The sequence below is a fragment of the Salmo salar genome, chromosome 12 (genome assembly GCF_965601325.2).
Source record: "Salmo salar chromosome 12, fSalSal1, whole genome shotgun sequence".
NCBI classification, from domain to species: domain Eukaryota; kingdom Metazoa; phylum Chordata; class Actinopteri; order Salmoniformes; family Salmonidae; genus Salmo; species Salmo salar.
In genome coordinates this window covers 36,459,504-36,747,861 of record NC_138302.1, presented here as the reverse complement: position 1 = coordinate 36,747,861, position 288,358 = coordinate 36,459,504, and the positions used below count along the sequence as shown (strand labels likewise).

At 42.2% G+C, this 288,358-nt stretch overlaps 6 protein-coding genes, 1 long non-coding RNA gene and 1 pseudogene across 8 annotated transcripts in view; 4 read left to right on the top strand and 4 right to left on the bottom strand.

Moving 5' to 3' along the window:
- LOC145859437 (uncharacterized) overlaps nucleotides 1-668 on the bottom strand; it is a 1,268-nt gene extending 600 nt beyond the window's left edge. Inside the window, exon 1 of the long non-coding RNA XR_014379684.1 lies at nucleotides 573-668. This is a non-coding gene — a long non-coding RNA (uncharacterized LOC145859437). The remainder of the gene's footprint in view (nucleotides 1-572) is intronic.
- Nucleotides 669-30,377: 29,709 nt separating this feature from the next.
- Nucleotides 30,378-35,871, top strand: LOC106564829 (mitochondrial import receptor subunit TOM20 homolog). Its single transcript, XM_014131264.3, has 5 exons — nucleotides 30,378-30,632; nucleotides 31,918-31,964; nucleotides 32,573-32,654; nucleotides 32,895-33,037; nucleotides 34,963-35,871. The coding sequence occupies exons 1-5, from the start codon at nucleotides 30,509-30,511 to the stop codon at nucleotides 35,008-35,010; spliced, it is 444 nt and encodes a 147-aa protein (XP_013986739.1). The 5' UTR covers nucleotides 30,378-30,508; the 3' UTR covers nucleotides 35,011-35,871.
- A 1-nt stretch (nucleotide 35,872) lies between these two features.
- Nucleotides 35,873-45,303, bottom strand: LOC106564828 (RNA-binding protein 34). 2 transcript variants are annotated; one of them, XM_014131263.3, is made up of 11 exons: nucleotides 45,047-45,303; nucleotides 40,532-40,694; nucleotides 40,114-40,232; nucleotides 39,806-40,022; nucleotides 39,578-39,637; nucleotides 39,351-39,394; nucleotides 39,140-39,223; nucleotides 37,179-37,242; nucleotides 36,945-36,987; nucleotides 36,720-36,838; nucleotides 35,873-36,506 (listed from the first exon to the last, which is right to left on the bottom strand). In XM_014131263.3, exons 1-11 carry the CDS (start codon nucleotides 45,070-45,072, stop codon nucleotides 36,096-36,098), a joined length of 1,350 nt encoding a protein of 449 aa, XP_013986738.3. In that variant the 5' UTR covers nucleotides 45,073-45,303; the 3' UTR covers nucleotides 35,873-36,095. The 2 variants fall into 2 exon arrangements, with proteins under 2 accessions (XP_013986738.3, XP_082815011.1); XM_082958885.1 differs by lacking the exon at nucleotides 45,047-45,303 and adding an exon at nucleotides 43,849-44,195.
- Nucleotides 45,304-45,446: 143 nt separating this feature from the next.
- Nucleotides 45,447-53,178, top strand: LOC106564827 (tubulin-specific chaperone E). Its single transcript, XM_014131262.3, has 17 exons — nucleotides 45,447-45,579; nucleotides 45,858-46,028; nucleotides 46,205-46,289; nucleotides 46,546-46,722; nucleotides 47,117-47,202; nucleotides 47,588-47,687; nucleotides 47,789-47,891; nucleotides 48,326-48,402; nucleotides 48,506-48,598; nucleotides 48,895-48,959; nucleotides 49,203-49,267; nucleotides 49,623-49,775; nucleotides 50,239-50,392; nucleotides 50,678-50,746; nucleotides 51,501-51,560; nucleotides 52,321-52,412; nucleotides 52,650-53,178. The coding sequence occupies exons 2-17, from the start codon at nucleotides 45,896-45,898 to the stop codon at nucleotides 52,743-52,745; spliced, it is 1,608 nt and encodes a 535-aa protein (XP_013986737.1). The 5' UTR covers nucleotides 45,447-45,579; nucleotides 45,858-45,895; the 3' UTR covers nucleotides 52,746-53,178.
- Nucleotides 53,179-89,464: 36,286 nt separating this feature from the next.
- Nucleotides 89,465-144,449, top strand: LOC106564830 (complement C3). The gene is made up of 41 exons (XM_014131265.3): nucleotides 89,465-89,623; nucleotides 92,028-92,223; nucleotides 93,076-93,244; nucleotides 93,853-93,923; nucleotides 95,908-95,996; nucleotides 96,086-96,168; nucleotides 99,905-99,992; nucleotides 100,150-100,252; nucleotides 100,418-100,538; nucleotides 100,639-100,754; nucleotides 100,948-101,100; nucleotides 101,193-101,402; nucleotides 102,644-102,838; nucleotides 103,074-103,229; nucleotides 108,056-108,185; nucleotides 114,223-114,291; nucleotides 114,672-114,866; nucleotides 115,049-115,166; nucleotides 115,285-115,367; nucleotides 115,456-115,595; nucleotides 115,825-116,037; nucleotides 117,967-118,027; nucleotides 118,261-118,347; nucleotides 119,599-119,802; nucleotides 120,492-120,567; nucleotides 124,945-125,104; nucleotides 126,367-126,468; nucleotides 126,803-126,953; nucleotides 127,135-127,298; nucleotides 130,672-130,830; nucleotides 131,135-131,194; nucleotides 131,340-131,430; nucleotides 131,656-131,704; nucleotides 131,868-131,955; nucleotides 135,551-135,640; nucleotides 135,763-135,868; nucleotides 136,196-136,285; nucleotides 136,649-136,732; nucleotides 138,372-138,455; nucleotides 139,578-139,713; nucleotides 144,124-144,449. Exons 1-41 carry the CDS (start codon nucleotides 89,550-89,552, stop codon nucleotides 144,266-144,268), a joined length of 4,959 nt encoding a protein of 1,652 aa, XP_013986740.3. The 5' UTR covers nucleotides 89,465-89,549; the 3' UTR covers nucleotides 144,269-144,449.
- Nucleotides 144,450-146,482: 2,033 nt separating this feature from the next.
- LOC106564832 (nidogen-1) lies at nucleotides 146,483-212,578 on the bottom strand. Its single transcript, XM_014131267.3, has 20 exons — nucleotides 212,235-212,578; nucleotides 192,543-192,845; nucleotides 191,891-192,123; nucleotides 191,051-191,598; nucleotides 185,087-185,227; nucleotides 184,609-184,860; nucleotides 182,689-182,889; nucleotides 180,886-181,119; nucleotides 172,663-172,800; nucleotides 171,660-171,788; nucleotides 171,169-171,312; nucleotides 158,204-158,332; nucleotides 155,350-155,586; nucleotides 154,736-154,908; nucleotides 153,144-153,270; nucleotides 151,139-151,310; nucleotides 150,717-150,874; nucleotides 150,222-150,345; nucleotides 149,227-149,339; nucleotides 146,483-147,013 (listed from the first exon to the last, which is right to left on the bottom strand). The coding sequence occupies exons 1-20, from the start codon at nucleotides 212,436-212,438 to the stop codon at nucleotides 146,895-146,897; spliced, it is 3,879 nt and encodes a 1,292-aa protein (XP_013986742.2). The 5' UTR covers nucleotides 212,439-212,578; the 3' UTR covers nucleotides 146,483-146,894.
- Nucleotides 212,579-218,191: 5,613 nt separating this feature from the next.
- On the top strand, nucleotides 218,192-222,148 carry LOC106564968 (vitamin D(3) 25-hydroxylase-like; annotated as a pseudogene).
- Nucleotides 222,149-226,245: 4,097 nt separating this feature from the next.
- On the bottom strand, nucleotides 226,246-252,377 carry LOC106564833 (uncharacterized). The gene is made up of 4 exons (XM_014131268.3): nucleotides 251,750-252,377; nucleotides 250,701-250,894; nucleotides 250,203-250,371; nucleotides 226,246-229,453 (listed from the first exon to the last, which is right to left on the bottom strand). The coding sequence occupies exons 1-4, from the start codon at nucleotides 252,126-252,128 to the stop codon at nucleotides 228,081-228,083; spliced, it is 2,115 nt and encodes a 704-aa protein (XP_013986743.3). The 5' UTR covers nucleotides 252,129-252,377; the 3' UTR covers nucleotides 226,246-228,080.
- Nucleotides 252,378-288,358: the final 35,981 nt, after the last annotated feature.

The following is a 288,358-nucleotide window of genomic DNA, read 5'->3' as shown; positions in this document are numbered from 1 at the left end:
CCCCCCCTTAACAAGACCCAATGAATAGGCCTATGGACCTATAGTATTTATTCACCTAATAATGGAGTCAGATTGATGAATGTAGTTTATTATAGTCAACATCATTTTCATTCAACTACAGTCGGAAATATTGGTTGTTTACATAAGAGGATGTAAAAAATAACACAACATCTCAATTTAAAGCCAAGAAACGGCAACATATTGTTAAAGTTGGTGTATGTTGTACTTGGCTCTTCCTGTGCTGTGGAGTTGTGGAGACCAGCACCTTAAGAGCGTTCAATGGCGCTTGTTAGAGACCTATATTGTTGGTGTGTCTATTTAGTGTTCGGGTAGGTTTAAAAACTCCCCAAAACAAGCTAAATGTAAACAAGAAGGGTCCCGACCCTTGTGATACACCACTCTAAACAAAGTCATGGGATAAAAGTGTCCCCTGTCGCCTCTTTACTGTCAACACTCTGATGTCACTTCCTTTTTCATAAATAACATTGTTTTGACCATGACTTTACAAAACAACCTCCAATGTCACATCTCCACACATTGGTCGATGTGATTTACTTTTAAATCTGACTCACCCCGGGGAATGATTGACTTTCCTTGCTTGTGTTAAGCTCTCTTTTTTCACCCTGTTAGCAATGTGTACTCCATGCTGCAAGCTGCAATTACTCACATTCCACCCCCCCCCCCCATCCCGACTAGAGTTAGTATATCCGGGTGTCTATGCTGCGCTAGGTTGCACTTTGGAGGGGGGGTGGTGTAGTTGATCTGGAGTATGGAATTCCCCTCCATCAGCAGACCACACAGTCAGACACACACACACACACACACACACACACACACACACACACACACACACACACACACACACACACACACACACACACACAGAGAGAGACAGAGAGTTCCTGTCCCTCCCTTCCTTTTACCTATCCGCCTCTCTTTTTGTTATTGTGTGTTTAGTGGACACAGTGAGCTGCATGATACCCTCTGATCAATGACTCACATTGACTCAAAGTGAATATTTTATCAATGGTTTGAAGAAATATAATTTTTTACGACCCGTGACCTCAGATGCCTTGAGGGCCACAATTATTTTGTCATCTGTCAAGGATGGAACTCTTTTTTGCTCTGGACTCCCAGTTTCCTGGACAAAGATTAAACCTATAGTCCTGGACTTAAAAGCACTTAAGAACCTCCAGTAGCCATCTTTTTAAGGAACATGGAATATGCTTATTTAACCAAGACTAGGTTTAATCTGTGTCCGGGAAAACAGCCCTCTGTGTGCAAATATACAATATTTTTGGCTGAGACGTCCAGTTGTAGGCCGGTCTGTCTGTGTTTGTAAAATCCAGTTTGAGTCTGTCCAGAGGCTCCCTCATGTGTACTTAATGGTCTGCCTGAGGGGTAGAGCGGGGTCTGCTCTGGTCAGCCAGTGTGAACACACACCAACCTGTTTTTCAAAGAGTGCCCTGTTCTCCCCTCAGCATTGCCTAGCAACACCAGAGGTCAAAGCCAGTTGAGATTTTACAGGGTTCCAGCGAATCAGAGGGCCGGTTGGCCAACACTCCCCCACAGACTGACAGAGGTGCTAACCATGATTCATGGAGGGGGGACTGAGTGAGTCAAAACATGGGGACTGTCTGACTGCTCGTTCTGTGCTTACATTGCATTGTCAAATGCATATGCACTACTTACGTTGCTTGTTTTGACAAAATGCTTTCATCTATATAATTCATTGTTTAACTTTTGTAGAGCCAGTTGACTTTCAACTTTCAAACGTTCAAATCAAATATTAGTGCAATGTGATGGTCTATGACTCTTACCTCAAATGATGGCTTTGCTGAAACGTGTATGCAAGTTGTCTGCAAATGTGCATTAATGTGTGTGTGTGTGTGTGTGTGTGTGTGTGTGTGTGTGTGTGTGTGTGTGTGTGTGTGTGTGTGTGTGTGTGTGTGTGTGTGTGTGTGTGAGTGTGTGTGTGAGTGTGCGTGTGCGCGTGTGTGTGTGTGAGTGTGCGTGTGCGCATGTGTGTGTTTGTGTGAGTGCGCGTGCATGCATGAATGCGTGTGTGCCAACAAATGCACGTAAGAGAGTTATAACATTCACTAAACTAAGCCTTAGGGCTTATGTCGTTTCCTGGTTTAATGGACGCTGATGTTGTTGTTGTTTTATCCTGAAAGGATGCTTTAGCGGGCGAAATATTCCAAGATTTCCAGTAACAGGAGCAAAGTGGTGCCTCCACCCCGGTAATTACTGAACGCTGGCTTGGCACAAGTACACTGGAGGTTATATGGAATGTTTCAACAGCAGTTATCATTACGATAATGCAACGGAATGTGACCCCCCACACCCTCACACACACACACACCCGCACACACGTGTATATGCACGCACAGGCACTAACGCACGCACACACACACACACACACACACACACACACACACACACACACACACACACACACACACACACACACACACACACACACACACACACACACACACACACACACAGAGAGACACACATATAGTTCTAAATATGCATGCACGCACACTCACACAAACATGCACTCACACATGCACGCATACACACACATATGTGCATGCGTGCACACACACACACACACACACACACACACACACACACACCCACACACACACACACACACCGCTATCTAGTGATGACCACAGAGGAAACTTAGATTTGGTTCCTACAGTAAATTGTCCATATTGGGTTGCAAGGAGCAGAGGAATGTGGCTTGGAAGTTAGAAGTAGATTGGAGATCTTGGCTTGGTGTCCCAAATGGCACCCTATTCCTTATATACTGTACATATGTTCTTATGTGAACTACACAGCACATTTCTAGTGTTGATTCAGGAGTTAAATTCACTCTGTAAGAGTGAAATTAACACTAAGTGGTGTAAAATATCCCTCAGTGTTGGTTTTAATAACCAGAGTTATTGTTTTACACTGTGGAGAGTAAAACAGTCCCATTAAAACGACATCCTTCATTCTTATATTTCCCAGCATGCTCTACTGCAGGTAGATTTTTTGGGATTCTTTTTAATATCTGTGTTTTTGCATGTGTACTTATGCTACACAAAGATAACTTACATTTGAACTATTCCACTCAGTTAGTTAGATTTATTGCACCCGTTACTGTAATGTTATTTTTTTCCAGTTTAAATGGTTTAGGTTGTTTTTTTTTAATCAAGTTTCCTAATCCTGATGGTCATTCTGAATGCAGGTTGTGGGTGAATAAAAATTCCAACTGTTGGATATCCTAACTCTGTCTGGATTCCAATAGGAATTACACATCACTTTGCAAGCCAGCATAATGTAACACCACTGTGTTATGGTAAAACTAGGCCATCACCTAGGCCAATATGTAAAGCCTTATGATATATGTAATATATTGTCATAACATTTCCATTGATAACATTCACTTAGGAACTCACTTGGTGAAAGCCACAGGCCTTTAAAAGGAAAAGAATTCAACAACCATGCCTCTGTCACAAACAAATACATTCATGGTGTAACGGCTGTCGTAGAGAGGGGACCAAAGGGCAGCGTGTTGAGTGCTCATGATGAAATTTATTATAACTCAAAAACGCTAAAGACAAAGTAACAAACAGAAATCGAAAGCGCACAGTTCTGTCATGTACCTACACTAAACAGAATACAACTACCCACAAACACAGGTGGAAAAAAAAAACTACTTAAATATGATCTCCAATTAGAGACAACGAGGACCAGCTGCCACTAATTGGAGATCATCCCCCCCAAAAAACATAGAAATAGAAAACTAGAACTAAACATAGATATAGAAAACATAGAAAAACACAAAACACCCCCTGTCACGCCCTGACCAACTCTACCATAGAAAATAACATCTTACTATGGTCAGGACGTGACACATGGGTGTTAACTGTAACACTTTACTCAAAAAGTAAAGGCACGCTGGGAAATAAGCAAATTAGGCTTTACACCATACAGTGTTAACACAATACCCCAAAATGATTTACAGTAAAACTACAAGTGTTAATTTCTTGCACTGAGAAAGTGTAACAGCTTACTGTAAATCAAGTGTTATGTTTTACACTGCATATTACTCTACATTAGAGCTATACAAACACCACAATCAAGTTCCTCGAGAGTTAAAAGGGGAACACTGCAACAGAGTTAAATCTTTAACACTTTAAACAGTGTTATTTTAACACCAGTACACTGGGACTCATATTTTCACTGTAAATAGTGTACATTTGACACTTTCAGAGTTAAATGTACACCATTTATATTGCTGTGTACTTTTGACCAGGGCCCATAGGTCAGTATGGATGACCTTCGTGTTACGGTTTTCACATTTTTCCCTTACTTTTTTCCCTCCGATTCATCAACAAAACATTTCTCTGTTACAGTAGTTTGTGTCACAATAATTAAAGGAATCCAGAGTAAGACAGAAATCTAGATGTTAGTTACAGAAACAGATCAAATCCTGTTTCGTTACAGCCATGCTGTACTTACTCAATAGCAACGCTATAGAATTAGATAACATGATAGTAAAAAGAGACAGAGAGCTGGAGAGAGAGAAATTAGGGGCCAAATTCAATCCAACGTTATGTCCGCTATGCATGTTTGAGGAAACTTTTTTTTAACTTTTTAGTCATTTTAGCAGACGCTCTTATCCAGAGCGACTTACAGTAGTGAATGCATACATTTCATACAATTTCATTTCATGCATTTACTTTTTTTTTTTTTTTACTGGCCCCCCGTGGGAAACCACATTCACGGTGAACACTGCAGATGACGGCTCAATCGAAAAATGATCTTTAAATATCAGTATCTTTCGTGGTCCCGATTGAATCTCGACCAAAGAGAGACTCTAGTTTGTTTACAGTTTGACCCCGGGGATACATGCCGACATCCTTGGGGTTTTCCCTTTCACGCAGTAGGGTATTGCAGATGTTTACACCCAACAAAGACAAGGGTTAGGGAGGAATGACTGTGCCATGTTATCTCTCATCACAATGTCTGTATGTGCATATGAACGTGTGTGTACGTGCATCTGTGCATATGCTGCCCCAGCAGCGTGTGGGGGGGGGGGGTCATTCAACGGCCAGTTCTGAAAGGAGAGAGGCCTGCCCAGCTGGGGCTGGCAGCCGCACAGTTCCACCCTTTTACGAAAGATTACTGCATTCTTCTGAACAAACGGGAACCCTCCACACACACACACACACACACACACACACACACACACACACACACACACACACACACACACACACACACGACACACACAGACACAGACATGCTGAGTAGAGTGGAATGCTTAGAGGAGAATGGGAGGCCTTTCCTCCTCCTCCCTCCTGAGTTTCTCCCTCCACTTTTCACTACTTTCTCACTCTGTTGTTCAAAATGGAGGATATTTGAATTGCACCCTTTACAACTTTTCATGTGTACCATATTTCACTGCAAGGTGCTGTTTACTTGATGTGTTTCGTTGTTTGGTTTGGTTATCGGTATTAGTAGATATAATGGAAAGGGTGGATGTACTGCAACATAAACCAAAACAACGATGGTCATCGATGGTGGTGATATAGTCATAAACTCAGCTAAAAAAGAAACGTCCCTTTTTCAGAACCCTGTCTTTCAAAGATAATTTGTAAAAATCCAAATAACTTCACAGATCTTCACTGTAAAGGGTTTAAACACTGTTTCCCATGCCTGTTCAATGAACCATAAACAATTAATAAACATGCACCTGTTGAACGTTCGTTAAGACACCAACAGCTTACAGACGGTAGGCAATTAATGTCACAGTTATGAAAACTTAGGACACTAAAGAGACCTTTCTACTGACTCTGAAAAACACCAAAAGAAAAATGCCCAGGGTCCCTGCTCATCTGCATGAACGTGCCTTAGGCATGCTGCAAGGAGGCATGAGGACTGCAGATGTGGCCAGGGCAATAAATTGCAATGTCCGTACTGTGAGACACATAAGACAGCGCTACAGGGAGACAAGACGGACAACCACGTGTAACAACACCGGCACAGGATTGGTACATCCAAACATCACACCTGCGGGACAGGTACAGGATGGCAACAACAACTGCCCGAGTTACACCAGGAACGCATAATCCCTCCATCAGTGCTCAGACTGTCCGCAATAGGCAGAGAGAGGTTGGACTGAGGGCTTGTAGGCATGTTGTAAGGCAGATCCTCACCAGACATCACCGGCAACAACTTCGCCTATGGGCACAAACCCACCATCGCTGGACCAGACAGGACTGGGAAAAAGTGCTCTTCACTGACGAGTCGTGGTTTAGTCTCACCAGGGGTGATGGTCAGATTCGCGTTTATCGTTGAAGGAATGAGCGTTACACTGAGGCCTGTACTCTGGAGCGGGATCGATTTGGAGGTGGAGGGTACATCATGATCTGGAGCGGTGTGTCACAGCATCATTGGACTGAGCTTGTTGTCATTGCAGGCAATCTCAACGCTGTGCGTTACAGGGAAGACATCCTCCTCCCGCATGTGGTACCCTTCCTGCAGGCTCATCCTGACATGACAATGCAACCAGCCATACTGCTTGTTCTGTGCGTGATTTCCTGCAAGACAGGAATGTCAGTGTCCTGCCATGGCCAGCGAAGAGCCCGGATCTCAATCCCATTGAGCACGTCTGGGACCTGTTGGATCGGAGGGTGAGGGCTAGGGCCATTCCCCCTAGAAATGTCCGGGAACTTGCAGGTGCCTTGGTGGAAGAGTGGGGTAACATCTCACAGCAATAACTGGCAAATCTGGTACAGTCCATGAGGAGGAGATGCACTGCAGTACTTAATGCAGCTGGTGGCCACACCAGATACTGACTGTTACTTTTGATTTTGACCCTCCCAGGGACATATTATTCCATTTCTGTTTGTCACATGTCTGTGGAACTTGTTCAGTTTATGTCTCAGTTGTTGAATCTTATGTTCATGCAAATATTTACACATGTTAAGTTTGCTGAAAATAAACGCATTTGACAGTGAGAGCACGTTTCTTTTTTTGCTGAGTTTAGATGCCAGTCATTGTAACTGAACCAGTTAGTTGTCTGAGACCAGGGGAGAGTTCATTAGGGCATGAAACGGAAAACATTTAAAAACCTTTTTCAGCTGAAAAGTGTTGAAGTGTTTCTTGTTGGACAAGTCCAGGTGGGTCCAAACCGCTGATGCCACTCTATCTCCACTGACCCCTGTTCTCTCTCTCTCTGTGTATGAATGGGACAGAGAGGGCTTTCCAGAGTCACCGACCGGTGGTGAAAGAGAAAGAGAGATGGAGGGAGGGAGAAAGAGATAGAGAGACTGATGACATGGCCTGTCTGTTGGCCCGGTCACAGTGGAGCCACTGTGGTGTGTAGCCCCCTGTTCATTTGCAGCAATCAGGGGAAAGGATAGACAGAGAAAGAAAGAGAGAGATAGAGAAAGCAAGAGAAAGATATTTTGTGTGTGTCAAGTCCAATAACATCAATGCACTCAGCCTCGCCGATATGAACTGTTCTATTTTTAAACCTACTGGATTTGCGTAGGGGGCTGGGGTCCACCCTTGACGCTAATGGCCCAACCCAGTGAACTCATACAACACACACACATCTCCCCCCCACATATGGCACCACTACGTGTCCTCGCTTATTGGGGTCCTATAAGTGGGGGGCAGGGGGTCATGTCCGCTTGCTTTAAACCCCCCCCCCCCCCCCAGTCATCAGAGCGAGAGAGGCTGGTGCTTTGGTCTCCCCCTATACAACACAAAGATCTTTGTCGGAGAACCAATACCTGAATTTTGTGAGACCCCACTTCATCCTCCCCCTTTAATTCCAGAGGGGGACTTTCAGCAGTATTGGGGGGGGGCTTTTGGGTGGTCTTCTCGAGTAAGAGGTCAAGGTGCCAGGAATAAGTTGGCAAAGCAACAAAAAAAAAACAGACACACATGGGGGCTTTTAACGACGAACATCAGAGGCTGTCTGTGTTCGCGGACTTTGGTATTTTCGAGGGAAAAAACCCTTATTGTTAAAGTGCAGTGGACTTGTGTGTCTGCAACTGTGAGCAATGAAGAGCTGCAGTTTAGATGGAGTGCATTTAGCTCACTCAGTAAAGGAACAGTAGACAGAAGCCCTTAGAATAGATCCTACCAGGCTTACGTAAACAGTGTTGTGAGGATTTGGGCTGTGTTTGATGTCTCTTCCTCTCCTCTCCTTCATTTATTTTCTGTTCACCCCCTCCTTTCAGAGAGGAGAGTTAGCAGGTTGTGTTTCCGTGGATACTAGGCCTCTGTGGATGTGTTGCAGGTAGTAACCTACCGATCGATGTGCTCTGGTGAGGAAATTCTGCTCGGTAACTCGTCGTCATGGCAGAGGCCCTGCGTGGTGATTGGAGGAGAGCTGTCGCCTGGGGGGCTCGCTCTATGATTGCAGTGCATTTTTTATTTTCTCCCCCCCCTCCCCTCCCCAGCCAGACCAAACAGAGCTAACGCTGTGGAGGGAGCCGCCGTTGCATAACAGCCCCAGTTTCATCTCTTCCTCAGTCTGTCTTTCTTTCTCCTCACCTCTCTCTCTACGCCTCGACTCTCATTTCTCTCTCCCGTCTTTCACTCTCCATTTCTCTCCTCCAGTCTCTGCCCTGTCTTTCTCTCTCTCTCTCTTCATCTCTCTCTCTCCTCTCTCTCCCGTCTTGCGGTGTCCTCAGGGGTCGTCCAGCGGAGACTTTATACAATTACTGGTAGTGGAGCGGTATAATTTAATCGGGAGAGGGGGAGGATGGAGGGAGGAAGGAGACGAAAGTAAAGGGGGCACGACAGCTCGAGAATACATAATGGATCAAAGGGAGAGGAGGATAAAAATAGACAGGGGTAGGTGGCGGAGGAGGGGAGGAGAGAGAAAGGGAGTGAGGGAGGCAGGGATAAAGATATGGGATGACAGGGAGACATAAAAAGGCAGAAATCCTTAGTTATGGCTAGGTTGTTGTGCCGGTTTATTTGAGTCTTATAAACCACCAGTCTGCCACAGAAGTGTTTTTGGATGGTGGTTGGTCCTGGTAGCCATTACTAAAAGCTTACTGTTGGCTACCTTATGAAAACATCACAGAGCTTAGAACCACTACCTCATGTTGAAACCAGATGTAGTTTGAAGACCTTTGCAGAGGCCAAATACACAATCAAGTTACCTCAACCCCTTCAACCAAAGTTGATACAGAATTAACTATGTCAACGTACTGTATAAATCGGGACACAGAATGTTCTTAGAAAGATGCTACTTAAAGTGCCGAAATTCAGTATGCTAGCTTGTAGGCTACATACTGGCCTTAAGCAGGAAGAGACACATTAGTCAGTGTCTGTAAAAATACAGTTTCAACTCAAACCGAATTAAAAATAGCCTCGAAAATAAAGATTTATTTCATTAACCTATAAGATTTGAACTAGTTTTCAGAGTTTTCACTTGAACTGGGATTGATTCTAACCCTGCACCGAATATCAATAATCAATTATTCTCTGTCCTCCAATGGTATTGTTAATAACAAAATTGCTCAGTAACAAAAGGAATATTTCTGAGTGATTTGGGTTTGCCCCACGTCCATATTTATTTATGCTATCATTTTCCAAAGTAACAGAAAAAAGGTGAGTTGATGGTACAGGATTATAGAATGGAGGCTTGTTGAAGAGTGGATGATGAGAGCTGGCAAGGAAATAGCTAACACCATTCTATTTTTGAACTGCCTCATTAGCGAGTGCTGGATTTCACGTCACAAATGACTAACTGTTAATGATGGTGAGATTTGAAGTGACACATTTCTAAAAGTAAAAGGTGGCCTATCTTTGTAAAATCTACAGTATATAGATTATACTATAGTAAAAAGCTTGCTATTGTCCTTTCTACCAGTTCACGAAGCTGCTTGAGTCTGATAGAAAGACAGTAGAGAAGCAGAGCTTTTCTCAAGTAGTTTTAATCCTCAAAGGGGGATTTTTGTACAAGACTGGAACTTGGCACATCCCACATTGACTGGAGCGGCCTCAACCATAAACCATAAACATTCTCATACGCCAACATAGCTCCCTGTCCAAATGCAAACTCTTTTCCCCCTTCTCTCTCATAAGTAACGGTTCACTTCTGGGTTTCATTTTTGTACGGCCTCCAGTTCTCCATCATTTGGAACATAACAAAACAGGACAGACTCTGTAACCAGAGAAATCTCAGTATCCGCTCTGGTCATTAAGCTCCCGGGCCAAATCAGAAACAAATGTTCCTTCTTAGCCATCTTTGGCCTGCTTCCCGGAGCCCTTGTCCTCCGGAGTCTGGCGTCCGTTCCCTTCAGAAAAAGTGCTCAGCATCAGCATAAAGGGAGCCGGTGAGAGCACTTCCGTTCATAACGTATCAGATGGCCCATCGGGCTTCATCGGGTAGGACCCATCTCCTTGACAGAGATCGCTTGCCAAAAAAAGACTGTAGAGTGCAAGGTTTAGCGGAAGGGGGGAAAGTGGGGATGTCTCAGGTATTTCATCTCCTTGTAGCCTTAGCCATTTGTTTAGTGGGCTAAGTTGAATCAGCGGTGCAGTGAGTTTCGTTTGTCGGGGTGTAGTGGTGGCGCTTTATCCAAAATGTTGAAAAAACCTGCAAGGGAGATATGTGGCCGAAAGCCTACAAGAGGGTGAACTTTGAATCAATTTGCAGTTCTGCAACAGTGAGATGAACTCAAACCGGTATACCAGATAAAGTTAAACAGTTATCAGTATTATCCAACGTTGGCCATTTTACACCGGGGTTGTGTTCAGGCACATTTCCCAAGTTCAAAACGCTTCACTCCCGTTTCAAAACATTTTTTCACTACAGAAGAACACAACTGTGATTTTTTCCTCTTGGCAAAGCGTTTTCAAACCTTTCCCAAGTTCAAATAGTACATTTCCTTGTTTCACACCATTTCTAAAAATGTTCACCATGCTGAACACAACCCTGATTTGTCTTGACTTATCTTGACTTGGCCACAACAGCCTCTTGACACGTACACCAGCCTCTGACTGACTGACAGTGAGATGGGATTGGAGTTTAAGATCATTCATCTTCTGATGGGCCATGGTTAACTGAACACTAAAGATGATTAGCCCGGGCTCCAGGTACCTTTGCTCTGATACATTGGGAAAGGTCACCAAAGGTCAATGGTCACAATGTGATACGGTCAGGTGAAGCTGGTAAATGGATTGTGATGTAGGGTTGTAAATGGTGCGTGTAGGTGGTAAATGAGGACTACAAGGCTGGAATCCGCCAGTCATGCAATCTAGAGTAGAGCCAAGACTTTAACAGGCAAACCCAGAGCACATGGCCCTTGGAATCAATTGCATACCCCATAGAAATAGAATGACTAGATTTACTATTTCTATGGGGAACATCCTAGATTCCAATTACATTTCTATGGGGAGCAACATGGATTCCAATGAAAGGGATGTTAATGGGTTGGCATGTTAGTCTTCCCAGCTAGCACATAATGTTCTGAGAACCATATGTTTCTTAGAGCTTGGTGAGAGTGTGGTTGTCCTATGTTTATTTTGCATACAACCTTACCACAAATTTCTAGGAATGGTGCAAGATAGTTGGTTGGCTTTGGAACATTCTCGGCACATTTAAGACACTAGACAAAAAAAACTAGATTTTCTTGGTATTTCATTACTTTAACTGAATGTTTCCTGAAAGTTCAAACATGATTACATTTCAATGTTGGTAATATTCTAGGAACGTTCTCCAACTGGTTTGACATTGGGAATGGTATCAAATAGTTTGGAAAACGTTAAGGAACAACATTCTCCTGTGGCTCAGTTGGTAGAGCATGGTGTGTGCAACGCCAGGGTTGTGGGTTCGATTCCCATGGGGGCCAGTACAAAAAAAGAAATGCATGAAATGAAATGTATGCATTCACTACTGTAAGTCTCTCTGGATAAGAGCGTCTGCTAAATGACTAAAATGTAAAAATGTAACGTCAGTACTTTACCATAACCTTTCATTCAGGTTTCTTTGTGGTTTTATTCAAAGTAAAATGCTCAAATTGTTCTGAGAATTTTAAAGAAACTTTCCATAAAAAAACTCTTGAAAACTTTAGTAACGTTCTAAGAATATTATATAAAAACATATACATTACGTTCTCAGCATTAACAAAACTCTCTCTATCCTCTATCTTGTTTAGTGTGTTCAGGTGTGTTGGCCACACCAACTAATTGGCCACACCGGATCTTAACGAGTGCTTGTTTCCTTTGAAATGAGGTCTGTTTGACTAGACTAAAATTAACAGGTTTGTATAATAAATAAATAAAACATGCCACGCTAGCTCCATCCTGGTGGCGCAGTGGAATAATTTCATGGATAGAGAACATAATATCAAATAAATGTGCTTTCATGATTAATGCCTAAACAAATTAATTTCCACGTGTTCTATCTGTGCTTGGAGTTCAAAACAATTAACCCAAACTAAGCTAGCAGTGCTATTAAAAGTCTTGTTGAAACATTTTCTCAGAACGTTATTTAATTACCTTTAACGTTAATAAAATCGTCAAGAAAAATGTTCAAGGAACCATTGTAAAACATTTTCAGAACCTCCCTGCAACTTTAAAATGAATGTTCCCAGAGCAAAATGTTCACTTCCGTTCTCAGAACGTTTAAAAAACGTTCAGTTTTATCAGTCAGGAAACTTAAGGCTTCATTCCCAGAACCAATGGGAAACCAAAAATATACATTCTCACAACTTCCAAGGAACCAAATATGCTAACTTGGTTTTCTCTCCTATAGTGCATGAAATACAATCCAGTGATTCTATATCTGTGACGTTCCCACCGTCAAGAAGTCTTTGTAGCGAAAACAAAAATATGATTTCATGACGCATTGTAAAGTCATTTGGGGCAGGAAACTGAACAAAAGACCTCAAGTAAGAGGAAGTGGGCTCTTCACGGGAGGCCCCACCTTTCTTCGGCCGACATGAGGTGAAAGTTCAACCGTCCTACTGTCCCTCGATATCAGCGAAAACTGGATTTGCTGTCTTAGTCTAATTCTGTTTCTCTAACCCCGAAACGAAAGGAAGTGTGCGATAAGCAAACCCAAGACTCTTTCATCTATTTGGGTCTGTGTTCGCCCCTACTGTGATCGCCTGGCAGCAGAACAGAGCCTTCACTACTCTCTCCTGGGAAATGGCTTCAGGAGGATTACTGGGAAATGGCTCTGCCCCGCCGTTTCCCAGTAATCTTCCTAGTGCAGTCAGTGGTGGCTGGTGGCTGGCTGGTCCATTTGCAATGGGCCACTGGGGTTTATCGATTCACAGTTTGCCACAGTGTATTACTATTACACAAGATTACGTAGTGGTCTATGGGCTACTTAGATGTGCATGTGGCCATTCATGTTGTTGACTGTTTGCAAAGGCAGGAAGAGGAGGAGGTTTGAACCATCCTGTTCTCTCTCTCTTTCTCTCTCTCTCTCTCTCTTATTAAGAGCTTAGCCTACCTATCCTGACCTTTGACCCCTAAACTTGGACAGTCCCTTGATGGCAGTCTGGTAAACATACTGTAGGTGTAAAGATGCTTACGGTCGCCACTTACGCTCATAACCGTATACGGGTTGAAAATGGCAGATTTAGGCACTAATAAGTGCCTAAATTAGAACGTAGTGGCTGTACATGATGTCAGAGCTCTGGCTCTGCACTTCTCAGCGCTGTATGGGTTTTGGCTGACAGCCGTTCTGAACTTGAGCACTAAGGATAACAAGAAGGTGCCTCCATCCCTCCAGGTAATTGGGGAACTTCAGCAAATGTTTTGTTGTCTGAGTGAGGGAAATGCTGTAAATTAAGATGACTCTATGTATTTGAAAGATGAGACATGAGGATTATAATCAATACCGCTTTGACATCATACAAGCAAGCCAAACACCCAAATGTGCACTTCACATCTCCAAATGATGTCCTATACAGTGTCAACATTTATGATCACTATGTTTGATGTACAGTTACAAGATGACATGTTGTCATATCACACACATACACACAGACCAACACATTTACAACTGCGACCTGGCCAAGATAAAGCAAAGCAGTGCGACACAAACAACAACACAGAGTTACACATGGAATAAACAAACATACAGTCAATAACACAATAGAAAAGTCTATGTACAGTGTGTGCAAGTGAGGTAAGATTAGGGAGGTAATGCAATAAATAGGCCATAGCGGCAAAATAAGTACAATTTAGCAATTAAACACTGGGGTGATAGATGTGCAGAAGATGAATGTGCAAGTAGAGATACTGGGCTGCAAAGGAGAAGAAAAAAAACAATATGGGGATGAGGTTGTTGGGTGAGCTATTTGCAGATGGGCTGTGTACAGGTGCAATGATCTGTAAGCTGCTCTGACAGCTGATGCCTAAAGTTAGTGAGGTTGATATGCGTCTCCAGCTTCAGTGATTTTTGCAATTTGTTCCAGTCATTGGCACCAGATAACTGGAAGGAAAGGCGGCCAAAGCAGGAATTGGCTTTGGGGGTGATCAGTGAAATATGCCTGCTGGAGCGCGTGCTACGGATGGGTGCTGCTATGGTGACCAGTGAGCTGAGATAAGGCGGGGCTTTACCTAGCAAAGACTTATAGATGACCTGGAGCCAGTGGGTTTGGCGATGAATATGAAGCGAGGGCCAGCCAACGAGGGCCAGCCAACGAGGGCATACAGGTCGCAGTGATGGGGCTTTGGTGACAAAACGGATGGCACTGTGATAGACTGCATCCAATTTGCTGAGTAGAGTGTTGGAGGCTATTCTGTAAATGACATCGCTGAAGTCAAGGATCAGTAGGATAGTCAGTTTTACGAGGGTATGTTTGACAGCATGATTGAAGGATGCTTTGTTGCGAAATAGGAAGCCGATTCAGGCCCACCGATTTGACACACTAAACTCTGTCTGAAAAGTAGTTGGTGAAACAGGCAAGGCAGTCATTTGAGAAACCAAGGCTGTTGAGTCTGCCGATAAGAATGCGATGATTGACAGAGTCGAAAGCCTTGGCCAGGTCGATGAATACGGCTGCACAGTATTGTCTTTTATCGAGGGCGGTTATGATATCGTTTAGGACCTTGAGCGTGGCTGAGGTGCACCCATGACCAGCTCGGAAACCAGATTGCATAGCAGAGAAGGTACGGTGGGATTCGAAATGGTTGGTGATCTGTTTGTTAACTTGAACAAGCTTAGAACAAACTTTCAAGTCATGCCCCACCTGACCCAGATTGGCATTTATAATGGACTGTTTTTTGATTGCGTAAACAACAATAATAATTGTGTGATGGTGGGGATGCAGGGTTGTGTTTCAAACAAAACAACTACAAGTGTGCTTGCTCTAGTTCCTCAACGGCACAGCTAGGAGAGCTCATAAAAGTACCTTATAGTTGAAGACTGTTCTTTGAGTCATAAAAGTGCATTGAAATTGCTTAGGAATTGTGCACACTTTAGAGAGGTGTGTGGCCACTTAAACACCAGTTAGTCCTCTCACTCAAACCCTTGTTTTTCTTATGTTGCACCTACCTCACATTTTCCAGGAATAGTCTTATCAAGTTACTCAATGTATCCATCAATGTATTTGCAGATATCGTTTTCAATAACTGCAGCGAAAAGTAAAGTAAATGTAAAATGCAGATAAAGTCAACAGTGTGAACAGATGAACTGTTATGTCCAAACTGTTCCCTTTCAATTGCTGCCATTATTATGCATATGCTTTCATATTTCTTCTGTATAAACATTTCATTTTAGCCCCGTCCATATAGGCCAATTCCCACGACTGTAAAGAGTTCAAGGGCCAGTTCACATATAATTACAGAATGACCTATACTGTATGTTTTCTTTAGTTGTCTATGGACCTGAGGAGATTGTTATTCACACTCTTTGAATTTGTACTTCATAACACAATGTCGCTATGTGCTAACATGCTAACATTAGCATCAAGCTAGCCTTAGCATTGACGACCAAAAAGCTATGGGAATGAATTAACCTAAGTTTAAATCACTTTAAAGAGTGTGTGCAGTTACTTAATGTAGCGAATGGAATCATTTACCATTTTTTTTTAGAAAGACAGACACTTCCAATATAGACTGATACTGATTCAAAATCATATTTTTTTTAACAATCTGCAAAAAGTGCCTGTCAAACATCACGAGTAAAAATCTGTTCAAACCTTTATTTTCACCACAAGGCTTGACCTCTGCTTGCTTGCGCAAAAGAAAACAACACTTTCCCAAGTAAGTCCCTCTCCATAAAAATGAAAATGCAGAATTTGTTCAGGTCCCAGATTATATTGACTGCAGGGGGCCCGGAGAGGTGAAGTAAAAGCAATAGTGTTTAGGTTGCACCCCAAATGGTACCCTATTCCCAACATAGTGCACTACTTTTGACCAGGGCCCATAGGGTGCACTATGTTGGGAATAGGGTGCCATTTGGAATGTACCCTCAGACTTAATCGCTGCTCTGGGTTTGCGGTCAGCCAAAGCCCTGAAGAAAATCTAGTGTGCGTGAGAAACATTACACGGGCCGATGTTGTGGCTTGTTTCTTAGCGTGACCCTCCATGCACCATGGATTAGCTCCAGTTACCATTAATGGAAAATAGAGCAGACTCCTGGCTAGGCTGTTTGTGTGATAGGCCTCTCTCTCTCTCTTGCTTTCTCTCTCTCCCTCTCTCTCTACTGAGTGTCCCCCCTTCTTCTCCTACCTCATGTACTGTGTGTGTGTGTGTGTGTGTGTGTGTGTGTGTGTGTGTGTGTGTGTGTGTGTGTGTGTGTGTGTGTGTGTGTGTGTGTGTGTGTGTGTGTGTGTGTGTGTGTGTGTGTGTGTGTGTGTGGGTCTGTGTGTACGTGTGTGATTGTGTGGGTCTGTGTGTGTGTGTGTGTGTGTGTGTTTCACTATTCTTGTAGAGACTCCGAGGGCTCCCGAGTGGCGCAGCGGTCTAAGGCACTGCATCTCAGTGCTAGAGGTGTCACTACAGACCCTGGTTTGATTCCAGGCTGTATCACAACTGTCCGTGATTGGGAATCCCATAGGGCGGCGCACAATTGGCCCACCGTCGTCTGGGTTTGACCGGGGTAGGCTGTCATTGTAAATAAGAATTTGTTCTTAACTGACTTGCCTAGTTTAAATAAATTATACATAAAAAAGAGGTCCCCACAAGAATAGTAAACAGACATTTTGTTAGTCCCCACAAGGTCAAATGCTATTTCTAGGGGGTTTAGGGTTAAGGTTAGGATTAGTGTTAGGGTTAGAATTACATTAAGGGTTAGGGTTAGAGTTAAGGTTAGGTTTTGGGTTAAGGTTAGGGTGAGGGTAAGAGTACGGGTTAGGGTTAGGGGTCAGGGAAAATACGATTTTGAATGGGACTGAATTGTATGTCCCCACAAGGTTAGCTGTACAAGATTGTGTGTGTGTGTGTGTGTGTGTGTGTGTGTGTGTGTGTGTGTGTGTGTGTGTGTGTGTGTGTGTGGTGTGTGTGTGTGTTGGGGGCTAGGGAGTGCATGTGTGTGTGTAGACCGTGTCCATGTCTGTGGCCCCCAGACAAAGTCCAAATGAAATACCAACACAGATCAGCAGGGAGAAAGGTAAATGTACAATTTCCTGGAAACACACATTCTCCAAATCCCCAAAAGCCTTAGCCGCAGACTGTGTGTGTGTGCTTGTGTGTGTTGTTGAAAAAGCAGTTATATCAGTGCAGCTGAAAAGGGCAGATATGCAGACACAGCCACACACACACATTAACCCCCTCCCCCCGCCCACACACACATACACACTAAATCCGTCTAACCCCACCCCCCGACAAACACAACGCATACCATGAGGCTTGTCTTTTGAACCAGGTCCTCAATTAATGCTATCCTGCCTCCAAGAAACTCCCTCTCAGCACCAGAAACCCAATGCCCTCAGGGATGGACGGATGTGGAGAATGTGTGTTTGTTGGGGAAGAAGGGAGAAGAGAGGTGTAGGGAAGGAGGGAAAGAGGGGTGGAGGAGTAAGGGAGGCCCATTGAGAAGTAGGCCCCAAACAAGGGCATCCTTTGTGCGAGCTGGAGGCTCATGTGATGAATTAGCACTAGCTCGCTGCTGCTGGAGAACATTTTTCTCCTCCCTCCCTCTCTCTCTCTCTCTCTCGCTCTTTCCCTATCTCTTTCTCTCCCACTCTCTTTCTCTCTCTCTTCCTCTCTCTCTAAACCGTGTGTATCTAATAACTAAGAGCTTGTGTTATGCTTTACGGTGAATGAATGTGGCCCCCCATTGCTGACTATGGGAAATTATGAGAGTACATTGTGTACACACACACACAGTACACACAAGGTACACACAGTACACACACACACAGTACACACAAGGTACACACAGTACACACACACTGTGTTTGGTAAACACACACACACTTATGAGTTGCTATCCTTGTGGGGACCAAATAATTTATTCCCATCCAAAATCCTATTTTCCCTAACCCTTTACCCTAAATCTAACCCTAACCCTTAACCTAACCATAACCCTAACCTTAACCCTAAGCCTAAAATAGCATTTATCCTTGTGGGGACCGGCTAAATGTCCCCACTTGTCCGAATTTTCATTGTTTTACTATCCTTGTGAGGACTTCTGGTACCCACAAGGATAGTTAAATAAATCACACACACACACACACACACACACACACACACACACACACACACACACACACACACACACACACACACACACACACACACACACACACACACACACACACACACACACACACCCACACACACACACAAGGTATACAAACTAATGCTGGTACAGGCACCCCAAACTTTTAGGCCAACAACTGACTTGTCAATTTGGCAACAAACATCCTGACTCGTGGGGCCTTGATTGGGTGGAGGGGGAAACACGAACTGTGACCTATATAAGGTATTTAGAAAAAGTCCTCCAATGACATTCCTGGAATATAGCATTTCCAACCATGTCGTTTTTCAGGGGATGCGTGCCAAATAGCACCCTATTCCCTAGTGCATTACTTTAGACCAGGGCTTTCCCTATATAGGGCCTATTGAACCTGGTCAAAAGTAGCTCATAGGGAAAATTGTGCCCTTTGGGATGCAACCAGGGCCTACATAGTCGAAACAAAGCCTTTCTGACACCCATGACACCGTCGACACTATGAATACGCGGTTTCATTTTGCGTCGTGATATGATAGACAAATACCACCGGGATTAGGCTTAAGCCTATATGGTTGACACATGCAGCTTTCTTTTATGTGTGTGAGTGTGTGCGTGTTTGTGTGTGTGTATGTGAAAAAAGTATGAAAATGGTCAGTCGCTCTGGATAAGTGACAAAATAATGGCTAAAATATAAATGTGTGTGGGTTTGCATGTGGACCCCTTTTGTTTGTGTGGGCGAATATTGCTTAGCTTTCCGTTGACATAGTCTCTTTGCCAAGCCCTTGGTGAAACCATTCCACAGTTTGGGATTCCACATAGAATGCCTTAGAGATGTTTCTTTTTCAGGCATCTGCCATGTATGTCTGATTAGATAATTATGGATATTTTGCATCATTGATGTGGGCCCCCGACCAGGGGAAGGGTACAGCTTGCTTTACTGTGTGCTGGCAGGGGTAACGGCTCTACTTTTGTTTGTGTGTACGTGCGTGTTAGAATTTTGACTTACCGATACCAGGTTTAGTATTACGATACTCGATACCATCACAATCAATTGATACCAAAACGATACCAGAATGATACCACAGCAAAAAATAAGACATATTAGTCAAAGTCACAGAATGGTACTTCACAGTGTGTGACAAAACTGCACATTCTGGAGTTGCCTTTTATTGTCCCCAGCACAAGGTGCACCTGTGTAATGATCATTCTGTTTAATCAGCTTCTTGATGTGCCACACATGTCAGGTGGATGGATTATCTTGGCAAATGAGAAATGCTCACTAACAGGGATGTAAACACATTTGTGCGCAACATTTTAGAGAAATAAGCTTTTTGTAGATATGGAACATTTCTATGTTTTATTTCAGCTCATAAAACATGGGACCAACACTTTACATGTTGCGTTTATATTTTGGTTCAGTATACAGGACATTCAGAAAGTATTCAGACCCCTTGAATTTTTCCACATTTTGTTACGTTACAGCCTTATTCAAAAATGTATTAAATCGTTTTTTCCCCTCATCAATCTACACACAAAACAAGCAAAAACTGTTTTTCAGAAATGTTTACAAATTCATACAAAATAAAAAACTGAAATATCACATTTATATAAGTATTCAGACCCTTTACTCAGTACTTTGTTGAAGCACATTTGGCAGTGATTGCAGCCTCAATTCTTCTTGGGTATGACACTACGAGCTTGGCATACCTGTATTTGGAGAGTTTCTCTCATTCTTCTCTGCAGATCCTCTCAAGCTCTGTCAGGTTGGATGGGGAGCGTCGCTGCAAAGCTATTTTCAGGTCTCTGCATAGATGTTCGATCAGGTTCAAGTCCGAGCTCTGGTTGGGCCACTCAAGGACATTCAGAGACTTGTCCTAAAGCCACTCATGCGTTGTCTTGGCTGTGTGCTTAGGGTCGTTGTCCTGTTGGAAGGTGAACCTTTGCCCCAGTCTGAGGTCCTGAGGGCTCGGGAGCAGGATTCATCAAGGATCGCTCTATACTTTGCTCCGTTCATCTTTACCTCGATCCTGACTAGTCTCCCAGTCCCTGCCGCTGAAAAACATCCCCACAGAATGATGCTGCCACTACCATGCTTCACCGTAGGGATGTTGCCAGGTTTGCTCCAGACGTGACGCTTGGCATTCAGGCCAAAGAGTTCAATCTTAGTTTCATCAGACCAGAGAATCTTGTTTCTCATGGTCTGAATCCTTTAGGTGCCTTTTGGCAAACTCCAAGCGGGCTGTCATATGCCTTTTACTGAGGAGTGGCTTCCGTCTGGCCATTCTACCGTAAAGGCCTGATTGGTGGAGGGCTGCAAAGATGGTTGTTCTTCTGGAAGGTTCTCCCATCTCCACAGAGGAACTCTGGAGCTCTGTCAGAGTGCCAATGGGGTTCTTGGTCTTCTCCCGGACCAAGGCCCTTCTTCCACGATTACTCAGTTTGGCAATCCACAGGTGGATTGCAATCAAGTTGTAGAAACATCTCAAGGATGATCAATGGAAACAGGATGCACCTGAGCTCAATTTTGAGTCTCATAGCACAGGGTCTGAATACTTATGCAAATAAGGTATCTCTGTTGTTTTTTATTGACACATTTGCTACATTTTCTAAAAACCTGTTTTTCGCTTTGTCATTAGGGGTATTGTTTGTAGATTGATGAGAATTCTTTTTTTTTTAATCAATTTTAGAATAAGGCTGTAACGTAACAAAATGTGGAAAAAGTCAAGGGGTAATACTTTCCAAATGCACTGTATATATGTAGGCTATGCCATATGTATTGGTTAATATGCTTATGCAGCTGTTGTTTTTAAACCTCCATTCTAGCGTACATGACACACACATCTTTCTATCTACTTGCTTTTATTTGGGTTTCTATGTGAATTATATGATTTCAGGTTTGTTTAAGCCTGTAGCTAGTTTACTTGAAATGAGACATATAATCATGCCAAAACATGATTAAAAAAAATGTCATTCACTGACAGAGAGATAGTTATTGAAACACAAATTTGCATTTACAGTAGCTGGCTAGGCTAGTCAAACTGTAACATTGGCTAGCTTTCAATAAATTGGCTAAATGGTCTCTCTTCATACGATCAAAACAATTCGTATTGCATGCTGCATATTTCAAGTGCACTCGAAAACAGATACAGTATGTATCTTATTTCAGTCTTTGGGAGCTATGTATATCTGCTCCTCCCTTGACAGGGATTGATCAACTTCACTATTTTCAGCTACGGCCCACCAACCTATCAAGCAAAGATGATCTTGACTGGGAGAGATGTGAGGCGTGGGAGATGAAGTCAATTAAGTTTTGGCTGACAATCAGCCATGTAATCAGCAATATTTTGCATAATGGTTTTCATATTGTCACAAACAAGGTACTCGGGCAGTGAATGGATGTCGGCTTGAGCTGTAGCTAGCAAGGAAAGTTAGCCTTCAAAGCTGGAAGCTACCGGTATCATCTTGCATTGTAGTGTTCTAGCCTGTACTGGAGATTATTTTGGAAACAGTAATTAGCCGTTTCAACATTTCTACATGCCTTGTTGCATTATTCAAGTGTGTTAACTTCTGTGGGGCGGGCGTAAGTGGTAATGCAGTCCGGACTCCCAGTGAGTTCAGTGGTTCCTCATGGCAGGCTAGAGCTAGCACTGAGTAAGTGGAGAAGTCATGGTGCTCTCGCTCTTTAAGGGGACATCGGCTGCGCTGATAGACAGACTTGATCCTCTCTTAATCAGTACATGTAAGACACATTTACCAAACTGTTTTTCATGTTCTAGTATCAAGAAAGTACAGAAGTTTTGGTATTCCGTGCAACACTAGTGTGTGTGTGTGTGTTGTTCTTGTGTGTGTTTGTGCATGTGTATATGTTTGTGTGTGCACGTGGGTGTGTATCAATGCATGCATCAGTGTGTACACGCCAGCAGGGCTATCATTTGGCCGTGGGGCGTGCCGGGCCTGGAGGATCATGGGAAGCATTGTGAACTCGGGATGATTCAATTAAACACTGTAAATAATTGAGCTAATGGAGAAACTCTAGCCGGCAACCGCATGGGAGAGCTGACATCATGAGGTAAAGTGAAACCATACACCTCCTCCAACTGGAGACATAGCTGTCTGTCTGTCTCCCGAACAAACCATCCGATCTGATTACTCACACACATGCACATGCGTGCACACACACACACACACACACACACACACACACACACACACACACACACACACACACACACACACACACACACACACACACACACACACACACACACACCCCCTATATACACACAGTGGTATATCCCCATCCCAAGTCAAAATTAAAGTAAAAGGACAATGTATGATCAGTACACTGACTGAAATAGTAGGGTTTATTTCGGGACGTAAACAGAGGACAGGTCAGGGATGGAACTCGCTGATCCTCACAAACAACATGAAACCCTAACATGAGTTCCATATCAATAAATTATCATTCACTTTATATAATCGCTATGAAAAGCTTGGTATTTTGAGTCTCTTCTCTCATCCAAATGATTTAAACTCATATAATATATGATACAATGTAATTATTAAATCAAAGAAATCTAAAAGTTTGGTTTGATGGAGGCATGGGCTAGAGTAGGGGTATCAAACAAATGTTGCCCTGGGCGCCACATTCGGTTTTCACTTGGGTCAGGAGAGCAGCATTTAAAATGTATTATATTTCCTTACCGTCAAAAATAATCATCTATCCATCACTTTTTGTATTTTTGATGCTCCCTGACTGTCTAGCTTTCGTTTTGATGACTGTTAGCAAACTGGACAGAGTGAAGAGGCTATAAAACGTAGGTCCATTAATATTTCTACCCAGTTTCAAATTGGGTTTAGTCATTTCAATGTCAATTGAGACTGCCCCAAAGTAAAAAAAGAAACAGAGTATTTTACTCAAACCAATCCCGGGACAGATTTCCAACATACATTCCATCTGAAATTCCCCGTCTTTTGATGAATGTTTCTCCTCCCCGGACGGCGCACATGTGATGTGGGAAGCGGTGGCCCGGTCATCTGGACTCCCCCGATCTCCCCTTTAAGTCTGGGGTGACCACCAGAGCCCTCCTTTAATGCGGTGGGTAATCATTGCCATGTGCTAACGGGAGGTCGGAGGGCACGGGGAATTTGAACACACTCGAGGCAGCCATGAGAAAAGAAAAGAGAGATGGTGATAGGGTGGGAGGGATAGGGTTGACTGTCTGAGAACAAGGTATTTTCTGTTTTGTGGAGGAGGGGATGTGAGTGGAAGGGGAATGTGGTTGGGGGGGGTTGGGCTTTGCTGGGATGTAGAAGTCAATCAATGACTTCGACAGAGACCACGAGACAGTCAAATGAAAGGTGTCAAGATCAAACGAGAGGCGGACCAGTCCAATTGTCTTCTTTCTTTCTTTTGTGCCCTCACTGGCTGGTGGTGCCCCTTTCAAAAAAGGTCACTGTCCCAACCTTTAAAGTAGGTCTACCTCCTCGGTATGTACTCTACACTTCTTAAGCGCTCTCTTCTTCTCTTCTCCCACTTTTTCAAAGGGGTGCCGTCATGCTCCCATAAAGCCTCCTTTCTTGACTTCGCCTATGATCCCGATAAATCCGGTTGGTTAACCCCTCTTTTCTACCCCCCCTCCCCCTACCACTTCATTGCTACATATCCCAAGCTGTGACTGGGCTATTACACATGTTAGACATATACATTCATTTCTATTGGCCACATATGTAGTCCGATGACCCATTTCTATCAGCCATAGGTGGACGCTATTGCTCACGTATCACTCTGAATCGAATCATGTCTACACTATTCTGAATCATACTTATGGGTACGGTCAAAATGACCTTGCATGCTGAAGGGGGGGATGATACTGGCTCTGCAATATCCTTTTGCAACCTTATACTACAAACCATTTCAAAGCTTTGCATTCCTGTCACCAGGAAATGAACACATGCCCATGACTAAGCTGAACAACATTATATGACCCCAAGCAATATGGCCGCCTCCTTAACTACACAGCCACAACCATGTTTACATTTTTCCCCTGCCAGAAAAAAAGAGCGAAAAACAGTTGCTGGGGAATCCAAACAACAGCTTGGCCTGTGTGTTGAGAAAGCCCTGGGCTCTGTCATAATTTCCTGAACACAGCACCTCTTTAACACCCCTCTAGCAATCCTCCCCCTCCTTTCTCCTGGTACAGCGAGCTAAACTAAAGGCAGGGTGTCTGCCTACATCCTTGACGACCGGAAACTCCGCTAAAAGCTCACAGACAACCTCATTAATCCCCCCAAAGACTTAACCCGAAGGAGTGCAGAGATTCGCTGCAAGTCACTGCATGGTGGGTATCCCACGACCACGCTAAGGCCCACTCTGGTTTTAAATAGTCATCTACTGATCAGTCTGCTTGTTTGTTTGGTTTACCCACCTCCAGGCAGGCTGGGACAAGCCACCTTTTCAACCAGACTGCTATCTGCCAAGCTTCCCGACACACTTCCTCCTCTTGTGCCCAAATTATTTCCTTTGTTTGATGCCTTCTCGACACAGAGAGAAGGAGAACATTTGTGGACAAAACATTTGTGGACGTCGACCTATACTCAGTCTTCTCACCGCAAAGCAAAGAGGCTGAATTCAAAGAAGATTCCCTCTATTCAACCCTTCCTTCCAAATCTGGTGATGACCAAACAACAACAAAAATAATATGTTCAATTGCTAAGACAAAAATAACACTATAGCTACATTACATAGTGACAACACGATAGCTATACTTCAAAGAAGAGTGAGACCTCCAAGGCCAATTGGTATGCTGAGAGAAGAGCCTCCATGTAAATGGATGTCTATCTCTTTCAAAGAGGGTCTAATCATCTGAGGCATCTAAGGCAGAGGCGTCACACTGAGCTGCCATCCCCGGCCATCTGCACAGACAGCGTCGCTGCCAAGGCCTTCCTACGGGCGTGCTTGGCTAGGCAGCCGTGATGGCAGAGAGACGATATAGCTAGCTAGCTTGCTAACCAGGCTACAGCAGACCGGGACGCTATAGCTAGCTAGCACTACTAACCAGGTGCCGCAGAATAGGGCTGGGGGTAGATGTATGTTGCCACCCAAAAACAGATCTAGGAACAGCTTACCAGGACCCAATCTTTGATCTGACCATAGGAGATGGTTCTCCTCAGCATAGATCAGTGCTTACGAGAACTGTCTCCCTATAGCTCCTGCAGCTGCAATAGGCTGTTATGGAATAGAGCCAAGAAAACAAACAAATACACAGATTGACACTGAAAGTAGCTTTACAGGTTAAGCTGTGCTAGATGGCAATTCCCCAAGTGTAAGAATCTGTATTTTGTACTAAACTACAGCAATGACAGAAAAGCATCTATTGTATACAAGGAATACAATCCTGTTCAGTTAGCAACACTAACTTCCAAGGTCTTGTTTTGTCCACTCTTAAACTTCCCACTTGGCAAAAACGGGTTGAATCAACGTTGTTTCCTTGTCATTACGTTGAATCAAGATGGAAAACCGATTGGATTTGAAAAAAGGCATCAATTTAAGGGAATTTTGTGTATTTATTCACCCAACTTTTAACCTAAATCCAATGACAAGGTGAAATGTTTTGTTGATTTCACGTTGAATTCATGTTAGTTGACTGGACGTTGAGCTGCTGACGTCTGTGCCCAGTGGGTTGTGTGTATTGATATAACCTACTCTAGACTACTACTTTTGTAGTGTCATTCACCCATTACTTCAGCTGAAAGTTATCTTGTTTTGGGAGAGTGTGTGTTTCTCTGAGTGTGGTTGTGTGTTAGTGTTTGAGTGAGCGAGTGTGTTTTTCTGTGTGTGTGTGGTGCTGTGAATGTTGTGCTGGAGCAGCAGCTACCCCTATTGAAAGCTGAAGGGTGGTGGGCTATCTGCCTTGGCTCAGCAGCCTCTTCTCTCTCACTGTGCCAAACAGCCCACTCCATCTTCCACTCTCTTATCAAATCCCTCTAGTCCTCCTTGGCTCCCTCACAGCTCAAACCCTAAACTATATCTCAAGCTCTACAACCAAATGATAATCCTAGAGCTAAATCAGAATATAGAGTTAATTCTAAAATGCTAAATAGCATGAAAGCTCACTCTTGGTCCTGGAGCTAATTCAGCTAACTTTTGGAGATAAAATGGTAGCCAACTCTCACTGGCCAGAACTCTGTTGCACTCATATCCGCCCAGAGATTCCACTCACCCAGAAGGGTGGAGGGAAAGGGAAGGAAACTGTCTGGAGCTGTAGCCAGCCTCCACCGCCGGCGCTTACTTTCCCCTTACTAACCCCAGAGGGAGGGAGTGGTGATTTAAACATGGAGGACTAGTTGGAGCACTGCAGAGAGGGAGACATGGTTCACTTACAGCTGCCAATAAAACCTCCACCGCCAATGCCGATGCCAAGAGCTGAAGAGAAAGCTAGCTAACGGGGTCCTGGAGCGCAACACCATGCTAACACAAGCGGTCCTCTTTACCTCTCGCTCTCCCTTCCCTCTCTCTCTCATTTTCCATTCCTTTTCAGTCAGCACTCTCTCCTCCATTCAGACAACCTAAACAGAAAAGTCTCTCTCTTTCTCCACTTGGCTCAGAGAGTTGGCAAGCCTGCCATCCTCTCTCCCTCCTCCCTCCATTCCTGGTTCCACTACGTGTTTCTCCCTTGAAAACACATCTAATGACATAGCCTTTGGAATGGGGAGAGCACAGGGTTCATGGAAAATACAGGGTAGGCCTGCCATTTCCAGTTTTATGGGACGTTCCTGGGCCGGGATTCAAAACGTTCTGTATTTTATTCCAATAGTAAGAGAGGGGGATTTTTTCAGTTCCTGTCTCCTGGCCTGTCTCTCTGCTGCTGGAGCCAGGGCTGCCAAGACAAACAGAAAAACAGCTGCAGCCAGGGTAAAAATAATTACTTCTCTGTTTGTCCCTGCAAGCTTTCCTTCACTGGAGCCCTTGTGCAAATCTCCACTCAAAAAACACTTTGTGTGTGTGTGTGTGTGTGTGTGTGTGTGTGTGTGTGTGTGTGTGTGTGTGTTGTGTGTTGTGTGTGTGTGTGTGTGTGTGTGTGTGTGTGTGTGTGTGTGTGTGTGTGTGTGTGTGTGTGTGTGTGTGTGTGTGTGTGTGTGTGTGTGTGTGTGTGTGTGTGTGTGTGTGTGTGTGTGTGTGTGTGTGTGTGTTTGTGTGTGTGTGTGTGTGTGTGTGTGTGTGTGTGTGTGTGTGTGTGTGTGTGTGTTGTGTGTGTGTGTGTGTGTGTGTGTGTGTGTGTGTGTGTGTGTGTGTGTGTGTGTGTGTGTGTGTGTGTGTGTGAGCGTGCATGTAAAGCATCAGTAGGAAAGACCTGTGGTTGTGTGTGCATATCTGACTTATTCAGCTGCTCTGAAATAACCGCTTTTAAAAAATCCTGTCATGTTTGAACAGCTTTCTCTCTCTCTCTCTAGCCCTCTCAACACCCCCCCCCCCCATCTTATCTCTCTCCACCGCTTTAGGGAATACCAACAGTGTTGCCATGGTTACCTCTCTGGTCCAAAACCATGGCAACGGAGGAGTGCGCGCACCATTCCAAGGAAGATGACAGTGCAGAAGAAGATAATTGCTTTTGCACTCGCAGACGCAAGTCGCCGTGCCAGGTTTTGCAGTAAATGTGCCGAGTCAGCATGGCTGCGAACATCATATAGCGATGAGCTCACCGTGCAGCATCATGCACACTGATTGGATTATGAGCCCAAGCATTCTAATTGCCTAGCCCTTATGGAGCATGCTTAATTAATTGAATACTATTATGTGCACAGCCAATAAAGGTACAGTGTGGCTCGTATACTGCACAATAAGCAACTGCAGGGTGTCTCCTGTCTTATTGCCAACCTTAGCACACCCAGGAGAACAGTACAGGTTATTCCCATATAAGTGGTTTTAAGAGAGATATGTAGGAATCAGTCGGTAAAGCATCCCCATTGGTTGGTTCTCTTCATAAACTCTAAAGTCTTACATAATTCTACTATCTGATTGAAAGATAGTTTTGCAACAACCATTATTTGTACAACATCCCTAAACAGTCTCTGATGTGTGTGTCAAAGTCTTTCTATCCAAACCTCCAGTCCCAGCTATTGACAAGAGTTCTGGTTTTCTAGGGAGTTGTTACAGACATGTATAATGTGGCCTGGGATGACAGCATGGATTAGGAGACCTCCGAACACACACGCACAGAGATCAAATACAGTAGGGCTTCCAAAGCAGCTTCCAGGAACGATTGAGTAATGGTAATAATAGCCCACCGCCGCGAGAAGACGAGCCTCTGGCTGAGCCGCCTCACGTCATGCCCAGGGACCTGGCGGAGCTAGATGTCCCTGAGGGGTGAATTCTTCGCCAACCCCCAGGCAGCTGCATGCCAGGTGCGAGCTGCTAAGCCGCTGGCGAGAGAGACGACAGGGCAGACGGATAATCCTCCTACCATGTAAACTGTCCATAGACAAGTGTACACACGTACGCACATACACATACATGCCAGTGGAGGCTGCTGAGGGGAGGACGGCTCACTTTATTTCCGGCCATTATTAATGAGTCGTCCTCCCCTCAGCAGCCTCCACTGATACATGCATGCACACACACACACACACACACACACACGCGCACACACACGTAGTATGAAGAAGTACACATGCAATGCATGCGCACATACACACACACATAGAGACACAAATAAGGGTGTGAAGGTGTACACACTCTTGTTCAAACACACACTTGTACACAACCACACACCCACAGCTTAACTGGAAACCCCCCAAAAGCACAGACGCCCTTCCAAAAACCCTGTCAACCGGCAACGTTTGGTCAATGACACCAATCTCTAAGGTTCAGTTATCCCTTTAATAAACTGTAACCACAACAACCGGCCACAGAAATTGTGCAAGGGTGCAGAACGGCTCGGTTGCCATTTAAAGGCAAAGGCGCACGTAATGCCAGACCCAGTATGGTGATGATGTAATCCATGCAAGGATGTGCATGCCTGATGGTTTGTATTAATGCAGGTCTGAGCATGTGCCCTCAGAAGCCTAATAGTCAAGGTGGTATATTTTTGCAGCAGTCTGGACTTGCACATGTATTGCAGCTGACCATCTGTTCTGTTGAGCAGCACTTCTAGGGATTTGCTATCATCTGGGAGATGAGAAGTGCCAACTAAGGCCAGACAGGCATATGAGCAACTGGCATCATTTTTCGTAAATGAATTGGTCATAGTGAAAGCAGAATTGTACATGTTTTCTTACTAGTCTTGATGATTGTGTCACTCACCATGTAGCCTAATGTTCAATATTTCACTTGGCCATTGTTTGCTGCTGTGTGGTCTACCCCAGACGTCAAAATACCTAGAATTGTAGCTAAATTGTTTCTATTTTTGTTACTCTGGGGAAAATAGTGTTAAATTGTATCAAATGTGATCATTAGCCTGCTGCTTCTTTTTTTCATGAATTACTACTGCCACCTTGTGGCTTACATTTCAATGCGACCGACTGCTACTTACATCGATTTGAAGAAATCCTAACGCATGTATTTTTTCCCATCTGAGTTCAACAACATCCAACACTTTATATGCACTCAAAATGCATACGTTATCGGAGATATCATGTGATTGGGAATTAACGTTGGATTATTTTTCATCAGGCGTTCAATGCGGACACCCTAGCTGTCAAATTAGTCAGTGGTCCTACTGGTCCTTTTTGCTGGGAACTTGCGCCTGTGTGAGGTCATGTACCGTCTCTGATATAAGCCAAAATTGAAATATTATCTTTGTTAACACAGAAATATAAACCATTTCGAAAGTGATGATGGGCGGTAAATCGAGCACGATAGCCGCCGGTGTTTGCGGGGCTCTGTTCGTCGGCTACTGCATCTACTTCGACAGGAAAAGACGGAGTGACCCCAACTTCAAGAACAGGCTGCGAGAACGTGAGTGTTGTCTGCATCCTGTACACCGGTCTCTGTTTGGGAGACCTGAGGTGCAACAAAATGCCTGAGCCAGGCCGAACTAGTTTAGTTTAACTATTCCCAATTAGCGAAGTATTGATTGGTAACGTTAATGATTTGTGCAATAGATCTGATTCATTAATTCATTGTCAGCGCACTACTAACCCCAAAAGCCCTGCACTTAACTAGCCAGTGCTAACGTTAGCTCCTAGCAGAGGAACGCTCAACTCTGTTCTCTTATAGAGGAGTTGAGCGTTTCTCAGCTAACTAGCTTCTATATCATGTATTAATGTACTTCCTACTCACTCACAAGCGTTCTGTTAGTTGAATTCAGACATGGACAGCTGCACCTACCCTGATTCATTCATTGATAGTGTTTTGAACTGTTATGTAACCTAAACCAACCATTCTAGGCTGCTAGCCATATCAGACAGAGCTTGCCAAGCAGGATTAAAAGCAACCTGGATATCCCTAATGTTACTCTATCCAGGCTTACCGTTCATGTAAGAACGTGGGTTGTTGGTATGAAGAAGCTGACAATGCGCCTTAAGTGCATTAGACTGCGAACTTTAATGATGAGACTGCATAACTCATAAGGGGATATAAAATAAATGAGGATTGCCCACACCTCCACACACTACATCATGGCATCTCTGCCTTGTCTTCTACCCAGAATCCCTCACTCTAATAGAGGAGTAAATTAGAATACAAATATGGATGCATGTATGTCACAAATCCTATACATATATCACATCCTCCCCCCAAAAAATATTAACATTCCAGTCCCACATTAACTAGACTACAATTCTAGCTGGACTACAGTATGAAAGCTGGACTTTGGCTGTCAGCTGGCCACAATGCTTTATACACCTGCTTTACTGCAATTGAATGAGCCATGTTCCTCTGTTTGCATTTTTGTCATTCACCTTCCACTGTGGTAGTTCATCACCTTATCAGAAAAAAAACTAGGATTGTTTGGCTAGTTGTCACTTGCTACTTAGCGGCTACGCTTATATTTCCTGATTCTGACCCGGGTAAACCACTTTATCAAGGGTTATCAGAAGGGGTGGGGATTATATTGGAGCTTTGTTCAAGACTGAAACTGTACTTCAGGGTGTCAATTTAGGATGTTAATGTGACTTCCTTATTGTTCCTAATCATAGTCTTGCATTGTAGGATTGCCAGAGAAACTAAGATGTCCAAGTACAAACAGGAACAATCCCCAAAGCTATTTATATTAACAGTGATTGTGTTACCTCTGCCCTAGGGAGGAGAAATCAGGCGGCTGCAAAACAAGGGACAGGACTGTCGAAGGTGAGTAAAATCCCCTCAAGGTCATTTTTAAATTCTTCCTCAATGAACACACAACAGAAGTCATGTCTAGTACGCATCAATGATACCATGTGGAAAATAATCTTCAATGATCTCCAGTGAAATAAACAAGAGACGATCTTCACTGGCATGTATTGGGACACGGCAAGGGGATGGCTGGGTAGGACTGATTTTTAGACTGGAATTAGTGCATTGACTAAACCTTTTGTCTGTACAGTGGTACCAAATTTCAGTCAACACAACTGTATAGCTCCCCAATAGAAACTGACCGACTTGACTACTCTTCCCTCAAATCTGTTACTTAAGGCCCATATACTTGACTCGCACAAGAACGGTTCTGTGGTGAACAAGCCATTGTTTTCCAATGGAGGAAGTGCAAACCCAGCAAGAACTGCTCTGCACTAAGAGTTCACTTAAATTGAACCTTGCACCTGACGAAGTGGCACGCCTCTGTGGATTACCCGACTCATTTGAATAGGCCTTTTATTCCTCCTGGAGCATAGGTCATCGACAACAGTTTTTCCACCAGTACATTGTTTTAGTTATTCCTTGACCTATGGAAAGTAGTGTGTGTTGTGGGACTCTTGCAGCTCCCAGACCTGAAGGATGCTGAGGCGGTCCAGAAGTTCTTTCTGGAGGAGATTCAGCTGGGAGAGGAGCTGTTGGCTCAGGGTAAACCAGTCTTACATTGACATCACTTGGGCTGTGTGTGTGACACACTATTCCCCATATAGGCCTTCTAGTGCACTTCTTTTTACCAAGCGATGACCCCCTATTCCCCATATAGTGCACTGTTCTCCATATAATGCACTACCTAATTTACTTGTGACCAGAGTAACAACACTGTTCTCCATGTGATGTACTACACATTTTGTCAATCTAAACCTCTTTGCACTTGGTGTTCCGGTATAGGAGACTACGAGAACGGCGTGGAGCACCTGACCAACGCCATCGCCGTGTGCGGCCAGCCCCAGCAGCTTCTCCAGGTGCTGCAGCAGACCCTCCCGCCACCTGTCTTCCAGATGCTACTCACCAAACTGCCCACCATCAGCCAGGTACAGTCCTTTTCTCCACTTCAAGGTAATTTAGCAGACACTCCTACCCTGGGCTGCGTACAGTAAGTGCATACAATCAAGGAAGCTAATGTATCTAATATGCAATGTATCTAATGATATTAGATATGCATAATATGTAGTCAGAACTGCAAGCCTATTCGACATTGAGCTTATGTAACAACACTAACCATCAGCCAGGTACAGTGCCTCTCGTACGTTTCAGGATAAAGTTGCTGCGCTATTAGCAGAACCATTGCCACAATGTGTGTGCAACACAGTGCTCTGTCGTCTCCTACTGTTTGTGACAAACTAACTTTTTAGTGCCCGGAACTGCAGCAGATCCGCTTCTATTCAGAGCAACTTGCAGTAAGTGTATTCAAGCAAGGAAGTGGAAACCAATTATGGATGGCTGATGAGGCGTAAAAATCACATCTTTATTTTTAAACATGGGCGATTCCCAATATACCTAGATTTCTCTCATAAGCCTTGTTGCAGTTAAAGGTCAACACACTGTATTTCAAACAATCAGCAATAATGAATTCAGGGCTTGTAAAATGATAACTCGGCTAAGTATAAGCCTTCCACAACCATAAGACTGACTAATTCAATTAAAATAGTTTTAACCTGCTTTTTAAAAATAATTGATTTGGCTTTCAAGTCCATGAAAATGCCATTTGTTACAAATTTAACCAGAAACATGCACAATGACCAACTTCTTGTAGCAGGCATTATAGAAAATTTAACAGGTCTCTTAAACAATTTCTCAAGCACAAACCCACGTGCTAGGGAGTAACCAGCTAACGTTTTATATTAAGTCTAACCAATGTGGATCTATTTGCTTGCCAACAAGGTAGAACACTTATGAACAGACCCTCCAAATCTGTCTCAAGCTGTTTGAACAACACAGCCTGTCCACTTTATTTAGATATCGAAATCAAGTGGCCTACCTGGATAAACCGATGCTTATTTCTCAGAATGAGAACGAGTTACCAATTCCTAATATAAATGCGTATTTTTATGCTCGTTGCATAAGGCTGTGGCTAAAATGCTGCTAGCTGTGCCGCAATCCCGCGCCCGACAAACTGAGCATTACTTTTCCACAATCATGTTCATTGATACTCGTTTTAGTACGGTTTGCTCTGTTCTACATGTTGAGACATAAAAAGGGTATCATCAGAAAGGTTAAGTCCTCGTCTATTACAGTAAAATAGTGTCTAAGCATTTGTCCATATAAACGATTCTACGTTTTTAAACTACTTGTCAGAGGAAGTTGTTGTGAGTGGCGGGGGGAGGGGCTTGTCTGTATGCTAGTGGGAAGGTGCACAGTGCACACAAGGAACAAAGGAGACGAGACCAAAGACAGAACGCCAATAAAAACAGATTCATGCGATACAGGCACTTGAACATTGTGCTAAAACAAATTAAAATTAATTAGATATCGCCCAGCCCTTAAACCATTTGTATAATATGCTAGACAGAAGTCAAATCTGATTTCAAGAATGAGTTTAGGTAACAAACATGTCAATAAGACAAACACAGCTCATGACTTTGGTAGAGCTATAGGTGCCTCCAAGTACAGTTCCAGCATTATTATTTTTTTACAAGGCTTGAAAGGTGAAAGCAGTATGGTGGTCTTTCAAACCTAATGAAAGGCACCCACCACACTGTTTAACCATCTTCAGGATATCTCAACCATAGAGTAGGAGTGCTGATTTTAGGATATGTTTTTACCTTGAGTAAGAACATGGACAGAGGGGACCTGAGCCCATATTCATATAGCATCTGAGTAGGAGAAGATGCTTTTTGAATACGGGGCCTGACCCCAGATCAGCTTTGATTATTGTCCCATATCAACAATGAAGAGGAAATGGGACACATTTCTTAAGCATGTTTATGGATTTAGAATTTCCCTGTCTTTCCTGCAGCGTATTGTGAGCGCACAAGGTAGCTTGAATGAAGATGACTTAGAATGAGGATCGTCGATGGAAGTTTCCCCTCGGAACGCTCTTCCTCTGGACCCTCCTATAACAGGAGTTGGGTGAAGTTGCCCCTAGATGCTGATCTTGGGTCAGTTTTGTATTTTCCCCACTAATGGTTAAGGTTAGGATTGGGGAGGGGAAGGTGATCCTAGATCGGTACTTAAGGGAAGTTCATCCCGGAGCTCCTATAACCCCTTATCCTGACTTGTATAGAAAATTGGTAAACTTTTTTTTTTACTCACCTGAGGGTATTCTTTTGCTTCTGTCCAAATGGAAAAACATGAACCCGTCCAATTACCACATGTTGTGTTACTATTGGTCGCATCAAATTACCATCTCTTGATTTGCAGCAATGGTAACCAATCAAATGCCTATCGGACCCATTTTATTCGATTCATATGCAGTTAGTGTTTTGCTTCTCTTACAGTTTGTCTCTGAAAGTTATAGCAAAACATTTCTCAGCATTTACAATACCATCCCTGCAACCGCTCCCACGTTTACACAGCTCTGGGACCATATGTATTAAGCTTCTTGAGTAGGAGTGCTGATCTAGGATCAGGTCCTGCCCATGCAGTCTTATTCATTGTGATCTAAAAGGAAAAACTGATCTTAAATAATTCCTACTCTGAGGCTTGATACATATAGCCCCTGTACTAAAACCTCTTTCTACAAACTTAGTCTTTCAATTTCCTTGTTCCTACATGTGATCTGTCTCAACGCTGTTGCTTCATTGTATAAGTTATTGTTTTGTTTTCAGTCCGACATGGATACTTTAAAGTGATTGAATGTTCTGTTACGTCATTAAGAGGTTGTTCCTCTTTGTAAGAAATCTAAATAAAAAGGTACATGACAACACTTTTGCTTCTTCAAATTTTATTTAGTCTGTTTAATGTCTAGAATAGTTCATGAATGTTTTCCTTACCATTAGATGGGATTGACATACATATTTGGTGGGACAGTCCCAACCAAAAACAACCATGTTTCAACTGGAAATGTGGCTAGGCCTGGATGTTACGTCAGGAACGTTTACACACCATGATAGTTGTACAACAAATGTTCTGCTTTAACGATACATCACATCAAATGTGTACAACCCGATTCCTTTTCCTCGGTTTGAGTTTCTTCTTCAGTGCTTTCGCCTTTGCTTTTTTGCTGTTTGGGTCTGCCATCTCACCTTTGAAGGAAGAGGGGCCTGTGGTGGCTTTCTGTGCCTCGCCTAGACTTTTCTTGAATGTCTTCCCCATCGATTTGATTTGAGGTCCCTTCCCCTGCGGCCTCCCGGAAGACTTGTTTTGGGGACCGCCCTGGCCCAGTCTCCCCTTAAATCCCCCTTTGATAGGTTCCTTCCCTGCACCCTTAGTCTCCCTTTCTTTCCCTCTAGGCCCTCTGTGCACTTCTTTCTCCTTCTTCACCGACCTCTTCACCCGGACCGTCCTCCCGAGGAGTTTGGAGCTGTCTAGTTTCAAGGCCAGCTGGACAGCATCGATGCTCTACAACAAAAACAGCCGTTAGAGATGATGCAGGGGTGTAGTTAGAAAAGAGGTTTCATAAGATATTAATTAGTAGTAGTCTAAACTTAAACTGTGTGCATGCAACGCATTGGCCGCAGTATGAGACTTGGCCAACTCAGTAGTGGGAAGCCTCCTGAAATGCATACATAATCTCTGAGCGGGTCTGGTGCATATGAAATGTTATTTCCTCACCTGGAATAAGATGTAGCCGAAGCCCTTGCCCATTCCGGAGTTCTTGTCCCGCACCAACCGCACCCCCTCCACCTTGCCACACTCCTCAAAGTGCTGTCGCAGTGGCAATTCGTTTATATCTGCAAGTTAATACAGTATGAAATATGAACCTAATAACCTGCATGTTATTGGTTTCCTTTTGACTGACAAGTTCACAGGAAAGTAAACCCTCTTATAGTTACTCACCGAATGGTAGATTGCCAATGAATATTGACCTCTTGTGATCGTGCTGAAAGACGCAACAATTCTATTCAATAGATGTGTCGCAGCATCCTTGCTCAAACAAGTTTATACAAAATCAAAAAGATTAAGCAAATGTATGACCTTTAACGGTCAAAGTGCATTCTATTGCCACCAAGTATACCGGTCTTAACGCTCGGCATGTTCTTTTTAAAATATCCACTGTCGTGGGACACTTACCGATGAACTTTTGGAGACCCTGTCCACCCGGATGTGAAAGTTTTTCTCAATCTCCATGCCGTTCCTGCGAGATTTAAAGTAGTGTAATACATATTAACCCACAAGGGCCTAAAGAGAACACTTGATATGTTAACCTCTCGGACAGATGCGCGTAATATGGTATATATACTGCTCAAAAAAATAAAGGGAACACTTAAACACATCCTAGATCTGAAGGAAAGAAATAATCTTATTAAATACTTTTTTCTTTACATAGTTGAATGTGCTGACAACAAAATCACACAAAAATAATCAATGGAAATCCAATTTATCAACCATGGAAGTCTGGATTTGGAGTCACACTCAAAATTAAAGTGGAAAACCACACTACAGGCTGATCCAACTTTGATGTAATGTCCTTAAAACAAGTCAAAATGAGGCTCAGTAGTGTGTGTGGCCTCCACGTGCCTGTATGACCTCCCTACAACGCCTGGGCATGCTCCTGATGAGGTGGCGATGGTCTCCTGAGGGATCTCCTCCCAGACCTGGACTAAAGCATCCGCCAACTCCTGGACAGTCTGTGGTGCAACGTGGCGTTGGTGGATGGAGCGAGACATGATGTCCCAGATGTGCTCAATTGGATTCAGGTCTGGGGAACGGGCGGGCCAGTCCATAGCATCAATGCCTTCCTCTTGCAGGAACTGCTGACACACTCCAGCCACATGAGGTCTAGCATTGTCTTGCATTAGGAGGAACCCAGGCCAACCGCACCAGCATATGGTCTCAAGGGGTCTGAGGATCTCATCTCGGTACTTAATGGCAGTCAGGCTACTTCTGGCGAGCACATGGAGGGCTGTGCGGCCCCCCAAAGAAATGCCACCCCACACCATGACTGACCCACCGCCAAACCGGTCATGCTGGAGGATGTTGCAGGCAGCAGAACATTCTCCACGGCGTCTCCAGACTCTGTCACGTCTGTCACGTGCTCAGTGTGAACCTGCTTTCATCTGTGAAGAGCACAGGGCGCCAGTGGCGAATTTGCCAATCTTGGTGTTCTCTGGCAAATGCCAAACGTCCTGCACGGTGTTGGGCTGTAAGCACAACCCCCACCTGTGGACGTCGGGCCCTCCATACCATCCTCATGGAGTCTGTTTCTGACCGTTTGAGCAGACACATGCACATTTGTGGCCTGCTGGAGGTCATTTTGCAGGGCTCTGGCAGTGCTTCTCCTGCTCCTCCTTGCACAAAGGCGGAGGTAGCGGTCCTGCTGCTGGGTTGTTGCCCTCCTACGGCCTCCTCCACGTCTCCCGATGTACTGGCCCGTCTCCTGGTAGCGCCTCCATGCTCTGGACACTACGCTGACAGACACAGCAAACCTTCTTGCCACAGCTCGCATTGATGTGCCATCCTGGATGAGCTGCACTACCTGAGCCACTTGTGTGGGTTGTAGACTCTGTCTCATGCTACCACTAGAGTGAAAGCACCGCCAGCATTCAAAAGTGACCAAAACATCAGCCAGGAAGCATAGGAACTGAGAAGTGGTCTGTGGTCACCCCCTGCAGAACCATTGGGGGTGTCTTGCTTATTGCCTATAATTTCCACCTGTTGTCTATTCCATTTGCCCAACAGCATGTGAAATTTATTGTCAATCAGTGTTGCTTCCTAAGTGGACAGTTTGATTTCACAGAAGTGTGATTGACTTGGAGTTACATTGTGTTGTTTAAGCGTTCCCTTTATTTTTTTGAGCAGTGTATATAGCGTCTCAACGGACTGTGGGATGTGACGACTAATGAGGAACTTTGTTCTAGTATGCAGATTTTGTTTTACATCACGATTTTGCAGGTGCTCACATCTTTCAAATTTCTTAAGGGGAATGTAATAGAGCATCTGACGCAATTAAGCAAGACTTTAGTTCTGGGTTTATGAGATTATGATAACTTAAGTCACGCTAAAATTCAAGTTGAATGCTTGTCAGTGACTACCTTTCCAATGCCTTCTCGGCTCCTTCCTCAGCTTCGAACACCACGTAGGCATTGATGCTCTGCTTCTTTGGGTGAACCTTACGTCTGGAGAGGGAAAGCAACAACAAAAAGTACTTGAGAATACATGCGTCATGTTACCACGGATAAACTCCCATTCAATCAGTGTTAGCATTTCTCATGGTAAAAATAAAAAAAATCAGGGGAAACTTACTGAATAGCTGCTACTTTGCGTGACATAGATGGATCCTCTCTTACCTGCAAGAAAAATGCCATGTTTTAGCTTCACCGATCAGGGTTGAGTCTTCAGAAAGCGTTGTAACACTAAGATCTTTCATCCGTTACTATTAAACATTCAAGAAGCTCAACCCTAGTGGAAATGAGCACTCGCATTGTCTGATGGGTATTAGGTTAATCTAACACAGTGAATGGAGTACTTACCACTGATCGAAATCGAACGCTTTCAATGGCTCCCTGACCCTTGAAGACAAGCTGTAGTGTCTGGAAAAACCAAACCGGGAAACAACACAAGGCATTTGTATTTTCACTTGATCACCATTTATTTGCTTTGATTTCACATGCTATTTGAACCCAGGTCTGCTTTTGACATACCTAATCAATGAGATTATGGTCACTGCTTATAACGACTAGGACTGGGGCTGCTGTTACCTTCTTTGTGCAGCTGGGAGGAAGGTTGCCGACAAACACCGTCCGTTTCTGCTTTACCCTCTCCTCCGCAATTTGGGGTCCAATCCTCTGTTTTTTTGTCTGCCTCTCCTCCTCCTCTGTCGCACCCCCTTCTCCCATCTCAACAGCTTTCCTTTTAGACTTCTTGGGCATCTTTGGGACCTGTTCATCTTCGTCAGCATTTTGTAACGGACTTTCTCTGAAAGCGAGAGAGAGAATGGGAGAGAGCTTTATCTATCAATCTACATCTCTTGCATATTATTTTGCATGTCATTTACTTTATCGCTCACCTGTTTTCTAGATTTAGGTCTGCAGCCGATTTGTCCTTTGCAGCTTTCTTCGTTTGTTTCTGGTTGTTCGGGACTTTTGTGACTGCGCCTTCCTTCACCTCCACGCTCCTCGGTTCAGGCTATGAAGGGAATAAAAAAGTAAATTAGAATTTCACTCAGTTGGCAAACAAAGAAGATTCTAGCAAGGGTACACGACTCAGGCCCTCAAGCTCTGTAGGCCTGTTGGTTTTCCAGATAATGGGGAGGTATGTCTCTACTGGACACTGATTATCATTTTGCAACGGAAAGCGAAAGTGTGTTTCTTAGTGGACAGGTAGAAACTCCGTTTCTCTACTGAACATGGCCTTGGTATCCTGGAAAACAAAAATTAGCTGGGCTGCAGCATTAAAAGACCTGTGCGTCCTTTCCTTGGCCTTACCTTGGGAGCAGGAACAAAGAACAGAGTGTCAACTACTGGTGCAGCTTGGAACAAGGCAGATAAAGATCCCGAACTGGATGCAGACTCCTTTGGAAACAAGCTGCCTGATACTGATCCCACTACATAGTCCATGGACTGTTTGTCCACAGATGGCCCCTCCTTACTAAGGAAAAACAAGTAACATTGTTAGACTCATGAGATACTGCAGCAGTTCACGACCACAGTGCTGTGTTAGGTAGCTAGATCTGCATGAATGCCAAGGTACGTGTAATATTTATTACTACAAAAGATGTCACATAAGGGCAGCAAGCTATCTTCATAAGCATTTCCCGAACATCCATAGAGGTAACACAATCAAAAGGTAGGCTATCCAGCGCCAATGAGCTGCCAAACGAATTGGTTGCTAACTAGAAGCAACTTACTGAAAAATATAAATGCAACATGAAACAATTTGAATGATTTTACTGAGTTACACTTCATATGATAGTCACCTGAAATAAATAAATTAGACCCTACTCTACGGATTTCACGACTGGGACTACAGATATGCATCTGTTGGTCACAGGTAGGGGCGTAGATCAGAATACCAGTCAGTATCTGGTGTGACCACCATTTGCCTCATGCAACGTGACATCTCCTTTGCATAGAGTTGATCAGGCTGTTGAATGTGGCCTGTGGAATGTTGTTGCACTCTTAAATGGCTGTGCGAAGTTGCTGAATATAGCGGGACCTGGAACACGCTGTCGTACACATAGATCCAGAGCATCCCAAACATGCACAACGGAACTAGACATTTTCTGCTTCCAGGAATTGTGTAGAGAGCCTTGGAGACATGGTGCCGCACATTATCATGCTGAAACATGGTGTTGGCGACAGATGAATGTCACCACGACGAGAGGCCAATTGTCGTATCTCTGTGCATTCAAATTACCATCGATAAAATGCAATTGTGTTCGTTGTCCGTAGTTTATGCCTGCCCATACAGTACCATAACCCCACCATGGGGCACTCTGTTCACAACGTTGACGTCAGCAAAATGCTCTCCCTCATGATGCCGTACACGTGGTCTGCAGTTGAGGGTGGTTGGACGTGCTACCAAATTCTGTAAAACGACGTTGAAGGCGGCTTATGATAGAGAAATTAACATTCAATTCTCTGGCAACAGCTCTGGAAATTCCTGCAGTCCGCATGCCAATTGTCTATAATAGAGTGGCCAGCACAGTCACCGGATCTCAACCCTATTGAGCTGTTGTGGGAGCAGCTTGACCGTATGGTACGCAAGAAGTGCCCATCAAGCCAATCCAACTTGTGGTAGGTGCTTCAGGAAGCATGGGGTGAAATCTCTTCAGATTACCTCAACAAATTGACAACTACAATGGCCTGCAAGGCTGTAATTGCTGCAAATGGAGGATTCTTTGACAATTATTATTTATAACCTTGTCAATGTCTTGACTATATTGCCTATTAATTTTGCAACTAATTTCATGTATGTTTTCATGGAAAACAAGGACATTTCTAAGTGACCCCAAACTTTTGAACGGTAGTGTATTTAACAGATGTTATTGCGGGAGTAGCGAAATGCTTGCATTCCTAGCTCCAACAGTGCAGTTGTTTAACAATTCACAACAATTTTTTTTTATTTCATTTAACTAGGCAAGTCAGTTAAATATTTTATTTACAATGACGGCCTACTAAAAGGCACACGACCTGTGGGGACGGGGGATCAAAGAAATTAAACAAAAATATAGGGCAACACATCACGACAAGAGAGACAACACTACATAAAGAGAGACCTAAGACAACAACATAGTATGGTAGCGACACATGATAGCAGCACAAAACATGGTACTAACATTATTGGGCACAGACAACAGCAGAAAGGGCAAGAAGGTAGAGACAACACATCATGCAAAGCCTCCACAACTGTCAGTAAGAGTGTCCATGATTGAGTCTTTGAATGAAGAGCTTGAGATAAAACTGTCCAGTTTGAGTGTTTTGTTGCAGCTCGTTCCAGTTGATAGCTGTAGCAAACTGAAAAGACGAGTGACCCAAGGATGTGTGTGCTTTGGGAACCTTTAACAAAATGTGACTGGCAGAACGGGTGTTGTATTTGAAGGAAGATGGGCTGCAGTAGAAATCTCAGATAGCGGGGAGTGAGGCCTAAGAGGGTTTTATAAATAAGCATCAACCAGTGGGTCTTGCGACGGGTATACAGTGATGACCAGTTTACAGGGGAGTATAGAGTGCAGTGATGTTCTTCACCAATGCTCCTTATAAGACACATCTAGCCGCTCGAGAGCACTCTTACCTGCCGATCTATAAATTACGTCTCCGTAATCTAGCATGGGTAGGATGGTCATCTGAATCAGGGTTAATTTGGCAGTTGGGCTGAGAGAGGAGCGATTACGATAGAGGAAACCAAGTCTAGATTTAACTCTAGCCTGCAGCTTTGATATGTGCTGAGAGAAGGACAGTGTACCATCTAGCCATACTCCCAAGTACTTGTATGAGGTGACTACATCAAGCTCTAAACCCTCAGATGAAGTAATCACACCTGTGGGGAGAGGGGCATTCTTCTTAGCAAACCACATTACCTTTGTTTTGGAGGTGTTCAGAACAAGGTTAAGGGCAGAGAAAGCTTGTTGGACACTAAGAAAGCTTTGTTGTAGAGCGTTTAAACACAAAATCCGGGGAGGGGCCAGATGAGAATAAGACTAATCTGCATATAAATGGATGAGAGGACTTCCTACTGCCTGAGCTATGTTGTTGATGTAAATTGAGAAGAGTGTGGGGCCTAGGATCGAGACTTGGGGTACACCCTTAGTGACAGGCAGGCAGTGGCTGAGACAACAGATGTTCTGACTTTATACACTGCACTCTTTGAGAGAGGTTGTTAGCAAACCAGGCCAAACACCCCTCAAAGACACCAATACTCCTTAGCCGGCCCACAAGAATGGACTATCGAATCAAAAGCTTTGGCCAACCAAACATCTAAAAGTAAAAGAAGAGAATTAAGAAATATTTAAATATTAGATTGAGCAATGTCGGAGTGACAGTGACTAAAATACAGTAGACTAGAATACAGTATATACATATGAGATGAGTAAAGCAGTATGTAAACATTAAAGTAACTAGTGTTCCATTATTAAAGTGGCCAGTGACTGCAAGTGTATGTATATAGGGCAGCAGCCTCTAAGAGGCATGATTGCATAACTGGGTGGAAGCCAGCTACTAATGGCTATTTAACATTCTGATGGCCCCGAGATTGAAAAATAGCTTCTGTCTCTCGGTCCCAGCTTTGATGCACCTGTACTGACCTCGCCTTGTGGATGATAGTGGGGTGAACAGGCCGTGGCTCGGGTGGTTGATGTCCTTCATGATCTTTTTGGTCTTCCTGTGACATTGGGTGCTGTAGGTGTCCTGGTGATGTGTTGGGCAGTTGCCGTACCAGGCGGTGATACAGCCCGACAGGATGCTTTCAATTGGGCATCTGTAAAAGCTTGAGGGTTTTAGGTGACAAGACAAATTTCTTCAGCCTCCTGATGTTAGAGGTGCTGTTGCACCTTCTTCACCACACTGTCTGTGTGGACCATTTCAGATCGTCAGTGATGTGTACGCCGAGGAACTTGAAGCTTTCCACCTTCTCCACTGCGGTCCCGTCGATGTGGATATGGGCATGCTCCCTCTGCTGTTTCCTGAAGTCCACAATCAGCTCCTTTGTTTTGTTGACGTTGAGTGAGAGGTTATTTTCCTGGCACCACTCTCCCAGGGCCCTCACTTCCTCCCTGTAGGCTGTCTCATCATTGTTAGTAATCAGGCCTACTACTGTTGTGTTGTCTGCAAACTTGATGATTGAGTTGGAGGTGTGCGTGGGCATGCAGTCATGGGTGAACAGGGAGTACAGGAGGGGGCTGAGCACACACCCTTGTTGGGCCCATGTGTTGAGGATCAGCGTCTGGGCTGGCAGCCTTGCGAGGGTTAATACGATTAAATGTCTTACTCATGTCTGTCGGGAGAGCCCACAGTCCTTCGTAGCGGGCGGAGTCAGTTGCACTCTGTTAACCTCAAAGCGGGCAAAGGTGTTTAGCTTGTCGGGAAGCAAGACATCCGTGACCGCAACGTGGCTGGTTTTCCTTTTGTAGTCCGTGATTGTCTGTATACCTTGCCACATATGTCTGTGTAATGATCATGCTGTTTAATTGTCTTCTTGATATGCCACACCTGTCAGGTGGATGTATTATTTTGGCAAAGGAGAAATGCTCACTAACAGGGATGTAAACAAATTTGTGCACACTATTTGAGAGAAATATGTTGTTTGTGCATATGGAACATTTCTGCGATCTTATTTTAGTTCATGAAACATGGGACCAACACTTTACATGTTGCGATAAAATGTTAGTTCAGTGTAATACACAGTGTGAGTTTCACCAACTACCTTGTATTTCCAACAATGTACAAATTGAACATAATTATTAACGTTAGTTACATGCGGACACTCGTGGAATGGCGACTAACCTCTCTCCACAAAGTTTATTTTTCATGGTCAGTTCACTTCAATGTTCTCGATGGTCGATCCCAGCTGGTTTGAATGAGACAATCTTATAAAAACGTGCTTTTTATCATGGAAATAATTAATCAAATAAGTTGGACGGAAAGTTCTAATGAACACATCTCATTAGAACTATTTGTTGATGCCAAAAAGAACTGTAGCTATTTACTCACGCACGTAGTCAACGAAGGCCTGTCCTTCACCTAATTATATCCTACCATGCACAACGCAATTGTAAATGGTTCCTAGCTGTAACATACTGGTGGGCTTTCATCCAGTGATCTAAATATTGATGCATTGATTACCTGATTATAACGATGATAGCTATTTAAATAATGATACTAAAATAACGTTTATTGCCGATAACTTAATCATTAATAATCCATCAAACTTGAACGACAAACGTGTGCATCATCATATTCAGTTACTTCCTGTCGGGATGTTGTGAGCTGTGATTATTTATGCTGCTGCAAAATATGACCAACACTCTCTGATTAAGGTAACTATCAAACAAATATTTGGAAATAACAGCATATCGATTCTGTGGATAAGTAGTACTCGTGTTTCTTTGGCGTGAAGATATGTGTTGTAGCTAATCTAGCTAGCCAAGCAAATAAAGCTAAACAACGTCGCAGTTTCCTGGGAGTTGACATGACAGCAAGTATTTTAGCTAGCTACTATAACGTTATTACCTAACTCTTTCTTAAACAGCGCTGTCAAAGTACAGTAAGTACAGAAGGCTTTACCTGCTCATTCTTTTTCATTGTACATATATAGGTAGAATTATACCCAACGTTATAAATACAGTGAGTACAATGAGAGTCCCTGACCAGACACAACCCACCACCATGCACGAGGGCCTTCCATCAGACGCAGTGGGCAGACGTGTGGCTTGTGACGGGGAGCGTGGCACGGTGCGGTTTGTTGGCACTGTACCGCCAACTGCAGGTAAGCTAACTAGCTACAGACTGCTTGGGATATGGTTATAATAGGCAAAATAACATAAGCGTTATCGACGGTGGGTGTGGCAGCACTGTTTGAGAGAAATTTTCCATTATTCTTGGTCATATACTATAACCAAGTACTTATTAAATGCCTGTGCTTACCAATGCCTCTGTGCTTAGGGTTGTGGCTTGGTGTGGAGTGGGACAACCCTGATCGAGGCAAACACGATGGCAGCCATGAAGGTGTCCACTACTTCACTTGCAGGTAAAGTAAACCCTATCTAGTATAGGTGTCATCCTAATCTCTGTTAACCCGTAAGTCAAATATTGCGTAATTTGGTCAGCTGCTTGATTCATTTCTGTGTTCATACGTGTTAGAAATTGAGAGTTCCGGCAAAAATGAAGTCTCCACCCTCAAAAAAAGGAAACGGGAAACATAATTTTTGGGGGTTTGGAATGTGGCCATTATGTGTTTTGCTGCTCTCAGACAAAGGTTCTCTCCCCCCTCCACCCCACTTAAGGCACCCGAAGGGAGGCTCTTTCGTCCGGCCCAAGAAGGCCAGCTTCGGGGTGGACTACCTGACGGCCATCAGGCGGCGTTACGAGATGGAGGTCCAGCAGGTCTTGGGAGAGGAGATCCAGATCTCCACGAGGACGGTGGAGATGGTGGGCTTCGAGGCCATCACAGAGAAACAGAAGTAAGGTGACAACAAGGCTTTGGAGTCTGAGAGTGAGAGTGCATTTTAGTCCAGGGCTAGGCTTAATCTGACTCAGGGAATCTGTCCCTAAGTGTGCTTATTTGTACGGTCAACTCTGTATGTACTGTTTGGAATATTGTTAAAGCATGCAACCTATACCAGAGGATGCCAGTATCAGGCCCCCCTCGCAAAATAGGTTTCTAACCTAAAGGGTATTCCCTGGCTAAATAAAGGTTAAATAAATATTAAGTAAAGAATGGTTACAAAAAGTAGGCTAATGCACTTGAGTTGGGACTGTTGAACTGCACCACACTCCAACAGAGTTTCACTTATCTGATCTGCAGTCATCTGTACTTATTCAGTGAAATGCGTTGTCATCTGTGCTCCTCCGCAGGGTGGAAAACCTGACCGATGTTGCACTGAGGTTGTGCGAGGTTTCCAGCCCAGGCCCTGCAAATGAAATCCGAAACACCACTCCCCGTATCCTTTCATTTAGTAGCTTTTAATTAGTTAAATAAGTGCTCATGTCCAAAAAGTTACAACTATCAGTCATATGAAATTGTTCATGTTAATAATACTTGAGTGCACTTCTCTGACCTGGACTTACTGTGATATGTAGCTACTTGACACCATGTTTGTGTCCCAAATGGCACCCCTTTTCCCTATATAGTGCACTACTTTTGACTAGGGCTCTGGTCAAAAGTAGTGCACTTTAGCGAATATGTGTGTCATTTGGGACGCAGCCCCATGTGTCTTGTTAGTAAATGTACGGTCCACCCACCCAATTGAATTAGCTTGGGGGAAGCGTTGATTGGACATTTAGCTGATGGTGCACTACAACTACATCCTTAATGGTCCCTGTCAGACGTGCTGATGTTAGACCTGTGTGGGAACCTCTTGTGCTGCTGGGACGATGTGATGGCCGTCACGGAGCAGATGGAGGAACTCAAAGAGCTTCAGCTCAGGTAGATCACGCTGAATAATGATGTGTGTGTGTTTTTGTGCCTCACTTTTCTCAAACTCTGATCCCCTCACTGACTCTCTCTCTTGTCCTCTTTCCCCTCAGCCACAACAGACTGCGTGTGCCCTCCAACCCTACGGTGCGACCCCGGGCCTTCTCCTGCCTCAGGGTCCTCTCCCTCACCAACTGTGCCCTCACGTGGCCTCAGGTGACAGCCACCACCCTGTACCTTTCCCTTAGGCATTATGGGTCTTTTTCTCAATTCATCTTTCCTCAATTCCTCACATCCTCTATGCTTACATCCTTCTCAAAACCCATTGGAGAAGAAGGCTGGAGGGGAAGAACCTTGGATTTTATCCACCAATATGGTTGAGAAGGAGGCGAGGAGATGGGATGTGAGGAATTGATGAAAGATTAATTCGGATCGATCCCATGTGAAGGAAATACAATATTTTAGGCTGATTTTATTTTTAAAGGTGTTTTTGTACCAGTTAATACGGTAATAGATAATTAAGTTGCAGTGCACAATATGTTAATTAACAAGCTGGTGCAAACATGTGAAGGCCAAATGAAATGAGAAGAACTGATCTATATGCTGTCTCTTTACATTTACCCCATCTCCCTTTGGTGTTGGTCTGTTAGCTGCTTGAGTGTGCCCCCATGTGGCCACTGCTGGAAGAGCTCTACGTCTCTGAGAATGACATCACTGAACTACAGAAGTAAGGTTTTAGCCGTCTGTTTTGGGTCTCCGTTCAGATGTAGTTTTTTTTATTTCTAAAGCAACATATAGGACTGACTTGTATTTCCGCCTCTTTCGCGCAGGCCAAACAATGTCTTACAGTCTTTGACAGTTTTGGATCTCTCAACAAACCCTTTGGTTGATGGAACCGTACTGAGTATTGGCGAACTGCCTAGGTAAGAGCGGGCAAAACCGTACCAACACAGACACTTCTCATAACTGTTCGCTACACCTTATGACAAATGACATAGCCCTGTTGTTAGCTTCGACTTGTGCATTTATAGTTCTTGGGAGTACTTTACTGAGCGTTATCATCAACAACAACAACAAAATGTATACTATTATCCTAATAAATGTCATTATTTGTAAACATTAGCATTTCAATGAATAAGCATTTGTAACATTTATAATAACTTATGTAGCATTTATAATGTAATTTACCTTTTACATCCATGCTTTTCATGAATTTCAGACTGGAGAATCTAAATATGTCTAAGACTGGTTTGTCAACCTTGCGGTTTGAGGACGCACTGCCTGGTAAAGTTTACGTCGGACATTGTTTGAAAAACGTGACACTTTTTTTTGACGTGTTTGTTAATGGAAGTCAAGTTTAATTAGCATAGCAGTAGAGGTAGTTGAACAAGATCCCAGAAGATGCATGTGGATATGTGTTTCGATGACACAGGCATTTGACAATGTGAAGAACTGTAAGGGCGAAAGATCGACGTTGAGTATACTGGTAAGACTCTGTAAATGATTATTTTATCACGTCTTCTGAAGGTTGCAAAACAGCTATGTTTCCTGCCCTGAAAACTCTGTCAGTTAACAGCAACAACATTTCAGAGGTGAGTGTTGTCTGTCTTCTAAGAAAGATTTGATCGTAGTGAAATATATCCGGAGATATAAATGATTAATTACTAAACAAATTTGATGAATGTCACTAAGTCTGCAAAAAGTTAATACTTGTTTTGTGAAGATGGATAGTAAGAGAGAATATGTGAAATCCTTCTTCTAACTCAACCCTTTATCTCCTTTCTCTCTCGCTCTCTCTAAACCCTGCACATACACTCGCTTGTGCTTACACACTGACACGGCAATACGTACAACAATAAAAAAAAAATCGCACACAAACACACACTCACCAACACATTCTTACAATCTCATTCACTCGCTGACACATTCATTGACACACACACACAGTGGTCGGTAATAAACGAGCTAGAGAAGCTGCAGAGCCTGGTCCGGTTGTCGTGTCGGCAGAACCCCCTGCTGAGCCAGGAAAGGAACCCCGGCACGGCCATGCAGCTGCTTATTGCCAGGGTGGGCCGGCTGGAGGCCCTCAACAGGTGGACGGTGAGGCCCCGTCCTCTGTTTTAACGCTACCGCCAAACCTGGGGGTGTTCATTAAGCTCCATTTTAATATACCCGGTTCTGAACGACAGACCCAGCTTCTTACAGTTGATCTCCACATGGCCGACATGCAATTTATACTCGTGCGATTAATGGTCAGCCACTGCGCACGCAAACCTAAAGTAATCGCAGTGATAGATCCAGCTCTATGCCTCCGTCCCAAATGAATGGAAAAGATATGCACTGAAGAAAACCAGGAAATTAGACAGTGCTTACTATATCTTCATTCGAGATTGAGGCATAATGTCTTGGAACTTCACAACTTTTATCTAGACATTGTGAAATGTTCCTTTTAAAGCTTATATATGTTTCCTTCTCGCATCTCCCACTATGAATACATCAGTGTTTGCAGATGCGCTTGCTGAAATCCTCCATTCTCTTTCCCTGTTACCGTGGTTACCTGTAGGTCCTGCCTGAGGACAGGAGGGGGGCGGAGCTGGACTACTGCAAGATGTTCGGGCTAGAGTGGCTGGCATCCGGGGGACACCGAGACCCCCAGCAGAACCGCCCCAGTGCTGAATTCACCGCACAGCACCCCCGCTATCAGAGTCTCATACAGAGTGAGTCAAGAGTGGTACATTCCTCCCAAGGTTTCCCCGGCACTCGGCTGCTACACCCTATTTCACACTGAGAAGTGGTACAGCCCATCCTATATCTACTCCACTATAGGCATTTCTGAAGAAAAAAACCATCTGCCGTACTGCTACCCATATCCCGAGAAAGAAGTGATACAACGCAACCCATGTCACTCTTACAAAGAGACAATGGTGATCCTAATTCCCGCCCTGTAGTCATTATGAATTCAACGAATTGACAGAGAGGCTCGATTTTCTTTTGTTTTTCAGAATACGGAGCTCCAGAAGACAGCGAACTGAAGAAGCAGGAGCCATTTGCACTGAAAAACCAGCTCTTAAGTGAGTCCTCCTCACTTCTCTTAAGTCTAATTTATACTGTACACAACGCATGAACGCAATTAGCTATGCAAAATGGCGATCCTGTGTAAGTGCGTCAAGTTACAAATTCCGGGGCTGCACACATTTTTGTAAAGCAGTGTTACTTAATCCTGGTCCTGGGATTTTTGCCCTAGCACTACACACCGGATTCCACTAATCAACTCATTATCAAATATTTAATAAGTGTAATCGGCTGTCTAGGGCAAAAACAAAAGTGTGGCCCCCAAGAGCAGGATTATGAAACAGTTCTGGAATTAATAATATTTTTTTAATGATTTGCTAATAACTGTAATAATCTCTTTCCCAGAACTGCATGTGCTGTGACCCAATAAACACATCTAAATATTTACTCAGGAGATGAGTCAGAGTATCTAAATTGCATTATAAACTGGGTGGTTCAAACCCTGAATGCTGATTTGGCTGAAAGCCGTGGTACTGTATAGCAGACCGTATATACCACGGGTATGACAAAACATTTATTTTTACTGCTCTAATTATGTTGGTAACCAGTTTATAATAGCAATAAGGCACCTCGTGGTTTTGTGATATATGGCAAATATACCACGGCTAATGTCTGTGTCCAGGCACTCCGCGTTGCGTCATGCGTAAGAACAGCCCTTAGCCATGGTATATTGGCCATATACCACATCCCCTCGGGCCTTCTTGCTTAATTAGTTCTTAAGAGTAATATAGCTTTTCAAACCTCCCCCACCAGGCATAACATTTGTTTGTCCAGATGAGACGGACCGAAAATCTGTGGTGAAGAAACTCCCAGGTAAAGGCTCCCACCTGTCTTCATCAGCTAGTTAGATGGCATTTAATGTTATTATTATCATATTATGTTTGGTAGCTAAACAAATGAATTGAGATGTGCATGGATGTTAAAGGACTTTTCACATGTGCCAGACTCAGACTCACATATAGCCCCTGGTAAATGTCTGTTCCTCTTAATGTTTCTCCTTCTGTCATTTCTGACTGTGCTTTCAAATAACAGTACAAAACATGCAAGGAGGTCGGGACCCCGATTTTTTTTATTTTATTTTTTTATTTAATTTATTTTTTATTTTTTCCCCATAAACTGAACCGAGCTGAGCCCAATGAAAGTACATCTATTTGACACCCTCGATACCTGTGTAGAATTATAGTAAGAGACACTTTACTAGGCAATAGGAAAGGTGTTGGACGTTTTTGTATTGTGGTCAACATCCAACAACTGCAGACTTTGGAATGTTTGCAGTTGTCAGGCAATGTTTTGGGCAGTGTGCACAATGCATAAAGTTGTCCTCTCTTGACCATAGACCCACGTGAAAATGGCACGCCAAATCATAAATAGTTGCACTTATCCACTGTTTTCATACTCTTCAATCTCTTTGTGCCAATGGGAGATCATGTGTGTAAGATCCTAATGAAATGGCACCTTCAGTGTAAGAGCAATTGTGTGCGACCTTCAGTGTAAGAGCAATTGAAGTGACGGTAACCTATTGCATTTTAATAAAGATATTCAGGGGTCACTCCACTCTTTTGATGTGTTTTAGATTCCATGATCGTTCAGAAAGTGAAGGGGCTGCTCTACAGACTGCTAAAGATACCGGGTGCTGAGTTGAAACTCTCCTACACTAGCTCAAAGGTAAAGAGGTTTACTGACAACAGAAACTGCCCTATACTACCTCAAAGGTAAAGGGGTCTAAATAGACTAGGTGAAATGGTCTTACTCACCTAGACTAGCCCACAGTCTAGTTTTATTTCTGTGTTGGTGTAACCATACTCGCCACTCATAAGTGAATCTGTTTAATAGACCAATGGTGCAGTCCCACTTTCTTAGCAGTGGAATGGGCTCCCTAAAACGACATTTGTCTTTCCTCAGATGGAGGGCAAAGAGATTGAGATCGACAATGACCTGAAACCGCTGCAGTTCTACTCCATCGAAGACGGAGACAAGGTCCTTGTCCGCTGGTTGTGATCCGCAAAGGTCCGGATTGGCTGCCTGATGACTCAAACTGAGTTCTTCCATGGCATAACGTTTGGCCGGAGCAAGGAGTTTGGGTAGCCAGGCAACCGGATTTGAAGTTTAAGCGATATTCCGAAATCCACGAGGAAAAATGTACAGCACTAAACCTTGGACGAAAACACAGCGCAGCTCCTATTCAGCCAGAGGAGACCAATCAATGTAGGAGAAAGAAACACAGGGTCATGTTCATTTGGCACAAAATGGAAGATAACTGTCCAAAAAGGAGTAAAACAGGAAGGGAACATCTGAACTTGTCCAATAAGAGTTGTCCTAATGAACACAACCCAAGTGTGAACAATGTGTATTTGTATTTATTAGGATCGTATCAACAGCTTACATCATAAATAAAACAATTCATCATCCAATAAATAATTTTAAAAAATGACTTTTATTACTCTCACTCAATGAGGCACCAGGCAAAAGAGAATTAGAAGACATTTAGTCCCTTGAGTGGTGGATTTCCCATCCCTGAGCTATGGTAGCTGTCATAGCTTGGCCTTTAGTGACTTAGCAGCAGTTAAGGTATTCTTTACTTAACCTTTTATTTAACTAGGCAAGTCAGTTAAGAACTATTTCTTATTTACAATGACGGCCTACCAAAAGGCTTCCTGCGGGGACGGGGCCTGGGATTAAAAATATTTAAAAAAATACTATAAATGTTGGACAAAACACATCACAACAAGAGAGACAACACTACATAAAGAGAGACCTAAGATGACAACATACCAACACTGCATGGTAGTAACACAACATAACAACATGGTAGCAACACAACATGGTACAAACATTATTGGGCACAGACAACAGCACAAAGGGCAAGAAGGTAGAGACAACAATACATCATGCAAAGCAGCCACAACTGTCAGTAAGAGTGTCCGTGATTGAGGCTTTGAATGAAGAGATTGAGATTAGGCTGTCCAGTATCATCATGTGGTGTCAAATTAACCTAAAACTTTCAATCAAATATAGCTCTGAATATGTGGTCGATAGGCTGTTGGTCGACCAATATGTTTAGTTGTAGCAAATAGATTTTTTTCATGCCACATGAGACACCTGTGTGATTTGCGCCTGTCTCAGTGTACTAATCCATTGAGGAGGCCACAGGGATGCCACGGTCCAAGAAGAAAAGGAGCGTGGCTAAGATGCACAAGGCACATCTCTCTCTAGAATGCGCTCTCCAAACATTTTGTGCACATTCACTGTTTCATAACTTCATTGTGTTAATTGTTTGCCCTTTGATGTTAGTGTTTATCAATTCCCCATTACATGTCACCAGTAGTAGCCTACATTTACTGTTAATTCCCATCATTTCTAATCTACAATGTTTCTTTGGTTACTGTAATTTCTGCTAATGCATTCAATATATTCTTTTTTATAGTCATTTACCATTCTCTTTGTCGGAGTGGACACATTGTTTGCAGAGCTCACAACCTGTATGACACTTGTAAGAAACACGTTTTGGTTTATTTCATTCCATTTACGAGTTTTGTCAATTTTATTCATTGTCTTTTGTTTGGAGCGCTCCTGTCAATGTTGAGTAAAGACGCGCACCTGATTACAGATATAGAGGTACACCCACTCTAAAATAAAAAGGTTCATGGAGACACCTTTATGACTTCCTCAGATTGCCACACCGGTGGAACCACCAAAGGTACTTCCAGGAACCTTTCCCTGAGGAACCTTTTAAACAGGTTCCTCAAATAACCTTTTTAGGGTGTTAGAACCTTTTTATGTCCCATGTATTCTATTATTAATAATAACAATACAAATAACATTGAGTGGAAAACTTGTAAGTCACAAATCACACATTGTATTGACTTTAAAAAGTCACAGAAATCTCACTTGCAGACATCACAGGAATATCTGCTCTCTATCTCGCTCTACAGCAAAAAGTTTGCCATTCATACAATATTTGTTGGTAATTTATCCCCTTATCAATTCCCTGAAGACATTTCTGAATGAACAGCATTGTGCTTTTCACTGATGCTGCTTTTTAAAGTAACTTTTAATACGGCTGGAAATTCTGGAAGCCTAAACACAGACGGCAAAACTCTCTGGTTGATTGATGTGTCCTGTTGCTGGCCAGTTGATATGTCACGCTAAAGGCCAATTGGTGTCTCATTTTGCTGGTCTGTTTGCTGTAGCTGTGAGCTAACAATAATATACATTCTTTCACTTTCAGGCTCAAAAAGCAAAAAAAAGAGCAGAGAATTGGAGTAGGATCAATGATGCAGATGACGTCATAGATTGACTTATGCGTGGTGATGGCTGTTGAAACTGCCTGGTAGTAGTACTTTACCACACAAGCACCAAGGAAACTGTATATTCCACACACTTCCATGAACACAGAGATCTCTTCTGAATGGACAGTGTTGATGACCAGATAGTCTTTTACATTGTATTGCACGTTGTTCACTGCAATGGACTTTGTCTTGGTGACACTTTTTTTTTCTCTGATGGCTTCTCCGAATCTGGCACTTAATACTCCACGGTAGAGTTTAGAAGTGCATGCAGTGGGACGTCTCTTGTGTCCGCACAGTGTGTTGTTGTGTTGCCAAGGCAGTTGTTGTTGGTTTGCTCCCAGCATTGTCTGAGCTAATGTATTTTTGCAAGGGTCTTCTTCGTTCTATTTTGTAAGTTTCCCACAACTGCTGAGAGCCTCTTGAAATATTGGTTGTTCTGCTTCAAATCGCATGGTGGACTGGTGGATCAAAGTTCCAAAGGCAAGTGGCAGGCTAGGGTAGTGGACAAAGTAGTGCGTCTTTGGGATTGTCTTCCCCGGAAACAGGTCCTGGAAGAGCGCTTGAAATTCAGTGATTATTTTTTTCCTGACAGATATGGGATCCAGGATCTTCTTAAAACTGGGGCCAAGATGATGTTGGATATCTCTCGGAGCAGGAAGTAGAGATCCCGAGCACTGCCGTTTTGCCTTTCATGAACTGAAAAGTGTACATTTTTCTGATGCACTTCCGGGTAGATGGCCATTCTTCCTTAGGACTCTCTCGGATAGTGGCACAGATTTAGAAGACATATCTCGTTTGCCATAAAAACAAGTTCTCAATATCATAGTTGATCTGTACAAGAGTAATGTGCCTCTCTTGAACCAGTTATTGCAGCACTAGTCTGAGCACTGTGGGTATGATGCCGTCATGAAGGTCATGTCTGGTGGAAACAGATAGGTAATTGGAGATGGCACATGATTCAGCTGAGAGAAGCAACAGGCTTTTTTGATGCCATACATCAATGCATTGTCTGGATTTTCTTCCACAGCCTGATGGTACTTGTAGTTGTCTAGGTCGCGCATGGTGATTTCTCTTCAGCATTTCTCTTCAGTGATTTTTTTTTAACAAATGAAGGCAAAAAATAAATTTCCCTGCCTAAAAAAACAGCTGGAAGGAATCAAGGCAAGACAAACCACACTGAGCAACAACAAAAAACTGTCCTGCCTAAGAAAAAAGCCAAAACAAAGCACATTGAACTAGAATGTTCAGATTCCTCCAATGATGAAAACTTCTGCATTGTGTGCAAGGAGCACTTTAACAATTCCAAGTCCAAGGAGGTCTGGGTGAATTGCTGGGAATGCAAATTATGGGCCCAAAAGCCTGTACCCCAGGACAACCATACCAGTGTCACAACTGTGACTCTGATTAAGTGAACATTCAGTCACACACACACACACACACACACACACAGAGACACACACAGCACAAACGTTCAGGTGTTTAGTTTAGCCTAGTTGTTGTTTGGTTGAGAAATACTATTTAGTGGAGAGTAAAATAAACATTTTATTATTTATATTTATTATTATTTCTGCCCAACAAAATGTTAAATATCGCAATGTTGCTCTCATGGTCTCAATAAAGGAGTTCAATAATTAGTTGCATGTCATGAGTTATGCACTTTTTCATTCTGTTACAATTCACTGTTATAACTAACCCAGATCATGGGGTAAATTGTAACACTTCACTCCTTGTATTTAAGACAACACCATGATTTGCACTTTGATTTACATATACTGTATAACAAACCACACCAATTTGTAAAGGACAGATGTAGGTTGTTTGTATCACGTTTGGAATACATTACCATAAACGATCACTGAGAAACTGACAAAAAGGTGAAGAGTGTAACAACCATCCCGGTCTCCCCTATACTGTTTACAGGAAACTCACTCTACATCTTTAGATGAAGTTTCGTGGAAAAAGGAATGGGGCGGTGGAATAATTTTCTCTCATGGACAAAGAAACTCAAAAGGTGTAATGATAATAATAATGAACAAAAATGTAGATCTGAAAGTGCAAACAGTCAGGAATGATCCGCAAGGAAGGTGGACCCGTTTGAGTATGAAAGTCGATGAAAAACAGATTTGGCTCATTAATCTATATGGTCCAAACTATATGGTCGAGGATTATCCACACTTCTTCGAAAATATTTACACCAACCTATTGAATTTACAGGCAACAAACGATCAAATCATTATGGTAGGAGACTATAACACAGTGTTTAGTACCTCAATGGACCGTAAAGGAAATCACTCTACAAACTATCATCACTGTGCCCTTAAGGAAATTACAAATATTATGGACACATTATAAATAGTGGATATTTGGAGATTAAAAAACCCAGAACTGGTGAGATATACATGGTGGAGACTTAATCAAGCTAGTCGTCTTGACTACTTTCTTGTTTCTTTCTCTCTTGCATCAAAGGTAAAGAAATATATATATATATTGATAGGAGACCGAATGAGATTGGACCATCATCTAATTAGCCTTCACATAACTCTTAACCTGTTTGGGATAGGGGGCAGTATTTTCACGGCCGGATAAAAAACGTACCCGATTTAATCTGGTTACTACTCCTGCCCAGAAACTAGAATATGCATATAATTAGTAGATTTGGATAAAAAACACTGTAAAGTTTCTAAAACTGTTTGAATGGTGTCTGTGAGTATAACAGAACTCATATGGCAGGCCAAAACCTGAGAAGATTCTATACAGGAAGTGCCCTGTCTGACAATTTGTTCTCCTTCTAGGGCATCTCTATCAAAAATACAGCATCTCTGCTGTAACGTGACATTTTCTAAGGCTTCCATTGGCTCTGGGAAGGCGCCAGAAAGTGGAACGAGAGCTTTCCAGTCTCTGGGCGAAAAACAGCAGGGGTTTTTGTGAGTGGTCCTTCTGAAAACAATGACCCTGAGGCGCGTGTGCACGAGACGACTAAATTTTTTTCTTTCAGTGTTTGAATGAACACAACGTCGCCCGGTTGGAATATTATCGCTATTTTACGAGAAAAATAGCATAAAAATTGATTTTAAACAGCGTTTGACATGCTTCGAAGTACGGTAATGGAATATTTAGCAATTTTTTGTCACGAAATGCGCCGGCGCGTCACCCTTCGGATAGTGACTTCAATGCACGAACAAAACGGAGCTATTTGGATATAACTATGGATTATTTCGAACCAAAACAACATTTGTTGTTGAAGTAGAAGTCCTGGGAGTGCATTCTGACGAAGAACAGCAAAGGTAATCCAATTTTTCTTATAGTAAATCTGAGTTTGGTGAGGGCCAAACTTGGTGGGTGTCAAATTAGCTAGCCGTGATGGCCGGGCTATGTACTCAGAATATTGCAAAATGTGCTTTCACCGAAAAGCTATTTTAAAATCTGACACCGGAGTTCTGTATCTGTAATTCTTAAAATAATTATGTTTTTTGTGAACGTTTATCGTGAGTAATTTAGTAAATTCACCGGAAGTTTGCCGTGGGTATGCTAGTTCTGAACATCACATGCTAATGTAAAAAGCAGTTTTTTGATATAAATATGAACTTGATTGAACATGCATGTATTGTATAACATAATGTCCTAGGAGTGTCATCTGATGAAGATCATCAAAGGTTTGTGCTGCATTTAGCTGTGGTTTTGGTTTTTGTGACATATATGCTTGCTTTGAAAACGGCTGTGTGATTATTTTTGGGAGGATACTCTCCTGACATAATCTAATGTTTTGCTTTCGTTGTAAAGCCTTTTTGAATTCGGACAATGTGGTTAGATAAAGGACAGTCTTGTCTTTAAAATGGTGTAAAATAGTCATATGTTTGAGAAATTGAAGTTTTTGCATTTTTTAGGTATTTGTAATTCGCGCCACTCTATACCATTGGATATTGGTCGTCTGTCCCTAACGTCTGTCCCTAACAAGTTTTAATGAATATTGGAAATGTAATCAAAGTCTACTGGGGGACAATTTGTTCTTAACTAAGTCAAAATTATTTATCAAAAAATGTCCAGTACAATTTACAGTACCAGTCAAAAGTTTGTTCACACCTACTCATTCCATGTTTTTTATATATCTTAACGATGAAATAACACATATGGGATCATGTAGTAAGCAAAAAGGTGTTAAACAAATCAAAATATATTTTATATTTGTGATTCTTCAAAGTAGCCACACTTTGCCTTGATGACAGCTTTGCACACTATTGGCTTTCTCTCAACCAGCTTCATGAGGTAGTCGCCTGGAATGCATTTCAATTAACAGCTGTGCATTATAAAAAGTCAATTTGTTGAATTTCGTCCCTTCTTAATGCATTTGAGCCAATCAGTTGTGTTGTGACAAGGTAGGGGTGGAATACAGATAGCCCTATTTGAAAAGACCAAGTCCACATTATGGCAAGAACAGCTCAAATAAGCAAAGAGAAACGACAGTCCATCATTACTTTAAGACATGAATGTCAGTCAATATGGAACATTTCCAGAACTTTGAAAGTTTCTCCCAGTGCAGTAGCAAAAACCATCAAGCGCTATCATGAAACTGGCTTTCATGAGGACTGCCACAGGAATAAAAGACGTTACCTCTGCTGCAGAGGATAAGTTCATTAGAGTTACCAGCCTCAGAAATCGCAGCCCAAATAACTGCTTCACGGAGTTCAAGTAACAGACACATCTCAACATCAACTGTTCAGAGGAGACTGTGTGAATCAGGCCTTCATGGTTGAATTGCTGCAAAGAAACCACTAATAAAGGACACCAATAAGAAGAAGATACCTGTTGGGCCAAGAAACACGAGCAATGGACATTAGACCGGTGGAAATCTGTCGTTTGGTCTGATGAGTCCAAATTTGAGATTTTTGGTTCCAACTGCTGTGTCTTTGAGACACAGAGTAGGTGAACAGATGATCTCCACATGTGTGGTTCCCACGGTGAAGCATGGAGAAGGATGTGTGATGGTGTGGGGGTGCTTTGCTGGTGACAATGTATGTGATCTATTTAGAATTCAAGGCACACTTAACCAGCATGGCTATCACAGCATTCTGCAGCGATACGTCATCCCATCTGGTTTGCGCTTAGTGGGACTATCATTTGTTTTTCAACAGGACAGTGACCCAACACACCTCCAGGCTGTGTAAGGGCTATTTGACCAAGAAGGAGAGTGATGGAGTGCTGCATCAGATGACCTGGCCTCCACAATCACCTGACCTCAACCCAATTGAAATGGTTTGGGATGAGATGGACCGCAGAGTGAAGGAAAAGCAGCATATGCTCAGCATATGTGGGAACTCCTTCAAGACTGTTGGAAAAGCAATCACTGTCAGAGCAGCTCACTGATCACTGCACCTGTACACAGTCCATCTGTAAATAGCCCATCCAACTACCTCATCCCCATACTGCATTTATTTATTTATCTTGCTCCTTTGCACCCCAGTATTTCTACTTGCACATTCATCTTCTGCACATCTACCATTCCAGCGCTTAATTGCTATATTGTAATTACTTCGCCACCATGGCCTATTTATTGCCTGACCTCCCTTATCTTACCTCATTTGCACACAATATATATAGACTTTTTTTTCTACTGTATTATTGACTGTATGTTTGTTTATTCCATGTGTAACTCTGTGTTGTTGTATGTGTCTACCTACTTTGCTTTATCTTGGCCAGGTCGCCGTTGTAAATGAGAACTTGTTCTCAACTAGCCTACCTGGTTAAATAAAGGTGAAATAAAATAAAGCAATTCAATTCCAGGTGAAGCTGGTTGAGAGAATGCCAAGCGTGTGCAAAGCTGTCATCAAAGCAAAGGGTGGCTACTTTGAAGAATCTAAAATATATTTTGATTTGTTTAACACTTGTTTGGTTACTACATGTTTCCATGTGTGGCATTTCATAGTTTTGATGTCTTCACTATCATTATACAATGTAGAAATAGTAAAAATTAAGAAAACCCCTTGAATGAGTAGGTGTATCCAAACTTTTGACTGGTACTGTAGGTTCAGAAAATCCCCTTATTGTTTGTGGTACATTTAAATGTAGCTTCAGAGGTCATTGAATTCAATATTCATCGGTAAAGAAAAAGCAGTTTCTGTCCAAAGAGACAAGACTAACAAGGGAAATACAGGAACTAACAGTACAGGTAGATAGCAATAAATACGTTACTACAGAGATACGAAAAGAACTGGAGGAACTTATTCAAGAACGATATAATGTATTTTAATTTCAGCCCCCAGAAAAGATAGAACAAATATATTACAATAAATATTATGGTTGATCTCAAATGTGCTGGTTGATAAAATACCTGTATTTATAGAAAATATGTTTGAAAAGGGAATGTTGTTTTTAAATGATACTGTAAATTGGAATGGTAGAGTTATCTTTTTCATGGCGCTGTCAGAATTGTATGGAAAGGTCTGCTCAATCCAAGTTTACAACCAATTGATTAAAGCATTACCTCAAAAATGGAGGAGGCAGGTGGCAGCGGGAGGAGGTAGGGAATTGGTCTGTCTGCCCAATATAAAGGATCAAAACTGGCGGAGGAACAAAAATAGCATAAATAGGAAAATATACCAGTTTCATTTGAGGACCAGGATGTTGACAGCTGTGCCATCCAGACTGCAAAATAGCTGGGAAGAGATTTTTGATGTTCCAATTCTAAGGCACAGGATGTATGAGTTGATATATAAAACGACGCAAAAATTCAAGACTATTTGGGGCATACAATCATCGCAGCTCTGCAGAAATTGTTGCGAGGACACAGAATCAATAGACCATTTGTTCTGGTATTGCCCTCAGGTAGCCTGTCTCTGGTCTCAGGTTCAGGAATGGTTGAAAAAGCATAACATGACTCTAAAATTGACCCTAGAAATAGCATTGTCGGGAGATTTAGAGAGACCTGGTCAGTCAATGGTTGTTTTGGTTGGGATAAGATGATGCTCCAAATGGGGCATTAAATTCTTCTTCTTTGTCAACCCAAATTGGCCTATTAGAGTTCTCAATAAAGAGAGAGCCTATTTGGACAGTTATAAAGGCTTCTTGATACAGTGCTGTGAAAAAATATTCTCCCCCTTTCTAATTTATCTGGTGTGACCATCATTTGCATCATGCAGCGTGACACATCTCCTTCACATTGAGTTGATCAGGCTGTTGATTGTGGCCTGTGAAATGGCACACTCCTCTTCAATGGCTGTGTAAAGTTGCTGGATATTGGCGGAATTGGAACACGCTGTCGTGCATGTCGATCCAGAGCATCCCACACGTGCTCAATGGGTGACGTATGGTGAGTATGCAGGCCATGAAAGAACTGGGACATTTTCAGCTTCCAGGAGTTGTGTACAGATCCTTGAAACATGAGGCTGTGCATTATCATGCTGAAACATGAGGTGATGGTGGAAGAATAGCATGACAATGGGCCTCAGGATCTCATCAAGGTATCTCTGTGCATTCAAATTACCTTTGATAAAATGCAATTGTGTTCGTTGTCTGTAGCTTATGCCTGCCCATACCATAAACTCACAACCACCATGGGGCCCTCTGTTCACAATGTTGACATCAGCAAACCGCTCGCACACACGACGCCATGCACGCTGTTGGCCATCTGCCCAGTACAGTTGAAACCGGGATTCATCCGCGAAGAGCACATTTCTTCAGTGTGCCAGTGGCCATCAAAGGTGAGCATTTGCCCCTGAAGTATTTATTATTATTATTATATATACACAGTTGAAGTCAGAAGTTTACATACACTTAGGTTGGAGTCAAAAACTTGTTTTCAACCACTCCACAAACTTCTTGTAAACAAACTATAGTTTTGGCAAGTCGGTTAGGACATCTACTTTGTGCATGACACAAGTCATTTTTCCAACAATTGTTTACAGACAGATTATTTCACTTATAATTTACTGTATCACAATTCCAGTGGGTCAGAAATGTACATACACTAAGTTGATTGTGCCTTTTAAACAGCTTGGAAAATTCCAGAACATGATGTCATGGCTTTAGAAGCTTCTGATAGGCTAATTGACATCATTTGAGTCAATTGGAGGTGTACTGGGGATGTATTTCAAGGCCTGCCTTCAAACTCAGTGCCTCTTTGCTTGACATCATGGGAAAATCAAAAGAAATCAGCTAAGACTTCAGAAAAAACTTTGCAGACCTCCACAATTCTGGTTCATCCTTGGGAGCAATTTCCAGACGCCTGATGGTACCACGTTCATCTGTACAAACAATAGTACGCAAGTATAAACACCATGGGACCACACCGCCGTCATACCGCTCAGGAATGAGACGCGTTCTGTCTCCTAGAGATGCAAAAAGTGCAACTCAATCCCAGAACAACACCAAAGGACCTTGTGAAGATGCTGGAGAAAATAGGTACAAAGTATCTATATCCACAGTAAAACGAGTCCTTTTTTTACATAATCTGAAAGGCCGCTCAGCAAGGACGAAGCCACTGCTCCAAAACTGGCATTCAAAAAACCAGACTATGGTTTGCAACTGCACATGTGGACAAAGATCGTACTTTTTGGAGAAATGTCCTCTGGTCTGATGAAACAAAAAAATAACTGTTTGGCCGTATAACCATAGTTATGTTTGGAGGAAAAAGGGGGAGGCTTGCAAGCCGAAGAACACCATCCCAACCATGAAGCACAGGGGTGGCAGCATCATGTTGTGGGGGTGCTTTGCTGCAGGAGGGACTGGTGCACTTCACAAAATAGATGGCATCATGAGGATGGAAAATTATGTGGATATATTGAAGCAACATCTCAAGACATCAGTCAGGAAGTTAAAGCTTGGTTGGAAATGGGTCTTCCAAATGGACAATGACCCCAAGCATACTTCCAAAGTTGTGGCAAAATGGCTTAAGGACAACAAAGTCAAGGTATTGGAGTGACCATCACAAAGCCCTGACCTCAATCTTATATTAAATTTGTGGACAGAACTGAAAAAGCGTGTGCGAGCAAGGAAGCCTACAAACCTGACTCAGTTATAGCAGCTCTGTCAGGTGGAAGTTACAGCAGCTCTGTCAGCAGCTTGTGGAAGGCTACCCAAAACGTTTGACCCAAGTTAAACAATTTAAAGGCAATGCCACCAATTACTAATTTAGTGTATGTAAACTTCTGACCCACTGGGAATGTGATGAAAGAAGTAAAAGCTGAAATAAATAATTCTCTCTACTATTATTCTGACATTTCACATTCTTAAAATAAAGTGGTGATCCTAACTGACCTAAGAGGGAATTTTTACTAGGATTAAATGTCAGGCATTGTGAAAAACTGAGTTTAAATGTACTTGGCTAAGGTGTATGTAAACTTCCGACTTCAACTATATATATTTTTTTACTCCCCAATTTTGTGGTATCCAATTGGTAGTTACAGTCTTGTCTCATCGCTGCGACCCCCGTACGGACTCGGGAGAGGCGAAGGTCGAGAGCCGTGAGTCCTCTGAAACACAACCCAACCAAGCCACACTTCTTCTTGACACAATGCCCACTTAACCCGGAAGCCAGCCTCACCAATGTGTTGGAGGAAACACTGTACACTTGGCAACCGTGTCAGTGTGCACTGCGCCCAGCCCACCACAGGAATCGCTAGTGCGTGATGGGACAAGGACGTCCCTGCCGGCCAAACCTTCCCCTAACCCAGACGACACTGGGACAATTGTGCACCACCCCAGGGGTCTCCTGGTCGCGGCCGGCTGTGACAGAGTCTGGACTCAAACCAAGAATCTCTAGTGGCACAGCTAGCACTGCGATGCAGTGCCTTAGACCAATGCACCACTTCGGAGGCTGACCTGAAGTTAGTTACGGCACCAAACTGCAGTCAGGTCAAGACCCTGGTGAGGATGACGAGCACGCAGATGAGCTTCCCTGAGATGGTTTCTGACAGTTTGTGCAGACATTGTTCAGTTGTGCAAACCCACAGTTTCATCAGCTGTCCAGGTGGCTGGTCTTAGACAATCTCTATGGTAGAGAAATGAACATTCAATTCTCTGGCAAAAGCTCTGGTGGAGATTCCTGCAGTCAGCATTCCCAATTGCACGCTCCAAAAAAACTTGAGACATCTGTGGCATTGTGATGTGACAAAACTGCACATTTTAGAGTGCCTTTTATTGTCCCCAGCGCAAGTTGCACCTGTGTAATGATGATGCTGTTTAATCAGCTTCTTAATATGCCACACCTGTCAGGTGGATATTCCATAATGATATTCAATAGGCTACATCTGTTGGTACATTGAGAAATGATGAAGTAATTTAAATTAGTATTGCTCTCCGGCACCTAAAAAATGTGCACTACACCATGAATGGGAGGGGGATTGTTGTGTGTGTGGGTCCCGCAAAATCATCCTGTTGTCCCGCATTTGAGTATTTTAAATGTGGTCACTCAACTGCCATCAACCAATAATATTAGTATTTTCTGTGCAGCCATGTTGTATCTGGCACGTGTCACATATAACGTTCCACCTGAGAACAGGGATCAATCTCTGCTTCCAACCTTGTCACTGTTTCTCCCATTTGCCTGTCTCCCTGTCTCTTTTCATTACTGTCTGAATAAAGTGTCAAACCACCTAAAAAAGATGTTTAACAAAATTATCAGCATACTTAAAATTTCCTCCCCCAAAAACTCAAAGTAACAAAGTTGTAAAATGTGTTCATTTAATGTTCAAATCATCCTGAATAGACCTGACCTGTGTTTTTTTTTGTTATTGTCCACCCTGGTCATAGGCCTAATACGTAGAATTCCAGGAAATGTGCTTTAAAAACAGTAAAATGTTCCTGGCAGAGGACCCCCAGTCCCCCCGTCTAGGGGTTGTGCAAGGAGATAATGAAATTCACAGCAAATCGACCTCAAGCTTTCTACATAAGTTGGCAGCCCTGATTTGGGTAGCCTTGTGAAACCAGACTGACCGCTGCTCTCATGTTTTGTAACAGTTCATGTGAGATCAGGCTGGTTTAATGATGCTAACATTTTGCCGATGTTCATTGGCATTCACACAACTCTGTTAAAAATGTATATTGAAGAAACCAGTTGATTGGTTTGGTCCCCTGGTTAAACACTCCAACATGTAAGCTTCCCCAACACTGTCCCTTCCTACCTGGCAATACATCCCAATTCTTTTCCCACGGGGGACCAGCACAGAATTTTTTTTAAATGAAATTGTATGAAATGTATGCATTCACTACTGTAAGTCGCTCTGGATAAGAGCGTCTGCTAAATGACTAAAATGTAAATGTAAAATGCTTAACCTGTTTACTGAAGATCTGGGTCAAATATGTATTTATTTTCTGTTGATTACGCAAGGTGTGTTTGATTTCGTTGACTCCAGTGTGCTGAGCAAGCAAAATTACCTAAACAAACACTGATGTTTGCAGAGAGATAAGAGCTGCTGGGAATTCTGGTTTAAATGATCGATCAGTAGTTATAACACAACACACACACACACACACACATGCTTACAAACCAGCTAAATCGCAAAACATTCCCCAGGTATTGGTGGGTAGAAAGGACTCAATCTTCTGTTTGGTCCAAGTTGATCTAAGAGGTCATATTACAAACAGACATTTTGTAGCTATCAAAAACTTACAGTGCATTAGGAAAGTATTCAGAACCCTTCCCTGTTTCCACATTTTATTACGTTACAACCTTATCCTAAAATTGATTCGATTTTTCCTCATCAATCTACACACAATACCTCATAATGACAAAGCGAATACAGGTATTTAGAAATATTTGCAAATGTAATAAATATAAAAAACAGAAATACCTTATTTACATATGTATTCAGACCCTTTGCTATGAGACTCGAAATTTAGCTCAGGTGCATCCTGTTTCCATTGATCATCCTTGAGATGTCTCTACAACTTGATAGGAGTCCAACTGTGGTCAATTCAATTGATTGGACAAGATTTGGAAAGGCACACATATGTCTATATAAGGTTAAACAGTTGACAGTGCATGTCAGAGAAAAAACAAAGCCCTGAGGTCAACGGATTTGTCCGTAGAGCTCAGAGACAGGATTGTATCAAGGCAAAGATCTGGGGAAGGGTACCAAAACATTTCTGCAGCATTTAAGGTCCCCAAGAACACAGTGGAGCTGGACGCCTGGCCAAACTGAACAATCGGGGGAGAAGGGCCTTGGTCAGTGAGGTGACAAAGAACCCGATGGTCACTCTGACAGTGCTCCAGAGTTCCTCTGTGGAGATGGGAGAACCTTCGAGAAGGACAACCATCTCTGCAGCACAACCCTAAGCACACAGTCAAGACAATGCAGGAGGGGCTTCGGGACAAGTCTCTGAATGTCCTTGAGGGGCCCAGCTGAATGGGAGGGGGATTGTTGTGTGTGTGGGTCCCGCAAAATCATCCTGTTGTCCCGCATTTGAGTATTTTAAATGTGGTCACTCAACTGCCATCAACCAATAATATTAGTATTTTCTGTGCAGCCATGTTGTATCTGGCACGTGTCACATATAACGTTCCACCTGAGAACAGGGATCAATCTCTGCTTCCAACCTTGTCACTGTTTCTCCCATTTGCCTGTCTCCCTGTCTCTTTTCATTACTGTCTGAATAAAGTGTCAAACCACCTAAAAAAGATGTTTAACAAAATTATCAGCATACTTAAAATTTCATCCCCCAAAAACTCAAAGTAACAAAGTTGTAAAATGTGTTCATTTAATGTTCAAATCATCCTGAATAGACCTGACCTGTGTTTTGTTTTGTTATTGTCCACCCTGGTCATAGGCCTAATACGTAGAATTCCAGGAAATGTGCTTTAAAAACAGTAAAATGTTCCTGGCAGAGGACCCCCAGTCCCCCCGTCTAGGGGTTGTGCAAGGAGATAATGAAATTCACAGCAAATCGACCTCAAGCTTTCTACATAAGTTGGCAGCCCTGATTTGGGTAGCCTTGTGAAACCAGACTGACCGCTGCTCTCATGTTTTGTAACAGTTCATGTGAGATCAGGCTGGTTTAATGATGCTAACATTTTGCCGATGTTCATTGGCATTCACACAACTCTGTTAAAAATGTATATTGAAGAAACCAGTTGATTGGTTTGGTCCCCTGGTTAAACACTCCAACATGTAAGCTTCCCCAACACTGTCGCTTCCTACCTGGCAATACATCCCAATTCTGCTTAACCTGTTTACTGAAGATCTGGGTCAAATATGTATTTATTTTCTGTTGATTACGCAAGGTGTGTTTGATTTCGTTGACTCCAGTGTGCTGAGCAAGCAAAATTACCTAAACAAACACTGATGTTTGCAGAGAGATAAGAGCTGCTGGGAATTCTGGTTTAAATGATCGATCAGTAGTTATAACACAACACACACACACACACACATGCTTACAAACCAGCTAAATCGCAAAACATTCCCCAGGTATTGGTGGGTAGAAAGGACTCAATCTTCTGTTTGGTCCAAGTTGATCTAAGAGGTCATATTACAAACAGACATTTTGTAGCTATCAAAAACTTACAGTGCATTAGGAAAGTATTCAGAACCCTTCCCTGTTTCCACATTTTATTACGTTACAACCTTATCCTAAAATTGATTCGATTTTTCCTCATCAATCTACACACAATACCTCATAATGACAAAGTGAATACAGGTATTTAGAAATATTTGCAAATGTAATAAATATAAAAAACAGAAATACCTTATTTACATATGTATTCAGACCCTTTGCTATGAGACTCGAAATTTAGCTCAGGTGCATCCTGTTTCCATTGATCATCCTTGAGATGTCTCTACAACTTGATAGGAGTCCAACTGTGGTCAATTCAATTGATTGGACAAGATTTGGAAAGGCACACATATGTCTATATAAGGTTAAACAGTTGACAGTGCATGTCAGAGAAAAAACAAAGCCCTGAGGTCAACGGATTTGTCCGTAGAGCTCAGAGACAGGATTGTATCAAGGCAAAGATCTGGGGAAGGGTACCAAAACATTTCTGCAGCATTTAAGGTCCCCAAGAACACAGTGGAGCTGGCCGCCTGGCCAAACTGAACAATCGGGGGAGAAGGGCCTTGGTCAGTGAGGTGACAAAGAACCCGATGGTCACTCTGACAGTGCTCCAGAGTTCCTCTGTGGAGATGGGAGAACCTTCCAGAAGGACAACCATCTCTGCAGCACAACCCTAAGCACACAGCCAAGACAACGCAGGAGGGGCTTCGGGACAAGACTCTGAATGTCCTTGAGGGGCCCAGCCAGAGCCCGGACTTGAACTCGATCGAACATCTCTGAAGAATGGGAGAAAGTCCCCAAATACAGGTGTGCCAAGTTTGGAGCGTCATACCCAATAAGCCTCAAGGTTGTAATTGCTGCCAAAGATGCTTCAACAAAGTACTGAGTAAAGAGTCTAAAAACTTGTGTAAATGTGATATTTCCTTTTCGTTTTTGCACAAATTTCTAAAAAACTGTTTTTGTTTTGTCATTATGCGATATTGTGTGTAGATTGATGAGGGGGAAATTATTTTAGAATAAGGTTGTAATGTAACAAAATGTAGAAAAAGGGGTCTGATTACATCCCGAATGTACTGTATATACAAAAGTATGTGGACACACCTTGAAATTAGTGGATTCGGGCATTTCGGCCACACCCATTTTTCACAGGTGTATAAAATCAAGAACACAGCCATGCAATCTCCATAGACAAACATTGGCAAGGGAATGGCCTTACTGAAGAGCTCAGTGACTTTCAACATGGCACCGCCATAGAATGGCACCTTTCCAATAAGTCAATTCGTCAAATTTCTGCCCTGCTACAGCTGCCCTGGTCAACTGTAAGTGCTGTTATTGTGAAGTGGAAATGTCTAGGACAACAACGGCTCAGCCGCAAAGTGGTAGGCCACACAAGCTCACAGAAAGGGAACGCCGAGTGCTGAAGCGCGCAGCAAGTAAAAATTGGCTGTCCTCGGTTGCAACACTCACTAAGAGTTCCAAACTGCCTCTTGAAGTAATGTCAGCACAATAACTGTTAGTCGGGAGCTTCATGAAATGGGTTTCCATGGCCAAACAGCCGCACACAAGCCTATGATCACCATGCGCAATGCCAAAAACATCGACTGGAGAGGTGTAAAGCTCGCCGCCATTGGACTCTGGAGCAGTGGAAACGCGTTCTCTGGAGTGATGAATCACGCTTCACCATCTGGCAGTCCGACGAATTAATCTGGGTTTGGCAGATGCCAGGAGAACGCTACCTGCCCCAATGCATAGTGCCAACTGTAAAGTTTGGTGGAGGAGGAATAATGGTCTGGGGCTGTTTTCATGGTTCGAGCTAAGCCCATTAGTTGCAGTGAAGTGAAATCTTAACGCTACAGCATACAATGATGTTCTAGATGATTCTGTGCTTCCAACACAGGATTTTGGTGGCGCCTTAAAACCTCTCTTGGGCAGGTGGGACGCTACCCTCCCACCCACGGTTCACACTATTCAACAGCCAGTGAAAAATCAGAGCGCCAAATTCAAAACCACAAAATGTCATAATTCAAAGTTCTCAAATATATGACTATTTTACACCATTTTAAAGATACACGTCTCCTTAATGTAACCACATTGTCCGATTTCAAAAAGGCTTTACGGCGAAAGCATAAAGTTAGATTATGTTAGGACAGTTCCAACACAAGAAAAACCACACAGCCACACATACACACATACATTGGCGCGTGATGTTCCGAAAATATTTAGCCTCCAATACTACCGGTGAAGCAGCACAACAATTTACAAAAATACTCATCATAAACGTTGATAAAATATTAAACTGTTATTCAAAGAATTATAGATGAACATCTCCTTTATGCAACCGCTGTGACAGATTTCAAAAAAGCTTCACGGGGAAAGCACACTTTGCAATAATCTGAGTACTGCGCTCAGAAAAATACACTAGGCAATACAGATACCCGCCATTTTGTAGTCATCTAAAATCATAAATAGCATTAGAAATATTCACTTACCTTTGATGATCTTCATCAGAATGCACTTCCAGGGATCCCAGGTCCACTATAAATGTTGTTTTGTTCGATAAAGTCCATAATTTATGTCCAAATACCTCCGCGTTCAGTAAGCTACTCCAAGTGTAGGAAGCGCGGCCAAAATGTCACGACGAAAAGTTATATTTACGTTCGTTCAAACATGTCAAACGTTGTATAGCATCAATCTTTAGGACCTTTTTAACTTAGAACTTCAATAACATTCCAACCGGACGATTCCAATGTCTTGAAAAACGTTTTGGAACACAGCTAACTCTCACGTGAATGCGCGCCAATGAACTCTTGTGCTTTCCTGAGTCAACAACTTCCAACTTCCTCTGTTCGCTCTCTGTTCATCATAGACGCCTCAAACAACTTTCTAAAGACTGTTGACATCTAGTGGAAGCCTTAGGTAGTGCAAAATGAACCCTAAGTCACTGTGTGTTCGATAGGCAATGACTTGAAAGGACTACAAGCACCAGATTTCCCACTTCCTGGTTACATTTTTCTCAGGTTTTTGCCTGCCATATGAGTTCTGTTATACTCACAGACATCATTCAAACAGTTTTAGAAACTTCAGAGGGTTTTCAATCCAAATCTACTAATAATATGCATATTCTAGTTCCTGGGCCGAGTAGTAGGCCGTTTAATTTGGGTACGTTTTTCATCCGGCCGTGAAAATACTGCCCCCTACCCTAGAGAAGTTAATTGGGGGGGAACGGGCTTGTGGTAATGACTGGAGCGTAATAGGTGGAATGGTATGAAATACATCAAACACATAGTTTCCATTTGCGCCGTTCCAGATATTATTATTTGTTGTTCTCCACTCAGCAGCCTCCTGTGGCTTCCAACTTTGTGGCAACAGTTTGGTCAAGGCCCTTTCCTGTTCCAACATGACAATTCCCCCGTGCACAAAGCAAGGTCCATACAGACATGGTTTGTCGAGATCGGTAAGGAAGAACTTTACTGGCCTGCACAGAGCCCTGTCCTCAACCTCATTGAACACCCTTGGAACGAATTGGAACACGGACTGCGAGATTTTGGAATGGGATGTTCGATGAGCAGGTGTCCACATACTTTGTATATACCATGTAGTGTACATTTAAAGATGATCCCTGGGCTTTGATGGACAGTAAAGGGCTTGCAGAGGAGGTGGAGTTTGTCAAGCATGGAGCACAAAGGCCAAGATCTCACAGTCAATCCCCAGCCACCATACACAATGACATACAGCGTCTTTGTTTAAATTTGACCATCCTACGGAGTGTCTTGTTTGCCATAGATGGCATATGAATTTAAAGGGATGTTGGGATTATTGCAGTTTCCCAGAAAAATGCATGAGTCACCCCAACACGAGAGCTCATTCTTGGCATGCAAGTTCAGTTCAGGTATCACATGTGGTGGCCAGCCATTGGTGGTAGCAAAATACAGATGAAGTCAGAAGTTTACATACACCTTAGCCAAGTACATTTAAACTCAGTTCTTCACAATTCCTGACATTTAATCCTAGTAAAAATTCCCTGTTTTAGGTCAGTTAGGATCACCACTTTATTTTAAGAATGTGAAATGTCAGAATAATAGTAGAGATAATTATTTATTTCAGCTTTTATATCTTTCATCACATTCCCAGTGGGTCAGAAGTTTACACGCACTCAATTAGTATTTGGTAGCATTGTCTTTAAATTGTTTAACTTGGGTCAAAGTTTTTGGGTAGCCTTCCACAAGCTTCCCACAATAAGTTGGGTGAATTCTGGCCCATTCCTCCTGACCGAGCTGCTGTAACTGTGTCAGGTTTGTAGGCCTCCTTGCTCGCGCACAATTTTTCAGTTCTGCCCACAAATGTTCTATAGGATTGAGGTCAGGGCTTTGTGATGGCCACTCCAATACCTTGACTTTGTTGTCCTTAAGACATTTTGCCACAACTTTGGAAGTATGCTTGGGGTCATTGTCCATTTGGAAGACCCATTTCCAACCAAGCTTTAACTTCCTGACTGATGTCTTGAGATGTTGCTTCAATATATCCACATAATTGTCCATTCTCATGATGCCATCTATTTTGTGAAGTGCACCAGTCCCTCCTGCAGCAAAGCACCCTCACAACATGATGCTGCCACCCCCGTGCTTCACGGTTGGGATGGTGTTTTTCGGTTTGCAAGCCTCCCCCTTTTTCCTCCAAACATAATGATGGTCATTATGGACAAACAGTTCTATTTTTGTTTCATCAGACCAGAGGACATTTCTCCAAAAAGCACGATCTTTGTCCCCATGTGCAGATGCAAACCGTAGTCTGGCTTTTTTATGGCGTTTTGGAGCAGTGGCTTCTTCCTTGCTGAGCGGCCTTTCAGGTTATGTCGATATAGGACTTGTTTTACTGTGGATATAGATACTTTTGTTTCCTACAGCATCTTCACAAGGTCCTTTGCTGTTGTTCTGGGATTGATTTGCACTTTTCGCACCAAAGTAAATTCATCTGTAGGAGGCAGGACGCGTCTCCTTCCTGAGCGGTATGTACTATTGTTTGTACAGATGAACGTGGTACCTTCAGGCGTTTGGAAATTGCTCCCAAGGATGAACCAGACTTGTGGTAGTCTACAATTTTTTTCTGAGGTCTTGGCTGTTTTCTTTTGATTTTCCCATGATGTCAAGCAAAGAGGCACTGAGTTTGAAGGTAGGCCTTGTAATACATCCACAGGTACACCTCCAATTGACTCAAATGATGTCAATTAGCCGATCAGAAGCTTCTAAAGCCATGACATCATTTTCTGGAATTTTCCAAGCTGTTTAAAGGCACAGTCAACTTAGTGTATGTAAACTTCTGACTCACTGGAATTGTGATACAGTGAATTATAAGTGAAATAATCTGTCTGTAAACAATTGTTGGAAAAATGTACTTGTGTCATACACAAAGTAGATGTCCTAACCAACTTGCCAAAACTATAGTTTGTTTACAAGAAATTTGTGGATGTCACGTCCTGACCAGCAGATGGAGCTGTTGTTGTAGTTTTGGGGTCAGGACGTGGCAGTCTTGTGTGTGTGATTGTTCTGTGTTGGTCTTGTGACTCCTGATCAGGAACAGCTGGGGATCGTTGTTCCTGATTGGGAGTCATATATGTAGGAGTATGTTTGTCACTTGGTTTTGTGGGTGGTTGTTTTTGCACTGCGTGTTGTGTGCCTGCAAAACTGTTCCTGTCGTATATATTGTTTGAATTGTTAAGTGGATGCTCTACTCCTTTATTTTAATTAAAGATGAGTATTCACATACCTGCTGCGCCTTGGTCCATTTCTACAGAAGACAGCCGTTACAGAACTACCCACCAAAGGACCAAGCAGCAGAAGAGGAGGAAGCCACAGGAGAAGAAAATGGAAGAATGGACCTGGCAGGACGAAAGAAAATTCTGGGCGGACAAGTTAAGGGAGCTAAGGGAACCCGAGAGGCAGCCCCAAGATTTTTTTGGGGGGGGGCACACGGGTAGTTTGGCCAGGCCAGGGAAGAGCCGTAAGCCAGCTACCCGTGACTACAGGGAGGTGCGTACGAGGTGGAGGGCGTCATGTTACGCTGAGGTGCGCACCATCTCGCCTATACGGACGCACAGCCCACTTCGCCCAGTACCAGCGCCCCGCAGGTGCCAGGGCAAGGGGAGCATCGAGCCGGAAGGGGTGATGCCAACCCTGCACTCAAGACCGCCAGTGCGCCCTTTCGGTCCGGTGTTTCCCGCTAGACACACTAGCATGGAGGTGCGTGTCTCCAGGCTGGTACGTCCAATACCTGCCCCACGCATCAGGAGTCAACAGTCGTCATCAGAGCTGCCCGCCAGTCAACAGTCACCAGAGCTGCCCGCCAGTCAACAGTCACCAGAGTTGCCCGCCAGTCAACAGTCGTCAGAGCTGCCCGCCAGTCAACAGTCGTCGGAGCTGCCCGCCAGTCAACAGTCGTCGGAGCTGCCCGCCAGTCAACAGTCGTCGGAGCTGCCCGCCAGTCAACAGTCGTCGGAGCTGCCCGCCAGTCAACAGTCGTCGGAGCTGCCCGCCAGTCAACAGTCGTCGGAGCTGCCCGCCAGTCAACAGTCGTCGGAGCTGCCCGCCAGTCAACAGTCGTCGGAGCTGCCCGCCAGTCAACAGTCGTCGGAGCTGCCCGCCAGTCAACAGTCGTCGGAGCTGCCCGCCAGTCAACAGTCGCCGGAGTGGCCGGACTGCGCTGAACTGCCGGAGTGGCCGGACTGCGCTGAACTGCCGGAGTGGCCGGACTGCGCTGAACTGCCGGAGTGGCCGGACTGCGCTGAACTGCCGGAGTGGCCGGACTGCGCTGAACTGCCGGAGTGGCCGGACTGCCCTGAACTGCCGGAGTGGCCGGACTGCCCTGAACTGCCGGAGTGGCCGGACTGCCCTGAACTGCCGGAGTGGCCGGACTGCCCTGAACTGCCGGAGTGGCCGGACTGCCCTGAACTGCCGGAGTGGCCGGACTGCCCTGAACTGCCGGAGTGGCCGGACTGCCCTGAACTGCCGGAGTGGCCGGACTGCCCTGAACTGCCGGAGTGGCCGGACTGCCCTGAACTGCCGGAGTGGCCGGACTGCCCTGAACTGCCGGAGTGGCCGGACTGCCCTGAACTGCCGGAGTGGCCGGACTGCCCTGAACTGCCGGAGTGGCCGGACTGCCCTGTTCTGCCGGAGTGGCCGGACTGCCCTGTTCTGCCGGAGTGGCCGGACTGCCCTGTTCTGCCGGAGTGGCCGGACTGCCCTGTTCTGCCGGAGTGGCCGGACTGCCCTGTTCTGCCGGAGTGGCCGGACTGCCCTGTTCTGCCGGAGTGGCCGGACTGCCCTGTTCTGCCGGAGTGGCCGGACTGCCCTGTTCTGCCAGAGGTGCCCGCCTGCCCTGATCTGCCAGAGTGGCCAGACTGCCCGGTTCTGCCAGAGGTGCCCGCCTGCCCTGATCTGCCAGAGTGGTCCTCCTGCCCTCCGGTCCAGCCCGAGTGGTCCTCCTGCCCTCCGGTCCAGCCCGAGTGGTCCTCCTGCCCTCCGGTCCAGCCCGAGTGGTCCTCCTGCCCTCCGGTCCAGCCCGAGTGGCCCGCATGCCCTCCGGCCCAGCCCGAGTGGCCCGCATGCCTTCCGGCCCAGCCCGAGTGGCCCGCATGCCTTCCGGCCCAGCCCGAGTGGCCCGCATGCCTTCCGGCCCAGCCCGAGTGGCCCGCATGCCTTCCGGCCCAGCCCGAGTGGCCCGCATGCCTTCCGGCCCAGCCCGAGTGGCCCGCATGCCTTCCGGCCCAGCCCGAGTGGCCCGCATGCCTTCCGGCCCAGCCCGAGGGGCCCTCCTGCTCCCCGGCCCAGCCCGAGGGGCCCTCCTGCTCTCCGGCCCAGCCCGAGGGGCCCTCCTGCTCCCCGGCCCAGCCCGAGGGGCCCTCCTGTCCTCCGGCCCGGCTCGAGGGGTCCGTCTGCCTGGCGCAGCTATCGGCTCCACCGAAGTGGGCGACGCCGAGGGTGGAGCAGGGTCCACGTCCTGCACCGGAGCCACCTCCAGGATAGGTGGGTTGGGGAGGGAGGGTGTAGCACAGTGCCGTCGTTGACGGCAGCCACCCTCCCTTCCCTCCCTTATTGTTTAGGGGTTATTGTTTATGGGTTTTGTTGGGGATTTTGTTTGTTGGTGTTTTTTCGTTGTTAGGTGCATTCCGGGGTCTGCACCTTGAGGGGGGGGTACTGTCACGTCCTGACCAGCAGATGGAGCTGTTGTTGTAGTTTTGGGGTCAGGACGTGGCAGTCTTGTGTGTGTGATTGTTCTGTGTTGGTCTTGTGACTCCTGATCAGGAACAGCTGGGGATCGTTGTTCCTGATTGGGAGTCATATATGTAGGAGTATGTTTGTCACTTGGTTTTGTGGGTGGTTGTTTTTGCACTGCGTGTTGTGTGCCTGCAAAACTGTTCCTGTCGTATATATTGTTTGAATTGTTAAGTGGATGCTCTACTCCTTTATTTTAATTAAAGATGAGTATTCACATACCTGCTGCGCCTTGGTCCATTTCTACAGAAGACAGCCGTTACAGTGGAGTTGTTGAAAAATTAGTTTTAATGACTCCAACCTAAGTGTATGTAAACTTCCACTTAAACTGTTGGTACTATTGTGCGTAATGCAAGCCAGCTCTTTCCATGTGGCATTTTGGCTGTTGAATGGCCACCTGACATGTGGCAGTCCAGTTCTATGGCGTCTCTGTCTGTTGTAACCGCCAGAGGGGAGAGCTGATGGTGGAGTGGGCCTATCTAGGATTCAGGATGGCATTGACCTTGTAGAGGAGAAATTCCTATCATATGTGAAGGCCCAGTAAGAATGGCATTTCTTGACAATGAGTGTCAGGTAGTGTTGGTTCAATGTGGTAAACACCTGCCTTATGCGCTAGTCATGTGTGGTTGCATCCTCCCTATACACTACACTGGAAAGCCTTATTAGTTATCATTACTCAAGGGTTTTGTGGAAACCCACTGCACTAGTATACTAGAGTACAGTTACTTACAACGTTAGACCTGGCTTTACTAAAACTGTAAGTGTCACATGATCCCAACTAGGCCACAATTTAAAGTTGATTAAACACAAAACGTTTTAGTAGAGAAATCTTTTAAGAGAAGTAGAGAAGTCTTTTAAGTACATTGTACTCAACATAGTTTGCTAAATGAATTAGGTTAGTAGCATAACACACACTTAAATAAAATAAAAATCCACTAATAGTAATTTCAGAGTTACATAAACATAATAGTTTGAGTTAAATATTCTGAGTCTGGGCAACATGTTGAAGTATAATTTTTTGAGTGCAGAATAATTAAAAGATGTCTGTCCATTAACTTGCTTTTACTCCCTACAATAACTTTAGTTGTAAAGTTAGGTTTGTACTCAAAACATTAAAGCCATGGCAACTTGACACTTAACTTGGTTCTATCATGTCACTGTGAATTCAATTGTTATCCAAACTGTGTAACTTTTGAGCAACTTACTTACAATACCAATTAATATTACAATATTGTATACAGTATGTTAATATCACTTGATTAATAACTTAAATCATTCATGTTGTATCACTGTAAGTAATGACTTTAGTTACTGTATTCTTTGGAGTTCATTCAACAAATACCGAATCAACATGTTCAAGTTTGCATGCAACTTTTATTGAGTAAATTAAACATAAAACAGTTTAAAAAAATGGTATCACATTTTAGTCCTGTGTAACTTCATATTTTTTGTTACTTAACTCAAATAATTTGTGGAAACCAGCTGCACTTCAACATATTAAGTCAAAAACTACTCTTAAAATCCAAGTTCTTTCTTTCAGTCAACTACTGTTAACTTCTATGGGCTAGGTGGGACGTTAGCGTCCCACTCTATTCAACAGCCAGTGGAAGAGCGTGGCGCGAAATGCAAAAACCTCAAAAATGCTATAATTTCAATATTTCAAACATACGACTATTTTACACCATTTGAAAGATAAGACTCTCGTTAATCTAACCACATTGTCCGATTTCAAAAAGGCTTTACAGCGAAAGCAAAACATTAGATTATGTTAGGAGAGTACATAGACACAAATAACCACACAGCCATTTTCAAAGCAAGCATATATGTCACAAAAACCCAAAACACAGCTAAATGCAGCACTAACCTTTGATGATCTTCATCAGATGACACTCCTAGGACATTATGTTATACAATACATGCATGTTTTGTTCAATCAAGTTTATATTTATATAAAAAAACAGCTTTTTACATTAGCATGTGATGTTCAGAACTAGCACCCAAAACTTCTGGTGAATTTACTAAATTACTCATCATCTCAATCACTTTCTCTTTTTCTTTCTCTTTTAAATCCCCATTTTGGGTAACACGTTATAGTGTGTTGGCCCGTTATACTAAGTTCTAATCAATAGCCTAGACTGTGTTATTGTGTATGTGTATCTTTTATTATCATTTTAGTTTTCTAGTAAATAAATAATCAACAAAAATTGGTGTGATACGAACTCATTGGTGGGACACGAGTTTGTGCAGATTCCCGGATTATGCGATGTTCAGAATGAGACTGTAGAGGAAATCGATGAATTAGCGACTGTTGTAAAATCGATATTCTGATATTCTTTGAGTTAATTTGGGAAATAGAAACTCAATAAAACTAATTTTCCCATGGTGCCCCAGGTTAATGAGTTCACATAATGAGTTTAATCACGCAATTATAAACCTTTAATCATTCGATGAGCAGCAGTCGTCACATTAACTAATACAATGTCACAATACACCACACGCACTGACAGAGTACAATGTTATAGAGGGCCAGATTAGGGTCAGCACAGAAGTCATTGCAGAGGACAGTACATCAGCACAATTTACTCTGTCTGATGGGAGACTATAGGGAGGACAAATTGTGTAAGGCATAAAAAAATTGACAAAAGAGTAGAGGGCATGAGAAGACCTCACCAACCATTTCTCACACCCTTTCATTTCTTATCTGGCTGTATCCACATGATGTGGCTGGTGTGTGTTGTGGGAGGAGACAGTAGGAGACAAGTAAGATGACAAGGCATAAGAGGAGAACAAATGATAGGCAAGAAGAGACACTGACTTAGACCTCACTAGCCACCCCTTTCCTAAGCTTTCCATTTCCCTAGTTTCAAAATTATATGTATGGTGAGTCTTAGAAGTAGGGTCTACTAACAGTGATGTTCAGATGCACCAGTTAACCCTGCTGTGGAAAACAATTTTATGCTGTGCAACGAACAAGTAGGTGCCACCCAACATGCCAAAATCAATTCTCATTGGAGCACTGCTGTTAACACTGTGTGGTGAAATGATTGTACTCAAATGGAGAAACTTTTAGATTTCTTCAAAACAGTCAAACTTTATTATTTAATTACTGCAGTAATGGAGCTGGTCGGTAATCAACCATGGAGGTGATCACTGAGAACTCAAAGAGTGGATTTGAGCCACAGCATTTTATTGCAAAGTCCATCCTCCTGGATGTTCATGACAAACAACAGATGTATGGAATGGGTCACAAGGTTAAGATTTCTATGAAAGATACTCATAATTCACAGCAGACAGTAACTCATGCTCTGGAATGCGGTATCACCCAAAGACATTGTAAATCTTCTAGAGGCCCGTCCTCAGTAGAACACACACAGATGAGTGTTCTAACAACCTCTTATTCTGTTGCATAAAACAACCATTTGATGCAATAACAGCATTATAACATAATCTTGAAATTTCCACCATAATCCCCCATTTTGAGAATTCTCTCAATTTAAAAGAAAGTTACAAGATTTAAGAACATTAACTTACATGTAGAAAATGCATACATTCTTCATAAAACAAGAAGCATAAAAGCAATAACTAATTCCATGGGTTCCTGCACATGACCGGATGCTATAGCACTGGCTCAGCCTCCTCCCAAGAAACGTAGCACTGTCTCACATTTCAACCTCCTACACATATTCTAAGCATTCTAGCAATTTGTCTGGGGAGGTCTTGATTCCCAAAGACATCGTAAATCCTCAGTAGAACACACACAGATGAGCATTCTAACAACCCCTTAGTCTGTTGCATAAAACAACCATTTGATGCAATAACAGCATTATAACATAATCTTGTAATTTCCACCATAACTGCCTGAAGGAGCACCTGGAGACCATGAGCTCGCTCAACACCATAATATTATAACACAGACAGTTGACTGATTATCTTACTGTATAGACTGCTATATGAATTACTCTACGTACAGTATTAGTACTGTACGTAGAGGTTAGCATGATGGCATGTTCTCTCAAAGCAAACCAAGGAGCAAAGTTCAAAGCCAAGCCAACCCATTTAGCAGTTCATCATGTGTTGTTTTGTAAACGTCTAATGACTTCAAGTTAATTAATACGAGTATCGACGTCTGATAATTCAAGTAATGATTGTGAGTATTTGTTGGTCAAGCAATATAACCTAAAACAAACATAATAGCTGAAGTGAGTACTATTGTGTAAAACAAATGTAACCCTCTGGTTACACTTCAAGAGAACCCAAATGAGGGGAAATAACAAACAAGCATACACTCTGAAACTTTTTTTTGTTCCAACAATCACCAAGTTCTCTTTTCTAAGGTTGAAGAAAAACAAAACAAAAAGCATCTGTTGTTGTCTTACCACAGGCACATTTGACCTGAAAACAGGTTATAATTAGGTTATAGTTTATTTTTCAAGGCCAAAACTTTTGATTTGAGATTTATGGAATCAACATTAAGGAACACTTGCTGGATGAATAGAAATGAGCTGGACATGGGTTTTGGGTAATCCGGATGTAGAGCATAAACCAGGCCAAAAAGAACGAGAAAAGCATCTGGCCATGATTGGAAGCTGTGCATCACCACTCTATCTTTGAGGATGATGGAGACTTGGTGTGGCTGAAGGGAGACTGCATCTTCATCATCAGAGATGATAGCAAGTTTGCAGACTGGACCAATGAGGACACCATGATTTCTTGACTCACGTTCCTACAGTATGACAACCGGAAGAATGTGAAATACAAATCAACCAATGTGGAAGATGTGTTGTGATTTCTGGGCACGGCTAGTCAATATTAAAAGGAGCAGTCTTAAACTCTGTAATAACCGTGTAAGAACTAACCATCCTTGCAGGTTTTGAACACCTCAGGGTCGCTTTCACGAAGTAGTGCTGGGAGACAATGAAAGGCAGCAGTTCGACTGAAATTCACATCCCTTGATTGCTAAAAGGACACAGACAGAACATTCATAAATCAACTTGTAGAGGACAAATGGGAAAAGTATATAGGCACTGTGATTTTAAACCAATATGGCTATCCATTGGCTCAATCCCTAATCGAGACATAACACCCCTTTTACTACCATTTCACACCAAACCAATTTTATGTACTGTACACTACAGGTGGGGTTTGGAAAATTGTCAAAAATGTAATAAAATAATAAATAGGGGGAGTGCCCGCACAAACCAATGAAACCGACCAAATATGTAAATTAGAATGTAACAAACCATTTCATCATACGTCTTCAGAATGGCAGAGAGCCGAAAACCAAAGCTCCCCATCTGTCCCTGCACCTCCCGGGATAAAGCCAGCAAGCGTTCAGTGTGATGGTCTAGTGCAGCAAAGAACGATCGCTGCAGGTTCTGATTAGTTATGGGATGAAACTCAGCACATATCTGTAGATTAAATATATTTTTTAAAGACTCTAGAAATTGTGTCAGCCATCTATTCTCCACTGTCTGTATTTCAGGACTGCTGTTCAGAATCTCCTGTCTTCTCAGGGCAAATGTCTTTCCCATACAGCGATTGATTACAGCCGTCTTTGTGTGTCTTAATCTCAAGAGCAATAGCGGTCCTTAGTTTTTCCAGATCTGCTTCAACTTTTGATTGAGGGAACTGTGAGAGGTTGACTGGGCCACAGTAAACGGTGTGTTTTAGTGGTGGTTCTGGATCTTTCCTTTTTTTGGCACTTTTTTTTACCAACCTGGGACTCCTTTCTCTGCTGTGACGACCCTCCCACTCTGTGTGCCGAATTCTTTCTCTTTGCTCTTGTTTTCCTTAATAGGATGTCGGTGGGCGGAGCCGGGAGGGTCATCAGCGAAATGAGACACACCTGGGTTCGGGTGTGTCCCAGGATAAATGCACCTCTTCCCCATTCATTGAGGAGACTCTCCATGCAGACACCGATATATTTTGGTTGTGGCATTTTTGTTTGTTTGCGTTGGCACCTTTCAACACCCCCATTATCACATTTATGCATGCATCCACTCACTGACACGACTGATTACTGACTACACACACCATTGTTAATTGTCTTTAGTTTACTTTAGTTAATAAATATATTTTGTTATTCCTTATCTCCACGTTGTCTCCCTTTTTGTTACGATCTTTGAGCCGGTTCGTGACACTGCCTAGTTTTGTTCTGTATTTGCCTACTTTAAGGGGCTAGGGGGCAGTATTTTCACGGCCGGATGAAAAACGTACCCAATTTAAACAGGTTACTACTCTGGCCCAAAAATAGAATATGCATATTATTAGTAGATTTGGATAGAAAACACTCTGAAGTTTCTAAAACTGTTTGAATGGTGTCTGTGAGTATAACAGAACTCATATGGCAGGCAAAAAACCTGAGAAAAATTGAGTCAGGAAGTGGGAGAAATTCGAAATGTAGTTTTCTTTTGAATCCCTTGAAAAACTACAATGACATAGGATTTACGTTGCACCTCCTGACTCTTCCATTGGCTGTCAACAATCTTTAGGAACTGCTTTCATCCGTCATCTGTAACCAGGCAGAAAATTCTGGCTCGTTCAATCCCTGGCCAGTCTGAGAACAGGTGTCTTATGACGCGCATCCACGTGACTTCGCTGTTGTTTTATTTTTCTTGTATGACGAATACCTATAGCCCGGTTGTAAAATTATCGCAATTTTACGTAAAAAAAATACCCTAAAGGATTGATTGTAAACATCGTTTGACGTGTTTCTACAAACGGTAATGGAAATTTTGGCCATTTCGTCTACGGATTTGCGTCCACGCCACATGGTATTGTAAAGTGTTCTGGATAGGTCAACAAAACGGACGTATTTGAAAATAAATTATGGGCTTTGCAGAACAAATTAACATTTCTTGTGGAAGTGGGTGCCCATCCGAGTGCATTCTGCCGAAGATCAGCAAAGGTAAGTAAATATTTCGAACATATTTTTAGAGATTTGTCAACGTATACTGTATAGCTTAGCATTGAAGGCTAAGTTCTGTACTCAGAATATTGAACAATGTGCTTTTTCCGTAAAGTTACTTTGAAATCTGACAAAGTGGCTGCTTAAAGGAGTAGATTATCTCTAATTCTTTAAATAATTGTTAGAATTTTTTTTCAACGTTATGAGTTCTTCCGTAAATTAAATGTGCCTTTTCACCAGAAGTTATCGGGGGAGAACATTTTCTGAACGTAACGCGCCAATGTAAAAGTTGTGTTTTTGGATATAAATATAAACTTGATCGAACAAAAAATGCATGTATTGTCTAACATGATGTCCTAGGAGTGTCATCTGATGAAGATTGTCATAGGTTAGTGCTTAATTTTAGCTGTATATCTGGTTTTGTGATGGCTATCGTGCTTATTTTTTTTTTAAATTGGTGATGTGCTATGCTAAAATAATCTAATGTTTTGCTTTCACCATAAAGCCTTTTTGAAATCGGACAATGTGATTGGATTAACGAGTAGAGTATCTTTAAAATGCCGTGTAATACTTGAATTTTAATTTTGAGATTATTATTTTTTGAATTTCGCGCCGTGTTCTCTCACTGGTTGTTGCCCAACCAATCCCGTTAACGTGATTGTATCCCCAACAGGTTTAAGGCCATTCTTCCATCCCTCCCACCCTTTTGGTGACCCATTGTCAGCAAGACATTTATGTCGGTGGACTAAGGTTTCTGCAGCATCAAAGTCACACTCACCTGGATACTCATTCCTCTCATACATAGCTTTTGCCTCGCTGTCACAGATCCCTCCGGAACTGTCATTACGCACACCTGGTCCCCATTTTCCTTGATTAAATACTAAGTATGCCATTTGTTCACCATGGTCTTGTCGGTTATTGTTCCCATGTCTGTTGGTCGTGTGAGTACCTATGCGTTGGTGCAGCTGTTATGCTGCATGCTTTATATGTTGTGTTTTACGGGCATCGTCCTGTGTCGTTCAACGAGGTTTACCCTTGCTCTTTTGTTTGGGTATAGCCCATTGCATTGTATATGTGTTTGTTCGGTCTTCGTCCCCGTGCCTTACATGGTGCGCTGTAATTTGGGATTACGCATTCCTGCTCCTGTCTCCCGATCCCTTATACCAATGTGACAGAATAATTGACCATTAAGGGAGACAGCGGGAATGGTCCGTCCGACGGTCCTGCGACTGATCCGTCCAACGTCGCCGCAACTTTGGCAGCTGCAACTGGGCCGTCTGACGTTGCCACAACGGGTCAGTCCAACGACGCAACTTCAGCAGCTGCAACTGGCCCGTCCGACGCAACTTCGACAGCTGCATCGGATCCTGATCGACCCACACTGTGTTCCTGTGATCACCCTCGAGGCCGGTGTCGTTGTTCCATTTTCCTTGATTAGTATTGTATAAGTGTGCCCTTTGTTCACCATGGCCTTGTCGGTTATTGTTCCCATGTCCGTTGGTCGTGTGAGTACCTTTGTGTTGGTGCAGCTGTTATGCTGCGTGCTTTATATGTTGTGTATTACGGGTATCGTGTTGTTCAACGAGGTTTACCCTCGCTCTTTTGTTTGGGTACAGCCCAGTGTTTTGTATACGTGTTTTGCGTGTATTAAAAACCCCTATTATGTATTCCTGCACCTGTCTCCAAATCCTTTATACCAGCGTGGCACCAGCCATCCAAAATCTGTCTTTGGTTTCTGGTCAACACCAGTTGTCTTCCAAATTGGTAATACCCTTGATTTCCCTCTCTCAGTAACAATTCAAGATCATGTGAAAAGGTTGTCACTCAGTTTTCCTGGATGCTGTGAAGTTGATAAGTGTGGATTACTCAATGACACCCCAGAGCTAGTCATGGCATCCTCCAATATCAAAAGCTTAATTGTGCCCCTGTTTGGCAGATCATCAATGCAAGTCAGCTTACAAAACTGTGAATCATACTGAGTTTTGAAACTGAATGTCAATGACGTAAGGAATGTCAAATTGCTACCTCAGTAAAATGATAAGTTGGTCAATCGAGGCTGGACGTTATGGTAGTATCATCCTTTCAATTCCATCTTCCTCCAAGATCACTAAGTTTGAAGGGAGATGATACCATACCCATTTCTGCAAAACCAGAGAGAACATAATAACAATTACTTTAAGACGACTGATGTCAAGCCTGTAATTCAATAAGTAGTAACGGAATTAATATGCATATGCTCGAATTAAGCATATCCATAATATGTGAATGTGAAGCTGTTTTCAGTGATGTCAGTGGCCACACACAACAAAAAGTATGGTGCCACCACATGGAGGTGGGCACAAACTAAACCTTCAATTCCATCCAACAGAACGGCATACATAAAGTATAGGTTACACAAAACACATGCACTTTTCTTTAACTAGCTAAATACCTTTACTGTGGGGCAGCAGGTTAGCTGTATCTAGCTAGCCTGAACCTCGCATATCACATTTGCAAATATCAAACATGCAAACATGCAGTACAGCAAGTTAGCTTTCTACGTACCATTAGAACAAAAACGTCTCCAGTCCCGTGCGTTGTCGTTTGCTAGCAGTGGCAACATAATCGTAAATGAGCAAGTACAATGGAAGTAATCGCGACCCTGCAGCCGAACTCTGAAAATTCTTAGCAGGAAGCAAGTAACGTTGGCTAATGATCCTCTAGCCATTGCATGGCATGACATATCTAGGCTGGGAATTTCACTATGGAATTATATGTAAACAAAATTCTGTGAATTTCCAAGTAAAAAAATATTACTTAAATTAGGCAATTTTTTTATTGCAAAGTCAGCTGGACGAAAACCTGTAAGTCATATTAAATAAATAAGTTGTAAGTTGAAGACACACTATATTTAATATTGAAGTCAACACAAAGTTGCTCTAATTTCCACATACTTTTTTTATTGAAAGTAATGTAATACTGGAAATGTTTTTGTACACACCCATTGCAAGTTTTATGTTCACCTGACATGACACTTATAAATCAACAAAGTAGCCTACTTTACTATTCGAGTGCTACATAAGTACTTAATTTTAGCAAGGTAATAATACTTTTATTGCGAAGTCAGCTGAACAAAAATATGTAATTCAAGGTTGACAATTAAAATGTAATTGTAAACACAATATGTTTACCTGATTTGAACACAAAATTACAATGTTACAAATCCCAACTAAGTATCACATGTAACAAAAGAAAAATATATTTCTTACTTAAAAATCAGGTTTTGTTATGTTACAATTACTTTTAAGTTGCATCTACAAGCAAATGAATGTTCAATGTACAAGCTATCTTTTGTTACATGCACTTATACAACTAAGCTACTGTCACTTAAAAATAATATGTTACAAGTACTTAAAAGTGTTTAATTGTTTTGGTCAACTTACACATGTAAAGTTCACATGACTTCTCATCAAGTTTTGTGTCAGTACCACTTAAAGTGTTTGAGTGAGTGAAACATTTGGAAATATTTAAGTTCAGCCTACTCAATATATTTGTGCTAGTAAAGAATAAAGGTTTGCAGTGTATAATGTCACCAAGTCAACATTCACTTTCCTTTTGTTGGAGACTGAGTTGGCTCATTGAACCTCAAAGAGGCTTGTGACTTGGAATACATGGTGTTGCCATGACAAGCAGTCTGCTTGTAACGGCTATCGTAGAGAGGGGACCAAAGCGCAGCGTGTTGATTGCTCATGATGAATATTTATTATAACTCAGAACACAAAAGAAAAAAGAACAAAGAGAAAACGAAAGTGCACAGTTCTGTCAGGTACAGAAAACTAAACAGAAGACAACTACCCACACACACAGGTGGGAAAAGGCTGCCCAAGCATGATTCCCAATCAGAGACATCGACAGACAGCTGCCTCTGATTAGGAACCATACTCGGCCCAAAACAAAACATTGAATGCCCACCCCACACCCTGACCCAACAAAACAGAGAAATAAACCGTCTCTCTCAGGTCAGGGCGTGACACTGCTGCCTTTTCTATATCCAGAAAAAGATGATTAAGTGTAATTATGGCAGGCATATTGGATTCCCAACATAATTGAATTGCACAAAATAGTATTGAGTACAGGTCATAATAACTGTCACGTCCTGACCAGTAAAAGGGGTTATTTGTCATTGTAGTTTGGTCAGGGCGTGGCAGGGGGTGTTTGTTTTGTGTGTTTCGGTGTTTTTGGGTTTAGGTTCTATGTTCTCTATTTCTATGTTTGTATCTAGTTTTCTATTTCTATGTTGGGTTTTTGGCAATGACCTCCAATTAGAGGAAGCTGGTTGTCGTTGTCTCTAATTGGAGGCCATATTTAGTTGTGTTTGTTTCACTTGTGTTTTGTGGGTGGATATTTTCTGTATAGCCTGGGAGCCTTATGGAACTGTTATCGTCGTTTGTTTATTTTGTTTAAGTGTTTTCTTTAAATAAATTAAGAAGATGAGCACTTTACCCGCTGCGCCTTGGTCCAATCCTTACGACGCCTATGACAATAACAGTACACAAATTGGAATGTCTCTCATAAAACAGGTGATTAAACAGTAATTGAATGGTATTGTGGCAGCCATATTGGAGTTTTTTTTGCGGGGAGGGCTCTAACGTATTAGAGCCAGCTGGTTGTCATTGCCTCTAATTGGAGGCCATATTTAAGTGGGCTAGTTTTCTCTTGTGTTTGTGGGTGGTTGTTCCTAGTATAGTCTGTGCACCTTACTGGGCTGTTTTCGCCGTTTGTTTTGTTCAAGTGTTTTTCTTCAATAAATAAGAAGATGATTAATAAGAAGATGATTAATATACCTGCTGCATTTTGGTGTACCTACAACGACGCTTGTGACACTACCAAAAAGTAAAGCTTACATTCATTATAAATATTCATTGTAGATATTTATGCCTATTGTATCTCTGTGTTTCCAGGCATGTCCAAGATAAAATAAGATATCTTAATGTTATTTGTGTTATTTGTGTAAGAAGTGCATACGACTGACAACTTTTATTTCAAATTTAAGCAATATCAGAGCACGTGATATTGGGTTACATGAGTTATGTGGCCCATCACCACTCAAGCCAGGAATTATTCTGCACTTTTTGAGTTTAGGGGCAGGGGGTTGTCACAGTATCTATCAATTTAACCACTTTTGCATAACATATTTCTACACAACCATCCATTTCATAAATGGATTAGGGATGTGAAAAAACATTTGTATTTTGTTGTACCTTGGGTAGGGTTATCTGAAAAAGATTGGGGGCATTGCCACTTGCCTATTACACAGCAAACACTGTTTGCAGAGAGAGAGAAAAGCTGCCAGGAAATGTCGTTGAAATTATCAATCAGTAACCCACACACACATTAGCTAAATCATAAAAAATGTGCCAGTTATTGGTGGGCAAGAATGGCTCAAACATCTATTTGATCAACGTTAAGTAGAAACAGAAATGTTGCATCTATCAGAAACCCACTTAGCCTATTGTTTTTCTTTAAAGAGTCTCTCAGTTGAACTCCTTCACACATTCATTTAATTTATCTAGCCAACCGGTGTCCCAAGTTCTCGTTTTTTGAAGATACCCACATGCCATCTTACTGACATGCATAGGTAAAGTCTTAACAGCAATAAATAAACAATTACACACAGTGGGATTTAAGGGATGTCTTGTATCTCGCTGTCCTGGGAATTCCCAATTCTGCTAAGAACAAATACAGGGAGGGAGGGTGAGCGTGTTGTCTGGCACCCGTCCCAATGTGAAGGGTCAAGAGCAGTTACGGTCAGGAAAATGCAACGATAAAAGCTTGAGCCTGGGTGAAGCTATTTAATTTGGATTTTAATTTGACTCACATGATGCGGGTGGAGCTGGTGTTGCTGGCCGCTGTGGCTGTATCTCTCCCTATTCTCTCCAAGGGTGAAGTGCTGTGAGTACATCATAAATAAGATCGGTTTCAACGTGGTACAACATTTGGTTCCACAATTGTAAAGGCAATACATCAGCCATCATTCCAAGAATTGTCATGGTAAACGTATCATAGAAACATTGATAAATAATAAGTACTACTTCTAAAAATGGTGTATTAATAGCTAGGTTTCCATCCAATTGGCGACATTACGGATTTGTTCCGGATAAAATTGACTAGTTGTGGACACATATCTGTGTGTAATAACGTAGTGCATTACAATGGCGATAATAATAACAACAATAACAATAATGACGTAGTGCATTACACACAATATGTTTCCATCGCATTTTCAACTTGACTTAAATAGCAAATGTGCCTACTCTGGTCTTGGCAAATGCGCTCTATCCAACCGCTCGCAGATACAGTGAGGGTAGGCTAGTCTAGTTGATGAGATTATTATGGATAAGAGCGAGAGAGAATATTTGTATTTGACAAACGGCAGTCAAGCATCGATCATCATATCACCAGAATAAGACCCTCAATATTTATTGGAAAGAAGCATCAAGATCACTGTGCACTTTTAACCACCCTGTGAAGTTCATCATAACTTCATAACTTAATCTGTAGCCTAATAAACTGAATGGATAAACTGAAAACCACACACCATGTCATTGTGTGACTTACAAATTTAGCTCGATATGATGGTTATTATATCAATATTTGTGCATAAAGGAGTTTCCACCGCAATTTCTCGCATAATTAATTTTACAGACACAAAAAGATCACATCATGTCAAACAAACAAATTATTTGTCTGCATTTATAAAATTGTACCTGAAATGTATAGTTTCCATCACAGCTGTCGTGATTTTTTTTTAGACGATGACTTTACTCTATGGATGGAAACGTGGCTAGTGCCATACAATTGATTGTTTACCAGTTACTGTGCATGCATTGTGGATTTATTCATGTTTTGTTTGCATGGTCACTGCGGGTCCCATAATGTTATGACACACCAGTTGAATTTTTATCCCCTGTGATTACACCAAAATTTGCAATATATTACCAAAAAAAAGGGGGGGGGGGGATTGTTCACCTTTTAAGTCAAATAGGAAGATCGGATTTTACAACTTGATGTTAAGAAGTTCCTCGCCCTGAAAGTAGTCTATTGGCTGGGAGAAACTGTAATCTATGGTTTAGTTTTCTTTAAACAACCTCTACAAACATCAGTTTACTTTAGCCACCGTCTCGACCTCTACTGTCTCCACCTCTGAATGCTCGGCTATGAAAAGCCGACGGACATTTAGGGTACTAGGGGCTAACTAGCCCCTTCTAAGAACAATGTCGAATTGCTAACAACAAAAAAGCAACATTTGGGAAAAAAATGTGAAGGTCATGCTTAGGCAAATAAACTATAAAGGGAAATAAATGGGTACAGTTTACATTTAAACTCCATTTAATACGTTTTATATGGAAATGATTTAGTAAGTAAGAATTAAAAGCTAAGTCTAGTTGTCTTATTTTAATTATTTAAATCAAACATGGGGTGGAAATGGTGTTGCACATGTCACCATTAATATCCGCAGTATGAGGAGATTTATTGTAAAGTGCCTCTTTTTAATTCACCTGCACATTAATTTACTTTGTTCTTTCTTTGTTGTACAATTGCACTGAATATTATTTGAATAATGCAAGATTTTAAATCCCAGCAGTCAATAAAATTACATTTAGGAGCAAAAGGTTTTCAATAGTTGTTTTTAATTATTTTTAAAAAATGTAGTAATTTAAATATAATATTGGAATAGGAATACAACTAATAACATTAAATAACATTGGAATATAACATTTAATAACAATAACTTAACTAATTAACAAATTAATTCAGTGTAACATTGATCTCTTACGCTCTGTTATTGCACAATTCTCATTTGTACATACGCCTACTAGAACCTTGTTCAGGGGTAATACATTTGTAACACACAATGATGGTCTCTGCAGATTACAGCATTTTGCTATACTTTATGAATGGCGTGAGAAATGGGAACTAAAAAGGATTATTATGCTGCTCCAAACACAGCATGTTTCTGCAGACAGATGCCCAATAAACACATATGCAGACAGATGCAAGTACAAACACACTGATCAGATGTCAGTCATTCCATAACAAAAAGGTCTAGGCTGGGATTCAGTGCACTAGACAGCCAACAATATGCCTTTTTAAGGCATTTTCTCCAACATTCACAGAGATCACATTCATGGTAAATGCTGCACATGTCAGCTCAACTGTAAATTACCTTTAAAGTCTGTTATAGCGTGCTGTGCTATGACGTGCCTTGAATTAAATCCTGGCCTTAGTTAAGTACAAATCAATCTTCCACCCTCCATATTTTTCATCTTCCTTTCTCCTCTCTTAACCACTGCAGGTATGTCATGTCTGCTCCTAACCCTCTACGGGTGGGTAGCATGGAGAGGGTCTTTGTTGAAGCTCAAGATTACTCAGGCAATGATTTCAATGTCAAAATCACGGTGAAGAACTTCCCTGCAAAAGATAAACTGCTCGCATCTACAACGGTGTCCCTGAATTTAGTTAACAAATACCAGGCACTTATGGACGTTAACGTAAGTCTTTATATATGTTTCCTTACATAAATTAAATGTACAGTGGCTTCAGAAAGTATTCACACCCCTTGACTTTTTCCACATTTTGTTGTGTTACAGAGTGAATTAAAATGGATTACATTTCGATTTTTGTCACTGGCCTACACACAATACCCCATAATGTCAAAGTGTATTTATTTTTTATTTTTACAAATTCAAAACTGAAAGTTGAAATGTCCTGAGTCAATAAGTATTCAATCCCTTTGTTATGGCAAGCCTATATAAGTTCAGGAGTAAACGTACTTAACTACTCACATAATACGCTGTATGCACTCACTCTGTGTGCAATAAAACGGTTTAAAATGATTTTTGATGACTTCCTCATCTCTGTACCCCACACATACAATTATCTGTAAGGTCCTTCAGTCGAGCAGTGCATTTCAAACACAGAATTTTGAAATTAATAATGGACAAATGTCGCACAATCCAGGTGTGGAAAGCTCTTAGAGACTTACCCAGAAAGACTTACAGCTGTAATTGTTGCCAAATGTGCTACTGGAAAGTATTGACTCAAGATTGTCAATACTTATGTAAATGAGATATTTCTGCATTTAATTTTCAATACATTTGAAAAAATGTCTAAAAACATTTTTTCACTTTGTCATAACGGGGTACTGTGTGTAGATGGGTGATATTTTTTTGGTTAATCCATTTTGAGTTCAGGCTGTATTACAAAATGTGGAATAAGTCAAAGGGTATGAAGGCACTGTATCTGAGATCACTTCATATAAGATATTAATTTCAGTATTTTACCTGTGGTCGTGTACTTCGCACAAAAAATCCTCATCACCTGTGTTTTCTCAAACTTGTCAGATCTTGGAGGGACCTGACTTCTTTGATGAGGACTACACAGGGAACCAGTATGTGTACCTGCAAGCTGAGTTCCCAGGCCGCAGTCTTGAAAAAGTAGTCCTGGTCTCCTTTCAAACCGGCTACATATTTGTACAAACGGACAAAACCATTTACACGCCAGAAAGTAAAGGTATGGCTGAGCCCACTGACCTAAAGTCTTCGAATTAGCATTGCTCAGCAATCACCTCTGCTCAGGGGCGGACTGGAACCAGAAATCGACCCTATTATTTCTAATGAGCCGGACCATTTTTTTAACTTGAGGCCACCACACGGCCCATGTTTTTTTCTTGAGGCCACCAATATTAGCCAGATAAAAAAAAACTAGTTAGACAGGCCCACTGGGCTAAAAATGTGACCTACCCATCTGTCATTTGCCGGAAATGCTTTGCCCTGTGAATCAGTTTGATTCATTTGGGGTCAGGTCGAAAGTCACATGAAACATTAATGGACATTTATCTTTAAAAAAATATATAATAATTTCACCTTTATTTAACCAAGATAAAGCAAAGCAGTTCGACACATACAACAACACAAAGTTACACATGGAATAAACAAACATATAATCAATAATACAGTAGAAAAATCTATATACAGCATGTGCAAATGAGGTATCTAGCGAGCTGGGAGATGAACATTTGGGTGATTTTGATCCAGAGTCAAAACCGTGTTACTCTAATTAATCCACAGATAAAAGTGTGTTACACTATATAAACCTAACATCTTAAACTGCATTCTTAGTGTTTTACAGAGTCTTTTCCTTAAACTCCGGTCTAGTGCCTGTAACAGATACCATCAATGTGGAAATTATGGTAAGTTGTCCTCATAAAAAAATGAAACTGCATTGAGAATACTTCCTTAGTAGTGGTTGATGCATATGGCCCGTTAACAAAATAGGTATTTTCTGACATTACAAATGTTTACTACTGTAAATCTTGAGCAGCAACAGATTAATTATCTGTGATCTGTCCATGTATTCTTTCACATATCATGTACAGTTAAAGTCGGAAGTTTACATACACCTTAGCCAAATACATTTAAACTCAGTTTTTCACAATTCCTGACATTTAATCCTAGTAAAAATTCCCTGTCTTAGGTCAGTTAGGATCACCACTTTATTTTAAGAATGTGAAATGTCAAAATAATACTAGAAAGAATGATTTATTTCAGCTTTTATTTATTTCATCACATTCCCAGTGGGTCAGAACTTTACATACTCTCAATTAGTACATGGTAGCTTTGCCTTTAAATTGTTTAACTTGGGTCAAACGTTTCGAGTAGCCTTCCACAAGCTTCCCACAATAATTTGGGTGAATTTTGGCCCATTCCTCCTGACTGAGCTGGTGTAACTGAGTCAGGTTTGTAGGCCTCCTTGCTCGCACACACTTTTTCAGTTCTGCCCACAAGTTTTCTATAGGCTTGAGGTCAGGGCTTTGTGGTGGCCACTCCAATACCTTGACTTTGTTGTCCTTAAGCCATTTTGCCAACTCTTTGGAAGTATGCTTGTGGTCATTGTCCATTTGCTTCAATATATCCACATAATTTTCCTACCACATGATGCCATGTATTTTGTGAAGTTTATTATTTTTTATTTTACCTTTATTTAACTAGGCAAGTCAGTTAAGAACAAATTCTTATTTTCAATGACGGCCTAGGAACAGTGGGTTAACTGCCTTGTTCAGGGACAGAACGACAGATATTTACCTTGTCGGCTCAGGGGTTTGATCTTGCAACCTTTCAGTTACTAGTCCAACACTCTAACCACTAGGCTAACCACTCTAATAACTAAGTGCACCAGTCCCTCCTGCAGCAAAGCTCCCCCACAACATGATGCTGCCACCCCCTTGCTTCACGGTTGGGATGGTGTTCTTCGACTTGCAAGCCTCCCCCTTTTTCCTCCAAACATAAGGATGGTCATTATGGACAAACAGTTCTATTTTTGTTTCATCAGACCAGAGGACATTTCTCCAAAAAGCACGATCTTTGTCCCCATGTGCAGTTGCAAATCGTAGTCTGGCTTTTTTATGGCGGTTTTGGAGCAGTGGCTTCTTCCTTGCTGAGCGGCCTTTCAGGTTATGTCGATATAGGACTCGTTTTACTGTGGATATAGATACTTTTGCACCTGTTTCCTCCAGCATCTTCACAAGGTCCTTTGCTGTTGTTCTTGGATTGATTTGCACTTTTCGCACCAAAGTACGTTTATCTCTAGGAGACAGAACGCGTCTCCTTCCTGAGCGGTATGACGGCTGCGTGGTCCCATTTTGCTTATACCTGCGTACTATTGTTTGAACGTGGTACCTTCAGGCGTTTGGAAATTGCTCCCAAGGATGAACCAGACTTGTGGAGGTCTAGCATTTTTTTCTGAGGTCTTGGCTGAATTCTTTTAATTTTCCCGTGATGTCAAGCAAAGAGGCACTGAGTTTGAAGGTAGGCTTTGAAATACATCCACAGGTACACCTCCAATTGACTCAAATGATGTAAATTAGCCGATCAGAAGCTCCTAAAGCCATGACATAATTTTCTGGAATTTCCCAAGCTGTTTAAAGGCACAGTCAACTTAGTGTATGTAAACTTCTGACCCACTGGAATTGTGATACATTGAATTATAAGTGAAATAATCTGTCTGTAAACAATTGCTGGAAAAATGACTTGTGTCATGCACAAAGTAGATGTCCTAACCGACTTGCCAAAACTATAGTTTGTTAACAAGACATTTGTAGAGTGGTTGAAAAACAAGTTTTAATTACTCCAACCTAAGTGTATGTAAACTTCTGACTGTATATTGTTTACTTGTAGAATCCTGATGGAATCACCTTAAAGCAGAAAAATTACAAACCAGATAATGGAATGACATCTGGAGACTTCACTGTCCCAGAGATCACCAGGTTTGTTTTTGTTATTCAATCATCCTAACACACTTATCAGGAACACTTTTGCCTGTGAACTCTTCTGCTCTCATTCTCTCTTAATATAGCTATGGAAACTGGAAAGTGGTGGCAACCTTCAAGAATACCCCACATAAGAACTTCACTGCAGATTTCGAGGTGAAAGAATATGGTAAGAAGGGTATTCATTTGGGTAGCCTTTTATTAAAGGACAATTCCACCACTTTTCAACCTCATATTCATTATCTCCAGAACCATACTGTACCAGTCTACATATGTGAAAATGGCACATTTCTATAATCTGTGGTTAAAAAGACAAGATGTTTTAATCTCTAATGATGCCATTATGTAGAACATTTTAGTTTATATATTTCTTTCAATAAAACCTAGAAATGCACCAAAGTTGTGGTGGAATTGCCCTTTAAGAACAGTCCTGGCTAGTCTAGGACTTGGAGTGTTTATATATAATAAATAGGGCCTATATAAACTAAATTAACTGAACAAAAATATAAACGCAACTAGCAAACAATTTCAAAGATTTTACAGAGTTACAATTCATATAAGGAAATCAGTCAATTGAATTTTTATTTTTATTTTTTATTTCCCCTTTATTTAACCAGGTAGGCCAGTTGAGAACAAGTTCTCATTGACAACTGTGACGTGGCCAAGATAAAGCAAAGCAGTGCGACAAAAAACAACACAGAGTTACACGTGGGAAAAACAAAAGTACAGTCAATAACACCATAGAAAAATCTATATACAGTGTGTGCAAATGGCGTAAGGAGGTAAGGCAATAAATAGGCCATAGTAGCGAAGTAATTACAATTTAGCAAATTAACACTGGAGTGATAGATGTGCATATGATGATGTGCAAGTAGAAATACTGGTATGAAAAAGAGCAAAATAAGTAAATAAAAACAATATGGGGATGAGGTAGGTAGTTGGATGGACTATTTACAGATGGGCTGTGTACAGCTGCAGCGATCGGTAAGCTGCTCAGATAGCTGATGCTTAAAGTTAGTGAGGGAGATACAAGTCTCCAACTTCAGCGATTCTTGCAATTCGTTCCAGTCATTGGCAGCATAGAACTGGAAGGAAAGGCGGCCAAAGGCGGTGTTGGCTTTGGGGATGACCAGTGAGATATACCTGCTGGAGCGCGTGCTACGGGTGGGTGTTGTTATTGTGACCAGTGAGCTTAGATAAGGCGGAGCTTTACCTAGCAAAGACTTATACATGACCTGGAGCCAATGGGTCTGGCGATGAATATGTAGCGAGGGGCAGCCGACGAGAGCATACAGGTCGCAGTGATGGGTGGTATATGGGGCTTTGGTGACAAAACGGATGGCACTGTGATAGACTGCATCCAGTTTGCTGATTTGAGTGTTGGAGGCTATTTTGTAAAAGACATCGCCGAAGTTGAGGATCGGTAGGATAGTCAGTTTTACGAGGGTATGTTTGGCAGCGTGGATGAAGGAGGATTGGTTGCAAAATAGGAAGCAGATTCTAGATTTCATTTTGGATTGGAGATGCTTAATGTGAGTCTGGAAGGAGAGTTTACAGTCTAGCCAGACACCTAGGTATTTGTAGTTGTCCACATATTCTAAGCCAGAACCGTCCAGAGTAGTGATGCTAGTCGGGCGGGCATGTGTGGGCAGCGATCGGTTGAAAAGTATGCATTTAGTTTTACTAGCAATTAAGAGCAGTTGGAGGCCATGGAAGTGGAGTGTTGTATGGCATTGAAGCTTGTTTTGAGGTTTGTTAACACAGTGTCCAAAGAAGGGCCAGATGTATACAGAATGGTGTCGTCTGCGTAGAGGTGGATCAAGGAATCACCTGCAGCAACAGTGACATCATTGATATATAGAGAGAAAAGAGTCGCCCCGAGAATTGAACCCTGTGGTACCCCCATAGAGACTGCCAGAGGTCCGGATAACAGGCCCTCCGATTTGACACACTGAACTCTATCTGAGAAGTAGTTGGTGAACCAGGCGAGGCAGTCATTTGAGAAACCAAGGCTGTTGAGTCTGCCGATAAGAATACGGTGATTGACAGAGTCGAAAGCCTTGGCCAGGTTGATGAAGACTGCTGCACAGTACTGTCTTTTATCGATGGCGGTTATGATATCGTTTAGTACCTTGAGTGTGGCTGAGGTGCACCTGTGACCAGCTCGGAAACCGGATTGCACAGCAGAGAAGGTACGGTGGGATTCGAAATGATCAGTGATTTGTTTGTTAACTTGGCTTTCAAAGACTTTAGAAAGGCAGGGCAGGGTGGATATAGGTCTGTAACAGTTTGGGTCTAGAGTGTCTCCCCCTTTGAAGAGGGGGATGACTGAGGCAGCTTTCCAATCTTTAGGAATCTCGGACGATACGAAAGAGAGGGTGAACAGACTAAAAATAAATTCATCAGTCCCTAATCTATGGATTTCACATGACTGGGAATGCAGATATGATTCTGTTGGTCACAGATACCTTAAAAAAAGGTAGGGGTGTGGATTAGAAAACCGGTCAGTATCTGGTGTGACAAACATTTGCCTCATGCAAATAGAGTTGATCAGGCTGTTGATTGTGGCCTGTGGAATGCTGTCCCACTCCTCTTCAATGGATGTGCGAAGTACCTGGATATTGGCAGGAAGTAGAACACGATGTCGTACACGTCGATCCAAAGCATTCCAAACGTGCTCAATGGGTGACATGTCTGGTGAGTATGCAGGCCATGGAAGAACTGGCACATTTTCAGCTTCCAGGAATTGTGTAAAGACACTTGCAACATGGGGCCGTGCTTTATCATGCTGAAACATGAGCTGATGGCGGCGGATGAATGGCACAACAATGGGCCTCAGGATCTCGTCACGGTATCTTTGTGCGTTCAAATTGCCATTGCTAAAATGCAATTGCGTTCGTTGTCCATAGCTTATGTCTGCCCATACCGTAACATTGTCACGTTTGTCGTAGAGAGGAGCGGACCAAAGTGCAGCGTGATTATCGTTCCACATATTTTATTGAACTGTGAAAGTATGCAATACATACAAAATAAACTGAATGACAACAACAACAACAACAACAACAACAACAACAAACCGTGACGAAAAGTACAACATACACTTACTCAAAACAATCTCCCACAAACCCAGGTTGGAAAAACACCTACTTAAGTATGATCTCCAATTAGAGACAACGATGACCAGCTGCCTCTAATTGGAGATCATCCCAAACAAAACCCAACATAGAAATACAAAACTAGAACATAACAACATAGAAAAACTAAAATAGAAAACCCCCCTGTCACGCCCTGACCTACTCTACCATAGAAAATAACAGCTTTCTATGGTCAGGACGTGACAAACATGGGGCACAACGTTGACATCAGCATACCACTCGCCCACGTGACGCCATACACACTGTATGCCATCTACCCAGTACAGTTGAATCAAGCATTTGCCTACTGAAGTCGGTTACGACGACGAACTGCAATCAGGTTAGTACCCTGGTGAGGATTAGAACGCAGATGATTTTCCCTGAGACGGTTTCTGACAGTTTGTGCAGAAATTCTTCAGCAAACCCTCAGTTTCATCTCTCATTCCTACAGTGCAATGCTCCCTCAAAACTTGAGACATCTGTGGCATTGTGTTGCGTGGCAAAACTGCACATTTTAGAGTTACCTTTTATTGTCCCCAATACAAGCTTCTTGATGTGCCACACCTGTCAGGTGGATGCATTATCTTGGCAAAGTAGAAAAATGCTCACTAACAGGGATGTAAACACATTTTTGCACCAAAGTTTTGAGAAGTACACTTTGTGTGTTTACAAAATGTTGAGGATCTTTTATTTCAGCTCATGAAACATGAGACCAACACTTTACATGTTGCATTTATATTTTTGTTCATTATATTAATTCTTCCTATCTAGTTCTACCCAGCTTTGAAGTCAAATTGACAGTGAGCAAGTCCTTCTTCTACGTTGATGATCATGAGCTATCGGTCAACATTGATGCCAGGTTGGAGCCATTGTAGAATGTCAAAATATATTTATTGTTGTTATTTCCATGGTAACTAGTAACTAAAATTGCTACTTAACATATCTAATTTACAGTACTCCTCTATTCCCCCCCCCCCCCACCCCCATTATCTGGTATTTCTGGTTTGGGTCTGAAGGTACCTGTTTGGGAAGCCTGTGACAGGATTTGGTTTTGTGGTGTTTGGGGTGATCCAAGGAGATGGCAGGACGAGTTTTCCCGGCTCTCTCCAGAGAGTGGAGGTTTGTGCATGTAATATGGGAGGGAGTTTATTTGGATAATTCGGTACACATATAGGTATTCACAAACATTCCCCATGGGTAGTCTATATTTGATGAGCTTTATAGCTAGAATATCACAAGAAGTCTGACAGACAGACATCTTTGCTCTGTTTCTTACGAATGCAGCTTATTGAAGGAGTGGGCAAAGCGGTTCTGAAGATGCAGCACATTGAAGAAACTTTTCGAGACATCAATAACCTTTTGCAGAAATCCCTCTACATATCAGTCAATGTGTTAACAGACACAGGTAAGTAGAGTGTTTGTGGTACGTGCATACTTTTGCATCTTATGAAGTGTGCGTTTGTGTTCAATCTCAAAACAGGGAAGGTGTTGGTTTTATCCCTCAGGGAGTGAGATGGTGAAAGCAGAGAAAAAGGGAATCTTCATAGTCAAGTCACCGTATAGCATTCACTTCAAGAAGACCCCACTGTACTTCAAACCAGGAATGCCTTATGACATCTCGGTACATTTAAGAACATTCAATCACTGTGTTCTACATTAACTCAATTACTATGCTATTCCAAAGTGTTGCCTAGTTATTTTAACCATGGAAACCAACCAAGTAACTGTGGTCAAGGGGTAGGATGGTATATTGGGCTTGCACTGTCTTTCCCACCTATTGGTCTAATTGTACCACTTTGAATTTGTACCATTAGGTGTATGTGACCAATCCAGATGATTCTCCAGCCAAAGGTATCGATGTGGAGGCTTTACACAAAGACAAACAAGTGCAGGGGAAGACACAAGAAAATGGTATTGCCAAAATGACAATTAACATGGATGTGAGCACTGCTGAGCTGTCTATCATGGCAAGTTCAAAAACCAAACATGTTTTTTAATTGTGTCAAGAACAGTGTTGACACCTTGTAGTCATTCATTTTGTTGCTTTATTTCAACACAGGTGAAGACCAACGTCAATGGACTTAGAGATGACAGGCAGGGCACACAGACGATGACTGCCAAGCCCTATAAATCAAAAGACAACTCACAGAACTACATTCACATAAGCATCCATTCTGCAGAGGTCAAAATCGAAGATCGACTCAAAGTAGACCTAAGCCTCGGCAGCAGTCCTGCGGCCCAACATCCCAAACATGAGATAACCTGCCTGGTGTGTACCAGTCAACTTTAATCATTTAGACTTGTGCATTTGACCAAGCTGTGGTGCATTGGTTGCCAACATTACAGGGTAAAAATGCTGCATGATGTGTATCGTGTGGTATGTAAAAAGAAAAATATATATACACTACCGTTCAAATGTTTGGGGTCACTTAGAAATGTCCTTGTTTTTGAAAGAAAATCACATTTTGTTTTGTCCATTAAAATAACATCAAATTGATCAGAAATACAGTGTAGACATTGTTAATGTTGTAAATTACTTTTGTAGCTGGAAATGCCAGATTTTTAATGGAATATCTACATAGGCATACAGAGGCCCATTATCAGCAACCATCACTCCTGTGTTCCAATGGCACATTGTGTTAACTAATCCAAGTTAATCATTTCAAAAGGCTAATTGATCATTAGAAAACCCTTTTGCAATTATGTTAGCACAGCTGAAAACTGTTGTTCTGATTAAAGAAGCAATAAAACTGGCCTTCTTTAGACTAGTTGAGCATCTGGAGCATCAGCATTTGTGGGTTCGATTATAGGCTCAAAATGGCCAGACCTTTCTTCTGAAACTCGTCAGTCTATTCTTGTTCTGAGAAATGAAGGCTATTCCATGCGAGAAATTGCCAAGAAACTGAAGATCTCGTGCAATGCTGTGTACAACTCCCTTCACAGAACAGCGCAAACTGGCTCTAACCAGAATAGAACAAGGAGTGGGAGGCCCCAGTGCACAACTGAGCAAGAGGACAAGTACATTAGAGTGTCTAGTTTGAGAAACAGACTCCTCATAAGTCCTCAACTGGCAGCTTCAATAAATAGTATCCGCAAAACACCAGTCTCAACGTCAACAGTGAATAGGCGAATGGCCTTCTAGGCAGAGTTCCTCTATCTAGTGTCTGTGTTATTTTGCCCATCTTAATCTTTTATTTTTATTGGCCAGCCTGAGATATGGCTTTTTCTTTGCAACTCTGCCAAGAAGGCCAGCACCCTGGAGTCGCCTCTTCACTGTTGACGTTGAGACTGGTGTTTTGCGGGTACTATTTATTGAAGCTGCCAGTTGAGGACTAGACACTCTAATGTACTTGTCCTCTTGCTCAGTTGTGCACCAATGCCTCCCACTCTGTTCCTTACTTAAACCGGGAACTCTCTGACTCCACCCATCACTGGCTGGCACTCTTTTCCAGTTAGTGCCAGTTTGTCCTCCCCGTAGAGATGAATACTGACAAGTCTCTGTGTTCACAGATCTTGAGCAAAGGACAGCTCATTTCCTCCCAAAGGTTAGAGTGGAGGAATGGACAAGGACTGGTGACACATTCTCTGACGGTGAACAAGGATATGATCCCTTCCTTCCGGATTGTGGCATATTACCATGTGGGCCAGAAAGAGGTTGTGTCTGACTCTGTGTGGGTCGACGTCAAGGATACGTGCATGGGATCGGTAAGAATGTTGCCTCACTGTACAGAACCCATCGTCTAGTGGTTACACATGGCTCTAGTCACATCTACCACTCTCCACCGGAGTTTGGGGTTCAATCCCTGTGTCCAACCTTTCTACTGTTATACCCATTTGCCCATTGCCCCCTCTTAAAACTGTTGCCTTGCTGTGTTAGTATTTCTATGTGAGGTATTGTATTCAAGACTTCTCAAACATTACCTCTGTCTGTGTCCCACAGCTAAAAGTGGATGCTGTCAGACCCAGTGCTAGTTATGCACCTGGGGAAGAAGTCACCCTGTCTGTCATTGGTGATTCAGAGGCCAGGGTGGGACTTGTGGCTGTGGATAAAGGGGTCTACATCTTGAATGACAAAAACCAACTTACTCAGACTAAGGTGAAGAACTGCAGACTGAACATACCCTACTTCTGCCACCTAATGAATAAGACTCTGAGTCTTCTCATCTAAATTGTCCATAATTGTTTATTTATTGATGTTAGTCCATACCTACAGTGGGGTCCGAAATGATTGACATGCTTGAAAAAGATACGCAAAAATGACTGTTTAAAAGAAATACTGAGTTATATTGCATGTCCCAAAAAATTTGGAAATTCTATTATTTTATACTATTGCAATTGCTCAGAGAAAGAGATTTTGTTTAACAACTAATAAAAAATAAGGTAGAGTTTAAAAAAATTGACACCACGAAAGATTCTTATCAATAAAGTAGTCAAAAGTTTAGTATTTGGTCCCATATTCCTACCACGCAATGAATACATCAAGCTTGTGACTCTACACACTTGTTGGATGCATTTGCAGTTCGTTTTGGTTGTGTTTCAGATTATTTTGTGCCCAATAGAAATGAATGGTAAATAGTGTATTGTGTCCTTTTAGGATAAAATATGTTTTTAAACACTTCTACATTAATGTGGATGCCACCATGATTAAGGACAGTCCTGAATGAATCGTGAATAATGATGATGAGAGGGTCCAAGATGATACCCCCCAAGACTTGCTAACCTCCCCTGTTATTGGAACTTCAAATGCAAGCTTGATGTAGTCATTGTGTACTAGCAATATGCGACCAAATGCAAAAAATGTTGACAACTGTATTTATAACAATCTTTAGGGGTGTCAGTAATTTTGACATCCACCCTTTTTTAGAATAAATGAATTACTTGTTAAACAACATCTCTTTCTCAGAGAAATGTATTAGCATAAAATAATATAATTTCCCAATTTTGGAGCGTACAATAGTTGATTTATAATTTTATACAGTCATTGTTGCTAATCTTTATCAATGGTGTCAATAATCTCAGACCCCATGGAATGTATTTCATGTGGGTATAAAAAAGTGACGTGTTTTTAAAAAAAAAGCCATGTGGGTACAGTGCATTCGGAAGGTATTCAGACCCCTTGACTTTTTCCACATTTTGCTACGTTACAGCCTTATTCTAAAATGGATTAAATTGTTTTTCTCCCTCATCAATCTACACACAATACCCCACAATGACAAAGCAAAAAAATATTTTTAAGCATTTTTGGCATATTTAGATATAAAAAAAATGAAATATCACATTTACATAAGTATTCAGACCCTTTACTCAGTGCTTTGTTGAAGCACCTTTAGCAGCAATTACAGGCTTGAGTCTTGTTGGGTATGACACTATAAGGTTGGCACACCTGTATTTGGGGAGTTTCTCCCATTCTTCTCTGCAGATCCTCTCAAGCTCTGTAAGGTTGGATGGGGAGCGTCGCTGCACAGCTATTTTCAGGTCTCTCCAGAGATTTTAGATCGGGTTCAAGTCCGGACTCTGGCTGGGCCACTCAAGGACATTCAGAGACTTGTCCCGAAGCCACTCCTGCATTGTCTTGCCTGTGTGTTTAGGGTCCTTGTCCTGTTGGAAGGTGAACCTTCACCCCAGTCTGAGGTCCTGAGCGCACTGGAGCAGATTTTCATCAAGGGTCTCTTTGTAGTTTGCTCCGTTAACCTTTCCCTTGATCCTGACTAGTCTCCCAGTCCCTGCCGCTGAAAAACATCCCCACAGCATGATGCTGCCACCACCATGCTTCACCGTAGGGATGGTGCCAGCTTTCCTCCAGACGTGATGCTTGGCGTTCAGGCCAAAGGGTTCAATCTTGGTTTCATCAGACCAGAGACTCTTCTTTCTCATGGTATGAGAGTCTTTTTGGTGACTTTTAGTAAACTCCAAGCTGGCTGTCATGTGCCTTTTACTGAGGAGTGGCTTCTGTCTGTCCACTCTACCATAAAGGTCTGCTTGGTGAAGTGCTGCAGAGATGGTTGTCCTTCTGGAAGTTTCTCCCATCTCCACAGAGAAATTCTGGAGCTCTGTCAATGACCATTGGGTTCTTGGTTTTTTCGCCGACCAAGGCCTTTCTCCCCCGATTGCTCAATTAGGCTGGGCGGCCAGCTCCATGAAGAGTCTTGGTGGTTCTAAACTTCTTCCATTTAAGAATGATGGAAGCCACTGTGTTCTTGGGGACCTTCAATGCTGCAAACAATTTTTTGGTACCCTTCCCCAGATCTGTGCCTCGACACAATCCTGTCTCGAAGCTCTACAGACAATTCCTTCGAACTCATGGCTTGGTATTTGCTCTGACATGCACTGTCAACTATGGAATATTATGTAGACAGGTGTGTGTCTTTCCAAATCATGTTCAATCAATTACATTTGCCACAGGTGGACATCTCATCATCTCAAGGATGAGCAATAGAAACAGGATGCACCTGAGCTCAATTTCGAGTCTCATAGCAAAGGGTCTGAATAGTTACAGAAGTTTACATACACTTAGGTTGGAGTCATTGAAACTCATTTTTCAACCACTCCGCAAATTTCTTGTTAATAACAAAGTATAGTTTTGGCAAGTCGGTTAGGACATCTACTTTGTGCATGACACAAGTCATTTTTCCAGCAATTGTTTACAGACAGATTATTTAACTTATAATTCACTGTATCACAATTCCACTGTGTCAGAAGTTTACATACACTAAGTTGACTGTGCCTTTAAACAGCTTGGAAAATTCCAGAAAATGATGTCATGGCTATAGAAGCTTCTGATAAGCTAATTGACATCATTTGAGTCAACTGGAGGTGTACCTTTGGATGTATTTCAAGGCCTGCCTTCAAACTCAGTGCCTCTTTGCTTGACATCATGGGAAAATCAAAATAATTCAGCTAAGACCTCAGAAAGAAATTGTAGACCTCCACAAGTCTGGTTCATCCTTGGGAGCAATTTCCAAACGCCTGAAGGTACCACGTTCATCTGTACAAAAAATTGTACGCAAGTATAAACACCATGGGACCACGCAGCCGTCATACCGCTCAGGAAGGAGACGTGTTCTGTCTCCTAGAGAAGAACGTACTTTGGTGAGAAAAGTGCAAATCAATCCAGGAACAACAGCAAAGGACCTTGTGAAGATGCTGGAGAAAACAGGTACAAAAGTATCTATATCCACAGTAAAACGAGTCCTATATCGACATAACCTGAAAGAACACTCAGCAAGAAAGAAGCCACTGCTCCAAAACCGCCATAAAAAAGCCTGACTAAGGTTTGCAACTGCACATGGGGACAAAGATCGTACTTTTTGGAGAAATGTCCTCTGGTCTGATGAAACAAAAATAGAACTGTTTGGCCATAATGACCATCGTTATGTTTGGAGGAAAAAGAGGGAGGCTTGCAAGCCAAAGAATACCATCCCAACCATGAAGCACGGAGGTGTCAACATCATGTTGTGGGGGTGCTTTGCTGCAGGAGGGACTGGTGCACTTCACAAAATAGATGGCATCATGAGGGAGGAAAATTGTCACTATATTAAAGCAACATCTCAAGACATCAGTCAGGAAGTTAAAGCTTGGTCGCAAATGGGTCTTCCAAATGGACAATGACCACAAGCATACTTCCAAAGTTGTGGCAAAATGGCTTAAGGACAACGAAGTCAAGGTATTGGAGTGGCCATCACAAAGCCCTGACCTCAATCGCATGGAAATTTGTGGGCAGAACTGAAAAAGTGTGTGTGAGCAAGGAGGCCTACAAACCTGACTCAGTTACACCAGCTCTGTCAGGAGGAATGGGCCAAAATTCAACCAACTTATTGTGGGAAGCTTGTGGAAGGATACCCGAAACGTTTGACCCAAGTTAAACAATTTAAAGGCAATGCTACCAAATACTAATTGTGTGTATGGAAACTTCTGACCCACTGGGAATGTGATGAAAGAAATAAAAGCTGAAATAAATCACCCTCTCTACTATTATTCTGACTTGTCACATTCTTAAAATAAAATGGTGATCCTAAACGATCTAAGACTAGGATTAAATGTCAGGAATTGTGGAAAACGTAGTTTAAATGTATTTGGCTAAGGTGTATGTAAACTTCCGACTTCAACTTTATGTAAATACTTTATTTTTTTTTTATACATTTGCAAAAAAATATATATTCACTTTTCCATCATGTTGTGAGTAGATTGATGAGGATTTAAAAAAATAATCCTATTTAGGATTAAAACGTAACAAAATGTAACGTAATAAAATGTGGGAAAAGGGAATGGCCAGAATACTTTCCGAATGCACTGTATTTAACAAAATTCTGCTCAAATGAATTTACGAGGGAATTCAACTAGGAGAATCTTCAAATAAAAACAAATTGCTAAATGGGTTTTTGATAGATGCAACATTTCCGTTTGTATTATGTCCTTTTAGACTGAAATAAATTTGGACCTAACAAAAGATTGTGCCCTACTTGCCCACCAACACTTGTGAATGTATTCGTACTTAGCTGATTTGTGTGTATGTGTGTTTTTGGTTTTACTATCCTTGTGCGGACCAGAAGCGGACCAGAAGTCCTCACAAGGATAGTAAAATAGGAACGTTTGGACAAGTGTGGACATTTCGCCGGTCGCCACAAGGAAAATGGCTATTTTAGGCTTAGGGGTTAGGGTTAGAATTAGGGTTAGAGGTTTAGGTTTAGGGTTAAGTGTACGGTTGGGTTCGGGAAAATAGGATTATGAATGCAAATCAATTGTTTTGTCACCACAAGAATAGGTAAATGTGTGTGTGTGTGTGTGTGTGTGTGTGTGTGTGTGTGTGTGTGTGTGTGTGTGTGTGTGTGTGTGTGTGTGTGTGTGTGTGTGTGTGTGTGTGTGTGTGTGTGTGTGTGTGTGTGTGTGTACATGGTATTGGTATGTGCATGAATCCATCCTTAGATCTGGGACATAATAGAGAAACATGACACAGGCTGCACTGCAGGGAGTGGAATGGACAGTATGGGGGTTTTCTACGATGCTGGGCTGGTGTTTGCATCCAGCGGTGCAGGGGACACCCCTCAGAGGACAGGTATGTGAATCCCAAGTATAAGGCCTCTATATAAAAGCTGAAATACACATTCAGGCCTGCCTAGTCTTGCGTGGCCAGCCTTCCAAATTCCTATCTCGTTCACTTGACTATTGGAAGTCAGGCGAACTTCACATTTGGATTTTTAGTTTGAATGGGAACGGTTGGAGTCAATTGCATTCAGCGCTCGGATTTGATTGCCTTAGTAGAGGCAATTTTTCGTAATTTTTTCTTGTTTTGTCCGTGTCTCTGTTTTAGTAGCCTATGCGGCATTTGTTTTCTATCTTATGCACGATAGCTTGCTGCAAGTCAGAGGTATTTTTTTTTAACTCAATGTCTCTTTGGAACTGCACCCATTCAAAATACTTTATTGGTTTGATAGAGGCAATGTGTCACTACCCACTGGGCACAAACTGGTTGAATCAACGTTGTTTCAACATCATTTGTCAAAAAACTGTTCGCTGCTCTGGCACCCCAATGGTGGAACAAGCTCCCTCACGACGCCAGGACAGCGGAGTCAATCACCACCTTCCGGAGACACCTGAAACCCCACCTCTTTAAGGAATACCTGGGATAGGATAAAGTAATCCTTCTACCCCCCCCCCCCCCCCCAAAAAAAATATAGATGTACTATTGTAAACTGGTTGTTCCACTGGATATCACTGGATAAGGTGAATGCACCAATTTGTAAGTCGCTCTGGATAAGAGCGTCTGCTAAATGACTTAAATGGAAATGAAAAACATATGTGACATTGAATCTATGTGGAAAATAAATTGGATTTGAAAAAAGTCCAACTTTTGGAAAAAGGGAAGGGAACTGTTGTTTTGAGGGTGAAATTTCAACCACAGGATTATGTCATCATGGTAACCAAATTTCATCATCGACAAACCTTTGTACCTTTTAAAACAATGTCAGATCTTCAACGTTATATCCAGTATCAGAAAAAAACTATAGGCTGGGCAAAACTAAATAGATTCACTGTTGCTATCGATATCAGGTATGAAGGTAAGACCCAGATGCAGACCACGTCAAATAAACAATAGTTTAATATTCCAACAGGGGCAGGCAATAGACAGGTCAAGGCAGGCAGGGGTCAGTAAACCAGAGGTGGGGCAATGGTACTGGGTGGCAGGCAGGCTCAGGGTAAGGCAGAGGTCGGTAATCCAGAGGAGGGCAAATGTAAAGGTCGGCAGGCAGGCTCAGGGTCAGACAGAGTGGTCAGGGCTCGGAGTCAGGACAGGCAAGGGTCAAAACCAGGAGGGCGAGAAAAGCGAGACTGGATAAAGCAGGAGCTGAGACACAAAACGCTGGTTGACTTGAACAAACAAGACGAACTGGCAACAGACAAACAGAGAACACAGGTATAAATACACCGGGGATATTGGGGAAGATGGGTGACACCTGGAGGGGGATGGAGACAGTAACCCTCCCAGTCAACCAGGTACTGGAATCCCCTGCCCCGAGGTCGAACCTTCAGGAGACTTCTCACCATGTAAGCCGGTTGGCCATCGATAAGACTGGGGAGAGGGGTGGGCCTGGAAACGGGAGACAAAAGGCTGTGAGACATGAGTTTGTCTCTGGACACATGAAATGTGGAATGCATATATGAAGGGTACGGGGCAACAGAAGATGAACAGCAGAGGGGCTAATGATCTTGGAGATGGGGAACGGGCCGATATTCCGGGGGGAGAGTTTGCGGAATTCCACCCGGAGGGGCAGATCCCGGATGGATAGCCATACCTTCTACCCGAGACGATACCGGGGAGCTGGGATCTGATGGCGATCCGCTTGTCATCGATACCTGGATGTGGTCTTGAGGAGGGCCGACCGAGCTCTCCTCCAGGGACGATGACAGCAGCGGAAAAACATCTGGGCAGAAGGTATGTTGACCTCCTCTTCCAGCTCAGGGAAGAGCGGGGGCTGATACCGCAGGCAACAATCAAATGTTGATAGGCCCGTGGCAGAGCAGGGAAGGGTGTTGCGGGCGTATTCCACCCACACCAGCTGCTGGCTCTAGGTGGTGAGGTTGGCGGAGACCAGGCAGCGCAGGGTGGTCTCGAGGTCCTGGTTGGCTCATTCCAACTGGCTGTTAGACTGGGGATGGAAGCCGGAGGACAGGCAGGCCGACGACCCAATGAGGGTGCAGAATGACTTCCAGAACCGGGACGAGAACTGAGGGCCGCGGTCAGAGACCATGTCTACGGGCAGTCCATGGATCCGGAAGACGTGCTGCACCATGAGCTGGGCCATCTCCTTGGCAGAGGGTAACTTGGGGAGAGGAATGAAGTTGGTGGCATTGGAAAAGCGATCCACCACGGTCAGGATGGCAGTGTTGCCATCAGACAGGGAGACCTGTGGCAAGCCTGAAGGAATGGGCCCACTTCAGGACCGCGAAGCGGACAGCATCAAGCACAAACATCCCAGCCGAACCACTGCGTCTCCCGGCCCTGTTTCCAGATACCCCAGCTGAGTGCCATCGCCAGGCACGAGGTGGGAAGGATGGTCTCGGGCTCCGGGGTTGAGACAGAACGTTGAGACAGAACAGCCCCCACTCCGACATCCGACGCATCGGCCTCCACCACGAACTGACAGGAAGGATCCGGATGAACCAGGATCGAAGCCATGGTGAAGTGATGTTTAAGGTCCCGGAACGCCCCCGATCCACGGCCGTGAACCGCGTGAACGGAATCTTGGTAGAGGTGAGGGCAGATAGGGGGAGGCCAGGGTGCTGTAACCCCAGATAAAGCTGCGATAAAAGTTGGCGAACTCCAGGAAGCATTGCAGCTGCACCCTGGACGTACTGGCAACAGACAAACAGAAACACAGGTATAAATACACAGGGGATAATGGGGAAGATGGGCGACACCTGGAGGGGGTGGTGACAATCACAAAAACAGGTGAAACAGATCAGGGTGTGACAATCGAAGTCATTCCAATGGGTTGGTTTAACCTGTTGGGGCTAGGGGGCAGTATTTGCACGGCCGGATAAAAAACGTACCCGATTTAAACTGGTTACTACTCTTGCCCAGAAACGAGAATATGCATATAATTAGTAGATTTGGATAGAGAACACTCTAAAGTTTCTAAAACTGTTTGAATGGTGTCTGTGAGTATAACAGAACTCATATGGCAGGCCAAAACCTGAGAAGAATACAAATACCTAAAAAATGCTATAACTTCAATTTCTCAAACATATGACTATTTTACACCATTTTAAAGACAAGACTCTCGTTAATCTAACCACATTGTCCGATTTCAAAAAGGCTTTACAGCGAAAGCAAAACATTAGATTATGTCAGGAGAGTACCCTGCCAAAAATAATCACACAGCCATTTTCAAAGCAAGCATATATGTCACAAAAACCAAAACCACAGCTAAATGCAGCACTAACCTTTGATGATCTTCATCAGATGACACTCCTAGGACATTATGTTATACAATACATGCATGTTTTATTCAATCAAGTTCATATTTATATCAAAAAACAGCTTTTTACATTAGCATGTGATGTTCAGAACTAGCATACCCACCGCAAACTTCCGGTGAATTTACTAAATTACTCACGATAAACGTTCACAAAATACATAACAATTATTTTAAGAATTATAGATACAGAACTCCTTTATGCAATCGCGGTGTCAGATTTTAAAATAGCTTTTCGGCGAAAGCACATTTTGCAATATTCTGAGTAGATAGCTCGGCCATCACAGGCTAGCTAATTTGACACCCACCAAGTTTGGTGCTCACTAAACTCAGATTTACTATTAGAAAAATTTGATTACCTTTCCTGTTCTTCGTCAGAATGCACTCCCAGGACTTCTACTTCAACAACAAATGCTGTTTTGGTTCCAAATAATCCATAGTTATATTGAAATAGCTCCGTTTTGTTCGTGCGTTCAGGTCACTATCCGAAGGGTGATGCGCGAGCGCATTTCGTGACAAAAAAACTCAAAATATTCCATTACCGTACTTCGAAGCATGTGAAACGCTGTTTAAAATCTAATTTTATGCTATTTTTCTCGTAAAATAGCGATAATATTCCAACCGGGAAACGTTGTATTCATTCAAAGGCTGAAAGAAAAAAATGGAGTAGTCTCGTGAACGCGCATCTCAGTGTCACTGTCCCCAGGCTGACCACTCACAAATTCTGCTGCTGTTCTTTGCCCAGAGACAGCAGACACCCCATTCCACTTTCTGGCGGCTTTAGAGAGCCAATGGAAGCCTTAGAAAATGTCACGTTACAGCACAGATGCTGTATTTTCGATAGAGATGCAACAGAAGGACAACAAATTGTCAGACAGGGCACTTCCTGTATGGAATCTTCTCAGGTTTTGACCTGCCATATGAGTTCTGTTATACTCACAGACACCATTCAAACAGTTTTAGAAACTTTAGAGTGTTTTCTATCCAAATCTACTAATTATATGCATATTCTCGTTTCTGGGCAAGAGTAGTAACCAGATTAAATCGGGTACGTTTTTTATCCGGCCTTGCAAATACTGCCCCCTAGCCCCAATAGGTTAATAGGTCTTTGGAGCTCTTCACAGAGCTGTAATAATCTGCGCAGAATCTCAAACGGCGTTAATCACTTGGACCATGTACTTTTAATATAATCTCAACTGCAATACAGGTGATTTGGTTCTGCTATTAGATGAAGCACAGTGATGACGCATTAATCCTTTGTATAAATAAACAAAATATCTGACATTGTATTCCCATTTGAACTTTGCTGTGCTTGTAGATGGTTGAAAGCGTAGTGATAGACATTTGGGTGACAACTAAACCAAAAATCTGATGTTGTTTTTCCATTGGAATTTGGTTATGCTTTTAGATGGTTGAAAGCATAGTGATAGCACATTAGAAATTCTGCTGTCGGCTGTTTTTTTTAGTGGGTGAATATAAGTTGTAATTTCATTGATCAATGCTAGCAATTTACTTCGATCTGCACACTGTCATGTGGGTCGTATAAAGGGGACCAAGGCGCAGCGGGTAAAGTGCTCATCTTCTTAATTTATTTAAAGAAAACACTTAAACAATATAAACAAACAACGAAAAACAGTTCCATAAGGCTCCCAGGCTATACAGAAAATAACCACCCACAAAAACACAAGAGAAACAAACATCAACTAAATATGGCCTCCAATTAGAGACAACGACAACCAGCTGCCTCTATTTGGAGGTCCTACCAAAAAACCCAACATAGAAATAGAAAACTAGACTTAAACATAGAATAGAAAACATATAACCTAAACCAAAAACACCAAAACACACAAATCAAACACCCCTGCCACGCCCTGACCATACTACAATGACAAATAACCCCTTTTACTGGTCAGGACGTGACACACACAGGGAAATAAAAATGGTATCCTTGAGTTAATCTGAAAATTGACAATCTTGCAATCTCTTTAACCTGATCTGAATGTGTGCAAAATATGTGTTGGCCGAAAACCATAGGCAGTCAGCTTACTTCTACTTCTGACCTCATAAAGGTTGATACCTTGGTTGGCCACGTAGAGTTATCATTTCTAGACACTTTGTAAAAGTCTTACAACGTAGCAAAAAGATGCCAATGACTACTAAGTGTTTGTTTTCGGACACACAGAACACCTGCTCACTCATCCGTACACTGATACATCACACTCTTTCTCTTAATTGAGGCCTCCTTTCACTTTTTTTCATGTTTTTGTTTAGCCTGGCTTTGTTTTGACTACTGTTTCTTTTCTTCATTTCTACAATTGTAACGTGACTTTGGTTCTTTGCAAGCGCTATATAATCCCATGTATTATTATTATTGTTATTATTACTTAAGTTATAATATTATTACTTAAGTTATAAAATACACTATTGGCAATATCACATTTTAGACAGTTTTAGCCAGTTATCAGCTGGTGTATCATATTTTACTTCACCATAGTATCTTCATTCTCACTTTGGAATTTTATGTAGGCCTAAAACATTTGTCCTTAATATTGCCTTGTCAAGTCTCCCAGGCAGGTTTTGTGCATTGAAATCCGTCTTCTTCTTTGTGTGCTTTAGTCTCCAGCTGCCCTGTCAACTCAAGGAGACGACGAGCAGTGACTATAAATGATGTTGTAACCACACTGGGTAGGACAAGAGTTTCTCTGCTTGTGATGCCTGATCATAAAACTGGATGTTTTTGTTTTAACCATGTACATATGTATTTATTTATTAGTAGAACTTAGTACTTCTTTCTTACCAAACAGACATCTGTTGCAAGGATGTCAAATACTGTTTTATTGTTTATGTTTTCAACCTCTGGGAATGAGAACCAATTGTGAAATAGGAAGACTGCTGTCCAGATTGGCCACTAAACAAACTTCAAATGATGTTCGTTTTTTTTTTTCTTTCATTGAATTATATTCCTTTAAAATTCCTTTAACTCTCAGCACTGGGTTTCCCTAAAGGTTTTGCTTTGCCTGCGATGATGCAGAATCTCACTGGTAATGCACTTCTCTCTGTCCTAGCGAGCCAGTACACAGGCCTGGAGAGACAGTGCTGCATGGACGGTATGAGGAAGAACATTCTAGATTACACGTGCGAGCGGCGTGCCCAATACATCAGCGATGGAACAGAGTGTGTGGAAGCCTTCCTGAAATGTTGTAGAGAAATGGCCACCAAACGTGAAGAGGCCAAGACTGACCAGCTCATATTAGCCCGCAGTAAGTGAAACAACTGTAGTGGACTGGAATTGTCATTTCTAAAATTGCACACTATGTAAATCCAGTGTGATAAACTAAACCAGAGTGTGAATGTATAAAATATGCTGGTATTCCCTTCTGTGTAAAAGGGAAATACATTAACAGTAATGGGAACTGTCTGACTTTCTGTCACTCTTGGTAAGGTGAAGAAGAGGATGACGATTTTGAAAGTTTTGACAACATCATTTCCCGTTCCTTCTTCCCTGAGAGTTGGCTATGGGATGAGGAGAGTCTGCCGCAGTGTCCTGACAATAAGCAGTGGTAAGAGCAGTATTTATTGAGATCGTTCAATGCACCACAGTAAAATGCCTTCTAATGCATATTCCTTTTCCCATGTAATGAAAATCCTACCTATTTTCTTTCTCTTTTTACCATTTAGTCCTACGCATAACAGAAAAATTACCTTACCGAGTTCCATCACCAGCTGGCAGATCACTGCCATTGGCCTGTCCAACACACATGGTACTCTCACTTATTTGTGCCCCTCTTTCTATATTGGTGGCTACTCTTTCTACATCTTCCATCTTATGGCAACTCTCTTGCTCAATAGGAATCTGTGTGTCTGAACCCCTCACGCTAATTGTTTGGAAGAACTTCTTCCTTGATCTGAAGCTGCCCTACTCTGCCGTACGCAACGAGCAGCTGGAAATCAAAGCCATTCTTCATAACTACATGGAGAACGCTATAACCGTAAGCTTATTGTAATTTAAAGGCAGGCAGGCAACCCAGACCGTGTTGAGTTGAACCTGCAGATGCAGGTAGTATACAGAGTAAACTGCTAGATTGCCCAAATATTTCATTCTAAAATCAGCATGACCTCTTCTGTGCCTTATTATTATTATTATTATACCATTCAGTGTGGTACTTATCTGATTAGATGCACGGTGATGTGACTATCCCCTCTCCACCTTAATGGCAGGTCCGTGTAGAACTGAGGGAGACATCAGACGTGTGCAGCTCTGCCAGCAAGAAGGGGAGGTATATTGTTACTGTTGTGGTGGACCCCAGGTCCACACGAAGTGTCCCCTTTGTCATCATCCCCATGAAGCTGGGCCTCCATACCATCGAGGTGAAGGCCTCCGTCCGAGATTGGGGTGGACGCGACGGTGTTAAGAAGGAGCTACGTGTGGTGGTAAGGCAAACCGTCGCTTCTTAACAGATGTAACTACCCTGAGGATGATATGGAATTTATATATGAACATGTGCCGATCAGTGTGAATCTGATTGATTGAGTCTGAAATCCCAGTCCTCGAAAAATGAGGGCATCCATCTTACAATTATGCTAAGAGGTAAAACCTGGAAAGGAGTAGAAGGCGCTCAACCAATTTCAGATGAGGTGCCGCATAAAAAAAGAAACGGTCCAATTGTAACCAATAAGGGGGGGTTCTTTGGGCCAACATAGGGAAGGGGCCCTTGCCCTTCACAGAAACCTCCTGTAGTCAATGTAGCCATTTCCAAATGTCTAAGTTATTGAAACAAGGTTTTGACTTCTCATTTAGAATGTGACCTTTCCCAACCTATCCGAGGTGCAGGTTGGCTTTATTTGGTGCCATCCATGTAACCAACTACACTGTAAGAAGAACACTAAATAATTAGTGTTGCTAGAAAAAAGGAAGTTCACTTGTCACTGAAATCACTTGTCTTTATAATAAGATGGCAGAGTAGAAAGCTCCCAATATCTGACACAATGGGTCTGCCTGTCCAGGCCCTTGTGGATCTTCAGTTACGTGTAGAAGAGGGGGATGTTGGACATACAGGAATGCTCTCTCATCAGTGATTTACTGCTTCCACCAATGTCTCCTTTACCCCTTTTTCGTGATATCCAATTGGTAGTTACGATCTTGTCTCATCGCTGAAACTCCCCAATGGGCTGGGGAGAGGCGAAGGTCGAGTCATGCGTCCTCCGAAACATGAACTGCCAAGCCGTGCTGCTTCTTATTAACACACTGCTCGCTTAACCCGGAAGCCAGCCGCACCATTCAACTCATAACTGAGGTCAACTTGCAGGCACCTGGCCCGCCACAAGGAGATGCTAGAGCGCGATGAGCCAAGGAAAGACCTCCGGCCAAACCCTCCCCTAATCTGGACGGCACTGGGCCAATTGTGTGCTGCCCTATGGAGTTCCCAGCCGGCTGTAACACAGCCTGGGATCGAACCCAGACTGTAGAGGCACCTCAGCACTTCGATGCAGTGGCTTTGACCGCTCCGCCACTCGATAGGCACACCGATGTCTCCTTGTTCAGTTTGTTGTTGGTTGAGGTGGGGTCAGAGGACAATGGCCTGTATGAATTGAAGTCTGACAATTGTCTTTTGTATTCAACAATATAATTGCCAGTATCCATAATCACTGTCGCCCGCCCTGGTCCACTTGATGAAAATATTGAGTGTAGAATCTGCCTGTAGTTTGTTCAGGGACATATTTAGTTTTTTTGGTTTGTTTATTCTGCTCCCACCAGACTTTACCTCATCTTCAACAAGGTATTCATGGGTTTGAATTGAATCTCTTCAAGACAGGTGGAGTGGGTATCACTTGTGGGGGAAAAAAACACAATCTGGTAGTGCTGAACATTTTCTGGTCACTAGAAATGTTAGTCAATAATAGGTGTTTTGGAACAAAATATGAATCTTGATTAAGAAGGAAGATTTCAGCTGGTGTGAGGTGCTTTTGGAAGAGGTTGACTTTTGGCTCGTCTGGTGTTGTACTGGTGCGTCAAAACCTGTCAGCAAATACAGCGAGCTCTCCTTTAAAAATATACCTAATGGGACTCCTTGTACTAAGATCCGATGGTCCATGAGACCATTGTCCTCATTTTTGATACCAAAGTAATGTGGCGGTTCTTGAACCTTGTGGCATATGTTGAATCTCGAATCTTTGGTAACTGAAAAGCCCAGCTATTTTACTGTGATTCCAGACTATTCCCATAAGAAGTAGGCCTATTTGCTGTTAAAGTAAATACATTATCGCCCCTATTTGGATAACCTAGGCCACCAGGTGAATTATTGTAATTCAAGCAAAAAACATATATGTTGAGTTGATTAGTATTCATTCTAACAATGACAGGCTGAAGGGGTGCTGACAAGGCTTCAGGTGAAGAAAGTGGAACTGGATCCCGCCAAACACGGTGAGTGTATGGTAGCATATACAGATGTAGATAATCTATAGTTCCAGTGACAGTGCAACGAAGGGTAACACTGATGAGTATCATGATGGTTGATAATATACATTTTCCTCTCTTAATATGCAAGTCAAATTGTATGGCTCTACCTGTAGGTGAGATTGAATGGAAAAACTCGTAACAACTGTTTACATCATTTGCTCTCTCTGTCTTTGTCGCTGTCTTTCTCCGGTTAAAAGGGGGGACGGATACTGTGCTTGTTAGGAGTGGTGCACTGACTAACCAGGTTCCAAATACACCTGCCAGAACACACATAAGTGTGACAGGTGAGAAGGAATGATCTGACACACATGGACCATTTAGAAATGTACTACGAATACATGTTAACAACATTAGTTGAATAAGCTGGAGTTGCCCTAGGCTCACTAGCTTCATATTGGTTCACAAAGCTAGAGGACCACTGAGTAGCAAATGTATCTGCCATGGCTATTAAGATCATCAGTAGTCTATAGAATAAAACATTGTGTGGAGCTTCGGAAGCTTACACTATTAGAAAAAACGTTCTTCAGCCTCTGGGGAAAGGGTTCTAACCTGGAACCAAAAAGGGTTATTTTATGGTGACAGCCGAAGAACCCTTTTAGGTTCTAGATAGCGCCTTTTTTTATGAGAGTGTAGTGTAGGGATAAGTCGAGATCAGTAATAATGCTGTTGTAGTGTAGGGATAAGTTGAGATCAGTAATAATGCTGTTGTAGTGTAGGGATAAGTCGAGATCAGTAATAATGCTGTTGTAGTGTAGGGATAAGTCGAGATCAGTAATAATGCTGTTGTAGTGTGGGGATAAGTCGAGATCAGTAATAATGCTGTTGTAGTGTAGGGATACGTTGAGATCTGTAATAATGTTGTTGTGGTATAGGGATAAGTCGAGATCAGTAATAATGCTGTTGTAGTGTAGGGATAAGTTGAGATCTGTAATAATGCTGTTGTGGTGTAGGGATAAGTCGAGATCAGTAATAATGCTGTTGTGGTGTAGGGATAGGTCGAGATCAGTAATAATGCTGTTGTAGTGTAGGGATAAGTTGAGATCAGTAATAATGCTGTTGTAGTGAAGGGATAAGCTGAAATCAGTAATAATGCTGTTGTGGTGTAGGGATAAGTCGAGATCAGTAATAATGCTGTTGTGGTGTAGGGATAAGTCGAGATCAGTAATAATGCTGTTGTAGTGTAGGGATAAGTTGAGATCAGTAATAATGCTGTTGTAGTGAAGGGATAAGTTGAAATCAGTAATAATGCTGTTGTAGTGTAGGGATAAGTCCAGATCTGTAATAATGCTGTTGTAGTGTAGGGATAAGTTGAGATCTGTAATAATGCTGTTGTAGTGTAATTCTATTAGATCCATGGTATTCTTTATAGGTTAAGTTAAATAAAGGTAAAAAAATTAATAAAATAAACTGTCTTTGTCATGTTGTCACTGACCATTGACTAAGTCATATTCCAGTTATTATTATGTTTAATTGTATGCATTTATAATGTTTTAACGTCTGCATTTATATATGTTTTACTATCTGCATCTTTTCAGGTGAGCAGTTGGCCAGCACGATAGAGGCAGCTATCAGTGGTTCACCCCTGGGCGACCTCCTTAGACAACCTGGTGGCTGTGGGGAGCAGAACATGATAGGCATGACTTTACCTCTCATTGCCACACATTACCTGGACAAGACCAAACAGTGGGATACGGTGGGATTAGAACGCAGAAATCAAGCAGTCAACTACATTCAAAGAGGTGAGAAAGTTATGAATTCCACATTTTAGTTTTGCATTTACAGTTGCACGTCTCCCAGAGAGGATGGCATTGATTGGAAGTAAACACATTATAGTTATGCTATAGGCCTAATATTACAGTGCAGTTTTAACAAGTCATGTTTTTGTTTCTCACATTTAATTTGGTTAACAACCACACAAAAAGCAATAGTTTGATTTTTGACATTTTTTATTTTTCTGCTTGAACAGATCAGGGGTGGATTTCCTAGCCTTTGCAGCGAATTTGGTTCTTTATCTTTCGACAATCAGTGATGTAGGAGTAAATTAAAATGGGTGGGTAAATGCTGATCGTCGTTCGGGATGAGTAACGCTCCCTATATTTTCAAAATAAGTGTGTTTACTTCCACTACACAACTATCGACAACCCAGACTGAACGCTACTCGTACAAAAGAAAATTGCTTCATTTGTTGACTTTTGTTTGTAAACGCACAGAAGATTGCCCGTTAAACATAGATTTGTATCATTGTTACTCTCTCGCTGCTTTGTGATTGAGTTGTGGAGTGAAATAACATAGCATGTTAGCTACAAAGGCTTTGGGAAACTCACCACACTGCCTGTGGTGTTATCAGTACAAGTTTTTTCTTATCAGCACAAGGCCAATCAGCTTTGATTATCTTCATGGTTCATGGTTTTCTTTTGTTATTATCAAGGTTATGATCAGCAACTGGCCTATCGGAAAAACGATGGATCATATGCTGCCTTTGATCATGAGCGTAGTGGTACCTGGTGAGCTACACCTTCCCCCACTCCCTCTCAATACCAGGGACACAACATTAGATGTACATCATATAGGCCTAGGTCTACTGTATGTTAAAGCAACAGTCTGCAATTGGTGCGTCCATTTTTTCAACGAAATGAATGACATTGCCATTGATTCTTCAAGAATTTAACAGCTGTTTTACCCCATTAGAACCCAAAATATAAGCACATTTTTACTAAAATGTTTGTAAAAAATGTTTACTGTTTTTGATCTCATGAATGGTCAGTCCTTGCATCCACTGTATGTAACGCCATTTGGGTCTTTGCGTGTCAAAAAGATAGACGTCAAATAACACTATTTGACGTGTCAAATAACACGATGACGAGGATGTCGATTAACTCTGCACCTTTCTGATTCAGAGGGGCTGGGTTAAATGTGGCAGACACATTTCAGTTGAATGCGTTCAGTTGTACAACTGACTAGGTATCCCCCTTTCCTTTTCCCTTTCATAACTCTGTCTGCGAATTTGAGAGTGGTCAGTCCTTGCATCCCTCAGCTGTTTACCAAAATAAGTAACAGGGCAGCCGTTTTATTATTTTTCTAATTACATACTGCATCTTTAACTGAATTGTACAGTACCCCCCTGAATTATTGACACCCTAGGTAAATATGAACAAAAAAGGATGTGAAAAAATGTCATTTTTGTTCATCAGATTGATTTTATACTCTAAATATCATATGACTATAACCTCAAATTGTTAAACATCTAAAATTGTAAAAAAACAAATTGTCGTCAAGAAATTATTATTATATTCAAAAACATGCGTGTCACCATTATTGGCAGCCCTAGAAATTCTTATGAACATGAAGTTAATCTGAGTCTTTGGGAACTCTTAAGTGGTCCATGAATTCCTGTTTCACTGGGGTATGAATATGAGGTGACACCAGGCTAAACTCCCTTAGTCATCCATCAACATGGGAAAGGCCAGAGTACACATAAATTAAATGAGACAAAAGGTTGTTGACCTTAACAAATCAGGCAATGTCTATGAAATAGATAGCTAAATGCCTGAAAATACCCATCTCCTCTATTAGAGCAATAATTAAGAAATGTAAAACAACTGGATCTGTGATGAACCTGCCTGGAAGAGGATGCAAGTGTATTTTGCCCCCACGCACAGTGAGAAAGATAGTTCAAGTGGCACAACAATCTCCAAAGATCACAGTTGGAGAATTGGAGAAGTTGGTTTCATCTTGGGGTCACCAAGTCTCCAAAACTACAATTAGATGCCACCTTCATGCCAACAAATTATTTGTAAGAGTTGCCAGAAGAACACCACTGCTGTCACCAAACCACACATTTAAGCACCTGGAGTTTGCTAAATGTCATTTGTACCACATTTGATTGGAACCCTGGTGCTATGGTCAGACGAGAGTAAAATAGAGCTTTTTGGCAACAAACACCAGAGGTGGGTTTGGTGTAAAAAGAGCCATGGTCATGCAGAAAATAACCTAATCCCCACTGTGAAGTATAGTGGTGGATCTGTGATGTGAGACTGTTTGACTTCCAAAGGCCCTGGGAACCTTGTTAGGAGACATGGCATCATGGACTCCATCAAGTACCAGGAGATTTTAGTCCAAAACTTGTCTGCCTCTGCCAGGAGTCTAAAACTTGGTCGTCATTGGGTCTTCCAGCAGGACAACGATCCAAAGCATACCTCCAAATCCACACAAAAATGGTTCACTGACCATAGAATTAAGCTTTTGCAATGGCCATCCCAGTCCCCTGACCTAAACCCCATTGAAAACCTGTGCGGTGAGCTGAAGAGGAGAGTCCACAAGTGAAGACCAAGGACTCTGAAGGATCTGGAGAGTTTTTCTATGGAGAAATGGTCTCAAATCCCGTCCTATGTGTTCACCCACCTCATCAAACATTGTAGAAGATGACTCAGAGCTGTTATCTTGGCAAAGGAAGGGTGCACAAAGGACTAAATGCAGCGGTGCCAATAATTGCGACATGCATGTTTTTGAATAAAAGTATTATTTCTTGATGATTTATTGATTTTAGATTTTTTTTTTTAACTCAGTTAAATGTTTGAGTCATATGATATTTTGGTGTAAGATTAAGCTGATAAACAACTAAGACAATGTTCGCAGCCTTTTTGGTTCATATTTACCTAGGGTGCCAATAATTCAGGAGGGCACTCTATATGTTGACTTAAGACAATAAGACCTCATAATGGTGAGAAAAAAACAGAAGCAGCTTACACTTTGAAGAATCCACTTTAAGGAATCACAAATTAAGGCAATTTACAGTGCCTTCAGAAAGTCTTCATACCCCATGACGTATTCCCCATTTTTTTTGTTACAGCCTGGATTTAAAATTGATTAAAAAAAATAACAAAATCTCACCCATATACACATATACACCCCATAGTGAATTGTTTTATTTTTCTTATTTTAACACATTTATTGAAAATGAAATACTGAAATATCTAATTTACATAAGTATTCATAACCCTGAGTCAAATCTTGCCATAGATTTTCAAGCAGATTTAAGTAAAAACTTTAACTCGGCCACTCAGGAACATTCACTGTCTTCTTGGTAAGTAACTCCAGTGTAGATTTGGCCTTGTGTTTTAGGATATTGTCCTGCTAAAAAGTGATCTCCCAGTGTCTGATGGAAAGCAGACTGAACCATGTTTACCTCTAGGATTTTGCCTGTGCTTAGCTTAATTCTGTTTCTATTTTATCCTGAAAAACTCCCCAGTCTTTAACGACTACAAGCATACCTTTAACAAGATGCAGCCACCACTATGCTTGAAAATATGGAGAGTGGTACTCAGTATGTGTTGCATTGGATTTGTCCCAAAAACAACACTTTGTATTCAGGACACCTTAGAGGCTGCGGCCCTATGTACATAGACTTGAAATCACTGGCCAAAATCACTGGCCAAATTCACTGGCCAAATTAAATGTATTTATAAAGCCCTTTTTACATCAGCAGATGTCATAAAGTGCTTATACAGAAACCCTAGCCTAACACCCCAAACAGCAAGCAATGCACATGTACTGTAGAAGCACGGTGGCTAGGAAGGCTAGATTGTTCTTCAAGATGTTCAAACATTCATAGATGACCAGCAGGGTCAAATAATAATCACAGCGGTTGTAGAGGGTGCAACAGGTCAGCACCATAGGGTGTAAATGTCAGTTGGCTTTTCATAGCCGAGCATTCAGAGGTAGAGAGAGAGAGACGAAAAAAAACAGGTCCTGACACATAGACTATTGCAGCATAAATACTGGAGGCTGAGACGGGGAGTTGTGGACACTGTGGCCCCGTCCGACGATACCCCCGGACAGAGCCAACCAAGCAGGATATAACCCCACCCCCTTTGCCAAAGCACAGCCCCCACACCACTAGAGGGATATCAACAGACCACCAACTTACTACCCTGAGATAAGGCTGAGTATACTGTAGCCCACGAAGATCTTCTCCACAGCACAAGCCCAAGGGGGTGCAAAACCGGACAGGAAGATCACGGCACTAGTAAGCCAGTGACTCAGCCCCTGTAATAGGGTCAGAGGCAGAGAATCCGAGTGGATAGAGGGGAGCCGACCAGGCAGAGAACGCAAGGGTGGTTCGTCACTCCAGTGCCTTGCCGTTCACCTTCACACTCCTGGGCCAGACTACACTCAATCATAGGACCTACTGAAGAGATGAGTCTTCAATAAAGACTTAAAGGTTGAGATCGAGTCTGTGTCTCTCACATGGGTAGGCAGACCATTCCATAAAAATGGAGCTCTATAGGAGAAAGCCCTGCCTCCAACTGTTTTCTTAGAAATTCTAGGGACAATTAGGAGGCCTGCGTCTTGTGACCATAGCGTACATGTAGGTATGTATGGCAGGACCAAATCGGATGGGATAGGTAGTAGCAAGTCTCCCGAGTGGCGCAGCGGTCTAAGGCACTGTATCTCAGTGCAAGAGGCGTCACTACAGTCCCTGGTTTGATTCCCGGCTGTATCACATCTGTCCGTGATTGGCAGTCCCATCATGCAGCGCACAATTTGTCCAGTGTTGTCCGGGTTTGGCCGGGGTAGGCAGTCATTGTAAATAAGAATCCATGTAATGTTTTGTAGGTCAGCAGAAAAACATTGACCTCATTGACTAAAGATGTTTCAACTTTCCGTTTTTTATTCATTTGTAAAAAAAAAAAGAAAAAAGAAAAAGTAAAACATAATTCCACTTTGACGATATGGGTTATTGTGTGTAGACAAGTGACCCCCCCCCCATGAAAAAAGTCAAGGGGTGTGAATACTTTCTGAAGGCACTGTACAAGTTGACATTTCATTCATGGCAGGGTAAATGATACCTAACTGTACCTAAATATCATCCTTCCATCTAGGTTAACAGCTTATGTTGTTAAGGTATTTGCCATGTCAAAGTCGTTAATCGATATTTCGGAAGATGTCCTGTGCAGTGGAGTCAAGTGGCTTGTCATGGAAAGACAGCAGCCCAATGGCATTTTCGAGGAAACTGGCAAACTCCTACATCCCACCATGATGGTACTGTTTGTGTTGCTGACAGAAATATAGTTAAATACATTTATTAAACTATTTAATATTTCATTTATTTAATTGTATTTATCATATTATTTTGCTAAACTGATTTATCTAAAACAAATACATCTCACTCCTACCCTTGACAATATTTACATTACCATTTTCTTACAGGAATTAGCCTATCTCTTATGTTCAGAGTATCCATGTAAATGTAACAAGAATTATAAAAGAAATACTGAACAAAATATAAACACAAATGCAAGAATTTAAAAGATTTTACTGAGTTAGAGTTCATATAAGGAATCATATAAGGAATCTTCAACGGCTGTGTGAAGTTGCTGGATATTGGCGGGAACTGGAACACGCTGCCATACACGTCGATCCAGAGCATCCCAAACTTGCTCAATCGGTGACATTTCTGGTATGCAGGCCATGGAAGAACTGGGACATTTTCAGCTTTCAGGAATTGTGTACAGAATCTTGCAACATGGGGCCGTGCTTTATCATGCTGAAACATAAGGTGATGGTGGCGGATGAAGGGCACGGCAATGGGCCTCAGGATCTCGTCATGGTATCTCTGTGCACTTAAATTGCCATTGATAAAATGCAATTGTGTTCGTTGTCCGTAGCTTATGCCTGCCCATACCATAACCACCATGGGGCACTCTGTTCACAATGTTGACATCAGCAATCCGCTCGCCCACATGACGCAATAGACAACCGGTTGGACGTACTGACAAATTCTCTAAAACAAAGTTGGAGGCAGCTTATGGTAGAGAAATTAACATTCAAGTCTCCGATGGCCATTCCTGCAGTCAGCATGCCAATGGTATGCTGACTCAAAAAAGATCTGTGGCATTGTGTTGTGTGACAAAACTGCACATTTTAGTGGCCTTATATTGTCCCCATCACAAGGTGCACCTGTGTAATGATCATGCTGTTTAATCAGCTTCTTGATATGCCACACCTGTCAGGTGGATTATCTTGGCGAATGAGAAATGCTCACTAACAGGAATGTAAAATCTGCGCACAAAATTTGAGAGAAATAAGCTTTTTGTGTGTATGAAACATTTCTGGGATCTTTTATTTCAGCTCATGAAACATGGGACCAACACTTTACATGTTGCCTTTATATTTTTGTTCAGTGTATTTCTCAGTTTTATCTTGAGTTTTTGAGTCTCTAAAATATTGAGAACGTAAAATATTAAACAAAAAACCCATATACCAACTTAGATATGGTCATTTCTGTCTGTGCCTATCTACAGGGAGATGTACTGGGGAAAGACGTGGATGACACCTTGACAGCATTTGTGCTCATAACCATGCAGGAAGCACACACAATTTGCGAAAATTACGATGGTATCAGTGTAAGTGGAATTTACACATTCTCATGTCTTCCTATTACTTCTCTCATACCCATGTTTTCTATGGCCATGCATAGTCAAATAACAAAGGCATTGAGTAGTTTTTGAATGCCTTTTAGGATAGGGTCCGGTGTGGCTCAGTTGGTAGAGCATGGTGTTTGTAATGCCAGAGTTGTGGGTTTGATTCCCACGGGGGACCAGTAAGGAGAAAAAGAAATGTGTGAAATGTATGCATTCACTACTGTAAGTCGCTCTAGATAAGAGCGTCTGCTAAATGACAAAAATGTAAAATGATACTTAAAGAAGTTAGCAATTGCCTCTCTTCCTCTCTCTCCAGAACCTGCCAGAGAACATTAAAAAGGCTAGGCAATACCTAGAATTTCGGAATCAACACCTGACCAACCCTTATTCAGTGGCTATGACCTCATACGCCCTGGCTTTCAAGGGCCAGCTCAACAAGTCTATCCTATTCAAACACTCATCTACAGGTGACAGTATAAATCCTCCTTTATAGTAGGAAATATTGAGTAATTGAACCCTATGATGGACAGTGTTATGTAGCCTAAGCCCGGTACTCTGCATCAAAAAGCTACATTTTGCAAGTGTAGCAGATGTTTTTGTACATTTTGGTTTTGTTAATAATAAATAATGTTTGTGTTTCCCCCACAGACCGGACCCACTGGCCTGTTTCAGAGAATCACCTTCTCACACTGGAGGCCACAGCTTACGCCCTGTTGGCCCTGGTGAAGGCCGGTGCCTTTGAGGAAGCTGGTCCCATCGTCAGGTGGCTCAAAAGCCAGGGTTTTCAAAGAGGAGGTGACTCATCCACTCAGGTACAGCCAGACCCATGTAACACGTAACATCAAGCATCCAACAAGGGCAAACAGGCTGGCTAACTAACCTTGGCTAAGACGGGCTAATGTCCATACATCGTTTGAAACAGGCTGCTTCGGGGTCATGCAACATTTTAATTCAATATAAGGAAATATCCTGTGTGGGGATGCATCATGTTATAGAAATCTGCATTTAGGATACAACACTCAAGAGCCACATACATCGAGGTCTAAAATGATTGACACCCTTGATAAAGCTGAGCAATAATGACTGTAAAATAAATAATTCAAATACTGAGTTATATTGTGCTCTCAAAATGTTTTGGAAATTACATTATTTTATACTAATACAATTGCTCAGAGAAATCGCCTAGGATAGGGGGCGCTACAGCGCGTTTTGGAAAAAATCTGTGCCCATTTTAAACGGCCTCCTACTCAAACTCAGAAGCTAGGATATGCATATAATTAATAGCTGTGGATAGAAAACACCCTAAAGTTTCTAAAACTGTTTGAATGGTGTCTGTGAGTATAACAGAACTCATATGGCAGTCAAAACCCCGAGACAGATCGTAGCAGGAAGTGGAATTCTGAATTGCGGACTCAAATTCATCGCTTTGTCTATAAATCACACTGTGAGCTATGGTTCATTGAGCACTATTGCTTCCACTAGATGTCCCCAGTCATTACAAAGTGGTTTGAGTCTCCTACTGTGAAAACTGACTGAATGACAGTCTATGGAACGTGGTCACATGCGGAGGGCCATCACCATTATGACGCCGGCGCCCCTGGCTACCCCCACCTTTCGAAACGTTTTGCAAGACAATGCAACCGTCCCCCTTGAATGCTATTGGATCTGTGGTCGAAAAAGGCCCGAAAGATTTATGTTATACAACGTTTGACATGTTTGAACGAACCTAAATAAGAAAAAAATCCATTTTAGTAAGAGAGGTGTCCCGCGCACGACGGTACTTTTGGTTGAGCCTTCAGAACGCGCTAACAAGAACAAGCTATTGGGACATAAAGAGTAACTTTTTCGAACGAAAATACATTTGTTGTGGACCTGGGATTCCTGGAAGTGCATTCTGATGAAGATAATCAAAGGTAAGGAAATATTTTCAAAAATATACAAGACTAGATTTGATATGCGATTGTTCCAAGATGGCGCTGAACTGTAACGGTAGCCTATTATTCTGAGTATCGCATCCCCTTTTATCGCAAAGTGTGATTACCCAGTAAAGTAAATTTTTTAATCTGGCATTGCAGGTGCTTTCAAGAGATGCTAATCTATAAATCTTAGAATGACAATATTACATTTTAAAAATGTTTTCGAATAGTAATTTAGTAAATTGTAGCGCTGTTTGACCGGATGCATTTGAGGGAAAATAGTTAGTCAACGTCACGCGCCGATGTAAAATGCTGTTTTTATATATAAATATGAACTTTATCGAACAAAAGAATGCATGTATTGTGTAACATGATGTCCTAGGAGTGTCATCTGATGAAGATTGTCAAAGGTTAGTGCTGCATTTAGCTGTTTTTTGGTTATTTGTGATGCATGTGGTTGGTCGGAAAATGGCTATGTGGCTACTTTTACGATACACTCCTCTAACATAATCTAATGTTTTGCTTTTGCTGTAAAGCCTTTTTGAAATCGGACAACGTGGGTCGATTCAGGAGAGGTGTATCTATAAAACGATATAACATAGTCCTATATTTGAAAAGAAAAAAATATAAAATGTTGTTATGCTAATGGCGATAGGATTTTTCGCTGGATTTCCGTCCCGCATACGGGACGAGCCCGTCAAGAGGTTTTAAGTATGAATTTTTTTCTCGAAAAGGCAAGGGTCAAAATTATTGGAAAGGTAGGGGTCAAAACGGGAGGTTAGCATGTCTTGGGGGTATGATCTTAGACCCTTTGTAACTTTCTTACTCATTGTCATTCATGATTCATCCAGGATTATCCGTAATCATGGTAGCGTCCCCATTAATGTAGAAGTGTTTAGAAACATATTCTATTATTATTTACAATAAAAGTAACTCCAAAATAACACAATACATTATTTACCATTCATTTCTATTAGGCACAAAATAATCTGAAACACAACCAAAACTAACTGAAAATGGTTCCAACAAGTTTGTAGTGTACTAGGAATATGGGACCAAATACTAAACTTTATTTATAAGAATCTTTAGGGGTGTCAATAATTTTGACCCCTACCTTTTTCAGAAAATGAAGTACTACTTATAAAAAAATATATATCTTTCTCTGAGCAATTCTATTATACTCAACAAAAAATATAAATGCAACATGCAACAATTTAAAGGATTTTACTGAGTTACAGTTCACAGAAGGAAATCACTCAATTGAAATCAAATCAAATGTATTTATATAGCCCTTCTTACATCAGCTGATATCTCAAAGTGCTGTACAGAAACCCAGCCTAAAACCCCAAACAGCAAGCAATGCAGGTGTAGAAGCACGGTGGCTAGGAAAAACTCCCTAGAAAGGCCAAAACCTAGGAAGAAACCTAGAGAGGAACCAGGCTACGAGGGGTGGCCAGTCCTCTTCTGGCTGTGCCGGGTGGAGATTATAACAGAACATGGCCAAGATGTTCAAATGTTCATTAATGACCAGCATGGTCAAATAATAATAATCACAGTAGTTGTCGAGGGTGCAACAAGTCAGCACCTCAAGAGTAAATGTCAGTTGGCTTTTCATAGCCGATCATTGAGAGTATCTCTACCGCTCCTGCTGTCTCTAGAGAGTTGAAAACAGCAGGTCTGGGACAGGTAGCACGTCCGGTGAACAGGTCAGGGTTCCATAGCTGCAGGCAGAACAGTTGAAACTGGAGCAGCAGCACAGCCAGGTGGACTGGGGACAGCAAGGAGTCATCATGTCAGGTAGTCCTGAGGCATGGTCCTAGGGCTCAGGTCCTCTGAGAGAGAGAAAGAAAGAAAGAGAGAAAGAGAGAATTAGAGAGAGCGTACTTAAATTCACACAGGACACTGGATAAGACAGGAGAAATACTCCAGATATAATAGACTGACCCTAGCCCCCCGACACATAAACTACTGCAGCATAAATACTGGAGGCTGAGACAGGAGGGGTCAGGAGACACTGTGGCCCCATCCGATGATACCCCCGGACAGGGCCAAACAGGAAGGATATAACCCCACCCACTTCATTAGGCCTTAATCTATCGATTTTACATGACTGGGATTTTTTTTCGGGATACAAATAGCTCAGTATTTGAGTTATTTATTTTATACATCATTATTGCTAATCTTTATCAAGGGTATCATTAATTTCGGACCCATCTGTATACAGGCTTGGTACACTTTCAACCCCCTCCTTCTGTTTCTTCCAAAACAGTCCACTATCATGGTGTTCCAGGCTGTGGCAGAGTACATGACGAAAGCAGGAAAAGTTAAAGCCATTGATCTGAATGTGGACATTGATATCTCAGGGAGAACTAATGTCATCAAGTGGTCATTTAGCAAGAGTACCGCCTTACTCACACGCACCGACAAGGTAAGGACGTATGCACACATAAGCCTCTTTGTAACACATAAGAAGTGCAAACCTATTGTCCATGATCCTAGAACACAGTCTAGCCAAACTTTTGGGTCACTCGAATCACATTTCTCAGTCAGAATGTTGTGGTGTGAACATGGTTCCCTGAGGAAAGGAACAAGGCAACCTGCATCACAGAGGGGGAAGGAGAAATGTATGTTAGAGAAAGTTAATTAAGAGAATAGTTGATCATAGTGAGAGACGGAGGAAGGCTATTTTGTCTGTTAGGCAGGTCTTAAATGAAAGTTTGTATTCTGTATAGGTCCAGCTGCAAGAGAACTTCACAGTAACTGCCAAAGGAACCGGTCAGGGGGTATTATTGGTAAGAAGGAGGGGGGGTTAAATTGCACTGGATTTAAATTAGCCTAATTAGTGTGTGAAGACTTTTGATTGATAACATAAAGATAAAATTAGTACCCGAGGATAACCAAGTAACACCAACCCTTTCCTTGCCTATCCATGTCAAGGTTACAACCTTATACTATGCCATACCCAAGGAGAAGAACCAAGACTGCAAAACCTTTGTGCTTGATGTGGAACTAATAAAGCAGGCTACAGGTAGGCTACTTGTCATGGCTATTATATTTAAACTTGTTTCCACTCAACAGTGATAACTGATGTTTTGTTTGTTTTGTTTTATTCATTGAAATGTGGAAAAGAGCTACTAGTGGCAGATTTAAGTTTGGTGGTTGTTGATATCTGCATGACTGAAGTGGCCCCACTGTGTATGATGATGTCATTTTGCTAAATCTACCTTCAAAATGACATCTCTTGTCTTTAAAGTTGCACTCAACGGAGCTAAAGAGACATATATGCTCCACATTGACGTGTTGTAAGTAAAAGAAAAACCTGATTACTCGGGCTATACTGTATTCACCATCATACTTTGTCTTAGGCCAATATTATTGTTAGATTTTATTCTTATCCAGTGAGGAAAAGGAAACACAGTACATGCAAAAAATGAAATCAGATAAAATATCCTATTGTCTCCTAAGGTTTAAAGCTGACAGAAATGCCACCATGACCATTTTAGACATCAGCTTGCTGACTGGCTTTGTAGTTGACATTGAGGATCTGAAACAGGTGAGTTATCAATGTTGATATAGCAGATGGCTTATGGTGCATTGCTACTGCCTTTCTGAGACCTAGAAGTACTGTTGCCCGGGCATGGATCCAGAAAACGTATTGTCATGTACTGGGTCATTAGTATTGACTGTGCTTCTTGCAGATGGCTTCGACTCCAGGTATTCTAGAAGGTTTCTCCAGGACGCCTGGATTCATTGGATGTCAGAGAGGGATCACAGTGCTCCTTTTGGCTGGACAATTTCTGTGATACATACATAGCAAAACAGCTTGCAGATATGCTATTTTAATTTGATCACTCCATTGTTGCAGAGAAATGCAAATTGTACTGTTTTTGAGGTTTAAAAAGGCTTCTGAAGTTTCCACAAATCAGACTTGATTTGCCCTAAAGAAAAATGTATCAAACCCTACAAAAATGTTCAGTAGTTATAATCCACATGATAATTCAAATTTTTTGTTGCTGCAGAACTATCTTTCTGCTGTGAGAAACATGATCAAATTAAGATAGCAGATCTGTATGTACTCTTATCCTTAATAGTCTTTCATTGGCCTAATTGTAATATTTTCCTGTAAAATTAATTAGGTCTATACTTGCAAACATTTAAAAAGAGTTTTAGTTTAAGATTAAGCATCAGCCAATTAAAATCGTTAATTCTTATGGATAGCCCCCTTTTTTTCAATTTTCACCTAAAATGACATCCACAAATCTAACTGCCTGTAGCTCAGGCCCTGAAGCAAGGATATGCATATTCTTGGTACCATTTGAAAGGAAACACTTTGACGTTTGTGGAAATGTGAATTGAATGTAGGAGAATATAACACAATAGATCTGGTAGAAGAAAATACAAAGAATTTTTTTTTATTTTTTTTCTACCACCATCTTTGAAATGCAACAGAGGTCCAAAATCTAGCCATCACTCTGGTTGTAATTCCGATGGTGTCCACAAGAGCGCAGCAGTGTATGTGCAAAGTTTCAGACTGAAGTATGAGCAAGCTACATGACATTTAGTGTGAAGTCACCCAGGTATATTTGGGAAAATCATGAAGGACACATTTACATTACATTTTTCTGCAAGAATATCGTCAAATCTGTATACTTGGACTTTGATTTAGCTTTTCCAGTATTAGTAGCCATATTGTAAGTTCAACATTTGCAAAACACCCAGTTTTCATAACTTCATAACTCTCCATATTCTTGCAATTTTGAGGCTTGCTGTCGCACAAGGTTAGCAGCAAAATTGTGCAACAGATACAGGGTTTCCGCATACCCCCGTAAAGCCCAGCTCATTGGCTATCTAGATAGCTTTGTTTGACCCCGATTGGTGCATTTGACAAAGTTACAGTCAATCAAGTGAAGACCGCCCGTGTCATCGGGCCGCCATGAAGGTGTCACTCTCTGACCAAATTTGGTGTCCTATAGGATATACTACACTCCTAATGATATAGTGAAGTCTGGTTACGTTCTAGGATCTCTGAGGAATAAATACGAATGTAATTTGACTGGTTGAAAAAACGTTTAGGGTTAGATTTTCACAGATTCCTTTCTTTGCAAATTGAACAAGTGGAAATACAAAATCGATTGTGCATGCTATATGGACCTTTTTAGGATATGAAAAATGATTTTATCTAATGAAACTTCATGTTATCTCTTGGACCCTTGGGATGATAAATCAGAGCAAGATTTCAGAATGTAAGTAGACGTTTCACCGTCAGAGGTGATTTTATCAAATCTGTCGCGGTGAAAAAAGTGTTTGTTGTTTTGAGCTCTCCTTAAACAATAGCATGGCATTTTTTCGCAGTAATAGCTACTGTAAATTGAACAGTGCAGTTATATTAACAAGAATTTAAGCTTTCAGCCGATATAAGACACTTATATGTTCCGACATTTGTTGTTTCTCTAAAATCTGAGATCATGACACACGGAGCTTCATGATTAAAATTGTCCCGTTGATGGAATGCCTATCCCTAATTAACGTAGTTGCACTTGATCAAAGGCTACATGTTAGCTGTTTCCATTACATAACCTGGCAAATGTAGCTCTATGCTAACCTCACTATGTGAACATGATTATATCCGGTTAAAATTCCATATTAGGCAATTAAAATTGGCGATGTAGTTGGACGTGATAGAATACTTTTCCTTAACAGCAGTCAAACGGCAAAATCTGCTAATCAGTTACTAAAACGCGCACCAAATTTGTGGATGATTAGCTCACCTGGTGAGGTTAGCATAGGGCTAACGTATGCCAGGTTATCTGATGGGACCAGCTACAATGTACCGTTCTATCATGTTACACTACGTCAACGATTTTAATTGGCTGGTGCTTAAACTTAACCTTGAATTGAAACTTTTCTGAATGTTCTCAAGTATGGTCCTACATATTTCCATTTCACACAATATGAACATGTTGCTGTTCATACAGATGAGAGGAGGCTGGTGGGAGGAGCTATAGTAGGACGGGCTCATTGTAATGGCTGGAATGGACTCAATGGAACTGAGTCAAACACATCAAACATATGGAAACCACATGTTTGACACCGTTCTAATTACTCAATTCCAGTACCCGTCCTCCTATAGCTCCTCCCACCAGCCTCCTCTGATACAGATAGAAATAACTGAGTGTGGCAGAATATGGACAAAATGCATAAAACTGTTAAACATTACATTCAGTGTCACCAGATTATATAAACCATTAAATAGTTTCTATAGTCTTCTGCAACCAGACTGTCTGCACTAAAGTCCCTTTGTAGCAGTTAAGTACCTTACTCTTTTAGTTTTCCATTAAAATAGGCAAAAAGAAGGAAAAAGTGTTTGCATTTAAGCAACAACAAAAAAATCCAGAGAAATAATTTTGCTAGGACTGTGAGAGTGGTCAGACAGTCCTAGCAAAACTAGCTGTTATTATTGGCTGAGAGGTCATGCAAAACCTGATTACAGGGTGCTGTTTTTACCAGCAACAATCAGGAATAACACAGATCAATTTGTTTCACACGTTTACAATGTTAGTTTCATCAGCTGTTGCGCAATAGAATACAAAACACAGGCAAAACAGAATTTTGACTGCACTGGGCCTCACACATGTGATTACACCTTTGGCGGAATTGTTACTGAGGATATTATAGACATGTTTTTTATATACATGATTTTACATACCTGTAGTCGTCGATAACTGGACACAAAAGTTACTGTGTTCGCAGTTCTGGTGCATTCTTTATTCTGAAGAATCTCAGCCAGAACTTCTTCCATCACTACTACCGCCACAGCGTAACAGCGCCATCTATTGGATTGATAGTAGAACTACAGCTACTGCTTGTCGGAGATAAATGCGACATTAATTAGACAGCTTAACTTTTGGTTTAAAAAATATCAAAAGCGTGTCTCTTTTTCTAGTGTCTAATTTTTCAACCCATTACAACTGCTTAAATGCCGTACTGATGTAGTTATGGCAATACCCTTAAACCTTCAGGCTGCATGAACACACAGCATTGCCTAAGTACACAGTTTTTCTTCATTTTCCGATTATTTTTTTTATTTTTTTTGGATAATACCATAAACATTAGTGGTTCAAAGTTCACTCTTGTGTTTCTGCTTGCAGTTGTCAACCGGGACGGAAAGGTACATTCAGAAGTTTGAAATGGACAAAAAGTTGTCTGAGAGGGGCTCCCTCATCATCTATCTTGACCAGGTATCTGTTTGTGACATGCCACGCTGGTATTGAAATGGCTTTCTTCTTCTCAGTGGCATGTATACAATGACGTAACTTAATTTTATTGTTCAACTTTCACTATATCTCCGGTATCCTTTAAGGTTTCTAATAAACTGGCAGACAAGGTGGCGTTCAGAATACACAAGGTACAAGATGTAGGTCTGCTTCAACCTGTTGGGGTCACCGTTTATGAATACTATGCTCAAGGTATGCTTTATTTTTAGAGGGGATATGAATCAGACCTGGTTTAAATAGAATTCACATTACTTTAAAAATACTTAACCTGTGCTTGATTCAGCTTGCCTGGTGGAATGGAACAAATGGAATAGTCCCAAAAGTATAAACCCTGCCCATCTGGCATTCCAGGCAGGCTCAATCAAACACTCAAAGTATTTGAAAAAAAACATATACTATTAGAACCCAGGTCTGATATAAGCACAGACACTCACATGTGCCTCATAGACTACAATGCATTCACTAGAAATGCCAACGCACAGAAGAAATTGTCTTGAATAGGGACTTTTGTCATTTTAGAGAACCGCTGTGTGAAGTTCTACCACCCAATGAAGAAGGATGGAACCCTGAACAGGCTTTGTCAGGATGATGTGTGTCGTTGTGCTGAAGGTACCACGCCTCGGTGGCCAAATTGCTGCCAAAAAGTAGTTGCCGTTATAGGATCAGCTTACCCTACTCTGATTATTTTACCATCATCCATTCAATGTTCAGGAAAATCCTAAATATCATGTTCCATTTTCACATGGAATGATCATTTTGCCTGTACAATAATATGTTAATGTAGCCTGCGTAACAGTCTGTTTTTGCCATCATTCCACTCCAGAGTACAAGCAGTGGAATGTTCGCACAAAACAGGTTCTGAATTTCAGCCTAATGTTAATATACTGAATGCCAAAGTAATACTGTCCCCACTATATAGATTGGCTGGTTACTTTGACATTTTCATACTCACACATGACCTTTCTTTCATAGAGAGCTGTAGCTTCCAGAAGAAACATGGAGACGTGAGTGAAGTGAAATTGTTGGACAAAGCCTGCGAAGCTGGAATGGATTATGGTAAGTCTCTAGTCTTTTGAGACAGACAATTGTGTTCAGTAGTATGGCACAACGATGCAAAGTGCTTTGCAATGGAACATTTGTGTTTTCTCCCTACTGGACACAACTCAGGTAATTATTAAAGTGAACAAAATTCTAAACTCAGCAAAAAAAGAAACGTCCCTTTTTCAGGACCCTGTCTTTCAAAGATAATTCATAAAAATCCAAATAACTTCACAGATCTTCATTGTAAAGGGTTTAAACACTGTTTCCCATGCTTGTTCAATGAACCATAAACAATTAATGAACATGCACCTTTGGAACAGTCGTTAAGACACTATCAGCTTACAGACGGTAGGCAATTAAGGTCACAGTTATGAAAACTTAGGACACTAAAGAGGCCTTTAGTGTCCAAAAGAAAGATGCCCAGGGTCTCTGCTCATCTGTGTGAACGTGCCTTAGGCATGCTACAAGGAGGCATGAGGACTGCAGATGTGGCCAGGGCAATAAATTGCAATGTCCGTACTGTGAGACACCTAAGAAAGCGCTACAGGGAGACGGACAGCTGATCGTCCTCGCAGTGGCAGACCACGTGTAGCAACACCTGCACAGGATCGGTACATCCGAACATCACACCTGCAGGACAAGTACAGGATGGCGACAACAACTGCCCGAGTTACACCAGGAATGGACAATCCCTCCATCAGTGCTCAGACTGTCCGCAATAAGCAGAGAGAGGCTGGACTGAGGGCTTGTAGGCCTGTTGTAAGGCAGATATCACCGGCAACAACTTCGCCTATGGGCACAAATCCACTGTCGCTGGACCAGTCAGGACTGGAAAAAAGTGCTCTTCACTGATGAGTCGTGGTTTTGTCTCACCAGGGGTGATGGTTGGATTCGCGTTTATCGTCGAAGGAATGAGCGTTACACTGAGGCCTGTACTCTGGAGTGGGATCGATTTGGAGGTGGAGGGTCCGTCAGTGTGTGGGGCGGTGTGTCACAGCATCATCGGACTGAGCTTGTTGTCATTGCAGGCAATCTCAATGCTGTGCATTACAGGGAAGACATCCTCCTCCCTCATGTGGTACCCTTCCTGCAGGCTCATCCTGACATGACCCTCCAGCATGACAATGCCACCAGCCATACTGCTTGTTCTGTGTGTGATTTCCTGCAAGATAGTAATGTCAGTGTTCTGCCATGGCCAGCGAAGAGCCCGGCTCTCAATCCCATTGAGCACGTCTGGGACCTGTTGGATCGGAGGGTGAGGGCTAGGGCCATTCCCTCCAGAAATGTCCAGCAACTTGCAGGTGCCTTGGTGGAAGAGTGGGGTAACATCTCACAGCAAGAACTGGCAAATCTGGTGCAGTCCATGAGGAGGAGATGCACTGCAGTACTTAATGCAGCTGGTGGCCACACCAGATGCTGACTGTTACTTTTGATTTTGACCCCCCCTTTGTTCAGGGACACATTATTCAATTTCTGTTAGTCACATGTCTGTGGAACTTGTTCAGTTTATGTCTCAGTTGTTGAATCTTGTTATGCTCATACAAATATTTACACATGTTAAGTTTGCTGAAAATAAACGCAGTTGACAGTGAGGACGTTTCTTTTTTTGCTGAGTTTATGTTTACATATTCATATGACTGTCTTTTTTTTACAGTTTTCAAAGCCTCCTTGGTTAATGCAACACTGGAGTCCTCCACCGATACTTACCTAATGGAATTAAAAATGATTATCAAAGAAGGTAGGATAAGTCCTTAATGTTTAGTCCGGAGTTCCCAAACGATAATCATTCACTGCTGGATTATATTGAGTAGGAATATGTGTATCAACAGTGACAGTTGATATTTTGTTAACATTTTCAAATGCTCCTCTCACTTTAACACAAATGTGTCATTCCACAAATAGAGTGCCTATTGGGTAGTGTAATTTGTCAAAAATATATATTTAGAATTTTTCACAAAATGTTCACATTCTGTTCAACTTCATAAAAAACATGTTTCCCCATCGAAAAAGGTTTAATTAAGAGGAATTACTATAAAATTGAAAGGGTTGATCGTAACAGTGTTGACAATTTCATCTTGAATCAACCATAACTTCCCTTCTGACAGGGGAAATGGAAGCTTGTAGTGTGCAACAGGGAGGGGCAATTGAATGCAAGCTTGTTAAAATATTTCTAGCCTACCTATCGATGGGTAACAAGGTTGACTTGTTATGTTCAATGTGCTCAGTTTTTCACCAGTAAACACCAGAAAATGGCCAGGTCACCTGCTTTTACACTTTGATTTGACTATTAAATGTTCAATGTTTCTTTGGAAAAAAATCTTAATTTTACCAGATTAAAACGAGACTTCAGGTTGACCTTAAAACTGAGGGACATATGTTAATGAATCCCTAATCACATGAAATAAGTAAACATCTTCAGAAATGACTTTCCCAAAGCAACAAAGTAAAAAGGGCTTCACAATGATGGTGAAAACTTGTGAAAATCTTGGGGTTATGTGGGATTAAATTTTCCCGAGAGGTTGACATGATGTGGGACATGCCAAAATGGGGATTTTCAGAGAAAACAAATCCCTTACTTGAATAAAAACACACTGCTATTGGAATTATTAACATGGTTTAGTTAAAGCATAGATATTTGTGATCCAAATGGTAAATCAAGTGTTTTATCAACATTTACACACAATGTCTGAAGTACATAAAAGGCAATGTATTCGTGGAGTGACCCAAATATTCCCTAGAAACACTATGGTTTTGCACACAAATGCAAATGTTTTTGTTTTGCAAGCCACTCTTTTTCCAGAAAGTTTAAAACCAAGTTCTTTAGAAATGAGATCAACGTTAATGTTCAATTTCTCTTTAGGCACTGACCCTCTGTTGGACGGGGAAAAGCGCTTGTTCCTGGCCCACCCCTCCTGTAGAAAGGCACTGGATCTAAAAGAAGGCCAGAGCTACCTGCTCATGGGAGACACTGCAAATCTTATCCAGAGTGGTGACAGGTAAGAAATGTCTCATCATTTCATTACGCTAGTTTCAAAAGAGTTTTGAAGAGAAATCTTGCCTGCGACTCATATTTTTGCAAAGAGCAACTTTCATGATTTTTTTGGTTTGTTTACGAAAACCAGGTGTTTTAGGCTCAGTTATAGTGAAACACGTCTATTCTGGTCTTCATTTTGACTGTTCGTTGCAAAAGTGATATATTTAGGTATTTTAGTAGTAAATCTAGCTCTTTTCGGCCCTAGCAGTACCATTGGAATCGTAATGTAAAGTGACTCCACGTCATCTCAAGGGAGGGGTTCCGTATGAAATACCCTCCCTTCTAGATGTGCTGGGTGGTACCACCTCAAGTCTTACTATAAAAGCAGGTGAAAGCCCGCCTTATTTGGTAATGGTCTTGGTAAGTGGAGTGTGCCAATATATTTTGCATGATGCATCCTTGATTAGACTACTGAAGTTACACAAAATTCAAAAGGCAGTAAGGCACATTTCCCCATATGGACAACAATTCAACGTTTTTGCTTACCGTTTCATACACATCTATGTATTTCACAAAAAACATGTAAGCTATGAGGATTATACATTTATATTTGTAGCTACATCCTAAGAAGAAATAGATGACAATGGTGGTCATGTCAACTTGTTGTATTTTTTCCCCCAACCACTGACTGATTGGTGGCACAGTCTGCTAAAACAGTTGGCTCATACTGTAGTTGAATGGTTGTGAACTCTAATCAATATGTATAACTTTTTTAATTTAACCTTTATTTAACTAGGCAAGTCAGTTATGAACAAATTATTATTTACAATGACGGTCTAGGAACAGCGGGTTAACTGCCTTGTTCAGGGGCGGAACGACAGATTTTTACCTTGTCAGCTTGGAGATTTGATCTAGCAACCTTTCAGTTATTGGCCCAACGCTCTAACCACAGCAGGTAGCCTATAACAGGGGGCACTGTATTGAAGCCACCGCGCAGCCATCTTGGTACTACTCCTCAATTGTAAAAAATATTTAGGAAGCTATAGAAATGCATTTATTACTGTCTACATTCCTTTTTGACACATTTATTATATTACAGACACCTTAATGCACACTATTATGTGAGCTAAACTTAAAAATGAAAAAATATATAACATTTTCCTTCAAGTATGTTTTGGAGTACTAAAGTTTCAACAAAAATGCTTAAACACATGTAACTTTGTCCTTGAAACATTTAATTGAAATACTATAGAATTCCATTCATTCCTATGGTGGACTGCTCCTACTTGGGAGTGCCAATATGGCCGACTGGTGGCTTCAAAGCCTCTCAATGGCTAATACATAGCATCAGAAATCCAGGGTTTATATACGTTATTGGTTCTAATTCCACATGAGGCAGATATCTATATACTGCTCTGGAAAGAAATAAAAGAGACCACTGTAAAATGATCAGTTTCTCTGGTTTTACTATTTATAGGTATGTGTTTGGGTCAAATGAACATTTTAGTTTTATTCTATGAACTACTGATAACATTTCTCCCAAATTCCAAGTAAATATATTGTCATTTAGAGCATTTATTTGCAGAAAACGACAACTGGTCAAAATAACAAAAAAGATGCAGTGTTGTCAGACCTCGAATAATGCAAAGAAAATAAGTTCATTTTCATTTTTAAACAACACAATACTAATGTTTTCACTTAGGAAGAGTTCAGAAATCAAAATTTGGTGGAATAACCCTGATTTTCAATCACAGCTTTCATGTGTCTTGGCATGCTCTCCACCAGTCTTTCACATTGATGTTGGGTGACTTTATGCCACTCCTGGCGCAAAGATTCAAGCAGCTCGGCTTTGTTTGATGGTTGTGACCATCCATCTTCCTCTTGATCACAATCCAGAGGTTTTCAATGGGGTTCAGGTCTTGAGATTGGGCTGGCCATGACAGGGTCTTGATTTGGTGGTCCTCCATCCACACTTTGATTGTCCTGGCTGTGTGGCACAGAGTTGGGGAACATTGTCAGAGCAGAAGGAAGCAAGTTTTCTTCCAGGACAACCTTGTACATGGCTTGATTCATGCGTCCTTCACAAAGACATCTGGATTCGCACCAGGGTCTGTAGTGACACCTCTAGCACTGAGATGCAGTGCCTTAGACCGCTGCGCCACTCGGCAGCCCCCACACCACGTCGTCTTGAAGGAGTTCCCACATATGCTGAGCACTTGTTGGCTGCTTTTCCTTCACTCTGCGGTTGAAGTCGGGGGATTGAGGAGGCCAGGTCATCCGATGCAGCACTCCATCAATCCCCTTCTTGGTAAAATAGCCCTTACACAGCCTGGAGGTGTGTTGGGTCATTGTCCTGTTGAAAAACAAATGATAGTCCCACTAAGCCCAAACCAGATAGGATGGCATATTGCTGCAGAATGCTGTGGTGGCCATGGTGACAGTGTCACCAGCAAAGCACTCCCACCACATTACACTTCCTCCTCCATGCTTTACGGTGGGAAATACACATGTAGAGATCATCCGTTCACCCACACCGCGTCTCACAAAGACATGACGTTGGAACCAAAAATCTCAAATTTGGACTCCAGACCAAAGGATACATTTCCACCAGTCTAATGTTCATTGCTTGTGTTTCTTGGCCCAAGCAAGTCTCTTCTTATTATTGGTGTCCTTTAGTAGTGGTTTCTTTACAGCAATTCGACCATGAAGGCCTGATTTCACACAATCTCATCTGAACAGTTGATGTTGAGATATGTCTGTTACTTAAACTCTGTGAAGCATTTATTTGGGATGCAATTTCTGAGGCTGGTAAGTCTAATGAACTTTTCCTCTGCAGCAGAGGTAACTCTGTGTCTTCCATTCCTGTGGCGGTCCTCATGAGAGCCAGTTTCATCATAGCACTTGATGGTTTTTGCGACTGCACTTGAAGAAACTTTAAAAGTTCTTGAAACGTTCAGGGTTGACTGACCTTCATGTCTTAAAGTAATGATGGACTGTCATTTCTCTTTGCTTATTTGAGCTGTTCTTGCCATAATATGGACTTGGTCTTTTACCAAATAGGGCTATGTTCTGTATACCCCCCTACCTTGTCACAACATAACTGATTGGCTTAAGAAGGCACACCTGTTAATTGAAATGCATTCCAGGTGTCTACCTCATGAAGCTGGTTGAGAGAATGCCAAGAGTGTGCAAAGCTATCATCAAGCCAAAGGGTGGCTACAAGGAAGAATCTCAAATATAAAATATATTTTGATTTGTTTAAAGAAATTGGTTACTACATGATTCCATATGTGTTATTTCATAGTTGATGTCTGCACTATTATTCTACAATGTAGAAAAATAGTAAAAATGTATTTACAATATTCATCCTGTGCCCACACACTTCTAATTCTGAAAAGTGAAAATATACCTGTGAGAGGGGTCGCACCTGGTAGTAGTTGAAGGTTTTTATAAAGTACCCAAAACCAATCTGTGAGTTAATTTGACAATTGGAAAACGAGCTACTGTGTAAATACTGCAATGCGGGTTGGATTGAATTGAACCCCCAGTCTTCATTTTCATGGTGATGATTGCACTTTTCTTCCCAACATAATCCCGCAATAAATGTGAGTCCACATTTCACTGTGAGCTAACTGTCCAGAGCCGTATTTGCTCGTGATGCACATCATTTTATTATCAGAGTGTGCCAGTGGACTGGTAAGTGTATATATGAGCAATTCCCCCTATCCACAACTTCTCATTTGAATGTATTTCTTTTAAAGGGGTTGTGCAAGGCTGAAACTGAGCTTGAAAGTTACCCCCTGATGTTAAATCTGACTTTGGAATCAGATTCCTGATTAACCCTTGAAGTGTAGATCAGATGAAACAAACAATGGCATGCAGTATCAGCTTTAAAGGAGTAGTTCAGTATTTTACTACTTGCTGTTAGATGGTTCCTCACCCTTAAAGCAGTCTATGGGCCAGGAAAAACTGTAATCCATGGTTCTGTTTTCGTTAAACAGCCATTAAAAACTTCAACTAACTTTAGCCACCGCTAGCTAACAATCAATGGAAGTGATGGGGGGATGTGAGCATGTTATTTTTTGAATGGCCAAATCACCTTTAAGTAACATCAAGCCGAATATGGAGTTGATTTTTAATTGATTTCAGGTGATTTGGAGAAACAAAAATGTTTACATGCTCACATGCCCCCATCAATTTCAATGATTTTTATGCAAGCAGTGGCTAAAGTTTGTAGTGGCTGTTTAAAGAACTGAACCATGGGTTACAGTTTCTCCTGACCCATAGACTACTTTCATCTAACATCAAGTTGTAAAATCCTAAACTACTCCTTAAGCAAAAGCTATAAATGAGCTATTTCAATCACTGTAACTATATTTCTGTCATGCTACTAGACCGCAAACCCTGCTAAGAGCTATGTCTTTGTTTCTAGATTCGAGTACGTATTGGGTGAGCGGACATGGATCGAATACTGGCCCACAAGTGATGAGTGCAATATCCGGGGTCCGATCAGGAAAAGATGTTTGGAAATCAATGACTTCGTTCACGTAATGGAAAACGAAGGATGTGTAAACTAGAGTGAACATGTGTTATTCTGTTGTTTTCATTTGTCACAGTAATTTTTTTTCCTTGCAAAAGAATGTCTTTGCACCAACTGTAGCCTAAATTAGCTCTATACCTGTCAATTAAAATGCTTTGTTTGTTGTACTGGAAGATGATTGCGAAGAAAAAAAAACATGAATAAAGATGTTATTCCAATTTTCTGGGTTGACACCAGTCTCAGTCAAGGGTTTAAACCAGGGTCATCCATGTCCCTACCTGTCCCATGCGGTCCTGTGTGGCTCAGTAGGTAAAGCAATTGACTTGCACCATCTGGGCATACCCATACGAAAATGTATGCATGCACCAGTTAAGAGTAAAGACATATATCCATGAAGGTAAATCTACAAAGAAATTATGGCATGGCTGGTTGGTGTTGTAATGCAATGCAGTACTTTTTCAAACCAACTTTTAAATAGATCCAAAAAACTAACTCTACCAGTAGGTGGCCCACTTCCACAGACCGATGAAATCACTTGTTCTAACGAGTCTGCACACATTTGAATGGTATCTCTGCACTGCTCAGTGGATGTTTACATGCTGACCAAACCGGACACGCGCACGTTGATTTTGTTCAACCACACCAGAAGCGATCAGAACACGCAGGTTGAAATATCAAAACAAACTCTGAATCAATTATATTAATTTGGGGACATGTCGAAAAGCATTAAACATTTATGGCAATTTAGCTAGCTAGCTTGCTGTTGCTAGCTAATTTGTCCTGGGATATAAACATTGGGTTGATGTTTTACCTGAAATGCACAAGGTCCTCTACTCTGACAATTAATCCACAGATAAAACGGTAAACCGAATTCCTTTCTCGTCATCTCTCCTCCTTCCGTAGGCTTCTTTTTTACTTCTTTGGACTTTATATGGCGGTTGGCAACCAACTTTACAGTGTATTACTACAACAACTGGAGTGTGGACATCAGTTCATCTTTCAATCACCCACGTGGGTATATGCTGCTAAACACCAATGAGGAGATGGCACTTGGGTATATGCTCTTAAAAACCAATGAGGAGATGGGAGAGGCCGGGAGAGGCTAAAATAGAAACTATTTATATTTTAGCGCCTGGCAACGCAGACACTCGTGTGCAGTGTTGGAGCAATGATTGAATAACGTGTGTAAATTTATTTTACAATACCCGCTCACGCGACGCGACCGGTGTGGTCAGCATGTTAGGAGAAATTCCACTTTTGTTGAATAGGAAAAAAAATTACTTAAAATAAAAAACACATTTATACTATGTACTTGAGCTTGTGTCCTCAAAAGTGAGTACACCGCAGCAATTTAAAAAAAAAAACATTACCAGAAAGGTGAGTACCAGACATTTCTAAAACTTTGCAACATTAGCAGTTATTGTTTATGGCCGTCTCATGATAAAATAATTACATTTGTGCATGCCTGTTTAGGCGGAAATCAATTTTTTCCCCATAGCATATAAGACGATAACTGGCCAACTGTTGTTAGTGTTTGCTCTGAGATTGGAAGTTTAGGGATTCAATCCCCTGTCGAGTCATACCAAAGACTTACAAAATGGGGCTGATGCCCCTGTTTGGCACTCAGAATTAAGGAGATGGATTTATGGTATAGCCCTTTGATAGACTAGCGCTACAAAGACAGGAGATGGGCATCTGCCCTACTGGCCGTTCTGGCTCGGACAAGGCTTACTTACATAGGCCATGGCCAGAGATTTTGCGTTCACCACAGTTCATTTTGAGATATTTTAGAAATATAATGCATTTACAAATGACAATGTGTATTTTCACAAACCGCAAACTGGTATTATAGTTACTGTATGCTTTTAAAAAAGACAAATAGCTTCCTGATAACTAACATGTTACTGTACTAACAAGGAAAAAAGACCATGTACACCAAACTTGTAAAAATGTTAATAGGACAGCTGCACAATGTAAATTATCTTGTTTTTTCTCATAGTCACCGCACAGCTGCACACACAGTACACGCATTAACCTTATGTAACACTCCTATGGTGGGCTGTCAACCCTCTCAAGGGGAGAATGAGGTCATCAAAAGGCGATGGGCCAACTTCTCTCCAGATAGGCTTGTGGCAGCCAAACACCAACAACTTGGCGTTATGCCTAACAATCTGTACACCTTCACAGTAATAATCAGCTATAACTGGTCATCAAGAGCACCAATGGAAATGTGTACTTCAGATAATACGTCTATATTTCAGGTATTTATTTACAATACAAAAAAATACAATGTGACTTTTTATCAAATGGATCAGAAAATAATGGCAAAATAATTTGGGAGATTTCAATTACACACCATAACAGTAACAAGGTCAAAGGACTAGATAGGTGTAAGCAATAGGATAGCAACTCCACCTAACTAACCAGAGAACTACAGTAGAGATCGCTATCATATCCTTACAAACTACCCAATCCTCTCAAATCTGCCAGAGGGGAATCAACAAGAAACTGAGCAGTAGAGGCCTAGCAATCTGAATGGATTTGGGCTACAGAGTAACCCCCAACCGGATGCAGCTTAATTATTCTTCCTCTAAAGAGGAAGTTGGAAGGTACACATGTCACAACCCCTTTAGGAGGATAATCTACTATTCTCTCTTCAGTCCTCACAAGTTCCTCTCCACACAGCTTCCGTCCACCACGTCTGGGCACCGGCAGGTGAAGCCGCCGCGGCGAGGTAGACAAAGGTGTGAACAGCCTCCGTTGTTCGAGCAGTAGTTATACGCTGCGGGAAACATTTGGATAACATTACCATCACTTACAGGAGTTTCTAGTTATTTGGCACAATTGTACTTTAACTTGTACTTTGAAATCAAATGCACACTACATGTGGTCTGAATAAGAATAAGAGCAAACCCCACCAAAAGCAGCAGTAGGTACAGTTGAAGTCGGAAGTTTACATACACCTTAGCCAAATACATTTAAACTCAGTTTTTCACAATTCCTGACATTTAATCCTAGTAAAAATTCCCTGTCTTATGTCAGTTAGGATCACCACTTTATTTTAGGAACGTGAAATGTCAGAATAAGGAATAGGAGAGAGAATGATTTATTTTAGCTTTTATTTCTTTCATCACATTCCCAGTGGGTCAGAAGTTTACAAACACTCAATTAGTATTTGGTAGCATTGCCTTTAAATTGTTTAACTTGGGACAAACGTTTCGGGTAGCCTTCCACAAGCTTCCCACAATAAGTTGGGTGAATTTTGGCCCATTCCTCCTGACAGAGCTGGTGTAACTGAGTCAGGTTTGTAGGCCTCCTTGCTCGCACACACTTTTTCAGTTCTGCCCACAAGTTTTCTATAGGATTGAGGTCAGGTGGTGGGCACTCCAATACCTTGACTTTGTTGTCCTTAAGCCATTTTGCCACAACTTTGGAAGTATGCTTGGGGTCATTGTCCATTTGGAAGACCCATTTACGATCAAGCTTTAACTTCCTGACTTATGTCTTGAGATGTTGCTTCAATATATCCACATCGTCTTCCTGCCTCATGATGCCATCTATTTTGTGAAGTGCACCAGTCCCTCCTGCAGCAAAGCACCCCCACAACATGATGCTGCCACCCCCGTGCTTCACGGTTGGGATGGTGTTCTTCGGCTTGCAAGCCTCCCTCTTTTTCCTCCAAACATAATGATGGTCATTAAGGCCAAACAGTTCTATTTTTGTTTCATCAGACCAGAGGACATTTCTCCAAAAAGTATGATCTTTGTCTCCATGTGCAGTTGCAAACCGTAGTCTGGCTTTTTAATGGCGGTTTTGGAGCAGTGGCTTCTTCCTTGCTGAGCGCCCTTCAGGTTATGTCGATATAGGACTCGTTTTACTGTGGATACTTTTGTACCTGTTTCCTCCAGCATCTTCACAAGGTCCTTTGCTGTTGTTCTGGGATTGATTTGCACTTTTCGCACCAAAGTACGTTTATCTCTAGGAGACAGAACTTCCTGAGCAGCATGACGGCTGCGTGGTCCCAAGGTGTTTATACTTGCGTACTATTGTTTGTACAGATGAACGTGGTACCTTCTGGCGTTTGGAAATTGCTCCCAAGGATGAACCAGACTTGTGGAGGTCTACAATTTCTTTCTGAGGTCTTGGCTGAATTCTTTTCATTTTCCCATGATGTCAAGCAAAGAGGCACTGAGTTTGAAGGTAAGCCTTGAAATACATCCACAGGTACATCTCCAATTGACTCAAATGATGTCAATTAGCCTATCAGAAGCTTCTAAAGCCATGACATAATTTTCTGGAATTCTCCAAGCTGTTTAAAGGCACAGTCAACTTAGTGTATGTAAACTTCTGACCCACTGGATTTGTGATACAGTGAAATAATCTATCTGTAAACAATTGTTGGAAAAAAGACTTGTGTCATGCAAAGTAGATGTCCTAACCGACTTGCCAAAACTCTAGTTTGTTAACAAGAAATTTGTGGAGTGGTTGAAAAATGAGTTTTAATGACTCCAACCTAAGTGTATGTAAACTTCTGACTTCAACTGTACCTCTCATCAGTCCAGTAAAATATAAAAGCAAATTATTTGCAAATTATTTCAATTTATGCTCAGCTGTGCCTCAAAAGCGCTACACCAACTGATCTATTTTGTTATCAAAGCTTGAGTTTTGAAATATATTATTGTCTGAAAAGAACATTAGGCTGTGATAATGTATTAGGCCTACAGCACAAACCTCATTCCTACAAAACAGTTTTTATTAGATTAATGTAACATTTTTTAAGTCATGTTTTTTTATTTTTTTCCCTGACCAAGCGATCTCGGCTTACTTTTTGACTACGAAAGTGATCTTGACTCAGAAAAGGTTGGTGACCACTGACCTCGACTATCCCCAAATGGCACCCTATTCCCTATACAGTGTACTTATTTTGACCATAGGGTGCCATTTGGGATGCATACCAAGGCTATTGAGAGAGTGAAGAAGTGTGAGGAGGCTTACCTTGTGGGCATTGAGTTGGGGTCGTGGCAATGCCGTACACTCGCGAACGCTTCTGTGGCAGAAACTCATCTGTCTCTCTGTCCGTTGTGCGGTCCACGGCTACCACCGCCTCCCTGGCAACAGCAAACAACATTATCAGAACATTCTCTAAACATTCGCTGCCCCCCCCCCAACTATGAAGTCTACTACCATTCTTTTGAAGGCTCTTACTCTATTGACTACCATGAAAAACTAAATTCTACATGACAAGAATCCTTTCTATCATTCATTGCCAAGTTTTTTTTATTTTATTTTCATTAATCTTTTGAAAATGGGGCAATATACTGGCCTGGTGTATACAAATCTGAGCATTGTAAGTAATGGGAAATGTATGCATGCTCGTGTGTATGAATTAATTAATTAAGCAAATGAAATTGTATTCGTCATGTGCACAGCTTATGAAAGGTCATGTACACAGTATGAAAGGTGCAGTGAAATGCTTATTGTTACACATCATGAAATATATTTAGCCAAAAATTACAGACAGTAGCTGACAATTAGCAAATTAGAACTCAAATTATTGATCATGGAATTAATTTTTATATTATTTAAATATATAGGGATATGTAGCCTATAGGTCTAGACCTAATGTATTTCTATTTTAATGCAGTTATCTCTGTTTTAATTTGAAGCATTTTTTATCCTTCGCTTGTTTGTAACAATTGTAAAGACATTGGCGACTTTGTATTTGTTGTCAACTTCGTTCCGCAGTTATCGTCAGTCACACAGAATAAAGATGTTTAGGCCTATCTGTCTCTATGTATAGCAGAGATTTTATGTGTATAGTAGGAGAATCTACAGAAAGGCAGTCAGTAAATAACAAGCATTTTCATGTGCAACTTTAGTAACAATAGTTTTGGGAAACAGCTTGGAGATTTAACGACGCTCCTACGAAGGTTCAAACACTGAACTTAGCCTTAAGATGCTTTTGGGAAACTGGGCCCAGGTGATCATACCTTCTCCAGTCAGTGTAGTAAAGGTTCCTCCCATGGGATACAATGGCGAAAGGATACTGAATCCCTTCCACAATAGTCCTACGGTTCCTACCGTTGGGGTCCATACACTGTACCTTACGAGTACCTGTAAAGGTAAAAGAAAACATGCAGCAGTCAAACCAACATCCCTGCTGCTAGCACCATGCTCTAACTAACTGAGTCATTTGAACTGCCTCAGTAGAGTGGGATTTTCCCATGGATTGCTACATAGCATGTTTAGCTCATGATATCAATAGTGTTAGCATGTTTAGTGTAGCGTCTTTACCAGCAACAATAGGGTTAGCATGTTTAGCATAGTTTATTACCAGCACCACTAGTGTTAGCATTTTTAGCATACCTTCTCAACAACATCAATAGTGTAAGCACGTTTAGCATAGCTTTTTACAGATAGTGTTAGCATTTTTTTCGTAACTTCTTACCAGCATCGATAGTGTTATGTTTAGCATAGCCTCTTACCAGCATCGGCCCAGCACAGCTGTTGGCTCTCAGGGTCATATGTCAGGCCGTTGGGCAGCCCCAGGTCATCCTTAACCAAGACTGTCCTGTCGGTTCCGTCCATGTTGGACATCTCGATTTTGGGCCCGTCTCTATTCCAGTCTGCCCAGTAGAGTCGTCTGTACAACAAGCCAGAAAAAACATGTTCCTGTCACAATGCTTAGAACCATATTTTTAAACCAACACAGTACTGGTGATTTGTGTCGTCAAACCTACATTATGCTATCGAAACCATGAAAAGGCTAACATGCCAGATTCGCTAGCGAAATCGTTCCAGGCCTTAGCGGTTAAGGACAATATATCTTCAGCACAATGAACTAACTGCTTATTTTATCACAAATTTGCATCAAGGAATCACTAAGACATTGTCCAAAGACACGTACCCATAGGAGGGGTCAGCGACGATGGGCCGGGGGTTGACCAGGTCGGTGTCGAAGAGGACACGGCGCTGGCTTCCGTCCAGTTTGGCCACCTCAATCCTGTCCTTCATGGAGTCCGTCCAGAACATTAGTCGGGCCAGATAGTCGATAGCCAAACCTTCTGGACTCTCCAGGTCTAACGAAAAGAGAAGGAGGACATCATAATGCCTAGATCGGACAGAAACTACTGATTTTCTATGGGAGTCATCAGGGATGGAACTTAAGGAGTTGGGGCACTGGCCAGCCGGGCTAGTAGACTGCAATTCCTACAAGCCTGGGTCCAAAAACTTTAAGAAGAGGACATTTCAATAGACAGCAAGCTAGTTGGTCACATTTTCTACAAGCCCGGTATAAAACAATACTATCCTTAGGCAAGCTTTATTTCCATCCCTGGGGGACACTACATTGATGCTCGTCGAACATCTCATTCCAAAATCATGGGCATTAATATGGTGTTGGTCCCCCCTTTGCTGCTATAAAAGCCTCCACTCTTCTGGGAAGGCTTTCCACTAAATTTTGGAACATTGCTGCAGGGACTTGCTTCCATTCAGCCACAAGAGCATTGGTGAGGTCGGGCACTGATGTTGTGCGATTAGAGCTGGGTCACAGTCAGTGTTCCAATTCATCCCAAAGGTGTTCGATGGGGTTGAGGTCAGGGCTCTGTGCAGGCCTGTCAAGTTCTTCCACACAGATCTCAACATATAATTTCTATATGGACCTTGTTCTGTGTATGGAGGCATTGTCATGCTGAAACAGGAAAGGGCCTTCCCCAAACTGTTGCCACAAAGTTGGAAGCACAGAATCATCTAGCATGTCATTGTATGCTGTAGCGTTAAGATTTCCCTTCACTGGAACTAAGGGGCCTAGCCCGAACCATGAAAAATAGCCCCAGACCATTATTCTTCCTCCACCAAACTTTACAGTGGGCACTATGCATTCGGGCAGGTATTTGTCCATCAGACTGCCAGATGGTGAAGCGTGATTCATCACTCCAGAGAACGCGTTTCCACTGCTCCAGAGTCCAATGGTGGAGAGCTTTACACCACTCCAGTCGACGCTTGGCATTGTGCATGGTGATCTTAGGCTTGTGTGCGTCTGCTTGGCCATTTCATGAAGCTCCCGACGAACAGTTCTTGTGATGACATTGCTTCCAGAGGCAGTTTGGAACTCGCTAGTGAGTGTTACGTGCTACGTGCTTCAGCACTCGGCAGTCCTGTTCTGTGAGCTTGTGTGGCCTACTACTTTGCGGCTGAGCCGTTGTTGACTGGGCAGCTCTAGCAGGGCAGAAATTTGACAAACGTACTTGTTGGAATGGTGGCATCCTATAACGGTGAAACATTGAAAGTCACTGAGCTGTAAGGCCATTGTACTGCCAATGTTTGTCAATGGAGATTACTTGGCCGTGTGCTCGATTTTATACACCTGTCAGCAAAGGGTGTGGCTGAAATAGCCGAATCCACTAATTTGAAGGGGGGTCCACATACTTTTGGATATATAGTGAACATTGAAAGACTACCAAGACAATGGATGGCAATCTGACATTTGTCCGTGTTGTTTCACACATGTCAAAAGATGAAATTAATGGAACTTTTGATGGATAGACAGATCGCTAATGTGTTTTTGTTCACACATTATACCTACATGTAAAGCCTTTATAAAGATAAATTATGAGAAATAAAACATGATAAATGAAAAGTTAACTATTACCATTCTTGATGCATTTCATGGAGCATGCTAGCTAGGTTTGAACTGATCTCAGACCAGTGTACCGCTCACCTGTTGCGACGAGAGAGATTGTGTCTCCTCCCTCCAGACTGGCCCGAGACCTGCATACTAAAGCTGTTGTGACAAGAGAGATGGTTTCTCCTCCCTACAGGCTGACATCAGACCTGTGAACAGCTCACCTGTTGTGATGAGAAAAATGGTGTCTCCTTCCTCCAGGCTGACCGGAGACCTGTGTACTGCTCACCTGTTGTGACAAGAGAAATTATGTCTCCTCCTTCCAGGCTGGCCTTGCTGATGGAGGGCCCTGTGATGTCCGTCCAGTACACCATCTTCTCCACACAGTCGTAGGCCACGGCGATCGCCACTCTGTCCTGGGAGCAACACATAAAGACAGAAGGTTTTATTGATTAATGGTTTATTTAGATCGGGACAGATACAAACACATTGTCACATTGAAAAGACCAATCATCCGATGCACTTTGCACCATAGTAGTGTGTGTAGCTGGCCTGGCACTAATTTTAAAAAAAGCCCTTATTTTTTCCCTTAACTGCTAATTGGAAACCATGCAAGTGTCAGAATATAGGATGTCACACACACACTCAATAGAACCCCTGTTCATAGCAAGAGAACAATTTATAATGTAATAAATTGTTTAACTAGATTGTCACATTTATGTTGCAAGCAGAACAGGAACTACTTTAACAGTGATAATATCTCACCCCATTCATTTCACAGATGGGGTTCAACCAAATTACATAAGAAGTACATAATGTTACATTACATTTCACAATGGCAGAATGCGGCTCGCCAAACAATTGAAGCTTTTATGGGGAAGAATCCCTTTGTATGTCCAGTTACATGTTCTGCCAGACCATTCCACGCTAGTGAGAAGAAAGATGAAAAGCCTGAGGACAAGTATGGATGGTCGACTCACACAATCAGGAGATTGGCTTCCAGTTGAAGCTCGCATCCGCTACAAGACCATGGTGATTGCCTACGGAGCTGTGAAGGGAACGGCACCTCCATACCTTCAGGCTCTGATCAGGCCCTACACCCAAACAAGGGCACTGCGTTCATCCACCTCTGGCCTGCTGGCCCCCCTACCTCTGAGGAAGCACAGTTCCCGCTCAGCCCAGTCAAAACTGTTCGCTGCTCTGGCACCCCAATGGTGGAACATGCTCCCTCACGACGCCAGGACAGCGGAGTCAATCACCACCTTCCGGAGACACCTGAAACCCCACCTCTTTAAGGAATACCTAGGATAGGATAAAGTAATCCTTCTAACCCCCCCCTTAAAAGATTTAGATGCACTATTGTAAAGTGGTTGTTCCACTGGATATCATAAGGTGAATGCACCAATTTGTAAGTCGCTCTGGTTAAGAGCGTCTGCTAAATGACTTAAATGTAAATGTAAATGTAAATTGTTCAAGTGGCATTTGGAACATTCCAGAGAGTGGGTGCGTGGACCCACAACACCCATCAACACACTCTCAGTCCGGTTAAAGGAAACATCTGATATGCGAGCAAGAGATTAGCAAATCCCCCTCTTTTCATTCAACCTAAGACTGGGGGTCTGAGAAGACAGCTCTGGCCATCTGGTGAGCGGCCATCTTAACAAAGCGTGGTATGCCGGGGATTACAGAGGAGTGACTTACTGACTGAGTGAATCTCTCACTTGAGAAGCGAGTGAGTGAGTTAACGTTTGTGAGTCAATAAGTAACTTCCCACAGTGCTTGTAGCGAGTGATGTGCAGTGCTTGACTGAATGAGTGACTATCTGACTGTCTGTTTGAGATAATGTGAGGTGAGTTGAGGTGCGTCAATGTGGAGCCTCACAGGCAGGTGCAGCAGGGCTTTGGCCTCCCCTTTGTTCATGCTGTATCCATCCAGAGGGATGTGCTCGATCTTCCCGCTCTGGACAAACAGCAGGTGGGTCCCTGGGGCCACAGGAGAGACATCCGGCCTGGTGGTGGGTCCGATCGGGGGAGGAATCACTCCCTGGTCAATACCTGTCAAGGGAGGACAACTGAAGTTACATTTCCCACTGGGCACAGATGTCCTATCAACATCTAGTATTGATTTATATATGATTGAGTTTTCAACTAACCTGATTTAAATGTGAAATCAACAAAACTTTCAACCATGCCATTGAATTTAGGTTAAAAGTTACTTTACTTTGATTACTTTTTGCAAATCCAATCAGTTTTTCACGTTGATTTAATGTCATCACATATCATTTTTTTGTTGAAATGACGTGGAAACAATGTTAATTCAACCAGTATGCGCCCAGTGGGTTCCTACTGTATTTTTATTTAGCATACGGGTACAAATGTTGAGTGCAATGGAATAGACATGAGTGCTATGAATGCATGAATATGTTCAATATAAATATTAAGGTAAAAGCCAAGGATGACCAATCGGCCCCTTCCCATTTTGAGGCAGTCACTCACACAAAGGTCTTTGGCCGGGGCCAGTTCTAGTGTTGGGGATCTCCTGACCATTGCCGTCCACACACCAGCACTGCCCAATGCTACCGTGGCACTGGGTAGGCTCGTAGGCACCATGCTGGTCGCAGGTAGGAACGTACTGACTGACGGCGGGGCGTGGGCGGAAGAAGGAAAACGAGCCTGTGTTGGAAGAGACCTGGATGCTTTCTCTGTCTCGCTCACACTGCGTCTTCTCAAGCTCTGGAATAAAACAGAAAGATGACATGAGAGAAGTAATAAAAGAAATAGAGGAAATTAAGAAAATAAAAATGATCCTACATGTCTTTTAGAAAGGTTTCTAAGAAATTGCTTTCTTTTTAAAGTGCTATATAGCTTTGGTTTAAATAGAATTGCCTTACTGTACTACATGGCACATGGCAGTTCAAAACTAAAGTTACTTGCCCTCTACTAATATGGAAAACATGGAATAAGGAGAGAGCCGATGAGCATATGATTCAACGTAGAATATTTTTGCAGTCCCGTAAATCTGACATAGGGGACACGGTGACATCTGGAATATAGTGTCTCACTGAAAGACTTATCCCCAGGGTATCTGTCTGGTTAACCACAGACTAGTCATAACAATCTCAAACAGCCGGAACATACAATCTGCGCTATGCACAACGTCTGGCCGCAACAATCAACAAAAGCCACCAAATAAAGACAATTAGTCAACGATGGAAACAGTTAACAGTTTATGTCAGACGGTCGTCAACCGTCGAGACGAGAGGAAGACAACCAGGTCAACTCTCACAGGGTCCAGACACTACAATGTGTACTACAAGTACAAGTTCAGACAAAGGAGGACAAAATTATGCCCCTTTTCAGAAGGCTTGTACAAAATATGACAAAACTGGAGGCAGAGGAGAAGGAGGTATAATTAGCGTGGTGGAGTACATACATGCAGTTGACACCTGGATTGGACTTGAACAAAGAGGTAACATCTGAGAAAGATGCCAACTCATAAACACCCAAGGCTCCAGTACATGACATGAAAGCTGCAGACTATAGAAAAATAATGGAACACTTGAATACACATACCCTATATTCCCAAATATACAGTGGTGAGTTGAATCAAAGAGAAAATGGATTGGTTGTTAAGTCAATAGGGGCAAGTCCTACTTTTCCCTATTACTTCAGTTGTTGTTTATTAAATGTTTAAATTCCTGTTTGTAACTCCAGGGCATCTTTACCTTTATGTTAAACTAAATTGGACTACTGGTCCTGGCCAAAAGTAGTGCACTACATCGGCCATTAGGGACGCAGCTCAGGAGTCTGTATTCGGGAGTGTGGGAGCATTGGCTCTATTCCAGCACATCCTTGTGACATGTTCCAGGCCTTTGGCCCTAATTGTATGGAGAATGAGCAGATATGTTGGTCTTTCCGAAACGGGGATCGTATGTCATGTATCAACACCAACCTCCCTTTCCATTCCTTTATCCTCCCTAAATAACATCTGTGTGTTGTTATATCCATCCCCACACAGGAAGGATGCACAGTGTCAAATGTCAACCTTTAAATGTCATTCAAGGGGGGAGGGAAGAGGGGGACATGTGGTCAAGGCACACCAGAAACCAACAGACACTCAGTTCAGAGTGAGTTTCAGGACCCCGAAGCACACGCACACACACCCTTCATCCATCCTCCCTCCCCCTAACAGTTCCATATTTCAGCAGTCTCACATAGTCTTATATCAGTCTTGTGGAAGTACACACAGTTCCGGCCTTCGCCTCAATCCATGTTCTACCATGCTGGGAGCGTTCCATGATTAAATAACTTTCTATTGGTGCCAGGCGATGACGCAACACTGATAGACTTGTTTAACTTAGGGAGCAGACCTCCACTAATAAAATGCACTGTATATACTGTTTAGTCCACTATGGCTTGTGTGGACGTTCAATATAAACAATTTGTCTCTGGTGTATTATGCTTTCCTTTGATAACAAATCTGTCTTGCTCCCCCGCCTCCCTCTCCTCCTCCCCCCTCCCTCTCCCTCTAAACCAAACTATACTGATAGGAGCTTCACATGTTCCAGCTGTTGGCACTAAGACAGAAAAGTAAAACTACGCGAACCCTAATGTTTTGAGGGGAAGAAGACGTCTGATGAGAGCTCGAACTATACCCATGCAATGTACACTATTTAGATACTTCCGGACATAGCCGTACAATTTAGAGGTTCCTTCTGAATGCATGTCTCTTGACTTCCCTTGCACATTTTGGACTATACTGCCTCTGGCTGCTGTTTAACTTAGAAGTATCAGTAGCCGTGTCTGAGACAAAATGGCCCATAGGGTAGGAGCCTATATCCTGTTTCTGCAACATGAGGCAGCTTAATGTACACCCCCTGTCCATTTCCTTAAAGGGCCAATCTGCACATCACAACTTATAAATGTCTCATGAACTTATTTCAACTGCCGTTCCCCATCAGAACCCAAAATATAAGCTTATTTTACGCCAATGTTTGTAAACATTGTAATTGTAAACAAACAATGTCTCGCTTTAAAGCATGGTTAAAACTATAATTTTGATGTCATGGATGGTCAGTTCTTGCATCCATAGCTCCATCTATACACTTGAGAATGGTTACATTTCTCCAGCCCCATCCCTGAACTATTTACCAAAGCACTGGCCGGGTGACAACTTTGTTAGTGTTTGAACTGCAAATTCACCCATTTTTAGAGTCATTGGTATGACTTGACCGGGGATCAAACTTCTGTTTGGTTCCAAATGAACATGACCCTGAGAAGAACTCCTCGCACACAATTTGGGGTTTGAAAAGGGGATTTATTTACACTAAAAAGCACAGGGGTTACCTACCTGGGGAGCCAGGGGCACACTGGAAGCCGTCGCCATGGAAACCAGGGCGGCACTGACAGGTGAAGGAGCCCTGAGAGTTATAACAGACGGCGTCCCGGTGACAGCGACCTTGCTCGCACTCGTCAATGTCTGTGTGTGTGAGGAACAACAGTCAATGAGAAACAATAAGGACACAGATGCTAAATTCAACTGAAAATAAGGTATCAAAATATTTAAATATATAGCTGAAATATACACAGTCAATTGGAATGTGAATATTATATCCTGCTATGGAAATACAAAAATTATTGGTATTGCACTACTATATAAAGTATCTAAATGTGAAACATACATTCATGACATGTCACATACTGTGTTATGTAATGGCGTTAGATGGGGAAAGAAACATCATTCTTTAGAAAAGTACTGTCAATAAAACATTGTATCTGCATAACTAAAGTATTGTGTACACGTGTTGAAGCTTAGCGTTCAGGGATACCATTCTTTGGATGCAACTTGGATGTAACACACCCAGCTCACTACCTCAACCTCTAAAGTCTATCTCTATGGCCAACAAATAAAAAAGGAGTTCTACAAATCCACAAATTCTACAAGGACATATGGAAATTCCTACTGCTTTCGTTTGGTGGTGGGCCATGTTGCATTGGACGAGGGAAAAAAAGAAATACTGGGATGGATGGATGAATTAAACGCATGACCAACGAGCTCCCCAGCTGTAGGGCAGGGTTGTTTGCATTTCCTGTCCAGGTGGACACATTTCCGTATAGCTATGGACACTCAATCATTATGGTACTTTGTAATGGTGAGTTTACGCACATATATTATGATAAATAAAAAAATGTCCTCTCACTGTCAACTGTGTTTATTTTCAGCAAACTTAACATGTGTAAATATTTGTCTGAACATAAGATTCAACAACTGAGACATAAACTGAACAAGTTCCACAGACATGTGACTAACAAATTGAATAATGGGTCAAAATCAAAAGTAACAGTCAGCATCTGGTGTGGCCACCAGCTGCATTAAGTACTGCAGTGCATCTCCTCCTCATGGACTGCACCAGATTTGCCAGTTCTTGCTGTGAGATGTTACCCCACTCCTCCACCAAGCGACCTGAAAGTTCCTGGACATTTCTGGGGGGAATGGCCCTAGCCCTCACCCTCCGATCCAACAGGTCCCAGACGTGCTCAATGGGATTGTGATCTGGCCTCTTCGCTGGCCATGGCAGAACACTGACATTCCTGTCTTGCAGGAAATCACGCAGAGACGAGCAGGATGGCTGGTGGCATTGTCATGCCAGGATGAGCCTGCAGGAAGGGTACCACATGAGGGAGGAGGATGTCTTCCCTGTAACGCACAGAGTTGAGATTGCCTGCAATGACAACAAGCTCAGTCCGATGATGCTGTGACACACCGCCCCAGACCATGACGGACGCTCCACCTCGATAAACGCAAATCCGACCATCACCAGTGGTGAGACAAAACCGTGACTCATCAGTGAAGAGCAATTTTTGCCAGTCCTGTCTGGTCGAGCGACTTCTTCCACATTTTGTTACGTTATAGCCTGCCATACAACAGGCCTACAAGCCCTCAGTCCAGCCTCTCTCAGCCTATTGCGGACAGTCTGAGCACTGATGGAGGGATTGTGCGTTCCTAGTGTAACTCGGGCAGTTGTTGTTGCCATCCTGTACCTGTCCCGCAGGTGTGATGTTCGGATGTACTGATCCTGTGCAGGTGTTGTTACACGTGGTCTGCCACTGCGAGGACGATCAGCTGTCCGTCCTGTCTCCCTGTAGCGCTGTCATAGGCGTCTCACAGTATGGACATTGCAATTTATTGCCATGGCCACATCTGCAGTCCTCATACCTCCTCGCAGCATGCCTAAGGCACGTTCACGCAGATGAGCAGGGACCCTGGGCATCTTTCTTTTGCTGTTTTTCAAAGTCGGTAGAAAGGCCTCTTTAGTGTTTTAAGTTTTCATAACTGTGACCTTAATTGCCTACCGTCTGTAAGCTGTTAGTGTCTTAACGACAGTTCCACAGGTGCATATACATGAATTGTTTATGGTTCATTGACCATGCATGGGAAACAGTGTTTAAACCCTTTACAATGAAGATCTGTGAAGTTATTTGGATTTTTTACGAATTATCTTTGAAAGACAAGGTCCTGAAAAAGGGCCATTTCTTTTTTTGCTGAGTTTAGATTTGAAACTTGTATCTCATTATGGTAAATTGTGAAATTAGTATAGCCAGTTATAATTGTAATGGTTTAGCAGATAATAAGAAGAGACAATCAGAAGAAATATCATATCTAGTGTTTACAGGAAACTCATTCAACAATTTTAGATGAAGTTGTGTGGAAAAAGGACTGGGGCGGCAAAATATATTTCTCCCATGGGCAAATAAATTTAAAAGGGTGATGATATTAATTAACAGTAATTTTGATCCAAATGTGCAAATTGTCCAAACAGATCCTCAAGGTACATGGATGATTTTAAATATGTTATTGGACCATAAACAGATATGGCTCATTAACTCCAAATAATGATGATCCACGCTTCTTTGAAAATATATATAATAATTTATCAACCCTACAAGCAATACAAGACTATTATTATGGTGGGAGATTATAATACGGTTTTAAATACCTCTAAGGACTGTAAAAGAAATCACACTTCAAACTGTCACCCTTAAGGAAATCAAGAATGTCATGGATATATTGGAACTATTGGCTATATGGAGGCGTAAAAATCCTGACCTAGTGAGATATACATGGCGGAGGCTCAATCAAGCTAGTTGTCTTGACTACTTTCTTATGTCATTCTCTCTGACACCAAAAGTTTAAAAAGTGTTTATAGGGGACAGAATGCGGTTAGACCATCAAATAATTGGCATTTATATTACTCTTACAGAATATACACGTGAGCAAGGATATTGGAAATGTAATCAAAGCCTATTGGATGATAACTTGTTTTTAATTAGTACAGAAGAACGTATAACTGACTTTTTCCAACATAACATAGGTACAGCAGATCCCCTTATTGTATGGGACACTTTTAAATGTGACTTTAGGGGCCATGAAATTCAGTCCTCAAAAGCAATTTCGGTCAAAAGAGTCCATATTAACAAAGGAAATGGAAGGACTAACAGAACAGATAGATAGCAATAAAAACTGTACCATAGAGGCTCAGAATAAGTTAGAGGAAAAACAAAAAGAAATGGATGAACTTATTCAAAAAAGATCAAGTGTAATATATTATAAAAAATAAAGTGAACTGGATGGAATATGGAGAAAAATGCACCAAATTATTTTTTAATCTTCAACATGCTGCCAAAAATAATTTACTGAAACTTGTCACAAATGACAGTCACCCACGATTCACCAAACAATATTTTGAAAGAGGAAATAAAGTACTTTAAGCATGTTTTCGTTTCAGTCTCCTCCATCTCCACTAACCAAAGTTAATTGTATGGATTTTTTTTCTATTAATAATGTTAAAAAAAAAATGCTGTACAGAAATACTCATGTGACGGCCAAATTACAGAGGAAGAACTTCTTGATGCAATTAAAGCGTTTAAGTCTGAGAAAACTCCAGGGCTGGATGGCATACCAGTGGAGGTACATCAAACCTTTTTTTTATACTCAGAGGACCGTTATTAGCATGTTTTAACCACTCCTATATAAATGGTAGATTATCAGACACTAAACAAGAAGGTCTGATTTCATTATTACTGAAACAGGATCCAAGTGGGAAATATAAAGATCCAGTCCATTTAAAAAATTGGAGGCATCTTATACTTCAGTGTTGTGATGCAATTTTTTTGTTGCAAAATGCATAGCGCATAGAATTTAAAAGGTATTGTCGGATATAATTCATCCTAATCAGACAGGTTTTTTACATCGACACTACATTGGAGATAATATAAGACAAGTACTGGAAATAATTGAACAATATGAAATATCTGGGAAACCAGGCCTGGTATTCATAACTGACTTTGAAAAGGCATTTGATAAAATACGACTGAAGTTTATATATAAATGCCTGGAATATTTCAATTTTTGAGAATCTCTTATAAAATGTGTTAAAGTTATGTTAGCTATTAAAATCAGCTATTAAAATAAGATCCAACAATAATATCAAGGGATTAGAAATACAGGGCTTAAAAACAAAGGTGTCATTGTACGCTGATTCATGTTTTCTTTTAAATCCACAACTTGGATCCCACCACAGCCTCATAGAAGAACTAGATCATTTTTCTAACCTCTCTGGATTACAACCAAATTATGGTAAATGTACTATATTACGTATTAGATCACTAAAAAATACAACTTTTACATTACCGTGTAGTTTACCAATAAAATGGTCTGACGGTGATGTCGACATACTCGGTACACATATCCAGAAAGAAAGAAATGATCTCACTCCAATACATTTTTGTAAAAGGTTAGCAAAAATAGATAAGATATTGCTACCATGGAAAGGAAAATACCTGTCTACTTGTGGAAAAATCACCCTAATTAACTCTTTAGTCATATCCCAGTTTACCTATTTTCTTATGGTCTTGCCTACACCTAGGGACCTGTTTTTAAAATTACATAAGCAAAAAAGGGCCTATTTATATAGTGAATATGAATTCAGAGGGCAGAAATGATTAAATATTAAGGCATTAGACCTCTCACTAGAGGCGTCAGTCATACAAAAGCTATACCTAAATCCGAACTGGTTCTCTAGAAAATTTGTAAAAATGTCTCACGCCATGTTCAAGAATGGCCTTCTTCCCTTTATTCAGATTACAACCTCTCACTTTCGGTTATTTGGAAATTAAATAATCTCCAAAATATCTCTATTTTTAAAACAAGCCATAGAAAGTTGTTTGAAATTTCAGTTGAATCCACCTGAAAACACAGAACAAATAATACAACAAATATTTTGGTTAAACTCAAATATAATAATTCATAAAAATATATAATTTTTCAATCCATTTAAAAAAAATAAAAGGTACAATCTTTGTAAATTATATCATAAATAGGACTGGTGGAGTTATGTCACACATGCAGCTAACAAAAACATATGGAAATGTCTGCTCTACCCAAAAGTACAACCAACTAATTGCAGCATTGCCGCAAAAATGGAAGGGGCAAGTGGAAGGGGGAAAGTAAGGAACTTTTCTGTCGGCCCTGCATTAAAAACTAAAATTGGTTAAAGAAAATTGTGTTGAATAAAAAAGTACACCAGTTTCATTTAATTAAGGACCAAAAAATTGACAACTGTGCGATTCCATGGCACATGGTTTATGAACTGATACGCAAACTGTCACCAGATTCAGAACTTTGAATTTTTCCATTTAAATGTTTATACAATATTCTTGAAACCAATAGAATGTTATATATATGGGGGATTTAACCTTCCCAGCTCTGAAGATTTTGCTGCGAAGAGACAGAGTCATTAGATCATTTATTTTGGTACTGTCCATACAGTGCATTCGGAAAGTATACCGACCCCTTGACTTTTTCCACATTGTTACTTTACAGCCTTATTCTTAAATGGAGTAAATAGTTATTTCCCTCATCAATCTGATGACAAAGTGAAAACAGGTTTTTAGAAATGTTAGCAAATTTGTCAAAACTAAAAAACTAAAATATCAAATGTACATTAGTATTCAGACCCTTTACTCAGTACTTTGCTGAAGCACCTTTGGCAGCAATTACAGCCTCGAGTCTTGGGTACGACGCTAGCTTGGCACACCTGTATTTGGGTAGTTTCTTCCATTAATCTCCGTAAATCCTGTCAAGCTCTCAAGGCTGGATGGGGAGTGTCGCTGCACAGCTATTTTCAGGTCTCTCCAGAGATGTTTGATTGGGTTCAAGTCCAGGCTCTGGCTGGGCCACTCAAGGACATACAGAGACTTGCATTAAAAGTCGTGCTATAAATTCTCAGACAACCCAAAGATTCCTTGATGCCCTTCCAGACTCCCTCTGCCTACCCAAGGACGTCAGAGGACAAAAATCAGTTAACCACCTAACCGAGGAACTCAATTTAACCTTGCGCAATACCCTAGATGCAGTTTCACCCCTAAAAACTAAAAACATTTGTCATAAGAAACTAGCTCCCTGGTATACAGAAAATACACGAGCTCTGAAGCAAGCCTCCAGAAAATTGGAACGGAAATGGCGCCACACCAAACTGGAAGTCTTCCGACTAGCTTGGAAAGACAGTACCGTGCAGTATCGAAGAGCCCTCACTGCTGCTCGATCATCCTATTTTTCTAACTTAATTGAGGAAAATAAGAACAATCCGAAATGTCTTTTTGATACTGTCGCAAAGTTAACTAAAAAGCAGCATTCCCCAAGAGAGGATGGCTCTCACTTCAGCAGTGATGAATTCATGAACTTCTTTGAGGAAAAGATCATGATCATTAGAAAGCAAATTACGGACTCCTCTTTAAATCTGCGTATTCCTCCAAAGCTCCGTTGTCCTGAGTCTGCACAACCCTGCCAGGACCTAGGATCAAGGGAGACACTAAAGTGCTTTAGTACTATATCTCTTGACACAATGATGAAAATAATCATGGCCTCTAAACCTTCAAGCTGCATACTGGACCCTATTCCAACTAAACTACTGAAAGAGCTGCTTCCTGTGCTTGGCCCTCCTATGTTGAACATAATAAACGGCTCTCTATCCACCGGATGTGTACCAAACTCACTAAAAGTGGCAGTAATAAAGCCTCTTGAAAAAGCCAAATCTTGACCCAGAAATTATTTAAAAAACTATCGGCCTATATCGAATCTTCCATTCCTCTCAAAAAATTTTGAAAAAGCTGTTGCGCAGCAACTCACTGCCTTCCTGAAGACAAACAATGTACACGAAACGCTTCAATCTGGTTTTAGACCCCATCATAGCACTGAGACTGCACTTGTGAAGGTGGTAAATGACCTTTTAATGACGTCAGACCGAGGTTCTGCGTCTGTCCTCGTGCTCCTAGATCTTAGTGCTGCTTTTGATACCATCGATCAAATCAAATCAATCAATCAAATTTATTTTTATATAGCCCTTCGTACATCAGCTGATATCTCAAAGTGCTGTACAGAAACCGATCAAAGTGCTGTACAGAAATCGATCACCACATTCTTTTGGAGAGATTGGAAACCCAAATTGGTCTACATGGACAGGTTCTGGCCTGGTTTAGGTCTTATCTGTCAGAAAGATATCAGTTTGTCTCTGTGAATGGTTTGTCCTCTGACAAATCAACTGTACATTTCGGTGTTCCTCAAGGTTCCGTTTTAGGACCACTATTGTTTTCACTATATATTTTACCTCTTGGGGATGTCATTTGAAAACATAATGTTAACCTGTTATGGCTAGGGGGCAGTATTTTCACAGCCGGATAAAAAACGTACCCGATTTAATCTGATTATTACTCCTGCCCAGAAACTAGAGTATGCATATAATTATTAGCTTTGGATAGAAAACACTCCAAAGTTTCTAAAACTGTTTGAATGGTGTCTGTGAGTATAACAGAACTCATTTGGCAGGCCAAAACCTGAGAAGATTCCATGCAGGAAGTGGCCTGTCTGACAATTTCTTGCCCTTCTTGATTATCTCTATCCATTACAGAGGATCTCTGCTGTTACGTGACACTTCCTACGGCTCCCATGGACTCTCAGAAGGCGGCAAAAAGCTGAATCGTGGCTTTGCAGGCTCTGGTTGAAAAAAAGTAGCGCGTTTGGGTAGTGGCTGGTTACAGTACTGTGAGACTCAGGCGCGTGCCCGCGTCGACCCCATGCTATGTTTTCTTTCGTCTGTTTACCTAAACGCAGATTCCCGGTCGGAAAATTATCGCTTTTTTACGAGAAAAATGGCATAAAAATTGATTTTAAACAGCGGTTGACATGCTTCGAAGTACGGTAATGGAATATTTAGAAATCTTTTGTCACGAATTGCGCCATGCTCGTGACCCTTATTTACACTTCGGATAGTGTCTTGAACGCACAAACAAAACGCCGCTATTTGGATATAACGATGGATTATTTTGGACCAAACCAACATTTGTTATTGAAGTAGCAGTCCTGGGAGTGCATTCTGACGAAGACAACAAAGGTAATCAAACTTTTGTAATAGTAAATCGGAGTTTGGTCAGGGCTAAACTTGGTCGGTGTCTAAATGGCTAGCCGTGATGGCTGGGCTATCTACTGAGAATATTGCAAAATGTGCTTTCACCGAAAAGCTATTTTAAAATCGGACATATCGAGTGCATAGAGGAGTTCTGTATCTATAATTCTTAAAATAATTGTTATGTTTTTTGTGAACGTTTATCGTGAGTAATTTAGTAAATTCACCGGATGTTTGCTAGTTCTGAAAGTCACATGCTAATGTAAAAAAGCTGTTTTTTGATATAAATATGAACTTGATTGAACAAAACATGCATGCATTGTATAACATAATGTCCTAGGGTTGTCATCTGATGAAGATCATCAAAGGTTAGTGCTGCATTTAGCTGTGGTTTAGTTTTTTGTGACATTATATGCTAGCTTGAAAAATGGGTGTCTGATTATTTCTGGCTGGGTACTCTGCTGACATAATCTAATGTTTTGCTTTCGCTGTAAAGCCTTTTTGAAATCGGACAGTGTGGTTAGATTAACGAGAGTCTTGTCTTTAAAATGCTGTAAAATAGTCATATGTTTGAAAAATGGAAGTTTTCGGATTTTAGAGGAGTTTGTATTTCGCGCCACGCCCATCATTGGATATTGGAGCAGGTGTTCCGCTAGCGGAACGTCTACATGTAAGAGGTTAAATTTCACTGCTATGCGGATGACACACAGCTGTTCATTTCAATGAAACATGGTGAAGCCCCAAAATTGCCCTCTTATGTCTAAGCCTGTGTCTTAGACATAAGGAAGTGGATGGCTGCAAACTTTCTACTCTTAAACTCGGACAAAACAGAGATGCTTGTTCTAGGTCCCAAGAAACAAAGAGATCTTCTGTTGAATCTGACAATTAATCTGGATGGTTGTACAGTCATCTCAAATAAAACTGTGAAGGACCTCGACGTTACTCTGGACCCTGATCTCTCTTTTGAAGAACATATCAAGACTGTTTCAAGGACAGCTTTTTTCCATCTACGTAACATTGCAAAAATCAGAAACTTTCTGTCCAAAAATGACGCAGAAAAATGTATCCATGCCTTTGTTACTTATAGGTTGGACTACTGCAATGCTCTACTTTCTGGCTACCCGGATAAAGCACTAAATAAACTTCAGTTAGTGCTAAATACAGCTGCTAGAATCCTGACTAGAACCAAAAAATGTGATCATATTACTCCAGTGCTAGCCTCCCTACACTGGCTTCCTGTTAAGGCAAGGGCTGATTTCAAGGTTTTACTGCTAACCTACAAAGCATTACATGGGCTTGCTCCTACCTATCTTTCCGATTTGGTCCTGCCGTACATACCTACACGTACGCTACGGTCACAAGACGCGGACTTCCTAATTGTTCCTAGAATTTCTAAGCAAACAGCTGGAGGCAGGGCTTTCTCCTATAGAGCTCCATTTTTATGGAATAGTCTGCCTACCCATGTGAGAGACGCAGACTCGGTCTCAACCTTTAAGTCTTTACTGAAGACACATCTCTTCAGTAGGTTCTATGATTAAGTGTAGTCTGGCCCAGGGGTGTGAAGGTGAACGGAAAGGCTGGAGCAACGAACCGCCCTTGCTGTCTCTGCCTGACCGGTTTCCCCTCTTTCCACTGGGATTCTCTGCCTCTACCCCTATTACGGGGGCTGAGTCACTGGCTTACTGGTGTTCTTCCATGCCGTCCCTGGGAGGGGTGCGTCACTTGAGTGGGTTGAGTCACTGACGTGGTCTTCCTTTCTGGGTTGGTGCCCCCCCTTGGGCTGTGCCGTGGCGGAGATCTTTGTGGGCTATACTCGGCCTTGTCCCGGGATGGTATGTTGGTGATTGGAGATATCCCTCCAGTGGTGTGGAGGCTGTGTTTTGGCAAAGTGGGTGGGGTTATATCCTACCTGTTTGGCCCTGTCCGGGGGTTTCATCGGATGGGGCCACAGTGTCTCCTGACCCCTCCTGTCTCAGCCTCCAGTATTTATGCTGCAGTAGTTTATGTGTCGAGGGGCTAGGGTCAGTCTGTCACATCTGGAGTATTTCTCTTGTCTTTTCCGGTGTCCTGTGTGAATTTAAATATGCTCTCTCTAATTCTCTCTTTCTCTCTCTCGGAGGACCTGAGCCCTAGGACCATGCCTCAGGACTACCTGGCTTGATGACTCCTTGCTGTCCCCAGTTCACCTGGCCGTGCTGCTGCTCCAGTTCCAACTGTTCTGCCTGCGGCTATGGAACCCTGACCTGTTCACCGGACGCGCTACCTGTCCCAGACCTGTTGTCCCAGACCTGCTGGAACCCTGACCTATTCACCGGACGTGCTACCTGTCCCAGACCTGCTGTTTTCAACTCTCTAGAGAAAGCAGGAGCGGTAGAGATACTCTCAAAGATCGGCTATGAAAAAGCCAACTGACACTTACTCTTGTGTTACTGACTTGTTGCACCCTCGACAACTACTATGATTATTATTATTTGGCAATGCTGGTCATTTATGAACATTTGAACATCTAGGCCATGTGCTGTTATAATCTCCACCCGGCACAGCCAGAAGAGGACTGGCCACCCCTCATAGCCTGGTTCCTCTAGGTTTCTTCCTAGGTTTTGGCCTTTCTAGGGAGTTTTTCCTAGCCACCGTGCTTCTACACCTGCATTGCTTGCTGTTTGGGGTTTTAGGCTGGGTTTCTGTACAGCACTTTGAGATATCAGCTGATGTAAGAAGGGCTATATAAATAAATTTTGATTTTATTTTATTTGTCCTGAAGCCACTCCTGCATTGTGTTGGCTGTGTGCTTAGGGCCGTTGTCCTGTTGGAAGTTGAACATTCGCCACAGTTTGAGGTCCTGAGTGCTTGGAGCAGGTTTTCACCCAGGATCTCTCTGTACTTTGCTCCGTTCATCTTTCCCTCTATTCTGACTAGTCTCCCAGTCCCTGCCCCTGAAAAACATTGCCACAGCATGATGCTGCCACCACCAAGCTTCACCGTAGGGATGGTGCCAGGTGTCCTCCAGACGTGACGTTTGACATTCATGCCAAAGAGTTCAATCTTGGTTTCATCAGACCAGAGAATCTTGTTTCTGAGAGTCTTTAGCTGCCTTTTGGAAAACTCCAAGCAGGATGTCATGTGCCTTTTACGGAGGAGTGGCTTCCGCAAGGGTGGAGTGCTGCAAAGATGCTTGTCCTTCTGGAAGATTCTCCCTTCTCCACAGAGGAATTCTGGAGCCCTGTCAGCGTGACCATCAGGCTCTTGGTCACCTCCCTGACCAAGGCCCTTCTCCCCTGATTGCTTAGTTTGGCAGGAGGGCCAGCTCTTGGAAGAGTCTTCGTGGTTCCAAACTTCTTCCATTTAAGAATGATGGAGGCCACTGTGTTCTTGGGGACCTTCAATACTGTAGACATTTTTTTGGTACCCTTCCCCAGATCTGTGACTTGACACAATCCTGTCTCGGAGCTCTACGGACAATTCCTTCAACCTCATGGCTAGGTTTTTTCTGTGGGACCTTACTGTGGGACCATACATAGACAGGTGTGTGCTTTTCCAAATCATGTCCAATCAATTGAATTTACCACAGGTACACACCAATCAAGTTGTAGAAATATCTCAAGGATGAAAACAGGGTAGACCTGAGCTTAATGCCAAGAATACCAAGAGTGTGCAAAGCTGTCATTAAGGCAATGTCACACCCTGATCTGTTTCACCTCTCTTTGTGATTGTCCCCCCTGCCCCCGATCATCTTCCCCATTATCCCCTGTGTATTTATACCTGTGTTCTCGGTTTGTCTGTTGCCAATTCGCCTTGTTTGTCAAGCCAACCAGAGTTTTTATGTCAGCTCCTGCTTTTCTCTAGTCTCTCTTTTCTCGTCCTCCTGGTTTTTGACCCTTACCTGTCCTGACCCTGTACCCACCCACCTGACCACTCTGCCTGCCCCTGACCCTGCCTGGCGTCATGTACCTTTGCCCCACCTCTGGATTACCGACCTCTGCCTGACCTGACCCTGACTGCTGTCCTGTTCCTTTGCCCCTGTTTCTGTAATAAACATTGTTACTTCGACACGGTCTGCATCTGGGTCTTACCTTGATATCCAAATCTATTTTGATTTGTTTAACACTTTTTTTGTTACTACGTGATTCCATAGGTGTTATTTCATAGTTTTCATGTCTTCACAATTATTCTACATTGTAGAAAATGGTAAAAATAAAGAATGAGTAGGTATCCAATCTTTTGACTTGTACTGTACATATATTTACAAAAAATATCTATTGGGGATTGGAAATGATGCAGACAATTACATTGATGGAAGCTACAATCTATCTGCAATATTAAAGCTGATCTACCCCCTAATAACAAATAAAACATTAAAAAAAGGTTAAGACATCACCTGATGACAAATAAATATTGTTCCCGATCATTTAAGTCAAATTATATGGAATCATTTATTAGTAAAAAAAAGTGCTTCAACCTCAGAAAACAAGCTGCCACCAAGCATGCACGCACGCACACATACAGCACACACGCATACACATACAGCACACACACAAACTTGTACAGCTAACCTTGTGTGGACACACAATTCAGTCCCATTCAAAATCCTATTTTCCCTAACCCCTACTCTAACTCTAACCCTAACCATTGCGAGGACCAACAAAATGTCCCTTGTTGGTCCAATTTTTCTTTTGGACTTCTTGTCCCCACAAGAATAGTTAAACATGTACCCTCACACACACACACACACACACACACACACACACACACACACACACACACACACACACACACACACACACACACACACACACACACACACACACACACACACACACACACACACACACACACAACTGTTTAAGTGTCATCCTACCCTGGCAAGTATGACCATCACCCACGAATCCGGACAGACAGGAGCAAATATAGGCGGACGCCCCCGTGTAGGTACAATATGCCCGCTCTGGGATGTCGCAGTTATTGGTACCCCTCTGGCAGTGGTCTATGGGACGGTCCACTTCTACAAGGGATAGGGGGGAAGGGGGAGGCAGATTTTAGACTTAGTAGAGACAGAAATCCCCTGAATCCTTTGTTTGATTAAACTAAAACCATAAAAAGGAGTAGCAAATGTGAGAAAGTTCTCAGTAGACGGTTTGATAGACTAATGAAAACAACAGATTAATAGACTTATATGGCATAGAAACTCTTAAATTGGAGTTGAAGATGAATATAGATGCTATGAAAAAATCTGTAAAAGGTTAGTGTATTTAAGTGTGTATTAAGTTGTGTGAACTACAACAGTTATTTTGGGGGCCATCCAAACAAAGACCAACACAGCTGCAAACACACTTTTTCAGCACTACATACCGACACAGGTCTTGCCATTGCTGGCGAACTGGAAACCGTCCACACACTCGCAGCGGAATGTTCCCGGTTGATTGTTGCATATGGCGTGAGAACCACAGATCTCGGGTGTCTCTCTGCACTCGTCAATGTCTACAAAATGAGCACATTCAACTCAATTCAACTTAACTCAGTTCAATTCAAACAACTTTATTTGTCCCGAGGGCAATTCTGTTGCACCAGATTCATGTTTACTGCAAGTCATATCAACAGCCATGATAATAATTACATTATTTCATTGCATATTTGTAATAAATTATTTCATGTGATAATTTGTGTCATTTGTAGTTTAAGTAGCAATATACTGTACATTACAGTATATTAATAATATGAATTATTAGTGATGGAGCATTTCTGATGACATTGCTTGTTTTCCTATGCTACAGTCTGTCTCAGTCCTGTAATACTTGTTTATCTCTTTGTGCGGTCTTGCCCTTTACTGATGTAAAGCATCTTTGAGTTCTTAGAAAGTGCAAAATAAGCTAAATATAATATCATGACCACTACTATGAAGATGCCATCTTACTAATATTACCTATTTTATGAAGATCAGTCATGAAATGTAATGAGCTGTTTTCAGCTCAATCTTCCCCCAATCCTTAGTGGGGAAATTGCTAAACTGACCGAAGATCAATGTCTAGGGCAACTTCACTTTCAGTTCTATTGCAGCTAGTATTTACTAAATCAATTGCTACAATTGGTATGCTTTGCTATTGAAATCATTTAAGGAAATTGGTCACCACTAAATGGTGCCAAGTAGTCTTTATTTCAAAGAATCCCCATGAAACCAATAAGTTTATTAGATAATAACAATGTAATAAAGTTATTACCATGCATTCTTTAATGAATTACCAGGTAAATAGGTAAAATAAAGTATAACCCAAACTTCAATAGACTATTCCCCATGTCCCTTATGCATCAGCTGGTGTAAGTTTAAGCTGATATGTATAGTGTGCAGGGCCCCTACCATAGCATTGACGTCCGTCCCCAGTGAAACCAGTGGAACACTCGCAGGTGAACTGGATGCCTTCTCCGGGTCTGCAGGCGGCATTGGTGTCGCAGCCGTGTCTGCCGGTGAAACATGGGTTCTGCTCTGGTGGGCCACCTGTCAATCAAAACAAACGTCCATTCTCTTGAGGGGCAGCAGTGGGTTCCGTGTTAGTGGGTGATGCCATCAATGCCTAGTTCAGGGTTAGTTCTGATGTTATAGCTAGAATTTAAGTGAAATAGTTGCAGTAAACATGGAATGGACCAATTGGTTGCAATTCACTTATAGGCTACATATAGTCCTTCAGTAAGGCTTTTGTGTGGCTGTTTTCCGATGATGGATTTTGTAAAACAAGGGATCAGGGGAGTTCTACTTTGGAGTTAATTCAGTCTTTGGATACTTCAGTCTGAAAAGCCACAGTATAGTACTACAACCTGAAATGAATAGATTCCTAGTAACCCTCACGTTAGTTATTGTTGGAAATGGCTTACACTGTGGAATAGCTGGACAAGATGTTGTGACATCACACACAAAGTGTCAGTTTTGTAGACACAGGCATGTAAGACACCTCTCCTGACTATTAGACGTGCCGACCGGTTATCAGACAGCTGCTTATTGGAGGGGGGGGGGGGGGGGGCACGTTTGAAGTCCCTGCTCCTCCAGACCCCATTGCGTCCTCACAGGAAACTCGGCACAGATGTTACACTTTTGCCAATAAACTTCAGCTGAGTCAAGTTTGCTTGCATAACCTACCCCCGGCCCCCTGATCGCCACCCCCGGCCATCCCCTATGTACCTTTACCCCTCTCCCAGTGCCTTCCTCTTGCCCTCCCCTCTCTCCCCTTCTTCTTACACCTCCTACCTGCAGTAAATAACCTTGTGTGAACTGAAGCACGGCCCCTTGTTTACCTTATCCGCTAACCTTTACCGTGTCAAGGATTTGGGTGTCTTTGAAAGGCCAGCTGAGGAAATACAACAACACTAGGTTTTTGGTTAACCTACGGATAATGTTACACTACAGATAATTATTATTCATTTGGCTCGACATTCCATACTGTGTATAGTCAGGAATTCAAACGCTCTTGAAGCGAAATGTATGTAATACGATGGTCCATTGAGACAACAAATGAGTGGTAACAACATCCCCCAGATGTCTAAAGAAGACACACGTATGAGTAGAGACAGAAGAATCTGTTGGGAAAATGTATACTGTTACAATCGCAGGTCCTGATCCTAATCTCTTAGAACATGCTGTTCTGTAAACACCAGCAAGAATCTCACAACATTAGGAACCACTGGTGTCTTTGGTTTCCCCGTTTGACATCAATACGTTTCATAATAATATTGTGGTTCATAGATGCAACTGAATGCAAGTGCAAGTTTAAATGTAATCCTTAAGCTGCATATGTGGACTTTTTAGAGAGCCATCACTCCACTCCGTTCAATAAATTGAACAGTCGTCATTATCATCAGATGTGCTTCACATGTGTCCTTTTCCCCGTCTAGTGTATTGAAATGAGCTAAACCAAACATTTGCCGTGTTACAATCTATCTGCCCATAAAGGGTTAGCTAATGTACAGTGCGTCGACTTTGGACTTATTCACAAAATGAATAAAGTCCCCTTGATACGGAGTTCCGTCCGATTCTCTTATGAAGTTTCCTCCGGTTCTCATGAACTTGTTTTGAATTTCCATTGTCATTCCCCACACCACCTTCACACACAGCAGCATCCACCAGTCACAAAATAAGAATACACTTTCATAAACTTTGCTCTTCTCACTAACATCAGTAAGCTGACCACTAAGTCCTTACTGTACTGAGGCTTTGCTTACAATTGCAGTCCTTGATATCCTGATGCCAAGGGCACATCTTATCTTTAACTTGAACTTGAATGCCAGATGTGTTCAGGAGGGAGATGCTACAGCTATTTAGGTCAGAGGCGTTGTGCTGTGATGTGCTGCTTCATTTTTTTTTTTTTTTAAACTACTGTTGCTTGATTGAGTGATTTGAGATGGCAGGGAGGGACTATGAAGATACCTTTAGTTGCATGCCTTGTGGAATATGAATGTCTGTCAGAGCTGTATGTTAGTTGATTGGTTGAGCTGTATGTTAGTTGATTGGTTGAGCTGTATGTTAGTTGATTGGTTGAGCTGTATGTTAGTTGATTGGTTGAGCTGTATGTTAGTTGATTGGTTGAGCTATATGTTAGTTGATTTTAACACCTTAATATTTCTAATAAAATTGCGAAGCGACGCAGACAATGTCTCCTGTACTTTGAGCCAGGAAAGGCCAACATGAATTTTGTTGACATTAGATCTCTTGGAACATTGCAGGGCAAGACGTGCTGTTCTGTTTTGAGCCAGCTTTAGCTTTATTATGTCTTTCTTTGCAGCACCTGACCATATTACTAGGAAGTAGTCAAGATATGATCCAACTACAGCCTGTATGACTTGTTCGGCCATTTGTGGTGTTAAGAATACTGAGCATCTCCTTACCCCAGCTCCCCATCTTGTCAACAATTGAATCAATATACCTCGACCATGATAATTTACAGTCTAAGGTGTCACCAAGAAGTTTAGTATAGTCACATTTTTCATAACCAGTTCCATCTTAGGTCTAGAGCTTAAAGGGATACTCCGGGATTTTGGCAATGAGGCCCTTAATCTACTTCCCCTGAGTCAGAGTTGCAGTGATTTCGCTAGCTGTGGCCGCTGATGTGTATAGGATTGAATACTCATCATACATAGACACACAGGCTTTGTTTAAGGCTAGTAAACGGGGCTTGCGGAACTTCACACTTTACATGTATTATGTTAGAGAGGCTTCCATTGAAGAAATCCCTCTGTGTTCTATTAGATAGATAGCTTTTAATCCATGATATGCGTGTAAAGCCATAACACATACATTTTTCCCGCTAACAGATTAATTTGTGTCAGTGCAGTATGTGCAGAATGCCCTTCTCTATAGGCATGCTTAAAGTCTGTTGTTAATTTGTTCATAAAGAAATAACATTGTATCTGGTCAAACATAATTCTTTCCAAAAGTTTGCTAAAGCCAGCAGTAGACTTACTGATCTGCTGTTAGAACCAGAAAAGAGCACTTTAGCGTAATAACCTTAACTTCCCTCCAGGTCTGACATTTTTCTTTTTCTCCAGATCATAATACTGAAGATATGAGAAATAGGAGCGGCAAACATATTCCGTTACTAACCTCAGGAGCTTTCCATCTAAGTTGTCAATAACAGGTGGTTTCTCAATTTTTTCACCTCTTCCACACTTAAGTTCATGACATTTAAATTAACCTTGCTTTTCTTTCATAATTAGGTATTTTATGCATGAATATGATGGCTCACAGTTTGTTTTTGGAGTTTAATGCCTGAATTTGCCCACTTTGCCAATGAAGTAGTTGTTGAAATAATTGGCCACATCACAGGGTTTTGTGATGAATGAGCCATCTGATTCAATAAAAGACAGTGTTGAATAAGTCTTTCTGCCCATAATTGAATCTAATGTCCTCCAAAGCTTTTTTCTATCATATTTTATATATTTTATCATAGTTTCATAATACAGTTTCTTCTTCTTTTTGTTTAGTGACATCATTTCTCAACTTACAGTAGGTTTGCCAATCAGATGTGCAGCTAGACTCATTAGCCAATCCACTCTTTAGCCAATCCACTCTTTCCTCATCGATCCACGGTGTCTTAGCAGTTCTAACAGTCCGTTTCTTAATAGGTGCATGTTTATCAAAAACTGGAAAAAGCAATTTTCAGAAATGTTCTGCAGCGTTTGGATACTCCCCTCTTGTCACGTCCTGACCAGTAGAGGGTGTAGTTGGGTCAGGACGTGGCAGAAGGGAGTGTGTATTTTTTATTGTTTCATTGATTTTGGCCGTGTGACTTCCAATCAAGCACAGCTGTAGAGGGTTGTGGTTGATTGGGAGTCACACATAAGTTGCCTACGTTTCCTTTGTGTTTCGTGGGTAATTGTTCTTGTCATTGTGGTAGTACCTGACAGGACTGTGTTGGCTGTCAGTTTGTTGTTTTTGTGAAATGCATAGTGTTCGTAAATTAAATATGACGAACCCTAACTCCGCCGCATTTTGGTCCACTCATTCCATAGACAGCCGTTACACCTCTACACACATTTGACCAATCAATCTTCTTTACATCATCAGCATAGGAATCACTACAAAAATGTTGTATGATCTCTTAAACACTATTTTAGGCCCTGCCTTTGGAACCTTGGCTTTTCTGGATACAGTTATTCTATTGTGGTCACTACATCCAATGGGTGTGGATGCACCTTTCGAACAAAGTTCTGCAGCATTACAAAAAATGTAATCAATACACATGGATGACATACAGTAGTTCCTGTACTGTTTGTAAACACCCTGGTAGCTTGATTAATAACCTGAATGTCACGACTTCTGCCGAAGTTGTTTCCTCTCCTTGTTCGGGCGGTGTTCGGCGGCCGGCGTCGCCGGTCTTCTAGCCATCACCGATCCACTTTTAATTTTCCATTTGCTTTGTCTTGTCTTCACACACACCTGGTTTCAATTCTATCATTACATGTTGTGTATTTAATCCTCTGTTCCCCCCATGTCCTTGTACAGAATTGTTTATTGTAGTGCTTGTGCACGTTATGCTGGTGTGTAACGGGTTTTGTTTACCCATTGTATTATTGTTCTGTTTACGGTGGTTTTATTTATTAAACTGCGCCATTGTAAATCAGTTTTTGCTCTTCTGCGACTGACTTCTCTGCCGCCAGTACGCACCCCCTACAGAATTCCGGACCAAACTTATGGAGTCAGCAGGAGCAGGTACCCCGGGTATAGGGGTGGAGGAGCGCGTCCGGGAGCACGCAGCAATGCTCCACCATCTTGGCACCGCCATGGACCACGTTGTCCAGACAATGGACCGCTGGGAGAGACAGGGAGTTCTCCCAGCGCCTCCACCAGCACAACCGGGGTCTCCACTACGCACCCCTCCTTCTCCTGGTCCCAGTGGGATTGGTCTCTCCCTTCCCCAGGAATACGATGGGACGGCTGCGAACTGCCAGGGGTTCCTGTGCAGCTGGACTTATACCTGGCAACCATCCACCCAGCTCCTTCGGGCCGTGAGAGGGTGTCCGCCCTCGTCTCGTGCCTCACCGGGAAAGCCCTGGAGTGGGCCAACGCCTTGTGGAGAGAGGGAGATGCGGCGTTGGACCAGTTTGAGGAGTTCACCCGCCGCTTCCAGGCAGTCTTCGACCACCCGCCCGAGGGTAGAGAGGCGGGTGAACGCCTCTTCCATCTGAGGCAGGGGACGAGGAGCGCCCAGGAGTTGGCCCTGGATTTTCGGACCCTGGCTGCCGGCGCGGGTGGACCGACAGGGCCCTGATCGACCATTATCGCTGCAGTCTGCGCGAGGATGTCCGTTGGGAGTTGGCCTGCAGAGACACCACCCTCACGTTCGACCAGCTGGTGGACCTGTCCATCCGGCTGGATAACCTGCTGGCTACCCGCGGATGTTCAGATCGGGGTCTGTTGGTTCCATCCCCCCGCACCCCCTCTCCAATACCCATGGAGCTGGGAGGAGCGGTGCGCAGGGAGACCGGAGGGGGTTCAGGCTTGTGCACCATCTGTGGCCGCAGAGGTCACACTGCTAGTCGGTGCCGGGTTGGTTCCTCTGGGTATCGAGGCAGCAGGCAGGGCGCTCTGGCGTCACCCCAGATGAGCCGGCACCATTCTCACCCAGAGCCCTCTGTTGCACATATGTTTGTGTATGTCACTTTTCCTGAGTTTTCCCCGCATTCCCAGCATAAGGCGCTCGTCGATTTGGGCATGGCTGGGAATTTTATTGATAGATCGTTCACCCATAATTTAGGGATCCCCATTGTTCCCGTGGCTGTGCCCTTCCCCGTTCACGCCTTAGATAGTCGACCATTAGGGTCAGGGTTGATTAGGGAGGCCACCGCTCCTCTGGGCATGGCGATGCAGGGGGGTCACAAGGAGAGAATTAGTCTCTTCCTTATTGACTCTCCTGCGTTTCCCGTGGTGCTAAGCCTACCCTGGTTAGCTTGTCATGACCCCACTGTTTCTTGGCCACAGAAGTCTCTCACAGGGTGGTCGCGAGAGTGCTCGGGGAGGTGTTATGGGGTTTCCGTTGGAGCTACTAAGGTGGAAAGTCCAGACCAGGTCACCACAGTGCACATTCCCCCTGAATATGTCGATTTGGCTCTCGCCTTCTTCAAAAAGAGGGCACCTCAATTTCCACCCCATCGACGGGGCGATTGTGCGATAAATCTCCTGGTAGACGCTGCACTTCCCAGGAGTCACGTGTATCCCCTCTCACAGACGGAGACAGAGGCTATGGAAACATATGTCTCCGAATCCCTGCGTCAGAGGTACATTCGGTCCTCCACTTCACCCGCCTCCTCGAGTTTCTTTTTTGTGAAGAAGAAGGAGGGCGGTCTGCGCCCGTGTATTGACTATCGGGGTCTGAACCAGATCACTGTGAGGTATAGTTACCCGCTACCACTCATAGCCACAGCGATTGAGTCAATGCACGGGGCGCGCTTCTTCACCAAACTAGATCTCAGGAGCGCCTTGTCATTATTGGGTATTGTATGTAGATTGATGAGGGAAAAAAATTATTTTAATCTATTTAAGAATAACGCTGTAACGTAAGAAAATGTGAAAAGGGGGAAGTGGTCTGAATACTTTCCGAATGCACTGTATACAGAGACACCTCCCCCAGATTTATTCCTCTTTTTTTGGATGTTATATCCCTGTATTGCTACTGCTGTGTTGTCAAATTAATTATCTAAGTGAGTCTCAGTGATGGCTAACATACACTATATATACAAAAGTATGTGGACATCCCTTCAAATTAGTTGATTCGGCTTTTTCAGCAAAACCAGACTTTCAACGTGGCACCGTCAAAAAGGATACCACCTTTCCAACAAGTCAGTTTGTCAAATTTCTGCCCTGCTAGAGCTGCCCCGGTGAACTGTAAGTGCTGTTATTGTGAAGTGGAAACGTCGAGGATTAACAACGGCTCAGTCGTGAAGTGGTAGGCCACACAAGCTCACAGAATGGGAGTGCTGAAGCGGGTACTGCTTAAAAATCGTCTGTCCTCGGTTGCAACACTCACTACCAAGTTCCAAACTGTCTCTGGAAGCAATGTCAGCACAATAACTTTTAGTCGGGAGCTTCATGAAATGGGTTTCCATGGCCGAGCAGCCGCACACAAGCCTAAGATCACCATGCGCAATGCCAAGCATCAGCTGGAGTGGTGTAAAGCTTGCCACCATTGGACTCTGGAGCTATGGAAATGCGTTATCTAGAGTGATGAATCATGCTTCACCATCTGGCAGTCCAACAGACAAATCTGTGTCAGGAGAAGGAGAACGCTACCTGCCCGAATGGATAGTGCCAACTGTACATTTTGATGGAGGAGGAATAATGGTCAGGGGCTGTTTTTCATGGTTCGGATTAGGTCCCTTAGTTCCAGTGAAGTGAAACATTAATGCTACCGCATACAATGACCTAGACAATTCTGTGCTTCCAACTTTGTGGCAACAATTTGCGGAAGGCCCTTTCCTGTTTCAGCATGACAATGCCCTCTTGCACAAAGCGAGGTCCATACAGAAATGTTTTGTCGGTGTGGAAGAACTTGACTTGACACCTCAATCTTCTTATGATCTAGCTGCAGCTTTTCAGCGATCATTTTTCTCACTTTCACCTCAGACTCCGTCCAGGTCTTGTGTGGAGAATGGGATTCCATCCATAACAATGTTATTTTGCCTTGATTGTCCTTCTTGGTACTCCTGTTTGCCTGTCATTATTAACATCGATCATATGATCTTGTTACAAATCCACACAGGGTTTCCACCACCATTTAAATTTAAGCATCAGGTGTCTGTCTTACAGCCACATCCAGCCAAACATAGAGGATAAGCCATATGTAGCGGGAAAGTTAGCGGAAATATAGCAGAACATAAGCACAACGTTAGCTGAAGATTATCAGTATGTACATGATAGGCTATACTACTGAGGATGACCCCAATCCTGTTAGCAGAGGGTTAGCAGAACATTAGCAGAATATTAACAGAAGGTTAACACAACTAGCAGAACATTAGCGGAACAATAAGCACAAGGTTAGCATAACATTATAGGAGAATATGAACAAAGATTAGCTGTAACACAAGGGGTTCTACTCACTGTGGATGGAGCCAATCTTGTTGCTCATAGCGTAGCGGATCAGCTGGTTGCCCGAGTCGTACATGACGAAGATCTGGTCGACGCTGAGCTGCTGGGTAGGCTGCACGGCTCTGACCGCCTCGTCATTGGGACAGCTCTGGTAGGTGATAGTCTGACGCCACTGGTAGGTCTTGGTCTGGACGCTGCCGTCCGGTAGGCTCACGGTGTAGTCGCGTTTGGAGGAGGAGGTGATCACTGAAGAGAATTTGAAGAAATGGAATGTTGCTACATTGAACATCCATATACAGTTGGTATCATAAGTATTCACCCCCTTGGCTTTTTTTTCACTTTTTGTTGCGTTACAAAGTGGGATTTGATTTTGATTGGATTTTGATTTGATTGAAATAGATTTCATTTAGATTTTTTGTCATTGATCTAGACAAAATAGTCCATAATGTCAAAGTGAAAAGAAAATGTAAAAAATTAATTCTCAAATGAATACAGTTGTTGCATAAGAATTCACCCCTTTTGTTCAGCCAGGCCTAAATTAGTTGAGGAGTCAAATTTCGTTTAACAAATCACATTGTCTGAAATAATACGGGTTGACATTAATATTTTATGACTACCCCTATGACTACATACAATATCTGTAAGGTCCCTCAAGGACAGATTCAACTACAAAGAGCTTTTCCAAAGCCTTATAAAGAAGGGCAGTGATTGGTAGATTGGTAACAACAACAAGTCAGACAATGAATATCTCTTTAAGCATGGTCTAGTAATAAGTATGCTGTGGATGATGTACTGAACCACCCAGACACATCAAAGATACAGTTGTTCTTCTGAACTGAGCTGCAGGACAGGAAGGAAACTGCTCAGTGATTTCACCATGAGGCCATTGGTGATTTTAAATGGCTGTGATTGGAGAAAACTGAGGATGGAGCAACAACATTGCAGTGACTCCACAATAATGACCTAAATTAAGAATAAAAATGTGCAGAATATATACAGAATAGTCCAAAACATGTATTCTGTATGCAACCAGGCAATAAACTACAACTGCAATAAAAGCACGCAAAGGAATATACTTTTTGGCCTAAATGGAAAGTCTTGTGTTTGGGGCTAATCCAACACAACACATCACTGAGTAATTTCCTCCTTATTGTCAAGCATAGTGGTGGTTGCATCATGGTATGGGTATTCTTGAGGCAAAGACTGGGGAGTTTTCAGCATAAATAGAAACAGGATGGAGCTAATCACAGGCAAAATCCTAGAGGAAAACCTGGTTAATTCTGCTTTCCAACAAACACTGGAAGAGGAATTCACCTTTCAGAAGGACAACAACCTAAAACACAAGGCCAAATTTACACTGGAGTTGCTTTACCAAGTTACAGTTTTGACTTAAATCTGCTTGAAAATCTATGGCAAGACTTGAATATGACACCTTGAAAGAGCTTGAAGAATTTTTTGAAGAATAATGCGCAAATATTGCGCAATCTAGGTGTGCAGAGCTCTTAGAGAATTTACCCAAGAAGACTCACAGCTGTAATTGCTGCCAAAAGTGTTTCTAATACTATGTGTCTCATGAAAAGAATAAGATAGACTACTATCTGATCGCACATAAGAGCAATTTCACTAATAACAACATTGGGATTAATGCTGACCTTTGTTATGTGATTACATGTATTTCAAACTGTGACAGTGTTGAGTTTCAGGATTGGGGTCAATTTCATTTAAATTCAGGAGCTCAAAATAATTTTAGTGAATTGACTCAGTTGAAATGGAATTGACTGCATTCCAAGTTATATTGGTGTGGTCATGACTTACGGTTACTGCCATACTGGTAGAGCTCCTTGTATGGGTCGATCTGGACAGTGGAGCCGTGTGGGACCTCAGGGAGACGGCCCTCCAGCTCGGTGCTCACCACCAGGTGGTCGTGCTCGTCGATGCCCTTGAACTCCTGCTTGATGGTCAGCCTCTCGTTGCCCGGTAAGAAGGTCACCTCGGCCTGCCTGGAGAACACGCCACCTGGAGGGGGAGCGGGACGATTGAGGGTGTTTGTGTTTGTGTGCGCATGTGAGTGAGCAGAGATGGCGGTGGGAGAAGGAAAGAGAGAGATAACCAAGTCGCATAGGTTCTCTTCAGCTCCTGAGCACAAATGTAGGATCGTCTTGCCTTACCCAAAAGCTCAACCATTATGTGATGAAACACAAAACCTAGCCGTACCTAAGATCAGCATTTAGGGGCAACTTCATTCTGCATCCTCACCCATAGCCTTGAGTGTATCCCCCGACTTTTGGTTCTCCCTGGAGCCAACAACATTACACATCAAAGGGGAACATTTTGAAAGAAGTGAAGCCAGCTGGAAGCAATGAGCTGGAGCAACATTTTGAGGCCCGAAAAGCAGAAAAATGCACTGAAAACAGGAACGCAGAACAAATTCCCCATAATTTTACACATCATCGTTCTACCAACAAATCGTGGGCTCCCGAGTGGCGCAGCGGCCTAAGGCACTGCATCTCAGTGCAAGAGGCGTGCGTCACTGTAGTCCCTGGTTTGAATCCAGGCTGCATCACATCTGGCCATGATTGGGAGTCACATAGGGTTGCGCACAATTGGCCCATCGTCGTCCAGGTTTGGCCGGGGTAGGCCGTCATTGTAAATAAGAATTTGTTCTTAACTGACTTGCCTAGTTAAATAAAGGTTACTTTTTTTATGTCCAAGTGGAAGACTAAAGTGAAGTTCAACTTGTTGAGGAATGTATCAAAAAGAGAAAGATAGTACTAATCACATGGCACAATTCACTCAAACTTCCACGTATACCACTCAAATGGCCAGTAGAGCATGTACTTTCCCTGAGCAAAGAGATTGGCAGTGTCCGAATACCCTTACTTGCGTTCTAAATAGTTGGCAAAAAAATTACATTTTATAGAACGTACGTGAAATGTCCAAAAGGTTGTATGCTTTAAATGCCAGGACGTCATACTCATTTCGGCTTTTAATCTAGTAGAATTCGCTACACACTAGTGAGGAATAGAATCGTCTTTCGAGACCAACGTGTGTTTGACAATAGCTGATAATCAGCTGAGGGGACGTGCTGTACCAAAATGAATGGATGGCGGGAATCAATGCAATTGTGTATTAGATGACACATTCTCAGTATGGATGAGCCTAGTATGCTGATATTTGTTGCTTACAGCATTCGTTTTTACTAAACAGTACATTCTTAACAGTATGTAGTACTATTAGTACACAGTATGCAGTTTAGGTAAGTAGTATGTAAGCCAGATTTTGGACATATAGAAAAAAATATGTCATTCAAAGAGAGCAAATAAATCAAACTTATCAAACTTCACTTGAATAAATGTTGACCTAAGCAGCAATCCCACAGCGGTCATTCACACCTGTCTTTGAAGGACATCTCATTAGACCACAGCAAACAAAGTCCCAAGCCCCAGGTGCCTTTGCTACAATGGAAGGAGAAGCAAAACCAAATGCGACCCTATTCACATTAGAAAAGCCTAATGTATTCAAATCACCTGCTGCCTTTTTAATGACACTATGGCACTTTCTCAACTTGAGTTCCCTTCTCATGGACATTCTCCAGGGCAAGGAAGTCTTGAGAAAGACGCTATGAATCAAGGAAGCGAGGAATCACTTTTGTGATTCACCCAATGTCAGCTCTTACCTTAAAACAACTCTTAATGACACAACAATGTGCAAGATAATCGGCGAACCAGCTCTTACCGATGATGCTGAAGCCGTTCTCATAGCCGGGCTGCTCCAGAGCGAAGGCCCAGCCGATGACCCCTCCCAGGGAAGAGAGTGGCTGCAGGGAGGGTCCCAAGCCAGCCGGGATGGTGCTGATTGCCACGTAGGCGCGCCCATCGTTGGCCACCACATACGAGTGCAGGTCATTGTTGGAAAACTCCAGTGGCGAGGGCGAGTTGCCCACGAACACCCGGCCGTTCACTTTGCCGTTCATCCGCTGGGGCTTACCTGCGTGTGGAATGTAAGGAAATTAACTTAATTGAATTTGATTTTAATTAATGTAACTTAAAATGTAACTGATGTGTGACTGTGTGTCAAGCATTCAGGTTTTCAATTTCTTTATAAAATATTGAATCATTCTAAAACTTTATTTCACATATTTCATAAATGAAGGTAGCAGGATAGCCCAATTACACAAATACTGTATGTACCTTGGGTATGGGGTTACTCCTACCTTCAGCCACACAATCCTTGCCGTTGCCATAGAAACCAGGCCTACAGTGGCAGCAGTAGCCATTGGTGTAGTCCTTACAGTCAGCGAAGGACGAGCACCTCTGCCTGTTACTGGCGCATGTCTCAGAATTGTACGCAAACACTGCCGAAAAGAAGACAAACCAAATTTTTTGAAATAATACAATTTTTGAAAAAAAGGTGCTGTCTAGAACCTTAAAGGGTTATCCGGCTGTCCCAATAGGAGAAACCTTTGAAGAACCCTACATGGAACCCAAAAGGGTTATACCTGGAACCAAAAAGAGTTCTACCTAGAATCAATAAGGATTCTCCTATGGGGACAGTCAAATAACCATTTTGGAACCCTTTTTTTCTAAGATTGTAATTTCATTGGAGCTCTTGTTTTCTACAAAATACTTACGCAGGCCGGTTAAACAAAGAAGCATGGCTAAAAACAAAGGAGCACAAAACAAAGCAGCATGCCTTGCCCTAACTGCACACACAGAACTAACATCAACAACATGCATGATAGTCTATCATGGTTGAGGGTTGAGGAGAAATGTACTTCTTCTCTTCTAGTCTTTTTAAGAAACGTGTGTGTTGAAAATGCCTAACCAATTGTATAATCTATTTGCATACAGTTCAAACAGACGTACAGTTTTTCATATTTTGATACGTTACAGCCTTATTCTAAAATTGATTAAATGCAAATCATTCTACATGCAATACCCCATAACAACAAAGCAAAAACAGGTTTTCAGAACTTTGTACAAATTTATAAAAACAAAAAAACACAAATACCTTATTTACATAAGCATTCAGACCCTTTGCTATGAGACTAGAAATTGAGCTCAGGTGCATCCTGTTTCCATTGATCATCCTTGAGATGTTTCTAAAACTTGATTGGACTACATCTGTGGTAAATTCAATTGATTGGACATGATTTGGAAAGGCACAAACATGTCTATATATATTTTTTTTTCACCTTTATTTAACCAGGTAGGCCAGCTGAGAACAAGTTCTCATTTACAACTGCGACCTAGCCAAGATAAAGCAAAGCAGTGCGACACAAACAACACAGAGTTACACATGGGACAAACAAACGTACAGTCAATAACACAATAGAAAAGTCTATATAAAGTGTGTGCAAATGTAGTAAGATTAGGGAGGTAAGGCAATAAATAGGCCATAGTGGAGAAATAATTACAATTTAGCAATCAAGCACTGGAGTGATAGATGTGCAGAAGATGAATGTGCAAGTAGAGATACTGGGGTGCAAAGGAGCAAAAAATAAATAACAATATGGGGATGAGGTAGTTGGGTGGGCTATTTACATATGGGCTGTGTACAGGTGCAATGATCGGTAAGCTGCTCTGACAGTTGATGCTTAAAGTTAGTGAGGGAGATATAAGACTCCAGCTTCAGTGATTTTTGCAATTCGTTCCAGTCATTGGCAGCAGAGAACTGGAAGGAAAGGCGGCCAAAGTAGGAGTTGGCTTTGGGGATGACCAGTGAAATATACCTGCTGGAGCGCATGATATGGGTGGGTGCTGCCATGGTGACCAGTGAGCTGAGATAAGGCGGGGCTTTACCTAGCAAAGACTTACAGATGACCTGGAGCCAGTGGGTTTGGCGATGAATATGAAGCGAGGGCCAGCCAACGAGAGCATACAGGTCGCAGTGGTGGGCAGTATATTGAGCTTTGGTGACGAAACGGATGGCACTGTGATAGACTACATCCAATTTGCTGCATAGAGTGTTGGAGGCTATTTTGTAAATGACATTGCCGAAGTCAAGGATCGGTAGGATAGTCAGTTTTACGAGGGTATGTTTGGCAGCATGAGTGAAGGATGCTTTGTTGTGAAATAGGAAGCCAATTCTAGATTTAATTTGGGATTGGAGATGCTTAATGTGAGTCTGGAAGGAGAGTTTACAGTCTAACCAGACACCTATGTATTTGTAGTTGTCCACATAGTTGTCACATATAAGTCAGAACCGTCCAGAGTAGTGATGCTAGACGGGAGTGGCGGGTGCGGGCAGCGATCGATTGAAGAGTATGCATTTAATTTTACTTGCATTTACGAGCAGTTGGAGGCCACGGAAGTGGAGTGTTGTATGGCATTGAAGCTCGTCTGGAGGTTTGTTAACACAGTGTCCAAAGAAGGGCCAGAAGTATACAGAATGGTGTCGTCTGCGTAGAGGTGGATCAAAGAATTACCAGCAGCAAGAGCGACATCATTGATGTATACAGAGAAAAGAGTCGGCCCGAGAATTTAACCCTGTGGCACCCCCTTAGAGACTACCAGAGGTCCAGACAACAGGCCCTCCGATTTGACACACTGATCTCTATCTGAAGGGTAGTTGGTGAACCAGGCGAGGCAGTCAATTGAGAAACCAAGGCCGTTGAGTCTGCCGATAAGAATGTGGTGATTGACAGTGTCATGACGTTGCCCTCTTTGGGTTTTCTATGTACCATCCCCCCACCTCCCCCTACCCTGGCCCTGTGAGAGCGGTCGTAAATTCCTAAGAAAATTTCCCGCCTCATGGCCGCAGTATAAAGAGAGAGTGGGTTTCAGAGAAAGAACCCAGGAATTCTTCCACCTCACAGGACTGGAGAACCGAACGACATTTATGTTCTGGAGAGGTATAAAAGATCGGTGAAGAATCCAGCTACGAACTGGTCCGTTTGGTACAATTTTGTGAAACTCATGAGAGACAATACGGCCACATTACCATGGCTCTGTTTATATAATAGCCTCAGTTGTGAGACTTACATCTAATGGTTGTATAAAATGAATGAATAAGGATAAAGCTATTTGGAATATGTTGGGATGCTTGTAAGATGTTAATGTGAGAGAATTGTATTTCTGTTTAAAGTTTCACCAAGTCATCGGCACGCCCCCATGACCAGACGGGACCTGGCGTCATGAGGCAGCCTTTTCTATGTTCCGAATATAACCCCCACCTATCAACAGACCGAGCTTACGTCCATTACGAGTGGCTAAAGGTTTGACCATGCATTCCTCGTTCTGAACTTTAACCATACCACGTGGTTAAACTCTTAGACTATTGATACCAACAGAATAATAACAAGTCTTTGATATTAATTACTAGTCTGCAGCTAGGAATTCAGTATCATTGAACGTGAAGACCGACGAAACATCTGTCCTATAACGACATTAATGAATGTCACTTTGAAATATCCATTCTAACCGAGAGAGAGAGAGAAAGAGAGGGCGGACAGATCTCCAACAGAAACAAACTTTTCAACAGAGATCCCGACGACACACTGAGCGCAAATATATATATTGATTGCAATTGTTCCCGAATGAGTGAGCGTTCATGTGTAAAGGATTAGCATATCAATTGTTATAATTATCAACCCTTTGTCTAACAAGCCGCCATGCCGGTTTAGCCCACTAGGGCACATTCTCCTATCATTTCCTTGTAACCATAGCTACTGTTTGTTATGCATTTCTGTGAATTACTTAGTAAATAAATGATTTTAAGACAATTGATGTATGTATGACTCATAGTGAAGACTGGGTTCGTGCAGATAACCAACAATTTACGACGTCTGGAATGAGACTGACGTGAGGTAACTAATACGTCATTAATCAGAAGACTCATAGATCAGATATTATGATATCTGAAAGATATATTAGGAAAATTATAACTTTGCAATCTGAATATTTTCCTTGGTGCCCCGACCTCCTAGTTAATTACAGTTACACGATTAATCAGTTTAATCGCGTAATAATAATTACAGAGAGTTATTTGATAAACATGTCTTCAGTTTAATGATGCCAAAGACACGACAACAGAGTCGAAAGCCTTGGCCAGGTCGATGAAGACGGCTGCACTGTATTGTCTTTTATCGATGGCGGTTATGATATTGTTTAGGACCTTGAGCGTGGCTGAGGTGCACCCATGCCCAGCTCGGAAACCAGATTGCATAGCGGAGAAGGTACGGTCGGATTCGAAATGGTCAGTGATCTGTTTGTTAACTTGGTTTTCGAAGACTTTAGAAAGGCAGGGTAGGATAGATATAGGTCTGTAACAGTTTGGGTCTAGAGTGTCTCCCCCTTTGAAGAGGGGGATGACCGCGGCAGCTTTCCAATCTTTAGGGATCTCAGACGATACGAAAGAGAGGTTGAACAGGCTAGTAATAGGGGTTGCAACAATTGCGGCAGATAATTTTAGAAAGAGGTTGTCTAGCCCTGCTGATTTGTAGGGGTCCAGATTTTGCAGCTCTTTCAGAACATCAGCTATCTGGATTTGGGTGAAGGAGAAATGGGGGAGGCTTGGGCAAGTTGCTGTGGGGGGTGCAGAGCTGTTGACCGGGGTAGGGGTAGCCAGGTGGAAAGCATGGCCAGCCGTAGAAAAATGCTGATTGAAATTCTCGATTATCGTAGATTTATCGGTGGTGACATTGTTTCCTAGCCTCAGTGCAGTGGGCAGCTGGGAGAAGGTGCTCTTATTCTCCATGGACTTTGCAGTGTCCCAGAACTTTTTGGAGTTTGTGCTACAAGACGCAAATTTCTGTTTGAAAAAGCTAGCTTTGCTTTTCTAACTTCCTGTGTATATTGGTTCCTAACTTCCCTGAAAAGTTGCATATCGCGGGGGCTATTCAATGCTAATGCAGTACGCCACAGGATGTTTTTGTGCTGGTAAAGGGCAGTCAAGTCTGGAGTGAACCAAGGGCTATATCTGTTCTACATTTTTTGAATGGGGCATGCTTATTTAAGATGGTGAGGAAAGCACTTTTAAAGAATAACCAGGCATCCTCTACTGACGGAATGAGGTCAACATCCTTCCAGGATACCCGGGCCAGGTTGATTAGAAAGGCCTGCTCACTGCTGTGGGAATGTTTTAAAGCGGCAGGGACTGAGGGAATGATGAACGGAGCAAAGTACTGAGAGACCCTCGATGAAAACCTGCTCCAGAGTGCTCAGGACCTCAGACTGGGGCGAAGGTTCACCTTCCAACAGGACAATGACCCTAAGCACACAGCCAAGACAATGCAGGAGTGGCTTTGGGACAAGCCTCTGAATGTCCTTGAATGAACATCTCTGGAGAGACCGGAAAATAGCTGTGCAGCGGCGCTCCCCATCCAACCTGCCAGTGCTTGAGAGGATCTGCAGAGAAGAATGGGAGAAACTCCCCAAATACAGGTGTGCCAAGCTTGTAGTGTCATACCTAAGAAGACTTGAGTCTGTAATCACTGCCAAAGGTGCTTCAACAAAGTACTGAGTAAAGGCTCTGAATACTTATGTAAATGTGTTATTTCAGTTTTTTATTTTAAATAAATGTGCAAAAATGTCTAAAAAAATGTTTTTGCTTTGTCATTATGGGGTATTGTGTGTAGATTGATGAGGGAAAAAAACAATTTCATACATTTTAGAATAAGGCTGTAATGTAACAAAATATGCAAAAAGTCAAGGGGTCTGAATACTTTCCGTATGCACTGTACATTCCCCACCAGACACGCGACTATGAGTTTCTTCACGGTACCCAAACCAAAAACAGATTTAATGCGTCGCTCAGAATGCTCTGCCTCCAGAGCTTACTCAGGCAAAACCAAGATTAGCTTTAAAAAACAAACAAAAAATGTATCACAGTGCCTCTCCTCTTTCTAAACATCTAATTTAACTGTACTGTATGAATATGAATAGTGTGTAAATAGTATTTTTGTTGTCTCTTGGTGTCTTTCCTATATATAACTTTATCTGTTTACATTTTTTGAATTTAACGTAATATCTTATGTTGTTCTTGTCTATAACTGTTCGGTACTTTGTCATGTATTTGTATGTTTTATGTGGACCCCAGGAAGCGTAGCTGCTGCATGTGCAGTAGCTAATGGGGATCCTAATAAACTAAACTAAACCAATGTTTATGTCATGGCAGTCTTGACTAGGATTCTATTTCAGACACAGATTCAATTGTTGTTGTTTCTTTCATGGCTTACCATCAACATCAAGGGCATCATCTTCATCCACAAACACCACCTGTGGGGTTTGAGGCTGGTAGCGGGGTGGCTGGAGCTGAGCGGGCTGGACCGTCTCAAGGTACCTGGTCTGGACCGGCTCAGGGTACCTGGTCTGGACCGGCTCAGGGTAGCTGGTCTGGACCGGCTCAGGGTAGATGGTCTGGACCGGCTCAGGGTAGATGGTCTGGACCGGCTCAGGGTACCTGGGCTGAATCGGCTCAGGGTACCTGGGCTGGATCGGCTCAGGGACAACAGGGTATCTGGGCTGGTACTGGACCGGGTAGACAGTTGGGGGCAGCTCCGGCTCAGGTGTCTCCTCTTCCTCCTCGCGCTCATACGGAGGGAATTCAATCTCCTGTTGTTCTCCAGTGGTTCTGGGTGGAAACTCTGGCACGGGCTCCACCTGCCCAACTGCCACGCCCTCCTCCGGGGACAGGTTGGTGACCTGGCCTGGGCTGATGGAGGAGAAGAACGGGGAGGTGCCGATCTCATACACCCACACACCACGCCTGCCTGAGTTGGTCTCCCTAGCGGGAGACAGAATGCATCATTATGAGACCTACCTCTATGAAGAAGCTTTATGCATATGTCAGGGTATATGTAATCATTACATAATTACCATAATGCAATGTAACTATGCAAATACCAGGTCAAAACATAATGACAGAAACCTAACCAAGTTTTCTATGAACAACACTTACTAAGCCTATGTAAAGTTCTTGGAGCATCTGGAAGCGCACTATAGAAATCCAATCAATCAATCATCCAATCAATCAATCAACCAACCCAACCAACCCACCCACCAACCAATCAACTTACTTGGAGAGCTGTCTGACGGATGCCTCGTCGTCGGTGGTGATGCGGTAGTAGGGCCCCTGGCTACTGCTCCAGCTGAACCAGGCCTGGACCAGGCCCTGGCTGAAACCGGCGTGAACTGGTTCACTCTGGCCCGCCACAGGCGTGGAGATGTACTGCAGTCCCTCCCTGGGGTAGAACAAGATGGCGTAGGAGGCGGACTCCATGGATGCCACCACCAGCTGGAAGGTGTTTCTCTACATGGTAGAAAGAAAAGATAGAAGAGGGAAACTGAGTCCTAGCACCCTATTGCTTCTTTAGTGCACTACCTTTGAGTTTGGCTTGGTAGAGTGAACTAAATATGTAACAAAATAAATCTATGTAGCCCACCATAAAAACTGCAAACAGGTAACACAGTTAAAAGGACTATGTAACCATGAGTAACATCACTCTAACTATACTATACCTGCAACTACATTGTACAATGTATGGGTTTTAGGCAACTTCATATTAGGTGGATAGAAAAGATGGTGTCAAATTGTAATTTCAAATGCTATCCATATTAATGTTGCATTAAAACAAGTTTATCAACAGTTCAATATATCCAATGACATATTTTAAAAGACATAATATGAATATGACCCTATCTAGGCCAATCTATGAGGGTCCTCCTTACCTTTCTGTCCAGCCCATCTCCTCGACCAGGCGCGCCGTGGGCCGCCATGTTCTCCCATGTGATGATTAAGGCGTGGGTGGGCTTGATCTCGTCGTCCTGAGGGAATGCCTGGCTGATGTGGTCAGTGGTCCTGAGAAGCACGGAGGGCCTGCTGTCCTGCCGGTAGTACACCTTCCCCACTCCGTCGCTGTTGTCCAGATCTCCGAGGAAAGCCGCTATCATTCCAAAGCTGGCAGGCATCTTTCCCAGGTACTCAGACTCCACCTTAGGTTCTTCTACTGCCAGAAAGCCATTGGTGTTGATCTGGGATTGGAATATCATAAATGTGTTATCATCAGCAAAGACATGAATGACAATTTTTCTGCAACTTCAAGATTTTCTCATAATGCCGAAGTTAAATATAGCCTACAGTTCAAATAGGTTTTTGGATAATGATGTTTTTAAACCACAATGTGATTGAGGTCACAATTGTCAATGTCCATGATACAATCGGAGATCCTGTCACTTTTTACCCGAAAACTGCTGGGAATGACCGGCTGTGGGGTTCAGAAAGTTAATTTTATCATGATGACTTCAACTAGAATTGAAATCTTTGGAATTTTGACAATGGTAAGCGATTGTAGCTACAGTGGGGGAAAAAAGTATTTGATCCCCTGCTAATTTTGTACGTTTGCCCACTGACAAAGAAATGATCAGTCTATCATTTTAATGGTAGGTATATTTGAACAGTGAGAGACAGAATAACCACAAAAAAATCCAGAAAAACGCATGTCAAAAATGTTATACATTTATTTGCATTTTAATGAGGGAAATAAGTATTTGACCCCCTCTCAATCAGAAAGATTTCTGGCTCCCAGGTGTCTTTTATACAGGTATCGAGATTAGGAGCACACTCTTAAAGGGAGTGCTCCTAATCTCAGCTTGTTACCTGTATAAAAGACACCTGTCCACAGAAGCAATCAATCAATCAGATTCCAAACTCTCCACCATGGCCATGACCAAAGAGCTCTCCAAGGATGTCAGGGACAAGATTTTCGACCTACACAAGGCTGGAATGGGCTACAAGACCATCGCCATGCAGCTTGGTGAGAAGGTGACAACAGTTGGTGCGATTATTCGCAAATGGAAGAAACACAAAAGAACTGTCAATCTCCCTTGGCCTGGGGCTCCATGCAAGATCTCACCTTGTGGAGTTGCAATGATCATGAGAACGGTGAGGAATCAGCCCAGAACTACACGGGAGGATCTTGTCAATGATCTCAAGGCAGCTGGGACCATTGACACCAAGGAAACAATTGGTAACACACTATGCCGTGAAGGACTGAAATCTTGCAGCGCCCACGAGGTCCCCCTGCTCAAGAAAGCACATATACATGCCCGTCTGAAGTTTGCCAATGAACATCTGAATGATTCAGAGGACAACTGGGTGAAAGTGTTGTGGTCAGATGAGACCAAAATGGAGCTCTTTGGCATCAACTCAACTCGCCGTGTTTGGAGGAGAAATACTGCCTATGACCCCAAGAGCACCATCCCCACCGTCAAACATGGAGGTGGAAACATTATGCTTTGGGGGTGTTTTTCTGCTAAGGGGACAGGACAACATCACCGCATCAAAGGGACGATGGACGGGGCCATGTACCGTCAAATCTTGGGTGAGAACCTCCTTCCTTCAGCCAGGGCTTTGAAAATGGGTCGTGGATGGGTATTCCAGCATGACAATGACCCAAAACACACGGCCAAGGCAACAAAGGAGTGGCTCAAGAAGAAGCACATCAAGGTCCTGGAGTGGCATAGCCAGTCTCCAGACCTTAATCCCATAGAAAATCTGAGGGGGAAGCTGAAGGTTCGAGTTGCCAAACGTCAGCCTCCAAACCTTAATGACTTGGAGAAGATCTGCAAAGAGGAGTGGGACAAAATCCCTCCTGAGATGTGTGCAAACCTGGTGGCCAACTACAAGAAACGTCTGACCTCTGTGATTGCCAACAAGGGTATTGCCAACAAGTACTAAGTCATGTTTTGCAGAGGGGTCAAATACTTATTTCCCTCATTAAAATGCAAATAATTTTATAACATTTTTGACATGCGTTTTTCTGGATTTTTTTGTTGTTATTCTGTCTCTCACTGTTCAAATAAACCTACCATTAAAATTATAGACTGATCATTTCTTTGTCAGTGGGTAAACGTACAAAATCAGCAGGGGATCAAATACTTTTTTCCCTCACTGTATGAAAACATGTTCAAGTGAACCCTCTCCTCCTGCAAACTCGGTTAAGTAAATATCCGGTTTTCCAGCACGGTCTGGGTCCTCGTGAAAATAGCTGCCCAGTAAATCTTACCATGCCATGACCCTTCCTTCCATTAGTTAAGGCTTCCTCCCCTCCCCCCAGGGAACATGCAGTATCTTTCTCCCCCTATTGTGAAAGATGTCTGAGGTTCCCCCTACTGATCTAGGATCAGTTGATTCTAGAGCAGACCTTATAAATGGGATATGGTTCACCTACTGATCTAGGAGCAGTTCAACCTGGACAAGGCCTGACTGCTTTATTTATACACTACATGACCAAAAGTATGTGGACACCTGCTTGTCGAACATCTAATTTCAAAATCATAGGCATTAATATTGAGTTGGTTCCCCCTTTGCTGCTATAACAGCCTCCACTCTTCTAGGAGGGCTTTCTACTAGATGTTGGAACATTGCTGCAGTTTCCAGTCAGTCACAAGAGCATTAGTGAGGTCGGGTACTGATATTGGGAGATTAGGCCGGGCTCACAGTCGGCGTTCCAATTCATCCCAAAGGTGTTCGATGCGGTTGAGGTCAAGGCTCGTTGCAGCCCAGTCAAGTTCTTCCACACCGATCTCGACAAACCATTTCTGTATGGACCTCGCTCTGTGCACGAGGGCATTGTCATGCTGAAACAGGAAAGGGCATTCCCCAAACTATTGCCACAAAGTTGGAAGCACAGAATCATTTAGAATGTCATTGTATGCTGTAGCGTTAAGATTTCCCTTCACTGGAACTAAGGGGCCTAGCCCGATCCATGAAAAACATCCCCAGACTATCATTCCCCCTCCACCAAACTTTACATTTTGGTGCATTCAGGCAGGTAGCGTTCTCCTGGCATCCACCAAACCCAGATTCGTTCATCAGACTGCCAGATGGTGATGTGTGATTAATTACTGCAGAGAATGCGATTCCACTGCTCCAGAGTCCAATGGCGGCGAGCTTTACACCACTCCAGCCAATGCTTGGCATTGCGCATGGTGATCTTAGGCTTGTGTGTGGCTGCTCGGCCATGGAAACCCATTTCATGAAGTGACCAACTAACAGTTCTTGTGCTAACGTTGCTTCCAGAGACAGTTTGGAACTTGGTAGTGAGTGTTGCAACCGAAGACAGTCGATTTTACGCGCTGCATCACTCGACGGTCCCGTTCTGTGAACTTGTGTGGCCTATCACTTACCGGCTGAGCCGTTGTTGCTCCTAGACATTTCCACTCCACAATAACAGCACTTACAGTTGACCGGGGAAGCTCTGGCAGAAATTTAACGAACTGACTTGTTGGAAAGTTGGCATCCTATGATGGTGCCACGTTGAAAGTCACTGAGCTCTTCAGTAAGGCCATTCTATTGCCGATGTTTGTCTATGGTAATGGTTCTCAATCCTGGTCCTGGGGACCCAAAGGGGTGCACATTTGTATTTTTGCTTTAGCACTACAAACCTGATTCAAATCATAAAAGCCTCATGATGAGTTGATAATTTGAATCAGCTGTATAGTGCTAGGGCAAAAACAAAAATGTCCCCAGGACCAGGATTGAGAACCAGTGGTCTATGGAGATTGCATGGCTCTGTGCTCGATTGTATACACCCTTCAGCAACAGGTGTGGCTGAAATAGCCGAATCCACTAATTTGAAGGGTTTTCCAAATACTTTTGTATATACAATGCTTTCGGAAAGTATTCAGACCTCTTCAGTTTTTCCACATTTTGATCAAAATCAAATTCAATTTTATTTCTCAAATGCACTGAATACAACAGGTGTACATCTCACAGTGAAATGCTTACTTACATGCCCTTAACCAACAATGCAGTTTTAAGAAAAATACCAAAAGAAAAATAAGTAATAAAAGTAACAAATACATTACAACCTTATTCTAAAATTGATTGAATAAAAATAATCCTCATCAATCTACAAACAAAACCCCATAATGACAAAGAAAAAAAAGATTTGTAGATATATTTGCAAATTTATAAAAAATGTAAAACAGAAATACCTTATTTACAAAAGTATTCAGACCCTTTGCTATGAGACTCGAAATTGAGCTCAGGTGCATCCTGTTTTCATTGATCAACCTTGAGATTTCTACAACTTGATTGGTCCCACAGTTGACAATGCATGTCAGAGCAAAAACCAAGCCAAAAACCAAGGAATTGTCCGTAGAGCTCCCGAGACAGGGTTGTGGGGAGGCACAGATCTGGGAAAGGGTACAAAAAATGTATGCAGCATTGAAAGTCCCCAAGCACACAGTGGCCTCCATCATTCTTAAATGGAAGAAGTTTGAAACTACCAAGACTCTACTTAGAGCTGGCCACCCGGCCAAACTGAGCCATCAGGGGAGAAGGGCCTTGGTCAGGGAGGCGACCAAGATCCCGATGGTCACTCTGACAGAGCTCCAGAGTTCCTCTGTGGAGGTGGGAGAACCTTCCAGAAGGACAACCATTTCTGCAGCACTCCACCAATCAGGCCTGTATGGTAGTGGCCAGATGGACGCCACTCCTCAGTAAAAGGCACATGACAGCCCACTTGGAGCTTGCTAAAAGGCACCTAAAGGACTCTCAGACCATGAGAAACAAGATTCTCTGGTCTGATGAAACCAAGATTGAACTCTTTGGCCTGAATGCCAAATGTCACGTCTGGAGGAAACCTGGCACCATCCTTACCGTGAAGCATGGTGGTGGCAGCATCATGCTGTGGGGAAGTTTTTCAATGGCAGGGACTGGGAAACTAGTCAGGATCGAGGGAAATATTAACAGAGAAAAGTACAGAGAGATCCTTGATGAAAACCTGCTCCAGAGCGCTCAGAACCTCAGACTGGAGCGAAGGTTCACCTTCCAACAGGACAACAACCCTAAGCACACAGCCAAGACAATGCAGGAGGGGCTTCGGGACAATGTGCAGCGACGCTCCCCATCCAACCTGACAGAGCTTTAGAGGATCTGCAGAGAGGAATCGAAGAAACTCCCCAAATACAGGTGTGCCAAGCTTGTAGCAACATACCCAAGAAGACTCGAGGCTGTAATTGCTGCCAAAGGTGTTTCAACAAAGTACTGAGTAAAGGGTCTGAATACTTAAGTAAATGTGATATTTCTGTTGTTTTTTTAAATAAATTTGCAAAAATGTCTAAAAACCAGTTTTTGCTTTGTCATTATGACATACTGTTTATAAATTGATGAGGGAAAGAAAAACAATTCAATTAATTTTAGAATAAGGCTGTAACGTAACAAAATGTGGAAAAAGTCAAGGGGTCTAAATACTTTCCGAATGCATTGTAGTGTAGTCAAATCATAATAAAGAACAGAGAAGAAAAACTGGTCTAAGGCCAGTGCTTGGGAATTTCATCCTATACTGTGAAATATGGATATGAGTTGTTGACCTATATTGTATTGTGATACACTGAGTATACCAAACATTAGGAACACCTTCTTACTATTGATTTGTACTGAAAAAACACTACAGTAAATACTGTAGTATTTACTGTCGTATACTGTAGTATTTACAGTTAACTATAGTTCCAAAAAATTGTATATACTATAGTAATTCATGTAGTGTTCTTGCGGGCTGTACTATACTGCAGTATTTACTGTAGTGTTTTTACGGACTGTAGTATACTGTAGTATTTACTGTTGTGTTTTTGCGTAAATTACTGTAGTACAGCGTCTTCAGAAAATATTCACACCCCTTGGCTTTTTACAGTTGTGTTACAGCCTGTATTTAAAATAGATTTTGTGTCACTGGCCTACACACAATACTCCATAATGTCAAAGTGTAATTATGTTTTAATCGATTTTTACAAATTAATTTAAAATGAAACCTGAAATGTCTTGAGTCAATAAGTATTCAACACCTTTATTATTGCAAATATAAATACGTTCAGGAGTAAAAAATTAGCTTAACAAGTCACATAATAAGTTGCATGGACTCACTGTGTAAAATAAGTGTTTGAGATGATTTTTGAATGACTACCTTATCGCTGTACCCCACACATGCAATGATCTACTGGAGAAATACTAAAAGAGCACAATTCCCATAACCTGTAGGTAAGACTGTGGCCTGAATGGATAGTTCAGAGCTTCTGCTCTTTTCAATAACCTGTAGGGAACACAATATATGGTCTATACTTTATACTTGCTAGCAGCCAACAAAGCCAGAAGCCCCAGGTGCCTTTGCTACAACGGAAGAAGCAACGCAAATCACATCTGACAAGTCTCATGTATTTAAATCAACTGTGTTTAGCCTAAAGAAAAATAGTTCAAATAGAATTTGAAATCTTTCAAATAGTTTAGCTGTGCTTGACTGAACTTGCCTGGCACGATGGAACTAATTGATAAGTCTCAAAAGTTCACCTGGCAGGTGCAAGCAAACACACATAGTTCTTGACAGGTTTTGAATATTTGAGCCTAGGTCTAGCTGGAATTACTTGTGAACTTAGCTTGCTCTCTCTAGAAAAAAAAAGTTTTTTTTTTTTTTATCTGAGTGGAACTACCTGGAGAAAACGGCAGATAACAACTACATACGGCACAAGGAGAAATAGCGGAACTAAACCAATGTTAAGTCCATTCTCCCGTCCGGTTGAATTAATTTGAAAAGCCGGGGGGATTTAGCTGGCTAAACTATTTGAAAGATTTCAAATAATATTTGAAATATTTGTCTTTAGGCTAAACACCGTTGATTTAAATACATGAGACTTGTATCCACACATGACCGTAAGTCGCTTTGGATAAAAGTGTCTGCTAAATACCATATATTATTATTATTATTAGCTGGCGATAGCCTTTGGCTTGGACCAAAGGAGAATCTAGACTACAGTACTACATCTGTTTCAGGCTCTCAGGCTCAGCCCTTGGCTCTCGTCTCTAAACGACACTTCATCCAAAGGAACGCATGAATGACAATAGCATCTGGGTGAATAGCTGCCCTCACAGCAGGTATTTGACTTGAAGAAAATGCCTGTAGTGCAGGAGTCGCTTGGCTGCAATGTGACAAGAATTTGGCTTAAAGTCCTCCAGGGGTTGAAAAGACAGGAAGCCCTTCTCTTTGTTTCGGTTATGGTCTTGGACATCAAGCTAAAGCCGCCCGTAGGCATTACCAATATCACTTTAAGAGAACCTTTCCACGTACCCAAATTAAGCCACTCCTGGATTTTGAAAGCCTGCTCAATAGAGAATCTGACATTCTCCACTGAGCATGCTTTCAGAATCCAGTAGCGGGCTTAATCTGGATACGTGGGCTTAAAAAATGACTTTTTAGTCCAGGAATATAGGTTTACTCTGGGTCTGGAAAAGCGCACCCAAGAGAAAACTGTGAAGTTCAAGGCTGTAAAGTTATGCAAAGAACGCTGTAAAGCTTTCCTGAGAGGTACGAACAGGAACAGCATCTTGGTTACATCATACAGACACTTGAGATCATAATTATCAGTTGAGTGGAAAAACAAGCAGAGTGAGAGAGACAGAGAGACAGAGAGACAGAGAGAAGAGGAAGTGAGAAGATGAACCAACTACTTGTTTTTTAGACAGAGAAAGAGAAAGAGAGAGAGAGAGAGAGAGAGAGAGAGAAAAAAGACGAACCAAGCAGTCTTGCCTCCTGTCCAGCTTTACAGATGTGTTAGTCTAATAATGGCATTGTTCGTGGATAAATCCTTAAGATTCCCACTGAAAAATGATTACCTGGGTCATTCCACGAATAGAGTGCCTTTTGCGTCCATTTGATATCTTAAGTAGAAATTGTGCACCAATATTGCATTTTAAAAGCCTGATATATTAAATAAGGTGCACTTAAATATGCACTGAGTGTACAAAACATTAAGAACACATCCTCTTTCCATGACGTAGACTCACCAGGTGGATCCAGGTGAAGGCTATGATCCCTTACTGATGTCACTTGTTAAATCCACTTAAATCAGTGTAGATAAAGGTAAGGAGACAGGAGCCTTGAGACAATTGAGACATGGATTGTGTATGTGTGCCATTCAGAGGGGTATGGTAGTAGATGCCAGGTGCAACGGTTTGTGTCAAGGACTGCAACGCTGCTGGATTTTTCATGCTCAACAGTTTCCCATGTGTATCAAGAATGGTCCACCACCCGAAGGACATCCAGCCAACTTGACACAACTGTGAGAATCATTGGAGTCAACATGGGCCAGCATCCCTGTGGAACGCTTACGACACCTTATAGAGTCCATGCCCTGACGAATTAAGGGCTGTCCTGAGGTCAAAAAAGGGGGGTGCAACTCAATATTAGGAAAGTGTCAAAATCCAATTTTATTGGTCACATACACATGGTTAGCAAATGTTATTGTTAGTGTAGCGAAATGCTTGCCATTATATAGTTAGTCAGAAGTTCACTGAGTTAGAGAATCAACATTGACCACCTCAATGCACTTTAACACCCAGAATATAACAAGTCGCAAAACACCAGAATATTTTTTTTTCTTCCTGAACAAACAATCTAATGGACAAACACACTCTTCTCCCACTCCTACAGAGCACTGAAAGAATGAAACTCCCCAACCCCCCACTCACACATACATGTCCACCCTCTACCCCTCTGCCAACATCTAAACATTCCCTCCTGGAGGTGTGTGTGTGTGTGTGTGTGTGTGTGTGTGTGTGTGTGTGTGTGTGTGTGTGTGTGTGTGTGTGTGTGTGTGTGTGTGTGTGTGTGTGTGTGTGTGTGTGTGTGTCGGGGGGCAATTTCAAAGACAGCTGCTGGGACAGCTGGAAAGGCACCGACTAGAGCAACACAGCCTCGACCAGGAGGGAGAGAGGGAAAGAGGGAAGAAACCGAGGGAGAGAGCGAAGGAAGCGAAGGATGGAGGGAGGGGTAGCTCTCGGCATTTGCTGAAGCTCGACAGACTGCGATTGAGAGTGAAGGGGAAATCCCACATGCACAAGGGGGTGTGGGAGCAGAGTTTGGTGGGAGGAAAGCAGACCTTAGAGCTCGTTGCTGAATCTTACAGATGACACGCAACAGACCGCGATGGTGATGTGCAAGCAGGAAAACGCCATTCTGATTTATCTTAAACAAACTCACACCAGTGACTATACAACATTTGCAAAAGATTTTCCTCTTCCGTTCGCTGTCATGCATTGAAACATTCTGGGATTTTTGTGTGTGTGTGTGTGGGGGGGGGTTAGAAGGAAATGAGATCAAAACTGAACAGAAAAAACATGCTATGCATGATTCCATTGCGATCAACAAAATAAAAATATATACACAGCCGTTCACTTAGAAATATCCTTGTTTTGGAAAAAAAGCACATCTTTTGTCCATTTAAAATAACATAAAATTGATCACACCTAGTCATTCAAGGGTTTTTCTTTATTTTTACTATTTTCTACATTGTAGAACAATAGTGAAGACATCAAAACTTTTAAATAACACATATGGAATCATGTAGTAACCCAAAAAGTGTTAAACAAATCAAAATATATTTTATATTTGAGATTCTTCAAAGTAGCCACCCTTTGCCTTGATGACAGCTTTGCACACTCTTTGCATTCTCTCATCCATCTTTTTTCTCCGTACATCCAGGGATGAGACAGTCACATTTCATATGCAATGTAGGCTATGGGATGGTAGCTAGCCAAGTGCATAGACGCAATGCATACAACACTAATTACTTCCTCCAAGCTAGCTAACCACTGTAGCTAGTATTGTCATTATAATTAAATCACAATGTATTAGCTAGTTTCCATGAAACAGATGCATGTGTTAGCTGCCAAGTTAGTGCAGTGCACTGGGAAAACTCCAGGGCTGGATGGCATACCAGTGGAAGTATACAGAACTTTTTTTGATATACTCAGAGGACCTTTATTAGCATGTTTTAACCACTCCTATATAAATGGTAGATTATCAGACACGCAACAAGAAGGTCTGATATCATTATTACTGAAACAAGACCCAAGTGGTATATATAAAGATCCAGTCCATTAAAACAATTGGAGACCTCTTACACTTTAGTGTTGTGATGCAAAAATTCTAGCAAAATGCATGGCAAAATGCTTGGCGCATAGAATTAAAAAAGTATTGTCAGATATTATTCATCCTAATCAGACAGGTTTTTTTTACATGGTCGATGCATTGGAGATAATATAAGACAAGTACTGGAAACAATAGAATACTATGAAATATCGTGGACACCAGGCCTGGTTTTCATAGCTGATTTTGAAAAGGCTTTTGATAAAGTATGACTGGAGTTTATATATAAATGCCTAGAATATTTCAATTTTGGGGAATCTCTTATAAAATGGGTTAACGTTATATATAGTAACCCTAGGTGTAAAATAGTAAATAATGGCTACATCTCAGAAAGTTTTAAACTATCTAGATGAGTGAAACAAGGTTGTCCACCATCGGCATATCTATTTATTATTGCCATCGAAATGTTAACTGTTAAAATCAGATCAAACAATAATATTAAGGGATTAGAAATCCGTGGCTTAAAAACTAAGGTGTCAATATACGCTGATGATTCATGTTTTCTTTTAAAACCACAATTAGAATCTCTCCACGGCCTCATAGAGGAACTAGATACTTTTGCTATCCTCTCTGGATTAAAACCAAATTATAATATTACGTATTGGATCACAAAAAAAATTCTAATTTTACATTACCATGTAGTTTACCAATTAAATGGTCTGACAGAGATGTGGACATACTTGGTATACAAATCCCAAAAGAAATAAATTATTTCACTCCAATACATTTTTATAGAAAGTTAGCAAAAATAGATAAGATCTTGTTCCATGGAAAGGAAAATACCTGTCTATTTGTGGAAAAATCACCCTGATTAACTCTTTAGTCATATCACAGTTTACCTATTTGCTTATGGTTTTGCCTACACCTAGTGACCTGCTTTTTATATTATATGAACAAAATATATTCAATTTTATTTGGAACGGCAAGCCAGACAAAATTAAAAGGGCCTATTTATATAACGAACATGAATCCGGAGGGCAGAAATGATTAAATATTAAAGCATTAGACATCTTACTAAAGGTATCAGTCATACAAAAGTTATTCTTAAATCAAAACTGGTTCTCTAGTAAATTGGTAGGAATGTCTCATCCTATGTTCAAGAATGGCCTTTTTCCCTTTATTCAGATTACACCTGCTCACTTTCGGTTGTTTGAAAGGAAATAATCTCCAAAATATCGTTATTTTTTAAACAAGCCTTAGAAAGTTGGTTGCAATTTCAGTTTAATCCACCTGAAAAGACAGAACAAATAATACAACAAATATTGTGGTTAAACTCAAATATACTAACTGATTAAAAAAAACATATTTTTCGAAGAAATGTTTAAAATAGGTATAATTTTAGTGAATGGTATCATAAATAGGACTGGTGGAGTTATGTCACACATGCAGCTAACACAGACATATGGAAATGTCTGCTCTACCCTAAATTACAACCAATTAATTGCAGCATTACCACAAAAATGGAAGGGGCAAGTAGAAGGGGAAAAAAGTAAGGAACTTGTATGTCGGCCCTGTATTAAAGAACATAAATGGTTAAAGAAAAGTGTGATAAATAAAAACATATACCAATTTCATTTAAGGAACAAAAAACTGACAGCTATGCCATATAAATTGCAAAATAGTTGGGAAGAGATTTTCGATGTACCCATTCCATGGCACATGGTTTATGAATTGATACGCAAAACAACGCCGGATTCAAAACTTCGAATTTTTCAATTTAAATTATTATACAAAATTCTTGCAACCAATAGAATGTTATATATATGGGGGATACAATATTCCCAGCTCTGCAGATTTTGCTGTGAGGAAGCAGAGTCATTAGATCATTTATTTTGGTATTGTCCATATGTAGCTCATTTTTGGTCACATGTCCAGGAATGGCTGAAGAATTGCAACATTTGCCTAGAACTAACGCTGCAGATAGCAATACTGTGTGATTTGAAAAGCCATAGTCAGTCAATCAATAATATAATAATTATTTTAGCAAAAATGTTTATTTTTAATTTACAATCTGTAGAAGCTATGAGAATAGAAAGGTTCAGTACTTTTGTGAAGCATCACAGCACAGTTGAAAAAATATATGGCAAATAGAAATCCAAAATGGATGATGTTGAGAGATAGATGGGAGGGGTTGAATGGAGCTGAAGGCTGGGACTAATAACAAGATAACAAATGTAAAACATACGGGGTCTGTAAAATGTATATAGGTTCAGAAATGTTGTGAAATAGCACAGTTACAAATAGAAATCAAACTGAATGGACATCAGAAATAGAGGAAGGACTAAAAACAAACAAAATATAACTATTGTAAAATAGATTGTGTCTGTAAAATGTGTATAAGCTATATAAACTGAAGGTAGAAGCCTAAGTGTTTATTAGTTTACTCCAATTGGGGGAAGGGTGGTAGGGTTTGCGGGGAATAATAAAGGTATATTCTTTAAAAAGTATGAATATCTATATAGGTATGTGTATGTATATATTGTATATGTATGCATATGTGTATGTATATGGATACATAGTTTTACCCCAAAAATATATGGGGGATTGGAAATGATGCAAACAATTACATTGATGGAAGCAACAATCTTTCCGCAATATTAAGCTGATCCACCTGTTTTTTTAAGTTAGTGCAGTGTCCTAAGCTAGCTAGCTATGTTGTACTAGCTAGCGTATATGCTAATGTTATCTAGCTTGCTAAACATTTTGCTATGGGCTGGCACTGGCAGTATGCGATTATGGAGAGTGAATTAAATAGTTTCTTCGTCATCTTGCTAGGTACTGTAGTTATCTAGCAACATTAGCGCAGATACAGTAGCTTCAAATCTAGGCCATAAGCAATACACATGGATATGCATTGCCAAACAACGCTACTGCCACCTTCTGGTTTGGAGTATTTTAACAAGGCTGAGTGGCTGACACCTTCCAAGGTCTTTGCTGTGTGAACACAAAAGAGATTGACTACCGACACTGTTCTGAGGTGCTAAGTACAGTCGGCAGACAAACGTTTGACAATCATACCGGTGTGTCTGAGCTTTAAGGTCACTCTGTAGCCTCTTTGGAGATAAATCACACAATAGTCCTGCTGTGTGGGGACCTCATTAGTTCTCTGTGCCGTCTCTGTCTTTTGATCCGACAAAAGGCGGGTCACGTCACAGACAAAGCTTTCTAATGGGGCATAGGGATGAGTTTACCTGGACCTTCTGGCTGTTTGTGTGGAACTTGACCAGTCTTGACCAGTCTTCTCTTACTTTGCTAACTGACGGTTTTTTACTTTTTCATTACCGTATATTTTTACTTTTTCCCTCACTCAACTTTTTTCATTCAACTTTTTCACCCCGGAGGTTTTATCTGGACATGGTTCGTCAGGACTTCAAACAGCCGAAGCTAAGTAACATTAACATGATGCCTTCTAATTGCAGTCGTTATACTTATAATATACAGGAGAACGATTGCCTTACGGCAAGGATAGCTGTGCTGCAAGCCCAGCTTCAGACGCAATCGTTAGGCAAGGGCAATTTCAGTGTAGGAAAGGATGAAATAGCGTCTGTGCCACCAGTAAGTACAGATAGTAACATTAGTATAAACCCCCTCGCACGGTCCCCGCAGCCGGACAACTTTCTCATGGCTTCTGGAGGGAAACGCTGTAGGAATGCTCAACCGGTGTCGCTTATTCAGCCGACAGAAACTTTCAACCGGTTCTCCCCATTAAGCGAGTCGGAGTCGGAGGCCGAGACTTCTCTGGTCTCTACTCCTCCCGTTGTGGTGTCTGAGACGCCGACGGCTCCCACCATTAGCTCTGACAAATTGAAAACCCTAGTCATTGGCGACTCCATTACCCGCAGTATTAGACTTAAAACTAATCATCCAGCGATCATACACTGTTTACCTGGGGGCAGGGCTACCGAAGTTAAGGCTAATCTAAAGACGGTGCTGGCTAAGGCTAAAACTGGCGAGTGTAGAGAGTATAGAGATATTGTTATTCACGTCGGCACCAACGATGTTAGGATGAAACAGTCAGAGGTCACCAAGCGCAACATAGCTTCAGCGTGTAAATCAGCTAGAAAGATGTGTCGGCATCGATTAATTGTCTCTGGCCCCCTCCCAGTTAGGGGGAGTGATGAGCTCTACAGCAGAGTCTCACAACTCAATCGCTGGTTGAAAACTGTTTTCTGCCCCTCCCAAAAGATAGAATTTGTAGATAATTGGCCCTCTTTCTGGGACTCACCCACAAACAGGACCAAGCCTGGCCTGTTGAGGAGTGACGGACTCCATCCTAGCTGGAGGGGTGCTCTCATCTTATCTACGAACATAGACAGGGCTCTAACTCCTCTAGCTCCACAATGAAATAGGGTGCAGGCCAGGCAGCAGGCTGTTAGCCAGCCTGCCAGCTTAGTGGAGTCTGCCACTAGCACAGTCAGCGTCTGTCACTAGCACAGTCAGAGTCTGCCACTAGCTCAGCTTTCCCCATTGAGACCGTGTCTGTGCCTCGATCTAGGTTGGGCAAAATTAAAAATGGCGGTGTTCGCTTTAGCAATCTCACTAGTATAAAGACCTCCTCCATTCCTGCCATTAATGAAAGAGATTGTGATACCTCACATCTCAAAATTGGGTTACTTAATGTTAGATCCCTCACTTCCAAGGCAGTTATAGTCAATGAACTAATCACTGATCATAATCTTGATGTGATTGGCCTGACTGAAACATGGCTTAAGCCTGATGAATTTACTGTGTTAAATGAGGCCTCACCCCCTGGTTACACTAGTGACCATACCCCCCGTGCATCCGGCAAAGGCGGAGGTGTTGCTAACATTTACGATAGCAAATTTCAATTTACAAAAAAAAAAACAATGACGTTTTCGTCTTTTGAGCTTCTAGTCATGAAATCTATGCAGCCTACTCACTCACTTTTTATAGCTACTGTTTACAGGCCTCCTGGGCCATATGCAGTGTTCCTCACTGAGTTCCCTGAATTCCTATCGGATCTTGTAGTCATAGCAGATAATATTCTAATTTTTGGTGACTTTAACATTCACATGGAAAAGTCCACAGACCCACTCCAAAAGGCTTTCGGAGCCATCATCGACTCAGTGGGTTTTGTCCAACATGTCTCTGGACCTACTCACTGCCACAGTCATACTCTGGACCTAGTTTTGTCCCATGGAATAAATGTTGTGGATCTTAATGTTTTTCCTCATAATCCTGGACTATCGGACCACCATTTTATTACGTTTGCAATCGCAACAAATAATCTGCTCAGACCCCAACCAAGGAGCATTAAAAGTCGTGCTATAAATTCTCAGACAACCCAAAGATTCCTTGATGCCCTTCCAGACTCCCTCTGCCTACCCAAGGACATCAGAGGACAAAAATCAGTTAACCACCTAACCGAGGAACTCAATTTAACCTTGCGCAATACCCTAGATGCAGTTGCACCCCTAAAAACTAAAAACATCTGTCATAAGAAACTAGCTCCCTGGTATACAGAAAATACACGAGCTCTGAAGCAAGCTTCCAGAAAATTGGAACGGAAATGGCGCCACACCACACTGGAAGTCTTCCGACTAGCTTGGAAAGACAGTACCGTGCAGTATCGAAGAGCCCTCACTGCTGCTCGATCATCCTATTTTTCCAACTTAATTGAGGAAAATAAGAACAATCCGAAATTTCTTTTTGATACTGTCGCAAAGCTATCTAAAAAGCAGCCTTCGCAAATGGAGAATGGCTTTCACTTCAGCAGTAATACATTTATGAACTTCTTTGAGGAAAAGATCATGATCATTAGAAAGCAAATTACAGACTCCTCTTTAAATCTGGGTATTCCTCCAAAGCTCCATTGTCCTGAGTCTACACAACTCTGCCAGGACCTAGGATCAAGGGAGATACTAAAGTGCTTTAGTACTATATCTCTTGACACAATGATGAAAATAATCATGGCCTCCAAACCCTCAAGCTGCATACTGGACCCTATTCCAACTAAACTACTGAAAGAGCTCTCTATCCACCGGATGTGTACCAAGCTCACTAAAAGTGGCAGTAATAAAGCCTCTCTTGAAAAAGCCGAATCTTGATCCAGAAATTATAAAAAACTATCGGCCTATATCGAATCTTCCATTCCTCTCAAAAATTTTAGAAAAAGCTGTTGCACAGCAACTCACTGCCTTCCTGAAGACAAACAATGTATACGAAACACTTCAGTCTGGTTTTAGACCCCATCATAGCACTGAGACTGCACTTGTGAAGGTGGTAAATGACCTTTTAATGACGTCAGACCGAGGCTCTGCATCTGTCCTCGTGCTCCTAGATCTTAGTGCCGCTTTTGATACCATCGATCACCACATTCTTTTGGAGAGATTGGAAACCCAAATTGGTCTACATGGACAAGTTCTGGCCTGGTTTAGATCTTATCTGTCGGAAAGATATCAGTTTGTCTCTGTGAATGGTTTGTCCTCTGACAAATCAATTCAAAATTTCGGTGTTCCTCAAGGTTCCGTTTTAAGACCACTATTGTTTTCACTATATATTTTACCTCTTGGGGATGTCATTCGAAAACATAATGTTAAATTTCACTGCTATGCGGACGACACACAGCTGTACATTTCAATAAAACATGGTGAAGCCCCAAAATTGCCCTCGCTAGAAGCCTGTGTTTCAGACATAAAGAAGTGGATGGCTGCAAACTTTCTACTTTTAAACTCGGACAAAACAGAGATGCTTGTTCTAGGTCCCAAGAAACAAAGAGATCTTCTGTTGAATCTGACAATTAATCTGGATGGTTGTACAGTCGTCTCAAATAAAACTGTGAAGGACCTCGGCGTTACTCTGGACCCTGATCTCTCTTTTGAAGAACATATCAAGACTGTTTCAAGGACAGCTTTTTTCCATCTACGTAACATTGCAAAAATCAGAAACTTTCTGTCCAAAAATGACGCAGAAAAATTAATCCATGCTTTTGTTACTTCTAGGCTGGACTACTGCAATGCTCTACTTTCCGGCTACCCGGATAAAGCACTAAACAAACTTCAGTTAGTGCTAAATACGGCTGCTAGAATCCTGACTAGAACCAAAAAATGTGATCATATTACTCCAGTGCTAGCCTCCCTACACTGGCTTCCTGTTAAGGCAAGGGCTGATTTCAAGGTTTTACTGCTAACCTACAAAGCATTACATGGGCTTGCTCCTACCTATCTTTCCGATTTGGTCCTGCCGTACATACCTACACGTACGCTACGGTCACAAGACGCAGGCCTCCTAATTGTCCCTAGAATTTCTAAGCAAATGGCTGGAGGTAGGGCTTTCTCCTATAGAGCTCCATTTTTATGGAATGGTCTGCCTACCAATGTGAGAGACGCAGACTCAGTCTCAACCTTTAAGTCTTTACTGAAGACTTATCTCTTCAGTAGGTCCTATGATTAAGTATAGTCTGGCCCAGGAGTGTGAAGGTGAACGGAAAGGCTGGAGTAACGAACCGCCCTTGCTGTCTCTGCCTTGCCGGTTCCCCTCTTTCCACTGGGATTCTCTGCCTCTAACCCTTTTACAGGGGCTGAGTCACTGGCTTACTGGTGTTCTTCCATGCCGTCCATGGGAGGGGTGCGTCACTTGAGTGGGTTGAGTCACTGACGTGGTCTTCCTGTCTGGGTTGGCGCCCCCCCTTGGGTTGTGCCATGGCGGAGATCGTTGTGGGCTATACTCGGCCTTGTCTTAGGACGGTAAGTTGGTGGTTGGAGACATCCCTCTAGTGGTGTGGGGGCTGTGCTTTGGCAAAGTGGGTGGGGTTATATCCTGCCTGTTTGGCCCTGTCCGGGGGTATCATCGGATGGGGCCACAGTGTCTTCTGATCCCTCCTGTCTCAGCCTCCAGTATTTATGCTGCAGTAGTTTATGTGTCGGGGGGCTAGGGTCAGTCTGTTACATCTGGAGTATTTCTCTTGTCTTATCCGGTGTCCTGTGTGAATTTAAATATGCTTTCTCTAATTCTCTCTTTCTCTCTTTCTGTCTTTCTCTCGGAGGACCTGAGCCCTAAGACCATGCCTCAGGACTACCTGGTATGATGACTCCTTGCTGTTCCCAGTCCACCTGGCCGTGCTGCTGCTCCAGTTTCAACTGTTCTGCCTGCGGCTATGGAACCCTGACCTGTTCACCGGACGTGCTTGTTGCACCCTCGACAACTACTATGATTATTATTATTTGACCATGCTGGTCATTTATGAACATTTTAACATCTTGACCATGTTCTGTTATAATATCCACCCTGCACAGCCAGAAGAGGACTGGCCACCCCTCATAGCCTGGTTCCTCTCTAGGTTTCTTCCTAGGTTTTTGGCCTTTCTAGGGAGTCTTTCCTAGGGAGTTTTTCCTAGCCACCGTGCTTCTTTCACATGCATTGCTTGCTGTTTGGGGTTTTAGGCTGGGTTTCTGTACAGCACTTTGAGATATCAGCTGATGTACGAAGGGCTATATAAATACATTTGATTTGATTTGATTGAATGTTTTGTCAATCTTCAACAATAGGGCTCAGCGCTTTTTAATGAACAGACTAGTCATTGTTTGGGTTAATTAACCCTTACACTGCACTGTCTGGGGTCCATAGCTAAAGGGGAATTCATTTATAATGAAGTAGATACATCATACAAAGATGTAGGAGAGAGAGAGAACTTGGAACTTCTGTGAGTGTAATGTTTACTGTTAATTTGTATTGTTTATTTCACTTTTGTTTATTATATACTTCACTTGCTTTCACAATGTTAACATATGTTTCCCATGTCAATAAAGCCCTTGAATTGAATTGAGAGAGAGAGAGAGAGAGAGAGAGAGATGGACATTTGGGGACGAAAGGGGTGACAATTGCCAATGTGACATTTTGGGCAACTTTCAGGTGCTTGGGAAGATCTGAACCATTCTAAACTAAAGACATTTGTGGATCAATGAATGTATCATTCTCTATCAACCATCATCACATGATTTGTTGGTATGTGATATTCTACAGTATAAGGAGGCACAGAGCCAAGCCATTGTTTATGAAGATGGGCATTGATAGCCTTATCAGTCACATAATGAACTGACTGACATTCCAAACCCTCCCAGCAACATTCCACATGGCCTTTCATCCCCCCAATTCATGGGATTTGAGCAATTTATGCTAATTTGATTATCATCAAAGAGTACTTTAATATGTGAACAGATTTTGAATGATGTGAAATGTGGCACATGCATGAGATGGTAAACTAATTGAGAACATAGGATGTAATTGGTTTGTTAGCTATCTTTCATGGACAAAATAGCCTATCACAATGGATGCATAGGAAGGGGTTCTCAACAGTCAACATGCACGTGAATATCATAATTGATGGCTGTGCAAGGTTGCCATTGATATATTTTGCAGCTATTCTCGTGTATAATTAAGCTACTATTTTCGCATGCGCATAAAACCTAATTATACTCACATAAACAGTGTCATATGCGCCATCGAAGAAGAACATTGACTGGTTCAAAATAAATGCTTGAGTTTGGTCGGTCCCCTGCTCCAACAGTTGGTCTCCAGCTTGCTCTCCATAATCAAACATGTCGCGTTTGCTCAAACTGTTCACTGATAACGCAATGGCAAACAGAGTTGCCCATCCTAACCAACCTCGTTGATGAAGATCCATGTTTAAATACGGCTATGCCCAGAACTTTTATTAGTTTTGACCTATATGCTTTGCTACCCAGTTCGCCAAAGCGGTTCCGATGCGGTGCACACATCAGGGCGCACAATAACGGAATGAATCGGCGGTAGCAAAAGACAATATAAAGGGAGGGTGGAGTTGGAGAAAGCAGAGAAATTTGCATGGGACACTCTTGCGCGGGGTTGCCTGCCTCACATGCAGCTTTCCACCGAGGTAAAATCAGTTTCAGATCGGATATTCACGCTTTCAAACCTCAATAACCTTCAATCCACTTGAGCCACGGAGTCCTAATAAATGTCATGATGTTGGAAAAATTGCGCACAACAATGCACGTGTCTTATTTTCAAGATTTGGACATTAATTCGCTTTCCAAAGCGAATAAACATATGGAAATGTGTGCGGCATTTTGTATTCATAGTTGAATTAGTTAGGGAGCGTAAACAAAGTACACGCTTTTTTACATTAAAATTTCCATAGCTCCTTGATCATATGACCTACTGACCTCTAACAAGGTTCAGAATGTACAATCAGTGGGCCTACACATTGCACACCCTTTAGTTTGTCCATTTTCATCTCATGCAAATTGACATTAATTTTCAATGTTTATCAATGTTTCTAATTTCAATAGCTCCTTGGTCATGTGACCTATTGACAAGGTTCAGAATGTCCACTGGCTACCGTTCTATATTGCACACCCTTTGGTTTGTCCATTTTCATCTCACACGATTTTACATTAATTTAGTTAACTTTAGCATTTCAATAGCTCCTTGGTCATGTGACCTACTGACCTCTAACAAGGTTCAGACTGTGTAATTAGTGGGCCTACACATTGCACACCCTACACATTGCACACCTCATGTGACCTACTGACCTCAAACTACTTTCAGAATGTCCATGGACTAGCAGAGACGGGCGCCGTGAGGCGTCCAGTGTGGAAAAGCGACCGATCCCGGAGAAGCTGGTGGGAGCCCCATGGAGAGTTATTTTTTCTTTGTGAAGGGCAGGGCGCCCTGGAATAGGTTGACCCCGAGAGAGGGACCCAAGCCCTGGAAAGCATTGCGGTTCCGGCAGTGTCCGGTGAGCTCTCACTGGCCCTTGAAAATCCGGGGGAGATGGTGTAAATCTCAAGCTGAGCCATACCCATATCTGCAACAGGTCTCCAAGGTGAACAGCCTCTGGCATGTTATAACAATGTAGGTAAGGCCTCTACGTAACAAATTGGATGCAGTCTATTACAGTGCCATCCATTTTGTCACCAAAGCCCCATATACCACCTACCACTGCGACCTGTATGCTCTCATTGGCTGGCCCTCGCTTCATATTCATCGCCAAACCCACTGTCTCCAGGTCATCTATAAGTCTTTGCTAGGTAAAGCCCGCCTTATCTCAGCTCACTGGTCACCATAGCAGCACCCATCCATAGCACGCGCTCCAGCAGGTATATTTCACTGGTAACCCCCAAAGCCAATTCCTCCTTTGGCCGCCTTTCCTTCCATTTCTCTGCTGCCAATGACTGGAACGAACTGCAAAAATCACTGAAGCTGGAGAATAAATATCTCCCTCACTAACTTTGAGCACCAGCTGTCAGAGCAGCTCACAGATCACTGCACCTGTACGTAGCCCATCTGTAAATAGCCCATCCAACTACCCCATCCCCATACTGTTATTTATTTATTTATTTTGCTTCTTTGCACCCCAGTATCTCTACTTGCACATTCATCTTCTGCACATCTATCACTCCAGTGTTTAATTGCTATATTGTAATTATTTCACCACTATGGCCTATTTATTGCCTTACCTCCCTTATCCCACCTAATTTGCACACACTGTATATAGACTTTTTCTATTGTATTATTGATTGTATGTTTGTTTATTACATGTGTAACTCTGTGTTGTTGTTTCTGTCGCACTGCTTTGCTTTATCTTGGCCAGGTCGCAGTTGTAAATGAGAACTTGTTCTCAACTAGCCTACCTGGTTAAATAAAGGTGAAATAAAAATTACAAATTAAAAAGGGAAGTTGCCAAGTCAGATGCGTAACTTCAGGATAAGGATTGGCTCTAAGGGCTGGGTCGGTCAGGCTGTGGTGCAAAGTGGGGCTTGAGCCGCAGCTGGGGGAGCAGTCGCTCCGTCGCCCTCCTCTCGCCACCGTTGGAAGTTCGTTATGCGGACCATATCGCGGTCTCTCGTGTGTGGTCTCGCAAGGGGCAGCGTGCGGAGGTTTGTCAGGGTTGTGTCTGTCGGCGGGCCAGTGGGGGGTTGGTTCCGATGGTTGGCAGCAGCAACTTTGGATGCACGCTGGGCCCTTCTCGCGGATCTCCCCAGCTACGTTCGCTGGGGGGGGGGGGTCTCCGGCGGGTCGCCTTAACATTAGCTGACACTACCAGGCCTCAGGCTTGCCTGAGTGCGGGACACCACACATTGTAAGTGGGGAGGTCTCCTCAACGCTCACTAGACTCGAGGCGGAGACTAAACCCATTGGCCCTGCAGTGATAGGGTATTGCATGTATCTGGCTCATGCCCTACGAAGAGGCGAGAGGTATCTCCAGCTTGTCTGGGGAGGGAGGCCTACATCTGATGTGGGTAGTACCATTGATTTGCTGTGGACTCCTAAAACGGACAGAAGAAGCCTAGGTTCCCACTGGGCATGGATCACTGAATGTCAACTTGATGAAATTCAAAGGAGCGTACCCACCTGTAGTAATCCTGCTCAGTACGAAAGGAACCGCAGGTTCAGACATTTGGTGTATGTGCTTGGCTGAGGAGCTAATGGTGCGAAGCTACCATCTGTGGGATTATGACTGAACGCCTCTAAGTCAAAATCCCCCCTAAACGTAATGTTACCGTAGTGGCGCGGGTCTTCGGTTGGCCCGGGATAGCCTCTTTTGGCAGGTGAGTAGAGCCGTTAGTGATGGTGTTGGAGTGCCGCCCCTCTCCTGATGCGCACTGCATGTTTGTGGGGAACCCAGGCTGTGGAGGTTGGAGTAGGGAAAAAAGTGGGTGGGTCACCAGGTGCACAGAGCTTGTTTCAGCTTACCAGGTGCACAGAACCTGTTTTGGGTTATCAGGTGCACAGAGCCTGTTTCAGCTTACCAGGTGCACAGAGCCTGTTTCGGCTTACCAGGTGCACAGAGCCTGTTTTGGGTTATCAGGTGCACAGAGCCTGTTTCGGGTTACCATGTGCACGTGGTTCCTGACAGCGGGACTATAGACGTCTTAGTAATTCCAGGGTGTAAGTTATACTCTAAGGCCAAGGGAGAAGGGTGTTGACCGGGTAGGGAGAGTAGGTGTGGAGGCCTGGAGGTCTGTAGTTCCAGGGAGTAAGCTATACACTCTCAGGCCCAGGGAGAGGACAGGCAGGCGGGCAGGGAGTGTTGGCCTGGAGGCCCGAAGTCAGAGGTCACCAGGTCAATGGGGGGCTGCCTGGAGGTCAGGAAGGCCCCAGGGAGAAGGCCCAAGTGAATAGGTGTGTAAGTGACACTGTCCTTCAGGGGAGCAGAGCAGGCAAATTCATGTAAAATCATGTGAGAAAATGGACAGACAAGAAGGTGTGCAACGTGTAGGCCCACTAAGTGTACATTCTGAACCTTGTTTGAGGTCAGTAGGTCACATCACCAAGGGGCTATTGAAATTCTAAAGTTTACAGAATTAATGTAAAAGCGTGTGAGATGAAAATGAACAAACTAAAGGGTGTGCAATATAGAACGGTAGTCAGTGGACATTCTGAACCTTGTTTGAGTCCAGTAGGTCACATGACCAAGACTAGTAGTGTGTGCCACAGAGAGTATTTGACTCTAGCCACATAATTAGGAAAATTAGAAGATGGGAGAGAATTTCAGCAGGCTAGAAAATGGCCTTGCCGACATCCTCCCCGAAACCCCTTCTAATTTCCTTAATTTTGTCACTAGAGTCAAATACTTTCTATGTCACACGTCAGAGTGAAATACTTTCTATAGAACAAACTTGACATCAGGATAGGCAACCAAAATTAATAATTAATGTATGTATGTTATATTAAACATAGAGGAGGGAGTAAAATGTAGGCAAGCAATAAACGTTTCAGAACAACTACTAGTCGAATAAGACATGGGAGAGATGACGAATTTTGGCAAAGAGATTTATTTATAGACTAATACACTTGAAATTAGTCCTTCAAACAGCCAAACTAAAAACTTCAGACATTACTAGTGCCTCCCCCGCGATCAAACCGCATCAAAAATAAAATGATATGCAGCCTAACGTGATCATTGACAGCTGCCTTGAAGGACACAAATAACAAATGCTTTCTGCTACTAAGATCAGTGAAATGTAGGCTAAACTGACAACTGAGTGAAGAGCAGAAATCTCAACTAGCAAGCAAGTTGCAGCAATGAAGGGGGGGGGGGGGGATTCTGACAGGGGGGAGATTTTCGGCACACCACCTGTTACCGAAAGATTGCTGTTTCGAATCCCCGAGCCGACTAGGTGAAATATCTGTTGATGAACGCTTGAGCAAGGCACTTAACAAAAGAGAGTCTGCTGAATATTAAAATGTAAACAACAACACTGTTGAGTAGAGCATCATGCCAATATATTTAACAGCTGAAAAGTATTGCCTATGTTAACCTTCAACCGACATTTTGTTCCAAGTTAAGTAACAGATTGTAAACAATTGCAAACAATTGCAAAATAACTATATAATATGTGTGCAACATAGAGTAGTGTTGCAATGGCAGGTCGCAGTTTTCTTTTTCCAAACCTGATGAACTAGTTAAGCAAATGAATATAAGGGAGAGAATAAAAATGTAAAGGTACTATAAACATACTGTAGTTATTTTTTGTTGTTGTCTTTCTTTTTCATTTGACACTGCAACCTGCTGACTTGTGTCTGAAATGTAATGTCAAAGAGCCTTTAACAATCCATTTGAATGGATGAGGATCATTTCATTATCTCTTTTTTTGTGTGATATATTTGCTTTTTGATTTAAATGAAAGCTACATTTATCTGTTTTTCACATGTAGTCACTACATTCAAAGGTAGTATTGTACCATCCTCTCTATTCCTATCAGGGCATGGGCAATCTGACGCACAGTGCAGTCTTTACTGACAGATGTTTACTTTAACTCAAATATAACTGGTGAATAAAAACACATCACTGACTGATTGTTTGCTAATAAAATATTTATTACAAAAATATTTACTTGTGTGTGTGTGTGCGTGTGTATGTGTGTGCCTTTGTATACGTGTGCCAGGGTTGGAGTCAATTCCTTTTAATTTCTCTCAATTTAGGAAATAAACTGACTTTCTACTTCCCATTCCAATACTCCTCAATGCCTTGCTTTAAGAAATTGTTTTAATGGAAACTGGGATTTCAGCCTACTTTCTGATTTGACTGAATTGAATTGAATGGAATTGACCCCCACCCTGATGTGTGCATATTAATGGGTGAATATCAGTGACTATGGTCCCTCGCCTTTCTTGCGATCTGGGGTCTCATCCCTCTTCACTCTGGCTATATGCTCTCTTGCGCCCCTTGCTGGCAAACACCTTATCTGACATACCAGCAGGCCTCTCGCTGCTGCTTCAGTCTAGGCCTCTGACTTTCTCAGTTCCTGATCGAGACTGTCCCTCAGCCGCTTCCAGGAAAGGTACACAGACACCTGACAACCTTGGCCCTGGCCTCCACATGCTACACAGATTTAGCTCAGGGGATGACAGTTGAGGTCTCTTGAGCTGGCTCACTTCCTGATTGACGGGATGACTATTCTTCAACCGCTCCCATGTCAGGGGGCAGCAAAGGTACCCAGACACCTGACTGGCATTGGCACTGGCCTCCACATACTGCACAGCACTCTGGAACTCTGAAACTGATGCAAACGGATACAAACAGCGCAATCATGCCGCAATTGGACTAGAAAATACTCAAAAAGGTTGGAATGTCAATACACAATTTCAACAAAAGACAATGATTAATTCATTTGACAATAAACAGAAATATTTATGTAATTTAGTCTAATGTTTTAAAATAATTAGTGAAAATTGTGGATAAAAACCACGCTTTCCGTTATTTCTAAACCGTAAAATTCTAGGGAAAGGGAAACACTTTATTATCCTGGGAAGAAATGGTGTTATTACACACTAATAACAGTGTATAGATATGTTGTGAATAAGGTTGAGCTTTTTTTTGTTATTTCACATAATGAGGAAACCAATTGACACTGCGACTCAATGTTTAATATCAGAGTGCTACGCAACTTGTAAAGGGACAAAATAATAGTAGTCAGCCAAGAGTTACTCCTGGAACCACTAAAACGCAAGACTGAAAGCTTATCCATCAACCCTTGCATTTTCTCCCAAGTGCCTGAATAGCATTTCAAAAGAAAAGTCCCACATTATATTCCCACAATAAATACTCCCCCTGTCCCTCTCCTTCTGTGCTTCAGCTGAAGAGGCGCTATGGTAACGTGTTCAGTCTGTACATCGGCTCACGGCCTGCTGTGGTTCTGAATGGCCTGGAGGTGGTTCGTGAAGCACTGGTGACACACGCAGAGGAATATGCTGGACGACCAACCCATCTTCTCATCAGCCACCTCTTCGAAAGCAAAGTCGTAGGTCCTTGACCCATTTTGTAATGTGTGTGTGTGTGTGTGTGTGTGTGTGTGTGTGTGTGTGTGTGTGTGTGTGTGTGTGTGTGTGTGTGTGTGTGTGTGTGTGTGTGTGTGTGTGTGTGTGTGTGTGTGTGTGTGTGTGTGTGTGTGTGTGTGTGTGTGTGTGTGTGTGTGTGTGTGTGTGTGCACCACCAGCGGTATCTTCCATGGGAGACCAGGAATTAGCCTAATAGGAAACAGGAAACAGGATACAGGAATTAGCCCAATAGGAAACAGGATACAGGAATTAGCCCAATAGGAAATCCCCCCTTGGGCTGAGGGTGGCACTGATTTTAAAGTAGTAGGCATGAGACCGTGAGCCCGACCCATGTATGCTCCGTGTGTGTTTGTATGTGTGTGTGTTGATCAGGGATCGCCCTGGCCAATTATGGCTGCAGCTGGAGGGACCACCGGCGCTTTGCTCTGACCACGCTGAGACAATTTGGTCTGGGCAAACGCTCCATGGAAATGGGCATCCTAGAGGAGGTGTCCCACATCTGCACTGAGCTGGAGAGCAGTGCTGGTACAGTCCCACACACACAACGCCCTAGTAATCACAATCATCACCGTACATATTCATGTCATTATCAGCGCTTAGTATCCACCCCAAAGGTCCTCCAAATACTGTATCAAACAATTACACTATTAACCCCTTGTAGTTGTAACAAGGTTCCATAAATCACACAAACTTCACAGAAATAAGATCCTCTCAGTAATACTCCCAGTATGACTATATTTACTATACTTGTTTTAACATTAGGTATAAAGACTGTGGGGATTGTTACTTTATCTATCCTGTCAGTGTGTTCAATTCAGTAGCTCTGTGATCGTTGTTCTTACCTGGTCTGTGTGTATTGCCTGGTGTGGTGACCGTTGCTGTGTCCTGGTAGGCGGTTCGACGGACCCTCAGCACCTGTTCCATCTGACTGAGTCTAACATCATCTGCTCGCTGATTTTCGGAGAGAGGTTCGAATACGACGACCCGGTCATCCTCACCCTCATCCAGAGCTTAGAGGAGTTGACCAAAGAAGCTTTCGGACCTTGGGCCATGGTACAGTCTAAGCCCTGTGCCACTCCATGTTTACTAAAAAAAAAGGATTCCAAAATGGTTCTTTCGGCTGTTCCCAGGTAGAACCCTTTTGGGTTCCAGGTAGAACTCTCTGTGGAAAGGGTTCTACGCTGATCCCAAAAGTGTTCTTCAAAGGTGTTCTTCAAAGTGTTCTCCTATGGGGACAGCCAAAGAATCCTTTTAGGTTCTAGATGGAACCTTTTTTTTAGAGTGTACATGATCCTCACTGAACTCTCTGTGCTAGACATGACACACTGATCCACATTCCCCTCTGTTTTACATCCATTTCCTCCAATCTAACTTTTGTAGCTCTATGGAATCATATCGGTCTTGAGGCCCCTCCATTTTCCCTTCAGGAACGTTTCACACAAATTTAATCAAATGAAGGAACATATCAAGAAGATTGTGACCAAGCACAAAAGTTCAAGGGTCATGGGAGAGCCCAGAGACCTCCTTGACTGCTACCTGGACCAGATTGACAAGGTAGGACAACAATAGAACTAGTGTTCTAGAAGTAAATAAGATAAGATATATAGTAATTAAGTAGCCTTGTACAAGTAAACCTGAACGGTCCATGGGGCAGGAGCCTGTCTCCTGTTTCTGTAGCATTAAGCAGCTTGATGTAGAACCCCTGGATAGAACACTAGTCTGTCGCAGGACTTTACCCTGAGTCCATCTGCCAATCAGAGAGGCATTTTTAGAGTCTTTGGTATGACTTCCGTGAGAAGGGCAAACATTTTTATTGGGCTGGTGGAAGAGGAGGAAGTACTTTACAGGATGGAGCAGAATTTAATGTAGAGGCCTTTGGTGTCTGTGTGCGTGTATGAGTGTGTTTCAGACAGCTGATGGAGGCTCCACATTTAATGACACTCAGATGGTGTTCTACTACTTGATCTGTTCATGGCTGGGACAGACACCACTTCCAACACCCTCCGCTCTGCCGTGCTACACCTGATGACCAACCAGCATGTACAGGGTGAGGAAATACACACACGACACACACACTGGCATACATTTCATTCAATCCGATGGCGCTTGTAGACAATGTGTCCGCATTCACGGTAAACACTGCATATGTCAGCTAAATAGGAAATTGTTCTACAAAACTTGATCGGATTGAATCCCGGGCAAAGAGTGCGCGTTTGTCCCAGATCGCTGTTACCGAGAGATCGCCGACGTTCTTGAGGGACGTGCAGACGCTTCGTTTGAGGACAGACATGCAATGCCGTATGTTCAAGCCATGATCCATGAGGTACAGCACATGAGTGACACCGTTTCTCTTGGCGTGTTCCGTACTACCTGCAGCGACACGCAACTACACAGCTACCAGCTGCCCCAGGTGAGCATTACCATGACGACTGATATGCTGCCTGTTGTTGACCTTAGAACTATAAAGGTCGCCTGGGCTAGAGGGAGTGATGTCATGACGGGTGCTGTCTCAGTCTTTAGTGTACCTCTCCACCTCTCCTTCGCACCCTTAATCCCTCTCTCCCTCATCTGTTCCAGGGAACTATGGTAATTCCTAACCTGTCTTCGGTGATGCATGAAGAAGGCCAGTGGAAATTCCCTCACGAGTTCAACCCTGAAAACTTCCTCAACGAGGTTGGAGAGTTTGTGAAACCAGAAGCCTTTCTGTCATTCTCAGCAGGTGTCTTTTTGCAAAAGCATCAATATCTATGGCTTATAAGTGATAGTATGTTGTACAGAGACAGGAGAATATGTTGACATAAAATGCCAGGCTGCATGCATATGAAGGTATGAGTGAAATGTTGTTCTCATTGATAGCCGTGTGTGTGTTCCCCAGGATCTCGTGTGTGTCTGGGGGAGGGGTTAGCACGTATGGAGCTCTTCCTGGTTCTAGTGACATTGCTTCGGCGTTTCCGATTCGTCTGACCTGAAAATGGAGGTGTCCCAGATTTCAGCCTCATCTTTGGTGGGACACAGTCTCAAAAGCCCTTCCGCCTGGGAGTGCGCCTGAGGAGCAGCGAGAGAGGGTGAACTACCCACAAGAGAGCACTAGTTCTGCCAGACAGCTACAGATCTTATTCTGTAATAATTCACCTTAACTTTAGTAACTAGTCAAATAAGTCGTTTTCAATAATGTGTAACCCACCATTGAATGCCTTATAATCTGTGTCAGCTTCTGTAAGGATCAGATATAGGAATGATCATTCACAAACTAGATCTTTCAGTATGCTTGCATGGATTTTGTAATACATACCTTGTTAAAAGCATTGGTTTTGTGTTTCTGTTACTGACAACTAATTGCTAAAAACATGTGATTTGGATTTTTTTAAAAGGTGGACCTCTGATTTTATGTCCTCCTATCCCCTTAACTGCATCTATAACTCCTAGGTTTGAGGTTGATAGCTAGCTAGCTAACATTATTTGCATTTTTAGGGCGTCCACACACTGCTGTACAACAATGTAGAAGAAAAACGGGGCAATTCAAGAGGGTGCTATGAAATTAATGTCAAAAAGTAGTTATTTCTGTGGCTTATAATTTAAATAAACTGTAACCTCTTCATCAGGTTGTGTATTGCTACTGGACCAAAAAAGGTATCCCCGAAAAAGGTCAAAACTGTGAACGACCAGACAAGACGTAGAAAATGATACAATGGGCCAGAATTCTGGAGACCACAGGTAAAGTGAATATGTTTTGAAAGTGATAGTATATATGAAATCTGGATTCAGTATGACCATCTAATAGGGTATGTCCAGTATGATACTTTACATTTGGGTGTGGCATTTCATTTCAAACAAATAACCATTGAAGAATTATTTGTAACCAGATGTTATTTTTTTACTCATATGACAGAGCAAAGAAGAAAGCTAACTTGGCAGAGACAGATATTCATGAGAAAAAGAATGCTTCCAGGCAAAAAGAATGTAAACTAACATTTTCAAAACTATCAAAGTCATGGCAATACCGGTAATCTATATAACTAGCCGTTAACATTACGGTGTCCTAGCAGGCCATGTTTAACTTACATTTGTTGCCATTGCATTGATTGTATGGAACTTACAGGTCCTTCAGGTCAAAAAGGTGAAGAGGCAGAGCAGAGAAAGGAGGCAGACAGACCATGAAAGTGTTCTTGATCTATACTGAATCACACCTGTTTTGTTCAATTGTGGTGTAGTCATTGAAAAAACAATACAAGTTTGATTCTCACTTTTATTTAAATGTATATTAAACATTTATTAAAAATGTCAGCTCAGAAAACAACAATGTCTGCAGTACCAGAGGTACACTGTAGTGACTCTAAATTAGGAACATTCAAAAGAAATGTGAAAATACATTCATATACAGTACCAGTCAAAAGTTCGGACACGCCTACTCATTCAAGGGTTTTTCTTTATTTGGACTATTTTCTACATTGTAGAATAATAGTGAAGACATCAAAACGATGAAATAACACATAAGGAATCATGTGGTAAGCAAAAAAGTGTTAAACAAATAAAGATATATTTAGCCACCGTTTGACTTGACATCTTTGGACACTCTTCGCATTCTCTCAACCAGCTTCAGGAGGCAGTCACCAGGTTGCAGATTTCTGAATTGTTAACTAAAATTAGTGTTAACTGTTAAAATTCTACATTTTTTAAAACAATACTAAACATGCACATCCAAACAACAGCACACAAACATCAACGTCATCACATCTGGCCAGACCTATCTGCTCAGACGGATTAAAAGTACATTTACATTTTGATACTTCTGACAGACAACTTTCTAACTCTGCCCAAAACTTTTGGACTTTATAGCATTCGCAGAAGGCATGGGTTATTTAGTCATTGTTAGTTTTACTACTTATACAACAGGTGGGTCTAATCCTGAATGCTGATTGCTCAAAACCGCATTCCAGCCGGTGTCTACTCCACAAGTTACCACCGGCTAAATCTATGATGTTAAAATGCCTATTTACTCTGTTCCATCTGCCTGTGCAATCCCCTGTCTCATCAGCCCAGCCAGGCAATTTATAAACTTGATCTCCACTATAAAAAGCATGTAGACATTATCTTCCATTTCTTTTAGACTAACATTTAGTTTTCAACATCGGAGATTTGTATAAACCTTGCTGTCTGTCTCTCCGACATTTGCTAAATTGTTTCAATATTCAAATTCGATCTCCACCTGTCCCATAGTAATGAACGTGTTGGGATGAGACAGACAGGTAGACAGCTTTTCTCAGCCAGTTCGAGATCATGAATCAACATAATTTTTATGGATATATACAAAGAACTAGCAATAGAAAACAGGTCAAACCAAACAATGTGCAGCTAGTTTGTAGTCTTTCCAGCTTCAGTTTAAAATGATTGTGTTAGCTGTGTTGTTGGCTAGCTCTCGAGCAACAGTGTCCTGACGAGAGAGAGCACATTTTCTATGCCAGGTGAAATCGTGCATCATTAGCTCATTGTTATGGACGTATCCAAATAAATATCACTAGAAAACAACTTAAACAAATGCAAATGCAGCTACTTTCTTGTTATTCTGGCTGCACTGTTTGGCGTGACCGTAATTTAGCCGTAGTTGACTAGCTTGCAAGGGATAAGAACATTGCCAGCCAATATGGCAATGGAACATTTAGATCTGGGTTGCGTCCATAGATACAGAACAAAAAGACTGAACGACTGGGTTGCGTCTCTGGCAACCTAACAGATAGAAAGAACGACCAGCCGGCTTGGGTAGCAACCCTAGATTTGTGTCGGGACTATTTCTTGTGGAAGGATGAAATAGCATGAATAAATTAATCTAAATAAGTTTTGTTAATAAAAATATGTCAAACATTATTTATATATGTTGGTAACCCGTTGTATAAAAGTGATAATGCCCTCGAAGCCGGTGTTTAGAGGATATATTGGCACGATTTGACTTGGTCTCAGGCCGTGCCAATATATCCTCCAAACAGCGGCTACTCGGGCATTATCACTTAATTAAAACATAACTCTGCCGTTTTGCTGTAGAATTTGTGATTTTAACTTGTATAATACATTCTATACATTAGTTTATACTGGATTAAGGGTCATTTTTGTTAACTGTAATTTCGTTGGAACATCACTAACATTCCCTCTGTCCAATATCATCAGTTCTTTTTAAGTCTTGGAAGACTTGAAACTTTTATTTTTTATTGCCCATATAAAGTCAGTTATGACGTAGTATACTTTAAAAAAAAAATGTCTTCAGTGGGATAATTGGTATAAATATAAGAATTAATTGTTAATATTTAATTGTGCCATCCTGTGTGTGTGTGTTAAGAATTTTGAACCTTTAGGGAACATTGTTAACCTTCAGAGAACATTCCCAGAACCTTCAGAGAACGTTGCCTACAGTGTAACCTTCAGAGAACGTGCCCCGCTATCTTTGTAAAACCAAAAGAGAACGTTATAAGAACGTTAAGAAAACCATCTGTTTAAACCTTTAGGGAACGTTGGTGCAACATTCAGGGAACGTTCCCACAACCTTCAGGGACCGTTGCCAGAACCAAAATGTGTTATCTGGGTATGTCTGTGGTTGAGATGATATTGACATTGTTCATTAACATGCTATAGTAAGCGTTTCTGTTTTAAAATGGGTCCCTTACCCCTTGGAGCAGAGGAGAGCAATGTTTTAGCTACATTTTGCCTCCAAAAAGTAAATATGTTAAAACAAGGGGTGTAACTTGTTCGCTATTGTCAGCTGATTTAGAATTACATTTCTATAATTTTCCTGGCATGTTCTGTTGAGGTATTGATGAGTAAAGTCAGAATCTTCAATATAAAGCTAACTTCACTGCAGTAGTAAAATAGATAAGTGTTTAAGATTTGTATCCCTGAATTTTTGACCAGCTGATTATAGCTAAGAAAATACATCTGCATTTCCCGCTGTGTAAACACGTTGATTCTCATAGCAAATAGTCTCAAGATAAAGCCTGATAAACTTGGGGAATTGATATTCAAAGCTTAAATAGAAAAACCTTTGTCAGGAACCAGGACTAACACCAGAACTAATAAATCCAATGCAACTGCATGTTTTACAAACGGTACCACATGGAGGGGCACAGTGTTGTAAAAATACTTCAAAAGTACACCTTAAGTCTTTTTTTTTTTGGGGGGGGGGGGGGGGGGGTGTACTTTACTATTTATATTTTTTACGTTTACTTTTTACTCCGTGAATTGTCCCTGTCACCCAAAAGAACTTGTTACTAACATAGACTCCCGAGTGGCGCAGCGGTCTAAGGCACTGCATCTCAGTGCTAGAGGCGTCACTACAGACACCAGGCTGTACCACAACCGGCCGTGATTGGGAGTCCCATAGGGTAGCGTACAATTGGCCCAGCGTCGTCCGGGTTTGGCCGTCATAGTAAATAATAAATTGTTATTAACTGACTTGCCTAGTTAAATAAAAGTTACATTTTAAAACATTGACACTTATCAAGTGAACATCCCTGGTCATCCCTACTGCCTCTAATCTGGCAGACTCACTAAACACAAATTCTTTGTTTGTAAATGATGTCTGAGTGTTGGAGTGTGCCCGTCTATCCGTAAAAAAAGAAGAAAAAAAGAAATTGTGGCATCTGGTTTGCTTAATATAAGGAATGTTAAATGATTTATACTGTTACTTTGATACTTACAGTGCATTCAGAAAGTATTCAGACACCTTGACTTGTTCTACATCTTGTTACATTACAGACTTATTCTAAAACGGATTAAAAAAAAGTTTGCCAAAAGGCACCTAAAGACTCTCAGACCATGAGAAACAAGATTCTGTTCTGATGAAACCAAGATTGAACTCTTTGGAGGAAACCTGGCACCATCCCAACGGTGAAGCATGGTGGTGGCAGCATCATGCTGTGGGGATGTTTATCAGCGGCAGGGACTGGGAGACTAGTCAAGATCAAGGGAGAGAAGAACAGTGCAAAGTACAGAGATCCTTGATGAAAACCTGATCCAGAGTGCTCAGGAACTTCAGACAGGGAAGAAGGTTCACCTTCCAACAGGACAATAACCCTAAGCACACATCAAAGACAATGCAGGAGTGGCTTCAGGACATGTCTCTGAATGTCCTTGAGTGGCCCAGCCAGAGCCCGGGACTTGAACCAAATACAGGTGTGCCAAGCTTGTAGCATCATATCCAAGAAGACTCGAGGCTGTAATTGATGCTAAAGGTGTTTCAACAAAGTACTGAGTAAAGGGTCTGAATACTTATGTAAATGTGATATTTCCATTAAAAAAAATTATACATTTGCAAAAAAATCTAAACCTGTTTTTGCTTTGGTATTATGAGGTATTGTGTGTAGATTGATGAGGGGAAAAAATAATTTAATCAATTTTAGAATAAGGCTGTAAAGAAACAAAATGTGGAAAGTCAAGGGGTCTGAATACTTTCCGAATGCACTGTAAGTATATTTTTGCAATTACATTTACTTTTGAATCTTAAGTATATTTAAAACCAAATACTTTTACTCGAGTAGTAATTTACTGGGCGACTTGCACTTTTACTTGAGGCATTTTCTATTAAGGTACAGTATCTTTACTTTTACTGAAGTATGACAATTGGGTACTTTTTCCACCACTGGGTGGACACGGCACACTATTCTAGTTTTGCGGAGAGAGAGGAGGATGGCGTCAATTTATTTTCTCGCCTAGGGTGGCAGAACAGCAAGGACTGGGCCTGCTTTCCTTTTCGCAGACTTAGACCTGAGGGGTATACAACAAAGCAGGATCAATGAGTTAACTTAATCATATAAAAATATATTTTCCTGCAGTGTGGATTTATTCAAGGATTCTCTGCAAAGTGTGTTAGCGCATGTTTTTTTCAAGTATCTTGACTAGGTAAAACTCTTTCCAGACTGGGAGCTGCGGAAAGGCTTCTTCCCTGCATGTCATCTCATGCATTTTAAGATATCCTAACCGGGTAAAAGCTTTTTCACACTAAGAGGATTTGAAAGGATTATTTATCTCCTGTGTGTGTCATCTCATGTGTTTTCAGTCTCCTTAACCTGGTAAAACCTTTTCCACACTGAGAACATTGGAATGGTTTTTCTCCCGTGTGTATTGTCATGTGATCTTTCAGATGAGATGACTGGATGAATCTCTTCCCACACTGAGAGCATTGGAAAGCCCTCTGCCTCTCTACTAAGTGTGTTCTCTCATGTGATTTCCGGTCCCCTGATGAGAAAAATTTCTTTTCACACTGGGAGCACTGATACGGCTTCTCGCCAGTGTGTGTTCTTTCATGCACTTTTAGATGCCCTGATCGCCCGAAACCCTTCCCACAATGAGAACAGTGGTATGTTTTCTCTTCCCCTGTATGTATTCTCTCATGCTCTTTCAGGCCCCTTAACTCAACAAAACCCCTTCCACACTGTGAGCAGAGGTGAGGCTTCTCTTCTGTGTGTGTCCACTCATGTGTTTTCAGGCTCCCTAACTGGGTAAAACTCTTTCCGCACAGGGAGCACTGGAAAGGCTTCTCTCCTTTGTGTATTCTGTTATGTTTTTTCAGGCTCCCTAACTCAGTAAAACTCTTTCCACACAGGGAGCAGTAGAAAGGCTTCTCTCCTGTGTGTGTCCTCTCATGTGTTGTCAGGTGCCCTAACTGGGTAAAACTCTTTCCACACTGGGAGCAGTGGTGAGGCTTCTCCCCTGTGTGTATTCTCTTGTGCATTTTTAAGTTCCCTAAATGGGTAAAACTTTTTCCACACAGGAAGCATTGGAAAGGCTTATCTCCTGTGTGTGTTCTTTCATGGTCTTTCAGGGTCCATAACCAAGTAAAACCCTTTCCACACTGAGTGCATTGGAATGTTTTTTCTCCTGTGTGTGTTCTCTTATGCTCTTTCAGATGAGTTGACCTGATAAATTTCTTTCCACACTGAGTGCATTGGAAAGGCCTCTCTACAGAGTGTGTGTTTTTTTTCCCAGTGTGTATTCTCTCATGCGTTCTCAGGTTCCCTGACTGGGTGAAACTCTTTCCGCACTGAAAACAATGGTAAGGCTTCTCCCCTTTATGCGTTCTCTTATGGTCTTTAAGGTGCCCTAACCGGGTAAAAGTCTTTCCACATTGGGAGCAGGGGTAAGGCTTTTCTCCTGTGTGCGTCCTCTCATGTGTTTTCAGGTGCCCTGACTGAGTAAAACTCTTTTCACATTGTGAGCAGTGGTAAGGCTTTTCACCTGTGTGTATTCTTTCATGATCTTTTAGGTTCCGTAACTTAGTAAAACTCTTTCCACACTGCGAGCAGCGGTGTTGTCTCGCTGGTTTGGGCATCTCTGGGTCTGGTTCCCCTGAAGTACACTTTCCGCTGTTCGAGTGAGAGTCTAGTCTCTCTCCTGCCAAAGACAAACAGAGTGTTTAGTTAAATACTAAACAGAGACCTGAATGAAACCTCCATATGATAAAATTGTCTTCCTATGAGATTTAATCAAGACTAGATCCATCAATAAAAACAACAGTGCACGTCATCACAGAATGGCGGTAGTGTTTTGTAGCCTAATAAAAACAAAATAGAACTTGACTGTTATGCATTTATTAGACCTAATGGACTACAATTACAGTGTATACAAACAATGGAGTAAAACAAGCTTACATTTGGGGTTCTGAGGGGTAAATTATAAGGTTAGCTACATCTACTTATGGTTTTCTGAAACAAGCCAGCTTCAGTTAGCTTCACATTCCAGCTCAGGCTTCATCCACATTACAGATGTGGATATTGATCCTGCAGCTGCCACTAACTCCAGCCAGGCATGTAACTGCTTGTCCATGTAGCACGTGGACAACCTAGTGAGACGAACGCTAAACTCTTTATTGAGATAACCCTGAAAACGGCAATCCATGGGCGAGTCAGTGCCACGTTTTCATTTTTTGGCGAAATGAAAATGAAAGTTATCTTGCAAATTCAGCAGGCTAAGGTGGCAAATACGCTATTAGAAGTGCCGTCTTTCTTTTATTGTGTGTGTATCATAATGCCGTCATTGATGTGCTTATCAATACACGAGCATCTTCTTTCCCACTCCTTTCATTTTATTCATATGAAAGTTTTAATGTGCATGACGTTTCAAATGCCTCCTGTATTATTCCTAAATGTGTAGTGTGATATATATTTTTTTACACAAGAACATTTTACGAATAAAATATTTAATCAGTCATCTTCCTCATATTGTCGAGAGAATGAAGGGGTGATAATGCACTCTGAGCTCTATTTAAACAAACTTAACGCAGCAGTAAATCTTAACACTGGCTGTAGCACTATAGGTTCGAGGGGGAGTGTCAGGAAAATGTATTGTATTTTCACAACCCGGAATTTTGGGCGCAGAGTCAACGCCCACTGCCATCCGTTCTATTGGCCAACGTGCAATCATTGGAAAATAAAATCGATGAGCTATGATCAAGATTATCCTACCAACGGGACATCGAAAAACTGTCAAATAATATGTTTCACCGAGTCGTGGCTGAACAACAACACAGATAATATAGAGCTGGCGGGATTCTCCATGCACCGGCAGGACAGAGAAGCTACATCTGGTAAGACGAGGGGTGGGGGTGTCTATTTGTCAATAACAGCTGGTGCGCGATGTCTAATATTAAAGAAGTCTCGAGGTATTGCTCACCTGAGGTAGAGTACCTTATGATAAGCTGTAGACCACACTATCTACCAAGAGAGTTCTAATCTATATAGGGATGAAATGGTTACTGGTTTCACAATAAACCACTGTAAAATTCCCGACGGTTAGTATTACCATTTCAAATTGTAATTATCATTAAAACCGTTTTTGAAAAACTCACGGTAAATACTGTCCAACATCAACCAAAGTTAGCAACAGTCTAGTGCAGGCACAGCATGCAATGTGGGTTTTGTTTTGTGTGAAAACATGGCGGAAGGCAGTGACAGCGCTCGGGAAATTTTTCAGCCTTCTAAGAGAACCAAATCTGAAGTGTGGTCATATTTTGGGTTTTACAAAAGTGCTGAGGGAAAATTAATCGAAGATGGTCACCCTGAAGGCAGAACATGCAACAACAAAAAACACTGCAACACTTCAAATCTTTTGAGTCATCTTCGTGACCACCACCCACTACTTTATAGCCAATGCAAGGCAAGTTAACTTTTAGCTCAATGCATAATGTGGGGACTTTGGAATGGGGGAAAACGTCATGGTTTGTCTCTCTAACTTGCTAATAGCTTGTCAATAATGTAAACTGAAGCTTTCAGTGTTACCTACTCTTGTTAAAACACTACACGTTGTTCTGCTGCTGTATGCGTTGTGTCTGCAGACTATTCGCCCATTGCACATGATAACACGTCATGTAGTTTAGTCACCCAACCAACATATTTTGTTCATTTAAAATCCGTCAGTCGTCGACTTGGTTGTAAAAGTGTTCCAACAGGAGGAACACTATAGACTCCTATACAAGACTCCTGTATTTATGTCATTGCAATTACTATCACCGTCTTCTTAAGACTCATTTGTATTTATGGAAATTGTCCATGGGGTCATTGCATATACTCAAATCCAACACAGAAGATAGACTGTGTGCGTGTGCGAATAATAATAATTATAACAACGAGGGGCCATGCACCAAGAGCTCCCTCACCTTGCCAGGGTTGCAAGGAAGCTTTTGTGCATCCCAGCAACCAGCGTGCCATCAGAGGGAGTGTTCAGTGCCAGCAGGCACATCGTCTCCCCTCGCAGATCACTACGTAAACTGGACAAAGTAAATATGCTGACATTTTTACATTTCAATCTCAAGTAAACAAAGATGAATACATACAGGAAGTTAGGCCAGCAGCACCTTATTTCTTTATGAAGGAGAAAACGGACATACAATCAGTGCTGTTCATTTGATTTGTTTACATATTTTGTGTTATTTTAATGTCAACACCTGCACATTGGATTTGTTTACATATGGTAGTATTGTTCTTACATGCACATTGCTTTGTTTGTGTTGCTTTTATATGCACATTTGATTTGCTTATGTTCATGGTTGTGTTCACTAAAACCTGCACTAGGGAAACATTTACCTCTCATGGCCACATGGTGCCATCTTTAATGTTAATGTTGTTATTTTTATGTTTATGCACACAAAAAGTGCATAGTGCTGCTAATTTTATTTGTTGTTTGTTTATTTGATTTGCTTAAGGTTGTGTTCATTTAAACCTGCACTAGGGAAACTTTTACCTCTCATGGCCACATGGTGCCATCTTTAATGTTAATGTTATTATTTTCATGTTTATGCACACAAAAAGTGCATAGTGCTGCTAATTGTATTTGTTGTTTGTTGGTTTTCAATATAAAACTTGGTGAAATGATTTCAGTGCGTGTATCAGTATTTTCTTTTACATTTCAAGCACAATTTAACAATACCGCCATAATACTGATAACGGTGATAACTTTGCTCACTATAATCGTGATATGACATTTTCATACCGTTTCATCTCTACATGTACAGTTGAAGTCGGAAGTTTACATACACCTTACCCAAATACATTTAAACTCAGTTTTTCACAATTCCTGACATTTAATCCTGGGAAAAATTCCCTGTCTTACGATCACCACTTTATTTTAAGAATGTGAAATGTCAGAATAATAGTAGAGAGAATGATTTATTTCAGCTTTTATTTTTTCATCACATTCCCAGTGGGTCAGAAGTTTACATACACTCAATTAGTATTTGGTAGCATTGCCTTTAAATTGTTTAACTTGGGTCAAACGTTTCGAGTAGCCTTCCAACAATAAGTTGGGTGAATTTTGGCCCATTCCTCCTGACAGACCTGGTGTAACTGAGTCAGGTTTGTAGGCCTCCTTGCTCGCACATGCATTTTCAGTTCTGCCCACAAATGTTCTATAGGATTGAGGTCAGGGCTTTGTGATGGCCACTCCAATACATTGACTTTGTTGTCCTTAAGCCATTTTGCCACAACTTTGAAAGTATGCTTGGGGTCATTGTCCATTTGGAAGACCCATTGGCGACCAAGCTTTAACCTCCTGACTGATGTCTTGAGATGTTGCTTCAATATATCCACATAACTTTCCTGCCTCATGATGCCATCTATTTTGTGAAGTGCATCAGCCCCTCCTGCAGTAAAGCACCCCCACAACATGATGCATGCACCCCCGTGCTTCACGGTTGGGATGGTGTTCTTCGGCTTGCAAGCGTCCCCCTTTTTCCTCCAAACATAATGATGGTCATTATGGCCAAACAGTTCTATTTTTGTTTCATCAGACCAGAGGACATTTCTCCAAAAAGTACGATCTTTGTCCCCATACGCAGTTGCAAACCGTAGTCTGGCTTTTTAATGGCGGTTTTGGAGCAGTGGCTTCTTCCTTGCTGAGTGGCCTTTCAGGTGAAGTCGATATAGGACTCGTTTTACTGTGGATATAGATACCTTTGTACATGTTTCCTCCAGCATCTTCACATGGTCCTTTGCTGTTGTTCTGGGATTGATTTGCACTTTTAGCACCAAAGTACATTCATCTCTAGGAGACAGAACACGTCTCCTTACGGAGCGGTATGACGGCTGCGTGGTCCCATGGTGTTTATATTTGCGTACTATTGTTTGTACAAATGAACATGGTACCTTCAGGCATTTGGAAATTGCTCCCAAGGATGAACCAGACTTGTGGAGGTGTACAATTTTTTTTCTGAGGTCTTGGCTGATTTCTTTTGATTTTCCCATGATGTCAAGCAAAGAGGCACTGAATTTGAAGGAAGGCCTTGAAATACATCCACAGGTACACCTCCAATTGACTCAAATGGGGCGGCAGGTAGCCTAGTGATAAGAGCGTTGGACTAGTAACCGAAAGGTTGCAAGATTTCTGGCGCAGGAGTCCCGCTAGCGACCCACCTCGACAGCATCCGTGAAATCGCAGAGCGCCAAATTCAAAATACAGAACGTGATATTAAACCTTCATGATAATACAAGTGTCATGCATGATTCTTTAGCTTAGAATCTTGGCAATCTAACTGCATCGTCGGATTTCAAAAAGGCTTTACGGCGAAAGCACAGCATTCGATTATCTGAGGTCAGCGCCCCACAACAGCATATTATCCAAACAAGCACAGGCGTCACAAAATCCCAAATAGCAATAAAATAAGTCACTTACCTTTGAAGATCTTCCTCTGATCGCAATCACAAGAGTCCCAGGAACACAATGAATGGTCGTTTTGTTCGATAAATTCCTTCTTTATATCCCAAATAGTCTGTTCAGTAGGCGTCATTGAGTTCAGTAATCCACCCGTTCAGAATGCAGACATAGGAGTTCCAAAAGTTACCAGTAAAGTTTATCCAAACAAATCAAACGACGTTTCTAATTCATTATTAGGTACTCTAATATCTAAATAAACGATAATATTTCATACGGAGCGAACTATTTTCCAATAGGTAAGGAAAAGAACGCAGCGCGCTCCCTCGGTCACGAGCGCAATGAGACTAGTTTTTCCTGAGGATAAACAACTATTCCTCGTTGGTTTTTCAGAATACAGCTTAAGCTTGGAATTGGCTGGCAGGTCAACAGAAAAGAAATTGGTCCTCGGGTTTTCGCCTGCTAAATCAGTTCTGTTATACTCACAGACATAATTTTAACAGTTTTAGAAACTTTAGAGTGTTTTCTATCCAATACTACCATGCGTATGCATATCCTAGCTTCAGGGCTTGAGTAACAGGCAGTTTACTTTGGAAACCTCAGTCATCCAAAATTCCTATCCCTAACAAGTTTTAAAGGCACAGTCAACTTAGTGTATGTAAACTTCTGACCCACTGGAATTGTGATACAGTGAATTATAAGTGAAATAATCTGTCTGTAAACAATTGTTGGACAAATTACTTGTGTCATGCACAAAGTAGATGTCCTAACCAACTTGCCAAAACTATAGTTTGTTAACAAGATTTAATGACTCCAACCTAAGTGTATGTAAACTTCCGACTTCAACTGTATATTATTCATAGCCATCTATTTACCACCACAAAATGATGCTGGCCCTAGGACCTCACTCAACCAACTCTACAAGGCCATAAGTTCATCCAGAATCGGCGCTCCTATTGGCCGGGGACTTTAATGCAGGCAAACTTAAATCTGTTTAACCTCATTTCTAACAGCATGTCACATGTACAACCAGAAGGAAAAACACTCTAGACCACCTTTACTCCACACACAGAGATGCATAGAAAGCTCTGCCCTGCCCTCCATTTGGCAAATCTGACCATAATTCTACCTTTCAGATTCCTGCTTACAAGCAAAAACTAAAGCAGGAAGTACCAGTGATTCACCCAATAAAGAAGTGGTCAGTGGTCAGAATGCTACACTACAGGACTGTTTTGATAGCACAGACTGGAATATGTTCTGGGATTCATCCAATGGCATTGAGGAGTATACCACCTCAGTCATCGGCTTCATCAATAAGTGCATCAACGACATCGTCCCCACAGTGACCGTACGTACATATCCCAACCAGAAGCCATGGATTACCTGCAACATCTGCATCGAGCTAAAGGCTAGAGCTGACGCTTTCAAAGAGCGGGACACTAATCTGGACGCTAATAAGAAATCCCGCTATGCCCTCAGACGAACCATCAAACAACCAAAGCGTCAATACAGGATTAAGATTGAATCCTACTACACCGGTTCTGACGCTTGTCGGATGTGGCAGGACTTGAAAACTATTACGGACAACAAAGGGAAACCCAGAAGGGAACTGCCCAGTGACACGAGCCTGCTAAATGCCTTTTATGCTCGCTTCGAGGCAAGCAACACTAAACCATGCACGAGAGCACCAGCTGTTCTGGATGACTGTGTGATAACACTCTCGGTAGCCGATGTGAGCAAGACCTTAAAACAGGTCAACATTCACAAAGCCGAGGGGCCAGACAGATTACCAGGACGTGTACTCAAAGCATGCGCGGACCAACTGGCAAGTGTCTTCACTGACATTTTCAACCTCTTCCTGATCGAGTCTGTAATACCAACATGTTTCAAGCAGGCCACCATTGTCCCTGTGCCCAAGGAAGCGAAGGTAACCTGCCTAAATGATTACCGCCCCATAGCACTCACGTCAGTAGCCATGAAGTGCTCTGAAAGGCTGGTCATGGCTCACATCAACAGCATCCTCCCGGATACCCTAGACCCACTCCAATTCGCAAACCACCCCAACAGATCCACAGATGACGCAATCTCAATTGCACTCCACACTGCCCTTTCCCACCAGGACAAAAGGAAAACCTATGTGAGATTGCTGTTCATTGACAACAGCTCAGCATTCAACACCATAGTGCCCACGAAGCTCATCACTAAGCTAAGGACCCTGGGACTAAACACCTCCCTCTGCAACTGGATCCTGGAATTCCTAACGGGCCGCCCCAAGGTGGTAAGGGTAGGCAACAACACGTCTGCCATGCTGATCCTCAGGGGCCCCTCAGGGGTGTGTACTTAGTCCCCTCCTATTTTTTATTACCCCCAATTTCGTGGTATCCAATTTGTAGTTAGTCTTGTCTCATTGCTGCAACTCCCATACAGACTCGGGAGAGGCGAAGGTTGAGAGCCACGCGTCCTCCGAAACACAACCCAACCAAGTCGCACTGCTTCTTGACACAATGCCACTTAACCCGGAAGCCAGCCGCACCAATGTGTCGGAGGAAACACCGTACACCTGGCAACCGTGTCAGCGTGCACTAAGCCCAGCCCGCCACAGGAGTTGCTAGTGCGCAACGGGACAAGGACATCGCTGCCGGCCAAACCCTCCCCTAACCCAGGCGACGCTGGTCCAATTGTGTGCCGCCCCATGGGTCTCTAGTGGCACAGCTAGCACTGCGATGCAGTGCCTTAGACCACCGAGCCACTCGGGAGGCCAGTCCCCTCCTGTACTCCCTGTTCACCCACGACTGCGAGTCCAAACACAACTCCAACACCATCATTAAGTTTTCTGACAATAGTGGTAGGCCTGACCAACCGACAACGAGGAGACAGCCTATAAAAGGAGGAGGTCAGAGACCTGGCAGTGTGGTGCCAGGACAACAACCTCTCCCTCAACGTGAGCAAGACAAAGGAGCTGATCGTGTACTACAGGAAAAGGCGGGCCGAACAGGCCCCCATTAACATTGATGGGGCGGGTGGCTTGCCTCAGACCATCCGGGTGGCTCACCTCAGACCATCCCGCAGGTGAAGAAGCCAGATGTGGAGGTCCTGGGCTGGGGTGGTTACACGTGGTCTGCAGTTGTGAGGCCGGATGGACATACTGCCAAATTCTCTAAAACAACGTTGGAGGCGGCTTATGGTAGAGAAATTAACATTCAATTCTCTGGCACCAGCTCTGGTGGACATTCCTTCAGTCAACATGCCAATTGCATGCTCCCTCAAAACATTTTAGAGTGGCTTTTTACTGTCCCCAGCACAGGGTGCACGTGTGTAATGATGATGCTGTTTAATCAGCTTCTTGAAATCCCACACCTGTCAGGTGGATGGATTATCTTGGCAAAGGATAAATGCTCACTAAAAAGGATGTAAACAAATTTGTGCACACAATGAGAGAAATAAGCTTTTTGAGCGTATGGAACATTTCTGGGATCTTTTATTTCAGCTCATGAAACATGGGACTAACACTACATATTGTGATTACATGTTTGTTCAGTGTACATGTGTTTTAAAGACAACACTTCAATTGGACAATGCTCGCGCAACTCAGGAGAGGCGGTGCACTCTAGTAGTTTCAGCACAGACGTGGGGGATGGGGCGTGAGTGAGTAGGGGCCGGTTGTGTCTGACACAGAGTAGAGAGAGTAAATAGCCAAACTGACTCGCGCAAGTTAGACAAATATGTCGCTGCAATATGTTGTCTATCATCTCATCTGATAGTGTCTGTCTTGACTGCATCAAGAAGCCAGATAGCTACACTTGCCAGCTAAGTTAGTTAGCTAGGCTAATTGAGGCTATTTAGAAGCGCTCCCCGCGTCCTGGTCTACAACAACTCTATTCATATTAAACAACAGCCTACCTGTTGGTTGATCATTGGAGCCTACTGCTTCTCATTGTGACAACTTTATTCTGTAATTGTAATTAAATGTTGCATTGATTACAAATCTTCCACATCGCTTGGTACACATGGAGCTTCTGACAGTAGTGCTGCTTTGATTGACCGATAATAACAAAGTGTGTAGACTACCAGCCGTTTTTATGATGCGCACTCCAGTGGAGGCTCCTCAGAGGAGGAAGGAGAGGACCATCCTCCTCAGTGAAATTTCATAAAAATAAAAATAGTGAAACATTAAAAAAGTTATCCTTTTTAGATAAAACTATACTAAATAAATATATGTCACCAAATAATTGGTTAAAATACACTGTTTTGCAATGAAGGTCTACAGTAACTTCAACAGCACTGTCTGGGCTAGCACCATAGCGTAGCCGGAGGACAGCTAGCTTCCATCCCCCTCTGGCTAAATTGACTTCAATACAAAACCTAGGAGGCTGGTAGGCCTCACCCCCTTCCGTAGACATATATGGTAATTATGACCACTTCCAGAGGACGTCCTCCAACCAATCAAAGCTTTTGCAGTATGAACTGACATTTTGTCCATCCAATCATAGATGTAGGATCAGAGAACGAACCTAGTGTGTTGTATTGGGATTGTGCCACTGAGCATTTTGGGGGTTCTGTGTGTTGAGAAGCTTGGTGACATTGTTGGATAGAGATTAAGAGTGAAGAGTGATAGATGAGCATTTTTGGGACATTATTCAATTCAAATTAGTTTTTTCAAATTACAGGAGAAAGAGGTATTTTATAAATTGTTTTCTTGGGTTAAGAATTTCATTTTTTGTCCAGTAAGTGCAATTTACAGTTGAAGTCGGAAGTTTACATACAGTCGTGGCCAAAAGTTTTGAGAATGACACAAATATTAATTTTCACAAAGTCTACTGCCTCATTTTGTATGATGGCAATTTGCATATACTCCAGAATGTTATGAAGAGTGATCAGATGAATTGCAATTAATTGCAAAGTCCCTCTTTGCCATGCAAATGAACTGAATCCCCCCAAAATATTTCCACTGCATTTCAGCCCTGCCACAAAAGGACCAGCTGACATCATGTCAGTGATTCTCTCATTAACACAGGTGTGAGTGTTGACGAGGACAAGGCTGGAGATCACTCTGTCATGCTGATTGAGTTAGAATAACAGACTGGAAGCTTCAAAAGGAGGGTGGTGCTTGGAATCATTGTTCTTCCTCTGTCACCCATGGTTACCTGCAAGGAAACACGTGCCGTCATCATTGCTTTGCACAAAAAGGGCTTCACAGGCAAGGATATTGCTGCCTGTAAGATTGCACCTAAATCAACCATTTATCGGATCATCAAGAACTTCAAGGAGAGCGGTTCAATTGTTGTGAAGAAGGCTTCAGGGCGCCCAAGAAAGTCCAGCAAGCGCCAGGACCGTCTCCTAAAGTTGATTCAGCTACGGGATCGAGGCACCACCAGTACAGAGCTTGCTCAGGAACGGCAGCAGGCAGGTGTGAGTGCATCTGCACGCATAGTGAGGTGAAGACTTTTGGAGGATGGCCTGGTGTCAAGAAGGGCAGCAAAGAAGCCACTTCTTTCCAGGAAAAACATCAGGGACAGACTGATATTCTGCAAAAGGTACAGGTATTGGACTGCTGAGGACTGGGGTAAAGTCCTTTTCTCTGATGAATCCCCTTTCCGATTGTTTGGGGCATCCGGAAAAAAGCTTGTCTGGAGAAGACAAGGTGAGCGCTACCATCAGTCCTGTGTCATGCCAACAGTAAAGCATCCTGAGACCATTCATGTGTGGGGTTGCTTCTCAGCCAAGGGAGTGGGCTCACTCACAATTTTGCCTAAGAACACAGCCATGAATAAAGAATGGTACCAACACATCCTCTGAGAGCAACTTCTCCCAGCCATCCAGGTACAGTTTGGTGACGAACAATGCCTTTTCCAGCATGCTGGAGCACCTTGCCATAAGGGAAAAGTGATAACTAAGTGGCTCGGGGAACAAAACATCAATATTTTGGGTCCATGGCCAGGAAACTCCCCAGACCTTAATCCCATTGAGAACTTGTGGTCAATCCTCAAGAGGCGGGTGGACAAACAAAAACCCACAAATTCTGACAAACTCCAAGCATTGATTATGCAAGAATGGGCTGCCATCAGTCAGGATGTGGCCCAGAAGTTAATTGACAGCATGCCAGGGCGGATTGCAGAGGTCTTGAAAAAGAAGGGTCAACACTGCAAATATTGACTCTTTGCATCAACTTCATGTAATTGTCAATAAAAGCCTTTGACACTTATGAAATGCTTGTAATTATACTTCAGTATTCCATAGTAACATCTGATAAAAAATGTCTAAAGACACTGAAGCAGCAAACTTTGTGAAAATTAATATTTGTGTCATTCTCAAAACTTTTGGCCACGACTGTACACTTAGGTTGAAGTCATTAAAACTCGTTTTTCAGCCACTCCAGAAATTTCTTGTTAACAAACTATAGTTTTGCCAAGTCGGTTAGGACATCTACTTTGTGCATAACACAAGTCATTTTTCCAACAATTGTTTACAGACAGATTATTTCACTAATAATTCACGGTATCACAATTCCAGTGGGTCAGAAGTTTACATACACTAAGTTGACTGTGCCTTTAAACAGCTTGGGAAATTCCAGAAAATTATGTCATGGCTTTAGGAGCTTCTGATCGGCTAATTTACATCATTTGAGTCAATTGGAGGTGTAACTGTGGATGTATTTCAAGGCCTACCTACAAACTCAGTGCCTCTTTGCTTGACATCATGGGAAAATCGAAAGAAATCAGCCAAGATCTCAGAAAAGAAATTGTAGACTTCCACAAGTCTGGTTCATCCTTGGGAGCAATTTCCAAACGCCTGAAGGTACCACAGTCATCTGTAGAAACAATAGTACACAAGTATAAACACCATGGGACCACGCAGCCGTCATACTGCTCAGGAAGGAGACGCGTTCTGTCTCCAAGAGATTAATGTACTTTGGTGCAAAAAGTGCAAATCAATCCCAGAACAACAGCAAACGACCTTGTGAAGATGCTGGAGGAAACAGGTACAAAGGTATCTATATCCACAGTAAAACGAGTCCTATATCGACATAACCTGAAAGGCCGCTCAGCAAGGAAGAAGCCACGTCTCCAAAACCGCCATAAAAAAGCCAGATTACGGTTTGCAACTGCATATGGGGACAAAGATCGTACTTTTTGGAGAAATGTCCTCTGGTCTGATGAAACAAAAATAGAACTGTTTGGCCATAATGACCATTATTATGTTTGGAGGAAAAAGGGGGATGCTTGCAAGCCGAAGAACACCATCCCAACCATGAAGCACGGGGTGGCAGCATCATGTTGTGGGGGTGCTTTGCTGCAGGAGGGACTGGTGCACTTCACAAAATAGATGGCATAATGAAGTAGGAAAATTATGTGGATATATTGAAGCTACATCTCAAAACATCAGTCAGGAAGTTAAAGCTTGGTCGCAAATGGGTCTTCCAAATGGACAATGACCCCAAGCATACTTCCAAAGTTGTGGCAAAATGGCTTAAGGACAACAAAGTCAATGTATTGGAGTGGCCATCACAAAGCCCTCTACTCAATCCTATACAAAATGTGTGGGCAGAACTGAAAAAGCGTGTGCGAGCAAGGAGGCCTGCAAACCTGACTCAGTTACACCAGCTCTGTCAGGAGGGATGGGCCAAAATTCACCCAACTTATTGTGGGAAGCTTGTGGAAGGCTACCCGAAAAGTTTGACCCAAGTTAAACAATTTAAAGGTACGGCTACCAAATACTAATTGAGTGTATGTAAACTTCTGACCCACTGGGAATGTGATGAAAAAATAAAAGCTGAAATAAATCATTCTCTCTACTATTATTCTGACATTTCACATTCTTAAAATAAAGTGGTGATCCTAACTGACCTAAGACACGGAATTTTTACTAGGATTAAATGTCAGGAATTGTGAAAAACGGAATTTAAATGTATTTGGCTAAGGTGTATGAAAACTTCCGACTTCAACTGTATTTAAAGTTGCCTTGCTAACTTCAGTAGCTAGCTACCAGCGTGAGCGTGTGCAGACTTTTTGTTGAAGAACCCCTTTCATTCTCTGGGGTACACGGAAAAGGTGTGAATTAAAAGCGAGGGTCGTCCTCTGCCTGAGATCAGTTTCATGAAGAAGGATGAAAAGGTGAGAGCGTTCAATATCAACTGGTATGAAATGTATAGCTGGTTAACAGGGAGCCTATCATCAAGCCACCTGTACTTGCACGTTACGATTCTTTACAAGTTGAACATCTTTTCTGGGATGTCGAAAACAATTCCGAATGATTTGATAGCTCCCATCGCATCATCCATTAAACGTTAGATTAAAGAGAGAGGTTGACGCAGCACATTTTTTTTCGCATGCACTCAAGTAGGCTTTGCACTTTCCTCCGGTATTTATTTAGCAAAGACGATAACACATAATCACTCCGGACAGACAAGCAAAAACTCATGACATAAATGTTGCCGCAGCCTAGGCTACACCTAAACATTTTTCCGTCTGATCAACTGTAGGTTACTAATAAGAGCGGCTGCATACAGCCTATGCTCCCTGTCCATCTGGTCAGGGTAAACTAATTGTTAACGTTATGTATAGTCCATTTGTGTGTCAGGAGAAAATGTGAACGTGATCACGTTTCTATTATATTCAAAATTGGGCTGGCTAGGCTGCCTATACGTTTTTAATCCAAAATGATTACCTGGAATGAACCAATCAACATGATAGTGATGGCAGATGTGTCATTTTATTTACAAGGCCTACAGTTGCATAGGCCTGCATGATGCAAACATGCATAAAGCCAGCTCAGCCCTGTGAGTTCCATTGTCTATCAGTTATCTATGTGTCTGAGTAGAGGAAATCCCCCTCCTAATCCCCCTCCTAATCTAGTCTAAATATAATTTATATGAACAAATATAAGGAAGCTGCAGTTTGACAGGGTTTTCATCCCCCCCAGGGCCAGGAGTTATTTAAAACAATGTGACTTGATTAGGAAAAAATGGTCCCATCATAGCCCATATAAAACCTTTTTACAACTGATTAATCACTGTCAATACTGATGAGGAATTGAAAAATCGTATGGTTGAGAGGGATGAGGCAAAAGGTATGGCAATTAAGTCTGGCAGCCAAACTGATTGGCAAACGTACTGCAAATTAAGAAATCATGTGACTAAACTAAAGAAAAATAAACTACACTATGAAACAAAGATAAATTATATAAAGAATGATAGAAAAAAGCTTTGGGGCACCTTAAATGAAAATTTGGGAAAAAAAGCCAACTCCTTCATTCATTGAATCAGATGGCTCATTCGTCACAAAGCCCACTGATATTGCAAACTATTTTAATGCCTTTTTCATTGGCAAGATAAGGAAACGTAGGGATGACATGCCAGCAACAAATGCTGACACTACACATCTAAGTATATCGGACCAAATAATGAAAGACAAGCATTGTACTTTTGAATTCCGTAAAGTCAGCGTGGAAGAGGTGAAAAAATGATTGTTGTCTATCAACAATGACAAGCCACCGGGGTCTGATAATCTGGATGGAAAATTACTGAGGATAATAGCAGACGATATTGCCACATCTTCAATTTAAAACCTACTTGAGACCGTGTGCCCTCAGGCCTGGAGGGAAGCTAAAGTCATTCCGCTACCCAAGAATAGTAAAGCCCTCTTTACTGGCTCAAACAGCTGACCAATCAGCCTGTTACCAACCCTTAGTAAACTTCTGGAAGAAATTGTGTTTGACCAGATACAATGCTATTTCACATTAAACAAATTGACAACAGAATTTCAGCATGCTTATAGGGAAGGACACTCAACAAGCATGGCACTTACACAAATGATGATTGGCTGAGAGAAATTGATGATAAAATGATTGTCAGACTTCAGTGCAGCTTTTGTCATTATCGATCATAGTCTGCTGCTGGAAAAACGTATGCGTTATGGCTTTACACCCCCTGCTAAAATGTGAATAAAGAGTTACTTGTCTAACAGAACACAGAGGGTGTTCTTTAATGGAAGCCTCTCAAATATAATCCAGTTAGAATCAGGAATTACCATGGGTAGCTGTTTAGGCCCCTTGCTCTTTTCAATTTTTACTAACGACATGCCACTGACTTTGAGTAAAGCCAGAGTGTCTATTTATGCGGATGACTCAACACTATAGACGTCAGCAACTACAGCGACTGAAATGACTGCAACACTCAACAAAGAGCTGCAGTTAGTTTCAGAGTGGGTGGCAAGGAATAAGTTATCCCTAAATATTTCCAAAACTAAAAGTATTGTATTTGGAACAAAACACTCACTAAACCCTAAACCTCAACAAAATCTTGTAATAAATAATGTGGAAAATGAGCAAGTTGATATGACTAAACTGCTTGAAGTAACGCTAGATTGTAAACTGTCATGGTCAAAACATATTGATGCAGTAGTAGCTAAGATGAGGAGAAGTCTGTCTATAATAAAGCGATGCTCTGCCTTCTTAACAACACTATCAACAAGGCAGGTCCTACAGCCCTAGTTTTGTCGCACCTTGACTACTGTTCAGTCGTGTGGTCAGGTGCCACAATTGCAATTGGCCCAGAACAGGGCAGCACGGCTGGCCCTTGGATGTACAGAGAGCTAATATTAATAATATGCATGTCACTCTCTCATGGCTGAAAGTGGAGTAGAGATTGTCTTCGTCACTACTTTTATTTATGAGAGGTATTGACATGCTGAATGCACCGAGCTGTCTGTCTAAACTACTGGCACACAGGTTGGACACCCATACATACCCCACAAGACATGCCACAAGAGGTCTCTTCACCATCCCTAAGTCCAGAACAGACTATGGGAGGCACACAGTACTACATAGAGCCATGACTACATGGAACTCTATCTACATCAAGTAACTGATGCAAGCAGTAAAATTAGATTTAAAAAACAGATTAAAAAACACCTTATGGAACAGCGGGGACTGTGAAGCAACACAAACATTGGCACACACACACACACACACACACACACACACACACACACACTATAAATACACATGGATTTAGTACTGTAGATATGTGGTAGTGGTGGAGTAGGGGCCTGGGGACACACAGTGTGTTGTGAAATCTGTCAATGTATTGTAATGCTTTTAAAATTGTATAAACTGCCTTAATTTTGCTGGACCCCAGGAAGAGCAGCTGCTGCCTAATGGGGATCCATAATAAATACACATACAAAATGAGGTAGTCACCTGGAATGCATTTCAATTAAGAGGTGTGCCTTGTTAAATGTTAATTTGTGGAATTTCTTTCCTTCTTAATGCGTTTGAGCCAATCAGTTGTATTGTAACAAGGTAGGGGTAGTATACAGAATATAGCCCTATTTGGTAAAAGACCAAGTCCATATTATGTCCAGAACAGCACAGATAAGCAGAGAAACGACAGTCCATCATTACTTTAAGACATGAAGGTCAGACAATATGAAAATGTCAAGAACTTTGAAAGTTTCTTCAAGTGCAGTCGCAAAAACCATCAAGCGCTATGATAAAACTGGCTCTCATGAAAACCGCCACAGGAAAGGAAGACCCAGAGTTACCTCTGCTGCAGGGGATAAGTTCATTAGAGTTACCAGCCTCAGAAATTGCAGCCCAAATAAATGCTTCACAGAGTTCAAGTAACAGACACATCTCAAAATCAACTTGCTTGGGCCAAAAAACACAAGCAATGGACATTAGACCGGTGGAAATCTGTCCTTTGGTCTTATGACCCCAAACTTGAGATTTTTGGTTCCAACCGCCGTGTCTTTATGAGACGCAGAGTAGGTGAACGGATGATCTCTGCATGTGTGGTTCCCACCGTGAAGCATGTAGGAAGAGGAGGTGTGATGGTGTGGGGGTGCTTTGCTGGTGACACTGGCGGGGATTTATTTAGAATTCATGGCACACTTAATCAGCATGGCTATCACAGCATTCTGGAGCAATACACCATCCCATCTGGTTTGCGCTTAGTGGGACTATCATTTGTTTTTCAACAGAACAATGACCCAAAACACACCTCTCGGCTGTGTAAGGGCTATTTGACCAAGAAGGAGAGTGATGGAGTGCTGCATCAGATGACCTGGCCTCCACAATCACCCGACCTCAACCCCACTGAGATGGTTTGGGATGAGTTCGACCACAGAGTGAAGGAAAAGCAGCCAACAAGTGCTCAGCATATGTGGGAACTCCTTCAAGACTGTTGGAAAAACATTCCTCATGAAGCTGGTTGAGACAATGCCAAGAATGTGCAAAACTGTCATCAAGGCAAAGGGTGGCTACTTGAAGAATCTAAAATATATTTGGATTTGTTTAACACTTTTTTGGTTACTACATGATTTCATATGTGTTATTTCATAGTTTTGATGCCTTCATTATTATTCTACAATGTAGAAAATAGTAAAATAAAGAAAAAACCTTGAATGAGTAGGAGTGTCCAAACTTTTGACTGGTACTGTACATGTAGGTAAGGGTAACGTGACTATGCATAGATAATAAACAGCGACTAGCTTGTGTGTGTGCCATTCAGAGGGTGATTGGGCAAGACAATAAGTGTCTTTGAATGGGGTATGGTAGTAGGTGCCAGGCACACCGGTTTGAGTGTGTCAAGAACTGCAACACTGCTGGGTTTTTCAAACTCAACAGTTTCCCGTGTGTATCAAGAAATGGTCCACCACCCAAAAGACATACAGCCAACTTGACACAACTGTGGGAAGCATTGGAGTCAACATAGGCCAGCATCCCTGTGGAACACTTTCAACACCTTGTAGAGTACATGCCCCAACAAATTGACGCTGTTCTGAGGGCAAAACGGAGTGTAACTCAATATTAGGAAGGTTTACCTAATTTTTTGTACACTCGGTGTACAGTGTCAACGTTTTGGATCACTATGTTTGTTGTACAGTTACAAGATGTCATACTCTGGGTAGTTCTTAACATAATGAGCCTATGTTTGTCTATTGTGAAGACAATTATCCATGGAACACGCATTTATTAATAATAGGCCTGTAATATGTACATACATTCACTGATGAAATAGATTCTAAATTTGACTGCTAAGATATTTAACGCAAAATTGACTACGGTAATGGTGGAGCTCAAGAGCTTTTAAAGGTGACTTGGTGGTCCCCGGAACAGAAAAGGATAGGAACCACTGACCTACAGAGCTGACATCACTTGGAGCAAGGTCACCAATGTCCTTAACCCATGAAACAAACACACATTAGAATTCCCATTTTTAATAGCTTCCTATCCACATGTTGTATAGACATGTGAAGACAAGTACTGTGGGTTCCCTTTCCTTTGTTGTCTACGATACACCAATTACTTGATCAAAAAGCAGCTCGTGAGTAGTTTTAGAATGGCCTGCGACATGGTTTAGGAATGTAAAAAGCGGTCCCGCAAATTTGCGATACAAAGAACAAAAAAGCGCAGGAAATATGGGTCTGGGCTAGAAAGACGTGGTTTTCTCTGTAGTAATGGTGCAAGCATTCAGTGTACTCAGTGTATTCGCTATGGCACTCAGAGGCTGCAGTACAACAAAGTACTTTTTTTCTAAGCATACTGGTGTCCCAAATTAAAATTCCACGTCGCACAGCAAAATATTTCAGAGTATATGAGACTAGGGCTGTCGCGATGACCGTACTATCACCACACCAGCAGTCATGAGTCATGAAAGGCTGTCAAATTCCACGGGACCATTTAGTCACGGTAATTAGGCTTAAGTTCTGATGCTGCTGATGGTCATTAGTAGTCTACCAAACTTGCTAACTGCCTGTTACTCAGCACTCTATTGTCCCTCTAATCACTCTCACATCAATGCAAATGTTTCGAAAATCTAATCCAACACTTCATGAGGGCCCATGGGCTCCTGTTGCACAATATTTCTATAGGCTATGCAATTGCGCGAGAAAACAGAGTGATGGCATCTATTAAAAAGAGGATCCCATCAGCTTTCTATAGGCTATTCCTACTATATTTATTTCTCAACTTTCCTAATATTAAGCAAATATTAAGCACATTGCTTAACTCTACAACAGGTGTATAGCCTACCTGGCTGTCATAAAAATGAGCCACATTTGCTATTTAAGTGCAGAGATGACATGTATTCTTTCCCCCGCCGTTTCCAGACATGTGCATGATAATGGTCTATTCTAAATCAAAGCGAATTTCACACATATATTATTTAGTATATGTAAAGACAAGATTAAAACAAGAATAGTCTGACATGTGACATTAGCCTATCACTTGTGAATTATATATCATCCCTTGTGAATGATGCCCAGCTTAAGGTAAGAAACAAAGATTTTTTATGTTTTCATCATAGTCGCACACCTCATGTAGCCTATCCCATTGTTCTATATGTTTTGATACTAAAGTGGCCAAATAACTTCTTAAAATGAAGCACATTAAATCGGTTTTACAACAGGTGTAGAGCCTAACTGGCATACAGTGCAGTGAGGTTCAAGTTTGGGGAAGATCATTTTCACCATAACAATGCACCTTTATAATAAAAGCATTCCATGCATAATCACATTTGTGGTTACTTTTGATGATGATGTTTTCCCACTAATGGAACCTTTGTGCTTATAGCCTACTGCCGTGTGCACATTGCAGTGCTTATAATGTGAAGAAATAGCTTAATAGTTTAGCAACATTTTAAGCTAAACGTTCTGATCTGTTGCGTCAGCCACACTACGTAGTTTTTTTTTAAAGCTAGTGGTTGTATTAATTTGAGATCTCTCACATCCCACAACTGTCCCAGACTATGTTTGGAATATGTATTTCTTGCACAGAATAGGTCAACTTTTGTACTATGGGGGATAGTAGATTGACATAGGTTAGTGCTGTTGCTGTTCGTTAGGCCTACTCATCTTGTTGGCTGACGAAAAGTAAATATGGACAGTTCTTCCAATATCTTCAATATGCACCTCGGAATAGGACAAGGACGCGTGCAGTTGCGTCCCCGATAGACACATTGGGGACGCAACTGCAAGCGTCCTTATCCTATGCACACGTTCTTAACCTATTACAAGTGTCTTCACTTGTAGCCTGTGAGAAAGACCCAATCACGTGATGGAGAGCCGTGTGAGTGAGATGATAGATGCTTCGGAGCAGGCTGCACTCAGGGAAAAGGGCTGCAAAGGGGATATTTTTTAGGGTGTATTATGGCCACACAAAGGGGATGCCGCCGGGAAATTCAAGGCATTATCAAGTGCTTGTCAAATTGTGAATGAGGGACTGATGAAGTGTGTAGAAACAAAGCAGAGCCCATGCCATTCAGGCAACTTTTTTCAAATCATCATTAGAGTCACATCATGCAGCCTGACAATGTATTAAACATCTAAACATATAGCCCAACGTTTGTAGAACGACTAAAGTTACATTAATAACACTAAATTAAGCATATAAGAGCGCACTCCCTCAAATTGTTTGGAGAAAATATCCTTTCTATTTTATTCAGCTTTGTTCAATTGTATTCTTCATACTATAAAATAATGCCATGGAATTCTAAGCAAATCTTGTCTGCTAAATGAACTAGTGTAGCCCACAGCCATATGTTAGGTCCTGATCTGGCTATGCCATAAGGACAACTCAGAGTATGCTATTCTGTTCTTCTGAAATAGAATACATTTTCTTCATATCATGTTTCTTTAGACCAGTCTAAAGTAAATAATGGATTTATTACATGGATTTATTCGACTTTTTAAAATGTAGATGTTCCAAAGTTCTGCATCAGTGGCTTGTAGGCTGTGTGTGGAAGCCAGACGATGCTAAATGTGTTCAAGATTAATTAACGGTCAAATACTGTGAGACCGACAGATACTTGCTTGACAATCACCGGGACCACCACAGCCCTATACGAGACCAAAACGGTTGCACTGTATAGCCCTGACAGATGAGCTGCTAATCAACACTAAATAGCTATGTTTTGCAAATATGGGTCAATAAATAAATATTGATCAATTAATGAACTGTTACAGAAGATTGGAGTCTAATCCACACACACCATTATTCTTACCTGATGACATTGAATCTGAATCTCCCTTTTCATCTCCTTCTCTCGCAGTTTCACTCAGCCCCGGTGTTTTCCTGCAATCGACTAGCCGCACAGACACCCTCTTCAGACCCCACAGTGAGGCACGACCTGAGGACTCCAGGAAATGGGAGGGGGGCGGGAAAGACGTGTCCTGGAAAACACATGCGGAAATAATGACAGAATCAATTTAGGGTATGAAACTCTCCTACATGTCAAGGAATTTTGAATTCTCAAAAGTCTCAGCAGTCTTTCTTTGATTCCTCTCATTCTCTGGACCTCCTTCCCAAATTGCATTGGAAGAGAAAGTCCAATCAGAATCACCTTTATTTGCTAAGTGCATTTACATATATAGGACATTTGGAGGAACCTCAAATATTCTCCTCCAATGTATTCAAAGAAGGAGGTTGAAGAATCAAGAATGAGAGGAATCAAGGAAGGACTGTTGAGAACCAAAACACTCAATGACTGGGAAATACTTACCTCCAGCCGGTTGCTAGGAAACCAATCCTTGTCCTCCATGTCCCATTCTTCATTGCAGTGAATAGCATTGTCATCATTATCAACAGTCTGGCTGGGACTCACAGGTGCCACACTATATTCTCCCTGTATCTTTCTGATGTCCTCTTTCACTATACAGCCCTGGGAGGGCCAGAAAACAGCATTTTGCCTTGGTTCTGTAAAGGGAAGAGTTCAACTATTGGTTAAAACAAAGGGTGTAGCTGGCTCTCTACCTGTTTCCAGGCATATCACTCTCTTCATCCAAGGACCTTCAGTCGGAGAGCGAACTCTGAATACAAACTAAACAAAAATGAAAAAAAAATATATTAAAAAACGGAGGTCAGTAGAATGCCTCTTAAAACCACACATCGGTTCAACAACTGCACAGTTTGTGCCCCTGTTTTTAAGACAATATCAAAGATTTGTATAACTAACCCAAGATACACCACAGTCTGTTGTTTCCAATGGGATCAAATGAAGCATAGTGGGCAGAACAAACATACATATTGCCATTATGGCACCCCTACTCTGTGAAGTGTGTGTGTGTGTGTGCGTGTGTGCAATAACTCAAATCGCCCTTGCTCTTCTAAACACCACCATTTTTCTTTTACTTTAGCAAAGGGTAAAGTCTACAAAACGTACCAGCCTGTTCGTAACATATTCTTGTTTTGTGATTAAAGGTTCTGTAGATTTTGAAAATTAGCTGAATGTTGGCCCAGTTCCATCTCACTCCATACTCTCCCACTGCTGGACACTGGGCTTCCTTCCTCTCCTCAACATATTTGATGGGGAATGGAAATTCCAACCGGATGCTTCAGATTTATACATCCCGTGAAACATCTGGCTCCTTGTTCTATAATCATGGCTAGGTGGGATACAGATTTTGTCAGATTTAGTTTTTTGGGGGGGCATTTTAGCTAACCCTAACCTGCTGCATCAGTTCTCCTAAACCTGCTAGGAAAAGTCAATTTTGACAAAATCTGTAAAATCCCTTCTAGACAAAACCTTGTTCTATATGTGACAAAACTCACTGGTGTCTTCAGTCTCCTCTCCTTCCTCCTCTTTCAGTTCCAAAACGTCTTCCTCCTCCTTTATTGAGATAGCTATCTCTTCCTCTTTCACTATGCAATATTGTTCTTCTTTTAATGTGATAGTCTCCTCTTTCATTCTGAATTCGTCTACTTCCTCTTTCACTACAAAAGGTCCTTTCTCTTCGTTCACCATAACAACCCCCTCTTCTTCTTTCAATGTGATAGTCTCCCCTTTCTCCTTCATCGTTCTGAAAGCGTCTTCCTCTCCTTTTACTGTATCCCCCTCTTCTTCTTTTACGACAATGTTCAGCCCCAGAGGTTCTTTCTCTGTCCAGCAGACCTCTTTTTTAGCAGCGGGGGAGAAGCTTTGTGAGCTCATTGTCAGGGATGTTAGCTAGCTAACGTTAGCATGAGCGACTGCCCTAGTGCTAGGCTCAGTATCAATCTTAAATGGCAAATTCCGTTTAAATCAACTAGTACATACGTTATCAGAATTGTGTTTAAACCACTAATATTCATGTAGCTACACAAAAAAATGGTCTAAAGTGATGCAATGGGTAGGTTTTATGTTGGCTAACAAGCTAACAGTACAGAGCTGGTGAATCAGTAGCCGTGTTGTTGTTGTTGAAGAAGCTTCTTCTTCTACTAGTATTCTGTCAGCAGCACAAACGATGACGTCCTGTTTGTATGGTAATGAGGAAATCTTCTAAATAAAAGCGCGCATTTCAAAACATTGCAATGTGGATAGCTCATTCCCAAGATATTTAAAATGCAATGAGTCATTTATGAAAACAAATTAAAAACCTTTTTTTAATACCAATAATTTTTTAAAAAATACAACGTTGACACTGGTATGTTGAGAATATTCACCTGTAGAGAGAATTGTTCTACCTGTCTCAGCTAAAGTGGGATAGGAAATACTCAGTAGGGACTCTGCTATCCAAATGGTTCGTTTTGGAAGGGGTCTTTGTTGCACGACCTGCTGCTGGCTTTTCACTCCGCCCCATCTACAGTTGAAGTTGGAAGTTTACATACACCTTAGCCAAATATATTTAAACTCAGTTTTTCACAATTCCTGACATTTAATCCCTGTGTGGCTCAGTTGGTAGAGCATGGTGTTTGCAACGCCATGGTTGTGGGTTCAATTCCCACAGGGGACCAGTACGAAGAAAAAAATGTATGGAATGTATGCGCATTCACTACTGTGAGTCGTCTGCTAAATGACTAAAATATAAATGTAAAATGTAATCCTAGTAAAAAATTCCCTGTCGTCAGTTAGGATCACCACTTTACTTTAAGAATGTGAAATGTCAGAATAATAGGAGAGAGAATGATTGATTTCAGCTTTTATTTATTTCATCACATCCCCAGTGGGTCAGAAGTTTACATACACTCAATTATAATTTGGTAGCATTGCCTTTAAATTGTTTAACTTGGGTCAAACTTTCGGGTAGCCTTCCACAAGCTTCCCACAATAAGTTGGGTGAATTTGGCCCATTCCTCCTGACAGAGCTGGTGTAACTGAGTCAGGTTTGCAGACCTCCTTGCTCGCACACGCTTTTTCAGTTCTGCCCACAAATGTACTATAGGATTGAGGTCAGGGCTTTGTGATGGCCACTCCAATACCTTGACTTTGTTGTCCTTAAGCCATTTTGCCACAACTTTGGAAGTATGCTTGGGGTGAATGTCCATTTGGAAGACCCATTTGCGACCAAGCTTTAACTTCCTGACTGATGTGTTGAGATGTTGCTTCAATATATCCACATAATTTTCCAACCTCATGATGCCATCTATTTTGTGAAGTGCACCAGTCCCTCCTGCAGCAAAGCACCCCCACAACATGATGCTGCCACCCCCGTGCTTCACGGTTGGGATGGTGTTCTTCGGCTTGCAAGCCTCCCCCTTTTAAATAATTTCAATAATTTCAAGGCAATGCTACCAAATACTAATTGAGTGTATGTAAACTTCTGACCCACTGGGAATGTGATGAAAGAAATAATAGCTGAAATAAATCATTCTCTCCACTATTATTCTGACATTTCACATTCTTAAAATAAAGTGGTGATCCTAACTGACCTAAGACAGGGAATATTTACTAGGATTAAATGTCAGGAATTGTGAAAAACTGAGTTTAAATGCATTTGGCTAAGGTCTATGTAAACTTCCGACTTCAACTGTATATATATATATATATATATATATATATATATATATATATATATATATATATATATATATACATACACACACATACTTACATACTGCTCAAAAAAATAAAGGGAACACTTAAACAACACATCCTACATCTGAATGAAAGAAAAAATCTTATTAAATACTTTTTTCTTTACATAGTTGAATGTGCTGACAACAAAATCACACAAAAATAATCAATGGAAATCCAATTTATCAACCCATGGAGGTCTGGATTTGGAGTCACACTCAAAATTAAAGTGGAAAACCACACTACAGGCTGATCCAACTTTAATGTAATGTCCTTAAAACAAGTCAAAATGAGGCTCAGTAGTGTGTGTGGCCTCCACGTGCCTGTATAACCTCCCTACAACGCCTGGGCATGCTCCTGATGAGGTGGCGGATGGTCTCCTGAGGGATCTCCTCCCAGACCTGGACTAAAGCATCCGCCAACTCCTGGACAGTCTGTGGTGCAACGTGGCGTTGGTGGATGGAGCGAGACATGATGTCCCAGATGTGCTCAATTGGATTCAGGTCTGGGGAACGGGCGGCCCAGTCCATAGCATCAATGCCTTCCTCTTGCAGGAACTGCTGACACACTCAAGCCACATGAGGTCTAGCATTGTCTTGCATTAGGAGGAACCCAGGGCCAACCGCACCAGCATATGGTCTCAGAAGGGGTCTGAGGATCTCATCTCGGTACCTAATGGCAGTCAGGCTACCTCTGGCGAGCACATGGAGGGCTGTGCGGCCCCCCAAAGAAATGCCACCCCACACCATGACTGACCCACCGCCAAACCGGTCATGCTGGAGGATGTTGCAGGCAGCAGAACGTTCTCCACGGCGTCTCCAGACTCTGTCACGTCTGTCACATGCTCAATGTGAACCTGCTTTCATCTGTGAAGAGCACAGGGCGCCAGTGGCGAATTTGCCAATCTTGGTGTTCTCTGGCAAATGCCAAACGTTCTGCACGGTGTTGGGCTGTAAGCACAACCCCCACCTGTGGACATCGGGCCCTCATACCACCCTCATGGAGTCTGTTTCTGACCGTTTGAGCAGACACATGCACATTTGTGGCCTGCTGGAGGTCATTTTGCAGGGCTCTGGCAGTGCTTCTCCTGCTCCTCCTTGCACAAAGGCGGAGGTAGCGGTCCTGCTGCTGGGTTGTTGCCCTCCTACGGCCTCCTCCACGTCTCCTGATGTACTGGCCTGTCTCCTGGTAGCGCCTCCATGCTCTGGACACTATGCTGACAGACACAGCAAACCTTCTTGCCACAGCTCGCATTGATGTGCCATCCTGGATGAGCTGCACTACCTGAGCCACTTGTGTGGGATGTAGACTCCGTCTCATGCTACCACTAGAGTGAAAGCACCGCCAGCATTCAAAAGTGACCAAAACATCAGCCAGGAAGCATAGGAACTGAGAAGTGGTCTGTGGCCCCACCTGCAGAACCACTCCATTATTGGGGGTGTCTTGCTAACTGCCTATAATTTCCACCTGTTGTCTATTCCATTTGCACAACAGCATGTGAAATGTATTGTCAATCAGTGTTGCTTCCTAAGTGGACAGTTTGATTTCACAGAAGTGTGATTGACTTGGAGTTACATTGTGTTGTTTAAGTGTTCCCTTTATTTTTTTGAGCAGTGTATATATATATATTAATCCAAGCCCCCGTCCCCGAGGCCTTTTGCCTTTTGGTAGGCCATCATAAATAAGAATTTGTTCTTAACTGACTTGCCTAGTTAAATAAAGGTTTAAAAAAAATCTCTCTCATGTTGTCTGGGCCAAAAATAGTATTTTAACCAGACAGCATCAGATACATGGGCTGCATAAACTGAGTGTACAGTATAAAGCACCTTCCTGATATTGAGTTGTCCCCCCCACCCTTTGCCATCAGAACAGCCTCAATTCGTCAGGGCATGGACTCTTCAAGTTGTCAAAAGCATTCCACAGGGATGCTGACCCATTTTGACTCCAAGCTTCCCACAGTTGTGTCAAGTTGTCTGGATGTCTTTGAGTGGTGGACCATTCTTGAAACACACAGGAAACTGTTGAGCATGAAAAACCCAGTAGCCTTGCCGTTGACATCTGCATTGCTTGCTTTTTGGGGCTGTAGGCTGGGGGACTGTATAGCACTTTGTGACATCTGCTGATGTTAAAAGGGCTTTATAAATACATTAGATTTATTTATTGGCACAAACCATTGCGCCTGGCACCTACTACCATATCCCGGTCAAAAGGCACTTAAATCTTTTGTCTTGCCCATTCACCCTCTGAAGTCACTTTAATAATTTTACCTACACGTACATATTAACTCAATTACCTCGTCACCGGTGTCCCCGCACATTGACTCTGTACCGATAACCCCGCTATTTTTATTTACTGCTGCTCTTTAATTATTTGTTATTCTTATCTTACTTTTTGAAATATTTTTTTAGGTATTTTCTTTAAATTGCATTGTTGGTTAAGGGCTTGTAAGTAAGCATTTCACTTTAAGGTCTACACCTATTGTATTCGGCGCATGTGACAAATACAATTTGATTTGAATGGCACACATACACAATCCATGTCTCAAGGCTAAAAATCCTTCTTTAACATGTCACCTCCCATTCATCTACACTGATTGAAGTGGATTTAACAAGTGACATCAATAATGGATTATAGCTTTCACCTGGATTCACCTGGTTAGTCAATGTCATGGAAAGAGCTGGTGTTCTTAATATTTTGTATACACAGTGTATATCGGCATATAGTGAGTAAAAAATCCAATCAAATTTTATTGGACACATACACATGGTTAGCAGATAGTGTGAGTGTAGCGAAATGCTGGTGCTTCTCGTTCCGACAATGCAGTAATATCTAACAAGTAATCTAACAATTTCACAACAACTGTCACAGGCATCAAAATGAGTAGACCAAGGTGCAGCATGGAATATGTTCATCTTGTGGTTTAATGAAAGAACAAACACTTTACAAATTAACCAAAAATGACAGCAGACAGTTCAATCAGGTACTTACAACTAAACAGAAAACAACTTCCCCCAAAACCCAAAGGAAAAACAAGCTGCCTGTCACAAGATTCGTAGTGGAGAGAAGACCAAGGCGCAGCGGGAATGTGGATACTCATGTTTATTGATAAAAAACAAGTAAAGTATCCACTGGAAAACCAAAAAAAAACAATACTCACAACGGCACCAGTGTGGCAGGCTAAAACAAACGCAGTGCACACAAACAACTACCCACAATCCCAAAGAAAAACACACCCTTCTATATAGGACTCCCAATCAAAGGCAACTCAACACACCTGCCTTCAACATACAAACAACCTGTCACATCCTGACCACAACTGATACAATACCTCCCTCTGCTGGTCAGGACGTGACAGTGCCTAAGTATGGTTCCTAATCAGAGACAACGATAGACAGCTGCCTCTGGTTAGGAACCATACTTGGCCCATCACAAAGAAATACAACACATATAATGCCCACCCCACACCCTGACCTAACCACATAGAGAAACAAACCCTCTCTCTCAGGTCAGGGCGTGACAACAACTACCTTAAACAGGGGCACAAACTCTGCAGTTGTTGAACCGATGTCTCGGAATATATCTCTTTCTGTAATGCTTTAATCAGTTAAAATACTTGACATCCAATGAGAGCAAAATTATTATTTTTTAAAACATGATTTTAAGCTCAACATCAGGGATCATCAGCTGCGGGCCGATTTTTTTCATGAATGGATGGTCACCGGGCCGGAAAATAATTACAAATAATTTGTAGACTGCAAATTGACCACAAGAAGCCCAAACATGACAAATTGCCATGCCCGTACTGTGAGACACTTAAGACAGCGCTTAAGGGAGACAGGACGGACAGCTGATCGTCCTCGCGGTGGCAGACCACGTGTAACAACACCTGCACAGGATCGGTACATCCGAACATCACACCTGCGGTACAGGTACAGGATGGCAACAACAACTAACCGAGTTACACCAGGAACGCACAATCCCTCCATCAGTGCTTAGACTGTTTGCAATAGGTTGAGAGAGGCTGGACTAAGGGCTTGTAAGCCTGTTGTAAGGCAGGTCCTCACCAGACATCACCGGCAACAACGTTGTCTATGGGCACAAACCCACCGTCGCTGGACCAGACAGGACTTGCAAAAAGTGCTCTTCACTGACGAGTCGCGGTTTTGTCTCACCAGGGGTGATGCTTGGATTCGCGTTTATTGTCGAAGGAATGAGCGTTACACCAAGGCCTGTACTCTGGAGCGGGATCGATTTGGAGGTGGAGGGTCCGTCATGGTCTGGGGCGATGTGTCACAGCATCATCGGACTGAGCTTGTTGTCATTACAGGCAATCTCAATGCTGTGCGTTACAGGGAAGACATCCTCCTCCCTCATGTGGTACCCTTCCTGCAGGCTCATCCTGACATGACCCTCCAGCATGACAATGCCACCAGCCATGCTGCTCATTCTGAGTATGATTTCCTGCAAGACAGGAATGTCAGTGTTCTGCCATGGCCAGCAAAGAGCCCGGATCTCAATCCCATTGAGCATGTCTAGGACCTGTTGGATCGGATGGTGAGGGCTAGGGCCATTCCCCCAGAAATGTCCAGGAACTTGCAGGTGCCTTGGTGGAAGAGTTGGGTAACATCTCACAGCAAGAACTGGCAAATCTGGTCCATGAGGAGCAGATGCACTGCAGTACTTAATGCAGCTGGTGGCCACACCAGATACTGACTGATTTTGATTTTGACACCCCCTTTGTTCAGGGACACAGTATTTAATTTCTGTCACAATTCTGTGGAACTTGTTCAGTTTATGTCTCAGTTGTTGAATATTGTTATGTTTATACAAATATATACACATGTTAGGTTTGCTGAAAATAAACGCAGTTGACAGTGAGAGGATGTTTCTTTTTTGCTGTGTTTCTCTCTTATGCATGAAAATACTTTGGAACAGATTGCCTGAATGAAAATCACTTGGAGCTGATTTGCAGTGTTTTTACAGTCTTTTATGTCCTACAATTAACAATCCACTGCACATATTGTGTTTTTTAATAAAAATAAATATTTTATCCTATTTTCTTGAAGATTTAAGCTTTATGATAATGTATCAAGCAGACATTTCATGGTTGCCTCAGGGCAACACTGCCATATGGGTACTAAAGCACCAAGGAAAATCGGATATTTTCAGAACATTTATTGACTGAAATATAGTAGAAACAAGCACTCTTTTCATAAGAAAATACAAGTTTGGCATTAACTCAGAGGGCCTGTTGCCCGGACATCTGGCAGTCTCTATTGGGGTGCCACAGGGTTCAATTCTTGGGCCGACTCTTTTCTCTGTATACATCAATGATGTCGCTCTTGCTGTGATTCACTGATCCACCTCTACGCAGACGACACCAGTCTGTATACTTCTGGCACTTCTTCGGACACTGTGTTAACTAACCTCCAGACGAGCTTCAATGCCATACAACTCTTCTTCCGTGGCCTCCAACTGCTCTTGAATGCAAGTAAAACTAAATGTATGCTCTTCAACCGATCGCTGCCACACCTGCCCGCCCGTCCAGCATCACTACTCTGGACGGTTCTGACTTAGAATATGTGGACAACTACAAATACCTAGGTGTCTGGTTAGACTGTAAACTCTCCTTCCAGACTCACATTAAGCATCTCCAATCCAAAATAAAATCTAGAATCGGCTTCCTATTTCGCAACAAAGCATTCTTCACTCATGCTGCCAAACATACCCTCATAAAATTGACTATCCTACCGATCCTTGACTTCCGTGATGTCATTTACAAAATAGCCTCCAACACTCTACTCAGCAAATTGGATGCAGTCTATCACAGTACCATCCGTTTTGTCACCAAAGCCCCATATACTACCCACCACTGCGACCTGTATGCTCTCGTTGGCTGGCCCTCGCTTCATATTCGTCGCCAAACCCACTGGCTCCAGGTCATCTATAAGTCTTTGCTAGGTAAAGCCCTGCCTTATCTCAGCTCACTGGTCACCATGGCAGCACCCACTAGTAGCACGCGCTCCAGCAGGTATATCTCACTGGTCACCCCCAAAGCCAATTCCTCCTTTGGCCGCCTTTCCATCCAGTTCTCTGCTGCCAATGACTGGAACGAACTGCAAAAATCACTGAAGCTGGAGACTCATATCTCCCTCACTAACTTTAAGCATCAGCTGTCAGAGCAGCTCACAGATCATTGCACCTGTACACAGCCCATCTGTAAATAGCCTATCCAACTACCTCATCCCCATACTGTTATTTATTTTGCTCCTTTGCACCCCAGTATCTCTACTTGCACACTCATCTTCTGCACATCTATCACTCCAGTGTTTAATTACTATTCTGTAATTATTTCGCCACTATGGCCTATTTATTGCCTTACCTCCCTTATCCTACCTCATTTGCACACACTGTATATAGACTTTTTCTATTGTATTATTGACTGTATGTTTGTTTATTCCATGTGTAACTCTGTGTTGTTTTTGTCGCACTGCTTTGCTTTATCTTGGCCTGGTTGCAGTTGTAAATGAGAACTTGTTCTCAACTAGCCTACGTGGTTACATTTATTTAATGGTATTTTTTCCAACAATTTACACAACATTCTCTGTCGAAGTGGAAGAAAAATTATAGCATTTGTAAAAATGTTATAAAAAATGAAACACTAATATGTCTTGATTAGATAAGTATTCAGCCCCTTGAGTCAATACATGTTAGAATCACATTTGGCAGCGATTATAGCAACTGTGAGTCTTTCTGGGTAGGTCTAAGAGCTTTTGCACACCTGGATTGTACAATATATGCACATTATTATTTTTTAAATTCAAGTATACCCATAACATGATGCAGCCACCACCATGCTTGAAAATATGAAGAGTGGTACTCAGCGATGTGTTGTGTTGGATTTGCCCCAAATATAACGCTTTGTATTTAGGACATAAAGTTAATTTCTTTGCCACGTTTATTTTTATTTTTACTTTGGTGCCTTATTACAAACAGGATGCATGTTTTGGAATATTTTTATTCTCTACAGCCTTCCTTCTTTTCACTCTGTCATTTAGGTTAGTATTGAGGAGTAACTACAATGTTGTTGATCCATCCTCAGTTTTCTCCTGTCACAATCATTAAACTCTGTAACTGTTTTAAAGTCACCATTGACCTCATGGTGAAATCCCTGAGCGGTTTCCTTCCTCTCCGGCAGCTAAATTAGTAAGAACGCCTGTATCTTTGTAGTGACTGGGTGTATTGATACACCATCCAAAGTGTAATTAATTACTTCACCATGCTCAAACGGATATTCATTGTCTGCTTCTTTTCTTTTTACCTATCTACCATAGGTTTCCTTCTTTTGCAAGCCATTGGAAAACCTTATGTAACTTATTTTGTGACTTGTTAAGCACGTTTTTTATCTAGGCTTGCCATATCAAAGGGGTTGAATACTCAAGACATTTTAGCTTTTCATTTAGTAAAAATGTCTGCATTCATTACACTTTGACATTATGGGGTATTGTGTGTAGGCCAGTGATTTAATTCATTTTAATATTCAGTCTGTCACAAAATAAATGTGGGATAGTCAAGGGGTGTGAATACTTTCTGAAGGCACTGCATTAGTGCGACATTATCAAATTAAATTTGATTGGTCACATGCGCCGAATACAACAGGTTTAGACTTTACAGTGAAACGCTTACTGACGAGCCCTTAACCAACATTGCGGGGGTTAAAAAATAAGGACATATTTGCTAAATAAAAAGAAATAGTAACACAATAATAAGGCTATATACAAGGAGTACCATTACCTAGTCTATTTTATTTATTTATTTAACTAGGCAAGTCAGTTAAGAACAAATTCTTATTTTCAACAACAGCCTAGGAACTGCCTTGTTCAGGGGCAGAAGGCCAGATTTTTACCTTGTCAGCTCAGGGATTCGATCTTGCAACCTTTTGGTTAGTAGTCCAATGCTCTAACTACTAGGCTACACATACAGAGACAAAGGGGCAATGTTTAGCTCTCACTCAGATGCTTAATTTTTCTTAACTAGCCAAGTGAGAAAGTACAAATTCTTATTTTCAATTACGGCCTAAAAAACTGTGGGTTAACTGGGGCAGAAGGACAGATGTGTACCTTGTCAGCTCAGGGATTCGATCTTGCAACCTTTCGGTTACTAGTCCAACGCTCTAAACACAAGGTTACCTGCAGCCCTTTATCGGATATTGATGCTCCTTTCTGTTTTAATATTGAAATATTTTATTTGGAGGGGCATGCAGATATGTTAAGAAGAAAGCATCTTGAAGATTATTGCATCATACCATTTAAATATATATATATATATATATATATATATATATATATATAAATATATATATATATATATATATATATATATATATATATATATATATATATATATATATATATATATATATATATATATATATATATATACACACTGTATATTTTTCTATTGACATACAATCAGTCAGAAGCACCGTACATCAAATTGGCCAGGTCCTGATAGGAATGTATGTTACTTCTGAATGTAGGTACTGTGTAAATTCCAATTAGCTTTCATTAAAGACAAACAATATAGGCTACATAAGAGAGATCATCATATGTCGCTTGTCAATTCAAAGTCACTATGTTTTCTGGTACCTTTCTAGTTTTATTATCATATTATTATATGCTTGAGGTAAACAGCATATCTAGTTTAGTAATAGAAAACGATATGCCATTTTACCACCAGTTTTTATACAAAAAAACCCATAGAATCCTTGGTATAGCTGTTGCACATGCAGAATACTCTTGTCATAGCCTAGCCTATATATTTATTTATCAATTACTGTATGATAATATAGGGTGTAATCATTTACAGTGTATATTTTACTAAACGTTGAAGAGGAATTACAGTACACTAAAACAACCAACTTTTCAGCGGTTATATTTATACTTGGGATATTGTGTTTCAACAGTACAATTTCAAAAATAGCTGGAGGACCTCTTTAAATACAAAGAGGAGGATGAGAACATTGGGGATTTAGTTAATAAGCAGGTTACGGCAAATACAGCTTTCATCCAGAGGGTTCAATGTTCTCCTTTCTAATTAAAGCACAGACTACCACCTGCTGACTTTTACTACATTCAGAGTTAATATATTTTTTTAACACTTCTACATTATAATGTGAATGCTACCATGATAACGGCTAATCATAGCCTCCCGAGTGGTAAAGCGGTCTAAGATGCTGCATCTCAGTGCTAGAGGTGTCACTACAGACCCTGGTTCGATCCCGGCCTGTATCACAACTGGCCGTGATCGGAGTCCCATAGGTAGGAGCACAATTGGCCCAGCATTGTTAGGGTTTGGCTGGGGTAGGCTGTCATTGTGAATAAGAATTTGTTTTTTATCTGACTTGCCTACTTAAATAAAGGTTAAATAAACATACATTAAAAAAATTAATGAATAATGGTGAGTGAGAGTTACAGAGTGTCACGATTCCTACCGACGGTGGCGCCCCCTCCTGCTCGGGTGGCGCTCGGCGGTCGTCGTCACCGGCCTATTAGCTACCACCGATTCCCTTTTTGTTTTCCCCTTTTTTTATGTTTTCTCACCTGCCCTGAGTTAGTCATTAAGAGGGCTATTTAGTTCAGCTGGCCCGCTCCCTATTGTGCGGGATTGTCTTTCTGTGTGTCGACTGCGGTTTGTTCGACTGTGCTTGTCGAGTGTATTTTCCCTGTTGTTGGGAAACCTTTTATTTTGTGCTTGTGGTTTATTAAAATTACCACACAGTGTTCGCTGCTTCCTGCGCTTCTTTCCGCCACACAACAGACAAGCCGTTACACAGAGGCATACAGTGGCAAGAAAAGTTTGTGAACCCTTTGGAATTACCTGGATTTCTGCATAAATCGGTCATAAAATTTGATCTGATCACAACAATAGACAAACACAGTCTGCTTAAACTAATAACACACAAACAATTCTACGTTTTCATGTCTTTATTGAACACACTGTGTAAACATTCACAGTGCATGGTGGAAAACATATGGGAACCCTTGGATTTAATAACTGGTTGACACTCCTTTGGCAGCAATAACCTCAACCAAACGTTTTCTGAGGTTGCGTATCAGACCTGCACAACGGTCAGGAGGAATTTTGGGCCATTCCTCTTACAATTACAGTTACAGTTTACCAAACCGTTTCAGTCCAGCAATACTCTCGGGATGTCTGGTGAGAACCGCTCTCGAGGTCATGCCACAGCATCTCAATCGGGTTGAGGTCAGGACTCTAACTGGGCCAATCCAGAAAGCGTATTTTCTTCTGTTGAAGCCATTCTGTTGTTGATTTACTTCTGTGTTTTGGGTCATTGTCCTGTTGCAACACCCAACTTCTGTTGAGCTCGAATTGGCGGACAGATAGCCTTACATTCTCCAGCAAAATGTCTTGATAAACATGGGAAGTTTCATCTTTAGTTTCATCTGTCCACAGAATATTTTGCCAGTAGTGCTGTGGAATATCCAGGTGCTCTATTGCGAACTTCAGATGTGCAGCAATGAGAGATATTTGGCGAAATATACCAGCATGCCCCTTCATAGGAAAACAATGGTGGGAGTTCAGCGGTCCAAGGGCAAAAAGTATTTTGGGGCTAGCGAACGATGACAACGAGATACACTGCCCAGCCTTAAATAATTAGAAAGAAGAGATTATCCTGATTAATATGGGGAGCTCAAATAATGTTACCTTTGTAAAGAAAGTTTGTTTATTAATTAACTACATCTATGGTGTTTTTTGTATATGCGTATGGTCCATCAGTTTAATTGTTATGCTGTAAATGTTTTATTTTATGATTGTAATTGATTAAATGAACTAGCAAATATTTTATATTAAGCATTTCTGAGTAATTACTATTTCAGTAAGCATATACACTTTATTCAGTGACCTTAGGTATTGACATTTTTTGATCTTATGATCAGATTGTTAAAAAAAAAGGAATGAACTGCAGTTTCTAAATCAGTCCAATAGACTGATAAGACCACAAAGGACATTTCAGAAGATTAGTTTACAAAACAACTACAGTTGAGGGGGAGCAACAATATAAATACTGCGTACAGCTAGGTGTAAATGTAGAATTAAATTGAACAAATTCTTATTTTCAATGACAGCCTAGGAACAGTGGGTTAACTGCCTTGTTCAGGGGCAGAACGACAGATTTTTACCTTGTCAGCTCAGGGATTCGATCTTGCAACCTTCTTGTTGCTAGTCCAATGCTCTAACCACTAGGCTACCTGCTGCCCCTTAACAACATTATGACCAGGAATACGACTTTCCCAAAGCAGATCTTCTGTTTGGACCACCACCCAGGACAATAGATTTAATCCCAGTAGCCGACCCAAAACAACGACACCGCAGAAGGGGCAGACGGAGCGGCCTCCTGGTCAGGCTCCGTAGACGTGCACATCACTCACCGCTCCCGAGTATACTACTCGCCAATATAGAGTCCAGGCTCACTCGGGATATGTTGTCAGAGTTGGTACAGCCACCCGGTTTCTTCACACATCGCGCCGACAGAAACAAACATCTCTCTGGTAATAAGAAGGGCGGGGGTGTATGCCTTATGATTAACAATTTGTGGTGTAATCATAACAACATACAGGAACTCAGGTCCTTTTGTTCACCTGATCTAGAATTCCTTACAATCAAATGCCGACCGCATTATCTACCAAGAGAATTATCTTCGATTAGAATCACAGCCGTGTATATTTCTTCCCCCCCCCACGCCCCCCCCCCCCCCCCCCCCCCACCCCCAGAAGCAGACACCTCGACGGCCCTGAAAGAACTTCACTGGACTCTATGTAAACTGGAAACCATATATCCTGAGGCTGCATTTATTGTAGCTGGGGATTTTAACAAAGCTAATCTGAAAACAAGGCTCCCTAAATTTGATCAGCATATCGAATGCGCAACTCGAGCTGGCAGCATTCTGGATCATTGCTACTCTAACTTCTACGACGGATACAAAGCCCTCCCCCGCCCTTCTATCGGGCAAATCTGAACACGACTTCATTTTGTTTCTCCCTGCCTATAGACAGAAACTAAAACAGAAAACACCCGTGCTCAGATCTGTTCAACGCTGGTCCGACCAATCGGATGCCAAGCTTCAAGATTGCTTCGATCACGTGGACTGGGATATGTTCCGGATAGCCTCAGACAACAAGATTGATGTTTACGTTGACTCGGTGAGCAAGTTTATTAGCAAGTGCATCTGTGATGTTGTACCCACGGTGACTATTAAAACCTTCCCCAACCAGAAACCGTGGATTGATGGCAGCATTCGCGCAAAACTGAAAGCGTGAACCATTGCTTTTAATCATGGCAAGGCGACCGGAAACATGACTGAATACAAACAGCATAGCTATTCCCTCCGCAAGGCAATCAAACAAGCTAAGCGTCAGTATAGAGACAAAGTAGAGTTGCAATTCAACAGCTCAAACACGAGACGTATGTGGCAGGGTCTACAGTCAATCACGGATTACAAAAAGAAAACCAGCCCCGTTGCGGACACCGACGTCTTGCTCCCAGACAAATTAAACAACTTCTTTGCTCACTTTGAGGACAATACAGTGCCACTGACATGGCCCGCTACCAAAACCTGTGGGCTCTCCTTCACCGTGGCCAACGTGAGTAAAACATTTAAACGTATTAACCCTCGCAAGGCTGCCGGCCCAGATGGCATCCCTAGCCTCGTCCTCAGAGCATGCGCAGACCAGCTGGCTGGTGTGTTTACAGACATATTCAATCAATCCCTATCCCAGTCTGCTGTGCCCACATGCTTCAAGAGGGCCACCATTGTTCCTATTCCCAAGAAAGCTAAGGTAACTGAGCTAAACGACTATCGCCCAGTAGCACTCACTTCTGTCATCATGAAGTGCTTTGAGAGACTAGTAAAGGATCATATCACCTCCACCCTACCTGATACCCTAGACCCACTCCAATTTGCTTACCGCCCCAATATGTCCACAGACAGCGCAATCGCAATCACACTGCACACTGCCCTAACCCATCTGGACAAGCGGAATACCTATGTAAGAGTGCTGTTCATTGACTACAGCTCAGCATTTAACACCATAGTACCCTCCAAACTCGACATTAAGCTTGAGACCCTGGGTCTCGACCTGCCCTGTGCAACTGGGTCCTTGACTTTCTGACGGGCCGCCCCCGGGTGACAAGGGTAGGAAACAACATCTCCACCCCGCTGATCCTCAACACTGGGGCCCCACAAGGGTGTGTTCTCAACCCTCTCCTGTACTCCCTGTTCACCCATGACTGCGTGGCCATGCACGCCTCCAACTCAATCATCAAGTTTGCAGACGACACACAGTGGTAGGCTTGATTATCAACAACGACGAGACGGCCTACAGGGAGGAGGTGAGGGCCCTCGGAGTGTGGTGTCAGGAAAAGTGGAGAAGGTGGAAAGTTTTAAGTTCCTTGGCGTACACATCACGGACAAACTGAAATGGTCCACCCACACAGACAGCGTGGTGAAGAACCTCAGGAGGCTGAAGAAATTTGGCTTGTCACCGAAAGCACTCACAAACTTTTACAGATGCACAATCGAGAGCATCCTGTTGGGCTGTATCACAGCCTGGTACGGCAACTGCTCCGCCCACAACCGTAAGGCTCTCCAGAGGGTAGTGCGGTCTGGTTACAGAACCATTCTGGAGAGTCCTTGGAAAGAAAGAACATTTCCTTGCAATGAACAACAGGTATAGAATGCTTGTTAGAAAGCTCACAGAGTGGCAGGCAGACAGCAGCACTTTCATTAGAGGTGAGGTCACTTTGTTTGATGGTGTAGACGTCCACAGGGGACCCATCTTCGACAAACTTATAGCACAAGAATCAGAAGAGTTTGATGACATGACAAAACAAGCCCTAGAGCAAATTTTTGCTAGTCTAGTGAAAGCATGGACGGTACGACAGTGTATCTGACGAACAGTATAAAGCATTAGAATCTGCTCCAAAAACACACGTGAGAGAGGGATCTTGGGATTTTTAATCAGTTAATAAGATTAAAGACTAGGGCAAGGAAGGTAGCATTAGAGGGCATGATCTTGTTTAAACAGAATAGGTCTTGGGAATGGTTGGCTAGTTTAGGTCCTGAGAGGAAAGCTGAGGTCCTTGAAACATCTAGGGCATCAGTTAAAGGACAGAGAGCCATATATTGTGAGCGCATGTCAAAATAAGAGAGACTAGACTGCAGGCACTTAAAGAGAAACAAGATAGACAAAAGCAAAACGACCTTCAGGGAGTCAGTAAAAATAACAGATTACTGTAGACATGGGCAAATATGGTGGGTTCTGGACCAGTGTGGAGGAAGTGGATGAGCAGAATGCTAATTTAAGTGATGTGGACAAAATACCAGCCGTGACAGCGCAGTTAAAATTTTGACGCTTTGTTATCAGGCCAGAAAGACGAGAATTCAATTTTGAACTTATCAAAATATGGGAAACGGCTGTCATTGGATCAGCTCATCAGTAACCTGAAGAGTGTAGTAGTTGTTATGAGTGACACTAGTTTACACGAAGCACGCATGACTGCACCAGCTGATCTTGTTGCTCAAAGGAAAGAGGTATTTTTGAGAGATGCTACCAAACAGCACCTTAAAGCACAGGATCTGGGACGAACGAGAGGACATTTAGATGGGGTTAGATTACCAAGTATTAAAATGCCACTGCAGTTACTTGGAAACCGTGTTCAGCATACGTTTAGTGGAAACGTTTTAGATACAGAATATGATGCAACAGTGGTTGACATTAGAAAAATCAGATGACATTTATGAGTTTAGAATAAAATATGACAGAACTAGTAATATGCCCTGGTTGCCCTTATGGTCAGGAATATCAAGAAAACCGTACACAACTAATCCTTGTTTGTGCAAAGGATCTGGTAGGGGAAAAAAATTGAACACATGTTTATTAGCAGCGAGGATGGAAGTGTGTGCTGGTGGCTGGGTAATGTAGTTAGTTCTAAAGGAGACACATTTGTAATAGACTATGAAGAAGAGGAAGATGAAGAAGTGAGTAGTTCTGTATCAGAATATCCACTTCTATTCGATTATTATGAAAATGAGGTTAGAATTCTTTCATAGAATTGTGTTCGTTCTAATATATAACTCTGTTGCAATACAACGTAGCTGCTTTAGGACGGGCAGGAAAGTGATATGAGACAGGGGGCCTACAAGGTAACTCCTTGTTAAACTTGAATGCTAGTTTATAAAACGTAACTTGTCATTTGATTAGATTTGCGTTCTAATATATAAAACTCTGTTACTTTCCCTAACCCAAAACAAAGGCGCTTTTAAGAGAGCCAACTCCCACCTTCCGAGTCCCACCCCCTAATCATACTATTTTACAGGACTGTGTATATAATCTATATATATTTGTGTGTAATTATGTATGTATATATATTTTAAATTTTTTATGTTCATAATGTACTTAATTCAAAGACATGCTAATCATAGTCTTTACAGTATATTATGTTTATATGACTTTTGCACCAAAAAACGTTTTGTTCTTGTGATTACATTCACTAGAATATGAGTGTTGGTGCAACATTCTTAAACATAATTTTCTATTACAAAACCAAAGGCTCTTTTAAGAGCCAAATCATTCATAATAAAGGGCTAATTTCCATTGTATGTGTGTGTGTGTTAGATTTGAGATATTGCACAGCTACAGAAAGTTTTGAGCTGATTACTGTGAATTAATTACCCTTAATGTCACGTCCTGGCCAGTATAAGGGTTAATTGTTATTGTAGTTTGGTCAGGACGTGGCAGAGGGTATTTGTTTTATGTGGTCCGGGGTGGTGTTTTGGTAAAAGGGTGTTTGATTTAGTATTTCCGGGTTTTTGGTTTAGGGTCTATGTTTATGTATTTCTATGTGTAGTCTAGTAAGTGTGTTTCTATGTAGAGTTAATTGGGGTGGACTTCCAATTGAAGGCAGCTGTGTGGTGTTGCCTTTGATTGGAAGTCCTATATTAGTTGGGTGTGTTTGTGGGAAATTGTTCTGTGTTTAGCCTTGTGCCTTGCCAGACTGTCGGTCTATTGTTCGCTTGTTTTGTTGTTTTTGTACGTTCATTTCGTGAAGTTAATAAATGTTCAAAATGAACAAACACAGTCCTGCTGCATTTTGGTCCTCCTTCACCGACGATAGCCGTGACAGAATTTCCCACCAACTAAGGACCAAGCAGCAGAAGAAAGGGGACTTTGAGTTGGACTGGCGGGAGAGATGGACCTGGGAGGAAGTTCTGGACGGGGCTGGACCTTGGCACCAGGCTGGGGAGTACCGTCGCCCACGGGAGGAAATTGAGGCAGCCAAGGCAGAGAGGCGGAGGTACGAGGCCTTTGATGCGCTGAGGGAGAAGCACGAGAGGCACCCCCAAGAATTTTTTTGGGGGGGGCACACGGGTAGTCTGGCTAGGCCTAGGAAGAGCCGGAAGCCAGCTACCCGTGGTTATATGGAGGAGCGTATGAGGTGGAGAGCGCCATTTTTCGCTGAGGAGCGCACTCTCACCCATACGCACGCACAGTCCGGTGCGCGTTATTCCAGCCCCTCGCAGGTGCCGTGTTAGAGCGGGCATCCAGCCTGGTAGGAGGATGCCTGCGCAGCGCATCTGGTCGCCGGTACGCCTCCGAGGACCAGGCTACCCAACTCCCGCACTACGCACGGCTACCATCAGGCCCCTGCACAGCCCAGTCTGCCCTGTACAAGCACCCCGCTCGTACAGGGCTACTAGTTCCATCCAGCCAAGACGGGTTGTGCAGGAGGTAAGATCAAGACCGACTGTGCGCCTCCATAGCCCTGGGTTTCCAGCTCCTGTCTCTCGTGCGGACCCGGAAGTGCGTCAACCCAGTCCGACTCGTCCTGTTCCCGCTCCCCGCACTAGCCTTCAAGTGCGTAAACCCAGCCTCGCCAGTCAACAGTCACCAAAGCTGCCGGACTGCCCCGAGCTGCCGGACTGCCCCGAGCTGCCCCGAGCTGCCGGACTGCCCCGAGCTGCCCCGAGCTGCCAGACTGCCCAGACTGTCCCGAGCTGCCAGACTGCCCCGACTGCCTGGAACGGCCAGAACCGGAGCCACCTCCAGATATAGGTGGGTTGGGGAGGGGGGGTGTAGCACAGTGCCGTCGTTGACGGCAGCCACCCTCCCTTCCCTCCCTTTAGTAGGGGGGAATTGTAGTTTTGTTGTTTGGGGTTGTTGGTTTTGTTGTCTTTTTAAGGTGCTTCCGGGGTTAGCACCTTTAAGGGGGGGGTACTGTCACGTCCTGGCCAGTATAAGGGTTAATTGTTATTGTAGTTTGGTCAGGACGTGGCAGAGGGTATTTGTTTTATGTGGTCCGGGGTGGTGTTTTGGTAAAAGGGTGTTTGATTTAGGATTTCTGGGTTTTTGGTTTAGGGTCTATGTTTATGTATTTCTATGTGTAGTCTAGTAAGTGTGTTTCTATGTAGAGTTAATTGGGGTGGACTTCCAATTGAAGGCAGCTGTGTGGTGTTGCCTTTGATTGGAAGTCCTATATTAGTTGGGTGTGTTTGTGGGAAATTGTTCTGTGTTTAGCCTTGTGCCTTGCCAGACTGTCGGTCTATCGTTCGTTCGCTTGTTTTGTTGTTTTTGTATGTTCATTTCGTGAAGTTAAATGTTCAAAATGAACAAACACAGTCCTGCTGCATTTTGGTCCTCCTTCACCGATGATAGCCGTGACACTTAATTTGTATTATTACCTGTATTCATGTGCATGTATTGAAAATATAGTTCATTACTATTTAAATAATGATTATCAATCATCCTGAACTTTCATTCAGTCACATCATATTGACACTTTTAAGTGGGACGCCCATATCTAAACCTACTATCTTTGCTAACATTAACCCTCAAACTCAATGGATAATGGATAGGTACGTTCCAAGGAACCTGGATAGCAAGGACCAGAAGGTCCTATTGAATACACACTATAGCTGACAGCGCCCCCCCCACCCCACCCCAGCTCCCACACCCCTTTCTCACAAAACTCACGAGCACGCTTTTTTTTATAAGAGGAAGTACTGAAACATTTTAACACATTACTATGATGTTTCATGTTCATTATCGATTTTCATGCTCATGTTTTGAAATTATACTTGATTACTATTTCAATAACTTTTATCAATCCTGGACATTAATTCAGTCACCTCTAGTCGAGAAACGTATTTTCCTATTACATTCATTGCCAAATTTATCAACCAACATGATCTAGCTGCTCTGCCTTCTCGCACAAGTAGCCAACTCAACAATACCTGCCAAAAGCTCGTGCTGTCAGCGGCAGCGATCACTCTGCCTTCTCGCGCAAGCGAAGGGCATGTCGAGGTAAATGTGTTAATTGCGAGGGTTGCAATGATGTAATTTTTTTCACGGGCTGTTGAAGAGGCAGTCTTCTGTTTTCTATTTCTGTTATATGAGATATTAAGATGATTACATATTGCATTTATACTAGAGTTGAGGTTAGCGCATCTGACTAGCGATTATTAGTTTTTTCTCTCTCCCAAAACCAACACAGGCCTAATACGATATATATATCTATATATAAAGTAATGATTAACCATTTTAGAAAATCATGGGACATATAGTCTTTTGTTGCATGCTATTTTATGTCAATCAGGGTTAGGGTTAGGTTTATGGTTAGAAAAATGGTGACCATTACAGCTATAGGTGCATTGTGTTACAAGTTAGGGTTTAGGGTCAGGGCTAAAATAGGTTATACCTACAGTCTTGGCCAAATGTTTTGAGAATTACACAAATATTAATTTCCACAAAGTTTGCTGCTTCAGTGTCTTTAGATATTTTTGTCAGATGTTACTACGGAATACTGAAGTATAATTACAAGCATTTCATAAGTGTCAAAGGCTTTTATTGACAGTTACATGAAGTTGATGCAAAGAGTCAATATTTGCAGTGTTGACCCTTCTTTTTCAAGACCTCTGCAATCCACCCTGGCATGCTGTCAATTTACTTCTGGGCCACATCCTGACTGATGGCAGCCCATTCTTGCATAATCAATGCTTGGAGTTTGTAAGGATTTGTGGGTTTTTGTTTGTCACCCGCCTCTTGAGGATTGACCACAAGTTCTCAATGGGATTAAGGTCTGGGGGAGTTTCCTGGCCATGGACCCAAAATATTGATGTTTTGTTCCCCGAGCAACTTAGTTATCACTTTTGCCTTATGGCAAGGTGCTCCATCATGCTGGAAAAGGCATTGTTTGTCACCAAACTGTTCCTGGATGGTTGGGAGAAGTTGCTCTCAGAGGATGTGTTGGTACCATTCTTTATTCATGGCTGTGTTCTTAGGCAAAATTGTGAGTGAGCCCATTCCCTTGGCTGAGAGGCAACCCCACACATAAATGATCTCAGGATGCTTTACTGTTGGCATGACACAGGACTGATGGTAGCGCTCACCTTGTCTTCTCCGGACAAGCTTTTTTCTGGATGCCCCAAACAATCAGAAAGGGGATTCATCAGAGAAAATTACTTTACCCCAGTCCTCAGCAGTCCAATCCCTGTACTTTTAGCAGAATATCAGTCTGTCCCTGATGTTTTTCCTGGAGAGAAGTGGCTTCTTTGCTGCCTTTCTTGACACCAGGCCATCCTCCAAAAGTCTTCGCCTCACTATGCGTGCAGATGCACTCACACCTGCCTGCTGCCATTCCTGAGCAAGCTCTGTACTGGTGGTGCCTCGATCCCGTAGCTGAATCAACTTTAGGAGACGGTCCTGGCGCTTGCTGGACTTTCTTGGGCGCCCAGAAGCCTACTTCACAACAATTGAACCGCTCTCCTTGGAGATCTTGATGATCCGATAAATGATTGATTTAGGTGCAATCTTACTGGCAGCAATGTCCTTACCTGTGAAGCCCTTTTTGTGCAAAGCAATGATGACGGCACGTGTTTCCTTGCAGGTAACCATGATTGCAGAGGAAGAACAATGATTCCAAACACCGCACTCCTTTGAAAGCTTCCAGTCTGTTATTCGAACTCAATCAGCATGACAGAGTGATCTCCAGCCTTGTCCTCGTCAACACTCACACCTGTGTTAACGAGAGAATCACTGACATGATGTCAGCTGGTCCTTTTGTAGCAGGGCTGAAATGCAGTGGAAATATTTTTGGGGGATTCAGTTCATTTGCATGGCAAAGAGGGACTTTGCAATTAATTGCAATTCATCTGATCACTCTTCATAACATTCTGGAGTATATACAAATTGCCATCATACAAACTGAGGCAGCAGACTTCGTGAAAATTAATATTTGTGTCATTCTCAAAACTTTTGGCCACGACTGTAGGGTTAGGGTTTTTAAGGCAGAAAACAGTATGGGTTTATAACTCTCTTGCTCCTCCCTGTGGCCTTCTGTGGGTACTACATAACTCATTCGTGACACTGTTAAGTTCATAATCTGAGGTAGCAACTGCTTCAGATCTACCAATCAATGAGCTAGACCTATCCATTTTGTTTGCAACTCAGTGAACCTGCGCAGCATTCGCTCAATTTGATGCCTATGAACAAACATATTTCAACGCATATCAAATTACCCAGCAGTCATTTAGAAGCAACAAATCGTTAAAAAAAGGTTAATTCTTAATTAAAAAATGTCTTATGGCTGTTTACATCGGCCACATCTTGAAAAAGAGGACAGGGACATGCATTTTGTTCAGGTTTACACCTTGATGGCTATGCGCCATCTGACCTCTGTGTGCATTACTGAGTATAATTTGCTGGTGACAAACTATATATGAAAACATGATACATACAGTATTTTGAAAGCTGAGAAAGAGCTCTTTCAAATTATATGACATACAATAGCACCCCATCAATCAAATTGTAATCATTCAAGAAAAAAACACCTGTGAAAATGTGTATTTTATACGAAAATCACTGTATGACAACAATCATACAGTAGGACGTGGCAAAACAGCGTAAACAGTTGTGGGATCAGGCTAGCCAAATGTCGATTCTCTGCACTCTTAGAAAAAAAGGGTTCCAAAGGGGATCTATATGGAGGGATAGGGTTCTACTAAGAAACACTTTGATCTGAATAACTATTTTTGGAAGACAAGTGTTCTTTGTAAGGCAAAGGGTTCTACCTAGAACTTTTAACACCCTAAGAACCGTTTTTGGAAGAAAGGGTTCTTTGATGATTCTTTGGAAGGCAAGAAGTGTTCTTTGGAAGGCAAAAACGGTTCTATATAGAGCCATATCGTATTTTCCAGCATGCTCTATAGCAGGGTGATTTTTTTTTGTTAGTTGTAATATCTGTATTTTTGCATGGACGTTGATTAATTGTATGCTACACAAAGATAAATAACCTACATTTTTGTAAACTAATCCAATCTGTTGGTAGTTGGACCTATTGCACTCGTTACTGGGATGGTTGTTCCAGTTTAGATTATTGAGGTAGTCTCAGTATTCAATCTTCCCTACCCTGGCAGTCATTCTGAATGCAGGTTGGGTGTGATAAATAAATTCCACTTGTTGGATATCGTAACTCTGGCTGGATTCCAATAGGAATTACACATGACTTTGCAAGCCTGCATAATGTGACTTGCAGGCCTGATGTGGCCTGTAGACCTGGAGTTTCCTAACACCCCTGTGTTAAGGTATAACTAGGCCCTCAAAGAAAGTCCTTATGGTATGTAATTATACAGGGGCTACTATGAACAGCCATACATATAGGGTTCTAGGTAGAACCCTGTGCAAATGGGTTCTACATAGCACCAAAAAGGCTTCCCCCATGAGGACAAACTGAAAAACCCTATATGGTACTACTTAGCACCTTTTTCTAAGAGTGTGCCAGTCAATGTTAACCTGCCTGTCCTCCTCTGTGTGTGTGTGTGTGTCCTGTTACCCTGGCCTATTGTATTGTGCTCACCTGGGCTGTGAAGGTGTGTCCTGTGAGGTCTTGTTGTCCCTCAGCCCTGTCTGCAGCATGTTCTCCAGTCTCTCCAGTCCCTGCCTGTCCTTGTCACTGCAGGGACAGATTCAATAGACTACCTGGTGCACAGGTGATATGTCTACAGTGTCCTTCTCACAATGGCCCACCACATCATCATATAGAGAGAGAGAGAGTGAGAGAGAGAGGAGACTATTTAAAAAACATAGACCTAATATATTTACATACTGTATATATACAGTTTATTAGGTACACCCATCTAGTACCAGCTCGGACCTCCCTTTGCCTCCAGAACATCCAGAATTCTTCGGGGCATGGAAACATTGCTCAATTGGTATCACAGGACTTAACGTGTGCCAGGAAAACATTCCCCACACCATTACACCAGCATGTACAGTTGACACCAGGCAGGATGGGGCCATTGACTCATGCCGCTTACGCCAAATCCTGACTCTGCCATCAGCATGACGCAACAGAAACTGGGATTATTCGGACCAGCCAAGGTTTTTTCACTCTTCAATTGTCCATTGTTGGTGATGGCGTGACCACTGGAGCCACTTTTTCTTGTTTTTAGCTGATAGGAGTGGAACCCGGTGTAGTAGTCTGCTGCAATAGCCCATCCGTGACAAATATCGACGAGTTGTGCATTCCGAGATGCCGTTCAGTACACCACTGTTGTACTGCGCCATTATTTGCCTGTTTGTGGCCCGCCTGTTAGCTTGCATGATTCTTGCCATTCTCCTTCAACCTCTCATCAACAAGACATTTTCGGCAAAAGGACTGCCGCTGACTGGATGTTTTGTTTGTCACACCATTCTCGTTAAACCCTAAACACTGTTGTGCATGAAAAGCCATGGAGACTGGCCGTTCATTATTATGGAACAGCTGGAGATTGAATTTAAATATTGAAACAATGTTTAACATTTCGGAGAGACAGACAGCAAGGTTTATACAAATCTCCGCTGTTGAAAACAAAATGTTAATCTAAAAGAAATGTGAGATAATGTCTAGATGCTTTTGATAGTGGAGATCAAGTTTATAAATTGTCAGGCTGGGCTGATGAGACAGTGGATTGCGCAGTCAGATGGAACAGAGTAAATAGGCATTTTGACGTCATAGATTTAGCCGGTGGTAACTTGTGGAATAGACACTGGCTGGAATGCGGTTTTAACCAATCAGCAATCAGGATTAGACCCCCAAGGTTATCAAAAAGAAAGGAGGACCAAAGTTGAAAAACTCTGATGCGTTTCGGCTGCATGGCCTTCGTCAGGGAGTACAAAGATATAATACATTATTGTATTATACATTATTAACTTTTTTAAACATTGTATTGTATTATCATTTCTTTGTACTCCCTGACGAAGGCCATGTAGCCGAAACACATTGGAGTTTTTAAACTTTCTTTATCATATCTTTGTACTCCCTGATGTAGGCCATGCAGCGAAAATGCATCTGAGTTTTTAAACTTTGTTTCCATTAAACATGCCATACAAATAAAGGCATTTTAATATATTATATGAAGGGTGCCTTGGTCGTCCTTTCTTTTTGATGACCAATTTACCCCTTTTACCAAAGAGCACTTTGTGTCTACCAAAATCTACTATTGTGTACCTTAGCAGCGCTTCCCTTCCTCCTTTTTTTATTATTATATTTTTTCTGTGGAATGTTAGTTCCACTCCGCTAGCACATCTTGGAACACACCTTCCATGTCGTTCATTATTTTGCACAGAACGCATAGCCCCTCGTTGATTATCCCTTACATGTTGTATATGCAACAGCATGTTCTGAATCAGATCTGAATCAGAAAAATTGTAGTTTGACTTTTTTTACCCATAGCGTGCAGCCCTACCATCAAGCAAACATTTGTTGGCCCAGAAAGAATGGAAAAGTGCAGTGTTCTTCAGGAGTGTTATGTTGTTCAAAAGTAAGTAGGATTCATATAAGTCCAATATAGGCTATTATCTCAATCAATTAAAAAATCGTATTTTCTGTTTCTGCTCAATTTTATGTGATGCTCCTAATTATTCTTAGTTAGGAGCATCACAGTGCTACCAATTACATTGTTTAACTTGGAGCCCTGAGTGCATTGTGCTGGATTGAATCCTGGCCAATATGACTCAGATTAAGTATTTTTTTATGTTCCTTAATTTCGACATTCCTAGACTGGTTAAAATTGTTAGCACCATGCATTACTAATTTATACAATCCACCTCCATTAGCCTTGCTAAATTCACCCTAAATGCAAACCAGATCATTCTGGACTTACACTTTTTTTTTTTTTTTTTTTAACAGTTTGGAAACAACAACATAGGCAAGTCGAAAACAAGCTGAATTTCAGAAAAATCTCTTTAAAAATTGATAAAAGCAGTTTTGTCGTGTTGGGTTATTGTATAGATACATCTTCTTACTACAGAAAATAAAAAATGTTTCATGAAAGTACTTGGATTAATACGAAAACATTGTAAAAAAAAGTATACTCATACAAAAAACTTTTTCACATTGTGAATTAAACTTCATCCCCCAATTTCTGCTGATCTCTAAACAATGAACATTATATTCTTGCATTTCATACCTGGGATCAGCGTCTTTACGTGACTGCTCCATTGTCCGTTGGTATCTGGTGGGAACTGATCAGTATTCTGAGAAAGATCATCTTGGATCAATATTCAAAAAAGTATACTTAAAGTCTCATAAATATCCAGCTAGTAACTTGATGACTTGCACACTTTACTTAACAAAGATTTATTTTAAATACATTTTATATAGCCATTGATTCTTGAAGAATATAATCCGGATGCCTTTTATTTCTACTGTCATACCCCATCAGAACCTCAAGCTTGTTTTACTCTCTGGGGGCACCCTGCTAAATTCTGTATTCCGGAGCATTTTAAACGGGCATGAAAGACTACGCTTTCCACCATCACAAAAAAAAAGAATCTGCTGTCGAGGTATGGCTAATTTAATAATATATATTATTCTAATATTACTGACTCCACTACTTCCCTTTAAGTGGTTAAAAGTTAAACCTCTGTGATATTGTTATAAAGAAATGACAGAAAGAAAAACACCCTGTTTTATTTATAATTATTTAATCCAATACAATACATTTTAGTCAACTTTTAAACAACAGGAAAACTGGATTTGCATTTTATCATTCAACGATATAAATTTGGACTTCTCCACTTTTAAAAATGGAGAAGTCTTGGGACTTGTTTAGTTAGAACATTATTAAAGGCGCAATATGTAGGATTTTCATCCACAAATGTAACCAAATATCTATTGTATGCTAATAGTTTATGATTAGTGAATGCCTACAGTGCATTCAGAAAGTATTCAGACCCCTTGACTTTTTCCACATTTTGTTACATTACAGCCTTATTCTGTTCCTAATCAATCTACACACAATACCTCAATGACAAAGTGAAAACAGATTTTAGAAATGTTTGCAAATGTATTAAAAATAAAAACCAGAAATAACTTATTTAGGGCTCCCGAGTGGCGCGCGGTCTAAGGCACTGCATCTCAGTGCAAGAGCCGTCACTATAGTACCTGCTTCGAGTCCAGGCTCTATCACATCCAGCCATGATTGGGAGTCTCATAGGGTGGCGCATAACTGGCCCAGCGTCGTCCGAGTTGGCCGGAGTAGGCCGCCATTGTAAATAAGAATTTGTTATTAACTGACTTGCCTAGTTCAAAAAAGGTTACTTTTTTTTTTTTTAATACATAAGTATTCAGACCCTTTGCTATGAGACTCGAAATTGAGTTCAGGTGCATCCTGTTTCCATTGATCATCCTTGAGATATTTCTACAAGTTGATTGGAGTCCAACTGTGGTAAATTCAATTGATTGGACATGATTTGGAAAGGAACACACCTGTCTATATAAGGTCCCACAGTTGACAGTGCATGTCAGAGCAAAAACAAAGCCATGAAGTCAAATAAATTGTCGTTAGAGCTCTGAGACAGGATTGTGTCGAGGGCACAGATCTGGGGAAGGGTACAACAATATTTCTGCACTATTGAAGGTCCCTAAGAACACAGTAACCTCCATCACTCTTAAATTGAAGAAGTTTGGAACCACCAAGACTCTTCCTAGAGCTGGCTGCCCAGCCAAACTGAGCAATTGGGGGAGAAGGGCCTTGGTCAGGGAGGTGACAAGAACCCTATGGTCACTCTGACAGAGCTCCAGAGATCCTCTGTGGAGATGGGAGAACCTTCCAGAAGGACAACCATCTCTGCAGCATTCCACCAATCACGCCTTTATGTTAGAGTGGCCAGACGGAAGCCACTCCTCAGTAAAAGGCACATGACAGCCTACTTGTAGTTTGCCAAAAGGCACCTAAAGGACTCTCAGACCATGAGAATCATGATTCTCTGGTCTGATGAAACCAAGATTGAACTATTTGGCCTGAATGCCAAGAGTCACGTCTCGAGGAATCCTGGCAGCATCCCTACGGTGAAGCATGGTGGTGGCAGCATCAGGCTGTGCGGAAGTTTTTAGGGGCAGGGACTGCGAGACGAGTCAGGATCGAGGGAAAGATGAACGAAGCAAAGTACAGAGAGGTCCTTGATGAAAACCTGCTCCAGAGTGCTCAGGACCTCAAACTAGGGTGAAGGTTCACCTTCCAACAGGACAACGACCCTAAACACACAGCCAAGACCACGCAGGAGTGCCTTCGGGACAAATCTCTGAATTTCCTTGTGGCCCAGCCAGAGCCTGGAATTGAACCCGATTGAACATCTCTGGAGAGACCTGAAAATAGCTGTGCAGCGACGCTCCATATCCAACCAGACAGAGCTTGAGAGGAACTGCAGAGAAGAATGGGAGAAACTCCCCAAATAGAGTTGTGCCAGACACCCTCATACCCAAGAAGACTTCAGGCTGTAATCGTTGTCAAAGGTGCTAACAAAGTACTGAGTAAAGGGTATGAACACTTATGTAAAAGTGAAATTTCATTTTAATTTTTTTATACATTTGCAAAAATGTCTAAAAACCCGTTTTTGCTTTGTCATTATTAGGTATTGTGTGTAGACTAATGAGGGGGGGGGGGACTATTTAGTACCTTTAAGAATAAGGCTGTAACAAAAAGTGGAAATACTTTCTGAATGCACTGTATAAGAAAACTCAGGAAACAAAAATGTTTTAGACCGATCTTACGTCACGCTATTCGTGGCACTTTTCACCCCTTATGCACTTACTGCCATGTTTACACCCAGTACTGGGTTACCTTCAGATGACTCCCCTGAAGCTTGTGTGCTTCATAGAGTGAAACAACCAACACTGCCGGGTTTGTGGGAGTCTCATCTTTTGATTACTTTGTAGCTCAAATGGTTTGGGTTTTACAGACAGTTTTGTGACGATATTCTTGTCCAGGTCCTCTCATGTTTCGACAAAGACAGCTTTCACAAGCCCCATGTTATGGAATAGGAACCAGGACCAATGCCAGAACGAATCATTTGGATGGCCTTTGATTTCCATAGGCAGGCACGTTTTTTCACGGGACCCCCTATGTGTGACCGCGCTCGCACGTTCACAATTATTTTTTATCTGTGTTAAAGAACATAGGCAGCTCGTGAGTTTACAATTTATCCTACCATTTCTAACAATCTGTATGCCAGTTATGATTATTTTTATATGCGCATTTTCATGGAACAGTTTTATTTCAACAATAGCTTTTTGGTTTCTCAAAATCATTGTCGCGTGGTGAATCATAAATATTAGAAGTAAAACACCAAAAATGTAAAAGTTAAAATTTTACTAATGCAAGAGCACCAGTCTATGCCATATGGACACACTGACACACTATGATCAATCGGCGGCTAAAGAAATGAGTGCATAGAACTCAACATATAGGCCAATGCAGCAGTACGCCTATAAATTCATCGTTAACTTAATAAAACACAGGCCTAAAACCGACAAATAAAAACTCCTAATGAAAATATCCTGATGAAAATTCTGGTTCTTTCAATCACATTCATCTCTCTACTCCACCTGTCTGCCTCCCTTTCTATTTGTCTTGACTTGAGCTGTCACTAGCAAACTGGCAACATTGTATCAACTATCCTATTCTGGGCCTTCAGAGTTTCCCAAACCAGTAAACTGGAGACAGAGCTGTTTTTTTATGACGTTTCCCCAGGATATATTGAATCATCAGATAATGATATTTTCTTATTTTGTCTTTTTGTTCTATTGCCATACTGGCTGGCAATGTGCTTATCCCTTGCTAGCTAGCTAACTTAGAGTCAGTGCGGAGGCTCTCCGCACTGCTAAAGCTAACTCTCTCTCCTCTGCTCTCATCCTCCTAGACCTATCTGCTGCCTTTGATACGGTGAACCATCAGATCCTCCTCTCCACCCTCTCCGAGTTGGGCATCTCCGGCGCGGCCCACGCTTGGATTGCGTCCTACCTGACAGGTCGCTCCTACCAGGTGGCGTGGCGAGAATCTGTCTCCGCACCACGTGCTCTCACCACTGGTGTCCCCCAGGGCTCTGTTCTAGGCCCTCTCCTATTCTCGCTATACACCAAGTCACTTGGCTCTGTCATATCCTCACATGGTCTCTCCTATCATTGCTATGCAGACGACACACAATTAATCTTCTCCTTTCCCCCTTCTGATAACCAGGTGGCGAATCGCATCTCTGCATGTCTGGCAGACATATCAGTGTGGATGACGGATCACCACCTCAAGCTGAACCTCGGCAAGACGGAGCTGCTCTTCCTCCCGGGGAAGGACTGCCCGTTCCATGATCTCGCCATCACGGTTGACAACTCCATTGTGTCCTCCTCCCAGAGTGCTAAGAACCTTGGCGTGACCCTGGACAACACCCTGTCGTTCTCTACTAACATCAAGGCGGTGACCCGATCCTGTAGGTTCATCCGCTACAAGACCATGGTGCTTGCCTACGGAGCTGTGAGGGGAACGGCACCTCCGTACCTTCAGGCTCTGATCAGGCCCTACACCCAAACAAGGGCACTGCGTTCATCCACCTCTGGCCTGCTCGCCTCCCTACGTCTGAGGAAGCACAGTTCCCGCTCAGCCCAGTCAAAACTGTTCGCTGCTCTGGCACCCCAATGGTGGAACAAGCTCCCTCACGACGCCAGGACAGCGGTGTCAATCACCACCTTCCGGAGACACCTGAAACCCCACCTCTTTAAGGAATACCTAGGATAGGATAAAGTAATCCTTCTAACCCCCCCCCCCCCCCCCCCTTAAAAGATTTAGATGCACTATTGTAAAGTGGTTGTTCCACTGGATATCATAAGGTGAATCCACCAATTTGTAAGTCGCTCTGTATAAGAGCGTCTGCTAAATGACTTAAAATGTAAATGTCAAACTGTGCAGCCAGAATAACAACATAGCTGCATTTGCATTTGTTTAAACTGTTTTCTACTGACATTTATTTGGATACAGCCATAACAATGAGCTAATGATGAGCGATTTCACCTGGCTTAGAAAATGTGCTCTCTCCTCAGGACACTGTATACATCTGGCCCTTCTTTGGACACTGTGCTAACAAACCTCCAAACGAGGTTCAATGCCATACAACACTCCTTCCGTGGCCTCCAATTGCTTATAAATGCTAGTAAAACTAAGTGCATGCTCTTGAACCGATTGCTACCCGCACCCTCCCGCCCGACTAGCATCACTACTCTGGACGGTTCTGACCTAGAATATGTGGACAACTACAAATACCTAGGTGTCTGGTTATACTGTAAACTCTCCTTCCAGACTCACATTAAGCATCTCCAATCCAAAATTAAATCTAGAATCGGCTTCCTACTTCGCAACAAAGCCTCCTTCACTCATGCCGCCACACATACCCTCGTAAAACTGACTATCCTACAAATCCTTGACTTCGGCAATGTAATTTACAAAATAGCACCCAACACTCTACTCAGCAAACTGGATGTAGTCTATCACAGTGCCATCCAAATTATCACCAAAGCCCCATATACTACCCACCACTGCGACCTGTATGCTCTCATTGGCTGGTCCTCGCTACATATCCGTCGCCAAACCCACTGGCTCCAGGTCATCTATAAGTCTTTGCTAGGTAAAGCCCAGCCTTATCTCAGCTCACTGGTCACCATAGCAACACCCACCCATAGCACGCGCTCCAGCAGGTACAATGCACTGGTCATCCCCAAAGCCAACACTTCCTTTGGCCGCCTTTCCTTCCAGTTCTCTGCTGCCAATGACTGGAACAAATTGCAAAAATCACTGAAGCTGGACACTTATATCTCCCTCTCTAACTTTAAGCATCAGCTGTCAGAGCAGCTTACCGGTCACTGTACCTGTACACAGCCAATCTGTAAATAGCACACCCGACTACTTCATCCCCATATTATTACTTACCCTCTTGCTCTTTTGCACCCCAGTATCTCTACTTGCACATCATCATCTGCACATCTATCACTCCAGTATTAATGCTAAACTGTCATTATTTTCACCTCTAGGGCGTATTTATTGCCTACATCCTTACTCTTCTACATTGCACACACTGTACATTGATTTTTCTATTTTTCTTTCATTTGTGTTATTGACTGTATGTTTGTTTGTGTAACTCTGTGTTGTTGTTTTTGTCGCACTGCTTTGCTTTATCTTGACCAGGTCGCAGTTGTAAATGAGAACTTGTTCTCAACTGGCCTACCTGGTTAAATAAAGGTGAAATAAAAATAAATAAAAAACACTTGTTCAAATGAGCTAGCCAACAACACGGCTAACAGAATCACTGGAAAGACACCTGGAAAGACTGCAAACTAGCTTTTCTATTAATAGTTATTTGTATATATCCATAAAAATGATGCTGATTCATGATTTCGACTGGCGGAGAAAAGCTGCCTGCAGGTCTCATCCCGACTCCCGACACATTCATTACTATGGGACAGCTGGAGATCCAATTTGAATATTGAAACAATGTTGCAAATGTTGAAGAGACAGGCAGCAAGCTTTATACAAATCTCAGCTGTTGAAAACGAAATGTTAGTCTAAAATACATTTTAGATGATGTCTAGATGCTTTTTATAGTGGGGATCAAGTTTATAAATGTCCTGGGCTGATGAGACAGTGGATTGCGCAGTCAGATGCAACAGAGCAGTGGCGATTTTAGCATGTAAATCTTGGTGGGGCAAACCCCAAAAATGTGGGATGCATGCCAGGAAAGCCACAACACAACATTAAACAATACATTAATTGCATCATAACGGTTACAAACGGTGCCCACAAACTGTTAGGTCCTTTATAAAGCTGTCCCAACAGCAGAGTTCCAACAGCAGTCCCAACAACTTACCACTGCTACAGTTCATTCAGCCTCATTTACTGCCTTTAAAAAAAAACTGCTCATAAGGCTGACATGCTTAAACAAATGTGTTTTCTACTGACAATTGAAATGTACAAACTATGGCATAAGGGGATGACAAGCGGATAAGAGGCTATCCATAATGTTGGTTAAGACAATGAGCGAGAGAACACGGACATAGTCAATATTAACTATTTGTTCAGCACTTTTGAAATGTAAAGCGACAGAATTCAGAACAAGGGCCGTTCTTACATATAAACAGACAGTGAAAGCTCTTACAATATTCGATGATTACATTTCTCTAAAACAGGTTATAGGCAAACAAGCACACACCGGTCATGAACGATGTGTTTACAATACCGCATTGGTGAAAATAGACCAAATTATTAGGGCACATGTGCTACTAACAGCTTACTACACAACATATACGTAGTATTACGTTCTTAGCTACAGTATACATATCTCTCTGACATCGTTTTTCAACCACTCCACAAATTTCTTGTTAACAAACTAGAGTTTTGGCAAGTCGGTTAGGACATCTACTTTGTGCATGACACAAGTTATTTTTCCAACAATTGTTTACAGACAGATTATTTCACAATTCCAGTGGGTCAGAAGTTTACATACACTAAGTTGACTGTGCCTTTAAACAGCTTGGAACATTCCATAAAATGATGTCATGGCTTTAGAAGTTCTGATAGGCTAATTGACATCATTTGAGTCCATTGGAGGTGTACCTGTGGATGTATTTCAAGGCCTACCTTCAAACTCAGTGCCTCTTTGCTTGACATCATGGGAAAATCTAAAGAAATCAGCCAAGACCTAAAAAAAAAACAATTGTAGACCTCCACAAGTCTGGTTCATCCTTGGGAGCAATTTACAAACGCTTGACGGTACCACGTTCATCTGTACAAACAATAGTATAAAGCCCATGGGACCACGCAGCCGTCATACCGCTCAGGAAGGAGACGCATACAGTCTCCTAGAGATGAACTTACTTTGGTGCAAAAAGTGCAAATCAATCCCAGAACAACAGCAAAGGACCTTGTGAAGATGCTGGAGGAAACAAGTACAAAAGTATCTAAATCCACAGTAAAACGAGTCCTATATCGACATAACCTGAAAGGCCACTCAGCAAGGAAGAAGTCACTGCTCCAAAACCGCCATAAAAAAGACAGACTACGGTTTGCAACTGCACATGGGGACAAAGATCGTACTTTTTGGAGAAATGTCCTCTGGTCTGATGAAACAACAATAGAACTGTTTGGCCATAATGACCATCATTATGTTTGGAGGAGAAAGGGGGAGGCTTGCAAGCTGAAGAACACAATCCCAACTATGAAGCATGGGGGGTGGCAGCATCATGTTGTGTGGGTGCTTTGCTGCAGGAGGGACTGGTGCACTTCACAAAATAGATGGCATCATGAAGAAGAAAAATTATGTGGATATATTGAAGCAACATCTCAAGACATCAGTCAGAAAGTTAAAGCTTGGTCGCAAATGGGTCTTCCAAATGGACAATGACCCCAAATATACTTCCAAAGTTGTGGTAACAGTGTAACAGTGTAGGTTCCGTCCCTCTCTTCGCCCCAACCCGGGCTCGAACCAGGGACCCTTGCACACATCAACAACTGACAGCCACGAAGCATCGCAAAGCCGCGGCCCTTGCAACGCAAGGGGAACAACCACTTCAGGTCTCAGAGCGAGTGACGTCACCGATTGAAACGCTATTAGCGCGCACTAACTAACTAGCCATTTCACATCGGTTACACAAGGAGGCCTACAAACCTGACTCAGTTACACCAGCTCCGTCAGGAGGAATGGGCCAAAATTCACCCAACTTATTGTGGGAAGCTTGTGGAAGGCTACCCGGAACGTTTGACCCAAGATAAACAATTTAAAGTTAACGCTACCAAATACTAATTGAGTGTATGGACATTTCTGACCCACTGGGAATGTGATGAAAGAAATAAAAGCTGAAATAAATCACTCTCTCTACTATTATTCTGATATTTCCCATTCTTAAAATAAAGTGGTGATCCTAACTGACTGAAGACAGGGAATTGTTACTAGGATTAAATGTCAGGAATTGTGAAAAACTGAGTTCAAATGTATTTGGCTAAGGTGTATGTAAACTTCCGACTTCAACTGTAATTACGAACCCCTGCCTGTCCTCGACCTGCCCTTTGTCTGCCCCGTGTTAACAATAAATCATCTGAGAAACGCACTATCTGCCTCCTGTGTCTGTATCTGGGTCATATCCTGGGTCGTGATACAGGTCTTTACCTCCCAAAAGCAAGAAGTACAGTTTTGTACTGGCATAAGTAGGCTTTTAAATGAAAATCGATGTGTTACTTATGTTCATCTTGTATAGCAAGATCCTTTAATACATTTTTTTTTTGTGACTTATATTTATCTTGTATTTACCATGCAAGCATTTGTATTCGGCAATTGTGAATGTTGCTGTTTACGGTGCCTTCAGAAAGTATTCACACCCCTTGACTTTTTCCAAATGTTGTTGTGTTACAGTAAAAGGCACAATCTGAATCAGCAGTCAATCTCTTTTGTGTTGACACAGCAAAGACCTTGAAGTCATCAGCCACTCCAAACCAGAAGGTGGCAGTAGCGTTGTTTGGCAATGCATGTCTGTGTGTGTTGCTTTAAGGTCTAGTCTATGTTTGCTAGCTAGCTAACGGCACTAATGTTGCTGTTGTACAAAGCCCTTGATGATACTAGCCATATGGCCACAGCTAGATAACAAGCTAGGAAGATGACAAAGAAACAATTTAATTCATTCTCCATAATCGCATACTGCCCATAGATGCAGTTGTAGCTAGCATTATTCATTAGCAAGCTGTTGTGCTAGCTAGCTAGGTAAAGTAAAGACACTGTATTGACTCTCAGCACCCAGCTACAGCAGATGCTTAATGGAAACGAATCCATTGTGATTTAATTATAATATTACTAGCTACAGAGAGAGCTAGCTTGGTAAAGCATTTAGTGCTACATTGTGCTGCACTTACCACCCCATTTGTTTCATATGAAGTGTGTATGGCTGCCTTGCTCAATAATTACTAGGTAACTAGCCTAACAAAAAAAATCCTTCTTCCAGCACAAAACTCCATTGCTAGATGT

Coding starts and splice junctions, on each gene's coding strand:
- LOC106564829 (XM_014131264.3), top strand. CDS start 30,509: ATGATGGGCGGTAAATCGAGCACGATAGCCGCCGGTGTTTGCGGGGCT. Junction 31,965..32,572: donor AAGGGACAGGACTGTCGAAG/GTGAGTAAAATC, acceptor GGACTCTTGCAG/CTCCCAGACCTGAAGGATGC. Junction 32,655..32,894: donor AGAGGAGCTGTTGGCTCAGG/GTAAACCAGTCT, acceptor GTTCCGGTATAG/GAGACTACGAGAACGGCGTG.
- LOC106564827 (XM_014131262.3), top strand. CDS start 45,896: ATGAGAGTCCCTGACCAGACACAACCCACCACCATGCACGAGGGCCTT. Junction 48,599..48,894: donor AGTATTGGCGAACTGCCTAG/GTAAGAGCGGGC, acceptor CATGAATTTCAG/ACTGGAGAATCTAAATATGT. Junction 49,776..50,238: donor AGGCCCTCAACAGGTGGACG/GTGAGGCCCCGT, acceptor GGTTACCTGTAG/GTCCTGCCTGAGGACAGGAG.
- LOC106564830 (XM_014131265.3), top strand. CDS start 89,550: ATGATGCGGGTGGAGCTGGTGTTGCTGGCCGCTGTGGCTGTATCTCTC. Junction 95,997..96,085: donor ACTGTCCCAGAGATCACCAG/GTTTGTTTTTGT, acceptor CTCTTAATATAG/CTATGGAAACTGGAAAGTGG. Junction 118,028..118,260: donor ACTGGATCCCGCCAAACACG/GTGAGTGTATGG, acceptor TCCGGTTAAAAG/GGGGGACGGATACTGTGCTT.
- LOC106564832 (XM_014131267.3), bottom strand. CDS start 212,438: ATGGATCTTCATCAACGAGGTTGGTTAGGATGGGCAACTCTGTTTGCC. Junction 192,124..192,542: donor GAGATGGGCTGGACAGAAAG/GTAAGGAGGACC, acceptor TCTACCATGTAG/AGAAACACCTTCCAGCTGGT. Junction 158,333..171,168: donor TGATGGTCATACTTGCCAGG/GTAGGATGACAC, acceptor TCACACACACAG/ACATTGACGAGTGCGAGCAA.
- LOC106564833 (XM_014131268.3), bottom strand. CDS start 252,128: ATGAGCTCACAAAGCTTCTCCCCCGCTGCTAAAAAAGAGGTCTGCTGG. Junction 250,372..250,700: donor TTCCTAGCAACCGGCTGGAG/GTAAGTATTTCC, acceptor TGTGTTTTCCAG/GACACGTCTTTCCCGCCCCC. Junction 229,454..250,202: donor TTCAGATTCAATGTCATCAG/GTAAGAATAATG, acceptor TGTCTTTGGCAG/GAGAGAGACTAGACTCTCAC.
- LOC106564828 (XM_082958885.1), bottom strand. CDS start 43,934: ATGTCACAGGAAGACCAAAAAGATCATGAAGGACATCAACCACCCGAG. Junction 39,224..39,350: donor CGCAAAGTAGCAGCTATTCA/GTAAGTTTCCCC, acceptor TTCCCTCTCCAG/ACGTAAGGTTCACCCAAAGA. Junction 36,507..36,719: donor TCGGCTACATCTTATTCCAG/GTGAGGAAATAA, acceptor TTTTTGTTGTAG/AGCATCGATGCTGTCCAGCT.